The 268,983-nt window shown below is 37.8% G+C and overlaps 12 protein-coding genes and 1 pseudogene across 14 annotated transcripts in view; 6 read left to right on the top strand and 7 right to left on the bottom strand.

The window, feature by feature from the left end:
* Positions 1-19,294: 19,294 nt before the first annotated feature.
* LOC139122722 (inositol polyphosphate multikinase-like) lies at positions 19,295-39,676 on the bottom strand. The gene is made up of 5 exons (XM_070688381.1): positions 39,236-39,676; positions 25,021-25,203; positions 23,417-23,589; positions 22,530-22,611; positions 19,295-21,837 (listed from the first exon to the last, which is right to left on the bottom strand). The coding sequence occupies exons 1-5, from the start codon at positions 39,369-39,371 to the stop codon at positions 21,773-21,775; spliced, it is 639 nt and encodes a 212-aa protein (XP_070544482.1). The 5' UTR covers positions 39,372-39,676; the 3' UTR covers positions 19,295-21,772.
* Positions 39,677-40,604: 928 nt separating this feature from the next.
* On the bottom strand, positions 40,605-70,778 carry LOC139122728 (inositol polyphosphate multikinase-like). Its single transcript, XM_070688399.1, has 5 exons — positions 70,362-70,778; positions 51,788-51,967; positions 50,927-51,099; positions 49,816-49,897; positions 40,605-49,375 (listed from the first exon to the last, which is right to left on the bottom strand). Exons 1-5 carry the CDS (start codon positions 70,501-70,503, stop codon positions 48,792-48,794), a joined length of 1,161 nt encoding a protein of 386 aa, XP_070544500.1. The 5' UTR covers positions 70,504-70,778; the 3' UTR covers positions 40,605-48,791.
* An 11,495-nt stretch (positions 70,779-82,273) lies between these two features.
* LOC139123350 (plasminogen-like) lies at positions 82,274-84,024 on the top strand. Its single transcript, XM_070689501.1, has 3 exons — positions 82,274-82,286; positions 82,997-83,545; positions 83,963-84,024. The coding sequence occupies exons 1-3, from the start codon at positions 82,274-82,276 to the stop codon at positions 84,022-84,024; spliced, it is 624 nt and encodes a 207-aa protein (XP_070545602.1).
* A 1,206-nt stretch (positions 84,025-85,230) lies between these two features.
* On the top strand, positions 85,231-100,399 carry LOC139123349 (acid-sensing ion channel 2-like). The gene is made up of 14 exons (XM_070689500.1): positions 85,231-85,234; positions 86,099-86,350; positions 87,020-87,322; positions 88,308-88,445; positions 88,741-89,032; positions 90,295-90,401; positions 90,622-90,785; positions 91,259-91,354; positions 92,285-92,390; positions 93,523-93,595; positions 95,997-96,054; positions 96,327-96,397; positions 97,517-97,592; positions 100,166-100,399. Exons 1-14 carry the CDS (start codon positions 85,231-85,233, stop codon positions 100,397-100,399), a joined length of 1,974 nt encoding a protein of 657 aa, XP_070545601.1.
* A 1,209-nt stretch (positions 100,400-101,608) lies between these two features.
* Positions 101,609-120,741, bottom strand: LOC139122721 (leucine-rich repeat-containing protein 74B-like). 3 transcript variants are annotated; one of them, XM_070688379.1, is made up of 12 exons: positions 115,998-116,164; positions 114,773-115,021; positions 113,800-113,907; positions 112,405-112,498; positions 109,960-110,009; positions 108,769-108,856; positions 108,113-108,198; positions 107,142-107,336; positions 106,668-106,763; positions 105,247-105,516; positions 104,276-104,361; positions 101,609-103,619 (listed from the first exon to the last, which is right to left on the bottom strand). In XM_070688379.1, the coding sequence occupies exons 2-12, from the start codon at positions 115,004-115,006 to the stop codon at positions 103,499-103,501; spliced, it is 1,428 nt and encodes a 475-aa protein (XP_070544480.1). In that variant the 5' UTR covers positions 115,007-115,021; positions 115,998-116,164; the 3' UTR covers positions 101,609-103,498. The 3 variants fall into 3 exon arrangements, with proteins under 3 accessions (XP_070544480.1, XP_070544479.1, XP_070544481.1); XM_070688378.1 differs by lacking the exon at positions 115,998-116,164 and adding an exon at positions 120,611-120,741 and having other exon boundaries at positions 103,378-103,619; XM_070688380.1 differs by lacking the exon at positions 115,998-116,164 and adding an exon at positions 115,489-115,574 and having other exon boundaries at positions 103,378-103,619.
* Positions 120,742-126,434: 5,693 nt separating this feature from the next.
* LOC139122720 (sphingomyelin synthase-related protein 1-like) lies at positions 126,435-161,833 on the top strand. The gene is made up of 5 exons (XM_070688377.1): positions 126,435-126,577; positions 135,980-136,411; positions 146,177-146,294; positions 153,724-153,874; positions 155,218-161,833. The coding sequence occupies exons 2-5, from the start codon at positions 136,008-136,010 to the stop codon at positions 155,532-155,534; spliced, it is 990 nt and encodes a 329-aa protein (XP_070544478.1). The 5' UTR covers positions 126,435-126,577; positions 135,980-136,007; the 3' UTR covers positions 155,535-161,833.
* Positions 161,834-163,898: 2,065 nt separating this feature from the next.
* LOC139122719 (alpha-2-macroglobulin receptor-associated protein-like) lies at positions 163,899-179,750 on the bottom strand. Its single transcript, XM_070688376.1, has 7 exons — positions 179,416-179,750; positions 169,138-169,282; positions 168,257-168,385; positions 167,528-167,638; positions 166,752-166,996; positions 165,993-166,157; positions 163,899-165,708 (listed from the first exon to the last, which is right to left on the bottom strand). Exons 1-7 carry the CDS (start codon positions 179,587-179,589, stop codon positions 165,646-165,648), a joined length of 1,032 nt encoding a protein of 343 aa, XP_070544477.1. The 5' UTR covers positions 179,590-179,750; the 3' UTR covers positions 163,899-165,645.
* A 1,046-nt stretch (positions 179,751-180,796) lies between these two features.
* On the bottom strand, positions 180,797-189,249 carry LOC139122357 (alpha-2-macroglobulin receptor-associated protein-like). The gene is made up of 7 exons (XM_070687753.1): positions 188,548-189,249; positions 186,162-186,303; positions 185,453-185,572; positions 184,602-184,715; positions 183,644-183,834; positions 183,209-183,373; positions 180,797-181,640 (listed from the first exon to the last, which is right to left on the bottom strand). Exons 1-7 carry the CDS (start codon positions 188,674-188,676, stop codon positions 181,572-181,574), a joined length of 930 nt encoding a protein of 309 aa, XP_070543854.1. The 5' UTR covers positions 188,677-189,249; the 3' UTR covers positions 180,797-181,571.
* A 1,645-nt stretch (positions 189,250-190,894) lies between these two features.
* Positions 190,895-203,338, bottom strand: LOC139123348 (organic cation transporter protein-like; annotated as a pseudogene).
* A 2,594-nt stretch (positions 203,339-205,932) lies between these two features.
* LOC139122718 (dnaJ homolog subfamily C member 12-like) lies at positions 205,933-211,759 on the top strand. Its single transcript, XM_070688374.1, has 5 exons — positions 205,933-206,100; positions 207,111-207,189; positions 207,908-208,047; positions 208,522-208,753; positions 209,156-211,759. Exons 1-5 carry the CDS (start codon positions 206,023-206,025, stop codon positions 209,245-209,247), a joined length of 621 nt encoding a protein of 206 aa, XP_070544475.1. The 5' UTR covers positions 205,933-206,022; the 3' UTR covers positions 209,248-211,759.
* A 2,738-nt stretch (positions 211,760-214,497) lies between these two features.
* LOC139122717 (large ribosomal subunit protein uL1m-like) lies at positions 214,498-224,677 on the bottom strand. Its single transcript, XM_070688373.1, has 8 exons — positions 224,372-224,677; positions 220,878-221,019; positions 220,319-220,595; positions 219,477-219,557; positions 218,852-219,035; positions 216,641-216,741; positions 215,806-215,887; positions 214,498-215,228 (listed from the first exon to the last, which is right to left on the bottom strand). Exons 1-8 carry the CDS (start codon positions 224,394-224,396, stop codon positions 215,107-215,109), a joined length of 1,014 nt encoding a protein of 337 aa, XP_070544474.1. The 5' UTR covers positions 224,397-224,677; the 3' UTR covers positions 214,498-215,106.
* Positions 224,678-224,740: 63 nt separating this feature from the next.
* LOC139122716 (CCR4-NOT transcription complex subunit 6-like) lies at positions 224,741-246,838 on the top strand. The gene is given in 11 exon segments (XM_070688372.1): positions 224,741-224,880; positions 233,265-233,390; positions 234,651-234,837; positions 240,988-241,163; positions 242,505-242,576; positions 243,210-243,367; positions 243,985-244,139; positions 244,516-244,664; positions 245,476-245,703; positions 246,265-246,507; positions 246,510-246,838. Coding segments are annotated over 10 exon segments (1,626 nt in total). The 5' UTR covers positions 224,741-224,880; positions 233,265-233,278; the 3' UTR covers positions 246,656-246,838.
* Positions 246,839-258,728: 11,890 nt separating this feature from the next.
* LOC139122730 (visual pigment-like receptor peropsin) overlaps positions 258,729-268,983 on the top strand; it is a 44,614-nt gene continuing 34,359 nt past the window's right edge. The window contains exon 1 of the mRNA XM_070688402.1: positions 258,729-259,037. Coding sequence (XP_070544503.1) covers positions 258,831-259,037 — 207 coding nt within the window. The 5' untranslated portion in view covers positions 258,729-258,830. The remainder of the gene's footprint in view (positions 259,038-268,983) is intronic.

Genomic DNA, 268,983 nt, shown 5'->3' with positions numbered 1-268,983 from the left:
TTCTTCCCCAAACGTTAAAATGTAACCCGGAAGTCAAAAAACAGTTTGCTCTTCAGGTGGAGTTCATAGAAAATGAGCATAACTTACGGTAGTTCTAACTGTATATCAATGCAAGTCATATCTATAAATGACTCTGGATGGGGCAGAAGCAATTCTATCATTAGCAGCTTTCCGAGGTCATCCATTTTTTCAATGACCGACGACCATAAATAGTTAATGTCAGTGACTACTACAATCTGTCAAAGTGTGGGCATGAGAAACGACAAGTAGCGGTTTGACTATCCTGGGATACCTAAGATAGTCCGTGGGCTGGAGGGGTCACCGTGCACCCCCCCCCCCACATCCCTACTATTTGGGTATTTTTTTGTTCTTTAGGACCTGCTGAACAAGAAAAAAGATGTTAACACAGGATATTTTGGGATGCACTACCTATCTGGGCTGGTTTTGATTTGCATGTACCGCACAAAATGGCGAAAAATGGGTAGGGGTAGGGGGTACTATACCCTCCCCTACATTGAGTAAACTAGCATGAAATAGCACAAACCATACATTTTTGGAAAGCTGAGATTCTGCTCTTTATGAGAAACACCAACTTAGCGAAATTAATTTGTGTACATAGAATAGGACGACTTTAAAATGAATTTTTTTGACAATTTTGAAATTTTTTACCGAAAATACCATGTAACAATTGTGATTTACTTGTTATTAAGCAAAATTTTGACAGCTTTTTGTGTTTGAATTATTTATTCCCACATATTAAACAAGAAAAAAAAGTGTTAAAATTAGATATTTAACTATACACTACTTCTCTTGAGTCAATTCTGAATTGCGTGTATCTGTATGGGGTGTGCAAAAGCTGGGGGTAGGGGTACAACATTCTTTCCTTGATGAAGTAAACTGGCTTGAAATGCCATATACCTTATAGTTTTAGAAAGCTTAGATACTGGTCTTTCTAAAATGCATAAAGTTTTAGTGAAAAAATATGACGTCATAGAATTGGATAACTTTAAATCGATTTTTTCTGGTAATTCAGTATTTTTAACCGGAAGAAAATACGATAACTATTGTTTCCTCCTTATGAAGCAAATCAAACACATTTATGGATGTTATAACTAATTGCAATGTGCTGAAGAAGAAAATAAATGTCAAAATTGGGTATTTACCATGCATTATTGTCTCTAGTCACTAAAATAGCAAGTTTTGCTACATTGGTATATCGTGAATGGGCATTTTATTGTTATGCAATGAACTAATGCACAGCCTTAAAAAGAAGACTCGAAAACGTGCACACATAGTCATATTGCCATTTTCTTCTTCAAGTAAATAGATTATTGACGACTGATCTATTGTTATCATTTAATTTCTAAATATTTTTTTATAAAATAATTTTGTTTAAGGCGTATTTGGAAAATTGTCTATGCCTCCTTGTCTTACTTTATATACAGCAAGCATTACTAACGATCTATTTGGCCGAGGCTAGAGGGGCGTCTACGTGCACCTCCCCCCCCCCTCACCCCGCAGGATAACAAACCTGTAATTTTCAGAAGCCTTGGGATCATTAGAATAAGAAATGGGATTTTAACAGACAAAATATAGGGACTCAATAGCTGTTACGGTCATGTTTTGAAGGGTACCACAAAATCACAATTTTGTGACCCACGTGGATTTTTGTCAAACCTGTCTTTTTGTACGTGATCTGCTGAGCTTACTGTTTAACATGACCTAGGTTATGAGGTATCATTAGAAAGGTGATTTATTCTTCTTGAAAATGGTATATAGCAATATGCAATATCTTCTATGGTTTTCATGAAATAGGGCCATAATTTACCCCATACCCCAAAGTTTTATGTCACAAATTACTGTCAAAACTAATCTTAATTCCACCAATTATTTACCTATACATAATACAAAAGGCAATACTGTGTATTAACTTTGTGTTATTTGCTACAGGTACATGTTAGAAACCTGGAATAAATTTTAACAGAAAAAATATTGGGACCCTGTAGCTGTAACAGTCATATTTGAAGGGTACCGAAAATTCACAGTATTACTGACTCGCATTCGTTTTTGTTAAACCTGTCTTCTTGTAAGTCTTCTGCTGAGCTTATTTTGAACATAACGAGGCCAATGGGGTAAGATTAGAAAGTTAATTAACTCTTCTTTAAAATAATATGTTGCAATATGCAATATCTTCTATAGTTTTCATGAAATAAGATCAAAACTTACCCCATACTCCAAGTTTTATGTCGCAAATTACCATCAAAACTAATCTCAAATTCTACCAATTATTTTCCTAGACACATTACAAAAGGCAATTCTTTTTATAAAATTATATTTTATTTGGTACAGAGACATGTCAAAAATATGAGTTAGACTTTAAAGAGACAACATATTGGTATTGAATGACTGTTACTGGCATGTTTTGAAGGGTACCGTGAAGTCAGAGTATTACCGACTCGCATATGTTTTTGTTAAATGTGTCGTCTTGTAAGTTTCTGCTGAGCTTACTTTTTACCTAAGCCTAGATTATGGGCTGCCATTGGAAAGACAATGTACTTGGCTTTAAAATGACATATTGTAATATGCAATATCTTCTATAGTTTTCATGAAATAGGACCAGACTTACCCCATATCCCAAATTCGCAAACTGCAAAGTTTTCGAACAGATGTAGTTTGCAAATAAACTAAGGGCTGGGGTAAGTTTTTTGCCATTTCATTACAACTTCAGATGATAATGCACTTTATCATATGCTAAAATAAAGAGTGATAAAAGCTTTGTAATGATACCCTACAATCTGCGTTACGGATAAAATAAAGGTTGGCAGATAAATTTCATGGAAACTTGTTTAATAAAATTTCACGGGTTTCAGCAACATATATCCTGCTATCCTTCAAACTATGATGCTAACAGCTATTAAATCACAATAATTATCCTGTTAATGGTATCTTTCATAGTTGGAAATGTCTCTGTAACAAATAAAATAGGTTTCATACAAAGTTTTTCTTTTTTATAGAATTTATCGAAATTAAATGCTAGTTTTGACAGTAATTTGTGACATAAAACTTTGGGGTATGGGGTAAGGTTTGGTCCTATTTCATGAAAACTATAGAAGATATTGCATATTACAATATGTCATTTTAAAGCCAAGTAAATTGTCTTTCCAATGGCAGCCCATAATCTAGGCTATGGTAAAAAGTAAGCTCAGCAGAAAACTTACAAAACGACACATTTAACAAAAACATATGCGAGTCGGTAATACTCTGACTTCACGGTACCCTTCAAAACATGCCAGTAACAGTCATTCAATACCAATATTTTGTCTCTTTAAAGTCTAACTCATATTTTTGACATGTCTCTGTACCAAATAAAATATAATTTTATAAAAGAATTGCCTTTTGTAATGTGTCTAGGAAAATAATTGGTAGAATTTGAGATTAGTTTGATGGTAATTTGCGACATAAAACATTGGAGTATGGGTAAGTTTTGATCTTATTTCATGAAAACTATAGAAGATATTGCATATTGCAACATATTATTTTAAAGAAGAGTTAATTAACTTTCTAATGTTACCCCATTGGCCTCGTTATGTTCAAAATAAGCTCAGCAGAAGACTTACAAGAAGACAGGTTTAACAAAAAACGAATGCGAGTCAGTAATACGGTGAATTTTCGGTACCCTTCAAAATATGACTGTTACAGCTACAGGATCCCAATATTTTTTCTGTTAAAAATTTATTCCAGGTTTCTAACATGTTCCTGTAGCAAATAACACAAAGTTAATACACAGTATTGCCTTTTGTATTATGTATAGGTAAATAATTGGTGAAATTTAGATTAGTTTTGACAGTAATTTGTGACATAAAACTTTGGGGTATGGGTAAATTATGGCCCTATTTTATGAAAACTATAAAGGATATTGCATATTGCTATATACCATTTCAAGAAGAATAAATTACCTTTCTAATGATACCCCATAACCTAGGTCATGTTAAACATTAAGCTCAGCAGATCAGGTACAAGAAGACTGGTTTGACAAAAATCCACGTGGGTCACAAAATCATGATTTTGTGGTACCCTTCAAAACCTGACCGTAACAGCTATTGAGTCCCTATATTTTGTCTGTTAAAATCCCATTTCTTATTCTAGGGATCCCAAGGCTTCTGAAAATTACAGGTTTGTTATCCTGTGGGGTTAGGGGGGAGGTGCACGTAGACGCCCCCTCTAGCCTCGGCCTAATAGATTGTTAGTAATGCTTGCTGTATATAAAGTAAGACAAGGAGGCATAGACAATTTTCCAAATACGCCTTAACAAAATTATTTTATAACAAAATATTTAAAATTTAAATGATAACAATAGACAGTCGTTAATAATCTATTTACTTGAAGGAGAAAATGGCAATATGACTATGTGTGCACGTTTTCGAGTCTTCTTTTTAAGGCTGTGCATTAGTTCATTGCATAACAATAAAATGCCCATTCACGATATACCAATATAGCAAAACTTGCTATTTTAGTGACTAGAGACAATAATGCATGGTAAATACCCAATTTTGACATTTATTTTCTTCTTCAGCACATTGCAATTAGTATATAACATCCATAAATGTTTTTGATTTGCTTCATAAGTAGGAAACAATAGTTATCGTATTTTCTTCCGGTTAAAAATACTGAATTACCAGAAAAAATTGATTTAAAGTTATCCAATTCTATGACGTCATATTTTTCACTAAAACTTTATGCATTTTAGAAAGACCAGTATCTAAGCTTTCTAAAACTATAAGGTATATGGCATTTCAAGCCAGTTTACTTCATCAAGGAAAGAACGTTGTACCCCTACCCCCAGCTTTTGCACACCCCATACAGATACACGCAATTCAGAATTGACTCAAGAGAAGTAGTGTATAGTTAAATATCTAATGTTAACACTTTTTTTCTTGTTTAATATGTGGGAATAAATAATTCAAACACAAAAGGCTGTCAAAATTTTGCTTAATAACAAGTAAATCACAATTGTTACATGGTATTTTCGGTAAAAAATTTCAAAATTGTCAAAAAAATTCATTTTAAAGTCGTCCTATTCTATGTACACAAATTAATTTCGCTAAAGTTGGTGTTTCTCATAAAGAGCAGAATCTCAGCTTTCCAAAAATGTATGGTTTGTGCTATTTCATGCTAGTTTACTCAATGTAGGGGAGGATATAGTACCCCCTACCCCTACCCATTTTTCGCCATTTTTTGCGGTACATGCAAATCAAAAACCAGCCCAGATAGGTAGTGCATCCCAAAATATCCAATGTTAACATCTTTTTTCTTGTTCAGCAGGTCCTAAAGAACAAAAAATACCCAAGTAGTAGGGATGTGGGGGGGGGGGGGTGCACGGTGGGCCCCTCCAGTCCACGGACTAAGAGTATTGTAGTGATACGTCCGTGCGTAATATTTGCTCCAGCCAGCTGGGGTACAGCGTTTGGACCGTATAAAATTTGAATAATCATGACTGGCAGATTCGTGACATTTACAAAATAGGGTCAAATGATCGTATAGCAAACAAGTTTTTGAAACAAATTATGCGTTCTCTAACAAAACTATTTTTTCAGTTCATTTTGGACTCAAGTGAAGTCGCGATGTAGCCACAGACATCATATGCAAGATTCAATGATAATGAACGCCTTAAACATGACAAAATTACTGGATTCTTGGACCAAACAAAACCACGTCCGATCAGTAGCGTGACTTTTATACATTTGCAGAGGACTTACAATAATCCAGTTTGAGGGGGCTTCCTGTTTAAGGTAGTAGATATGCGCCTCGAAATATAAAGACTTAATGAAATTTTCAATCATTCTCTTACCAAATCAACAATAAAAATCGGGGGGTCACGGTACAAAGTTTGGAACTAGCAAAACAAATTACCCAACATTTTGCGATATTTGAAATTTAAAATGGCGCCGTTCCTGTATTAATTCTATGGGGTAAAAATAAAATTTTGGATTTTCGGGAAACTAAGTCGGTCCGATTTTCGTTTCGTTGGTATTTTTATAACCTATTCAGCATTATTCAGCTTTTCTGTTCAATAAATGCACAAACATGGTAAAATTGAGACCTCTTTTCTTTTGTCTATCAAGACGCAAAATATTCTTATCGACAAATTAATGTGTAACATATATAAGAATTTGTACAATTCTGTGCGCAATGTCACTGATATGGTTGAAATTTGGAGATAACTTTTTGGGTCCTGACGAATCACCAGCACATATAGTGAAATACACGTTTCCCCCCAACAGCGCTGTACTTCATTTAGCGGGCCTAGCGCTTACATCACTCCTGTTTAACACGACGTCGTGTCTCTCTCTCCTGTCCGTAGTATCCGGTGAATTTTTGTATCTATGAAGCAGTGCTAACATTTTGAAATACGTATATCGTTTTCGTTGGTTCATGTCACGTTTGTGGTAAACAACACTTTTTAACAGCGTCATTTTAACTGTTTTTATAAGAAGGTTGACAGTTTATATAACCCAATGGAGTGTCATCACAATGGAAAAGGGTTCTGACAAAGACATTTCGCCAACATAAACGGCCTACTGAACCTCAATATAAGTTGACCCCATCGTCGATAATGTTCCGCTTGATATAAATAGGAACCAGAGGCGAAAGGTCAATCAATAAAAATTGTATTGAATGAAGTTATAACGTTCAAGATGATGACTTTACATAACGCACAACGCGACGCAACCGTTTGATTCTTTGGTTTATGTAGTTAAAAACTAACACCTTTCAAGCCAAATTCGATGATCTATTCATTTCGGCCTCGGACATTAATTTTGATTGGGATCGGAGCTGGTACTAAGTATGACCATTGTTTGCCTAGGCAAATTTTGTCTCGAGAACAGTGCCTCTCATGTTGTAGTCTCGTTTCGGCTCAATTTCGAGTTAGAAATGATACACTATTGTGAACCGTCAGATCTTAGGGACGGGATTTTCAAAACGAAGAAAAGTTATAAATTTGTTCAAAAAATCAGACTTGCTTCGTTTGAAAAAACAATCTCAGCGAATAATATTTATTGTTAATTAATAGCACATTTTCTCAAATCCTACGCCAAGATATAAAACAAAAGAAAGCAAAAAATTGCTAAGACTCATTTTGATATCCCTCAAAAAATGTATTAACCATCCCTTTTGGGATTTGATACATAGCCGAACTTGCTTAAACTTAATGCAATTGCAACTGCTTCGATACCATGATACTTATGACACTTGTTTGCGCGAAAGATGAGTGTCAAAACAATAATTTGTTCCTGGTAACATAAAAACCCACTAAAATGGCGGACACCGTTGTTAAATTCTACATATTTGAGATCTCGCGAGATTTTGCAACACGATGTCACTGGATTTAACATAAATCAGTTTGTCATTTGGAAATACTTGATAATTGCAAAGACGAAATAAACTGAAATGATAAACCGCTTGTAGAAATTATAATGTGATTGTGACCAAATGGCAAAAGATTTCGTTATAACATACCTTATTGCATTACGTCATGTACAAATTTAGATTACTGAATGATATTGCTAATAACAAATATTGCACAGAACATAATTTGGAACAAATCGGGGATAACGGAAAATCTCAGTTGAAATGCAATAGAAAAGAACTAAAACATAATGAACGAAAATTTTTCTTTTAAAAACAATTATTGGTCACATGCAAATAAGCAAATCGATTAGATCAAAACCTGACCTGGTTGGTCGTTGTTGGAACGCTGTTTTGATATCTTTTGGAACTCACATCGGACATAGTCTCGCAATGGTCCTCGTCGAATTTTCTCCAATAATTCTAAGAGTAGACTGATATCGTCTTCGCTTATATAGCCTTTTTCTTCTAAATGTTGAAAGACGTCCATCGCTGTATGGAGGTTACCTTGCTCACTCTTTTTGATTTGTTCTGTCAGCAAAAGGCTCTTCATAGTGTCCACTTCTGACTGTTCCAATCGCTGTTGTACATAGTGGTACAAACCCGCAAACGGACGTATTCCACTTGGTGAAGTCCTGCCATGGTAACTAGTCCAAGAATTCTCCTGTAGACAATTCCGTGTTTCAAATCATCGAAAGAAGAATAAAAGCTACCCTTTGCTCAAAAACTTATCGTGAGACTTTTCAGCTATCGACATGAGCAAGAGTCTGTCACGTACATGAAAGACCCTCTATCTCAAAATTTAAAGTTATTTAATCTTTCACTCGGAGGAAGTTATATGAAAATATCCAGCAAAGGCGAAAGTTGTGGGACAAGATTATAATTATGAAAAAAAAACCAAATAATCACAAAAGAACTAGAATCGCTACTTGCAAACTATAAATCAGTTTTTCGTATCCACTGCATCGTAAAGAAAAGACTCAACCATATTGACTTACCTAGGGAAGCTTACATGTTAAAATTTAACTACGTTGCAATAAGGTTGGTATATATTAGGTTTCAGTGTCACATGACTATTAGTATACAACAATGTATTCTCGGCAGAAAGCGCTTTTAGGTGACCCAAGGGAAAAAACGTTCGATGCGGCATCAAAAGTAACACATTCTTCGGGAAGGTGCCAGACGGATCAAATCTGCTAAAAACGTATCGATCAGATCATCAACAAGTGTTGACTAAACCACGGTCACTCCGCCGTGACGAAACTTTGCATAGACAACACAAAAGATACGAAGAAGTACCCGATTTCCTGCTCACAGATCTCTACCATTGGAAACGGAGTTTGGAGAGAGAGAGAGAGAGAGAGAGAGAGAGAGAGAGGAGAGAGAGAGAGAGAGAGAGAGAGAGAGAGAGAGAGAGAGAGAGAGAGAGAGAATGATTAATTACATGCATACTGGGCTGCAGGGTGGCCATAAGAAGTCGGGGCATGCCTGTACGGTGAAACATGACCCTCACTCTTCTCAAATATTAATCACAGCAGATGAATCCTTTGCGTATAATTTCCATCATCATCATCATCATCATCATCATCATCATCATTATCATCACAATTATTGTAATCGATTGCAATAGAAATATATGCAACTCCCCCATCTTCTTCTGTAAGCAGCATCTTTTTTTTGTAATTAGGAGTACCTGTCCCTAAAGATGATGTATACTTAGCTCTACAGGCTATCATATTGCTTTTCGTCGCCATGTTATGTTTCTTCTCTGTCCAGTGTCAAGACATTCAGATGAGCAGCTTTTGTGTCAACCACACGGAGTTTACCAAAGAAGAGATGTCATTAACATAGTACATTGAATCTTTTAGAGTTGAATTGATCAAATACTTGAATGTTTGGTCTCTCTGTTGTGCCAAAGATAACCTCATTCACGTGTCTTCAACTTGTGACAAAATTATGGTCAATATTTTTTAAAATCCACTCCAAGATTTTGTTTATTAATCTCATCAAAGAGTCCTATTTATTTGTCATTGTTAAATCCCTATGGATGTCTGTCTCTATATTTACTCATCTTACTTTAATTTGTTATTTACTTCTTTTATCAAAAGATCTTTCCGTAAACGATTTTCCAAAAGCTTCCAAGTTTATTTTGCAGTATCGTAGGACTTTGGCTTTCTTCAACAGGTTTACCTAAAATATAATTAATTATAAAATGTTTACTACACCAATACTAATAATTGTTATGGATGGCTGGAGTTTCTCTGTAAAATTAATCGGGATGGAACCAAACATACTCGACATATATAATTAAACCAGAGTGTTCCTGGTGCTTTTTGGGATAAGATTTATGAAAATCCCTAATGTATAAATGGCTTGTAATTCTGTTTTGATACTTACCTTCAATTACATTAGACTCATGTCACATTAGTTAAACTGGAATTACATTAATTACTTTTACTCTTTTATGACTGCATCTTTGGTCAAATTATCTTGAGAAAACATTACTTAAATTATAAAATTAACAACTCGATAATTACAAATCCACATACATATATACATAAATATAACGCAAACATACATACATACATACATACATACATACTACATACATACATACATACATACATACATACATACATACATACATTCATACATACATTCATACATAAATATAACGCAAACATGTACACAGGTATGACAATTTCGAATCATGTGATTACTCCGTGATAGAAACTTGTCGTTATTATTATTCACAATGTATTATATTTTGCCTTTCGTGTTTCTCCTCAATTTTTTCAATTGTATGAAGGGAAAAGTTGTACGGTACTTTCTTCTCTTAGCAATATTACACCAAAGTTTGGTTCAGGTCATAACGTTTTCTGCGTACAGCTACTCTGCCCCTAGAGAGGGTTATATGTGACCTATTCACCCTGGACAGCTGTTGAATGCATCTCGATAATTATCCAAACCTTGCTCTCAAAAGTACTCACGGAATCAAATGTTTACTATTCAAAGTTTGCACTGGTCTTGTTTCGTATGTAGGGCTACAAACCTGTTCGGTCAAGCGTCATGACCTGATGACATCTACAGTTACTGTGTAACCCATAGATCATTTTAGAAGTAAGCTGCCCATAACGACTGACTCATTAACGGAAGACTGGCCTCAAGAGGTAGGATAAAAACTAAATTTGTCTGTTCATGAAATCGCCTCTGTGTTTTTTTGTCTGTTTGTTTGTTTTGTCATTTCTCAGTAAGATAATCATGAAACACTCCGGCATATATCTCTCCACAGTAGTTTCAGGACATGTGTGTCCTGGGAACAAGGTCCAGACAAAATACACATACGTCATAAATTTTGATGTTATAAAACTGCACTCTGAGCAAAATATCTGGTTGTAGAAGGAAAGGTTATCTTCGGTCAGCTGTGTCTCCGTAATATTTGTTGTAGAAACCCAATGCGTTCAGTTGAAAATACATTTCGAATGTAGGAATTCAGCTTTCATTCAACAAAAGTTAGTTTCGGTTTCATAGCTACTGTTTGCGTTTTTAGAGGCGTAACGGGCGTCAACGTCGCTCGCTATTCACTCTACACACTGATATCATTACTAATGCTTGAGTCGAGGGACATCTGGAAACTCACTTCAAATCGATAGAGCTAACAACTGTAAATTCTCTCGAACTGGTGAAATTAAGCAAAGAGTTTTATTTACAATACGAACAGGGCCTAATATAAGCGGTTGCATTATAAACACAGCACAACGACCATACTGTGCATGTAAACATGCACAGTAGTAGGCCTAAAGGAGTTCATAATGCCTAGGTTATGATAACTATCGCCACTTCTATAACACTTGACCTTTTTATAACAGACGAAAACAAAAACAGCAAATAAAAACCCTGTTTAACATGTATCAAGAGAGTATATATTTCAGTTTCAAACAGAAATATCTGTATAAATCGCAATTGAATATAAGGCATAAGCTTTTAGACCCACAGAAAATATGGAACACATTTTTTTCTTTGTAATAAGTTCTATTAAAGGTAGCATATTCAGATTCGATATTTTTGAAAACTAGACTTTCACTCCAAAGTAAAACTGAGAAAATCAACGGAACGGACTGCATTGTCCACGGTTCAAGGTTTATGCATAGATGTCCTAAATGTTGGCTCATTTTTCAATTATTGTGACACTTTCCTTGTTGTGTTTTATTTCCCCCAGTATCTTGAGAGAAGACAAATGCCGAGTCATCACCTATAGTACAAAGCCCTGAACAACAATACTCCTGCCTACATATCCATCTCAAAGATTCGCCGAGAGTTCTTCGATCTAATGACAAATTTTTGCTTCATGTACAACGGAGTAATCGACAAACCTATGGCAATCGTGCCTTCTCAGGCGCTGCATCCCTCACCTGGAACAATGCTCCATTGCTCCATCCACTCTTGATAGAGCATACTGGACAACTCTGACTCTGTAAAGGGCCATTGAACACTACTGCGTTTTGGAGTTTAGGGCTATAGAAATCCATGGATTGATTGATTGATTTACGATCGATTGATTGATTGGTCACCATGAAATCTGAAATCTTCATCGCATCATAGGGATATGTGTCTAAACGTTTCTTTGCTGTTTGATGTTTCATAATGATTTTCCTTCTTGTTGCATGATAACCATTCTACTTTCAGTGTTTGGAAATAAATTGTCTTTGATAGTATGACCATTATTCAAAGCTTTTTCGTAGATTGTTTCCTTTCCACAAAGAAGATAATCGACACAAAGTGTGGATTACTTTCCTGGCAGTAGTCATGTATTAGCGATCCCTACACAGGGTCCAATGTTTAAGTTATTATTTGACATTGACGGGAAACTATGTTGTTCCTATCTCCTAGATATGTTACAGATTTTAAAAATTGTAGCCATCATCAATGTGCATATGCCAGATTAGTAGATAGGTTACGCAGAACATTACGCTAAATTGTATGCAAAATTAACAGGGGAAATCCGCTGAAAACTATGGTACAACACTTTCTTTACTGTAGGGTATACCTTATTCTCCCAATCGTTATTATTGTAATCACACTACCATTTGGAAGTCATCACGCTCTTCATCTGTCCGAATCATTCTAAACGCGATATACCTGACTCTGTGCCTCAAGAGTTTAGACATTTTTGACCGGAAAAGAGCAACGTCCTTGATATTTACACCAAAGGTTTGGCTCAGGTCATAAAACTTTTTTCTGCAATAGGTTCTCTGTCCCTAAAGTGGGCTACTGGTGACCAAAATTGTTTTGCTATTCCCAGCAAACAACCATCATGATGATAATATTGATTTTTTATTTTGATTGCGGTTAAAAAAACAGGTAAATACGATTACCGCACCATTCGTTGATATGTTAGGGCTTGTTTCTTATTACTCTATTTACCTGCCTCTGTGTTTTTATGTATGTAATACGTGGCTACAGTTGTTAGTACCTGGGAAATTGCAACCTGAATACTAACTGTGCATAGCTAATCTCAGCATCGTGTATGTTTCTAACCTCGCTCCCATCCCGCAGTAACAAGCAAATCTGTATTTAATCATTTTAATTGAAACACTGAAGTCTTGGATCCGACTGACCAGTTGTAATTTTACACTCTAACGTTTCTTTTGATTTCATTCGGAGTGCCTGTTGAACATGTCTTTACTTCCAAACAATATCTTCCTCGACTTAATTTGAAAACGACCAAGCTTGCTCCTGAGGTGTCGACGTTCAACATTATTTTGGATAGGGGTGTTCGTTGCTTTTGTTGAAACGACACCTTATTCTTAACCAAACTTGTGGAATTTAAAGACGGTACCTACACCACCTGGTATTCTGTGACACTTGCAATTTCATGGGAACGAAGGAAAACGACACCCCTGCATGAGTCATTGCTAAACCAGAAGCGAAAATTGCCACTCTCTTCAACGCTTGCCTTACATAAAACTACTCAAGTCTAGGAAATGATGGCCTTACAAAGAAATTTTACGTTTCGTTTTCGCTTGGTCACTAGAGGGTAAATATATTGTAAAGTCACTCAAGTTATAGCGACATACCTTACAGACACTTTCAGATTTTTTTCTCAGTTGAAGTCTCAAACCCCAATAAAGTATATAGTTTCTGAAAGCCCTGATCATGAGAAATCCCTCCGTGCACGGTACACAGTCATTATTCGCATAATAGTCACATGACAAGTGTTTTGGTAAATCTTCCAAAAATCGGTTTTTCCTCCCTTTAGCAAACACGCTACAAGATTTCCCGTTGAAATTTATGCATTAACAAGCCTTGGCAATACCCTTCAAATCCGTGTCTGTGATTTTTTCTCGGCGTCTCCATTCAAATTATATGCCGCGACAATTACAATTCCTTGAAAAGCACCTTAGTCTAACACCTTCAATAGTGCATAACAAGAAAATAAAGGCATATAAAGGAAATCCTAGACACGGATTTGAAGGATATCATCAAGACTTGTCAATGTCAAGCCACAGGGAACTTAGTAATCTTGTTGTTGTGTTGTTGTTGTTATTGTTGTTGTTGATGGTGGTGATGATGATGATGACGATAATAAAAAATATTAAAAAACAATGTCTCATTCCTTGCTGTTGTTTGTCGATGTTGTAGATAATTGTAAAAGAAAACTGTAATCGTGACCAAAAAACGACGTAGGTCGCCCAACGTCACTCCCGTCCTATTGGGCGACCTACGTCGTTTTTTGGTCACGATTACAGTTTTCTTTTACAATTATCTACAACATCGACAAACAACAGCAAGGAATGAGACATTGTTTTTTAATATTTTTTATTATCGTCATCATCATCACCATCAACAACAACAACAACAATAACAACAACAACAACAACAACAACAACAACAACAACAACAAGATGACTAAGTTCCCTGTGGTCAAACAAGTACGAAACTGAATAGCCAAACTCCAAACATCTTCGGTCCTCTAAACCTTTTGAAAAGAATCTATGAAATTGAATTGTCAATAGCAACGAATTTTTGAAAAACTGAATTATCTATTTACACTATACCAGAATTTTTCAGTGTGTGTATTTTTTGGTCTGTTGTTGCACTCAAAACCAGATATGAACTGAAAATGCTCACGTGTTTCATTATATATTGCATTTATGCGCAAGTTGAACCTTTGCTACATGCTTTGCTACATTTAAAGTGTTATGATCAACACAATGAATTTCACCACAGATCAATTCTAAAGGTCATTAAGTATTCAAATATGTAATTAGCTGAAATAAAATAATTAATTTCTTTGAGTACTGTCATTGTATCACAATATAGCATGTGTAATTACCTTTGGTCAAGTCCTTCAAGCTCTATATGCCAAACCGTGAAAGCTTGTTAGCTATTTATGCAAATTATGAATTAGCTGACATGAAAATGCAAAATGACTTTCAATACTGTTATAACCTGGTATAATGATCAATGTACACAGCATGTTTCGCCAAATTTTATCAAGTAAATGCCAGTATATATCCCTAATTTGGAAGGTTCATTAAATATGCATATTGGGAATTGGCTGAAAAAAATGTCAAATGACTTTCAATAATCTTGTATCATAGTATCTTTAATGTACATAGCAAGTTTTGCCAACTTTGGTCAAGTCAAAACAGATAAATATCGCTAATAAATGCGGGATATCGGACCGCAGGCGGGCGAAGATTGCATTATAAGCGCGCCAACCCAAACTCACTGCATGGACATCACATTTACGAAATCGAAGTCCAAAGTCAACTACGTCATTGTTAGAATAAGAGAGGTTTTCCATCACACGGGAGCATACCACCACAAATTTTGCACAGATGGCGTTGCACTGGCATTGAAAAAGGGTGCATGGGAGCATGGGAAAGCGGGCAGTTTCCCTTACTATAGGCAGGAAATGCATTGAGCAAGACACACTTCCGGGTTCGCAAAAAAACGAGGATCCATTTACGGGGTGCTCAAATATAATTTGCTGTAATACATAGCAGAGGCGTATATGTTTGTGATGCTGAGAATAACATCTTCAGTAAATAAGTGATGGGTTTTAAAAGTTGACGTTTTTTGCGATGAAACAGACTTCTGAAGGTAGCTCGCTTGGGGAACACGTCATCCCGGCCGCTGTCCGCTTTGACCCCAGTAATTCACACTGGTTTTGGTCGGCCCCAGGTACCCAAGTCACTTCGACCCCGTCACACTTTTGCCTACATGTCCACGGAGACGATTCAACATGTTCCACAACAAAGCCAAGACAAAAATTGAAAATATCAATAAAATGGCTTCACAAAGGCTGAAATACACGATACTCGATGAAGTATGAAGTTTATGAAATGAAATCAAAATTGACAACACAAGTGTTTGTCTCGGGTAATACCACTTGAAGTTGAACTATTCTACAGACTGTTTTTCCATACAGTGCAGTATTTGTCAGTGACAAATTAATCTTTGCAATACATTTTTTTGCGATGAGCTGGAAATTTGATTAATATCGAGTTAATGTACATAAATATTCCGTTATTTACTGGGACACGTTTATTTTCTCGATCCGCTATCTGCGGACTACGTGCTGAAGTACATTGACTGTTCATGTCAACGATCGTTTCTCCCTCTGCAGAGTTTCTGTATCCCGTTCAACAACGCTGTACCTCGATCACACGATAGTGACGCTATGTAGCTGTGCAGTATTGAAACTTATCATAAAATGGCCACCTCGTCTAACAGTAACACGTATTGTCGGGATTATCGTACGGAAAAAAGACTGCAAAAGTAAGACTTATGAATCTTCATCAGAATTGAACACATCATGATTGTACACGAGTATCAACCGTGAATGCACGTTGAGCTCGGCAGTTACACAAGCATGGTACGCTACATGCATAGCCCTACGAGTATGGCGACAGTGTCCGGCTTTGGCTACGCCGCCTACCGGAGGTGGGAGGCGGCGTAGCCAAAGCCGGACACTCTCGTCATACTCGTAGGGCTAGCTACATGCACTGCCGCGATGCCGATCGTATGCATTCCAAGGCCTATCCCGGAATTTGTTTCACAAACAACCTCAAAGGAGAGCAAACATACTTCTATGGACAATGACGAACACGTTTCTTGGCGAAGCAAAATCAAAACAGTGCAGAAGTACATGAAGTAGGTCATGGCCTTGGACTATTTAGGTTGCAGTGGCGGGCATATCGACTACGGGATCAATAGATCGATCCGAAAATCGATCTACTTAGCAGACTACCCAACTAAGGAGCGCCTGTGGAAACAATCAATTACCAAGGATAAAGCTAATTTGCTAAACGATATTTTATCTTGAATAGTGAGTTGAATGAGTAATAAAATATCATATTTTTAATGTTCAATACGAGGTTGAAACACGGAGGGACCGTGGTTGAAACCAGAGCTATCCAGCTGTAGCCAACCTGGACAAGCACATTTCACAGCGCCCTCAAACAGTCGATTGTTTTCACTTGTCATACGCGGCGTAACAGAAAAATTAAAACTTTCATAACTTCATTAATATCCAAGCCACGCCCACCAAAACCTTTTCAGTTCTAGCCATTTGAATTCTGAAGATGTCTACCAAATTGACTGAAATACGTTCAGCCGTTTTTGAGAAATGGACCAACAGACAGACAGACAGACAGACAGACAGACACACAGACAGACAGACAGACAGACAGACATCGCTGCGACATATGCTCACGTGTTCACACGTGAGCAAAAAACAAACAAAACACATCTACATAACTATGAATGTGTCAAGCGTTTGAACAATTTAATAAATTAATTCTGTCAATACACACCATTTGAAGAAGCAGTTGTAAAGCGCCCTCAACAGGAGTTTGGTAATGCCTTTTTTATTTCACTGACAACAAACCCCCAATCAAATTAATTTCAGTTATGCCCATTTACCTAATTATGTATCCATATCATACATTGATTGAACAGGTAATGTCATTGCACTGTTGCAACAGCCTACAAACGTTCACTTCACTCAGACCATTCTTTGTAAGTTATAACAAGTTTTAATAAAATACATAATTATGCAAATGAGGCTTAATTATGCAAGCCACACCCACCAAAAACTAATCAGTTCTTGCCATTTGCTAACTGAATCTATGTACCAGATTTGATTCTGATCTGATCAGCCGTTTTTGAGATATCGGACCAACAGACAGACAGACAGACAGACAGACAGACAGACAGACACACAGACAGACAGACAGACAGACAGACAGACATCGCTGCGACATATGCTCACGTGTGTGAACACGTGAGCAAAAAAGCATAAAAACCACTCACTCGAGCGGCACATATCCGTTTTCCTCAGTCTTCCATGAGACAACCCTTCCCGGGAACCTCCTCCCCAGTAATATGCGTTACTACGTTTGCAGTTATTTTTCTGGATGCTCTTGGAGGTTCAGTTTCATTGATATTCTTGCGAAAGAAGAATGAAATAATAGTTTCTGTCGATTTATAACATTTTGACCTGCCTAGCCGGCTGGTATATACGTGCGCCCCCAAAGACAAAAATCTATTGATAGTTATGTCTGAGTCCAGCCTGTTCAAACTGGGAACGTTTGATAGCCCTTTACTGTAAAACAAATATTGATAGGAGGGCAGTCAAAACTTTTGATAAGTGACGATTTGAACAATCGATTTGACTTTCAAAGAATTTCGATGCTTTATTTTCAAAATTAGAATATTATAAAACAAAAATTGTGAATTATTAGTTTTGAGAGCATTTATTTCCACTTGAATTATTTTTTTTCTCTCCTTTTTTTACTAAATGTAGAATGTGAATGTTGAAAAACAAATTCAAGCAATAACAAAATGAATGCAGGATTATGTTATGTCTTATTGATACAGTCAATATGGGTCGAAGGATTAAACTCCTTTCCTTTCCCAGCAAGTCACCGTCAGTGTCGGACTGTGAGGGCGCCGGGAGCAATTTTTCCAATCATCGGCATACGAGTCCAGTCAACAAAATTATTCAGCCATGGAGGTCTTGTTTACCTCAATGATTTAATTCTTAAAACAAATTGTAGTCAGCCATGGGCATCAAAGCTCAATTTTATTCCCTTTCCAGCCTTTTAAAGTGAATCCACGCAAGAATGGTGATCCGAGGTATTTCGTTTTTCTTAATAAGTTCCATGGGCTTGTCTCTCACTTAGTGAGGATTGCTAGACAAGCAAGCAAACAAATATCAACACGTGGTACAGCTATGTTCAGAGTTGGTCTTGAGACTACCTCGGAATTCATATACATGTACGAAGGCCAAAGTGAGGGCGCCCTCACAGTTACATGTCTATCTTTCACTAAAGGTAAGAAATCTTATACCCAGCTCACATGTATTATACATTGCACGCTGAGCCTGATTGTTTAAATGGACTGGTGAACTTCTAACTTCTGCCGTTTTTGTCTTAAACGGCAAAAACCTTATTCTCATACGAAGCTCACATATTTCATGATCTTTAGGAAAGATCCAATGAAGTTAGGAAATAAAGGAATATTTTCTGAAAACAGGCAATATTCAAAACATCTAAAAACATATCATACTTTTAGTAAAGAAAGTGCTGAACAAGGCTATTTTATTTTACTTAAAGAGCGTAAAGGTTACTGCTGAATTGAAAGGTTGAAGGTTTGGTCAAATCTTGAGGAATTACAAGGAAAAGTTACATCCTGTTTCAAATATTTGGCCCTAGGACAAATTGTGTATTGACAAGACATAGAAAGAAGAGATTATGAGAGTACACCATTCATACTTTATGTTGAAAAACTTTTATTGAAATCCGGTCTGGTTCTGACAATAACATGAACACCATTTGACATATATGCAAACAATGATATTAGTCTTGTTTTTTCACTGCACCAGGACAAATGAAGAGATGGACTCCTTGATGTTAGCGCCATGGCAACCGTCCAGTAAGAGATGCATGCATACAGTCCTCCATCGTGGTTACCTTGACAAGCTAGACAGATAACCAACACAGTGTACGCTCACATTTGAAAGACCAATTGAATAAAACTGGCTAAAAATTGTTAGTTAAAAAATTGATAAATTATGTGCATTTGATACAAATAGTGTTACATTTGCACTGATAGTTTCTGAAGTTCAATGACGGGACATTTTTCTCATGGCTTTCATTTCTTTTAGCTGACAGCCCTACCATCTTGTTTAAGCTGCCTTACATTTAGCACTGTATGCTTAGATAATGAATTGTCAAAGAGTACATATAAGTCTAGCAAGAAATAAAATTCAAAGGAAAAATAACTGACTGTGAAAAATATTTGTAATGTTGAAATTAAAATAGTCAAAAGAAAAAAAGAGTTGCATCGTTTAGAGAAAGATAAAATACAGGAATATTTAGAATAAAAAACTTGCATAGAGGCATTCCAATAATACACTGACTTTTGGGCAGTGACACCAATATGGCACTTTGCATGACTATAAATAAAGTGACTTTGAATACAAAAAGGCAATCGTCATGGTGAATTAAGCCTTGATTCAAACTAACAGACACACAGTACTTATTATTCACAATTAGTCTAAACAAGTCTCACCAAAGGTAAATACATAAAGCCAAAACAAACCAGGTCAATACAGTCATGCAAATACGGTGACCCTTAACCCTTGACCTTCGAACTTCAACTTTTAGTACCCTTCAGTTAATTGATATTTTATGGTGTCATTTTGCAGACGCAAAGCAAGTTTATCATTTTTTGAAATAGTTTATGAAAAAACTGAGGAAAAAGATCTGATGGATATTTAGTTTTGACCTAGATTGTTCTGCAATGATTCTAATGTATTCTGATCAATAATTAGTTTGTGAGAGTAAAGTATAAACTCACAGTAAATACCTGTATTACACTTTTCATTGGAATGAAATGATTAAATAATCCACTGCCAAGTGGGCTCCGACTGGTGGGAAAATAGAACTTGAACATGTACATATGAAAATTACGATATCTTGGACTTTTGCAGAGAGCACTAATAGCTGACTGATCTCAATGAATGGTTTCATGCCTTTTTTGAGAGAGCAATATCGTTTTCCAATGGCAAACTAAGGAATTACTAAGAAAGAAATAACTTTAAATGTTGCTTTTTAAGCCGTTATACTGAAGAGCTTAAATTTGATGAGCATCCCTTGAAAGTTAAAGTATGGGAAATCTTACAGGAAATCTCCTGCAAGTATGTTGTATAATTTAGTTTGAACTGTACACTGAACAGGATCATGAAATCTTTTAATACATATAACATGTCATTGGAGAAGACATATGCCTTCCTGACTGTTCAATCTCAAAAGTCGCTTTGCATTCAGATTCACAAGAAATACAGCAAAATCCTTGAGGTAGGAAGTTAAGATCAGCCCTCATGTGTTGCTAGACAATTCTTTGCAGACATCGCTTCTAAATATGCCACTTGTGAAATATTCCAGACTGTATGGATAATAGACCGTAAAAAGACAGCAAATAAGGAAGAGCTTAATATGTAGGAATATATAGAAAAGACTTGCTGGTAAAGTGAGTAAACCAAAAAGTAGCACCATTAATACTCAAATCCACAAATATTTAGTGTCTTGAAGTGTTGAATGAGTCGTTTAAGTCCGTAAAGATAGCTTTCGTCTCTCACGTCTGATTCAATGACGTGAGTGAAGTCGATCATTTTAATGTCCACCAGGTCTTCATTGATGGTACAGGTTATTGGACTGGGCGGCTCCAATGCGCAAGCCTGCATAGAAAAATCAAAGTTGCTTATTGGCTGGCGGGAGTCACATGATTCATGCAGAGCTGACCAATCAGGTTCTCGGTTTGCAGCAAGTGGGGAAGTCACTGTGGGTGGCCCCAGAGTCCTTTTTTGTTTGGCTCTCATTTCGGCCACTGTCAGTCCTCGATAATCCTCCTGACCGTTTCCGTTCACTTCCTCAATCATCAGCTTTTCTTTGAAAGGTCCGTCAATACTATCCTTTTTATCAACGCCACAAGCCCCCTCTTCAAGAATAGGGCCATTCATCATTTTCTTGCTTTGCTCTACGCCATTATTTGTTGTCGTGGAAATTGTTGCCATAGAAACAGGCCTATCAGTTTGCTTCATCACTGATAGTGGGGGCGGTGGCAGTAATGGAGTTGCTGCGTTCTTGAGTTTTGACTCCCTGGCATCTGAGTCTTTCATTTCAAGCTCTGAATAGCTGACGATGTTTGCTCCGTACTGGATGTACCCATCCTCTGAGTCATCTTCATCAGATGATGACACGACGTCACCTTCGTAGACTAGCAACAGGGAACTTGAGAAGAAATGAAACTTGGTTTGATTCTCAAACCAATCCAGAATCTCTTCCAATTTTTAGATGAATGCTGGGATTACATCAGTCCGAAGTTCTTCATCACTGTTCAAATACCTGGCAAGACCTATTGCAGAGAGAAAATCATATACCTATTAGAGTAATTTTACATCAAGCTGTGGGGGAATATCACCAATGTACAAATGCTGACATTTTAACTCTATAAAATCATTACTATAAAAATTAATAGAAGACTAGTTTGATATATGGCTAAAATACACAAATAATATAGATGTATACATGTAAAAAATACAAGAATAGAGATCAGTGTTTTTGTCAAGGCTGGTATCTCTGTTTACCAAAGCTCCCAGTAAATAGTAACAGGGTTTACAAACTTTTATAAATGCAATCATATTTTGGAACAAAAGACAAGGTACATGGGTTCCCAAATTATTCACCTATGTACCCAAACTGTGAGATGAGTGAGATTGTCCATATTATGTATTTGTGAACCAACTGTAAGAAAATACGCATTACAGTACAATCACTGTATTGTATGCTATGATAATATACCATGTAGAGTTTAAACAAATGTAGATATTGTTTCATAAAGGTTTACAGAGTTTTTCAATCATTTTTTCATGAGATTTTGTGCATTAATTGAAATAAAAATCTCTTCTTTCATCAACAAAAACAATCAGAGCTTTTATCTATATGTAGTTGTTGTATGATTTGTGATAACAGATTGGCTTTGACTCTCATTTCATGGCTCTTCAAGATTTTCAAGCGGTGAATTATTCCAACCAAATACAGATTTACCTTCAATGACTTGATCTTCATCAAGACTCCTTCCGTACGTCTTATCATAAAAGACGTACTCATCTATGGATGAATGGTAAATCTGATTGGAAAGACGGAAAAACAGAACAACAGTGTCTTTATTCATAGTCTGGCCATGGATATTGAACAATAGGCCTACGCTGGAATAAATGTCACACTGTTTTGCTTTGAAACCTGATGTTGAAGACATTATGTTAGAGCGGTACAAACAAATACATGTAAATAAATGTACACATTTCAACTTCAAGCTTAGTTTCAGCACATGGTTTTGGTTTTACTGTGCTCTATTCAAATATTGGGTTCAACTCATTGACCACTTGCAAAGTCTGTCTGTCTCTCTCTTTCTATTAGTCTGTCTGTCTGTCCTGTCTGTTTGCTGTCACAGTGTCTTTCACTCAGTCTCTATTTGTTTTCAATTCCTTCTGATCTTCACATATTATTAAGCTCCCTTTTCTGACAAAAATGACAAGTAGGAGAATCCATTTCAAGTAAAACCCTCATTTCAAGTAATGCTTAAAGTGCTAGTAGCTGGAACTTTTAAGATTTTTTTTACAGTTTTTGAGTTTCTTGTTCTATTCCCCAAAGCATGTTGAGATACACAGTATTCAGCTTGTCAACTCAGTCTGTACCAGTACATGTGTTGACTACATTGTTATTCTTGTCGAACAAATTCTGGTCCAGACTAGAATTCAGATATAAACAATAACAGAACACACACATAGATGCTATGTTGACAAGATAAATAGTGAGTGTTTTAACATGCTTTGGGGAGTAGAACAAGAAAACAAGATTTACTTAACAACAAAAATAGTGAAAATATCATCAAAATTTCAGAGTTACTGGTCCCTTAATTATTCCATATTTACCCTCATTCCAAGCAGTTGGAATCCTACTCTATCTAGTGGTGGGTACTTCTTCCGTGCAAGCTCCACTTTGTCCCTGGGTGTTCCTTTCTCATAAACCTGTTTGCCCATTTTCACATCCAGTATACAGGGCTTGTTGAATCTCTGAGTGATATCTTCCAGTTTGAGATATGTAACTGACGCCAATGTCAAGGTCAGCTTTATTATTGAAATGGATTGATATGAAATTCTTCACCTCCAAAAAAAATTCCTTGCATTCTATCTCTTTACCAAAATATTTTAAAGGGAGGCGGTCATCAGAAGTTGCCAGGGACCCTTATGACCAATGTAAACACTGTATCTAGGGTACGTTGGCGATTTATGAAAGTTAAAACATGTTTGTTAACAATGAATATCGTAAAATTTAAATTTTGCAGCTAGTTGAAGAGATGCATCTAGATATCATGCATGAAATACATTGTTTTGTAAACAAGAAAGTTGCGCACACACACTTCTAATGACCGCCTACCTTTAAGGTTAAGAAAGTAAGTTATTTTTCTGCCGAGGATTTGTAGTTAATGACAGCTCTGCTGAATTTACTTGAGGGTTTGAGCAATATTCTTTAAACTTGCAGAACTTCAAACAACCAAGCAAAACAAATACTTGTTATTCCCATTGGTGGCTCTCTGCCATATGATTTTTAATTCCAATGTGAGTTGGCCGTTCCTTTTTGCGAGAGTTGCTTGTTTCAAAATGGAATCCGGCTTTCAAAAAGAATCGAAAATGATCATTTTGAACTGAATTTCTCACTATCTTTGGAACAGAGAAATTCTTTTGTCTGAAAAACGCATTGTCAAGTAGGATTTGTGGTAGATGACATCTTTAATTTCACGCACTCTGTAACAAAGTAGTCAAAATGGCCGCCTCCATGTAAACAACCAGAAGTGCACTCTTTTCAAGCTTGTAGGTAGAGACTCCATTCTAAATACATTCATGTACATATGTTAGTCTGCACTCGCTATTATCCGCCGTGTCACCACAAAATATTGTTACTATCACGATAAAAAAATAGAAAAAGAGAGAAAACTGTTGTGCATATGAACGAGGACATACGCAAGGAATGCTGGGATTTTAATTTTAGAACGCGCCCTCTGTGTCAATAACTTGATGCAAAAATAGCAAAAATCGGAACGCTAGTTTTCAGCTTCCAATTTGAAGTTAGGAAGTGCAGTTACTATTGCAATGATTTGATGGCACAATATGTCCCTTGTTAAACACAATAGCTTATTAATGGTAAAAATGGCCAATTTATGAACAACATTGTTTTGCACATTAAACAGAAAATCTATACCTGCAGGGTCTAACATTTTTTACATGTATAAACTGCTTTCACTAGAGGGTAAACTTGGCATAGCTGTCGTACGAACGTATATAGCAAGTAACAATTAATTCTATTTTATCCTTTACTATTACTAATCATGAATCAATACAAATGAAATTTCTAATCTTAACCTCTGGCGCGACACCAAGGGCTGAGCCCTATATGATATTAAATAAGTTGGACGTCTATTCAGTGACGGATGTTAAATCATCACAAACTCACACACATTTCCTGTAGCAAAGGATACTGTCCGGATGCAGGGGTGACGTAAACGTTCCAAGAAATCTGGGAAGAAATCTCTGCAGTATGTGCAAGTCTGGGTCATCTGTGTCACCGTGGAAGACCTCACAGTAGAACTCATGCTCTCTTCGGCCTCTAGGTGGCGCTTGTATTGGCTTCAGCAAGCTACCATCAATAAATTGTAACATGCCTGGAACATAACATAGACACAAATTTTTTTATGTTTATGATTACATAACTTTAATGGTTGTTACATAAATAGATGCTAGGATGATGCTGGGTGCTGGAATATGCAAGCTCGGCATGTCTGGAATACTTTCCTTGTTCAGATGTACATGTAGCCACAGCAAGATATTGCTGTATTCTTTCACATCATCTTATTTGATTCAAATGACCCAAGTACATAGCTTGCAGTTACTGTAATTTGAAACATAAAACTTCAAATTGGTACATGCAAGAGACAAAATCTCCATCAATGAAGACAGATATTGCACTAACTCCTGAGTCTTGTTACAGTATGAGTGTATACAATTACTGTAAGCCAAAGTACAAGAAAATTTTATTAAAGGTCACATAATAATATGCCAGGAGAAAATGCCTTGTGCAGCGGCAACACACATACCAAGTTACATGAGCAATTTTAAAAAGGATTTTTTTTGGGTTTCAATCAAACTGTTTTGCTCAATCCTTCCTAAATTTGCGATGAATAAGTGAACATAGCAGTTCATTAATTTGTGCCTGCTGGTGGAAAAAATTGCATTGCTATCGACCACACTGCATTTCCCAAAGTGAAAATCACAAATTACTAGTGCAAAAAATCCAACATAGCATTTAATTATCATGAAAGGAGTGTGTACTGGTACTGCCCAGATCTCCCAAATCATATACAGTATTGTCAATCCATATTACACTCTTAGCTGCTTTACCTCTGACATTTAGGATAACAATTGGATCTGGCTTGGTGAGAAATTGGCGAATTTCTGAAATGTCACAACAATTCTGATAAAAATCTACCAGACTGTTTTTTGGCAAATAGAAATAACCCACCAGGTATGTGTATGCATTAGTCATCATTTGTGAAGACATAATCCAGTTTTAACAAGATTTCTACAACATCCTACCTCAAATACCCTATGACAATTTATTGTATGGAGCTTTTTGATTTGTTGTTTATTAATAACAATTGAAAGTAACAGCGTGAGTATCACATAAGCCCAACCTTTCCTTGCAACCAAACTCATATGCCAACAGATGTAGATATAGTGAATTTCATTAGTGTACTTAAACCTTTCTGTCATATTTTAGTCTCCATGAATCATACATGAATTTCATGAATTTTTAATATACAATATTTCCAGTAGCTAAACACCTTGGACAAACATACATGTACTTGAAGTCAAAGCATTGTTTCAAATGTTTAATTTTGACATACATTGCTTTATTTTATTGGAAAAAGTAAAAATAAAAGACTTCTTGAAGTTCAATTTCTGATGCATGATCAATGAAAAAACCTTGGAAGAAGTTTGAAAATAAGTTACACACTACGACTCAATATTTTCCTGAAACAATATTGCTGATTACAATCATGGATTTGTTCTAGTGCAGAGAAGATCATACAGATGTTGCCATGGAAATGTGGACATAGTGTTTGGTTGTTTTGTTACCATAGTTACTGCTGTAGGTTACAGCCAGATCCACTGACAAGTTATCTTGTAATAAAACCCATCACATCGTTAATGGTAGCAGTTTTTATATGTGTCTGCTCAGTTTTGTAAAAACCTTGCAAAAAATGTCGCAAATATATTTTTGCTAGTATTTACAGATTGGTGAAATAATTTGAAATCAGATTTTTGGAGAGAAAATTTTACCTCTCATTACTGATCATGCTGATTTGCAGAATTGATATTTAGACAGTACACAGAACAGAACTATCAACAAAAACATGTAAATATGGTTCACGTCATGGAACTATATTCCCAGCATGCACTGCTTTGCTCTTGACATTGCCTATTACAATTTCCACCTACTTTTTAAATTCTTCACCCTGTTCATCACTCTACCGACACTTAAATTTATTCACAATCTATTCAGAGGTGACAAAAAAGCTGTTGGTAGATTAACACTGATGTCTTAAATTCAAAGGTCAAGTATTCATCCTGAAATATTCATTCTCATCAGCAAATCCTGGAATTCTCTATTCTTAGACAGAAGACCTCTCCCAATGTCAAACTTTCAGAAGATGCTTAAAACAATCACCTTTCAGAGAGCATTTTAATTATCACTCAAAGTGCCACCGAGCATTGTTTAACTTTGGATATTAGGTGCTATATGGATTTGTCTGATAGTCATAGATAGATAGATAAATAGATTGATGGATAGTAGATAAACATTACATTGTATGATATATGGCAGTTGTTGAAGTCATAACCAATATGAACACTAAAATATTTGAAGTACCATCAATTATAAACTCGCTTAATCATAACATGAGACCCCATAGAAAATCATACTTGCCACTGCACAGTTGCAGTTGCAGTTGAATAATAAATTTAATTTAAATCTTATTTCTTTTCTAAATTTAATTTTGTGATTTTACTTTCATTATGTTACTTTTCTACAATGATATTAGACCTAACAGAAATAGACTAGTTTGTTATTTGATATGGACTGAAACCAAACACCCATGCTGGTGTAAAATCTACAATCTGGGTTTCTGCAAATCACAAAACATCATCTAGCTTTGCGCTTTTGAAATTTGAACCGCCGGTAGGAATGTAAATTTGCATAAAGGAACGGCTCAAACTAATGAGAATTTTGTGTGTGACAGAGGTGGTAAAATACTGGCAGAACATGCATTATAATTGGGTTTAGTATAACCAACAAAGTCTCACTGATACATCTACAACTAATCACAGACAGGTTAAGATCCGGTTCTGATTTCCTGAAGGAATTCAGTGCATTGTGAGTTAACATGGCATCCGAGTTGGTGTATTCTTCTCGTGGAATTTACCATTTTTCTTTTCTTTTCTCTCAAAACCATTTTCAGCATGAGGTATTAAAGACAGAACTTTTGAGTAGGAAAGAGATATAGTCTCTACGCTAATTCTAAACTCCCTCCTTGTATACCATTTCCATTTACAAAATGAAAACCTATCCCTGCATTTCATTAATTGCACATTATCAGATCAGAATCTCCAACATCTACCGGTAGTGGCACTGGCAGACTGTATTCCATGCACAGATGTGTGTAAAAGCTATCTTGCATACATCAGACACTGAGCAAGTACAGTCAATACGTGACAGGCATGTGATGTGTTGAACTCAGCTGGCTTTGGCTGTCCAAATACAACACATAACACACTCTGCCTGCGTGATACATCTGCTGTATGCCCAACTAAGCTGGGAAAACAAGCCAATAGCGCTCTTTCCGTCATTCAAATTCATTTCCAGTTTTGAAGCATGAGGATGTGACTAGCATAAACTAACACATCAAACCATTTTGTTCCATGGGGTTTTTAAAGCATTATTGCTAAATTGCAGAATTTCTTCCAGAAAAAAAACAAAACAAAATATTTTCTTTTAATTTTCCTACACTAAGACTCTGATCTTCTATACTAAAAATAAGGAGATTTCAAATTGCTCTTTCAGTTACCATGGCAACATGACCATTTCATGTACTAAATGCTAGCTATGAAAATTTATACGAAGTCCTTACATTTCCTTAAATATGCTACCTTACTTCTCATATGGATTATGAATATCTAACAACTACCCAGTTGTTTGGTCACAGTTACGTAGTAACGTCTAATACTGGTAGTTCATTGATCTGTGTGGGAACAGCTAGACTGTAAACCTGTCTAACCTGTTTCATCGGTGTGAATATTTGACAGAGACACACTATAACATCTTCTACTGCATGATCTGGTTACCATGGAGATCCATTCAGCTGGAGCATACTCCTCGAAAAGCATATCCTGTTTGACATGTGCAAGAAATCCAATCCATGATAGCGAAAAAAAAGAAGGCTGCACCTGCTGGGCTGTAATACAGACTCTGTCGTATTTCTCTGACAATTGACACTTTACTGGACACTTCACTCTTCCATCTGCCCCATCAAAGCGTAGTCAGTCAAGGATTTTGACAACATTTGACAGAGTGCTAGATACATTCTGCATCTCAGAACTGGTACTGAGGTGGAGTAATGTTACAATCACAGCATGTTGACGAGAGAATCACTACATATACTCTTTCGACTTCTGATAAGAATTGATCTTCAAATTTTGTTAATGATAATGATTGACAGTATTGACATGGTACAGAACTTTTCTCTGTCAGCATTACATTATCTGCTCAACAAATAAGAGGTAAACTTCTGTTTTAAAGGTATACTGTCATCTGTTCCAATTTTGCCAGTTACCATGGAAAGAAAATCTCACCAATCACAGATTTGAGCGGGTGGCTGCTTTTTTAAAAACAGTGCCCTCACATGGGCATTTGAATACCAAGGAACGTCCCTTTGACCATATATGGACATATTTAGATTACAGGTGACTGTATACCTTTAAACTAAAAATTTTTTAGCCCCAACTGTCAATCATTTCTACCATTATATTTCATACGGAGTGAACCATTAAATCTTGGGTAGGTCACATTAGAAAAAAGGGGTGAAGATTGTATGAAGATTTTGGGTCAGCTGTGCTGCTGGGACGCAATCATATGCACATGAATGGAAAGTGGATGGAAAACCAGGAATTGTGGGGAAAGATAAATGCATTCTCTGACAACTTTGAAAAAATCTTGGAAGGCATCCCCCTCCCCAACCAACCCACTACATATCCTTGCACTTCTTCAAGAGGCTGTGATGGTTTACCCTTTGAGTGCCAAAGTCAATTTTTGTCACCTTTAGAAAATATACTCTAGTCATTTTTTTTCAGATTTTTGTCAAAATTTTGATAACAAACTGTAGCAATGAAATGTCAATTTGATCCAAAATTATAAAAAAATTACAGAAAAATTTATAAAAATTGGTGGAAATGTTGCACTAAAATTTTGGTGGGAACAATTACAGAACTCAAAGGCTTAATACTGCATTGACAGTACACTATTGTCACTAGCTCTCCAGGAGAGACGCCTTGCTGAAAGACAAACACAACATCTCGGTAAAATCACAGACCCTTGAGAAAACTTGAGGGTCTACGGTAAAATACATCGAAAGACTATAAAGCATGGGGCATCACATGACATCTTTGCAATCTATGGGCAAGTACTGCGTTCGCTTCTGTTGAAAACCTGGTGTCTTGCTTGGGTTATTTTGACTGAAATCTTCACCAGGTGGTTTTGTTCAAACACTAACGTCATTTAAAAATGTATAAACCGATTGATTCTGCTTGCCAGCTGCTACTTTCTCACAACTTTTCAGTCACTACAGTTACCAGGACAACATCTTCTACTTGGTCATATGACCAGGCAATAGGTTGACAAGACTGGTGCCCTTTGAATTATTACAAAGTACACAGTTCCCCTGCCAATGTTAACCTCAGTCCATTTGTTTTTCAACATCAATGAACGGTCACTGATGGCTCAATCACTCTATTGAATTACACAGATGTATGAGCACATGGTATTGTGTAATTACTTTCAAAACAATTTACATACAGCTTTATGAAGTACTTACATGGCTGTAATTATGATCATAAAAACCACAGGGCACCTGTTCATCAGCTTAAACCTTTTCCTGCCGAGCACCCTTGTCCGTTATTTTGCCAAGTCAGTAGAAAACCGCCCAATAATATGTGCCTGTAAAAGATTGGCTCTCCTGCATATTATCCTGCCAGGCATTTTGGCAGAAATCGCCCATTTTCAGGGTTGTTTTAGCTTATACGTGTTAGACTTCGATAATTACTACATGCCCGTAGACAGGGGAAGGAGCTCAAGGGTTACTGCAGAAAAAAATTGAGGTCACCGGCTTTGTTTGCCCCTGGGAGTGCGTCATTTTATTGCCGTTTCATGTTTATTTTTTCGGAAATAAACTCCTTCAGTATTACGCACGTCCGCTAGGCACAAACATCACCTCACTCGTCTGTTAGTCAGAGACCCTGAGGGTCGTGCTAGGGGTGCAGCAGCACCGGCAAACCTGTCCTGTTTCCCCAGGGTAGGGTCAATTGAATACGTACCTTCAACGACTTGGCAGTGTAGCACAAAAACTACGTTTTTGCCGTTGTATTAACGACATGGCTGAGCCATTGAAGCACAGCTCCACGTAGTTTAGCCAGCTCAGTTGGGAGTTGGTTTACGAGTGTTACCGTTCATTACTGACTTAATCGAGTGGTCCTCAGTCAGGTACGGGTTTGTACCGACATGGCTTGGGCTACAGCTAACCAGTGATAACCAGTCACTACACCCAAGTCTTCAGTTCACTTTTGCGATGCACGGGTGTGCAACGCAATATGCTTCCATTGTTCTAGCCATCGACGTGTCCACATGCCTGGCAGCCATATTGTACTGCTAGCTGGTTTGCATAACAAAAGCAGTCCCTGCTAAATGCAGGCGGTATCCCCGTAGCAGACTACACATTGACCTTATTGACCTTATGAATTCTCTGTACGCAAACAGCGTACGTAGTTACCAATGCGTCGGCAAGAGGATACGTTTGCCTGCAAACCAGAGCCAATACTTCGGACGATGGAATAAATAAAAAATCCAAAGCTACGTCCATTGAATGGCACGGCCAAGGCGGTGAAGGATGTTGCCTGGCTTGAACTTGCAGAGCTGAAGCCCAGCTTAGTACGTCGGACACCAGTTTGTAATGGTATTTCCGAGTCGTTCACATCCGTTCCATCGGAGGAACAAGTCGAGCCGTCCCGTCAAAAATACGTTCTCATTTTCAGTCACGCACAACTGAATAAGTGACTTTCGTCTCGCACCATCGGCATATCTGCCAAGTCGTTTACAAGAGGTAGCCTTCTAGATTAGCATTGCCGAGTTGGTCAAGTTTGGCAGCAATCTCTATAGTGCCAGGCAGCCAAGTACGTCCAACTCCGCCAGAAAACGTCACCATGCTATCCTGCCAAGTCCGCTAAAAAGCGGTAAAAAAAACCCAGCCCCCCTCGGGTGTGGGGGACTGGCGGACAGGTTTCTGCACCTTTCCCTGTCTATCGACTCCCTGCGAACCCATTTCGAGGGAAAAGGCGTTCCTTGTCAGAAAACCTCTCCTCGGATGACCCCTAAACGCACAGGGGATAGCAAAACGTAGTGCCGTCGACTTGGCAGGAAAGGGGGTACCCAAAAAGGGTCCGATTTCCACCGGGTTGGGAGAATAACGGTCACCAGTGCTTAGATTCTGGCTACACCGAATTTCAAGCGGATTTTCACCGACTTGGCAGGAAAAGGGTTAAAGCTGCATGCGTCAATTCAATTACTTACTTTGATTATAATGGCAGGATCAAACCAATATGACTGTTTAGGTTAATAAGACTAATAACCATGAAATATTTTCGATGGGTAATTAACCAGAAGTACAAAGAAACAAAAATAGCAAAGATAGATAAGGAAAGGAGAAGGACATAATACGAGAAGTACAACTTGTTCTGCCTCTGCACGCTATGATGACCTAGTTTAGATTTCTACATAACTCCATATTTGACCCTGAATGGCAGTCAGCCAGTTTAATGCTCAAAGTGTGTGGAGGTCAGGAAATAGCCTTATTAAGTCCACTAATATATTTACTATTAAAGGTCATTTGAAATTGTGTGAATTCTAATCAACACGAAAATATGAATGGATGCACACTTGTGACGAATACATACAGTGTTACCGTTATATTTGTCCCATCTCTAACGCATTACTCAATAAACTTGTGCATTCAGAAAATGGAAAGTCAATTTCAGCAACCGTTACAGCAGTGACTGACATTGATACATGTAGGTCAAAGGTCACCCAGTCCAGTTTCAAGCAGGAAATCAGGAAACCCTGGCACATTTTCCAACTATCCAAGCATCTTGACAATTTCCTCAATTGATTTCAAATGACTTATATTGAATACCAACGATATTATTGACCAATGAAACATATCGAAAATACCCATAAAATTTTGATCTTTCAAATAGTAATCACATATCCAGAAATTCTGATGACATACACGAAAATTTTAACACACACTTTTGATTAATAATTGATCATTTACAGTGAATATACAGATTTCACAGTTTGTGACCAACTCCCAGGTGAATCTACATGCCTGAATCATTAAATATTAAACAGTTCATTTGCCCTGGTATCATTACACATTCTATGGCTTTACAGAAATTGCAACCTCCTGAGCTTTGTAGATATATTGACCCATCATATTACAAACTTAATACCCGCCACTGAACAAGATAAAATTTCCTATCCACAGTTACTGCATTGTGTCTCAGAATTGTGTAGCTAGGTGGCCACTTGAGATAAGCATCCAGTCTGAAGTTATAATAATAATTCACCTAGATGGGCTGATTTGTTTTTAAAAGTCGACAACATCTGTCCTGTCGGAAGCTGCAGTTATCGTGTGAATTATTTATTACAATTTGCAGAAGACTAAATCTACATCTCTTTCAGAGTCATTCACCCAAACGATTGAGAGATGCACTCACAAAATAGAGTTTCACAATCGAGAAATTAATGTTCAGCATTTAGTGAAGTCAAACTTTTTATTTTTTGAAATATTCATTATTACTTTTGAGGCACAAAAAAAACATATTTTATCTTGTACCCCAATCTGAAGAAACATCATTAGTGTTTTGAAAGTTTTGCGCATTTTCAGAATATGAAATTTTGAACAACATGGAGTCTGTTTAAATTTACATCTCCAATAGGTTCAACCTGGAATTTGAATGGACCATGTACACAAATGTGCACAGAAATAGCCGGGTAGTTTGTTTGGACTGCCATCTCATGATCTCCTAGATGTACTGAGCCTGTAGAACATATTGAGTCTTTTTTACTCAGAGTAAAACTATTATTATGGAAATTCACTCATCAGAAACAAGAAAACAAACCATGCAGGGGATGACACTGACAAGGGGAATAAAGGTGTTCTTAGGTATGCTTCAGGCAGCAGAAATGGTAAGTAAGCTGACACTAATGGATAATATTGGGATAGATGTAATGTCACGTATCATTCCTTTACTAGACGATGCTAATTCTTCTCTTGCTCTATGTCAATTCACATTTTGAAGTTCACTTTTCTTTTCTTTTCCATGTTTTGTTTTTATTTTATTGTAATACTAACATAAATGCAGTTTACATAAATATATTACAGTTATATTTTACTCTCTCTCTCTCTCTCTCTCTCTCTCTCTCTCTCTCTCTCCCTGTGTCTGTCTGTCTCTTTCTGTCTCTCTGTGTCTCTCTGTCTGTCTCTCTGTCTGTTGCTGTCTATCTGTCTCAAGACTGCACAATGCATGAAACTTAAGTGACAGATATTATTACTCTGTACTTGAAGTAATTTGTGTTTTATATATATATATATATATATATATATATATATATATATATATATATATATATATATATATATATATATATATATATATATATATATACACAATAAATATGAGATCACATCAAGTATGTTTGGTACCTATTACTCGAGTTTCACGCATACACGCGATCGTCAGATAGGTAGATTTTATTGTGTGAAATTTGCTTCAGGTGCTTACATATAAGTGTCAGGTTGGGTCAAACCATTTGGTGTTGTGGGTTGGATTGAAATTTGACAAGTAAAATTTGTTTTCGTGTCGGCACTTTGAGACCAACTCGGAACGCTGTTTAAAAGGCTAGATTTATCTGCATTGATTATGAATAGCTTCTCTGTAAGGCAAAGGTTGCATTTCTTTGACACATTTGAGTAACTGCTTGCTTTTGATAGGATTGACCATGATATATTAAATGGTTTGTCCTGAGATTTCAAGTGACAGACATATTTTGACAATTCTGTGCTGAAATCTCAGGACAAACCATTAATATATCATGGTCAATCCTATCAAAAGCAAGTAGTTACTCAAATGTGTCAAAGAAATGCAACCTTTGCCTACAGAGAAGCTATTCATAATCAATGCAGATAAATCTAGCCTTTTAAACATGCGTTCCGAGTTGGTCTCAAAGTGCCGACACGAAAACAAATTTTACTTGTCAAATTTCAATCCAACCCACAACAACAAATGGTTTGACCCAACCTGACACTTATATGTAAGCACCTGAAGCAAATTTCACACAATAAAATCTACCTATCTGACGATCGCGTGTATGCGTGAAACTCGAGTAATAGGTACCAAACATACTTGATGTGTTCTCATATTTATTGTAATATTGCTCTGCATCCCTGCATCGAGCACTTTACCCCTCTGAGAAGATACAAACAAGTTTTGGTATAATATATATATATATATATATATATATATAGATAGATAGATAGATAGATAGATAGATAGATAGATAGATATATATATGCACATATCGGATAAATGGAATATTGTCTTGTTGATGATGAAGACTTTTACAGACATTTGAATGTCCATTAGGAGACAAGCAAATCAGGCGACTAAAAGCATTGTGAGTCATCCATACTAGTGATGTCATCACCATCATGAAAACACTGAACCAAGGGGGACGTAATCTCCTTTGGTTTGGGCTGAGTGTTCATTTTGTTGTGGAATGCTTCAGATAACCACGTTTGGGAATCAACTTAGACTCTATCAGCTTTTGGCCGAGAGCTATAAGCACTGTGAAAAGGTACTCAATTACATGAACACATCTAGCTCTGCGTGAAAAGGGCACAATTCATTTTGAGGGCATAATAAACGGAAATTGTAAGCAATGGACTATACAGCACTCCATTTCTCACAGCAAACTATAAACTAACTTTTTGCCCACTGTAGAGCTCATAATATCAAACATAATTCATTTTTATTGCCTTTATCGGCATGTAATTATCTTTTCCGGGCATGGTGTTCATTTTCATCTTGTTACAGTCTCCGCTGTGATTTGATTTTAATTCATAAAATTGTTTTCTTTCTACGAAAATTTTACCAGAACCACCAGACGTGAAATGTTATGGATTTAGGATAAAGGCGAGATGACCATGGAACAGATCAATGATAAGTCACAATATCAGTATCCTGGATTTTGGAAGGAATAACTGATTCATTATCCTTTTTATAAAAGGCATGATTGGTATTGGTCTGCCAACAATGCAGATATACATAATTTGTAGAACAAGTAAAGGACCATTAACCCTTTCACACCATGGCTTGGCCCAAATCCAACGTTAATCAATGGTGATTGCAGACCTATTTACAAGAAATTAGGGGTGAACAGGTTAAATCTTGGTTGAGGATGATAAGAATAAGGATAATACCATATGCAGGTTTTTGCTACATTCCAAGATTTGAAATACTTGTTTTCAGAGTTGATAGAGAATTAACACTTTGTTCAAGAATTCCATATGTTGTCAGTTTCAAGACATGTGAAATTTTCCCCAAAAAGCAGCATGGGGGATGTTTCTTTCAAAATTTAACGACACTCATGATTTCTCACAATCTGACCATTTCCCTCAAAAGATGTAATGGTTGATCCCTAATTACTCTGGCTTTGGGAAATTATACACAGGTTTGCTGGTTCATCCATGAAAATCATACTTATTCAGCAAAGAGTTCAGATTTCCCCTGTAACAAGACACCTGCTCTCAGATCCACACAGATAAAAGATAATTATCACAGTATCCCTGGGAGTGGTATCTTATCTTCCAAACAAAGGGCAGATGTCAGAATTCCTTGCTTCCTTTAGGAAATATTCAATTATTTCACACTGAAAGTATACACTCTACTGCTCTGATAATGGACGACGTCTGAGTCATTTCAATAATGACAGCAAATGGCAAATTTATCATTTTTTTTCCAAAGGCAGAAGGGGATGTGATTCAGCTCTTCTGACCTTTTGACCTCTATTCCTGGAAGTCATTTCAATATTTTAGTTTCGATTGTCTTGTTGTATGTTTGGTAATGGCAGAAACTAAGTATTGCTTCTCAAATAGTCTACCTCGACCATGATAGTTTGTGGTTCATTTCAATGCCTTTTTTCCAGGAAATATAACCTGGAGACAGATAATAGTATTCCTAGGATTTTCTTTAAACAACCGTGGAGATGGCGAGAGTCAGAGACAATTATTTTTCACAATTTTAAGAACTGGCACATTTTCCTAATCATTTTACACCTTGGAATATCTCACTCATTCCAAGTACATATAATGGAATGGAAACAAACATAAAATACAAGTATTTGTCCTAACAAATACATATAGGTTACTTACTAAGCAATATAAAAATTCCTGCGTTTGTAAAACAGGAAGCAGATGCGAGGAAACAGTTCTTCACAAATTCCTGGCCTACAATTCTGGCCTGAGTCAGCTAGTATATTTTACCAGGTTTCCCTTTGGATATCAAAGCAATCGTGTTTAATGATACCAACACTGTTTGTACAATTTCTAGACCATTAATATAACCTGAGTTTCATGCTAAAGGTAAGTCTGCTTCACTTCAGTGTACAGACATTCCCAGATTATTCCTTTGCGCAAAACCTGTCGCTACATCTCAAATTTACCATAGTCACACTAATAGTATTACAGAACTGGTATCTTTATGGCAACACATAGACATGCAACCACAAGAATTTTGTGCAGCTTTGCTTAGCTGAAATAAAACACCTCCATATGAAAATGAAGTTCACCAGAAGAACATAGAGACTGAGTGATATTTGTGCCAGCTGTTGTCATTTACAGATGTTGGCCACCAGACTGGAATGGCCAGAGATAATTAAATCGCATTTGCACTGAATTGACTCTGTTATTTGCAAGTACATGTAAGAATGCCTCGATGGCAACACCCACCATGAGATGAGCCTTGCCTCCGATTGTACAGTAGCTCAACAAATACCAGACACATATTCAGTCAGACGGTATTACCTAGACTATCCTATGCCTTTTCATCATTTGACCCTTTTGTTGATAGAATTGAATTTAATAGTCAAGGAAAATTGGCATGACCCGGTTGAGAAATTGACAATTTACCAACCTAAGCATAAATTTTCTTTCTGGTAATTAGCAATTTTTAATTTCTAAGTGTGTTAACGCATGGATGTATTACAATTAACGTCACCAGTGTTAAATTATTTTCCAATATGACATTACTAATTAATCCATTATTTCCAGCTAAAAGGACTGCCAGATGTTCTGCAAACATTTAACAGGACCTCTACTTCATCAACAACTAAGATTACTATTACAATACTACACTTTGACAGGAACAATGTGATGGGAAAGGAAGATATTACTGGCAGTTTTTTGGTCATGTATACCAGAACGGATAAAAATTTGTCCAGCCACTGTCAGCGAGAGAGGCTGTTGCTATAACAACTCTTGCAAGTATCGATGACAGGAGATACATGGCCTGACGATGCCAACACTGACACAGCTTTAAATAATGCTAAATACGATGTATAACATACATAGGAAGTGAGAGTTTTCTTGATACCAAAAGTTGTAAAATATGCCACTGCTTGGGCTGTACAGATTGTGAATAAGTGTTTGTGACAGTGACAGTTAACATGGACGCTACTCATATAGCCAACTTTTTTTACTGCAGGTACAGGCCCTCGTGTTGAGACATAAAATATTGGCACATTCAATATTGGCTGACACTGAAGTACATCATCGGATTTTTAGAGAAATTACATGCACGACACACAGTCTTTCCAAACGACTGTGATCCCTTAACAACATCCTACCTTAAACATTGTGGAATACAGAACTAACATCAAAGGAATTAAACAGTTATGTTGGCAATTTAAATTTGGTTAGTATTAAATGACTGCAATTTTATTCTCCGCGTTCAGTTCAATAATGGTAATTTTATGTTGTGGGATGTCAATACTTTCTAACGCCGTTGTAATCTTTATAGCCGCACCCGCCAATAAAAATTAAGGTGTGGGGAAGTCAAAAGTAAACAATAAATGAATTAAGTGCAGGTAGTTTTCAATTTAAGGGAGGAAATCCGGCGGATATTGATATCAACGAAGGAACAACACTGCACTGAACGTTAAAAGGCTACGGTACACCGCGGGCGCGGTGCCATTCCTACTGTTTACAGATCATTTTGAGGTGACGAATCATGTTGGGTCACCGTCTACTCTACCTGCTTTCGTCTTCCCTTGTCCGTGAATGTGACCTGCAACTTGATGTTCCAGGGGTATGCATCCCTCCGGTAGGGGCGGGGTCGGTATTCGGCCTGGCGCAGCCTTTTTCACGGCGTCGTCTCCTGCGCTTGCCATTGCTCGTTCAGCGTATCACTTCGGTCAGTCGATATCGTTCGACGAGCAGGCCTCTCCCAGCTTCATGTCTGGCAGTCATCGATATGCATGCTTGTGGCGATTTTAGAGGTATACTGCCCTAGTTTCCGTCACACTCGAACTACTCGCTAGATAAGGTAGTCTTCAAAGGGACAAAATCATCGCATTTTCCAGGCTACACCGGCCACAGTTTGGTAGAACACAGATGAACTTGCACCGCACGATCATGGATCGCGAAGCCACACACGTAATCGCACATTCATTCAGTAGACTAGCGTTTATCTGCTCATGCGTCATGACAAACGATGACCTCTAAATGACCTCTTGTGACCCAAACGTTCTCGGTCTCGGCGTGTCCGTGTACAGTGTATGCGTCGCAGTAGTTTCGGCAAAAAGCGAATAAAAATCATGACGTTAGAACCATACGTGCAATAAAAGTGTTAAGACTTTGCTTAGGGATAAGTTCTTGCGCAGTAGATTCAAACAATTACCCACGCAAATTGAATGGTGAAAACATGTACGGTACGAAATTTTCTGGTCGGTGAATTTTTGGGTGGTATGGGGACAACCGGAAGAGTAGTGTCAACGTACGTACGTACAGACACGCGGCAGAGCAATCTGATTAAAATCAGATGTAGAGTACGGCGACGTCTCTGTACTTGCGCGGTTTTCTCTTGCTGTCGCCTCTCACTACTAGTGAGAGGCGACAGCAAGCTTAAGAGAAAACCGCGCAAGTACACAGACGTCGCCGTACTCTACATCTGATTTTAATCAGATTGGCGGCAGAGTAGCTGTGGTACTCAGAAGTTTGTCACATTTCCATTTGAGTTGCTCTGCTTCATGTTCTCGTTCTTCCGGGATTTTAATTGTATTCCAAAATGAATTCTACGCTTATAGGTTAAATTTAGTGTCTGTGAGGCTAGTAAAGCCAAAAGCAAAAATATTTCTCGTGTTTTGTGACACTGAATTTGTACTTAAGGAACAAAAAAACTTGTGATTTTTATTGATATGATATGACGGTCTTTGCTTTCTAATGGTTAGACCATTAATCTATATACAACCCTTTATTCAGCGGTAGGCCTAACTTTGTCAACCCTTGCTGCCACAACAAACACTGTTTATTCCAACAATCCCACGCTTCACAACAAGCAATGCGCCCTCAACGACTGAGAGTTCACATCCCAAGCAGACATAACAGACGCAACTTCAATCGTGTTGTGTTGTTGTCAATACTTTTATTTTGCTGTACTTTATGAAGATCCCAACATTACAAGTTGCATTTTCATAAATCCACCATTAGTAGGCAATCTAAAAAACAGGTAACGTCGAAAATTCTCCGATCAGAAGGAAGAAATAAAGTCATCGTTAATATCAGGGGTACATAAGGGCATATTGACACGGACTTCTTCCTGCTTGCAAAATATATCACATTTGTATATATGTTTAAATCTTCAGTGACACGTAGAATTCAAACTCGTGTATGGAAGTTGTGAAAGACACAATACAAAACTGTTCAGTTGCGACAGGCTCAAGGGTTTTGATCAACATGCTGTAGGTATGAGTGAATAACAGAAACGTGAGATGGGTTGTATAACACTCTACATAGGGGAAAAAAAAATTTCCTCCAAAATCATGACTACCCTGTAGTGTATTGTAGCCCTGATAGGAAATTACAAGTGGTGACGAATCCCAAACTGCATTGGAAGTAATTTTATCTCCGGGTTGGTGTTAGTTGTGATGTTCAACTTTTGATTTGGACAGGTACAATGTGACGTTTGCTGTATGTGTAGCGACGTTACGCCCAACACGTCGCGGAAAACAAACAGCCAACGTGATTCACAAAGTCAAGAACCTGGAAAGCTTATGGCAGTTCGCGCCTCGAAATTGAAAGACAAACTTTTGCTCAAACTTTCCTTAAGGAATATTTCAACCATTCTCTTTCAAAATCAAGAATAAAAATCGGGGGTCACAGAGCAAATTTTGTTACTAGAGAAACAAATAACCCAAGATTTACCGATATTTGAAATTCAAAATGGCCGCCATCCCTGTATTAACTCCATGGAGAAAAATAAAATTTTCAAATTCCGAAAAACCACTCAGGTATGTTAATGCATGGGCATAGGCTTGCATACATGTAAAATCAGTTTGAACATACTTTTTAATCAGACCTGGTCAGAAAATTGTGAAAATTGCCAAAAATATGTTTCGCATTTGATTAAGCAAAATTTATCATAATATATTACCCAAGTCAGGTCACGTGACCATAATCTGTTATTTTCTCGCCAAAATTGTATATTGCAAATAACTGAATATTCCAACCGTTAAACATTAAAATATTTAAAATATTATGACCAATTAATGTAAAATGGGATTGCAACTTGTGTTAGAACTAGTGGCAGATGCAAAATTATTGAATTTTGAATATTATTTCTTCACAAAAACAACAAAATACAATATTTTTGACGTTTTACATGAATATTTTGAATATCAGAAAGAAGTATAGATAGAGTTTCAAGAGTGCCATGTATTTTTGAAAGAATATGATAAATGTCGTTTCCAAAAGTGCAAAGAAAATCAAGAAAATTTAACGGTTTACGGTTGGAATATTAAAATTAATAAAGACGTAAATTTTGGCGGGAAAATATCCGATTTGGTCACGTGACTCAACTCGTCAAGATTTAGGGAGACATTTTTTTAAAGAATTTAATAATTCCAATAATTAGGCCAAATATCAATCAAATCTGGTGGTTTTTAAAGTTAATTGATCATTTTCCTACTTTTGGGCTTGATGGGTACAAACACCCATGCATTAACTTACTTGAGCAAGTGAGTGGTATATCAGAAAAGAGTTGTACAATTTTGAGAGTCCAAATTTGTGTACCCGAGGCGCGTTCCTTAATTTCCCGTCACAAACATACGTGACTTCAAGAGGTGAACATCCATGGAAAACACACTCGGAGATGTTATTTTGTTTAAAAAAACTCTTGGAAATTCAGTTATCAAATTATTGACTCATTCTTGCAAATGATGATATGTACAGGCGAGATTAGGCAGATGTACAAAAAGAGTATCCGAAGTGCTCGCCCTCATATTACACTAGAATGAACGACGTATATATAGGAAAAAAACTACAGCAAAATTACTGTGAGAAAAAATACAGACTCAGTTAATTGAGCTTTTGTTCTACAGTGTACTATAGTAATCAGGAATGTACAAGTTTTGTATGCCAACTCTTTCATTTTGTTTGCAAGCAAAATTTAAAACAATTTGGAAGATGGTGACGGAATGCGTAGAGATATGGCTTCTGTTTTAGTGAATCATAGTAAAATTGGCAAAATTGTTGCACAGGGCCACTACCAGTAACTTTTGATGTTTTCACTATTTTTGTTTTAATTTCAACTATAGTTCCTTGTTCTACTCCCGAAAGCACGTTGAGATACACAGTATTCAGCTTGTCAACTCGACCCGTGTATGTGTGAATTGATTTGTTGCTGTGACAGGTAAATTTCAGTACGGACTAGAATTCACAAGTTAACAATAACAGTGTTTTTTACACGTATAGACGCTGTGTCGACAGACTAAATGATAGATGTTTCAACATGCTTTTGTGAGTAGAACAGGAACTTACCATAGTAAAACCGATCAGAAGTTAAAGATACTGGTCCTGCGACTGCAACTTCGCTGCACTTTTCATTACTTTTGCTCTGTTTATGATCATCTTGTCAGCACACATTCTGTACCTATGTAATGTCAAAATGTTATTGTTTGCGACTGAGCTTTAGCCCTGACTAGAAACCACTTTTCAAACATAACATTGCATATCTTACACACTGAGTCGTGTTCGCAAGTACGGCCACTGTTTTATATTCCTACATACATTAAGGTAGCATGCGCCTCGAAAGTGACAGACTTAAACTTTTGCTCAAACTTTCCTTAAGGAATCTTTTAGCCATTCTCTTTCAAAATCAAGAATAAAAACCGGGGGTCACCGTGCAAATGTTGGTACTAGAGAAACAAATTACCCAACTTGAAGATTTACCCATATTTGAAATTCAAATTGGCCGCCATCCCTGTGTTAACTCTATGGAGAAAAATAGAATTTTCGATTTCGAAAAAGAAAGACGGTGAAAAGTTTTCTGACACCAAAAGCTTTAAAATGAACCCATGCAAGTGGTAGATGTGAAAAGATTTGTAAAAGTTTAAAAGTCCGAAGGTCTGTTCCAAAGGCGCATTCTACCTTACTAATAAAGAGTCTCAGTGTTTTAGGCTCTATAGAACTAAAAATTGAAAAATTTTACCAAAAGTTAGAGTAACTGAATTGTAGCAAGTGATTATAGCACCTTAAAAAACGGGGGAGGGGGGTTCAGTCTGCCGCTATGCGTACGGGACACAGTTCTCTTGCTATGCGCACATCCATTGTGCATATTGCGGCTGTACCCGTAAAATTGTGACTTCTGCCGAAGCAGCTTCATATTAAAAAACAAAGGACGCGGCCAAAGTTTAATAATTTGGCAAAATGTTGCACTGATAGAAAAGCTGCAATACTGGTGAACTATGACCATGCATAAAATGTTGAATTTGCTTCACATTTGCTCGACATTCATCGCCAATTTCTGGAAGAGGCAATGTTTATCAAAAAGAAAGTCGCGCAGCCGCAGACTGGACGACCCCTTCCCTTTAAGGACAGCGCGTTTTCAACTTGTTGAACGAGCAGACTCGTGCACACACATGTAGTGTGTTCAGGCTATGAAATGGAGGAGTTAAATAACGTGTTTCCTGTTATATGTCCTATTCAAATTATGTTGGTAAGTCGAATTTCCTGCCTTCGAGTATATCTTATAAAGCTCGTCTTTGCTCAATTGTTATTAGCACTGCACGGTACCTCACAAAACAGTGGAGGGAATGTGTTAGCACATAGTATATTTTTCAAGAACGTCAAGGTACTGGTTGCAGTGTTTCACAAGGTATCAACAACACACCTGCCAAAGTTGAAGGAGCCATTTTGGATTGCATGACGTCTTCTGTGGGATTTTTTTTTTGTGTCGTAACAGCCGAAAGATTATAAAATCAGTTTGGGTCAGTGGATCGGACCTAGGTTAGGTCGCTACTGGGTTTATGTATTGTTTTATTTCATTGACATTTTCCTATGTCGCACGGTTTGGAGGCAAATTTAAAAACGTAAGGAACCGGGGCATTGAACCAAACTAAAAACGTTTCAAATAGCCATGTTTCTGGTACTAAGCTATATAGCTCTATATGAGGACGACAGCCTAATAACAGTGGTACATGAGGTGATGTACATCCTACTGGAAACAGCGACACTCGGTGTCTCAAGTGTGTACATGCTGACAATAAACATAACCTGTCGTCAAAAATATTAATCTATTACAACGAATCCTTTTTTTTAAAAATCGCTTTGTTTCAGTATTGGCCTGCTTTGAAAATGAGCAAAGCTCTACAAAATTTCCTGAACTAAAATGCCACCTTCAATCTGCTAACTTCTGACGTGATACAATATTATTACAAAAACGTGGGTAAAATACATGTGTTGATAGAGTTATAATGTAAAATTATCTTTCATTCTATACCATTATACCATTGCACCAATCGAAAATTTTATGTTATTAAAATGAAACTTTCGAAAAACTTACACACAAAATGGAAATTATTTCTCAGCATAACAATAAAGGTGCTAATTCCAAATTATACATAATTTCAGATATCGGAAACTTCATCGACTCCTCTTATTCGGACCCTGTAAATATGTTAATTCAAAACATCACTAAACTTTGCCAAAGCCGAGTTGTTTCTTTCAATTTGCTCCGTGGATAATTGCTCAGTGACTGACTGTTCTACACAACAACGTCACGTCCGGTTCTGGAAACGTCACTGCCGGTTTTTAAAACGATAGATATGAATGAACCACTTAATTACAAAAAAAATTATGACCATATAGTGCTGATTCTCTATTCTTAAAAGCCTCTTTTTGACAGAAATTACTTCATATTGCGATAATATGCCAGGTTTGTCGGTATTTTTGAGATATCCTAAATTAGTAATTAAACTACTAAGGTCCTAAGGTCCTTTGTGGGGGAAGGCAGTGGCAATAATTAAGCAATAAAGCACTCCCAGCGACGGTATACCACGAGATTTTGACCAGTTCACGACATATATGCGATAGCGAGTACATATATGGAGTGCACTGGTCAAAATCGAGTGGTATACCGTCGCTGGGTGTGATTTATTGCTATTATATCATATCAGTATATTGAAATTCTGGCGAGGAACGACAAAAAGAGATCTTTGCTCAAGCTGAGAGTTCGCGCGTATGCCAGCCGTGGTATATCGCCAATATACCACGGTTCTTTTCGCGTCTCAACCAATCAGATCGCTGTATTTGCGCCATCTATATACTAGTATGATATAATTAAAAATAAAGTGTAATTTCCATCCGGTATAAAAGAGGGAGCTATCTTCCCAAGTTGCCTGAAAGTGAGGGAGTAAAAACAACATTTGTACCGTCAATATTAAACTTTCTATGTATTGGCCTATGCTCAACTTACATTTTTCATAAAAAACAAAAGCAAAAAACTTTCATTGAAGACTCTAAGCGAATAGCTGACCCCTGACCCTATTTGGCTTATACGTTTAACTTTTCTACATTTTTCTGCCTTGAAGGACTAAAGCCCGGGGTGGCAAGTTGAGATACAACATCAACGCTGCTATGAGATGTGAAAACTGTAAAATATTGTGCTCCTGTGAATGTGTCTTTCTGAAGTAACTTTTCACTGACGTACGTAAGACTCTGTCGCTTAAAAAATAGAGAAAGCATATTACACGCAAGTGGAAACCCCATTCATAGACCCTCGAGGGTCTATGCCCCATTCGACATTTGTAATAAAATATTATTTCGAAGTTGAAGAACAGTAACACTGATATCGCCTCTAGAAATACAAAATAGAGCTTGTTGGAGCTTGAGCGAGCCTTTTCAGCCAATTTTAGGCACGAAGGAATGTAAATTGTTCAACAGCAAAAGCGTTGAATCAAGTCAGAAAGAGCACCAAAGTAGGTTATAGGCGTAAGCAGAACGGGTTGTCGATTAGTATACCTTATTCGTTTCCAGAAAATCCTTCTTAATTTTCATAATAAGAAGTTGTGATGTCCTCTATACAAGGCGCCGCCATGACACTCTCCACACCCTGAGGCCTCTATTTGAAGTCATGATTCGCCGGCCTGGTACGTGCACAAACCGTCTTGCATTTACAATCAAGAAGATTTCAACAAGATGATTGCAACAAGAACAACTTCTTTCCGTACAGAGAAACAGCCTGATATGTGCAAACCACCGTAGAATCATCGACTCTTGACCGGGGGACTCACTAATCGACTCCACGCTACTCACACTTTCGAGTTACCAGCAATAGTGTGTATCGGAAATTCGAAAAGCGAAAAGGTTCTGAAAGATCACCCACAATTATTATAGAGTGTTAGTATATGGTGATCCCTTTGGGAGTCCTGAACAATGTTAATATTGGTTTTCAGTCATGTTCCATGAACGCTCTTCCGTTTCAGTGCATATGAAGGCATCATGTACTGTTGAGAAAAGTAGTGGTTCGGTTTTTGAAGGACTGACAAACAGAATCACTTTCATTTTTTACCTCTGAAAAGTCGTAATCCATAATTAGTACCATCAACAACTGAATATATTCCTATAAAATCACCAGCAGTTGCAAACTGGGACATTTTTATACATGGCATACGTCCAACATCCGGGTCTTTGGCTCTTGAACAACTGTCAATCAGAATAGGCTACAGGGACAAATATTGAGAACATTAATCGTTCTTATACCAATTTCCTTCTACACTACATCTTTTGTCAACTCATTTTGAAACTCAGGTGAAAATTACGATTTTAATATCTATTTTCTGTAAAATTATTATTTTATTTGACATTTTTGGATTTCATTATTGAATATAGTCGCCATTCATAGTTTGAATATTAAATAAAGACCAATTTGGCTTACTCTTATCTACAAAATGCACGACTCCTAATTATTTCCCAAACGATTTTTACAGCATTTTTTTCTGAGCCGAACGTATGGGCGAAAGTTTAGCAATATAATAATTTCCAATTCAAGTATCTCGTTGATGTCGTGAAATTCAATTATTAATAAAATTTTCAACATATAGTTTTCGAATAATGTCCATCTAGATTTACTTACTTGAGTTAATTATCATATTGTCTTATTACTGTATAAAATGCTCCTACGTAAATCACGATCATAATTAATACTGATATAAAATATCATCGAATTCAAGGACTGTTTTACTTATATCAAATTCAATCGAGTTGGAGAACTATTTTCTCCTATACTTAGCCGTGAACGACGGAAAAATATATTCTCCTAATATAACTTACTTTGTTTGTGACATCTTGAAACAGGTTTGAAAATTTACAAGATTGCGTCATTCGATACTGCTAACGGTACAATATTAGGAGAGAGGGCGTGATTATTTTTTGTTCAATTGAGAAATTTAGAACTGTTTGCATCAGATACGCTTTGATCAAGATGAAGGCACGGTAGCTGGTGTCTGCATAGACCTGACAAATACTTCAGACAATATGGAACAGATGAAAAACAACTTGACACTTCTTTGACCCATAGCACCAGTGGGGGAGTTGCAAATAGCCTGTGCAGATCATGCGCAAAACAGAGGCAAGTTATCGGTACCCTGGACCAGAACATCAGTACAAAGTGTGACACGCAGTTCTAACAAAACGTCCAGTTTCGCCAAAAAATGCCATATGGAATGTGGCGGTGTGATACAAGGCTTCAGGTATTTCAATGGAAAGAACAACATCGAAGACCGTAAGAGGATATTGCCCGAGGCCCTAAATGCTCGGTCGACCCCTCAAACCACACTTTAAAAATTGGCAACTTTGTCTCAGTAAATCCTCCATCCAACGTCAAAGTTCTAGGAATAAAAGTTGGAATAACGTGACTGGCAGGACAAATATACTGGGCGATGACTGCATTTCACAGAAAAAAAACATTGACAATAAATAACCCGTGATGGCGCCCGAAGGTAGTTTCAAAACCGTATTTGCAAGTGCGTGTCACATATATGATGTAAACCTGTACTGAGAGAAACGTAAAATGTCATTGAATTAATGAAGTAGGACAAAATATAACCATGTAAGGTGTACTGTGTGAGTAAAGTACCGACACAAGGGTACATAATGATGTACTACGTCACCGCATCTACCCAACCTAATACTATCACAATCATTTCAACTTGCTCCCTCTCTCTCTCCCCTCACTGCCAATACATAATACTTGGCAGTTTTGTGTAAATGAATTCGTGGAAGGCATTTTGTGGAATGCTATTAAATGCGGGTGATCAGTCTCGATCAATGAGCTGATGATAATCAGCACCGTGAATCAACAACGTTTTCAAGTAGTTTATGAGTCTCCTCAGCCCGTAGAGGTAGTCGTCATCTACAGACGTTGAGGGCACCACGTGCGGAAAGTCTATCATCCTTATGTCGGTGAGGGCGTCGTGGCTATTTTCCGCTGGCGTGTTACCCGATGAGCTGCATGTAGGAGTTGAGGTGTCGACACATTTCCCGCCTTGTAATTCACCTCCGGAAGACGAGTGTCCTGTTTTCTCCCCGCTATTATGACTTTGCTTCTCACCGTCGCCATTGGAAACCGCGTACTTGCGGGAGTCCCTGACGTCATCGTTGATGACGTCTAAAATCACGTCACGGTCTCCGTTCCTGAGGGATGCTGCGGGCGCCGGCGGCGGGTTGCGAATTTCCGAAATTTCCGTTTCTCCTTCATAGACGAACAGAAGAGAACTTGACACAAAATGATATTTACATTGCTTGTCGAACCAGTTTTCTATCTTCTCAAGCCGGTTTATGAATGCCGGGACTACGTCACAACGAAATGACTTCCTGTTGCTGAAGTATCTTACCAAACCTATTAGTAATTTAAAAGATGAAAACCAGTTGTAAGATATATGTAAAGCATTTTGCCGCACACCCTTTGCTGTCAAGGAGGAAAAGCTATGCAAACAAGAATGGTAATGCTGATACTATTGCCTTTCTAATCGTTATCCGACAACGCCCTCAATTTGAGGGGAAAGACAAAATACAGACAGCCATATTAAAACAAAGGTATACTAGAATGGTGAAATGAATGTAATCTTGTTTCTATGCTGGCGTCTGAGAAAAATCGAGAAACGATGAGACTCTCGTCTCGGGATGGGTGCGGGGGTCATCTCGAAATGCGAGAAATGCAAGACGGAGCAGATCGGGGAGGGAGATACGTCATGGGGGTCGTCGAGCAAATGTGAAAGTTGGTTTCAGAGAATCGATTGAATGATCAATAACAAGCAAGTTTTTCATTTTGGTACATACCGTGAATGATCTGGTCCTCACTAAGCTCTCGTCCGTAATTTCTGTCAAACATCACATAGTCTCCTTTCGATGGATGATAAATCTTCAGAGAGAATATAGACGGAACAATGTTTCATTATACATGAAATTAAGATACTAAAATAACATGATGATAGACTGTAAATTGATTTGAATTACTAAAGATCTGATTGAATATTTGGAAAACGGATTTTCATCGCCGCTGGTCGTCTGGTTTTGTCGACGTCAAAGACTGCTGTGAATTGCCCACTGTGCACAGTGAGGGCGCATAGCTAGCTCACGGCGTTCAGACATTGGGTGCGGCATGCAGAATTGGCAAGGCTCCAACAAGCTTGTGGTCGACATATTTGAAAACCCGCTACTTTACCAGATTGGACAACGTTGGCAGATAGTTATCAGTCTTTTGATAGGTTTATGTTGGTCCAAGCGACACCTGTATAGAAACGCTCGTTCATCCGGTCACCATGACTTCTGAACTTGTGTCATGACAGTGATGGCAGAAGCGAAGTTAGGTGACGATATCAGTACTTACAGGTGTTTACTACTGTGTTCACTACTATAATGTAACATTATAATGATAGAACACTGTCTAAAGAATACTGAGATCACGTAAGAAAATATACATTATTATCTATCCATTTACATCTATCGTAAAAATAAGTTGAAGATTCGTTTTATGGATGAATTTTATTTTTTCTTGACATGAAAATGACTACAAAGCGATTTAGTGTATTTATTCATCTTCAAAAAAGTTTGAGTTCAAGGCTCGTTTAACGAATGTATTTTCTTTTGACACAAAAATGACAACGAACTGTGACCTGATGCCGTTTTGGTTAGATCCCAGCGATCGAGTTTAATTTAGGTGTGATGATATGTAGGTTTGTATTCTTTTGACATTTCTTTTGAGTGTTTAAAACTTGTTTATAGATATATCTGATATCTGATAAACACATATGTCGTCAGTCACATCATACGATTGAAAGCAGTTTGTTTCAAAATTATCTGCTGCGAGCCAAAGACACGGCTGTGTACGATTCAAAGATTTCTGCAAACGGACATCATGAGCATGCTGGGATACGCTGCCATCACTTACCCTCATACCCAGGATCTGGAAGCCCATCTTTGCCAAATGTGGGTGTTTCAGCGTGCTGCTTCGCCTTTTCTGTTGAGTAGCGTCCCGGACATGGGCACGTCGACCAATTTTGACGTCCATGATGCACGGTTTCTTAAACTTTGACGTGACATCATCAAGCTTCATATAGTTGACTGGACACGTTTGATAAGGAAACGACGCGAGGATATTCCTACCAACATTCACAAACTCTCAATTTTTTTAGAGGTGCTGTACACACTTTCACAATATTTTCAGTCTTTGTGTTTGATCCAGTGAGCTGCACATTGATAATTCAGGTTAACAGAAGAGACTACACCTTCCAAAGATCAAAGCTAAGATCACCCATAGGGGTTTTAAACGTATTATCTGTGCAATGATACAATTTGTAGTGCTCTGATTGTCACCGAAATCAAAGCTCAAGGGCCAGTAACTTCGACTTTTGATGATTTTTACATTTTTTATTTTGTGTGGCACTTGCAAGTGATTGTTCTACCCCAAACACATGTTGAAATATCAACTATTTAGATTGTCAACATAGCGCCTATGTGTAGAATGCATTGTTATCGTTTACAGTTGAATTCTAGGCCGGACCAGAATTCACTCATCAACAATAACAATGTAGTCGGGGGGCATTACGTGTAGTCCGTACATGTACAGGCTGAATTGACGAGCTTAATATGTGGATCTGCATATTATGCTTTGGGGAGTAGAACAAGAAATTATGGTTGATATTAAAGACAAACGTAGCGAAAAACTCATCAAAAGTTAGAGTTACTGGTCCTTTAACATACGGTGCAAAACGATCTGCCATTATGTTCTGCAACTGAACTAAAAGGATACTATAGGAGTCTTCTTCACGAACTGTACCGATGAATTTTGGCAGGAACCCCCTCAGACCGGTTATTACCGGATCTGACTGGTCCTCTCGGAAGACTTCTTGGAAGAATCCCAACTCTCTGATGCCACTTGGCCGAGTTGAAATTGGCTTGAGAATTGTACCGTCTGAGCTCTCCAAAAGACCTTTAAAATGGGAACGAGAAAAAAATCGTTAAAAATGTATAAGAATTTGAGTAAATGAAATATTCGAATGTTCTTCGACGATTTGAACCATCTGCAATTATTCCATTCCATGTTACTGTAGTGGCATAATGTACCTGACACATCAATATCCCATTTACACGAGCTGTCGTATCTAATTGGAAAATTACGAGAGTGCTGGTTGAGGGCGCGCAATTTTCAAAATTGTGCACGCCACAGTCCCTCCATCGAAAAGTCGTGACGACACTGCACAAGAGATACAGACGATTCTCAGCAAATTTGTTCACACTTGTGTTCTTCCGCACTTTTTAGTTAGGCAATACAGCGATTCTCTTGTGCATTTCGATATATTCGATGTAGTGGCTGTGATACGTTCTTTTAACACATATAAGCCATCTGATGAATAAAATGCATCACGAAATATCCATATATGTTCGCTAATTTTGCAATATGAAGACCCAAAAGAAACCTTTACAATACGGAATTGACACAGACAACTTAATTCACGACCAAAAGTGAGTTAAAAATAGTAGAATTTAAATAAACACACGATACAGTCCCCGACCCTGGAACTGGAAATAACAAATGCTTTGCAGGGAAGTCAAACTGTGCGCGCATGCGTCAGATCAAGTGAAAGGATGCCATCAAGGTTACGACTTGCAACAACTTACGCTCTGTCGACAGAAGTCACCGGATAATTTGAAAACAATGGTAGACAGACAATATAACTTAGAAACTGAACACGTAATGAACTTTATAAAGAACAATATGATCTCCCGTAATTTACAGCAAAGACTGCCGTCCTAGACTCACCGATTGGTATTATTAGCCAAACCAATCAATCAGCAAATTGCTTTTAAATTTAGCAGACTCTAATATCTATCAAAAAGGTAGCGCCAAGTTATTTATAGGGTCTAAAATTTAATGAAACGTTCAATCGTCAACATATTTCGATACAAGCGACGACGCTTTTTCAGATTTTATTCTCCATTTTAAAGCCTCTGATGAATAGGGGGTACATCGGCCGGGAGAAAATAAGCAAACACATTAAAATTCCTTTTAATAAGCTTCATTCAGATGCACGCGGGTTTTGTAGTATTGCAAAGTCACCTTGTTAGCTTGTAGGTAGTTATTTTGACAGTCACATCTTGCTTGCGTCTGCACAGAAAATGAGCAACTCTGGCGTTGACGTCTATTGTTATGACACGTCCAATCTGGACACATAAAGGGCTGAATAATCAGTCTTTTAAAAAGAGGGTAAAGTTTTTCCTTAAATCTACCAGAAGAAAGTCTACCAGGGAAAATTGTTCGGTAAAAATTGGAGGGTAGGATTAGAATATTTCTTCAATGCACGTCTGCACGGTAACCTTGTGAACTCTGGGCTTTTCCAGAAGGCTGACATATTTCAAGAATACGCAACTAATGTGGAAGTTGCAACTTAGGGTTGATGGCATGATGTTATTATACAGGCGGAGCTCGAGTTTTGTTTTTGTTTGTGTTTTGTTTGTGTTTTGTGTGGTTCACTGGTTAGAAATAGGGCTGGACGGGTAACGAAACCCTACGGGCGCGGACAAAGCAAGTTTTCATTTACTCCTACTGCTCGAGAATTCCTCAGTAAGGTCTTGTCGGGTCAAGTCAGGTCAGGTCAGGTAGGTGAACTTAGGTTGGTTTGTTTAGTTGATCACGAGTGGAAACTAAAATCGCACGTGATATTCACAAACAGCTACAGAATGGTTGAATGCATAATTTGTCAAGGGGCGTCGTCTATGAGTGCTTAATAAAGTAGACAATAAGAGGAAATGTATTTTTAAGAAAACAAACGTTGGGTTCATGCCCTCGAAGTTTACAGGTCAAGGCGCCCTCTTGGGAGTGTACTCATACCACATCACGAGGTAGGCGGCTGTCTGACTGGCGTAATGGTTGTTATCAGTCCTAGAGACGATAAGAGACGTGCTTTGCGGGTAAATATCGCACGTCTCACGAGATTTTGTTCGCTGACTCGCTGACTGGGCCTGGGCGATATCATCTCGTCGCCGTGAACAACTGACCTCTTTACGGCAGTAACGACCACACTTGTTTGGCCAGATAAAGAAATGTGTGTTTCCAGTAACTCGACCCTCCCTATTTAAAACCGTCTGACCCTAAATTTTCAAAAATTATTCATGATTTTGCGGAATTGTGCTGTTGCTTGATAGATCACACTAAAATAAAAATTAAAAAAACAAAAGGTTGACGACCGACTGACCTACCCATTTCCTTAGGGCTTGTTATCGGAAACGTAATTTTTATTACGCCTCACCCCTTGCATGCGTAAACTTGTGGAGCTGTAATGAAGCTGTTACTTCAGAACTACAATGCCGGAACGATGTACCAGCATGAGTCGGACAGAACCGATTTCAAAGGAAGTATTTTCGCCATTGCCCGTTTGAAGTTCTCGGACTAATCTCTTTGTCCGAACTTTCCTTGACAATCTGTCTGCCCAAATCAGTCACGATAGAGTTGTCGAACTTGAATACAAAACTGTAAGCATATCCATTATCATCGTACTGCAATATTTGCAAATCCGCCACCCTTTGATCAGTGATAAGGGATGGACCATTAAATGTTATGAGAGATGAGTCGGCAACGTGGGTAAACTTTTCTACAAAGCAAATCCCGCTAATTTTTTACAGCTTCGGTTCGTAAGACTTTTTCGGGGGGAAAAAGGCAGACTGCGAAAAAATAGCAATATATGTGCTCTGTAGACTTTTCTTAATTTTAACCACCATTTCTCAAGATCGAAGTAGCAATCCTTATTATGAGTCTGGAGAGAACAGTCGGCGGTTTATCGATGGTAATTCAAAGGTGCATTAGAAGCTCAGTACGCGTACATCGATATTCTTGTAGTTATCACCGTCGCGTCGTGAAAGCCTGCAGTCTTTCCCATATTCCGCTAAAATGATTAAAAGAAAAGAGTTGTCGTGAATTATAAAGGGTTTTCTTCTCCTCAGGATTTTCTGTTCTGTGTATACAAAATCTTGTTGCTTTGATTTCCGTCATCCTGATTAATCACGATTACTGCTGACTGTGGACTGCATGGCATCTGTGACATAAACCTTAGGCAGCGGACACCGTTCAAAACTGTACCGGTGATGGCGCCTTTCCGGCGAAGCAGGCAGGGCATCCTGTCAGTGATTGAACACAACCAGTACACCGGATCTGCGTTGAGCTCATATCGATTACATCACCTTATAAATTACAATGTGTTTAGCTTTGTGACCTGTGCATATAAAGATATGTCAAAATGACATAAAAAACTGTGGTATCTGCGGATTTATGAATTTTTCTGGACACATTCGCGCATATACGACATACAAAATAAAATTTCTACAGAAATCCACGTAATTCAATTTGCATACATGATTCAATTCACTGGTGACCGTACTACATCTACGACGCATGGTGAATTGACATGCGATGGTGAAGTATTCCATAAGCGATGACTCACACACTTCGTAAAACAGCCTTAGTGTCGTCAACCACTCGTCTCTTTACGACAATGGCCAGACGTTTGCCAGAATCTCAGAGCTGAACAACGAACGCGCTGGCTGGTGAGGGTGGGATTCAGATGACGTCGATGTATTTGACTAATTTTGGGTGGAAGTGTTGCGTTTGAAAAACAAGACCATTAAACACCTAAAGTTAGGAATTCGATATCGAATGATGAAAGCCAATAATACAATAATTTGGTGACAGTCGTCCACGGTGGATCAGGAGACATGATACCATTAAGGCCTGCATAACTGACGGTGACGAGTGACTATATTGATATTAACACATTCGAATCCATGGGTCAATCATGATACGGAACAAGAACCCATCCATCGGCTAGGGCAATTAAGCTGGTGGAAGACTTAAAATAGCTCGTGAATTATTACAGCAATCAGATGTCCGCGGGTAGATGTAACGCCTGGCATACTCATACGCACGGGCACTGAATAGAGTATGCATAGATGGTAGGGTCAAAGGTCATCCCAAAACTCGATATTTATTATCGACTGGATTTGTCAAATAAACTGAGTGATGAAGGTTTGCCGTCTTCACGGGAGGAATCTGCAACTGTATTTTTAAAGATTTTGCCCATGACATTCATGAATCTACGCAGTTGTGAAGAATGATGATCCTTATCATTGTACGACAATGGATGATGAACCGTGACCGAGACGAAGGTATTTTTACTTTCACCGCACCTTTTGGCGAGTATCTAGTAGTTCTGTCATACTAACTTGAACGCTGAACTGGCGACCGTTGTACGTAGATTGCACTGCTTGGAAGGAACAAATGCGATGACCAGACCAGTTTTGATCCATTAAAAATAACATCATTACAATAGGTCTGTGTCAAAGCCAAGTAAATGTGCGGGTGCCGATGCTAATACCGGTATTAATTGTCCATCGTGTCCATGTGTAGCTAAAAAGCGCCAGCAGGCGACCCTAACAGGTGTGACGAGAATCGGTTGGACAAATTTGCACATTATATGCTACAGAAGCAAAGAACCCCGGTCGCGTATAAGAGTATGGCACATGGCCGTTTGCAAAGAACACAGTACGAATAGTATAGTTACTTGATGACGACGCATTTGTGTGATTCTGACGGTTTCTGTCATCCGTATATCGTGTGTTTCTACCATTCTCTCCGGATAATGTATCCCCCCAAAACACTTACACAACGCGACAATAAAGGCTAAAACACACCCTATATATCCTGGTAAGATACGTAGGCATGCTGGCCGAGAAACAGCTTTAATTATTTTTCAGGCGACCTTTGCGTCTTAAAAGTAAAACAATCATAGATCATACGATATCGACTAGCAACGGTTCGCAAATACAGCATGGCAAACAATCGGATCGATATATTTTACGGCTACGATTTAGTGGTTGCCAAGGTCACGGTTCGATGAGCCATTATTAAACTTGAGTAGGCTTAAAGCAAACATTTCGAACCTATAAACGCTTTGAATCGAGAGCGCACAATAGTTTCCACACAACCGTTAAAATGTTTAATCAAACACCTTGTCAGATTTTAATGAAGTTATTGAGATCTCACTGAAGTCTGCGTGGTTACGTGGTTCAATTACTTGAACCTGTTACAGTACAAAGCTTGCTAATTTGAGCTAGTGGAGAACGAGTGCAATTTTGCATCGGTTCCCTTCTGTAGAGAAAATAACATCCAAAAATGCTGTGACGTCTGTGAATAGTAATAACATAGAGTGACCTGTATTTTCGTACCAAAGGTCATTTTACGCTGGTAAATAAACTTAGTTCGTTAATTTGACCAGGTTGAAACGGAACGCACATAATTTTTCTGCCTGTTCCGTTTCTGTGGATTAAAAAGCGATACGAAAATATTGTGACGTCAGTGTTTGTCGATAATAATGGTTATGATGAGGCCTGTCACAAGACAATGTGTACGTGGTAACCAGCTTGACAACGGACCGGTTGCATACCTGTGTCGATAAAATGGTGTATGGCGGCATAAATTACATGAAATATGTGGCTCAATGTCGCCCTTCTCTGATGTGATTTACAGACTGATAATCAAGGAAGGTATCACATGTCGAGCACGATGCGCCCATTCTTTTCTCAATGCTAGATAAACACAAGTTCTTCGTTTCTGACGCACAGTTGGTCATCAAAACATCGTACGACAATTTTTCAATGACAAGCACCCAAATTATAAATTGTCGTTCTCGTTTTTGATTTTCAAGGCACAATGTATCATTTGGTTATATCTTAAATATCTTCGTTCTCGAAGACAAGTTTGTGTACTTTTATTTGTCATCCTTAAGCATGTTGTAATGAATAGGACTAACCTTGCATTTACGACGCATGGTGTGTAATCTGTAATATTATTGATGGCAAACATGATTCTCGTCAGGACTTAAAATTCATTTACCAACGATAAAATTTGGACATTACATAAACTAAAAAGATGTGTTGTAAAAGTTGAACACAAGGAATTTCAAAAGGATTTCTGGAGTAGAAAAAGAAACTGTAGTAAACGAACCGAAACCGAAAATGAAGCAAAAGTTACAGCAGATAGTACTTTATAAGGTGTACGTATTGTGTAGCTTACTAGTAATGGTCCATGAATATTTCTTGAGTTAACCGGGAACATCGAATAGTATGTCGTTCTTTCAGTTTGAGCAAATCACAAAATACACCATGAATATCACTTCTGATCACAGCATTGAGAAGCATACATCTGCCCTCCCAGACATATCATAGTAGAGCATCGTTCATAAATCATATCCAAGTTTCATCTACTATCAAAGCTACAATGTTTGTGTTACATAAGAGCTTCTTAGCTTCTTAAAATAATCAATTTTACTGCTTCTGTCAAGCATAAACTTTACTGCAGGACTTATTCAGAATATTACTTTCGTCATATTTTCACTGCTTATTAGTCATATCCATATTACAAGAAAGGTCTGGACGATGTTCAAGTGTCTTGAGGTAGCACGCGCCTTGAAATAGAAAAGACTTAAACTTTTGCTCAAAGTTTCCACAAGGAAACCTTAAACCATTGTCTTTCACAATCAATAATAACAATCAGGGGTCACCGTAAAAAATAAGATACAAGACAGACAAATTACCGACACGAGACGTTAAAGATGGGCGTCTTCTTCAATTTTCGATTTTTACAAATATAGGTCAGTAAAAACTTTACTAAATCTATGGCCTTCCAAATGCGCCCACACAAGTGGTAAAAAGGATCATTTGAAAAGATTGACAGTACGAATATCTATCCCCAAGGCGCATTCTACCTGAATAAGTTTGAGGTCGGACTTTGCATCCACATAGACGACTGCCTTGATTCATAGACAGTTTATTGGATTGGCCCTATCAGCAGAACTTACACGCTGGCGAACGCATTCACCTCACGATATGCGCAACAACCTGCAGCCATTAACGCGACAGCCTGCTGAAGTTTATTCCTGGAATTTGCCCTGTTTGGACATTTATACGCCCACAACTTGGTGCAAGTATAAGAGTTTGCATACAACATCAGTACAATACTATGTAATGGCGTGAAACCTGCACAACCTTATACCTATTTTCCTAACGTAAAGCAGGACAATACACACATGCAAATTCTTGTGAAATTGTAAGGATCTCTGGTCAAACGGTGAGAATCTTTACTCCCCGATATGATAAATATTGAATTATTCTTGGCGAGTTAAGCGCGAATGGTATTCAATCTTTTTACTTGAAGCATTTATATCTTCTATGGCATGGTGTCATGCAAGCACGCATAGCGAGATTGAGTAAATCGCTCACAATTAATCTCAGCAGGACGCTCGTACAGTGTACTCAGAATAAAATATCATTCATAACACATGAAAAGCCATAGTCAAGCATCTCGACGTCGTTTTATATGGACGAAGGCCGAAAGACGAGGTCGAGATGCTAGACTAGAAAATCCAAGGCATATCTCACTTCCTGTACATTTTCTACGTGTTTTGCGATGTAAGCATACTGACGTTGTAAGCTTATACTTCCCAATTCTGTATACAGTTCTGCGCTTCTACAAACGTCTGCCCTTAATACGTCAGAGATAGTCTTACGCAATGGTTGTAGATAATTGTTATGGAAAATATGACACATCATTTTGACATTGTGGCTATTACATGTTCAGTCTCAATTATCGATAACGTCCGATGGTTCTACCTAGTAGAAAAATACTTCGTGCGCAGAAGTAATTTCGTTATTACACTACGGGGTGTCGATTTTAGCGCAGACCCTTGAGGGTCTATGATTTTAGCTTAAATAGTGGACGAAACCATTGCGGGGATTTTGGAAAGACTGGGCAAGCACCAGTTTTCCACTTTGTGTGGATTATGTAGTCGTTATGTCAATATTCCCCCGGGCGACTACATAGAAGTTGACGGTCTAATGATTTTATTTTGAGCTGTGATCTTTCATAAGATGTGAAGGGAAGTTATTTGATGCGAAACTCACCGTGTGTGAGTCAGAACATAACAACACAAGGGGGTTAATATCAGCACAGATGGAAACTCTGAACTAAGAACGAAACAAAAGTCAAATTTTACTGTCTGATTTGAGCATTTGTTTACTGTGACGAAGAGCGTTGGGGATGTCTTTCCATGGATTTTATGATTTTCATGAAAGGTACAACGCATCTCGGGGACAGAAATTCGGACTTTCAAATTTTATCAATTCTCTTCTGATGTACAACTTGTGGGGGCTCATTTTAAAGTTCTTGATGAAAGAAAAGTTTTCACCGGCTTAGTTTTTCGAATTTCGAAATTTTTATTTTTCTCCGCAGAGTTAACACAGGGGTGGCGGCCATTTTGAATTTCAAATATCGGGAAAGCTTGGGTACTTTGTCTCTCTAGAACCAAATTTTGCACGGTAAACCCAGATTTTTGTTTTTGATGTGGTAAGAGAATGGTTGAAAGTTTCATTCAGGAAACTTAGAGCGAAAGTTTTAAGTCTTTCAATTTCGAGCCGCATATTACCTTAACATTGTTATCTCATTGTCAGTGGCTATGATTTTTTTCACCAATGCATGACGCTCTTTATTTATTTATCTCATCTTGCGTCATACGAATTCCAATTAAACGTTAATGATTATTGACATCAGCAAAGTAAACTTGAATTTGAACGCACGAGTAGTAAGCAAACTATAGATGAGGTAAATCGAAATCAGAAATCTTAAAAAGCAAATAATCATGAGAGGACATTTGGAAACGCTAGTAACGTTACAATGTACTTTGGCTACAATTATGCAAGCGGTGAAGGGTCAGTCGGGTCGATACAAGTTCAGAGAAACGGTACAAAATACATAAATTGTAGTGGAAATGTGAGGTCATCTACACTAATTATGGTATGCGCAATTTAATTTGTGCGAAGTATGGCACCTAATTAGACCTTAACATTCTGGAATGCCACTTTCAGAGCTAAATGGTTTGGCGACTTTCTAACGAGAAGCGAGATCTCTGTCCATCGCGTTAAACTGGAACACTGAGACAGTGGATGTGTGAGAGGACGATTTATTCACTACACCTGCAATGTAATTACCGTCACTTGTAGACACGCATACAAAGCATGGACGAAACAAAAAGCTACCAGTATGTACCCTACCAAGTGGAACAACCCGTGGCAGTGCGAAAGAGTATGACGTCTTGGAGTAAATCAGGGTATAAAGGAAGGACACTCTGTCACTGACAGACGCGCAAGTCAGAATCACTGTAAGGTTATCAACCCAAGGAACGTCTTACTGTACACTACTGGTCACAAAAAGCTAGTAACGAGCAATCTCGTGATGAGATCTCATTTGGGTATCATAGCATCACATTCGACTCGATGCAAATGGTAATTTATTACAAGAACGCCCGCAAGAACAAGTAGTAAATAAACTCTGACAGTGTTTACAAAACGCAGGTGTTGACAGGTGGGTGTATAGTGAGGATGTCCACCTGCATGTCCTGAGAGAGTCACGACGACCATTATTTGTAAATGTCAGCTTCACAAAGTCACACGTGAACTGGAAAATAAACGAGAATACACATATTCATGACCTGACGCGAATGTACATTTCTCGCTGCGTTCTGAAGAGAAAGATCGGAACAGCGAGAGATATCTGAACCGAGTTCCTTCTAGTTGCGCAACGCGGTTTTGTTTTCAGATGTTTTGTTTTAAGGGTATTTGTTTTGCCATGTCACTGTGCTGTGTGTGGTGTTTTTTCAAATAAAAGAATTGTCCTCGGCAGGATAATGATCAATACATGTACAGACATGAAATCTGCGCACTGAAGATGGCGACTACAATGAAAACGTGAAAGCGTTAACGAAGTTGCAGTAAAAAGTGGTTGACCGGGCTGACACAGATCACTTTCGTCTGCGCGGGACGCCAAATTCAGATCGCATCGTGTGAATGTTTCCAGATTTCAGGCTTTCTCCTTCGATTGACGACAAAACATTTTACACTTTTTACTTGCGGTCCTGGCTCCGTATGTCTACTGCTTTCCGATGATATGAACTTTCCGTTTTGCTTGTGTTGTAAAGGCTATGGTGCACTTAAAAGGCTTACAGGCAATAAAACTTCAAAATACTGTTTTATTTATACATCGCCACAGTGATTTTCGCTGATACTAAAACGTCCCCTGAATGCTTAAATCGATTTTGCAGATGTAGAAAGCGTTTCCATTGCAAATGATCGTGACAGACGACCTGACCGCTGCTCTCCAAATAATGATGGTACCCTGGTACAGTTGACTGGAGACCATTCAATATAAAACGCAAACAAAAGAACATTGAATTTATGGTATATTAATCCTTTCGCAGGCTTCAGTGCGCCACTGGGCCTAGCAACATCTCCCTATGTCAGAGATGTTAGAATGCCTGTAAGGGACATCCATTGTTTTCTCTTCCACTCGTCAACTGCTGATTTCACAACACTGAACAGTACCTCTCGGTCTACACGAGATGTGCCATCGAGCCAGGGCTTTCTGTTGTTCCCAGAAAGATCAAAATGTACGCTGAAATGGCAGTAAAAGCGCGAAAAACAACTTCCCGTTCTACCTTGAACAATTCCTATAAACAAAAGTTTCTACCGTGAACAATTCCGATAAATAATGGTTTCTACGAGGAAGTATTTGTTGGTCTCGTTTACGAGTGTGAGGTCTCATTACGGGTTTATGAACCGATATGCGATACACAGCGTGACCAGGCAGCGTGACTATGATAAACGAAGACACCGACCGTAACTTCCCCACGTCATCAGCAATTACCATGGTAACGAAGGAATATAGCTAGTTTCATAGTGGGGATAGTTTTATAGGTTTAAATAACGCACCAAACAGTTTTCGTTTTACGGCGTTGACGTTGCGGGCAACAGTCGTGTTACTAGGATGACTCTTATTTGAATAAAACGGGGGACGTCAGATTTTCAGGGACAGACCATTAGCTCTTGAAAGGGGTGGTCAGAATAAAGACACGCGGGTTTATCGCCTTCAAAATGTGGCATGTTTCCAGAGTTGGCACGGCAAGCAAATTTTTTGCAAGAATTCAGTTCCTTAATCAGTTCAATGTCACTATTTTGCTCAAGATACATTTAAAACTATTGACCGCCGGCCTGAAAATCTACTCCCCCTAATGGTCGACCCCGCAGTGGATGTAATGGGCTTTCCGAGTAATGACCGACCGAATGTCATCTACGGATCATCCAGCACAGTTTTGTCTGTGTCCTCGTCTAGTTCGCCCACTCCATCAGGCATGATGATCTGAAAACGACGATCGTAAATGGAATACCGCTCCTTTGCGCGGAACAAAACCAACGATGGTTTGAGAAATCATGAGGACAAACATATGGAGACGAAATATTAGACGGCGTGCAAATGGAGACATGCAAAGTTGTAATGGGATCCGCTCCTTGCCGAGGTTACTTGGGGTTGAGTGAAATCGGTTTACGTACCCTGCCTAGGAATGGAGGGACAGCATGCCTTTGATGTGATAATAATATAACGGTTTACTTCTAGTTCTCGAAGCCCTACACTTCACAAGCCACGCAGTCGTGCACACAGCACAGCCTAGCTTAAAAACTACGCAGTGGCACTGTTACCGTGGTAATTTCAACTTTATGAACGACGTAATAGACTTAATCTGATTTTTTTCAAGATGTAACCATGATTATTAAGTTGGTCAACAAAATACAGAAGTAATGACACGATAATACTATTAATCCGACCTGGTATATCATGTTCATCGAACACTTTGTGATTGAGTTAGGAATTGCCTAACATGTATTAGTGATATCTATCCATTTACCCCACCCACCCCCATCTTAGATACCATATAATGTGTTACATAATACTTGAGTTTAAAAAGACATTGGTTCACGCCAGGCAAAGTAGGATATTCCTTTTCACTGCAGCAAGTCGTTCATATTTGTACCCGCGAAAATTGAACTTTCCTCCGCGGTAAACACCTTTTCATGGATTCAGCTACTTTCCGCCTCATCCAGTCATGGTTCCGTTGGTGCTTATTAACGACGGGTAATAAATACTGCAGTTTCTAAATAAAAACAGAGTAACTTTCACTGCCCTAGAATTAAACAGACATGAAGTCACTTACGTGTAATTGTCAGGAAAGCACTATCTCCTCGTATTTGTGAAAATGTGGTATTTTGAAACTTAGGCATTTAACCCTTTGAGTGCTGTAATTTTTCCCACCAAAATTTTTGTGCAACATTTTACCAGTTTTTATGAACTTTTCTGTAATTTTTAAAATAATTTTGGACCAAATGGATATCACATTTCGTTGGCTACAATTTTTTTTTCAAAATTTTGGCAAAAATCTGAAAAATAAATTGACTGGGGTACATTTTACAAATGTGACAAAAATTGAGTTTGGAGCTCAAAGGGTTAAGAATAGAACAGTCGTAAAATACATGGCTGCTGTTGAGATACAAGCGTAACTCAATCTGGCGCTTTAACGATATGTCAATCTACTTCGCTTTTTGAAACACAGAACAAGTTATTATCGCTCCCGTAGTCTCCCTTGCTACAAGGCGTCAGAGGTCATACGATCCAAGACAACTGTGGTGGAAACAAGTTCAAAACCTGATGAACTTCAATTAAACATATCTCCCAGAATTTCCATTGGAAATGTAGATCATCAATAGTACATTTACTGCGGGTAGTAATTTTTTAATTATCAAAATTACAATCAGTAGCTCATTCTTTTCCATTTTTCTTTGTTAATATTTTAATTTTAGTTTTTTATTTTTTAATATCTTTGGAGCGGACACGTGGTGAGACGGACATTCACGGTGACAGACGCTGTGTTCCGTTCTAACGTCACAGCCATCTTCCAACATAATTCGCAAAACGTGTTTGAGACAGAAGGTGACAGCAAAACACAAATCGAATGCACATGCCACGTCATGACATGGAGGACCCCATGAACGATAGAAAGCGATGCTCACTGCTAGTCCACTTAAAGTCCTGTCTTTCTTCAGAACTAGTCCCTTCCTCAGTACAATGAATGCACCGTGGAGCAAGAATTAGATAAGATTTTGTATCCAAGAACCAGATGTCTTTTTTGGTAAAATTTGTTTAGCGGTAACAGCTTTATGACTTTCGTATTGCTCAGTTCGGGACACCAAACGATGAACCAAACTCTTGGGGAACTGATTGAGCACAATTCCAACGTGCACCAAGCATGACGTCACTTTACGTATACGTAGCTCCGGTCACAGAACGCGCGACTTCCACGTGTAACTGGGCACGGCACTTTCGAATTTTGATAATCTTTAATCGGGTACACGTGCATTAACTGACCTATCGTTCATGCTACACACGCAAGTTCCGCGCACACACAAGTTCCCTGTTGGCCTGTTACTGCTAATGCAATAAATAATTTGCAATCTGTGCTGATGTATATAAACTCTCAAGAATCTGTCTTCCCTCGTGGCCATATCGCAATGACTGAGCACGATGACAGAAAATCCCCTGATACCGTGCAGTGTCCTCCCATGATTATTCAGCAATTTTCCACCGGGATTAATTGACTGAGTGTTTCTGCTAAGCTGGTGACATACCCGAAAATGTGCGTATTCAAAATTCGAGCCAGTTCTTCACCTAAGTGTAATTTTGAAACGTTCATCCTCACTATAACTTATTGATGGACAAGAACATATCACATATCACATTAATTGAAAGCAGCATGCGCCCTGGGGACAGATATTCTGACGCTCAAACTTTTACAATACAATACGATTTTGGTAAACCACTTATTGAGAATCAATTTGCAGCTCATGGAGTAAATCAAATTTTCACCAGCTTATTTTTGTGGAAATAGAACATTTTATTTTATCCCATAGTGTAACACAAGGGTGGCGGCCATTTTGAATTTCAAGTGTCAGTAAATATCGTGTAATTTAATTCTCTTGTACCAAATTTAACACGATGAACTACCAATTTGTATCCTTGATTTCTAAAGGGAGTGTTAGAGTTTCTTTTAGGAAAGTTTAGTCCTTTAATTTCTGAAGTGCAACAATGCCCTCAAGTAGGAAAGTGTTTTATTCTTGCATGGAAAAATAACGCGATGACTACAACACCACCGTCAACGATATCAAGAGTGACGAAAATCTAGTGTAGTTTTGCGAAAGTTACTGCGTGGTAGATAATCTACTTTCAATGAACTATGACGCCCTCAATGAGCGGCATACAACCTAATAGTTGTAAGCTAGTACATACTATAGAACGAGTGAGAACAAAGGTTTGAATTACATTTGATTAAAATGACATTGTTTGGAGGGTGTCTCTCCCCCACCATTCTGGTTAGTACGGTTTACATTTCACAGAATGGACGCTCAAAGCAGACTTTTATGTGCGCGCTCTGAATAAAGTGTTAAGTCTTGTTGGCATTGATTCTTTATGTTAGTTTAGTCCTATGTTCTCCTTTGAAATTTGTGAACAGTTTGTCAGTTTGTTCAGAGATACAGCTGATGCAAAAAACCTGCCCCTATAAAATAGAAACAGGAATTGAAATGGACGGATTTAGGCAGTCTATATTTAGTTTATATTGCTTTTTTTTCTACAAAGTTTTCTTCTGTTTAGAACTCTTAAAATCTTCGGTCAGGAGATTACACAATTTTGTTTTTAATTTGTTTTGCTTTTTTGTAGTCGTGGACACGTCGCTCGAAACTTGGCTACGGTGATGTCATGTAAATTGGACACACCCCTGATTAATCGCTACAGTAATTGGGGTGGGATGGGGGGTAACGAGGGTTTCGAATATCAGAATATCAGAATTCCCGCCCACCACCCGAAATTTCAGTCGAAATTGATGACAATTTTCTGGGTGCTAGCTCAGTAAAAGTCATTAGTCGACCAACGTTTGTGGTCAAATGCAAAAACAATTACAGAAGATTAGAATGCCTGGGTAGTTTATGCGCTACAAAACGTACGGAGAATGACTGAAAATCCTTCACATTTGAACAGCAACTTTGAGAAAGTGTGGGGAAACTTTAAAACATTTGACTTCGGGACGAGACACAGGCTACCCGTGACTGACGTCAGCATGGTGTAGCCACTGACACAGTTCCACTGACGTCAGCATGGTGTAGCCATGATACCAAAATTCCGGTGATTTTCACGTCCTAGTGTCAGTGGATGTTGTTTTTATTACGGAGATTGTATGATCTCGGGACTCACATGTAAAGGGTGCCGACCGTGTGAGATTCAATGAACATGTTATTGAAAGTGATGTCGCGCAATCCTTATGAAGTATGTTTTGGCTTGCATTTACAGTGGCAATTGTGGTAATTCATAAAGCAAAGGCGTGGGAATGGACAATAAATCCCGTCTTGTGAAGTGTTTTCAACTGTCATATCATAACGATACGCAAAACGTTACCATTTTTACAGAAAAACACCCGTCAATAGGTGTCTGGGTTGATTTAGTTTCGGCCAGAAATTTAAAGACGCATCTGTAAAGGTAGAGGTCGTCGGAACTCCGCCGATACGACTTTTTCGTTTACAAATAATGCATTTCATACGCGCTTTCTATAGGTGCATCGACATAGCTGCAACATTTAAACTTTACGATGTACACTATTACATACATCATCATTCGCCAACGTACCCAGATTACAGTGTTTACTTTTGTAGTATAGGTCTCCGGTCCCGATACGACCTTTGAGCGCAATTCAGACTACCTCCTCCCTGTAAACACTTGATATTACGCAATTTTAGACCACCAAGGTCAACCAAAGTAGCCGGATTCTGTACAACTGAGCAGAGAGGAAATTTCAGCAGTTTTGAACATATCCCTACAACTACCAGCAACTGAAAAAATGCAGAACCAGCAGACGACGTCTGTTTGCGCGCCAAGAAGTTGAAACTGGTAGCCGTATGCAAGTTGTTAGTAATATTAACGCTTGGAAGATTCAGCCATAAAATTCAATACTGCAAGAAATTAATTTGCGCAAAACAAACATTAACCGTAAGCTCAGTAATCGAGAAATCGTATACAAGACCACTTTGTCGAGCCTAGATAAGAGAGATAATAAAATTCATGCACGATACACCGTCAGTAATATTCCAACACGTCATTAACACAGGCTTACGAGCTGAGTTTTAGACAAACCTGTACACAAGAATTCACTCTATTTACGCACTACACACTTGAAAGAGGTTGAGTGTCTACGATAAAAGCTGATATAAAATACTTGATAGATGATCATGATTTTGTATATGTATATATGTATTGACAAAAATTACTTCCAATACCTTCGTACTTGAAGAAATTTATGTTCCTATTTAGAACGCTCTGCTTTCTGTATCAAGCACAGTAATTTCCCACAAGGACATCTGTATGCTCTGATGAATATAAGCTTATACTTACACACACACACACACGCACACTTTATATATATATATATATATATATATAATATATATATATATATATATATATATATATATATGTGTGTGTGTGTGTGTGCACATGTATATATCGTATAAAATATTTGTATATGTGTAGTGTATGTACGTATGTGTATATGCATATGTAAGTTGTATATGTGTGATATGTATATTTGCATATGTATGTATATACGTATATGGGTATGCATGTCTATGTGTACGAATATATTTTTGGACGGGCATTGAGTTTTAACCTCCATGGTAAGGGATGAGTACATACGCCTACGTAGAGATGTCATGTGGAATATTCATTTCCCGTGGGCGACATTACTGTCGAACATACTCACAAATGTTTAATATTTTTTTACTTGATTTTTTCCGGTACACTATTGGTGTTGGGAGTTTGACCTACACAATGGCATAAATATACCCTACAGGAGGGCATTTCATACACGTGACCTTGTCGCCCGTTGGCAACTGAACTTTTCGCACTGTTCGGATTAGAAAGACTTACAACTTGAAAACCTGATTATCTGGCTGTTATATCAGTCTGCAAATGCTTGAGGCGATGATTGCACCGTGACCCGAGAGCAACCGTTGTGACCTTCCAGGCTTATAATTAGACCTAGGACGGACCAGTGCTGACCTATTTGGGCTTAGACCCTCTGGGCATCAAAACACAAAGTGTAAACATAAAATTACTCAATTTAGAAAGGCCCGCATTTATCACTTTATATATCAGTCTACTTGTTGATATTATCAATTAATGTAAACACGGTGCAGTATGATTCAGTGTGTTGTCTGTTATGGTAATGTTTACGATGACATCGAATGTTGACCTCAACCGTCCGTGTATTTTACAAAAGCGACGTCAACACCCACAATTGTACGGCCTTTGTCAAGTTCACGCAAGCATGGAGGTATCACCTCTTTAGTGCAAGGGTATAAGCCCTGGATTGTGCATACGACCTTTCACATTGTTGCAGAAAAGCGGCCGTTCGCAATCAAGTGTACAGCAGTGCAACAGAGCAAAATATATTGTCACCCCTGTGGACAGACAGAGCGTGGGCTCCCACATTTTTTCAGCTCGGAAACTGCGCGCAGATGAAGCAGCTGTGATGGTAAATGGTGACGCGGCACAGGGGTACGGCCTTATATCGACTGATCAACGACCTCGAATGCGTTTTGATGATGTAGATATTTGGAGGCGCTCCGCGTCCATGCACGTGTCTTTTGTTAAGGAAGCGTCATTTTCAACACAACATATCGTAATTTCAGTCCCGCAGTCGGTCCCATTCGCTCGGGTAGTGCACACAGACACAAGATGTACTGTGGCTATTTGTGGAGGTGAGGTCACCCAGGGATATGAGTGACGACCTGCTTGAACCGTATACCAAGAATGCGCGTTGCATAGCAAGTACATAATATCAAGCGAAAAGTATTACCGGAAGTAAATAGGGAAATTTTCATGGAGAGCTAATTCTTCGCTATTGTGCTACGATTCAATTTTATGACCGCCGGCTTTTGAGGGTCCAAACACAACGATAACTCCCCGAGAATGTCGGGTTTGGCGCACCTGTAATATCGAATGTTATATGACAGAGACAACGGCGAAATGCTATGGAGTACTGTTTGACCTCGGCCCTACAACAATCGTTTGTACATTTCTTAACCTAACTGACTCGCTCCACCGGCCCCGGCTAAACGAACAGGTATAAATGAAGCCAGTGGCGGTATCTGTGAATATTTTAGGGCAGATGAGACGACAGACACCTACAGCGAATCTAAAAATACGTCCTCGAGTTTAACGTTCGCTGTGTAGTACAACAATGCATCGGTGCATATGGGCGACCAAAGGTCTGGTGTGCCACTCAACTCTCGATGTGTGACACGCGAACATCTTCTTCCTCGGCGGACATGTACTGGTGCAAGCTGCTACATACCTGCTTTGCCACGGCCATGCATGTGCCCGGCCACCTGGTTTGACAATGGTTGACATCCCTCGGGCAGTGGCGGCGTTCTGGGTCGTCCAGCAGGGATCTTCTGCCCCACCCCATCGGCACCAGTGCATTCAACGTCAGCCATATTCAGGCCATTCACTCTCTGGTTTTCTTCTTCTCCACGGACAGTCAACGTTCAACCGCTTTCAGAAGAGCTCCGCCGCCCGCGTCGAATTCCCTCGGAGTTGTTGAAACAATCGCAGTGTGTAGAAATGTACTAACTAGTCGTTGCCATAGAAACAGGCCCGTTTTAGCCCCTAAAAAGGTTCCTATTAGAGGCTTATGTAGTCAGAGGCACGCCATTTCACGCACATACCCATAACATTCACTGGGTACAAATGAATTAAACTAAGGTCTCATGAATATTCATGTAACTCCAACCAATGACTCTTTACAAAGCTTTGTACCTACAAACTACGTGATATGCAACATGTTGCGAGTATGGTAGAGTCGAGCTTGCTAGATCAGAAACAAGGTGTAGTTTATAGGTGATAAATCTCTAAACCGTTCAAACGTTACCTAACAACCATCCAAAGATTTGTCATTTAAGAGTTAAAAGAAGGATACAATGTATGCTGTCGTGGAGGGCGGAGTCATGTCCCAGCCAGATTGATAGAACCGGATTCAATCACGCCTGAGATTCATTTAGGACGCGAGTTCCATAATTGACCCTGGAGTCTCGCGCCGGGGTCCGTGTGGTTCAATGCCGTTTCTTATGCAGAAGACTTCCTTCTGTACCCATACGATCCCCGTGAATCTCCGATTTTTCAATGGAACTTATTTTTTAAAGCAAACCCTAGTGTCTACAAGCTTATGCCCTTCTCGACTACAACATTTCAATCCAAGCTACAAAGCTTTATGTCAAATAAAAACTATCTACTGTTGATTGACCAATCAGAGTGCTCATTCAGGGTGTTTTATTTACTCATAAAGCCTTGGTCACCAAATTCGAGAAACGAATGACAGCGCCGTAGTAAAGTACTGTCCAATCAAAAGTGAACATGTCATATTCTGTAGACATCTGGTACGTTTTAATATTCAAATTTGGTAACACAGCGGAAACCAGCTGCAACACAAAATCTGCTGTGCCCTAGGGCATTTATATAATGTGCCCTAGGGCATTTATAGGATGTTCCATTAGATGGAAGGCTATTTCACAAATAAAAGTTTTAATTCATATCCTAAACATGTTACATTGACAAAGGGGACGGTTGACGTAAACACATTGAAAAAGAAAATATATCACTTAGGGGCGATAGTTTTTAAGTCGGATAAAACCCTCGTACTCGGGCTCTTCTGGTATATAAAGTCCAACCCTGCGATAAAATATCTCGGCCTGCGGCCTCGACATTTTATCGTTGGGTTGGACTTTATATACCAGAAGAGCCCTCCTACTCGGGCTTTATCCTATACTAATTTAACAGATCTACTTTCCGATAGGGAAGATTCTGACAAGTGTTCCTGTGCTTGAAAAAAGATAAACAGTACCATCTTGATCATACCAATTTTGCGATTTTTATTTGACAAATAATGTATAGAAAAATGCTTATTAGTTGGCTTTGTCGTCAACATTTCACATTACTTTTTCAATTGACACCCACGCTACGTTCGGTGTCCACAATGGTGTATAACTTTGCACGTGTGCATTTCAAATAAAGTAAGAGTGCCAGTTTGGTGCAGACAAGCGAATAAAATGGAGTTTGAAGTTAATGGTCAAAATACCATGAAGATTTTTGGTCAAAATATTGTCACATTGTCGCATACAGAGGATAGAGGGGACGATGTGGACCTGAGAGCGAGGAAGTAGGTGATACACGGCGTATGTAACTTGACCAAAACAAAAGTATTGCCATTCTGTCCACGATACAGGAAAGGGGCGTCAGCAAACTGGACTCACATGATTGAGGGCGCCCTCAGAAAAATGCACAGCAAATTCTCCCACGGCACATGTGACAGTGCTCACGGTGCCTCCATCAGGAAAGCGGATATACAAATTAAATTGTCAGCACCATACTCAAAGCATTAGAGTTCAAAGAAGTGATTGCCCGAGTTAAATGATACCAACGTCTCTGCAGCATACAGGAAGTCTTCCTCAGGGTCTTAAAAACACCAAAAACGAAAGGATAAAAAACTGAATTGAAATTGGTCGATAATTGATGTTAAAGAAAATGTGGATAATGGAGTGGCTAAACAGTAAACAACAGTAAAATAAGTAAGCTGTGATGAGTAAAAAATGGCCGTATACTGCGTGATGTGAAATTATGAATGGATGTACATACTTTATATCGAGGATTAATAATATGTACAGAAAATAAATTGGCATTTGAAACAAGAACTATAAACAACTCGGTGGAAAATGGAAGATCTGTAAATATACAGATAAAATTGATAACTTTAGGGTGGCCAGACACAGTGCTCTAAGGAGCTGAGTGACGAGGAGAAACGGGAATCTTCTGCAAAAGCACATAGGAGCACTGTTGTCCGAGTCAACCCGCTGTTATTGTCACTTTGCCGCGCTGAAGTGATCGTTTTGGTATTTTCCTCTTCGAGCGGACTTTGATTGGCTGTCTATGTTAACGCGTATGTAATATATGTGAAGTGTTTTCGAATGACATGGCCCGTATTTAACGACGTCGCGTCTTCTGTCAAAAGCCATTATGACGAGAAATACAAAGACGAGGTTGAAGTGAATGCAGGGAGAAAGCCTTAGAGATGACAGAATCTGGAACAGAGCGCTTCGAAAAGACGAAAAATTCCGTGGAAATCGACGAAAATGTTCAAGACGACAAGCATGCTTCTTTGCAGGAGCAAAAGTGGTCCGATATTTTACGCGAATTCGCCCTGAACACCACAGCTCATGGAATCGCCAGAATCTGCATCAGTAGCTCGAACGTTGGTCGCATGGTTTGGGCCGCGTTGTGTCTAGTTGGCTTGGCAGCTTTCATCGCCCAAACAACCGTTCTGTGTCTTCAATATCTGGATCACGAAGTCAGGGTTCGGGTAAGCTTTCCTCAACTCCGATGTTCATCCAGTGATAAACTTTATAATAATAAAATAAATGAAAACTTTATATAGCGCCATATATCCAAAAAGACTGCTCATAGGCGCTTTACAATACAACAAAGTCATTACATGTATGATTTGTAAGCCTTAGTGTACAAATGGGTTTCAGTCCTTTTTGAAAACTCTCAATTGACGTAGACTCTTTACGTTGCTGTGGAAGACAATTCCATAGCCTTGGTGCTGTACAGCAAAATGCGCGATCTCAAAAAGTTTTAGAAGTGCATCTAGGAACGACCAACAGATGTTTATTTCCAGGTCGAAGATGTCGATCGGGTTGGTAGATGCTCAACAGATCACCATCGTATGATGGAGAATTACCGTGTAAGGCATGAAAAGCAAGCAGCAAAATTTTTTATTCAATCCGCTGATAGACTGGTAACCAGTGCAGCTTGGCTAAAGCACTGGTGATGTGGTCAAATTTCCGCTGGCTTTTGTAATAAAACGAGCTACAGTGTTTTGAACAATCTGTAGTTTACTCAAATTAGTCTGGCCAATGCCGTAAAGGAGACTGTTCCCATAGTCGATCCGAGATGTCACCAGTGTGTGGACAAGATATTTAGCAGTATCCTCTGTAAGGTACTTTCTGATCAGACTAATACTTCTGATGTGAAAATAGGATGTTTTACAGGTTTCTGTAATATGATGGTCCATATTCATGAGACGATCAAATTGAACTCCAAGATTTCTGGATGTTGGAGTTGGCATAATAGTACAACCATTAATTTGAATATATGGAAATTTGAAAAGGGAAAGTTTAGGTCGTGATCCAAAAAACAGCAAATCAGTCTTATTAGAGTTTAGCTTCAGGAAATTAAAAGTCATCCATCTGGGTATTTCAGCAATTGTGTCCTCCATGTGAGAGATGCTCTTGTGAGTGTCTCTTACTTTGAAACTTAAATACAACTGAGTATCGTCAGCAAATAGATGGAACTGTATATTGTGTCGCTGGATGATATTTCCTAGTGGAGACATGTATATGATGAACAGAATTGGTCCCAACACTGAGCCTTGAGGTACACCAAATTTCAACTTTTGCGGTTCCGAAAAAGAGTTCCCTATACAAACTTTCTGATAACGATCGCTAAGATAGGATTCAAACCAGGCCAGAGCAGAACCATTGATACCCATTTGAGACATACGAGAAAGCAGAAGGGCATGGTCAATGGTGTCAAAGGCTGATGATAAATCAAGGAGGACAGGCATGACAATTGTTTGTTGATCCATCGCCATTAGTATGTCATATATGACAATATTCTGGTTGTCCCCAAAATACAGACGTAGTTTCAAAAGTGCTTGCCATTGCGAACTTGGCATCGCTAGGATCGCGATGGGGTTAGGGTAGGGCCGACGCAAAAGCATAGCTTTTACGTCATTTGCGAACTTGAACATTGAACTTGAACTTTGTTGAATCTTTTCATTCGCAATTTCATACTAATTACTTGTCCTTACACTATGTGCATATTTACTGAGTGATTGCTATTTCAATCCGTTGTAACTCCCTTGCATATGGACTGGTGGCCTTGAAACGCAATAAACATGCACTTCTGTACGTCTGAGTATTACGTTTTAATTGTGTGGCCACATTTATCGTCTTTTACCCATGTAACATATCACATGATGAAAATCAACCAATAGTAGGGAAGTGTTACATTTCAAACACAATTGAACATATTCAATATACTCCACATGTTAAAATTGAATAGGGCATTTTATTTGCCAGACTGTTTATACAATTTCGGGCAATTCAACTTAATGACCATAACGAAACAATCAAATTCTTACGTACAGTTCAGGCATCACATAGGGCGAAACTTAAAGGAATGGGCTGCCCCGGCTGTGCGCATGGACATGACATGATGGGATCTATATGATGGGTCTATTGCTATGCTCAACATATACCAACATCCCATGTGCAAATCCAAAATTTTTAAGTGGCGGCTGTGCTGCACCAGGTGACCGCGGCCGAAGCATCTTCAAACCAAGGGATGCAACCAAAGTTTATTTGGCAAATCTTACAGTGATTTGAAAGTTACAAAAGTGGTTAACAATGAATATGCACCATTTGCTTGACATTCAATTTCTGGGAACAAGAAAGTCGCGCAGCCGCAGACAGGACGGCCCCTGCGAGCTCATGATAGCGTACACGTGTAATACGGTTGCATGGTTTAAATAGTTGCCCTGAAACGTCTAACAATATCATTCAAATCACTCACTGTCTATAAATGAAAGCAAATACATTAACGTTACATGCAATGACATAGTTCTTCACGAACCAGACAAAGGCCTTAAAAGCTGAGATTTTAAAACTCCCACGTTTAAAGACAGACAAAGATCGGACTATTAATACGGGATGCGTTCAAATACACTGTCTAACCATTATGCCCATTGTGATAAGCCCCCGTCAACGTAAAGATCAAAACCGCCGTGGGCTGATTGCCAAATCTTTACTGATAACTTGAAGAACCAAATGCCTTCCTATTCGACAGTAATGTCAGATTTCTTTTGATAAGAAAATGAAAAGTTACCAAGCTTTGTCCTAAGCCAACATACATTGCCGGCAATTATTTGAGTTTATGCTTTGGGTTTCTCTATTGATAAAAGAAGTTATTTATTCAGGCTAAATGTTTGATCGATGGTTTTATTGCATGTGAAATAGAAGCATATTATTCGCAGTGAAGATCAAGCTCCAATAAAAAACTTACGTCGATTGTTACTAGCGACTGGCCTCATTTTCAGGCGTTGTAGTCAATAATGAATAATTTTATATCATTCGCAGGAGATAAGCATTACGTCATTATCAAATACATGCATTTGTAAAATGATGTTTGAATGGCAACAAAGCTGACAGAGTTAAGACTCCCAATGCCATAGAAAGAGTTTGTCTTAGCTAAGTTTTCGGTTGACTGATTGACTAAGTCAAGTCTTATGAATACTGTATCAAGCGTAAAGGAACTTCATCTACAAATGATGACGTTGGTGGATTCAGATCTGTCTAGTATCTGTATCATGAGGTGACCACAAGTCTCTAGCGCAACCGTGAAAATCGAACAAGGTTGGCTAATAAAATTAAGAGCATCAAATAAAAATATCGTAAAAACTCAGAGCTGAGGCGAAGCCTGCAGCTTACAAGAGAATCCACTAGCTCTTCAAGATGTGTAAGGTATTTAATATGGTAGCTTACCCCATTTCTTCTGTTGTTAGGCTTTGAAGGCCTTGCCCTTGGTGGTGTGGTTCACTGAACTTTTTGAAGCTTTTTCAACAGTCAGCCACATCTCCCCAATACAAATGATATTTCCAATAAATGCAAGTAATATTGTGATATGTAACATTGTCATTGTATCAAATTACATTCAATTTTATCCTTGTAGGATAAGTTGGCTTCAGCTGGTTTAGTCTGTCATCATCTTGAGAAACAAGTACTCTTCTGAGAAACCATGAAAATTTCGAATTTTGAAGATACATCAATCATGACTAAGATCAGAACGATATATATATACATGACTGTATGTCTGAATTGAGAATCACAGTTATGAAAACATCATGAAAGCAAAACGAAGATACCCTACGGATCTTTTGGACAGTTGCAGCTGTCTGGCAGGAATATCAGTTTTAGTTCCATACTTCATGCTGTTGTTTTTCGCTCTGTATCGAATTAAAGGGAATGTATGGGACTTTGTGCGTAGAAAGACTGTCGCGAACTAGATATTTATGGGCAATTCAGCTTATCCCTAAATAAAGATTACAGGCCTGGACCGAATCGAATGAAAATAATAAATATGTTTAAGTTCGAGACCAAACCTCAGATCACTTTACAGTATGGTGCTGTTATCCACATTGGCAAAATTTATAGACAGGAATGCATGGTTTATCATGTGAAATTACTATAGGGGCAACGCAGGCAGTTACTTTACTACATTGTTTGGGATGGGTTGGATCAACGGATGATGCATATACCAAACGGATGGAAAAGAACTAGTTTATAGAACAAAATTTCAGCTCAAAACAATCCGCACAACACTGCTTGCGAAACTATCTTAAAGCCTTGTATGATGACGTACGTTCGTGGTTCACTGTGTTCACACTTTCGGTAAAATGCTAAACATGCGAGACATCGTTTTTCTAACTCCTTCGTCAACACAGCTTACACCTTTGACACCTCGCCTCTAATGTCTTTGCTCACACCAGTTCATGGTCGGTGAACGAGGCTACATTTCTTATTGCTTTACCAATTTTCGCCTCAGGTTGAAATGGTCACGTCGTCAAGGTTACCGTTTCCGAGTGTCACGGTTTGCAACACCAACAAGTTGAGAAAATCTGCAATCCAAGAATCTGAGTACAGCAGAATCCTCATCGTGGATGAAGATTACGTATTACCCTACTACGGTAAAACTATCAGTAACATTTGAGGCTTTAAGCACATTCAGTATACACTTCTCCAGACTTCCAGATTTCATAAAGACTGCCAAGCCGTATTTCATGGAAGAAATTGTGCTTCTTGGTGAAATAACAACATTTATTTTACTTGATTTTAGACCAAAGGGTCGCCAATTAATAAGTTGTCCCAACTTCATCTTGTGAAATTCGCTTCAAGTATTAGATGGACATGGTGAAGGTCCAGGAACGTCCTTCGTGGAAGAATAAAAAATTTACTTGAAGCCTACTTATCGAGTCAGAGAAACGCTCTGCTATTCCCCAACTAGTGGCATTGATGCTCGCTCACGATATCCGAAACAAAATTTCCCCGACTAAATCAAATAAGAGATATGTCTTATTACTTGCGATCATTTCAATTTAAAACTTGATATTACTGTTCAGATAGTAAGAGAGTGGACTTATGGACGAGAATTTCCATCAACACGCACAGTATATACATACATGTACTTAAATGCTTTTCTCATTGAAATTACAGTTTAAGAATTATTTATTGACTGACAGGAGTGTCAAATATTAATCCTTGGCAATCAGTCCACATACATGACATGAAACCGTTCAGATCAAACCCATCTGCTCGATTAAGGGACGCTAGAAATTTTATTACGCTGTCTATAGATAACGGCAGGATTGTGTTATATTACAGGTCCGTGTTTTTCAGACGACTTTGCTTGTGCAAACGGCCGTCTCTGCGTGAAGTCATATCTGGTTTGTGATGGAATCAATCACTGCCAGGACCAAAGCGACGAGAAAAATTGCCGCTACGGTAGGTTTGCCATTGAATTAGAATTATATTTGATGGTCTCGATTTGACTCGGTGAGAGTTTACCAAGTGTTTTAGAGCACATGGGGGGAGAGAGAGAGAGAGAGAGAGAGAGAGAGAGAGAGAGAGAGAGAGAGAGAGAGAGAGAGAGAGAGAGGAGAGAGAGAGAGGATGAGGGAGGGAGAGAGAGAGAGGAGAAAACATAGTAGACATCTTTTCAGTGTACGAAACCATTTACAATGCAGGACATACATGACTTGCTAGTTTCCTCATCGAGATTTCTCGTCTGTTTATGGCTCATCAAACGAGGCGTTCAAAATTCGTGCCCTCATAAACTGTACTGTACTCTGCCAAATATTGCCCACCCGTCTGTCTCCGTCTGATGAGAGCTAACCGCTTTACAAAGTTTGATAGAATTGCTGGTCGATGTCCATATCATTTGTTTAATTATTCACTGCAAGGTTCATGTGGGCGTGATCAATTCCGCTGTGAATCTGGAAGTTCGGTTGGTTACTGCATCGATGAAGCACTGCATTGTGATCGCAAGGCGGACTGTTACCATGGCGAAGACGAGGCGGATTGTAGTAAGATATCTGCAAAGTTACTACCTGCTTTGAAATATTCGGTTGAGAGAGGTTAATGGAGAGAGAGAGAGAGAGAGAGAGAGAGAGAGAGAGAGAGAGAGAGAGAGAGAGAGAGAGAGAGAGAGAGAGAGAGAGAGAGAGAGAGAGAGAGAGACAGACAGACAGACAGACAGACAGACAGACAGACAGACAGACAGACAGACAAACAGACAGACAGAGAAAATGGCCCTACAGTTACTGTCAGAAAGAGATAGACAGACGGAGAGAGGAGACACACTCAGCTAATAATTTTGTGGCAGAACGGAAAGACGGAACAAAGGGAATACCGAAAGACCATGATGATAATTTAGGCAAGAGTACGGCCTCTCTGGAAAGGTCATCTTGTACTTGAAGCCTCTATTGCTGAACATGTGAAACACTAGTGCATAACTTAACTATTAAATTTCTGTCTCAAGACTGCAATGAAAATGAGTTCAAGTGTCTGGATACTGATGGAAATTGTATACTTCGCCGAATGTTGTGTGATGGCGTCAGCGACTGCCAGGATGGCTCCGATGAATTTGACGTGACATGTGGTAAGCTAAACGGTTGACTAGACTATTTCCCGATATTTAAATGTCTATCTTGTGACAAAAACTGTTGCATATCTGCAAACGGCTTTCACATTAAACTATGGCGTAAGATTGACAATCCATTAACAAACCCACTGTCATTAATTCTCATCGAGCAAATTCAACGACGTGCATAGCTACCTCGGATATTTTGACGTTTCCAGGACAGAAAATCGAACTTTTGACGATTGATATCTCTATTCCCAGTATAAATAAAAATTATTCCAAAGTCCTGCCCATTTGCCAACCAATTTATCTTACCTTATCACGCTCTATATTAAACACCGCTGAAATTATAGTGAAAGTTGAATTTGATTGATATGGCCATGAAAACATTACTGTAGCAGAATAGCGTCCAGACCCGCTCAGTTCACTTCGGTTTAACTTTTGCTGAATCATTCACCGTTAGAAGTCTAGGATAAGATTCAAAACACACAGACACATGCAGACACAGACACAAACACACACACAATATACAGATAGATAGATAGATAGATAGATAGATAGATAGATAGATAGATAGATAGATAGATAGATAGATAGATAGATAGATAGATAGATAGATAGATAGATAGATAGATAGATAGATAGATAGATGGATGGATGGATAGATAGATAGATAGTCTTCTTTAAAACTAGGCGAACATTTTTTTTGTAAAGACTCAGCATAAATATGCAAAAAAATTCCAAAAATATGAGTATTTTGGTGTCATTTCTTAAGTATTGCTGGACCTTTTCAAATATTAATAACACTTAAGGTACACGAACCAAGGAAATGAAGGCGCGACAGACTACCGGTGTTCACATTACATCTTTTAATGCTTTTCAACAGAAATCAATAGATGTGGAATGTAATCACCATTTTATAAAACGCTATATGTTGGTCGGGCCTAGTCTCTCATTTAAAGCAAAACTTCTTTTCCCGTTGCTTTATAGGCCATTCCTCCCGCCTTTTCAGGAATAACATCTCTTTTATACTGATATTAAAAAGTCCAAATTTGTTTTATTGTTAGCTGTGATTTAGACATCACAAATGACTTAGCGTAACGCATTCGCCTTCTAGCTGCTACAGTATAACGCCCTCAGTCAATCTAGTTTTTTTAACATGTGACGTCATTGTTCTCTCATTAATATTCAAACGTAAGATGACATTTTGGAAATTATGCATGCGCAAACGACGAAAAATGGCTTAATAAGCAACTGCTGATGGTACGATGAAAGACATACATTTTAATGCTCACACTTCAAGCTGCAATAAGCTGCACCAACACCAAGAATGCGGCACCGACAAAATTTGTCAATGTCCGAATTTTCTTTCCCGCTAAAATTAACGCTGTTTTGCCTTGTAATTTCCATTCGCAGCGATATCACATTTCAGTAAGATCCCCAATACAAACATGCAGGCTTACGACGCTGACGTCATCGAGAACGTCACACTTGAAGTGTGTGCCTCCGTGTGTTTTCGCTATGAACCCTGGGAATGTATGTCATTTGACTACCATGAAACTTTTCGAGTATGTCGGATTAATCCGGGGAAAGCCGATGTCTTTGTAAGACTTAAAAACGGTAAAAGCTCATACGACCACTTCGCAAAAACCACATATGGTAAGTAAACTGTGTTGAGTTTTGTGCATTTGACAAAGAGACAACATGAAGTGTTCTGTATTTTTGACCTAAAGGCCGCAACTCTTGTTAAGTCAGTCTCAAAAAAGAAGTTCTAAGTTCAAAGTCCATGGATCAGTTTTTGACGTACATTTAGTGCGAGTATATCATAGTGTGAAAGTCGACAGGTGCATCCCTTTTGTATCGCTTCAGCGTGTAGATGGTTATATACAACAACACTTGTGGCAACTACTTTCTTTGCTAGTAGATCGTGTATTGCTTTAATGATCAGATCCACCACGTAAGATTTGTCACAGAGGTAAACGAATGATCTACACTGAAATTATACGTGTTAGGGCATAGGAAATTTACAAAGAGTCTTGGGTATTTATTCACAATGTTGTTACATTCCATGTCACTCTATATATAATCCCATAGATTCAGGTACTATAAGTGGTAACGACCGGATTCTCTTTAAACACTACCCAAACACCGATGTAAGTGGCTTGGAAATGACCTTCGTTGCCAAGGTCACGGCATCACAGTGTCTCAAGGAGTGCTTGAATGAAGTTTTGATTGACTGCCTGGGATTCCTCTATCAACCAATTATGTATGAATGCTGGCTTACACATTCTACTGCCACTGCCGAAGGCGTTGTATACCTAGACAATAATCGCTTTGACTATTACGAACGTAGAGGTTGGTAAATTCATCACTCAGTCATACTATAACAATTGCACGATAGTTATTTTGACATGTAGGTATACATGTAGTTACCGGTAACACATGCTTAAGGTAGTCATGCGCCCCGAAAGTGAAAAACTTAAACTTTTGCTCAAACGTTCCTCAAGAAAATATTTCCACCATTCTCCTTCAAAATCAAGAATAAAATCGGGGGTCGCCATGCAAATTTTGGTACTAGAGAAACAAATTACCAAAGATTTACCGATATTTGAAATTCAAAATGGCCGCCATCCCTATGTTAACTCTATGGAGAAAAACAAAATTTCCGATTTTCGAAAACTAAGACGGTGAAAAGTTTTCTTACTCCTAGAGCTTTAAAATGAACCGCCACAAGTGGTATATCAGAAAAGAATTGTAAAAGTTTGAGAGTCCGAATATCTGTCCCCGAGGCGCATTCTACCTTAAAGCTGTCTTGCATCTAGATAGGTCTAGGTAGAAGTACAATATTGTGAGGTTCTTTTTCATTAAGAAATCATATGTTTAGACACTGTTAGCTTTATAAAGCCTCTACATCCTGCTAAATATTTAAACAACCATTTCCATGGTGACAATCGAATTACAAAAATCAAACAGTTGAATTTACAGAAACTATTATATATTGAGGGAAAATACGAAAATGAAATACGCCCACTTAAATTTACTGTTTCGTCTAATTAGATTTTTTTTTCGAAATTAATACTCGTTTCAGAAAACGTTCTTATGTTTCTTATCTCGACATACACAGCAACGTCTGGGATAATAAATACTCATCAACGTGCGTTTGACACATTTGTGCATCAGGTATTGAGTGTTACGCCGAGCTCGATAGCAGCGACTACCGTGGACATGTGTCTGTAACCAGAAATGGTAACATCTGTCAACCGTGGAACGTCCAAGTACCTCATGTCCACTACCTCTACGGCCGCGACCCGGACAACGGTATCGGCAACCACAACTACTGCAGAAATCCCGACGGAGAGCCTAGTGCCTGGTGCTACACGATGGACCCCAACATCCGTTTCGAGCTGTGTGACGTTGGTCAGCCGAGGGTTGGCTGTTTGTCGAAAGTTGAGCCGTCGGCTCGAGAGTGCTTCACGTCAGCGAATGGCGATGACTACCGCGGTACCGTATCGACGACGGAATCCGGGTACATTTGTCAGCCATGGACATCACAACTACCCTACAGCCACAGGTACACCCCAGAGATATATCCGAATGCAGGACTTGGCGACCATAACTACTGCCGCAACCCCGACGGTTGGTCAGCAACATGGTGCTATACATTAGACCCGCTTGTGAGGTGGGAAAGTTGCGACGTTGGTTCACCGCAGACCACGTGTCAGAATACAGGTAAGCGAGCCTTCTAGTGTTTCGCTCTAGAACTTAAGGTTGCAGATAGCAAAATAAACCATAATTTAACATGTGTACGGATGTATGTCTATCCAAATAAAAGATGTCACACCGGAACAAATTCCACAAACCTAACTCACTTCATGTCATTAACTGTGTGGAAAGGAGACCATTTATGGCGACCATTCGGACTCCCGAGCACCTTCATAAGCTTCATGGCAATACAATCATTACGTGAAGTTTATGGGCCTGGTTCGTTCTGAAGTACATGTGCATGATAGTGAAACGTACTGAGATTGCTTAAACTCTACTTTTGATCAAGATTTGAACAATGGCAGGCAGAATATTCACTGTTGAAATACAGCTGATAATTCACTGATTTGTGTCCTATCCAGTTTGACATTTATTATATACCAGGTGGAAAATTTAAGTTGTTAACAGACACCTGCTACTTTGAATGGGAAACATTCAAATTCTGAGATTGTTGAAAGTAGTGATCTGAATCACTTGTTGACGTATGCTCCATCCACCTTGGGAGTCTTTATATTCAAATCTTTCTAGTTTCCTCGTCTCATCACAAAATTAAAATGTTGCAGTTGGCATTTATAATCTTCACCACTAGATATTACAGGGATCGAATGTACTTACTCTCCGCGCGGCACAGACTACCGTGGTTATGTTAGCACCACGGTAAATGGACGAACGTGTCAGAATTGGCATGACCAGACTCCTCATATCCACCCCTACGACCCAGAATTCTTTGCGTACCCGGGAATAGAAGAGCACAACTACTGTCGAAACCCGGACGGCTGGGTGGGAGTTTGGTGTTACACCACTGATCCGCTCGTCAGGTGGGAACTGTGTGACGTCGGAGATTATGAATACTGTAAAATAGGTTTGTTATCATTTGTTTCTTTTAAAAAATGTCCCATTTGCCGTCAGCTTATCCTTTCGTTTGGTTATTGCTGGGTTGGTATCACACCTTTGGTTAGTATTAAATATTGCGTTGACTTTTACATGTAGCGTTTTTAGATGTAGCGTTGAAATATTATTCGTATCCGATTCTACCGCCCCTAACATTTCTTGTTAGCTCTTATAACTATTAGGCCTACATTAAAGGTTAGTATTACATTTTGGGTTAGCATTACATATAGGATAGATTATTACAATTCGGGTCGTGCATTCTTCACGTCGTTTTCTACATCCCCAACCCCCCTCTCCATTTTGATTAACTTCTGAAAATCTGAGCAAAAAGTTTAAACCCTTCAGTTTCGAAGCTCTCTCTACCTTGACAGTATAGCTGCATATCGATCAACTACTATGATTTTCTGCAATTCCCGGTCTGAAATTTATCTGGCTGTTACCGCAAATCAGAAGATAATAAAAATAATTTATTTCGTATCGTCTGTTCACAGATATGCCAATGCGTGAATTCTCTCGAACAACAAATCAGACCCAACGCGGATTCGACTCAATGACTGGAAATGTAACAGTGGAGGAATGTGCAAGCAGTTGTCTAAACAGTAGGAAGTTTACCTGTTTGTCGTTTGACTTCTCCAATGAGGATGGCATCTGTTACCACAGTGACGCGAACGAAAGTGTCTCCAAACCAAGTACAGTTAGTGGCACCCCGTGGACCATTACGATCGCATATTTGAGGGTGAGTCAGAAAACTTTGATTTACAATGGGTATCGATTAGATTTTCGCTTGTTATGATTTGCTAGCATTTTTGTTGTTGTCGACCTTCGCTGAGATAAAATCCGATGAAATCAAAAAGATTGAAAATAAAACTAGAGGTCAACAATACTTCAATCGTTGCGTAAATTTAGATTTGCAATTTTTTAGTTGAAACTTTCAGTCATCAAATGAATTTATGAAACATTTTGGCATGAGTTACGTCCAGCATATGAGCAGTAACTTGAGTGTTAATTGTATTAGCCAACTTTAGAGGAAACATTCCAAACGAAACTTTCCTACCTATCAAACACACTAAAAACATTATATTTTACTTAAAGCCAGGAAGAAGATCAAAAGTAAAATATTCAGTTTTTACTACTCTTCAAATGTCACAAAACATTACTAGGCGATACAAAATTGAATGATATACTCTGCAATAAATTTATTTATTTATTTATTTATTATTTATTAATGGATTACGTGCTCGTTTGCTTACTCACTCACTCAATCACACTCAGTCACTTACCTACCTACCTACCTACCTACCTACATATATGTACATGTATTACATACATACATACATACATACAACATACATACATACATACATACATACATACATACATACATACATACATACATTCATACATAATATTACATACATACATACATACATACATACATACATACATACATACATACATACATACATACATACATACATACATACATACATACATACATACATACATACATACATACATACATACATACATACATACATACACATACATACATACATACATACATACATACATACTCATTCATTCTTCATTCATTCATTCATTCATTCATTATTGTATCTCTTTGAAAAGATGAGGAAAGGCTGTTGTTAGATTTTTGGAAATTTCCCGATTACCGCATACCCAGTGATCATGTAGCCTTACTGACCAATGTGACAGCTCATGGATGTGCGGCAAAATGTCTGGATGAAATCACCTACAAATGTCAGTCATTCGACTACAAGCCATCCCTGGCAAAGTGCTACTTGTACGACAAACCTTTCCTGTCAGTCATCGCAGACACACCTGAAAAAGATATCAGCTACATCCACTACGAGCTGAAAGGTATTTTCTAATTCCGGTCTGTTTCCATGATACGGTATTCCTTGTGATTTTGTAGAGTTATCCAATGCGTGTGCGCTAATTTATATGAAGAAACAGAATGATACATCGCTTTGTTTCCAGAAAAAAGCCATTGTGGCTACAAGATCCCTATTATTTACTCAAAAACACACTTATATCTCGATTAGGTGTAACGTGTTGCGTATTTCAATAAACAGTTTACCTTCCTATTCAAAAAATCACGTCAGAATACCAAATTTTTAACTTGTAAACACAGCTTAATGTTGTGTAATATCCGAAGCTATTGTTGACAACTTCATTTATGTCCAAACTAGAATTAATTTGTCGAAATAAGCATTGCGTAGTGAACACAAAGCGTTTGTTTGAGGTTTACAGTCGTGACAGCTTGTATTGCAATGTATTTTAGGGAGAAGATGAAGAAGAAGGGGTAAATGGATATGTTTCCTTGAAAAAATATTATGAAAGTGTAATCACCAGTTACTATTGTTGTCTGCTCTAATCTTTGTGTTTCTGAAAATTAAGCAGCAAGTAACAAAGGGTAGTGTAAAAAAATTGAGCAGTTCTTCTGAAGAATTTAGTGGCGAGGCTACGGGCGCTATCATTCAGAGAAATTGACGTAAACGTCTCGGAATATTGCTTATTCTTGTTCAGATTTAACACAAGGTAGAAAGAGAGTGGTTCCTGCGATAACGAACATAATGTTCGCATATGATGCATTCAAGGGGAAACTGTTGCCTGGTTACAACGATAAGACGCACTACAGAACCACAGTAGAAGAGTGCGCTGTGCTTTGCTTACAAGAAAAAGATTTGCTTTGCCTGTCGTTTGAATACCACACCACGAAGAGGCTTTGTGTTCTCAGTAAGGTCAGTCACGTTGTACTCAGTGAGAAACTGCAAGTCTCGCAAGATGACGACGAAGAAATATACTATTATCTGAGAAGGGATATTGTCGGTAGGTATGAAAAGGGAAATTCGAGTTTGAGCATTACTGCGGTGCTTGTACTCTAACGTTAGCACAGCCTAGTGTTCAAATTTATGCAAAATACTGTATTATCGAAGACACCTTTGCCCCCCCAATTAATTTGATCCTTTTTTCTTGCGTCCCACCATAAAAGCAATAGATCCGAGTCCAATTTATGAAGTGTATCAAATCGAGAAGCAGAAAACGAAATTAAGCCATCGAAAATTTAATACAATTTAGTTTGATTTGTAATTGCCTGTCGAACAAAAAGATATACAGCCACAAGGCAGATTGTTCACACCCTGCACATGCGTCGCGAGTGGCATGATTTTTATCACGTTGTATAGTATTCCATGAACATACTATAGAAACGTGTTATATAAGGCTACAAGGCACTGACATCTATGATTTGGAAGTTTTATAATGAAGTTCTGACACATTTAAAGGTTACATGTCGGGGTGCCTCTATTTAGATTTGTTTCGAACAGAATGAGGTTTTACGTTCACAACTTCAGCCTTCAAAAATATTATAGCTCAGTAAAAATGACATCAAATCAATATCAATTTTCGATCTCAAGCAAGAATCACTGATGATATGTTTATATATATATATATATATATATATATATATATATATATATATATATATATATATATATATATATATATATATATATATATATATATATATATACAAGTCCAGACTTTGTCCGTTGCTATCGCGCACAAAGAAATATGGAGACCATTTTGACCTCTATTGCACCATCCGTGTATTTAGTTATCATGCAAGTAATTGCTTTCAGCAGTAGTTGCTCCAGTTAAAACAATAAGATTACCGCGTCATATGTAAATTTGAGGTCAATTTAATTCACTCAGCATAGTAATGGTGACAATGAGTAAAAGTAGGACAGTACCTGAGGAATATTACCTATGTGAGAGCAGAATCATCATAGTCGACGTTTTTCATTTCTTCCAGTGGCCTCCAGTAATGGCTGTCCAAGCGACTATCGACAATGCGGCTCCGGCGAATGCATCCATCAGTATTCATTCTGTGATACCATCATCAATTGTGCAGATGAAAGTGACGAAGACAATTGCTATGGAAATCATCGTGGTAAAGAAATCAAAACTTAATAGATCTCACACAATAGCAGAAATAAGCATTTTTCCATTTCGTAAAATCCAACACTGATTTGCCAAAAGTTCAGTAAGTGTTGTAAAAACCTCCTTTGCGGGTTAATGGTTGGTTAGTAAACCAATACTCTCCAAGTTTCATTGTTTCCAGTGGTTCGACATAGCGCCCTCTTACGTTTTCGTTTCCTAGAAATACTTTCCGCTTTTCGCCCAGAATAATTGCAATTCCCATTCTCTTGTATCGACATGAAACTTTCCATCTTCTCATTTTAAAGCTATTCCTGACATGGATGATATTCCCGGTGTTGACTGGCATGATCATCCAGATAAAGCTACTCTAATGGCGGATTTCCTTTCGGACTATTACCATGACAATGGTTTTGCCAGTGTAAAAGCTGAAGTTCCTCCCGATTGGTATGGATTCAAAACATTCAGCTCTACTCCAGACTACAGTGATTTGCAGAGCGTCCTCAAACTGAGCCGTGACGAACTTCGTCGCTATGGACACCAGAGGGAAGACTTTGTGCTTCAATGTACTTATAATGAAGAAGACTGCGTGCAAAACAGGTACCGTGTAACAGAATATCGCAACTGTAGTAGCATCCACAATAAATGGCACCTTGATTGCCACAAGACTTGAGTCTTTATTTCACTGTATGTTGTCTCTTGAATGCTTGTGCGGATTGTGTATACAAATGCATACACACCAATAACACGCACCATAAGAAACACGTAACATCGTAGCAAAACAGAACAATAAAACCCCTGAACGACATCAAACGACTCTCTATAGTGTTCACAAAATATATACACCTCTTTGTGCTACTTCTATCGCAAGACTCTCGACTCAGGCAAAATCTCCTGAAGTTTCTCAAATCTCCTCTTCCTTTTTCTTCTTGTACTACGCATGCGCTAGAGCGCCCTCAACATCAAATTCTTAAAGCCAGACGGCAACATCAACTAACTGACACCACGGAAGCAATATGCAACTTCGATTATACAGCTAATCACATTTAATAGGAATGTTAATATTGACAGAAGCGACATGCATCAAACAAAAGGTCTCGATAAACATGTTGTGTGACTTAAAGCTAACAATCAAACCAAAACAAAGACTTCAAGATTTAAGTGGAATTTGTCACGGAATAATTGAATCGGTTAATGTAATTTGCAGGTATCAACTTGCATTTTAAATTCACGTCTGAGTCCCTATATTTATATTAAAAAAGGAATGTCTCTTTTCTCTCTGCTGTATGGGACTTATAATCATAATCATTAGCCAAACCACACACTTATTGTCAGGAGAACATAGCGGTTTGCTATACTGATTACACTGACCTGGTCGTATTGCAAAATTGAGCTCTGTCTGTCGTGTCCTCGCCATTTTACTTGTAATTTGATTGCAAAACTAATAACACACACCGACATGTGACAAACACGTGACCTCGCAGTGCAGGGAATAGCTAATATGTCTTATCAGGCAAAAAATCGACCTATCCTCCTCTTCGGTTGTGAGGATAATTTTATTGGATATGAAGTTTATTTTTTGAGCAGTGTTAATGTTAGACATTGAACTCTAACTATTTCTGCTTCGCTAGTGGAGACATGTGACGAACGAGATACATAAAAGGCACTTGAAACCTTTGAAAAGAATTTTGTATAATCTTCTGGCGCATGCAATTTTTTTCAAATTTAATATCTCTCAATATACCGGCTTATCTCAGTGTTCAATTTTTCTAATTTTGCGTTATGACAAGTCATGCGTTTCCTCTAATCGGTTCTCGAGGTTTTGCCACTGATTCTGTCTGCTTTTCATTCTTTTGCTATAGTGATTTCTACACATTCCAGGACGAGAAATATGGAAATTGTTTCAAATTCAACCATGGACGAGGGAATGAGACTGTTAAAATGGCCACGAAACAGGGCGCTACCTTCGGTATGTGAACACGGTAAATTCTTACATTTTGTTCGAGTACATATTTTGAGTGCATATTTGTTTACTGAGAAATAAATAAGTAAATATTAACAGGGGATTAAATCACTTTGAAACTTTCTAATGACGCTAATGCATCATCAAGTTAGACTAAAATTTGAAAATTTGTGAGTATGCGCGAAACAACCGTCGATGGCGTATGTCAACTCCTGTTTCGTTACAGGTTTGAAGCTTACCTTATATCTGGAACAGGACGAGTATATCGGTATCTATGGACACGACGCCGGCGTGCGCGTTGCCATAGAGCCGAGTGAATACGTCGCCTTTCCACTAGATGCCGGTATCACGGTTCAGCCCGGCACAGTGACTTCGATCGGTTTGAGAGAGGTAAGTCTTCATTTCAATACGAACAGTTCATGTCACGCGAACGTCTCCCAAAATATTAACCCTTTCAGGCCTAAACCCCTATATATAGGGGTAGCTCTGGTAAGTCACCAGAAAGTCAGGCCTGAAAGGGTTAAAGAATATAGTCACCTGTAATCTAAATATGCCCATATATGGTCAAAGGGGCGTTCCTTGGTATTCAAAATGTCCGTGTGAGGGCGCTGTTTTTAAAAAGCGGCCACTCGCTTAAAATCTACAATAGCTTAGATTTTCTCTTTCCATGGTAACTGTAGCAGGTGTATTAAGTACGAACACTTGGGTGAATTAGTTAAATCACACATGCAAATCAACCAAATTTTCTACTTTGTCCACTTTACAATTATTTCAACATCTACATCAACCATTTCCGTGTTTTATGCAAATGAGAAAATTTAACATTCAACCGCAATTTAAAACTTTTTTATCACAATGTCCAGATTCGTGTTTCCAAGAAACCAGATCCTTTTGGTAACTGCACACTGGACGACTCCAATGACTCCATATTCGGAAACCATTACCAGTATTCAGCCTTGGTAAGTGTAAGGGTGCGCTGTTCACTTTAAAGAGGCAGTTGCTAACGTTGCCACGTTTCTTCACTGAACACGGTTTCTATTCCATCATCCAAATCATGCTGAAAGTTGTAAGGATGTACATAACCTGAATTATTTATTGATTTAAATTTGTATACTGTGGTCTTTAAACAGTTTAGGCAAAATAATTGTTGCATATATTGAGATCACTGATGTCAAAGTAACCGTCAATTCACACTACTCAAAGATCAACAAGTTCAAGTATAGCGAAAGAGACCAGTGTGTAACAACAAAAAAGATAACAGAAGCTACCAGTCCCATGAAGAGCGATCTCACGGGGGAAATCGAAAATGATTCTACACGCCATTGGTCATTTCAATAAGTCCTGATTTTATTGAATTTAGCGAGATATCATCGAGTACTTTCCGTCATTCATTAATGAAAACTGTAAGAACTACACTCTTCAAGTGTCGAATGGAAGATGGATTTGCAAAACGATCTGTTCCTTTGCATCATACCAAATTTAAAGGCATTCTCGAAATTCAAAGCGTTCTGATGGTTACATCGTGACTTATTGAAGTTTATACAGATTTACATGGAAATGCACGAAATCGTTCAGATCGTTGTTTGATGTGTCTTCCCACACATGTATCATTCTTTATCACTGTGACATGCACATTCGATCACTTTATTCGTTTATTATCATGTCGTATGCTACACCATGTTCCGTTCCCAGTTCCCTTTCAACCCCAAAACAGACTCATGTACAATACACCACCTCACCTCACAACCAGTAGCCCGGCCTGCTGCCAGCCAGTGCCACCTACAGTCTTGAAAATAGACTAAAGCCAAAAATACCGTTTCATTACGAACATTTATTTTGTCTGAAACATGTCTTTACGCCAAATAAACGACATTTTCTTTCCCGACCAGGCGTGCCACTACACATGCGTACAAAGAGAGATGCTTGAGCATTGTGGCTGCATCGATACCTACCACACTGTTGAACCAAGGTGTCACATTATGAACAAAACCCAAGGTATGGAAATAAATTTTATGATGTGGAGGAGAAATTCAAATTGTTACATAGTGGGGTATATATTATATATTCACAAGCTTGGTTTGAAAAGATATTGAGATTAACTGATGTTCATTCAAAATTATCCATGGAAATGCACTATTTATCTGAGAGATTTATTAGATTTATATGTACCAGCTAGAGACCTGCGATCACGTGACAAATTATGTTTAACCAGCCCCTTGGCAATTTTAACAAGACACATGGAGAGAGAGCGTTTTCAGTATGTGGACCCTTACTATGGAATGATTTGCCATTTGAAATTAAGACTGCCAGAAGTGTAGATAGTTTTAAGCGCAATTTGAAACCCATCTTTGTACTCAGTTTTATGTGTAATTTTCTGTTTTAATTTCTTGTGTGGTTGTACTTTTAAATTATTTTATCCAGCTATGTACAATGCACTGAGACGTACGTGTAGTGCATTTTAAACAATTTTTAATAATAAATAATAATAATAATGTAAAATTCATGTAAACGCCACTGCGGCTGAGTATGGCCACGCCATCACACGATCAAAGTTGCAAGATAACTAATCGTTTATAACAGATCTTATGACCATTTCAGCGCTTCCAGGAGGTAGTAAGGTTATGCTTTGATGTCACAGGTCACATTTTGCTCGAGGATCAAAATGTTGATCGACGCTTGTTCCCAGACTGGCACTAGTACTTGCAAATGATACGCCAGTTTCCGCCGCTTCGTACTGAAACGGATCTGGAAAAAGAAGTGTCGATATCTCATTTCTTGCTAGTCTCGGTTACCCAGTGCTCTGCGGAGCTTTCTTCGTAGGAAGTCAAAGTCGTTATATTACATTTTGTTATTTGAGATCTGCTTCATTTGATTATAGCTGTCTAATCTTCAAGTTCAAAGCAACGTTCCATATATATTAAATCGTCAACCGGAGGCATGTGAAGTCTAAAATAATATCCGTGGCTTCTGTCATCTGTAATGCATGTCGAAAGGTCAAGACAAACAATTTTAAGTTAGTAACTTTGCCCCGAAAAAGGAACGTTTAACCGATGATTTCCAGGTAACTGAAAATTTTAAAACGTAGACTACTGTCTTTTAACCAAAGTTTTCTAATCTTTATTTGAAGACACGTGCAGACAGTTCATAAGATATTTGGAACAAACTTCACGACTTGGATGTAACTGTTTGCCGTCATGCAAGTAAGTGAATCATGATAACTATTACAGACTAAAATCTCCTTTACCTTGAATATTGTTTTGTTATTCCTAATTTTGCGTAAAGGTCGGTAAATAAAATGAACTCTGAGAAATTAAACAAGCATAAATGTTTGCTTTTGTATACGGTGTTGGCCCTTGATGGGAACATTGCTATGAACACTTCAAATCACACAGTAAAACCATTGTTCTGGTATTTATGTTTGTCATTTATGAAAACCTGTGTCATAACACGTTGTTACCATGGACATTGTTTATGAGATAGGGGACTTTTACGTCATAAACACTTCATTCCTGGGTGTGAACCATGAGATTATAACAAATGTCATAACGCTAGGGCGATTGATTCGTTTTTACTTAATTCAATAATTGTGTAATAGATGCAGATTATTTAAATTCATATGTTTGATGCCCAATGAGGGAATATACGTAATGTATTTGCCAATAAGAGAGTATTTTAATTACTCTTAACGAATCAGTAATTATTATTTAGTTCATCATTGATTTGAAGGGTTTCCAAATCAATCTATATACAATCCTTTTGAAAAGAGACAAACACAGATAATCCTCAGCTGGGCATCTCTGATGTGTAACCTTGCACTTCAGCAAATATTATATATATATATATATATATATATATATATATACACACACACACACACACACACACACACACACACACACATATATATATATATATATATATATATATATATATATATATATATATATATATATTATGGTATTTTGATTGACCTGGGAAGAAGTACATGAATGCAGATGGGTTGTCAAGGAGACTTAATGCGAGGGACATCCATCTAATGTAACCATTTAGAACAGGCTCTTAAGGTTAAAATGAATTGGAATGAATTGGGTAAGGATGTCAAATTAGTAGTCTAAGACTAAGCTCTTAATACAAGTCCCCGAGAAATCCATTTGATAAGTAACGCGAAGAATGTACGGAATACTCACGAATAGGAAGATTCCACCTAGTTTAGGGGCAAATTCGAAATATTTGTACTCCTTCTAAATAACTGGTGGAAAACACGAGATGGCTGACAACTTGGAGAGCGAGAATATTACTCATTACCAAAAAGATACGAAAGACAGATACGGTCAGACCATAAAAAAACCAAAGTTTTAAGATATAGAGGTGATGAAGTTAATATTTTCAAGTCCTCCTGTAAGCCTGGAGTAGATAGAAAAATCACTCATAAATGGGACGGGTCCATACATAATCGCAGAACAGGTATCTCCTGGTAAGCAATTGAAAGAGTTCTAAAAGGACGTTACAGTAATGATAAATTACAATATTTAGTCAATTGGGAAGGGTTATTCATATAAAGAAAATACATAGGAAAATGCTGAGAAGTGAAATGATACGCTCTGTTGGAATTTCTCTAGAGACATCCTGTAAAAATGGCAGGTGAACACGTAAAACCCATCTTTACGTATATTGAATAGGTTATTTTAACCCTTTGAGGCGCCACAGTCTATTTTTGTCACCTTTTATTAAATATAATACAGTAAATTTGTTTCTGATTTTGCCAAATTTGGGTAAAAAAACTACAGCCGATGAAATTGATATCGATTTGGTCCAAAATTATGAAAAAAACAGAAAAGTTCCCAAAAATTGGTAAAATATGGCATTAAAGTTTTTTTTTTGAAATTACAGCAGTCAAAGGGTTAAAGAGGGTCACTTCAGGACTGTGACCATGTGGATGAGTGAAAAGAAGTCGACTTCAAGCGTTTGCTTTTGCCAAAGGAGCGATCCAACATGATTGAATGACTCAATTCCTTGCCCTCCAAATTACATAACCCTACTTTATGCTAGGATTCAGTCCCAAATTCTGAAACACTTCAACTGTTTTACATTTACATTTAGGATGTTGTCTTCTCATTTATTAGAATGAGAATAGGTAAAACGAAATAATGTTGTGTTTTTTTTTCTACATATCATATTGTTTTCAAATGAGTTATTGAATTTCTCAAAGTAGTATCGAGCTTTGACTTAATAATTTTCATCATTAATACTAAAATTGAGGTTTCCTACCCAAAACATGTACCCGTTAATCCTTCGAGTAAACTATTGCTATAACACAAAACTTTAGTTTTTCTGCTTTTTTGAAATATCGTATGAGGTAGTTTTCATGTCATCTTTGATAGACATATTGCTTTGAAAAAAGTGCGTTTCAGTGCAACGCCAACTAAATCCAAACCAGCAACTCTCGCTATACAGAAAACAGGCGCACCTTTTTATGTTGAATAAATGTCTTCTACATCCTTTAAAGAGAACGTTCATTTGCGGAGTAAAAGTTTTGCTATCTTATATTTTAATCCTGGTTGTTTGTTGATCAAACTGTACATTTACTTTATTTATTCCCAGTGATAAATGGTATACAAAGACCATGTCGCAGTCTCTTTGGCCGACCGACATTCATTTGGTAAGTCTTCACACCACCGTGTGCTATGCTTTTTCCATGTAATACGGGCAATCGGCTGTATCATAACCGTACAACCTTAATTTTTTGGGCAAAGCCCTAGAGCTATACCTCTTTCTCAACATAAAGGGGAATCGTTCTAAGATTTCATCTAATTCTTCTGCAACTCGGGACAATGAAAAACACATCAGGAGGTGTTGGTTGATATTTGTCTTCGGAGACGTCACGTAATTGGGTTGTTCAATGAAAATCCGATCGGGGGTTTATCTTTTCAGAAACATCTACTGAAGACCATTCATGTAATCAACCCGAAAACGAATAATGTCAACGACTTACGATCGGTAAAGTGAGTAGCTATCTTAATTATTTTGATCGCCTGGTGAACGACTGAGCCCATAGTCTCATAATCTTTGCACGTTTCACTTTATGAAAACCAGCCAACCAGCAGTCATTTGTTGTTAGTAAACACTTATTACCTGGTCATGAGGACTATAGCGCCCATCTATTACCCCGAGGGGCCGTGCGTTACCAGAAACACATCGCTTTTCCCCGAGGCCGTAGGCCGAGGGGTATCGCGATGTGTTTCTGGTAACACACAACCACGAGGCCTGAGGGGTAATAAACGGGCGTTATAGCCCGAATAAAGACCATGTTATAGGTGTTTTATAACACACCACACGCTCATCTTGTATTATATTATGTAGTTTTTAATGTGTTTTGATTTTACTAGGCGATGTTTCCACAGCGGTTTCAGTTGTACGTGGTACCACTTTAAAAAAAATATTCTAAGCATACCTAGCAACATCCTTAGTTGCACTTTAATCTTTTCGTCGATGAGCTGTTCAAGTTCCTACTCTGTTGGAATGTTGGAAAATGTTGGAAAATCTGTTTTAGAGAGAGTGTTGTCTCTTATCCCGGACGCACATCACGTTCTAGTCACCCGCCATTGTGCAAAGCTGCAGACGACACTACGGTCACGTGACCGGACACTTTTCCAAATTTGGTCGAAACTATTTCCCTAGGGAGATAGCTTTTCAAAAAATACCCTTTGACGTCACTTTTGTCGATCCGGTGGGGACTAGACGTATCTATTTTATCGTCACGTGATGTATTCTGGGGAATCGCGAAACGGAATGAGCATGTGGCGTGTTATAAATCCACTTATTCGGGTTTTTACGTGTAAGTAACACAGTCGACTACTTACCACATTATTGACCGCATGTATGATATCTGAGGGCTGTGACTCTGACATGGACATAGAAATTTTTTTTTCTAATTGCTCATTGGATGTCAATCACGCCATAACTGACCAATCGTCGGTTTCGTCACAGTATCTCTAAAGCGAGGCGCTTCGCTCACCATGATGATTGGCAGCAGATTTTTCAGGGTGGAAGAAGACTGCTGATGGGTTCCTCACACAGAAAATAATTCCTTTCTATCTTCTTTCTGTCTTTCTCATAAATAGGAAAAACCTTGCCCGTCTTGAAGTGTATTTTGAAGAACTCACTTATCAGAGTTCAGTGGATGTTGAAGCATACGGGGTAAGTTGAACAGTGTCCCATATTTAAATCTCTCAAATATAACCTAATCGTATTATTTCACTTTAACAGGCCTGGCAAGCTTTGATGCACCGGCAAAAATGAACACGATTTTGTCCATGTTATGTTGACAAAGATCCAATAAATCTCGCATATGATTAAAATCACGAAAGTACTTTAGGTGTTCTTTATTCAGAAGTTCTCTTAGACTAGTAAACACCTATTGCCTGGTCATGAGGGCTATAGCGCCCGTCTGTTACCCCGAGGGGCCGTGTGTTACCAGAAACACATCGCTATTCCCCGAGGCCGTTACCAGAAACACATCGCTATTCCCCGAGGCCGTAGGCCGAGGGTATAGCGATGTGTTTCTGGGTAACACACGGCCACGAGGGGTAATAGACGAGCGCTATAACCCGAATAAAGACCAGGCTATAGGTGTTTTATAACACACCACATGCCCATGTTGTATTGTTATATAGTTTCTAATGTGTTTTGATATTTTGCACCGCAACAATCCATTGTGACAAGTTCACTGGGCGATGTTTCCACAGCAGTTTCAGTTGTACGTGGTAATGCCCATAGGCGCACGACGAATTTTAAAATCACTTGTCTGTAATTGAATGGTGAAACTTGCATTTTATTAACTGTGCAAACAGAAATCATGCGGACAGCTTTTGAGACATACTGTGAGCAGCGCCCAGAACACGGCTGTGGCCGCTCGGCTATCTTGTACACATTACTCTAAAGGTACGAAACTATTGGGAAAATAATTTAAATAAAATCCGTAAAATAAAACGTTGTTGGCAACCCTGGGGATTCAAACTTCTCTGTGTTGTCGCATGCGTGGTACTAAATCGATCGACTGGGTTCTTGAAACACAAAACTGCACCGGGCCATGTAATTGCTGGTAAGTCGCTAAATTTTACCTCCGGACAACTCCCGTGACACCGCCATTTTGAAGGCTCCCACATCAGTACGAATAACAATGACGTACTGTTTAAAAGGAAAGTATGCGCATGCGTCAACTTCAAGCTGCACACTTTGGAAATGGCGCTGGCATGGGACTTGTCCGTAAAAAAAACATTGCGCTAATTATCAGCCGTAGATAGGGCGATGTTGATTTTACAAGTTAGGAAGCCGATCGATCGATTTGTGTAAGTATTCCCTTGATTAAATTGAAGTTTAAATCTCGAGGATGGCCAATAACCGTTAATTTTGTCTAATTTAAAAATTATTTTCCAAATACTTTCGTACCTTTAGAGTAATGTGTACAAGACAGCCGAGCGGCCACAGCCGTGTTTTGGGCTCTGCTCACTGTATGTCACAAAAGCTGCCTGCACGATTTCCGTTCGTACAGTTATCAATAAAATGCATGTTTCAACATTAAAATTGTAGACAAGTGATTTTAAAATTCGCCGTTTCTATAAAGTTAGTAACGTTAACAGTAGAGCTGCGCGGCCACAGCCGTGCACGGGGCACTGTTCACTGTATGTCTCAATAGCTGCCTGCACGATTTCCGTTTGCACAGATTTTAATAAAATGCATGTTTCAACATTAAAATTACAGACAAGTGATTTCAAAAGACGTCGTGCGCCTGTGCGTGGTACCACTTTCTTTCAAAATATATTCTAAACATACCTAGCGACATCCTTGGTTGCACTTTAATCTTTTCCGTCGATGAGCTGTTTAAGTTCCTACGCTGTTGGAATGTTGGGAAATGTTGGAAAATCTGTTTTAGAGAATGTGTCGTCACGCACATCACGTTCTAGTCACCCGCCATTGTTGCAAAGATGCAGACGACACTACGGTCGCGTGACCAAGCACTTTTCCAAATTTGGTCAAAACTATTTCCCTAGGGAATAGCTTTTCGAAAAATGCCCTCTGACGTCACTTTTGTCGATCCGGTGGGGACTGGACGTATCTATTATCTCGTCACGTGACGTATTCTGGCGAATCGCGACAGGGAATGAGCATGTGGCGTGTTATAATGAGCGCTATTGTCCAATAGGGCCCGTTCACAGTTTACGTCACTGTTCTCTCATTAATATGCAAAAATAAATATTTGTCCGCATTTTTAGATTACGCTTTTGAAAATTACGCATGTAAGAACGACGAAAATACATCTCAGTGGGCGACTGCTAGTGTAACAGTGAATACTAAAACACATATTCACGACTCAGAGTACAAGCTGCAAAAACAGCCACGCATGCAACGTTGATAAAATTTGTCCGCATTTCAAGCTGCGTGTCCGATGTCGCGCGCGTACAGCTATATTTAGTAACAAACCTGTAACCGTGAACAGCGCTATATCTATTAGGGAGAGAGACATGATAATGGAGACTTCACAAGACAATGTTCAGCGCCCTCTGATTTTACATCCTTGAAATTCAATGTATTGTTTTCTTGTAACCAATTGGGTGCTATAGCCCTCCTGGCTAGGCAATATGTGTTCATTATCTGATCTTTCCACAGGAATGCTACTCGTTAAAGGCCAATTACTTGAACTTCATTCTGTTCTGGTTTGTCCCAACAAACAAGTTTACATACTTTGTGCCTTCGATTTTTTGTTGATTTAGAGGGAAGATCTTTTGAGTGATATTGGTGGTACGTTGGGACTCTACATTGGCTTGTCCGTCATCACCGTGGCAGAGTTCATCGAACTTCTCATCGTCGTAATCAAATTTGTCGGCAGACGACGCGGGGCTCTACGCACAGCGAAATTATCTCCCTCTTCTGGTACGGAGATTTCAGACAGAAATGACAAGATTACAGATCACCCAGAGGCAGCTAAACAAGCATGGCACCCATAGGGCTGAAGTTGAAACTTTACCTTTAGCCAGGAGAGAGAGAGAGAGAGAGAGAGAGAGAGGAGAGAGAGAGAGAGAGAGAGAGAGACCCTAAAAGTTTTGTCTGTGACGTCACTGTGTTATTCTCAACTATGCTATTATTGTTGTTTTCGCTGTGTCGCCGTCGTGATAGGTCAGTGCCCAAAGTTCTAACCGTTACCCAATCGTAATTATGTCTTCTGAACCTGTTCTTAGTTCACAAGTTATTTCTGTAAGTCTGCATTATGTAACTGTAATTACTCGGTTCCGGAGATCCGTTCCAAGTCGATCGTTGGCCAACGCTTCTATATTTACAGTTGGCTTCGTGCAAGACAGTGGATCGTAAAATAGACATATCGTAAAATATCGTGTAACAGATTGTAATTTACAAATTGTTATGAATAACCCATCACCGTCCTGTATTTTCCATTGATTTCTTGTATTTTATACGTTTACTGCATTGGAGTTTATTTTATATCTTGCAGTATAGGTTCAAGACCAGTTTGACAATTTGCCTTTTATATATATATATATATATATATATATATATATATATATATATATATATATATATATATATATATAACATATAAACTAATTTCTGTGGAGTTTCAAGAAAGAGTAATTTGTGAATGAAGAAGGAAAACGCTATGGAGACTGCCAATACCCATCTTAAAGTCTCTCTACCATGCAATGACCCTTATTCTATGTGGAAAGTCTTTCAAGGACCATACTGGTTTGATAAATTACCAAATGAATTATTCCCCTGGCATTTCTATATATATTTTAAGCAAGTCAGTTCTGAACAGTAAAATATGAACCATTACCTTTGTATGAACAGGTGTTACATTTCTGGTATCTAATCAAAAACACCCCGACAGTAACTTAAACCAAGTCTGAATGGTACTGAAAGTAAGATAATTTGGGAAACCAAGTGATGAAAAATGTAAAAAGGGTCATTTTTCCAGAATGAATGAACTAAAAATAATGCATATTTGAAGTTTGAGAATTTCTAGACGAAAAAATGAATCTTGGGAAAAAACGGGAAACAAAAGTAAATGTGTCTCACAGTGTTCAATTATGGACGAATAAGTGAATTCAGACGATGAAAAGACTTCGAAATATATCAACGTGTGAATAGGTCAAGGTCAAATGATACTACAAAAAGACTCTAGTGTGAAACACAAAGATACATTAAGTATCAATTGTAAATATTTTAATGGACATTCGTAAATAAGATAAAACAATATCATAACAATATAAAGACAAACACAGTATGTTGCATATCGAAATGCGATCTAGATGGCGATGATTAAAAGTATATGAAGAAAATGACGCTCCTTAATCATTAAAAACTCTGTGACAAACATCATCATAAATGCGCATTTAAATAAAAAACACTCGTTCTCCCAACTTTGCACACGAAACGTAGGAAAAATGACAATCTAGTGAAGACGATATTGCAACTATACGGAAACACACAGTGTCCGGATGTAGACCAAATTGAAACTTTTTAATTTATTTACAATTTTTTTTTTTGCAATCTATCGACCAAGGCTGACATGGGACATGTAAATTATTTACACGAAGTTCTCGCAGTGAGCATTATACACAGTAAAAACTGGGTGAAATCGACAGCTGGATTGAACTTGATGTAAATGAAACAAAACGGTAAAGGCGTTAGATGTGTATTTACATTAATTATATAACTTTGAAATAAAGATGCCATTTGAGGAAATCTTTCTGTTTGTCTGTTTCTGTCGCTTCTTTCTCTATCGCTGTCTCTCTTTATATGTCTGGCACCGTCTAGCTGTCTGTCTGTCTGTCTGTCTCTCTCTCTCTCTCTCTCTCTCTCTCTCTCTCTCTCTCTCTCTCTCTCTCTCTCTCTCTCTCTCTCTCTCTCTCTCTCTCTCTCCCTCTCTCTCTCTCTCTCTCTCTCTCTCTCTCTCTCTCTCTCTCTCTCTCTCTCTCTCTCTCTCTCTCTCTCTCTCTCTCATATTTCTAAAATTTCCCTGTCCATGTAGGTTCTTCAAATAATGGGAAAAGACCAATCCATGGATCCCCAGTCGATGAACTTTGACCCGACAGAAGCTTCTATGTACAAGCTTAATCTTGTTGCCGGCGTAACTTGTCAAAATAACAAATTGTGGCTGAACCACAACTCGCAGGGAGTTACAATACCATTCATTACAGGATTTACACACTTGGTAAACAAATTCACAGATTTGATGGAATGGACAAATTACTTTCAACCTTGCGAGAGAGATGCATGTATTACCAACATCGGTTATGATACACATAATACGACGAGAGAATTGAATCATTTTACACGAGCATGAGACTTACTAAGGTCATTCATGACTGCGGGGAATTGACAGAATGTGATTTTCTGAGACAGGACAAGTGTACAAAGTTGAAACTGTATGAAAAAGTTACCAACCATGGGGATACATTATATCGATACCATACTTTGCTTTAACTGATTTCATATGATTGGCGACTGATTCATTAAAATATCAAAATCTCGCGAGATCTTGTTGTTTGCAGAAAATAAAAGAAAATAAAAGTTAAAAATTAATTGTACTGGCGGGGAGGGGGTTTTATGTTCAATCATTTTACACGTGCATGAGACTTACTAAGGTCATTCATGACTGCGGGGAATTGACAGAATGTGATTTTCTGATACAGGACAAGTGTACAAAGTTGAAACTGTATGAAAAAGTTACCAACCATGGGGGTACATTATATCGATACCATACTTTGCTTTAACTGATTTCATATGATTGGCGACTGATTCATTAAAATATCAAAATCTCGCGAGATCTTGTTGTTTGCAGAAAATACCCAAAATAGTTAAAAATTGGATTGTACTGGCGGAGAGGGAGTTTTATCTTCATACTTTTGCGTTTTTGATTGCTCGGATCATGCTGGGATCATCAGTGCTGCATCTTTAACACAGAACAAGACAACATGACAACAATGCTGTTTTCGTTGTTTTTCTGTGATGTTCATCTAATCGTATTCATCGTTCTGAATATAATTTGACTTGTGATTGACACACGTGTGTGCATCGCTTCATTATCACTACGCTAACAGCTCATCATCTGAGTTTAGCTGTGGCGTCGGCTCTCTCGGTTCCAGCTTGGCGCGAACTCGTCTGCGTCGCTCATTCCGTACGCGTTCCTCAAAGACATCGGCGAAATCCCTATAAATATTACAAAAACAAGAGTGGGACAGTATGCCAAGCTAGCATCAATCTAAGAAATGAGAAGAAAGTTAGAAGCTGACAAGGTTTAAATCGAAAATTGTCGCTATGTGCAAACGAGTCAGGCACATGCTTGTCTGTACAAGATAACAAAGATTAGACCCTTCTACCCTATATTTTGTATTTGGTTCCAACTATGCCAGGCAAAATGGTGAAGCTAAACCAAATGTGTAGGAATGGAAGGTTAGATAACAACAAATGCATGTATCGATTGATCTCTTCATCACCACAGAAATTGAACCATATTAACGCAATGTACTCGGACGCTATCCTACATGGACCAGTCAAAGGGCACAGCCCGAATTCAATTCCATGCCATCTCTTGGAACTACATGTCTACAGTAAAAATAACTGTTGACATCAATGCTTGTCCGAGCATGGCGTAGTCTCTTAACTCGTACAGTTCATTCGAAACGTATTTGTTCAAGATTTATCCTATTTGTTCATCAGTATCTATGTGTTTCACTGATTTCCACCATGGATACCCTCCAAGACACATTTTCTACTCTCTCGGCGACAATGCACATGCTACGAATCAAGACAACCGAAAATTCAGTTGGTTTCACATTATATCTTTTGTAATTCTTGTAACTTACTTATATTCAATAAATCCGCGAGTTTTTCGGTCAATACGTCGGTAAAGTCGACCCCGTTCTGCAGCTGACAGTGGTAGTCCCGTACCCTGAGAAAAGACAAATGAGATGTAAATTTAAAACTATTTCAATTTCATGGTTTGTTCTCAGAGTACTTTTAATCGTTTGTCATGATAATGGCATTCAACGTCGATTTTCGCCATTGGTATCTCTTCATGGCAGCTTATCAAACTTGTGCGAAATGATCAGTAGCAGGCAAGCATAGAATATCTTATCATTGTAAGTTTTTACCAGTTCGATTTCATAAAACTTCAATATTTTTTGGAGACTTTATAAATCAATGCGCTAGACTGTTACAGTGGCAACTATCGTATATCCCAGAAGAAGTCTAAATTGAAATTGCCTACATGACCATAATGCTTCCATTAACCTGAGGAAAGGTGGCGTGAACCACTTTGTCTTCGAAGGATCATTTTCTCATAAAGGTAGAAGCGCCTCGGGAACAGATATTTGGACTCTCAAACTTTTACAATTCTAATCTTATCTACCACTTGTTGGGGCTCATTTTAAAGCTCTTGGAGTAAGAAAAGGTTTTACCATCTTAGTTTTTGGAAAATCAAAAATTCAATTTTCCCCGCATAGTAAACACAGCGAGGACGGCCAAGTTGAATTTCAAATATCGATATTTGTTTAGTAATTTTTTTCTCTAGCACAAAAATTTCCATGATGACCGCTGATTTTTTTCTTGATTTGCTAAGAAAATGGTTGAAAGTTTCATTAAGGAAAGTTTGAGTATAAGTTTAAGTCTTTCACTTTCGAAGCGCATACTACCTTGTTATAGCGTTGAAGCCATGTTTACAATCTGCCAGCACCGAAGAGCCAATATCAAAGACACTGCAAATACTATAAGCTGTTGGCAGTGTCTCTTTATAGTAACTTGATCATCTTCAAAGGAACTGGAACATTGCTCTTACCAATATTCCTCTCCTAAATTCAGTCCTTGTCACGATTTGGTCCTTATTTTCATCAAAACGATAAAACAGGTCATGGCATCTTAGACCGTTTTCCACGATGTAATCCCGGAGTACCAAGACTGGGTTCACAGGATGCTTATTGCGCCCTCTAGCGAGTATGGCGTATAGGTCGAAATCTCTGACCAAACGTCCGTATATAACATTCAACTCAGGTCGTTCACTGGTCAGTTCGTCCAAGAGATCAATGAATTCCTTCTTCACCGGAGAGTCCTGCGTATATTAAAAGAAACAGTCTTTTAGCTAAAATTTACATGTTTAAAGGGAGGTGGTCGTCGGAACTGCGCGTATGCGACTTTCTTGTTTATAAACAATGTATTTCATGCATGATATCTATATGCATCACTTCAACATAGCTGCAACTTATAAATTTTACGATGTTCATTTTTAACAAGCATGTTTCAACTTTCATCAATCGCCAACATACCTAGATACAGTATTTACATCGGTCGTAGGGGTCCCTGGCAACCTTTGAGCAGAGTTCCGACGACCACCCCTTTTGATTATTCTACAAAGTTTGTAATCGCAGTTCTACAGTGTATATAGTCAGTGCAAAAATGAAGTTATGTGAGTGTGTACGTGTGGTTGTGTTGGTAGACTTTGTAAATTTCTACAATAAAGAATTTCGGTAACTCTCTTATTCCTGTATAATTCATCAGTAACTGTTTCGGACTGTTTTGAATCATTTAAAGGGATGGTGGCTGTAACTTATAAGAAATTTTCATTCATTTGCTCTCGAAAACAAATATCATTCATTTTTCTCCAACCTCCAATATGTGCTATATGCAGCATTATTGTTATTGTTGATAAATTACTGTAATTCAAGTCCATACTGGAAATCATTTTCAAATAGTAACTATGGTAACATGGGACATTACACTTATTCAGGCTGTGTTGAGAATTAAACTTAAGGCATTTCTACATAGTTTTTGGAATAGGTCAAGAAACTATTTTTGCAAACAGACCAAAAATAATGAACAGCACACAAAAAATACAGTGTAACAGAGCTTTGTAGAAGGCCAATTAACGATATATATATAGCCACTTCTTTTGTTAAACGCGACTGCATAAAATCAATGCAGTTTGGTGAAAACAATTTCCTAGATAACTCTTGCCCCTTTGCGTTCATCAGTTTGAAGCAATTTTACAGAAAACAAACACGAATGCGTCATCAGAATACTCTGTAACACTTATCACTCATTATTATCACTTTTAAACCAATTCTAGCACATTTGAGGTAACCAATGAGGATGGTTGTGCCTCAAAAATTGAGATATCGACATTGAAGGGCACGTCGTCCGGAGTAATTTAATCCTACGTTGTCCGGAGTAATTTAATCCTACGTTATTTTGCGGAATACTTACGCCCAGATCTAGTGTAACTATCGAAGTGTCAACATTAGTCTCTAACACTGTCAACAAATCCATAGAGCCTGCATGTGTCACCATATTACCACCAACCTGAAGGGAAAATCACATGAAAACTTTCAGAAATTGTTCTCATATAGGCTGTAGTGCCCTGATATTTATAGGGACAGTAGCGGTAAACAAGTGTTTATATTGTTTTACCAGTACAAATACGAACCAACATTCTATCTTTTTAAATTTTTCTCAATGAGAGTTTATATCCGTCGATGTTGAGAAATGTTGCAACATTTTTGCAACTGGCTTTAAATGCGCGCATGACCGTTCTCTTCGACGGATTTTCTGCACATGGTACACAAGAACCGATTTCTTCATGCCAAACGCACTTGTTGTAAATATAATTAAATATTTATGGTTCGCACTTTGGGCTCTCTCTATGTTATCAAAAATTATTACTGTACACTAAAATATTACTCTGAAGATTTGAAGAGTGTTGTTCCGTCTTAGCCCTTCCGTGATCAAGTTAATGCCCTTGATAGAGAATCTGTTATACGCTACGCTGAATGACCGCAAGGCAGTATTCTCTTGCAGCACTTCTGCTACCAATACGGCGCCCTCATCGCCCAACCCGTTCCACGACAGGTCAACGTCCATCAGGCAGTCGTTCAACTGGAGACGACAGAAGCAGATAAGGTATGAATTCAGTACTCATGATAAAATTATCATTAAAAAAAAGTAATCTTAAAATTTTCATAAGGACAGTTTACAAATTGGGAGGGAACAATGTTTCACATTTACCTTAGATAAATAAATAGGTGCTCGGTCTCGCCTCATTTATTTCGCATGCAGAGTAAATAACCTTATGAACTCGAGTGATGTCACATTCACTCTTTTTTGTCACATCGGGACATTTAATGTATTCGTGACGTTGAGTCTAAATTGGTCAAATTTATTTTGACCATTTCAATATTCACTAAGAAACCTATACAGTCATAACTGTTTTTAAATTGTTCCAAAGAAAACGTTTGATATATTGCTATATGTACACTTCCATCGCCACAACCGCCATTCTGTTTGCTTTGCCTATTCATTTATAAGTTTTTCTACCAGTCTAACGATACATGTATGTACATCTTTGAGCCTATCTACGGACCTACCTACCTACCTACCTACCTGGTATACCTAGCTACCCACCTATGTATGTATGTATGATTGTATGTATGTATGTATGTATGTATGTATGTATGTAGGTAGGTAGGTAGGTAGGTAGGTAGGTAGGTAGGTAGGGAGGGAGGGAGGGAGGGAGGGAGGGAGGGAGGGAGGGAGGGAGGGAGGTAGGTAGGTAGGGAGGTAGGTAGGGAGGAAGGCAGGCAGGCAGGTAGGTAGGTAGGTAGCTTTCTGTATTTGAAACCAGACGTAAAACCACGTGATTTGCATGTGATTACCTTTAAAGCTTTGCATATCGAATTGGCTCCTTTTCTTCTGATGTGGTTCCAACTCAAGTTCAGTGTTTTCAACCATCTATTGTGTTCTGTTTAAAATGACGTAAGAAATGATGTTGAATGGTTGCTTAGCAACCGTCATAACACATGTTTGCAAACAAATGTACAAAAAAGTTAACACCTCTTAGTTTCTGTGAAATAACGATTTAGGATTCGTCATGAGGATTTCTAGCTTAAAGTGGGACGTTCACGTCTGCCGTACAATTTCCATTTACTTTGTCGAGGTACAACAGGTTTTAAACCCACACATCCATTCTCTCCTTTCATCAGGTAATCTTTGGACAGGCCTGCATAAATGATCAATTATCAAAAGCTGTCAGTGGCAGGCACATATTGGGATGTAACTACGAAATTATCTGGGAGAGAATGTTTGAAATGATCTTTGAACTCTCTATCACCATCATCATAAAGAGTAATAACGTCTGTTTACTTTAGAAATGAAATACAATAAAGGTAAAAAGACTAATAAATTAAATGGGAATTAATGGCGAAGTGAACAGTCTGTTTTCGTCAAAGTATATGGACATGATATATGACTGTTATTTCCATAATGTATATCATTAATTCGTAAAACTGCATCAATTTTAGTTTTAACTTACTGATTGCTAAGGCAAGTTGTTGGCCACCAGACTCCTCAATGTGGTTGTGGCTAAGATTGAGATCAATTAGCCTGCCCGACCGTGGACTCTAGGATGAAAGGATGTGTACTTAAGCTGTTGTTGCGCTACTGGTAAACCGACACACTTTTTACAAAGCAATATTGCTTATCAAAAATGACATGAAAACCCGCTCATACTACATATTTTGAAAAAGCAGAGAATCTGAAGTTTAGTATGGTAGCACTAGTTTACTCGAAGGATAAAGGAGGTACGGTTTAGGGGCATGTGTAGAACACCTTAATTTTGGTTATTAATTTAAGTCAAAACCTTAATAGTACTTTATGAAATGTAATATCTCATTTGAAACTACAGTATATGTAGGAAAAAATAGTCAACTTTGTTTTGCATTATTTAAATGTCAGGGGTTGGAAGACTTGCATTCAAAACAGTGATTAAAATCATGATAAGCAAAGTTGAAATAACTCTCATTCAAATTGTCAGACTTTCATTGCCGAACAAGATTGTCTTTTTGTCATATAGTAAAAACATAATGTGAAAATTTCATAGAATTTGACCCACCCATAGAGGAGTTCATTTTTTGGTAATGTTGAACACGGGAGAAAAAAGCCTGGGAATCTGGTGATTTGCTTTTTTAAATTTTGCACTTCCTTCCCGCCACCCAACTTTAGACTGTTTGTCATGCTAAAAGGTAAACCCTACCAAAATCTTAATATTTGATCAAGAAATTAATGAAAGTTTAGTGAATCTTTTGAAAAAAAAAACAATTTAAGCAAAATATGCTGTGTTATGTGCAACGCCACCTCAAACCGATTGATAGCTTCAGATGCGATTTCCGTCATGTCACGTGGTGTTATGCCAACTAAAGCAATTGCACACGTGAAGGATTTTTTTTCGAAACGGAAACTATGGGAGCTATCCTTGGTATATTTTTCATCACACAAATTGCATCGTATATAAAGTCGACATCGAGAAGTTTGTACGAGAAGTTTATTATTCCCCATATGCATGCTGCTACTCGAAATCCTTGGTACGTTAGTTCAGAAGTTCACAATCATGTGGAACGGCGTCCCATGAAAGAGAACTGTGTTACAATACAACCATGCAGTTGAATGCAACAGTGTCTGGTAATTAGACAGACAAAGTTTAGAGAATAAAAGTGAAATATCCTACCCTTAGGAGGTCTGAGAAATACATTCCGTCCTGGTTTTTTATGTCATTCCCTATATACAGACAGACAGACAGACAGACAGACAGACGAACGGACGGACGGACGGACGGAGGAGAGAGAGACAGAAAATAGACACAGTCAGTAACATAGAAACAGACATGAATTCAGAGTCGTAATGAAAATATGGAAAGATAGATGCAGAGACACGTGGGATAGAGACAGTTTGACAAACGCAGGTGAAGTATTGACAAATGTTGAACGGATGAGACAAATAGAAACACGATTGGAACGAATTTGGGATAATGGGATGGTGAAGTCATGTCGTTTTAATCTGTAAATGTAAGCTCATCTGCTTTCTTTTTAAGTTATACACTTGTTTTTATGAGTAATTTGTAATATTGCAACTTTCAACAATAGGGCACCTAACATTTTTGAGAAATTTTAAAAATATGAAGATTCAATTATCCCAAATTAGTTCCAATCGTGTTTAGACAAGCAGAGACAGACAGTTCAACAATCAGTTGTCACCGTGCAAAGTTTGGTTCAAGAGAAACAAATACCTAACATTTATCAATACTTGAAATTCAGAATGGCCGCTAATCTTAAATTTTCCAAAAATTAAGACAGTAAACATTTTTCCTACTCCAAGAGCTTTAAGAATGAGTCTCCACGAGAGGTAGATCAGAAAAGAATTGAGAGTCCAAATATCTGTCACCGAGGCGCGTTCTACCTTTAAGGGTATCATTAAATCGCAAAGAGATTACAGGTATATTATCAGTGCCCGAATAAGACACAACTTTAACGGTACTTTTGAATTGAACCGGTTTGGAGCTGAAGACGTCCCTTCGGGAAAGCTGAACGTAATCGGGAGATCTTTGAAGCTGTTGTGTTATGACCTTCTCTCAAACATTTTCTGACGAGACAAAACGAGATTTTTTTGGTAAAGGTTATAGTTCGACCATAGACCCTAAACAAAACTTTGAAGGGTCTATGGTTCGACACTTTGCTTAATTTTAAGGTTTAAAATATTGGATGCAACGCTGGATGGGAAAATCAGTTAAGTAAAATGATAACTGTGATCTCATGATAGTTAGACTGAACGGAGATAGGGAGTCATACACTTATTTGAGCTTTAAGTTCTCAAGTATAGCAATAACCGGTCAGAGCTATACAGTTTATCTTCATTTCGTCAAACTCTCGTCTTTCCAGCGCCAATACAGATAAAAGTAAACGAAACATGGAAAGCGATCCCGATAAACCGGAAATTTCTTTGGTGTCAATTTGGCGATGATCGAGAGGTCTGCAAACATCTCCATGACCTTTGACATCTAGGTGCGAAATACTGAACTGCACACATTATAGAATGTAAATATTCTCATATATAATATAGTCTCATTTATAAACGCACCAACATTTGGACTGAAATGAACATGATCATAACATTATCTATTTTTATATACTCCCGTTAGAGGGACGAAGTCGCTATCTTTTCAAATTATGTTGATTATTTCTGTTAGTGTGAGCAGCTATGTGGTCTGCTCACTGAAATATGCTAGCTAGATGGCCAGTCGTCGGATCTCTACTCCTTCCGTGCTAATATGTCATGACATAAATTATGGTACGTACCAGAAATTACGTCATCAGCGTATTTACATGTCATGCGCATAGGCAAGTTGTGAGCAGAGCTCTGCTGATTAATAATTCAACGTGCTTCAGTGAAGAGAATTAGAACAACGATAATAATATCGCACATGAAACAAAAATAACCGAAATAATTTAAAAAAGACAATGACTTTGTCTTTTAACTCATGTATATTTTGGACGAGCATATACGGGCTGTCTTCTCCACTAAAGGAGAGTATGACATCATCCGTTCTGTGTGTTTTATAGAATGCATGCATCATTGATACGGTGATAATAGCAAACAGTAACAGCATAGGTGTTGTACAAATGAAATACATCATCCATGCCCCGATTGCTTTGCCAGCGGTCAATATTTACAAACACAACGGCAATGCTATTAGGAAATTGGAGAAGCGTATAATATGCTTGGACAAAAACATGTACAACCCGTTAATCTTTCAGGAAATAAGGCAGATTGTTCATTCCAATGGAGGGATGGAGGGATGTGACGCAACAAAAACAAAGAGAGAAATTTGGCAAAATTATGAAATGTAGGTTTCAAATCGAGCAGGTCAGGTAACTGAAATACACGTAATTTTTTTATTTTGCCCTAACACTTAACTGAATAGAATGTGTACGTGTGCAGGTTAAATTTTCGGTGGAAGTCATAACGATATCAACAAAGTCAAAATCAAGGCCAACACATGGAAATGAGTATGTTAGGACAGTTAATGGGTGGATACGTCTGTTTTTAGGAATTTTGTTTCCATTTGTACATAGGGAGGGGTCTAGATGGGTAGGCGTGGTCGTAGTTTGTCGCTTACCCGACAGATTAAGACTTGTTAGTGAGTTGTTCTCAGCGATCATATCACAAACCATTCTGGCGCCTTCCGACCCTATGTTGTTGTCAGATATATCCTGCAACAAAAGGAAACAAATGCAGAACAATGTGGATCGCAGAAATTTATAAGAAGTAAGATAATGAGTATAATTGACGTAGAGGGGCTGAGAAATGAAAATGGATAGCCATATGGGGCGTTTACAGCTGAAATTTTGATGATTACAATTAGTTTGATCATGTGAAGTACTTATTATATTATCCGAATAGAACTTTGCGTTTTGGAAATAATCGTGGATATTGGAAGCTATGCCTTGTCGTAAACTTTAATAGCTTCCCAATCGGGATAACACAAAGAGATAATTACCGAAAAACATTAATAAGTATAGCATCAATATTTGTTTTCTTTACGTTGAAGGTTGATTTAAGAGAAACATATATTGACAACAGATGATTAAAGTGTTTTTTTCTTTATGTGATACACGTGGATAATAATGGATTAAAATGTATAAATAGAATGAAATGTTCGTTTGTTTTTACAAGTACGTCTGCCGCTATAATAATATAAAGAAAAGCGTTTAAAATTGGGTAATCTGTCAGATAATTCACAAGACATAAAAATTAGAAATAGTCGTAGTCGTTCAGACTACAAAGCAGCTGGAAAGAGTCGATTTTGAAGTTACTAGTATTTTACGGAGTGTCATGTACCATATATATAGATTACATATAGGCGTCAAGTTTGCAACCAGTTCACAACCACTGCAACTTTCATATTATTTTCCGTTCTCTAGTTCTACAACACAAATAATCTGCCCGTGTTGAATGACACAATATGAGCTTTGCAAACGCAATAAAGCCGGTACAATACGCAAATTTTTATGTTTACAAATTAAGTCTTGAATCGTTGACAATAACATAAGACATTACAAGCCTACCGAATGTGTTCACAAGTCAAACAGGCATTTCGGTATGATACATACATTACTGGAAAATGCATGAAAACTTAAATCTTAAAATTAAGGTTTGGCTCAAATATGTATGCTGCAATATTGACTTTTTTGATTTTTGTATTTTTAACAATTTTGGATCAAATAGACATTACTTTTCATTGGCTAATGTTTTTAATCAAAATTTTGGAAAAAATCTGAAAAAATTGAAAAAATCTGAAAAAATGTCTAGGTTAAATTTTATAAAGGCGGCAAACATTAACTTTGACGCTCAAAGGGTTAAAAACAACACCAACTCTTACTAATCTGAATTGCACGGGCAATAAAAATGAAAGGCCTATAAATATTTTCTCTCTAAACCTCAAATAACTGCTGTATTGTTATATATCGAATACCATACACGACGTCAATGATTTAAAAGGTTCTCTACTTACTAAAGTTACAATGGAGACATTTTCTGTCAACATATCAGCGACATGTCTTGCACCATCTTTGCCGAGGCGATTATCCGACAGACACAGTTCTGTAATGCCCAAATTCCGCTGAAAAGGAGATCAAACGAAGCAGTTTTTCACATTTTTTGACATGAGGGCTTCAGGCAGTAGCTCATCTTTTATCATTAATTCCATATTTTTAATTACGTACGAGTTTTTAGGTTATTGTTTTTTTTCATCAGGTAATGTTTATTTGCTTTAATATGAAATTAAGATATCGATGATATCGGTGAACGGCCTCTCGGAACGTCCTTCAATTGTTGCTGCAATTGTTGTGCATTTTCAATCGAAACAGTTGACACCCAACGTCATACCCGCTCTGTGAATTACAATACTTAAGAGAAGTACAATAAATTAATCCCCCCTGAACACATAGTTTTGAATTAATTTTTTATAATTGATACAAGACTGTATATGTCATACCCCCACTGTGGAAATGTGGGAATGGCCTATGTTGCCTGAAAGGAGCAATTTTAATAGAAGTTACTATTGGATGGAATTTTTGTAAAATATAGGAATACAAATGGGCTTTAAGGCGTCACATTTTCTTTATTATTGAAGATATTTTTCTATTTTTTTGCTTAACAATGTATTGTTCATGCATTACGCCTCCGGTATTAACAAATACACGTCAGCAGTCATCATTTATACATGTGTTGGAAGCTATTGTATACAATTTGCAAGGGCAAAAATTAGCTAACCTAAAAATGTTGAAAACATTTTGACTGATATCCTGAGAATATCTACTTTTCGAGTTGTTTGTTACAAATTTACATTTTTTGTAAGTTTTATATATATCTCAACAAATTTCATTTTTGCGAGTCAATGTCAGAGAAATGGTAAAGATCTAACAATATTACCTACTTCTGTGCAAATTTGTCCGAGAAACTTAAAGCTAAACTGCATCACTTACCACCAATGCTGTAGAAATCGCATTCATGTCTTTCGCTGACAAACCACAATGTTTCAGGTTCAGAACATGTTCATTGTTGCTTATAGTCCGCATGAAGCGAGACGACGGAACGACCTGGAGTCTGCGACATGCTTCCTTGTAGACGGCGTTGTCGATGATTTTATTCGATGATTTGGTAGAGGACGATTTTTCCGATATATCATCGCTCTGTAAGCGGTCACTGTCTGTGTCCATGGCGTAAGCGGTATGCTGAAAGCAAAAAAAAAGTCACATGGGTGCCACATATGATACAAACTACGCAGACGACACAGTCTTGGCGGTCTTCAAAAATTCGCATGCAAGAAAAGGCGCGGATCTCGAAACCGCTGCATTAAAAGCAGGATATGCCTTGCCCTATACATAGCCGCATTTGTTCGGTTGTTACACACCACAAAGTGGACATTTTTCAAATTTAGACGACGTTTTAACACCGATTAACCTAACTATTGGGGAAGTAAACCATTTAATGCTCGAAACGATGACAAAAACACACGAGAAATTACATCAAGTCCAGTAGAATATACGCGAGCTGAATTTGTGTAGGAAAAAAGGAGCATTACCGGGCAAAAGCAAATGTCTTTATGACGCTGTGCAAGCAATGATCAATAGCTCGCTTCATCGCCTCATTAGCATCGATCAATGAAAATTCACCTCAACGGTGTTTGACGTAAACTTACCTGTTCTGTATTACTTTCGCGTCGAAATGCTCAAGCACACACACGCCTCCTTCCGCTCAGGAAATTGCAAAATTAGGATCAGAGAATGGATGATGATGACGAAATGACACCGCGTTAACTCACTACGATATACGGGCGTGAATATTCTTGCTATTTTTTTAGAGATATGCTTGAAAGACAATTATCTTTGGATTGTCATCGGGTTAATACACGGACATGTACTGAGGGCGCCATTATTTTTACAGGAACTGAACAGCCTACACATCTCAATTTTACCTAAAATCGAAACTTCTCTTCTTCTGCTACCCAGTGTTAGTAAAGATGGATGGTAAAGCATTTGATAATTTGGTATACTGCATGAATCAAATGAAATACATGTATTTGTATATATTACCGTTAACATAATATCAACTCTATTCACTTGGGCAATTTATCACTCCAACGAAACACATTTTGGATGTTGTTGAATGCTTTTTTCAATGTAAATAATTTACTCTCTTTCTACTCACCTTGCTACGAATATTTCATGAAAATACTACTCCATACTCTCTTGTGCAGTCTTATCTCAATTGTTTGGAAAAAGATACGATATACCGGTAAATATATGTGCGTGTACGGACACAAAACAGAACGCTGATATAAAATACATGCTCAACGCGAATCCCACAGCGCCTGCGCATCATCTAGCTGTTTTGGCAACGCCAAAGCTACATGCGCATCGTCATGTCCTCAATTAACACAACTTGAAGATTAATTATCCCGGTTGCCTCGTCAACCAACAACCTGATAACAAAATGCGAGTTTTGTCGATTAAAACCAGTCATGGATGACCTCGCCTTTCAAGCAAATAGTATTCTTTGGAGCTCTGCGCCATCAAGAAGAAAATGAACAAAGCGCGACTCTAATGATGAGAATTGTTGTCCTATGGCGACTGTGACTTTAGGTTGTAAAGATGACATAATGTATTCGGTACCATCGTAACACCATTACCATCCAAAATTTTGCCATCTGATTTCAAATCAACTTTGAAGGAGAAGTAAATGAAGAAAGCGCATCCAGAAAAGTACATTTCTTTTCTTTCCTCAATGACAATACGAATTGATGACTCATGAAAACTTTGCACGAACTCAAGTCATTTCTTTCCCTTCGGAGATGACCAATGACTTTGTGACTCCAACGCAACATTGTCACCTGTTCCAATTTTACCACAGTTACCATTGAAAGAGAAAATCTAACCAATCACAGATTTTAAGCGGGTGGCCGCTTTTTAAAAACAGCGCCCTCACATGGGCATTTTGAATACCAAGGAACGCCCCTTGGACCATATATGGGCATATTTAGATTACAGGTGACTATATACCTTTAACGAAAGTCGATTCAGTTTGATCGTACATATACTATGTTGCTTAGATAAGATGCTTCACGGTGATGGGACCTAAATGTTAAAATGCAGTCGAATGTGTTTTGTTTGTCATTCGATCGTCCGAGAGTGGATCCATAGAGAATGTACGACGTAAATTCCTCCTTGAATTTACAGACTATTTCTCAATCTTTATACCCAACAATTTGTACACGTTCCTTCAACACAGGACGATGGAATCCTTGAAATAAACGACATAACATCAAGCAGGAACTCAACGAAGATATAAATATGTGTCTAGGTAACTATGGAGACTAGAAAAGACGCGTCACAATTCCTTAACGTGTACATATTTCCTCTTTCAGCCTGTCTATATCGTCAGAAAAGTGAACCGAAACAGAACTAAATTTAACGCTTAAACATCATAAGACGTGACTATACCTTATCTCAAGTAAGATATTAGTAATAGCAAGCCTAATCCATCACATCATTATACACAACGTTGACATTGGACACTTTATGTAATACAATATCTTCGTCAAACTAGTAGGGTGTGTGCAAAGATTTTCAAAGACGGTTTCGCACTCACTGACTCTCATGATCAGTTTTCTAAGATCCAAAGGTGACGGAGAAAAAAGGAAGCTTCCTCCACAATCGTAGAGGTTTGGGACTTAGGACAAGGGAAATGCCGTAAGATTATTTTCTGAATTATATCATTATGTTTATCCCCGTGGAAAGGTACCTTTAAGCGCGATTTTTTTCCATTAAACAATAATTTCCCTAATCAGGTTAGTGGCCGATTCGACATCAAATTTTAATGGATGACTCCTTTTTGTGACCATGACAATTTCTGCTTTCACCGAGTTACTTATGAAAGAAACTGTGATTTCTCCTAAGGTTCTTGTATTGTAATCAATGATTTGTGCGCTACTATTAAAGTATGCGAGATCTCGCGAGACTTTCTTTCACTTTGTCAGGCGATTGCCGATCATCATTGACAAGAGCGGTTTCGTTTGAAAGTGGGGATATATGTGTCATTCAACCGAAGTATTTGACTTTCACGCATTCATTAATAACGTACAAGGTACGTCCTTTGGCTTTGCCTTCAGTCACTCAGTAAAGCCGTGAACACCACACAGCCAACCCCAAAGTTTTGTGAAAGTCTACTGTATTACGTTGTACCATCATTAGCAGTTATGTGACTAAGAGATGGAGTTATTACTATTCGTTTTTTCGTGCTTGTAGGTTGATTTTACTCTTAACTCGTCTTGACCTCACTGTGACCTGCTAAGAAGTACTCGGAATCTTCAAAGTATTGACTGCACGAGACATTCAGAGTTATTTGGTGCTACATTCTAGTATAGCTTAACAGGTGCCATGGTGCTACATACGAGTATAGCTTGTCAGGTGCCATTGCCAAAGATACGCTTCTCCCATTGTCTAAATTTCTTGTTTTACTCGTCGGCCGTTCTGCCCTCCTGCCCTGTCCGTCGTATTCCTCTCTCGTATCATTTAAGAATGAGGTTTTAATTTTTCTCTTTAAGGCGTGGCTTTAATCATACGGTATAAAGATAATACAAAACATCAAAACATAAACTTCAATACAGCACTTGATATTCAATTTACATGTCACAGTTAATGTTTAAAAGTCACTGTGACACGTTACAAACCCATCACGTGAAATTCTCATGTTCCCTCGTTATTCTTAATTTAATTCAAATATATTCTTGTTTCCGTCCGGAGTTCGTAAATCCGAGTCGTAAATCGTAAGATTAATGAACGTCTTTGTGCATTTACCGCCAATATTGTTTGTGTCCGGTTTGTATGCAAATCAACTCATAATTTAGATCATCTTGTTTTAATTAATAATTTTACTTGTTTCGATGACCACCTGGTGCATATAAACTACCTTCGTAAAAGAGTGATAAAGATGCCCGTTGAAAACTAATCCCCATTGCAATCAGCTCATAGACATAATATATCAAATGGTAGCTAAGATTGCAGGGTTTGCGCAAATTCTCACGACTCACACATCATCATTGAATGGTTATGTTGAAATCACAACCAAAGATTCGGTCAAAATACTTTCCTATGTTAAAAAATGCAGGTCTTGTTCGATGTGACGTGACATTATAATACATATTGCACGTTTGCTCGAACTAAAAGTATCTAATTAACCTTTTTTGAGAGCCAGGGTCAAGTTTTGTCACCATTATAAAATGTCACCCAAACAATTTTTTTTCAGTTTTCCAAAATTTTGATCAAAAACTACCCAATGAAAAGCGATGTCCATTTTGTCAAAAATTGTCAAAAAATTACAAAAAAATATAGAAATTGGTAAGATTTCGCATCAAAATTTTGCTGTAAAAATTTACAGCACTCAATGGGTTAAACAATAACAAACATACTATAATTTACTGAAATTGCTCCTAAAGGACAGTTAAATATGAACAAGTTTCATTTTCAATTCCTCGTAAGGACAAAATCCGGATCGCGGGCACGTCATGTCGCGAACTGTTGTTAAAGGCAACATTTACAGTGTCAGGGTATGAGGAAATTACAGAGTTGCGATTGAAAATTTTCATTTCATATGATGTGCGCTTTTTAGAGTGACCAATCACCAACGATTCTTCGTCCACAAACCATCACTGCATGATAGGCAGACAGTTGCCACGAGAGTGATGTTTATGCAGTTTTGCTAAATCGTCAATGAGATACATCATTTTAGTTAGAGATTAAATTATCAATATTCAACTCATAATTGTGTTGTGACCCTAGTATTCAACGTTAACAATGCCCAGGTTTATGTTCCAAACAGCGTAGAGTGTGCTTACATTTAGTTAGAATGCGCCTTGGGAACAGATATTCGGAATCTCAATTTATCAAAATACTGTTTTCGTTCCATCGATTGTAGGAGCTCATATAGCCATTGAAGGAAGGCACACATTCACTGTCCTAGTTTTTGGAAAATTGAAAATTTAATTTAACAGATTTACGCATTGATGGCGGCTATTTTGAAATTTAATTCCCGGTAAATATTAGTAATTTGTTTCTCTTCTACTAAACTTTGCGTGGTGACTGCTTGATTTGGTAAGAGAACGATTGAAAGTTTCACTAAGGCCAAGAAAAATAAAAAGTTTGTTTCTCATCCCAGACATATTTCAAAAATGATATGTGGTGACGCGGTTTTTTTTTACTCTCAATTCTTTTTTGTTCTTCAACAAGGACGCGGAAAAAACATGACAACAACATAGGAATGCACGCAGGGATAAATGCACAGCAGTGTTGCTTTATTATTTTTGTATAGCAACAGTTCTGCGGTTTGACTTTTAGTGAAGCAATGAACAATTTTGACAGCTTAATATAACAGTGATATATGTGTGCAGTTCTGAATGGAATGTTAGTGTCAATTATTTTGTTTACGGTTCTGTTTTATACAGCACAGTGTTATGCACTATCATCGCGTATTTTTGCGTTTATTTTTTTATTTCCTCATGAGCAGAAAAAAGGTTGACGCGGCGGGTCTGAATTGACGTGCGCGAGGATGAGAAACAACCTTTTTAATTTTCTTGGCCTAAGGAAGGTTTAAGCAAACGTTTGTCTTCTGCTCTCAAGGCACATACTACCTACCCTTTCACCACCATGGTTTGTCCCAAACCCATTGTTTTCTATGGTAAAGTTGGACCTGTGTACAGGGAACTGGGGGTGAAAGGGTTAAAAACTAAATGGAGCACATATAACCATATCCGATATTGCACTCACCTTGTTCTTGGTGGAATAGCTCTTCTGCATCTCTCGGTATAAATGTCGACCAAAATGGTATTGAAGACAGATCTAAATCAAAACCACAGAAAATTGACGTGTTCAGAATGTATAGTCGTAACAGAAGTTACACCACTGCGGACAGTCAGCGTGTCACGGTGACAAGTCGGTTGGAAGCTCCGGTTGATAGCGGCTGTCTCCCGCGTTGAATGGTAAGTTCCACTGCGTGCAGAGAGCTAAGTTGAAGAACACGAACTTTTGAATTTTTAATCGACTTTTTCATCAAGAGACTAATTAATCACGCATATTGTGACCTGCATGTATGGCGACACCCATCCTCTGGGATATCACGTCCCGTCTCAAATGCCACGGTAAATCGTATACATAGGATTGAAGGCTGGTCTCCTGGTAACATTTCGTTGAGTGCAATATTCCAAGGGTAACACTGGAAATGATTTCCCGACTTTTCCTTTTCTTCAAACTCTACTGCCTTTAGAAACGTTAGATTCAAATGCCAGCATTGTTAAGCATCACAGCTATGATGCTATGAAGTTGGACTTCCGGAGCCTTCTGTCATCACAAATGTCAGACCGGTTGCTCTCTAAACATTTACCTTTATGACATTTCACAACGAAGTTGGGCTTCGGTTTACATAAGTGACCGGTGGGCAAACGTGCGAGGGAGTTTGGGAAAGGGAGGGAGGCGTACCTGTCGAAGAGAAGTTTAATAAGTGGTCGGCAGTGCACTGTTCACCATACTCAGAGATGCAGTAATTCCTTTACTAATTAAAAATACCGTTTCATAGACGTTGCTTCTGAGAAAGCGCAACTACACGACGTAAAAGAATTTCACTGTTGTAATTGTTATGAGTATATATAAGCTGATTAATAACTGGATGAAGTTTATTCTGGAAACGGAGTACAGAAATTTGAAGTATCTTTCTGTGGTTACGAAAAACTCGGCCGAAATTTTAATTTGCGAATTCCAATTTTTACTTTTTTGCAGAACATTATTTCCTTGTTTTCACAATGCGTCATCGCGGTCTCATGGACATAGCAGCGGGAAAAAGCCGGACATTCTCTTTTTCTAATAAACTTATTATTTCTTACAGAGAAGGCTGGAAAAATTTAAACGAGGCAACTTCAAATAAATATTGACCATACACATTCGTGTTGATCATGAGCACTAAAATATATCATATATATATAATATCGCCGTGTATGTCGAATAAAGTTTCATAAAGTGGCTTTCGAAATTTGAAAAGACGTCATTTTCAGGTACATGCCAACAAGCAATTCGGAAGCTAACACATTTCATTTACGATTAAAATCATTAAACATTTACATCTATTACATTTACTAACATAGGTACCACTTTGATACACACCAATCATGGTGTTCTAGTATATACTTTCGTTGAGGGCGCAATACATGTACACTCGCAGAGTACCGGGCGTGATATCCGTATGGCTGTGTACTTGTATCAATATGCTCTGGTTATCAGTTTTCTAGAGCTTTCTAGTCTTTCCAAGTTTGAGACAGTCGTCTTCTAGTATACGGTGAACATGCATTTGTCTTCAAGGCTCAGAGTATGCCATTATGTACTGTAACAAAAATATTTTGAAATTAGTTGAATAGGTCCCAGTATAGCAATCCATCTCCTAAAGACAGAAAAAAAACATGAGAAATGTGTACATTTTATTGTTATGTCCTGGTATCAACTGCAGTTTCTTGGTCTACACCCAAGTAAACATCGTGAAATCTAGCAATTTTCCAGCCTTCTGTGACTGTGTCATCTGGTAATTCTGTTCTGACGTAAATTAAAGCCCCACTAGCTGCAATTCTTGAAATATGCTGACCTCAAAATATCTTCCTATTCTCTTCTGGTTTTCTTTGAATTCTACCGTCTGAACAAATATGGACTTTTTCTGCATTAGGAAACCTCTCCTTCGAGAATAGCTTTGCATATTTTATATATGTATATATATATATATATATATATATATATATATATATATATATATATATATATATATATATATATATATATATATATATATATATATATATATATATATGTAGCCTATAGCTACAAATCAAAATTTGTTTGTCTCTCTTGAGGAGACCGTGAACGGTAATCATCGATAATGCCATACATGTACGCTTGGTCTGTTTTGACTTCCAAAACTTCTTTACCTTCATGCTATATATCTAACCCTTTCATTCCTTTTTTCGTGTAAAGAACTCAGCTGCACCGTCGAAAATAATGAAGGGTTACATTTGCAAAGTTGGGGATAGAAGATTTCGTATCCTTTGCCTTACCTTTATAGTATTAAAGCTTAAAAGAGAACACCCGGTATTCTAGATGTATATACTATCACAGTCACTCGTGATCTATTCAGCTCTGGGACTATTCGCCCCATAGACGTGTGTACATTCTCGCAAATGTACACACGTCTATGGGGCGAATGGTCCCAGAGCTGAATAGCTCACGAGTGACTGTGATAGTATGTACTGTAGAATGCACCTCGGAGAGATACATTCGAACTCTACATTTTTTACAATTATTTTTCTGGTCTACCACTTGTGGGGGCTTATGGTGAAGCTCTCGGACCCTAAGAAAAAACTTCACCCTCTTAGTCTTTCGAAAATCGAAAATATTATTTTCCCCGTGGATTTAAGACAGGGCGGGCGGCCATTTTGGACCCGAAGGTCTATGTTTAAGGTGATATGCGCCTCAAAGTGAAAGATTTAGACTTTTGCTCAAACTTTCCTGGATGAAACTTTCAACAATGTACGTTTACAAATCAAGAATAAAAATCAGGGGTTACCGCGCAAAGTTTGGTGTTACAGAAACAAATTACCCCACATTTACCGATATTTGAAATTCAAAATGGCCGTCATCTCTGTATAAACTCTATGGGGAAAAATGAAATTTCGAAAACCTAACACGGTGAACTTACACCAAGAGCTTCAAACTTATCCCTACAAGTGCCAGACCATAATTGTAAAAAAATTGAGGGTGTGAATACCTGTCCCCGAGGCGCATTCACAGATAAGAATGTTGGATGGAACATTAATACCTCTTGAGCTCAGAGCCAGGCTTTTTCAAGTTGTTCGCGAATTCAAAAATTTGACACAGCAGTTCTCCGATTTTTTTTATTTATTTAAATCAGGCTCAAGGCGCATAGACGGTACATAAAAAAAGAAAAAAAATTGCATATCGCTTTCTGAAATAACAGTTCTGCGCATGAACCATTTTGTGAATATTATTTTACAATAAAAAACCAACATGACTGCAAAAGTTGTAGCAGCAAATTTTGCTCTAGACTGCAGAACTTTTTCCCATCTTTGACCACCACTCCAAAGATTGAAGGATCGATATCAAAGGATTCACCGACTAAAACGCAGTGCTCAGATTGCTGTAACTCGTATCAATCAATAAAATGATGGTATGCCGTGTACGTTTTGGAGGTAAATTTTCACCGTATATCATATGCATACACAAAGAGACACACATGAGGTAGACATCCCGAGATTGTATGAACAGAGAGGAGTATTTGATAAAGAGTCGGCGTGCCCCCAAATGAAGGTAAATATGGCGTAAGTATTGTAGCTAGTATCATAATCATGGTTGAAGATGAACAAGGCAAACGATTTCAGCTACTTTCCAAAATGACGAGAAGAAATACTTAAAGGTATTTGCAAATTAATTTCCTTCAAAATTAGATAGACATTAATGCTGAGGTTTAATGTCCGACTGTCGCGTCCGCACCAATAGTATCCCATATTGGACACTGGCGGCGCACTATATTTTCTAGTCGGTGAACTGCTCATGTCACCGTCGCGTCTGTTCTCTATGGTATGCCAGGTAGGTAAAGTACAGGGGCTTGCGAGTAATAAATTGATTAATTCGATATCATAATGAAAAATTATCTGTAAAATATTTCTATGAACTTAGCCTTAGCTCCAGGAAGGGTTGTCCCTTCCTTTCAGAGCAGTAAAGACCAGGTGAAGGGGAAAGGGGGGACCGGGGGAGGGGGTGGTTGAAACACTCATTCCCAAATTTGGTATCAGTGTAACTGTGAGAGTCGCAAAACACAAACTTTACTATGCTCCGTCAAAATAAGGCAGAAAAGTCTACATTTTAGTCAAATCCTTTCCTCAGAGCTATATTTTCTAGAAATGATGAGCGAAAGTACTTATTGAGTCGAACACATTGGGAAAAATTCTACATTTTATCAACATTTTCTCGGTTAAAATTTTAAGAGGCGAAAGGGGGAGGCAATGTCGCGGGATCTATCGTGTATAACCTTTCTATGGCAGTCCCCAAGACGTCGGTATTCTCGCCGGGCACAGAAAGAGGGATTGCCACTCTGCCTGAACAATTCTAATAAAAGCTCATATGAAGAATGGTACGCCCGTCTTCTACAGTTTGAGCTGTGAACGAGTTAATAAGTCAGGGCGATACAGTCCTCCGGAGCTCAACGTCTATAATATTATGATATATGTGGTATCGTGGCTTAAGATTGTTAACATGTAATGTTAACATGTAATATTTATTTGTTATAATTAATGAATTAATGTTGTACTCGCAGTTGTCTTTTATTAGCATCATTGTGCCCACTGTTTGTATTACTATTTCTGTCACTCTCAGTGGAACAGCTAATGCCTTCACCCTCATTTTTAGAATGTCATCATCATATCATCATCATCATCATCATCATCATCATCATCATCATCATCATCGTTGTCGTCGTCGTCGTCGTCGTCGTTGTTGTTGTTATCGTCGTCGGTATTGAAAGATCTCCCTTTATCTTTTCCTGGTCTTACTAGCTTTTTTTTTTGTCGACCTATTGTGAGGAATTAAGTGCTATTGCAACCGGATTTCCAGGGAAACCGTAACAACTATGCTTTCGTTTTTTCCCTCTGAAACCAGTGGTCATCTGTTTGCAGGTTAGTGCTGCTGTGATCACTCATTGATGTATACACATACGCCCACAAAACTGTGAGACTTTGTCAGAACAAAATAAATGAACATCTACGCTTGATAGATTCCACTCAACACTCCATCTCTATTGAAGCTATCTAAACTCTTAAACATTAGCAACTTGAATCACTTTTGATTTTGAACCATAGACTTTAGGGTTTATGTTTGAACGGAGTCTTGGACGATGCTACAACTTTATTACAAGAATCTTTTAGGAGCTAAAGTCTGCAGAAGTCGAAACGCACCCAAAAATTACTGATAGACAGTCTCCCCAGTTGTTGCAAGTTGAAGATGAAAGCTGTTCACCGGCAGACGCCTAACTAATATTGATGATCTATTCCAGTCTTCTATGTGCCCTCTGGTCATTCCTTTCTTCCCAAGGTCAAGAAGAAACATGTATAGGCCTAACATGGACGTGCCTTATCGCAAATTGTCATATGCTGCACCTACTTACATGTAACTATGGAACTGACAACCATCGGATATCAGATAATCTATAAACTGGAATTTTTTCAAAACTGAAAATACATATGTTAGGCCTATTTCCAAACAACGTTTAAGATTAAAACCTTTGGTTTTCGATTTTGGCGTAATATTAAAACTTTGATTGATGGACCGATTAGCGAGCAGTAACATTTACCTTTGTGAAAAGGACAACACAGAAGTTGAAGGTAAAAGCTTACGATAATTTGACAAAAACGATGAACTGATTAAAAGAACAGCGTTTTTAACAACTGTGATTGAGAAAGAGAAAGCTGAACGTTGCCATCGATTTCAAAGCAAGCCAGTGGATCCTGTGAAATATAAAGACACAGTTAGGGGGTCTCAGCCTAGGTCGAGGCTTTCTATATTGATCGATTCGTATCACATGTATCTCACGGTTCGGTGACGGAAAGGACAGTCGCGCTAGTCGGGCTACACGTCTACCTCTTCGGGTTCCTTTGCCCACGTAAATGAAATGATACGGTGTGATTTATGGTGAGTAACGAGTTAACTTTGTATGTTTGTTAAATTATCTATTTCGCTGGTATTAAGACTACATCGACAAGAGGTGTTGGGTTTCGCGGTTTGTCCTCACTGTGCCTCGGTCGAATCCACGTTGTACACAGTATAGTGTGTATGCACTCTCGTCGTTCTTGTCCTCAATATCGTAGTTGACCCGATAACTGTTTAGTTGATCAGACATATGTGGTTCTGTTTACCATTCTTACAGCTTGTTCTACCCTTCGAACAGTTCAATTGCTCATTCACCAACTTGCTTTGGTAAAACTAAAAGTGACGCGAAGTCCTAGTTTTATTATCAGTTCGTACTAAATAAATCATGGCTCTTTGCCTTGTGTACCTACGTAAGCAGTATACAGTAGTTAACGTGAATAAACAGTGTGCTTTTGTGCGTTCTGCTCGGCAGACGAGGCGATGTCAGTAAGGCGATGTCGCGCCCGTTTGCCGGCCGTATTTTTGGAAAACCGAGGTATCTACCGCGATGGCTACGTTACATGCGTTGTTTTGCGGGTATTCCCCTTTGCGAGCCTCTGGCGACTAGCCTGTGTTCAGTTGGCGTTGAGTCATCATAACGGTTGAAAGTGACAGTTTCAAATAAGGTGTGACATGACACGCCTCGAGTCTTGCGTTAGCTTCTAATCATTTTATAAGTTTGACGGTGAATTGTAGCGCTATTAGGCAATTACATCAGTTCCGTGGACAAACGATTCCGTACGCCTTAAAAATCAGATTGACTTTTCCAAATATTTGGCCATGAAACGCTCGTAAACGCGCGTATAACCTCAAATATATCCAGCCGAGGCCACCGCACCGTCATGTTTTGCGGACCTTGAAGAAATCTCTTCAAAATTGAGGTCACTGTGTTTCCCTTGACAAATATTGAGAAAGCCAGTATCGCTATATATGAAAATCATCAGCGTATTTGTCTTGTAAGCACGACTGACAGTGATTTTACAAGTACAATGACACTGGCAGTGTGAGTTCTGATGAGGGGATCGAGTCGCCTGACGTATACGCCCATAGTTGATACGCCAGGTGATCAGAAAATGCACATCGTAAAAACGACTTAGAAAAAGCAATTTTGGTCATTACGTCCACTTGAAATTGCCCCAACATCAGAATTTTGTCGTGGTCATAAAACAGTAATTCCCATTCGCTTTTAACAAATCCAACTGCAATTTGTGCAAATTGGGGAAACATGTCAAAGATACGGCTGTCTGCGTTCATTTTGTGCTTCATGGCATGACTGATTCTGTATGCATGATTTCTCTAATTATTCGCTCAATATCAGTGAAACATCTTTTGCATTTGTGGACTGTTAATCATGATAGAACCGGTTTTGTGCGAGGTGTTTAACAGATTAGACCTTGATGCTTGTGTGGAAACCCAATACGGCCTTATCCAGCAACATGCAAAATCAGTGGACACCAAATTGATTTTCAGCTTCAGGGTACCCAAATGTTGACATGATCAGGGGTGGTTTTCCTGCAAGGTTGGAGAAATTCGCTGATGTAGCCAGCCAAATCCATTGACACACATATTCAGATAGATTTTTAGAGTGTTATTGCCAAGCTGAGCACAAGGTTGGGACATTCTAGTACATGTTTAACAAGCCAAGGACAAGTAGGCAGAAGTATATATGATAGATTTTTGTAGACTATTTTGCTTTTAACTGACAAATACAAGATGGCAGGGGTGGGTCCTACAAGTGAAGGGTTAAGGTATTCCAGGTAGTCAAGTTATACACAAGTTTTTAGTCGAGGGAGAACATATTAGGAGTAAATTTAGGGAATGCAGAGCTCCCTAGTTGACCAGTGTTTTTATAAACTGTAATGATGTAGGTCACTTTATTCCCAAATGATTTGGTAAGCCTTGGTGCGTTGTGGTACGCCAAGGCATCTTGTAAAAGGAACAGCAAAGTGTTAATGTTGCAGGGTTATCAAAACCACTTCACCTTTGTTCTCTAGACTCAGCAAAAACAAAACAATTGTTATGATGTCAGTGATGTTTCGAACAATGGTCAAGTGGTATTCATAAACATTGGTGCTGAATGCTTAATACTTGTTACAGTGTTACTCTGTATTGGTATTTGTTGTAAGGGTATGATGTCATTGGAACATCCATGGCAAAACCATGAATGACCTTGATTAACCTATGGGGTGCAGTATTTTTCTCTACTCTTTCATTGCATGGGTGGTTTTTCCGTCAAATTTCTTGAGTATGGTGAAACACTGTATTCAGTGTACAGCTCTTGACACACCCTTGGCCAATAGGATCATTTCCCATTCTTTTTAATGTTTTAAATTTTTTTGGGGGGGGGATAGGGGTGGGGTTAGGAAACTACTTTGTTAGCAAAGATGCTCAGGGAAATGAAACGTTGCACACCTTTCATGTCATTATGAAATTTCATTCGTTTGGCTAAATTATACAAGCTAATTATGATCACCCATACTTTATTGTGACCATGATGCTATGATGAAGCACATACCCTCAAGAAAATCCTCAAGGGTCTATGGATGAAGACACTAATCTTATAAGCTTAAGTATTTCACCACTATGGATTGGCCCAAAGCCATTGCTGTCAATGGTGATTGCGGACCTGTTAACATGGAATCAGGGGTCGATAGGTTAATGTTATCTTTTGTCCGTGTCAGTAATTGATTTCAACGCCAAGTGGTGATATGTGAAAAAGGACCGCCCTGTTGACCCAAATAAGCAGTTAAATGTACTTATACCCAGAGTGCAAGTCACTATATGTGATGTATATATTGTTATATAAAGGAATGTATGTTGTTACAGCACCATAACATTCTTTAAACAGATGTAACGAAAAGCACTAGAAATCTGGAGTTTACCACACACGGGAACAGCACGCCCAACTTTCTGCCATATATTGCCATTGGGATCTACAAATGATACATAGCGTAAACCACAAGCGTACAGGAATTCACAGGCTTCTGGTTATAGTTATATCTATTCACACAAAACAAATGCACCAGTATGGAAACTGTTGAATTTTGCTACTGTGACTACCAAAAGTTACAAAATGATATACGGTAACGTAATGAGGTTCCTTCCATGAAAATGTGTCAACTTGAACCAGGGTGAACCCAAAGCCATCCATATGTACGGTACATTCTATAATCTAACTTGTCAGGGTTAAATCCTCTCCCCTTTTCTGCATACACAAACTTGTTGAAATGTTGTCCACACAAAATGTAAACATTATTTTGAGCCGGTGAAGGACAAGACAAGATTTGAATGTCAGTAGTACAAGGCCACTCTAAAGGGACATCTCCCTGCCTTGAGGGACGGATTTTCCATTCATTGACCAGACAGTCAGCCATGAATAGCTACAATACAGTCAAAGTGAAACTCCCTTAACCCTTCCAAGCAGACAACTTTATGATAAAATCTTACCATGACAGTATTTAGATCATAGTTCAGTGATAAGTAGACCATTATGTGACCTACCTGGATTCTAGGTCATCCACCATTTGACCCATTTGAGTACAGTTTTTTCAGCAGACCAAATCACTTGATGTTTATTTCATCTCATATATATTTTCTCAGAGATTTTTGATATATGAACAAAGGTAAAAAATGTAAACAAACAACAATTTGCATGATTTCAGACCTTTTTGAAGGTACCGGTAGAATGGAATAACCAGATAAAGCGCCTCAAGAGTTGCTTCCATGTGTTGAAATAAAACCTTGTAATCTGTGCATTGAAGTAGGACAGTGTGACTTTGTAACGGCACGGGCACAACAGTATCCTCTCAAGCAAATACAAACAACAGAAAGCAAAAATACACAGAACATGATAACACGAAAGTAAAAAAGCTACATTTTGATATAGACTATTCAAAATGATATCAGAGAAGGACGTAAACTGACTTGCATCGTGTACAATACTGGTACATTCAGATTTCAATGACTGTAAGAATTTCCTTTGATTTCATGTGACACACTGTAATCTTTTTTTGTGGAAAATACATTTTGCATGACAGCACAGTGCAAACTCTTCAATGCCTTCTTCCTGACTAATGATTTTGCCCTGCTCATCATCAAATCTCCAAATCCAGTCATACTAAGTGCTTTGCTGTTTGTTAGTTGCCTACTTAGCAAAAGAAGAAATAATCCTGACTTTCTGATGATGGAAAATTAACCTCTCTCTGCTGACTGATTTAAGAAAATATTGCCTACCAACAAGGACACTGCTTGCATACACTTTCTGTTTGAACACTTTTGTTGGCTGACTGTTTACATGTAAATTGCGAGTTCCCCTTTCAATACAATTGTTGGATTGTTTGCTTGCTCTAATTTTAACCTGAATGTTTCATATTTTCACTTTCTGAAACACTTCCTCTGATTGGTTGAGAGAATTTTTTTTTGTCTACTGCTCCAAAATACTACGTTAACATAGACAGTAGTGGTTCTAATATCAGCAGAGTTCTCCACAAACAGATTTTAAAGGGGTTGACCACCCCTGTGTTCTTTGGGTATGTCTATTCATATGCTAATAATCACACAAAAGAATCATTAGCATAACATCAGAACATGCAAATTATCCATTGTTATGCTATGTTCCGTCTGCATTTCTTAGTTGTGGAGCAGATTGATCAACATTAATGAGAAAAATAATTTCACTTCAGCAAAATTTGTTTTTTTACACTAATCATTTCCTGTCAGTAATGACGCTCTCTTGAAATTAAACTGCATCAAGTGTAACATGCTACAACTTGCTAAGCCATGTGTAAATGTTTGCCCCAACCCAAAACCACTTCAAAATTACTCCAGTTAGTTACTTCTGCTGTCTTCGGGCAATTTATTACTGCACTGAGACCCTGACCACACTTGATGGGTTTGTATTTCATTGTGGTTACACCCTGCGTACGCTTGAGCTAGAACGTCACGCCGTAGGGACAGATATTTGGACTCAAATTGTTACACACCTTTTATGATCTATCACTTGTCAGGGCTCATTTTGAAGCTCTTGGAGTGAGAAAATTTCCTCTTGTGTTAGTTTTTCAGAAAATCAAAATTTTATTTTCCCCTATAGAGTTAACACAGGGACGGCAGCCATTTTGAATTTCAAATATCAGTAAATGTTAGGTAATGTGTTTCTCTAGTTGTACCAACCTTTACATGGTGACCTCTTATTTTTATTCTTGATTTGGTAAAGACTTTGGTCAAAAGTTTCGTTGAGGAAAGTCTGAGCAAAAGTTTAAGTCTTTTACTTTTGAGGTACATACTACCTTAATTAAATTGTTAGTACTACACCAATTCAGGACATACCACATTCATTTTTATGGTCATTCAATTTCCCCGTTTCAAGGCACTCAGTTAAAAGACAAAACTAGTGTAAGTTTGCCAAGCAGAAGTATGTTGAAAATTTATTCCAGTACATCAGACCCAAGTAAGTAAATTTGTTGTATTTTTCATCCCCATGCTTTGGAGTTTTCATGATAAAACTGTATTTGAATAGGACTTTATGGCATAGCTTTTCTGTCTGCAAATCTTTTGTTCACAAAATTTTTGAAAATCAGTTTACTCAAAGTGCTGTATGTGGCAATTGCATAGTTTAATTGATGCCAGGGTCATTACACAATATTAATAACAAAGATTTGTTTTTTACTGTCCTTTTCAATCAGTGAATACCACTGATTGCAGCTGGCATTTAAAATGCATTAGTGCATACACAACAACAGTAGCAATCAAGACAAATTGTTGTTATATTTTTATGAGTAACCCGTAGTAGGATTGTGTCATTGGAGCTGCAATCAAAACCCTGCATTCAATGAAGTGTCCTGGTATATGATTGCTGTAAATGCCAGTTCTTGCTTTTATGGTACTTCCCTAAAATTAACCAATATTTTATATTCAAAATGGCTGCCAGGCCTTACTCTGTCAAAAACTCTTTGGCAAAAATTAAATTTTTGATTTTCACAAAAAACAAGATTGTGAAAAATATTTTCTCCAGGTGCTTTAATAGTTAAAATGAGTTCACAGAAGCAGTAGACTAGAAGCGAATAGTTAAAAAATGTGAGTGTTCACAAAACTGTCCCCAAGGCACAATTTTCCTCAGTGGTAACCAAGGTCACCTGAGCTATGCAATGAAGTAATTGTCTTCTTAGCTTCAGACTGCGGCAGGTTTTTTATTTGCCCTGCGACAGCTCTTCAATTGGTTCTGAGGCCAAGCTAATGGCAGAAAAGTCTATTACATCTGACATATACCTAGCGGCAGGGATTTCAGAGCTTGGTATCAGGTGTTGACCCATGAGTCACATCTAACAAGCCAATATCGACGCAAACTTTGCTTGAAGCAGAAGAGTTCAGACAAATCATTTCTTTTTTTTCACAGATTGCCTGAGATCATAAAATTTCAGCATAGTTCAAAATTTCATTGCACCCAATATTTTGGAATTATTGCTCTATGTGTTGAAGCTGTTGATGTGTTTTTTCAGTATTTTGGTTCTGTCTACAGAACAGTTTTTGTTTGTAATCAGGTCTCCCCACATTATTGTGAAAGGCGTAGTGTTCAGCTATCAATACAGCCTGCACCAGTGTTAGGTGTGTATTTTCCAATCTTATTGTTAACAACTGAATTTTTGTCTAGACTGACACTGTAGTTCCTTTGTGAACAATAACATTGCATAACACACACTATGCATTGCCATTGAAGGCTAGTCTTTTGTATTTCAGCGTACTAAAAAAAAGAGAAAGAGATAACACCAAATGTTACGACCATTGTCCTGTCAAGTGTTTGCTTTGCATAGCGTGGCTCTACGCAGATGGTGTCTGCTGAATGTTTGTCATCAAGTCAGAAAGTCCTTTTGGAGAAAGGAGAAAAAAGCAATCCCAGAATTCCATAGTTGTGACGTTCATATGTGTCGTCATGGTAACTATCACATGACAAACACCCCACATCCCCCCACACCCCCAACGTTTTCTCCTCATTGCCATGAACACTCAGTGAATGGTAATAATTAGTGTGTACTGTACTCTGTTTTCTCAGTAACACCTTTTATGTCAGTGGTATTTTTTTTACAAATACAGGTAAATTTTTCTCTTAATAATATATTGAAATATCAAGTATCAGAGTGGCTAATAGAAAGTTACATGTACAACGTAGTGTTGTTGATAAATTATTTCTAGTGCTGACTGGAATTTTGTTTGTTGTTTTTGTTGAAAGCAAAATTGGACATGACACCAGCGACAGTCTTGGTGGAGGGACTGTGAGTGTACATTAGTTAAAAGCTGCATTGATTATTCACAAGCGTAAGATAGGGCATTTTGACTTCATCTGGAACTTGAACAACAAACTGCACTTTTGAAGTGTAACAAAAGCGCTGGTTTGAAAAATTATAGTTAATAGAGCTACAACATGGCCCTTTGTTATATATTGGTAAAAATGGAGTCAGTCGCTGTCATCCAGAAAGCTTACAGGAAGAAAATAATCTACTGGAGATGCAGTTGATATATTGTCCAGTGTATGAATGTGTATAGTGAGTCTTTTCACATTTTGAATAGCCTTGGAGTTTAGTGCATACCACAAGATACTGCCTGACACTGCCAAGATACTTCAGCTTTACTTCACTGCTCATGTGAACAATAACTTCTGTAAGTCCTACTACTTGATTTACAAATGTTGAAATACTCCGGATGAGGTTCATTAAACATCAAAACACAGGCACTCCCTAAGATTTCTATGCCTGTTTTAAAGGTAGTGCTGGTTCACTTATTTGATTGCTGGGCATGTCTTGGAAAGTATAAAATAGCTCTTTTGCCTGCATTTTACAAACTCAACTGCTATATAAGTACGTTCCCAATTAGGGTAGTTCGCGCCCCGAAAGTGAAAGACTTAAACTTTTGCTCAAACTTTCTGTAAGAAAACTTTTAACTATTCTCTTTCAAAATCAGGAACATGAATCTGGGGTCACAGTGCAAATTTTTGTATTAGAGAAACAAATTACCCATTATTTAAAGATATTTGGAATTAAAAATGGCCGCCATCTGTGTGGTTATCTGTATGGGGAAAATCAAATTCCTGGTTTTCACAAAACTAAACAGTTAACTGGTGAAAATTTTCAAGTACCTTAAAAGCTTCAAACTGAGCCCCCATAAGCAGTAGGTCAAAGAATATTACAAAAGTTTCAGAGTCCGACAATCTGTCCCTGAGGCATTCTAACTTAAAAGCAGTTGAAGCACCTTTTCTGTTTGGTTTGGTGTGATACCAGCACACCCTCATGTTGTATGTGGGTGTACAATAAATGGACAAATGAAAAGGAGGTAGGATTTACATTCCTAGAGTTTAGCAGTTCTGAGATGCACAGATGTATCCCTCAGGGGATGTCTCTAGTGATACAATACCTATGCAAACAAATTCATACCAACTGTCAAAGATATATACCCAGCACTTCAAAATGTAATAACGGAAATACCAGTGTGTGGAAACCATAGGTTTTCAAGAGGCCAGCCATGTTCACTTTAAACCTCGCTGATGCAGTGTTTGATACACTTAGGTACACACGGTACATATCGTGATTTTGGGATATCTGCAACAGCAGAGGTGTTCATATGATATACCTAAGCCAGCAGACAAAGTGGAGTTAAAAGATAACTTCTGACAGAAAGTTGTGCTGTCCCAAGGGACTATTGGACAATAATGTTTGGCTCAATAAGATACATCGGAAGTCAGAAATGCTTTTCAATGAGCAGTGCATGTTTTATATTGATGTAATTAATCCATGAACTGTCGGAAGTTTCACGTCTTTCTGATACAGTTGGCTGTACCCTTGAGTTTGTCAGTGTTCTTGCTGTGGTTTTGGAGAATAATATGATTTGGGAACTCCCATATACCATTTCTAATGTCCATCAAATTCTGATTGCATTGTCCTACCAAGGGGAACATACCCTAATAACATGACTTGGGAAACCCAGTAAAATTTACCTCCAGTACCCTGACAAAAACACTGTTTGATTTATATCTCCATGCACACAGTACGTGATATGGTGTACTGTACAATGATATGTTTCAATTGTGACAGACACTGTGACATACTAGATGAGAGAAACATTAAAAACTCAGCAATTTTATGGATCACAATATCCTTTGCAGTGGAATTAATATCACAATATTAGCAATGTCACACTGGCCAATTTTTTTCTGAAATACACTGCGGACAACTTTATTAATACATCTGTTTAGCAAGCAAATCTTAATGACATTTCCAACTTGTACTGGGTAGCTAAACTTGAAAATTTATGCAAATTTTATACCAACAGTATGAAATTTGTTTATTAGGATCTATTGTATTTGAAAAGATATTAACCAATGGTTAATTATGATATTTCATCTCTTTGCTGCTCATTTAGAGTGTCGCAACATTTTGGAAAGTAAGAGATGGATGGAGGTGATATGAACCACGATGAAGACACACGAAACTCGCGCTCCAAGTCGTGGAACTCAATAGGCAGTCAAGATGCAATCGTCAGTATTGATGAGGACACTACAGAACAGTCTCATTTCATAAATGGACACCCAAACAACGATTCACCCACCATAATTGAGCCAGAAAGATGCAAAACGGTGATCAGTTTTCTCTACATGTGCGTCGGGACGTACTTCCTGACGTTTGTTCTGACAGTGGTGCACGATCGCATGCCGGATACGGAAAAACATCCACCGTTGCCAGATATCGTGTTGGACAATGTTCCGTTGACACCTTGGGCGGGAGAAATTTCAGAGGGTATTCTCACGACATTGGGTGTCATGTTTTTTATAATAGTATTCCTTCATCAACATAGGTGAGTGTTTCTTATTTGTTCAGTGAGTAGAAGTGTTAAATGAAAGGGCATAACAAAAGAATTCATGCCAATTTAAGTCCTCTTTCAAAATCATGAATAAAAATTGGGAAGTGTCACAAACTTTGGTAATAGAGAAACACTCAATATTTGCCGGTTATATTGGAAAAATAAAATTCCTGATTTTTACAAAACTAAGCTGATGAAAATTTCATTTATTTCATAAGCTTCAAAATGAGCCCGGCAAGTGGTAGGCCAAAAGTGTATTGTAAAAGTTTCAGAGTGCCCATATCTGTGTCCACCAGGCATTTTCTACCTGAATGCTGCAACACAACTTGATAGTTTAGGTGTGGCATGTTTCACAGCCAGTTACTTGCAATTCAAGTCTTATCAAATACCATAGGCCATGAAGGCACTCTGTTATTTAATCTTGAGCAGCCTTGACAATAGCTGTTGCTTGCTAACATTTGCTGACCAAAGCTATGAACATGAAATCTATCGTAGCTGTCATACAGAATGACTTCTTAAATCTGAACTTATCACAAGAACATCCAATGAAATAAAAAACGGCAATGAAAAACCTATATAATCAGACCTCATCTGCTTAACTTTGTCCTTGACAGTGGCCAAGTAACACTGAACAAGTTTAAGCTTTAAATGCTACCTAGTTGGTGCTTCGTAAGTGACTGTTAACATAAATGGTCTAACTTGACGTTACTCAAAGACTGAGAGTCCATGCCAAACAGTCGAATATCTGAAAAGCTGAAACAGTTTTCACAAAAGCTCTGTAACTAAGAAAAAGTGCAATGGTAAATTTGCCTGTAATGTTACCCAATATGGCAGTGTTGAACTATCATCATAATGATATGCAAAAAATTTACAGTATTATGCCAATATTTGGCTTGTCTTACACATTTTCACAAATGGAGAGGTTTGAGAAATGCTGTATATATATGCTGGTGTACAGGATCAACCATGCTACAGATGATGTACATGTATCTACAGGTTAAGAATATGACAATTCAAGAGCTGCTGTCACAAATTTTTCGAGCCTTTATTTTGCTAGCCTTTATTTTTATCTAGCCTTTATTCAGAGCTTTTAATTAGGTGGTTGAGCTGGTATTAATAAAACGTTTCCCAGGTTCCCCTTGCTCCACTGCAGAAATGTGAGATGACGCAGACGACACATACAGCATTCTGCAGTAAATACTGATCCGTCATATTATTTACCCAAACTGCTCATATTATTATCAATAACACTGTAGCTTTCCATTTTCCAATTCAGAAATACAAAGGAAAGGTCTTTGGTTTAATAATAGTTGTGTTTTCTTTTCAGTTAAGTATGTATGACTAATGATATCTCCACAGAAGATTGTTGATAAGATACCCTACACAATATTTGTATAGCAAGACTTGGTTTGTTTAAATTGCAATAAAAAAGGGCCTAATCACTTTAGATAGTATGAGAACGATAATATCTGCCATTAAGATTCAAGTAAGTCATTATGTCATAGTACTTGTATAGACAGGAGAGACAAGACTACTGTCTATGGACGTTGAAAATTCACGGTTGCCATGGTAAATATTGATTAGAGTGAGAGTATGCTAATCGCTGTATCTTGATGTACCTTTCGGAAATTAGTTGCTATGATACTCAGCAATAGACATGTATTTGGATGATAATCACTTTATTTTGGCACAGATATCCCCGGCATTGACCAGTTTAGGTGGATGTATACGCAGTGAGTCGGGAGTGAAAGACGTCGCTTTTGAATTTGTCAGTATGTTGTTAGAGGATGAGTTCTGACGAGGAATATTTTAACATCCATTGATTTTTGAAAGTTCAAAAAAATCAGACACACAAGAAAGCTTTGAATACTTCAGGTTTCATAGTAAATTTTCAAAGTTTAAAATTCTAATTTTGTGTCAAGGGATCTATGAATTGTTTATGCTCATAGACTTGATATTCAGATGAAAATCTCCAACAACAGGTATTTAGAGACATCATATTAGAAAATATTTATGAATAATTACGCAATAAATAATATATAATGGGTCACTGTCTGAATACAAAGTCTGTCTGCATTTACAATGAGGAAAGTAATCATGCCATGAGTAATGTCTGTTGAGTCATTCATTGATGCTGAAGTTTCAGTTTTGTAAGATTGGTTGTTCAACTGAATACCATGTTGCCACAGGGGTGTCCTGAACTGTCTGTTACTGTTTTCACATCGGAAATGAATGTGCAATGGCCGCAGGAGTGCTGTTAATGGCCTTTCACTGTTTCATAAAGCTGTAACCACTAGAGTGCTCGTTGTATGCTGCAATAGAAAAAAGAAACTTCCTTGTTTTCTGTTGAAAGCGTAGATTTACATTTTACCGTGCAGAGCCATTGCTAGTGACATATTGTTGTATGCCATCAAGTGATGCTATTGATGAATTGACGATTTGTAATATGTGTACAGAACCATCTAATGGTTAGACTACGTCCATTTTGAAACAATATCAAAACGGATCACGGGCATTACTGATGAGGTAGCTTATCACTGAAGCCACCATGCACCGGTATGTTCAAGACACTTCTATAGTGTATATTCATCGCATGAAATTAAAATTGTGGTAGTTCAAGTGGACTACCAAAAGTAGTTAAAAGACAACATCTAGTTGTCCTCCTTTGTTGCTATGTACTACCATATGGACAGGGATGTCAGTAGAAAATTTTGGTTCCAGGCGACAAAAATGAAATTACAGGCGGTTACAGGTAGTGTATGTGCACATTAAGTTTGTGCAGAATGTCCCGATTTTCTGGTAAAACTAAATTTTCACAACCGGCAAATTTCAGCTGACAGCCGGTTGTTTTTGCCGGCTGCTGCCATTTTCTACATCCCTGATGGATGACTTTAAATGATACGATTATTATTATTTCTGATGTATCTGAATAAATTAACACAAACAAATGAAAAAAGTTATTCATACTCTTACATCCCCTTTCACATACATCGTAGTTCAACTTTCATTTAGTTGTTCGGATGATGTAATGACATTCCACAAAACTGAAAGTGTTAACAAATCATTTTCAAAATTGTGCAAACACTGTCAGGATTGCTTCATGAAGGCTAATCATTGAAAATTACCAAACTGAACAGAAGAAAAAGAAGTATGGTGTACATCCTATTCCTTTACTATCATGCTGATGGGTGGCAAACAGTGCTCAATAACTTGTCATACACAATGCATTGATTACTCAACGTCGGGATTTCACCAAGTTTTGAATACAATCACTGTCTGTGGTTTGGAAAAGTCTGCCAGTCAGCCGACCTGAGCCGATATGTTCTTGTGAGCACAGCTGTTCACCCCATGCATAGCTGTACAGGGAGGTTCCACTTTCATGACATGTAAATGAGTATCAATCCCCCTGGGACAAACCAATTCCCGAAATTCGTAGTCCTAAGGCAAGGCTAGGTTTTAGTTGTCTTTTGAACATGGACTGCGATTCTGGTAATTTGAATCCTTGTATATGTACAGCACTGGGATGAACAATTTCTAATAGTCCTGAGGCAGAGACCAGTCTAATGTGTTATACAGATCTCTTCACTTCTCTTTCAACAAGCCCACCAGGCTGGTTGAAAGACAGTGGTATGTTAAAAATGTATGTCGAACCAGAATTATTACCACTTGCATTTATTGATATTCTCATGTACTGTTTTAAAACTGCATCAAAGCTGTTAACAGGCATCGCAGTCCTCCGTGATGGAGGGACTGTAAACACGTGTTTCACTTTGCAATTCTCAGAGCATCTGATTATTAAGCATCCAGGCATTCGTCCCCATCTGGTTCATTTTGCTTCAGGGCAAGAAAGTATCAGAAACCGAAACATGTTGATCTGCAGTCAGTATACGTACATGAAGAAGTGCATTGCCCCATTGGTATCTGAATGTGCAATGTACCCAAGTGCTGTACTATGACATCATTGTTATCAGTGGCAGCTGTGTGACCTTTGACCTTTCAGTCAGCTTTCTGAACTACTTGTTACGTTTCCATGACGTGTGTCGTGTACGGCCGCTGCAACACACATGTACAAGGTACGGAAGTCTCTCATGCCTGCAGCACTATGGGATGAATTGACAGTCATAAACACGCGCCGTAATTGTGTTATTTACTTGGGTCTTTGTGTGCCTAACGTCACATGAATAAAGGATAACTAGCAAACACTTAGGAGTATCATTTAAGATTAGTCTTCCTCAGATGAATGCAGAAGTTCACTAAAATTGATTGCAAAACAGATGTGCTCTTTTCTTCGATTTTCCTTGTAAAGGATACATGAACTCCTGATCATTTTATTGAATTGTCAAATGTTGACTCAATATTCGTTAAATCTTTCTGTCCTTTATTCAGTTCCACTGTTAGTGATGTATACCTTATCATAACAAAGTTGGTCTGTTGTTGTGTATTTATCAGCCAATTTCTCTTACTTCACAATAGCTGTGAAATTTTCCAACTTTGTTTCTGATAGATTTGTAGGTATAACCTCCTTCAGATGATTCAAAATATGATGAACTTTTCTCAGTTGTATTCTTGTCGCAAAGTTTGTCATTTGTGGTAAGAAATCCTCTCTGAATTTGCCTGTTCTATAACTAGACCTTATTTACATTTTTCAAATTGTGACAACATTTTCACATTGGGTTCCCAGGCAAAGATGGACCACGTTGTGATTTGTACATGTATTTCTTGAGAGGTTATGACCTCATCATTCAAAATATGCACAAAGTATGATAATATATTGCATTCTTACACCAAGGTATGTCTCCTCAGAATGTGCTATCCATATGAACATGTTTAGTATTTTCATTGAATTCTTCTGAGTAGGATAGAGTCAGGCTATTTGCCTTTGGAATGACAGGCTGGCTGGGAGCTTGATGATTCACAGAAACCAAAAACCACAAAGTGTAAATTTAATACATCATATACACATAGGAAAGTAACTCCACAGAGTTGTAAGATATCTTCTATGGTGGAAGACACTTGCAGTCAAGTTCCATGGCCTAGATTCCTTTTCCGTCCGCTTGCCTCTGTACCTCCCTCCAGTGGGGACGGAGGTACGGAGGCAAGCGGACGGAAAAGGAATCTAGGTCAAGTTCCATGGCCATTTACAGACGTATGAGTAGCGCCATGGATCTCATACAGGGGAATTTAGAACAGAGGAACATGGTGCTGTGAAAAGGGTTGATACAACCATCAAGTGTTTTCAGTCATAAATCTGACAAGTCATCAGCTTGAATATTCCGGACACTGACCTTTTGATAACCCTGTATATGATTAGGGATAAGGGATTAGGTGAATTGTATGGTTTTGAGAAACAAAGGTGTTCTTGTTGGCAAGGGAAGTGAAGAAATGAAATACTTATTTCTGAAATCAAATAAAGGATTCAAATAATAAATTAAAGTAGAATGTACGTGATGAAACTGTCAAATACGAACGTACATAAAGTGATGTTTGCAGTGTTGAAGGATATAGCTTCTAACATGTGAATGTAGTTTTATACCTACAGCTGAGAACAAAATTATTGCGCTACTAGCTTTCTTTGTCATTTCTGTCGGTAACTGTGCAAGTGTCGTATCAAGATGCCAAACAGTGATAACAGAACTAGTGACATGAAGAATGATAGAAGAGAGTATTTTTATCGTTTCATTTGATTTATGCTTCAAATTTGACAGTCAGAAGTGTACATTTGGACTTCATTTCACTCCTGTGAAAACAACCCTGTCAATATTCCTTGGTAACTTTCCGAAACTGCAGAGCAACAAACAATGCGTCTTGTAGCCTTCCAGAAACATGAGGAGGAGAAATGATAAATTGTCCAATCTTAACTTCCTTTATTGACATTTCTTGGTTATGCTGGGTAACACTTCAAAGTGGGTTGCTCCAAAAGTTGAAGTTGTACATATAGTTATAAGACACATGCCAGAGTTGTGGAGGTAAAAGGTCATTGAACTCATATGACCTTTTTGAACTGTGTGCAACCTTTTTGAAAAGTGGTGAGCTGCTGACAAGATCAGACAAATTTGAATTTGACGATTACTTGTGTATAGACACTGTGGCAGATATGACAGTGGTCTGTGAACCAACACAATTACTGGATACTTTATGCAAATTAGTTTATCAGATATTTTTGGGTGATATCGCATGAACATTTATGAAGCCATGTACAAACTACATCCATGGCGACAGAATCATTGCAAACCCACCCCATGATATCCACTTATCATACCATTGCTAAGGTCAGGAACTAATTTGTTTCACAGATAATATTGAAATAGAAACAATGCATACAAAAGAATCATTTTTTTAATAGATGGATACTTTTTTAAAATTATTAATTAGTTAAACAGGATGTTATCACTAGCACTCTTCATAATGAATCTTTTGGAGTATCACATAATTACCTGATATAAATACTGCTTTAAGTATTAAACAGGTAATTTGTAATTATCTTCTCTCTTTCTACATGTATCTCTTTATTGATAATTATCGTAATTGTGTTTAAAATTACAAATGTATTGAAATTGGAATAGGTAAATTTTTTTTTTGTATTTCATCAGGTGACTTGCTACAGTCAGCAATTTACTGTGTAATTTTTTTTCCTGTCTCCTTCCACATTCTGAGAAAAAAAGACAGGTATCCCACATGTGAATTTCTTTCCATTTTTGGATCTCCCCTTTCCCTCCCCCCTGTCAAGGAGCTGTCCTCTGACATAGTAGAGTTTCCCCTTATTTTACTGGTACTACTGTTTCTATACTGTATGCTTTTGAAACCGGTATGTGACTATGTGTCTGTGTGTATTTTGAAAAGGACATAGTGCGCATAGTGATAAAGACACTATTATGCAATGACACATGATTTTGATGAGGGGAAATTATAACCACTTCATATCCTGAGGTACTTCATCGTACAGAATGACGTTTCCAATTAAAAATGTTCCAAAACAAGGAAGTATAGTAAGTGAAAATCAGACTTGATAGTGAAACAGGTCTTTATTTATGCAGTTTGCTGTTATTTGATAGTGAAACATATATTAAGGTATGCCAAATATACTGTTTTATTTAAGTAAATGCCACTCTATTTTAGTATGCTGTATGTACACGTGGTGCAATGTCACAAATTTTATTACAAGATATCTGGAATGGGGATACTTGTATGACTCTGAAGTATTTTCATTAAAAATTATTTTTGAATTACAGAAGTTTATGGACATTCCAGAAACGTGTCGTGCATGTAATGATTGGAACTAACTACAACTATCCTACCCAGGAACTCTTTAAATTGTTGCATTTTATGCCATTACCTGATAGAATTACACACACAAATACGTTCAGTATTTAAATCCGTGAAACATATGGTATCATCCTATGTGACAGAAAAGCTTCAATTTGTCAGTCGGGTCACTAGAGCTACCGTACATGTAATATGCCAGATGGCCCAAAAAGCCAAACTTATTTGTTAAAATGCATTGACAACACAGGGTGCCATAGAATGAAATAAGCTGAAATGACATCTTCTGTGACATTTGTCTCTTTATTAAGTAACTGGAAAGAATTTTAAATTTGTCCTTTTGTATTTATAAATTTTAGATTTTGTTTTTGTCCTTTTCACATGTTTTTATGGGATCAACGTTTTGTAGATTTCTTCATCTTGGGTAAGATAAAATCACTATGGAGTTCATGAGGCCAGGCTAATTGTATAAGTCTGAATAAGTTGAAATGAATAAATAAATAAATAAATGAATAAATAAATTGATTAATTAGTTAATTAATTAATCCTCTATATATTGGGTACATGTCACAGCGTGAATTAGTGTAATGCAACATACAGTATGCTGAAAATTCCTCATTTATTTTCAACAGAGCAATAAGTCTGTTTCCAGCAGGCAGTCATAATAATTTCATTGAGTACATTACACATTTATGAGTTATGTCAGCGACGCATTCATATTTTATGAATGGATGGATAAAGCCAGGCTTTGAGCCGTTCGCTGGTGATTTGGTAAACCCTGTTTATATCCCAGTATGTTTTTAAGGTCAACTGAAACATCAAAATAGTAACTGACGCGTTGCATAGATGTGAACTGTACCTGTCAAAACCTGCCATGATTGATGGGGTCAGATATGAATTCATAAGAAACCAAGCACACGGATGAATGGAAGTTAGTTTCACAGTATTTACTTTACATGATGAGATGCAGTTGTGTAAATACGCCCCAAGCTTGTAAATTCTGAGTGTTTTCTCAAGTTATTAGTTCCAGCTTGTAATATTAACGTTTAGAACAAAAATCGTGATAAAGTGCAGACAACCTAGTACATGTTAAAATAATGTTTATGATATGTGATGTGTAAGTGTAATCATAAATTACCATGGCAATACTGTCCGTTACTGATATATTTGATCATGAAACGGACAAGTAACATCTGGTTGTGTTGTGAACAAAACTATCAAAATTTAAAAAGTTAATGTTCACAACATGTGAGTTATTGTATATTAAGTGAATGAATGAATGAATGAAGCGTCAGGTTAAGTGCTGAATTCTATCTGTGTGACGTCCATGTATGGAGTGATATTGTACTGGCTGAGTTTCATGGTTCATTACGATGGCTGCAATGCTGCAGGATAGTTTCAAGATACTTGACCTATAAATAAATACATGTTCTCATTCCAAAAGTACATTGTAATACAACCTACATTAGCGTTGTAGACACGATAGATTGTGCCAGTGCGGATTCTGACAGTGGTGCATTATTGACAAATGAATTCTAGCCTTGCCCTTAAATTGATGTCATTTAAAATGGTCAAGTTGAGCACCGGGCATTTTAACACGATTCTTGGTATAAAATGAGAAATTGTATTTGACAGAAACTATAAAAATTTGTTACTATATATCAAAAGTTACAGGAAAAATAGGTCTGATATTTTGCTGTCTGTATTCTCCTGTGAGTCAGTCTTATAATTGAAAGAACAAGGTCAAACCAATAGCAGTGACAAAGTAGGGCTGTTAAGCCCATCATTTGCAATACTGTGGTGTGACTTTTTGAAAGTTTGGTTTACCACAAGTGTCTGTTAGGTATAATCCATGCGTGCTCACATCCAAGTGGTAGTCATGTAGTGTTGCATATAGGCTGTGGGATTTTGGAATTTCCATGACTTGACAGGCCACGTGCCCTGCCATCTGTGAAAAACCGCAATCAGATGACACCTAATCATGCAACATCTTGATGAGATCCATCATCATTTCAATCCCTATCAATTATCCATCCACCCTCACATGTAACCCTTTTCCTGCCAAGTTCATATTTCTGCATCAAGTCAAGTTCACTAAAACCAGTGAAGCACAATACTGCATATCCTATTCGGTGCATTTTAACAAAAAGTTGAACATTTGAAGGTCTCTGAAATCACAGATACTGTATAACATGATTTTTATGGACTAAGCTGTTGGAACAAACCAAGTCAAATAGGTGGAAATACGTATGGTCTCTGGCTCAATCCCACTTTTCACTGACTTGGCTGATGGGGAAGTGATACTTTCTGGCAGGTAAAGGGTTAAATGTGGCAATTGGGTTGGTAACACAATTTCCCCATACTATAGCATATATCCTGAATGTAATACTTGCTTTGGGATTTTAACATGTTTCATCAAATGTATATATCCACAGTTGAGATTTTATCCTATAAAATATATCACCATCTCTGATTCTCCGCTTTTCTTATCTTCGACAGGTTTATTGTTTTGAGGCGTTTCTTTTGTATCACAGCCACGCTGTATCTTTTGCGAAGTGCAACCATCTTTGTCACCTCACTGCCAGAGACTGGACAACATATAGACTGTTCTGCTGACGTAAGTAGCAATAATGTAATACAGAAAATATTTATTTTACATGTGTCACGTTTTACTTTTCACAACAAGAGATATAAACAGGAGCAGTTTTTCACCAGATATTCGTTTCCACAAAAGCGCAGGGATGTCAGTAGGAAATTTTGGTGACAGGTGGCAAAAATAAAAGTACAGGCATTTACAAGTAGTGTATGTGCACATTAAGTTTGTGCAAAATGTCCTGAATTTTACTCAAAGTAAATTTTCACAGCCGGCAAATTTTAGCTGATAGCCAGTTGCTTTTGCTGGCTGCCGGTTATTTTCTACTTCCCTGAAGTGATATGACCTAAATGCCAATGTATTAGACACATCTCAGAAAAATATTTTTCATTGAATATAAATACAAGAGCATTTCTTATGTTCTATAGGAACGCCCGGCAAAGATTTTATTTGGAATTAGGGTCACAGAAAATAATTACAACTTGTCTCTCTGTCTCCTTCAATTCTCAAATAATTCATTGAAAATAATTTCCTGTGATTATTGTACTTGGGCCTCAGCCCAAGTACATTTGTTTTCATTCCGTGGGAAAAAACTGTAAGGTATAACCATTTCTGGCTGAGACCAGGGAGGGCAAAATGTATTGGCTTCATCTTTCTTGGCATAATAAATGGCGTAATGATGTTAACTGAATGGAAGTGCTGCTCTCAGCCAGTCTTGAATAAGTGAGATGTGAATATAAATGCTTCTCTATCTGAGTTCTGGCCACAAAATCTTCTGAATATAATCAAAATGTGCATCGAAATGCAACAATTAATGCACCCTCCGTTTCCTAGGCGATGGCACGACCCTTGCTACACCACTGGACGAGCCAAAGTGGGAGGGGTAATTTCGGTTTGGTCGAACAGGAGGGCTCGAGACCAGAATTTAACATTTAAACTTGAAACATGTTTAATCACTGACAAGATGTGGATTAGTGTTAATCAAAGAGAAAGTTTGAAAAGGAAAGGTTTTATATCCCGGACACAATGAAAAACATTACGACTGGAAACTGTACCCCCGGTTGAGAATAGTAATGCCCACAGCGATGGAGAACACTTATCCTTGAGCTGAGAAAACCAGACGATCATTTCGGAAATAGAGCTGCAGATTCGAGAAGCTCGTTAAAATAGCTAGGTACACCCCGTAAGGGGTGGTTTCGCGTCTTGAGGGCAAATTTCGCCTCCTTCATTAGAAATCGTACGTTTGTTTTTCCAGGGGAACACATCATTTGACACAAAATTTGCATGAAAAGGGTCGCCAGTAAGCACGTGGTCAAATCTGGCATAAGAAACAATATGAAATGTTGGGTAAGCCAGTCCAAAATAAACTGATTTGAACTTTTGTGTTTTGTAATTTATACCACTGCAGTAACATGACTTTTTTTTGACAACATCACACAATGTAATACGTTTTGAAACTGAATACTCCGACGTATTCTGTGTCCCCTTTGCTAAAAAATACGGTATGCCGATTACCATGTAAGGAGATGATGACGTCAAGACAGATTTGTAGTGCGTTTGGTCTTGGATGGTGCACGAAGTTTTGTCGAGGTAGCTTGTGTATTTATTTCCTAAATGGGAGATATTAGGGTCGATCTAAAAGAAGGCCGAAAAATGTTATGATACTCTAAGCGAGCTGAACTCCAATGCGAATGGTTGGATAATTTGAAGGATGTCTAGACTGATCTCGTCTCATTAAGATTATTTGGCGGTCAGTATTGAATTTCAACTGCGTCACAAGTTTGCGTCGAACGGTCAACGAACGATATTTTAGAAATCTGGAGACATGGCACATCGCAGTTTTATTTTAGTATTTATATTTTACAAAAGATGTAAGAAGCAATGATTTTGTTGAAAATTCTGAAAAAAATATAGGAAGATTTGATCGCGAACACATTTTCACTTGGGGGTCAACTAGCCCTGCGTACGATGCTATGTGTTCCGCTACAGCTAACCGCCCCGCTCACCACAGCCCTGCAAAGACCCGTACGTTGGGTCGTGACTTCAAATCCATTTTGGGACTTGACGTAAAAAGCCAAATTACTGCCGAAATTCAGCGTTCTTGGGCCCAAGTCGTATCCCAGCCTACCTCAGCTACTCGATCGCTTCCAAAAATGATAGTCTTTTATTCACTTCTCGTAAATAACCGTCGATGTCGGCAACTCTCTCGCTAGCCCTGCGTACGATGCTGTGTGTTAGCTGTAGCACATAGCATCGTACGCAGGGCTAGGGGTCAACATGGGGTCGCAGCCATGTTGCCTCAAAACTTATTTCTGTCTGCACTCAAAACTCAAAAATGTCGCATATGAACCTGAAAAATCGATGTAATTTTGTCAAACTTCGGCGAAATTTCAGCCTATAGACAAAATTTCATCTAGGTAAGGTAAATTTACTGAAATTTGATCGACAAATAATCCTGAGCTCGAACGTGACAGCTCGCCTTCTCCGGGAAGTAATGCATCCGGCCAGCTGCCCATATGACCGGGTGCATGAGATTGTTTTCAAGCGACGGCGGCAGACCGTACGGGGCTCTGGATATGAACCTACCGCCGGTGTAGCTGTAATAACTGTTGCGTTGTTTTTAATCACCACGGACGAAGTCCGAGGGGACTTATAGGTTTGGTCATGTCCGTGCGTCCGTTCACGCCTAGTACCCAACCCCATACAGATGCACGTCGATTTGTTTCACAATGCTTTCAAATTTGGCCGTGTTAGAGGACTTTTTAGTTTACACCTCCATAGACTCCCATGTATAAGGCAGTTCTCCATAGATTCGCATGTATGATGCCAAGAAAAATAAAAATTTAGTTTCTCATCGTATTCATATTGCCTAAAGGATGCAGTGACACAGTTTTTTTGTCCCCACGGATAAAGTCCAGTGGGCTTATAGATTGGCTCATATCCGTCCGTGAGTCCATCAGTGAGTCCATCGGTTCACGCAGATATCTCAGACATTTTGACAAAATATCATGTGACCTTGGTGACCTTTGACCTCAAATATACATTATTGTCCATAACTCAGTAACCACAAGTGCTAAACCTTTCATATTTGGTATGATGGGACACCTTATGACGCCACATATTGTACCCCATTAATTACGTGCATATCTAATTATGAGCGAGCCAATAGAGCTAAAGGTCTGATTTTTGGTATATAGGAATAACTTAGCAATACAATTATTATGACAAAATGTGACGTGACCTCAATGACCTTTGACCTCAAATATATATATTTGTCCACAACTCAGTAACCACAAGTGCTACATCATTCATATTTGGTATGATAAGACACCTTATGACACCACATATTGTACCTCATTAATTATGCGCATATATAATTTTGAGCGCGCCAATAGAGCTAGAGGTCTGATTTTTGGTATATAGGAATAACTTAGCAATACAATTATTTTGACAAAATGTCACGTGACCTCGATGACCTTTGACCGCAATATTATATATTTGTCCACAACTCAGTAACCTCAAGTGCTACACCCTTCATAAATGGTATGATGGGACACCTTATGACACCACATATTGTACCTCATTAATTATGCACATATCTAATTCTGAGCAAGCCAATAGAGCTGGATGTCCGATTTTTGGTATATAGGGATAACTATAGGGTAGAAATCTAAATATGCCCATCTAAATATTAGACATCTACCATCGAGAACAAAAGAAATTTGCTGTAATTTGAATATTTAAGGAGTTTAAGCAATTCCCGCTATAAATAAAGAACCCCTGCCTCAAACTCCACAAAAGTTGCTAGACATATTTTGCCGTTGTCATGCCATTGCTTCGTTTAATAACCAGTTAATCAAATGCCTCATTGACAGGAGGAAATTCAAGACCATATTTGAATAGTAGTATATATTGTCCTCAAAATTACTCTATCACGGCCCAAGTACTCATTGCCTTCAGCAATACTGCCTTGTTGTAGATAAAGTCACTTCTATTGTAATGTCGAGAGGTATTTCAAGTTCCTGTTACATTTAAAGCCGCTTCCATTGACCAAAATCATGTGACTGTGTATGATTCATTGATGTCCTTGGCCAAATTCCAAAGTGTGTTGGTGTGGGGACTTTGTCCCGTCACATGTGGAAACATCATACCTATGTCTCGACACCATAATAGGTGTACGTAATTAGAGATAGCTTATCCAATAGTCGATGATTCAGATTCTTGAACAATAAAGTCAGGCATGATAGTTTTATTTGAGAAAAAAAAGTTTGTTGTACCCTACCCCCTCACATGACAGCTAGCCCTGATATCTTAAAGCAACGTGTCCACATGAAGTGGGCTAGCATTTTGACTTACATGACAGTCTTTTGGCAGATATAGTCAGCAACTTTACCAGTGTTGTATCTGCAACTGGTTCAAGAGGCGGTGTTTCCAAAAGTTACAATGGAGTAAATGGTTTAATACTGTATTTTGTTATTGTTTTGACATTTTTAAGGGATGGAAGATATTCTGCTATCTCTTGTTGATTTAGACTCAACAGATATACGGCCTCACAGCCTTGACATTTATTTCAAGTACACTACAAGTGTGTCTGAAAGCAGAGAAATTATTTGATCATAAATAAGTGACATTTTTGGCAACATCTGCTACTTTTGAATCAAAAAATATCCCATCTCACAACTTTGTCTCCTTTGATTTATGTATGTTGTGCGAGGACAATAAACATCTGAACATTTCCAGCCCACAAGTTGGGGCTTAGAAAAGGTATAGGGTCAGGCTGTCCGGTATGTTAATGTCAAGGGCTGGGGCGTTATACCTGGCGTCTTTGAATCACAGAGTGACTCTCCTGTATGACATGTTAGTGAAGTTTCTGGTACTTGTTGATAACAAACTTTGAAAGCTTTGTTTTGAACCTTTTTCAACCATATTTGATAAACTCAAGGATCAGTAAGGTTTAACAGTGAATGAAAATATTGACACTTTTCCTGTGCATAGCTGTGTTTGTAGCCACACCTCTGTAGACATTAAAAGTTTATTCAAACCATCAAAGCGGCAAGAATAAAACTCTCAATGGAAAGGGCAAACATATCAAAATAGCTATGTAACCGGGTGACCATTATCAGATAAGACTTGAAAATCTGAAAAACTACAGTAGCAGTTTTCTTAGTGGTATATTGATTATATTGATCTTTAAAGAAATGCCATGCCTGTTGCTATGGTGAACTATCATAAAAGTTTGTCACCCACTTTGAAAGTTTGATAAAAAAACGGTGCGTTGATGACCGCGTTGGAAAACTCCTGAAAGTGAAGATATTGAACAGTGTATGAAAAGGGTATGTGTGTCCTAAAATTTGGGTCACATATGTAGTAACATGTTGATCTAGTCAGGAGTGTTAGTCTGCATCTTTTCTGTAGTATTTGTTGATCCTGTTCTCGTGACTCATTATGTCTTCATGTAGAAGCCTTTATGATTCAATGTTGATTTGGAAACTTAATGTCACTTGCAATAAAATAATTCTTTACATTATTCTTTCATATACAATTGATAGATACATGTACCTTTATCCTGTCAGCTGGAGGGAAAACAAAAATGTTTTTACTGTATTTTTAATCTTTTGTTGTATTTGGCTGCACGACGTATGCTGTGTTTAGGAAATTCTGTCAGTGTCTGCTATATTCTGTGTCCACTTCATGCAGTTGTAGTGCTGGCCCTCAGAAACAGGTTCTATACATATATTAGTCACAGTAGTACCAGTAGTTGTTGCATTGTATATGCACGATCACAGAACTGCCTCGGCAGTCTCCTTAAACAGTTTAAGGGGAAGGCCGACTATACTAATCACAGCAATGCACAGGCCTTTCAAGGCACTCATGTTTTCTTCACCATGTAGAGAGACTGGAGATTTTTATAAAGTGAAGCTGTTGTACTCTTGTATAAGCTCTGATGAATAGTGCCTCTCGCACCAATGTTGTCAATGACTACGGTACTGTGTGTTGGTACCCTACCAGTAAAAAGATTTAGACTGACATTGTGTAAGCGTTATGCCCTGCATTGATCCATGCTGAATAATGTATTCACTCCGCTGAGCATCAGAATTTTAGTGCTTCAAGGTCATTTATTGTGTCTACATTTACCTTAACCATTATGCATTTGAATTGATGTGACATCTCATCAAACTGGGCAGTTCTGAGCAGCTGCCATTGTAACCTTTGTACAGGAAAGAGGTCCCCATGATGACATCGGTCACTGGGAGTGGCTTTTCCAATGTTTGTGTGTATAGGCCTTTGTGTCTCCATCAGGTCAGTGACATTCACAGTATCTGAAATGTTTGATCGACAAATTAACTTGAATAGTAGTATCATGACTAAAACTTGACAAAACTAGGATTGTCTTTTTATTTCCATGACAAGGCTGTATTAGGTAATGTAGGTCTCTGGTTGTAGGAGTTGTGCAAAAAACAGCTTTTGGAGTAATAAAATTGTATTTACTTTGTAGTAGATAATTTTGCGATTGTTTATTTTGGTTTCAAATGATAAGCTGTAGACTTTCGGGAGTGAAAGCATTGTGTCTGATAATAATTAACTCAAACTGTCAGGTTGTGTTGGTTGAACATAAATTATATGAATCAGACTCAGATACAAGGGAGAAGTATGTGATATTAAATTATCTATCAAGTACATGTACTACTTTTTTTAATTCTTACATTGCCAAGTTCATATGTCACCATTAGGTCAAGTTTGTTCAAACTAGTGAATCGTAACATGTCCTATATGGTGCATTTTAACAAGAAATTGAACATTTGAAGGCCACTGAAAATACAAATACTATAAACATGAGTTTTACAGACTTAAGCTGATAAAAGACTAAGCCAAGTGGGTGAAAATACATATGGGTTTGGCTCAACACTGCTTTTAACAGACTTGGCAGATGGGGAGGTGATACTTTCTGACAGAATAAGGGTTAAAAGGACGTTGTATTCATTTAGTGTCAGTATGATTGTGAAAAATATCATCGGTAACTTGCAATAGCTGTAATAGAATTATAATCATAATATGCAGTTTTCAAATATAATACATATTGCATGAGCAATAAACCTTCTTGTCGCAAGGGGTTACCAAATACACAATTTTCTAACTAAATCTCGTTGAATTCAGCATGTCCAGTTTATGATGATCCAGCAAGTCAAGATATCTTTCACACAACTTCCTTTGATTTTTGATATGTGGTCTGTTCAGTGCCAATCAACAGTCTGAATTTAAATGTTTATTTTTGAAGTATCAAATTTAAGTAAGATTTTTGGAAGCTGTTTTTAACATTAATTTCTCAGATTTGTGAGATATCACAGGGTCAAAAAAAACTCAACAAAATTCAAGTTGGCATAGACTGGATTAATGATATGTATTCAAAATGTTGTCTTTTAATAGAGAAAAAAATCTAATTTTGTTTTTGCAGTTCACTGGTAGTGTATGGTCAAGATTATGGAAATCTTTTCAAATTTTCATCAAGCTAGGCATGGCGTCTACTGGTGGCAGAACATGTGGTGCCTACCTGTACAGCGGACATGCCATGGTTATGACAAATCTTACTTTCTTTATAACGGAATGTAAGTACCTCAGTTTAAAGGTATACAGTCACCTGTAATCTAATTTATATGCCCGTATATGGTCAAAGGGGCGTTCCTTGGTATTCAAAATGCCCATGTGAGGGCGCTGTTTTTAAAAAAGTGGCCATCCGCTTAAAATCTGTGATTGGTTAGATTTTCTCTTCCCATGGTAACTGTGGCAAAATTGGAACAGGTGACAGTATGCCTTTAACCCTACAACTCACCAGTGCTGTAGATATTTATTTTACCTGAATTTTGCAAAAAAAGCAGAAAACTGCTTGGCCATTGGAGGATATCGTTTTTGTCACCATGATATGATGATATCACTGTTTCCATATCAAATAGTGACTTCATGTCTGTTTACAAAGGTCTGGTCCTGCTAAGGGATTGAACATAGTGGTAAAACAGTTTACTCGAATTTGAGCATGCTTGTGTGTATATACGCCTAGCATGTTTTAAATCTAATCTAATTTTGTTTCTGAAATTTTGAAATTGTTCTCCCTGCGTTTCCTTGGCTATGAGTGTATCTGACCAAATTAACGAAACTCAAATCGCCACTTGGAAATTCAGATAATATACTTTATTGTATTTTTCCAATGACGTTATGTAATGTGTACTACATGTATTAATGTACCCTGTGTTAATGACACTCACTGACAAAGTTGATGGTAGGTCTGGTACACACAAAGTTCTCAAGTTTTCACTAACACTGACCCCTAGTAACCTGAGTATAATATTACATAGCTCATAGTCTGTTTGCATAGATATAGCATTACGTTTGTGCTATTTGAAACTGATTGGTTTGACTATTACGTGCACATGATAGTGTTCAAGCATGAACGGGTGTGTACTGCACTCATTGAAACCGGTTTTATTTTTTTTGATCATGCAATGCTCCTCAATTTTTGTGAATTGGTAATCCGATCGCGCTGTCGATATTCAAATACTGAAATGCCAAGTAGAGAACTAACTGTGTGCATTCATGCTATCTAAATCTCTGTACTACCAATCAGTACGACTTCCAAGCATTTAGTATGATACCAAAGATGAGAATTCGGTCAAGTCTTATTAAATCACCAAAGATAAGGACAATCTAGAGGATAATGCACAGAACAATGGTATACCACAGTGTTATGATCGTTGGTTAACCTTTGACCTCACTCGATGTCATGGGGTGATGTGGTCACTCCTGTATCTTTTCTTTCCCTTTTAGATATGACAATCAAGATACATAACCTGGATTACTCCAGAGTTCTTTGTAACCTTTGAACTTTGGCCCTTGCCCTGTCATGAAATGATTCCCCTAGCTTGATGGTAAATAGTATGTTGCTTTCTCTTTGCAGATTCGCCAAGGTCGTTCTGGATGCTCCATCTTATCATATGGATGATGAGCGTGACTGGCATGTTCTGCATACTAGCGGCGCACGGCCACTACACCGTTGATGTCGTCATCGCTTTCTATGTCACCACCAGAATGTTTATTTATTACCACTCTCTGTCCAGTAACCGCGTAACCCGGAACCGCTACAAACGCTGGCAGCTGTGGTTCCCGCTCATTCGTTTCTTTGAGAACAACATGGATGGCGTCCTGCCCAACGAATATGGCTGGCCATTTCCAAGACCCCTTAGAATTTCTAGACTGTTCCAAAACAACAGTTAAACACACACACATGTCCTAGAAATTATTCAGCACCAGTTTTGAGGAGAAAAAAGATCAGACAATGAACTTTGGTTCCTTAACAAATTTCTAATTACTTTAAAAGCTTCAGGGAGAAATACCTCATGATGAATCCGGTTTTTGCCAAAATTGTAGTTTTGTAAAATCCCTGTATCACAGAGGGGTGTTTCCATCAGTTTGAAGCAAGAGACTTTAATATTGTGGAGTAGCAAATAGACCTGACCGTGTAGTTTCATCATTTCTGTACAGATCTAATCTTTATAGATGGTTAGCATCGATTTAACATACTAGTATGATGTTCGCTTATGATGAGAAATTTTACATTGCCTTCAGTTAAACTCAGAATGTTGGGAAGATTTTTAGAAAACGAGAGACAAAATTATCTTCAAAAAGTTTCAGTGAAAGTACCTTCACTGCATGGCTGTACAGTGTGTGAAGTGTTGTAGATGTGATGTTTTAACCCTTTCACCACATGGTTTGACCCATTCCCATTGTTTCCCATGATAAAGATGGACCTCTACATGAGGAAGTAGGGGTGATCGGGTCGCACCAGTCAGAGTCAGCTGTGCCTGTTTTTAAGTGGAATGACAGTACTGCAGAGGACATTTGAGTCATATGCGATAAATTTATCGTGAAATTGGAAGTGACCTTCAACATGAACAAAAAATAAAAATGGACCCTCATAAAGTGAAAGAAGATTTCAAAATTACCTTCAGTGGTAGTGATGCAAATTGTACCCCCAATTATGAAAGTGTACGCAAAGCAATTCCTCCAGATTTATGTATGAATAGAATCTTTTTATGGTTGTTTAATCAATGATAGCAAAACAGTAGAAATTTGTGATTAAAACAAAATGAAAATTCTGTGTGATAGAAGAGGAGAGGAGAGTCCTGCAAGTTTGATGAAAGAACATCTGTCCAGTTGACTCATGAAAATGATTACAAGTTTATAGTGAATGTTAAAGGATTATTCAGTGACCCAATTAGCACCCCAGTTTACATTACCCCTGCCCACTCTGTGCTACAGATTTGCAATCCTTCAAGAGGCCAAAGGATCATATTAACCCTCAAGACAAGTTTGTCCAGAAATTACTACAAAATTCTGCATAGTTTTGCGACAAAATATTCTAGTTATGTCTCTGGTCGGCAGAGGTGAATAATAATCATACAGTACGTATAAAAATAAGAAAAAAGGTTAAAAAATATTCCTTGCATTTGTGCAAGGACTTTGAAAGATTCTCATTGATTGACCCTTTACCACCATGGTTTGGTCCGAACGCATTGTTGTCGATGGTGATTGTGGACCTGATCACAGGGAACTAGGGGTGAACAGGTTAGTGATAAGGGGCTAAAGTATATCTTGAGTTGATGTACATATTTATTATCAAAGAGGAAATGCAGAATGTAGTCTAAAAGATGAAGCCTTTGTTATTGTTGTAGTCTGAGACAACCCATCATGTGGAAAATGAAACCTAGAGAGTGGGGATGATACGGTGTGTCTGGATTGTAATCCCACAAATCTTAGTTGATTGCCACATTGGGTTAAACTCAATTTGTGTCTGGAATTGTATCTCACTGGCATAGACACTGTGTTGCAGGTCTTGCTAGAAAGAAATGACATATAATGTGCATACTTATTTAACGCCATCATTTCTGTTTGTACACAAAGTTTGCTGTCATCCCCATGAAAATCTTTTTTAGTAAACCTTTGCGCAAAAATACCCTCCTTTACCGGTATCTCATGCTCATTTTAACCTTTGAGGGCGCCATTGACCCCATTGCAACAGTACACTTTTCACGGTTCATGCAGAGAACCCCTCCTTTTAAAGGACTCTTTAATGCACCACCCAAATCACCTACTTAACTTTCCTTTCTGTGGTGAAATGTTAAAGAATAGGATTTAATTCCCAATGCAACATAGGAACCAGGAGTACAAAGCATTTTACAAACGATGATGTACTATCAATTTCTTTATTTTAGGGATCAGACTGTTTTCTAAACTGTAGAAATAAATGTAATCGCAAAAACCTTAAGGTAGTATGTGCCTCAAAATGAAAGACTTAAACTTTTGCCGAAACTTACAGAAGGAAATTTCAGATCATTCCTTTTTTGAAATCCAGAATGAAAAAGCAGGGGGTCACCGTGCACTGCGATTTGGTACCAGAGAAAGAAAATGCCCAATATTTACCTACGCTTGAAATTCATAATAGCTTCTATCCCTGTGTTAACTCTATGGGGAAATATTAAATGTAACTGTATGGGGAAATATTAAATGTTCGATTTTCACAGCCAGTGAAAAGATTACTTTATCCATGAGCTTCAAATTAACCCCATAAGTGATGGGCCAACAAGCTATTGTAAAAGCGAGAGAGCCGAAATATCTATTCTCAATGTGTATTCTACCATAAGTAGTATAAACTGTCCTTGTTGAGCACTTCCTAAGAAAAACAAATAGCTGTAAACCATGATGTACTTTCAAATTATCTTTTCTACATTGAAATTTGACATGCATGTCTCGTATAACTTTCTAAAGATGTATACATGACCTCAGAAATCTTTTGTAGAGTGGTTGTAAATTAAGTTGACAGGTTATGAGGATGTACTCAGATCTGTTCTAATCATGGTGAAATTTGTTATTTCATTGTTTTAACTTTTTTTTAAAGTTTTAACCGATGATTCTCTGCAACCGGTCATCACACAGGTGTGAAATTTTCCGTACATTTTTCAGGATTGTTGTCATATGATGACCATGATATTGTATTATTGACATTGAAGATCATTTCGGGCAAGATTTTTTCCAGAAGCAGCTGTGAAAATTGCTTTGTCATTCGTTCTCAAAATTCTTACTGGGACTGTGGTTCTGGTCCAGATTTGTCTCAGTTATGATGGAATCTGTAACATTGTATTTTTTTAATGCTTTCATCATTTTGGGTCCAAGTGTGTTGTCTTGGCAACTGTTCTTGTATGTCGTGGTTCATAGGTTCAAAACTATGATGTGATATTTGTGCGAATACAACACTCAAAAGTTTGTCCGCCTTCTCATAAAATTATATGTCTACATGCATATCTCATCGCGGCTGCGGCCCCCATGGAACAAATACCTCTGAAATACTCGTGTAAATTTGTGCCTCAAATCCGATCGGATTAGAGTGCTATGCCATTGACAGTGTCTTCAGTCTACAGAACTATGATAAGATTTATTGACGTCAAGATTTGTAAATAAGTATTTGTGTGAATGAATACCAAAAAGGCAGCGTCTTTGTACAAGTGCACGATGCAGTCTATTTGGAAGAATGAAATATTTCTGTGTCAATATATTTAAATGTCTTTATTCCTTACCATTGTAGAAGGGCCCTGTTTTAAGATACCTCCAATTGTAGGGTTTGGTTATTCCACTAAATACACAAGTGACGGCTTTTGTACGTGTAATCACAGGTATAAATAGAAATACCGGTTTCTTCTATTTGTATTAAAACTTAGGTTAATTACGGTATTGCCTTGTCAAACCTTTGTACTTCAAACTACTCACGCCATCCATCATTTAATTTTATTTTCATAGATGTTGTTTAGATTTGAAATCTTTACAAATACTTAATAGGCTCCGTGGACCTTCAATCTAATTTTATTGATGTTTTTGTTTTGAAATCTCGGTACTTGAAAATGTCCTGGGTGATTAGAACTTCAATTTTATTTCAGAAGTAATTTCTAAATATGCTGTACTTAATTCTCATGTGAATGGTTTTTTTCGTTTTTCACTCTGTGTTTACAACCGTGGAAAAATTACAGTACAAGCTTATTTCACGTTCTCTTGATGTATGTATTTACAAGAAGTTGGAAAGACAGTCCAAGCTAGTGTCTGAATTTTGTTTTCTCTCAAAACAAAGACTTTGGATGGAACAAGAAAATACCTGCAGTAGAAAGAATCCAATCAAAAGAAATGTTTCAATTTTGTTGCAATTGTAAGACACACCCAGTTTGACCTTGATGTACAACACTTTCAAGTTCAAAATCGTTCTGTGTATGTTTGCTAGAGGGACTAATCTGCTACATTTGGTTTCGAGTGGCAAAGATTGTGATGAGACGTGTTTCATTATTTTAAAAATAGTTTTGTGTATTGTGGTCAGGATATGTGACTGCAACATTTTATACTTTCAAACAAAAAAGAAGAGACGAGAGTTGCAGTTATTTTGCCGTCGTGTAAACTGCTCACATCCCTGTAAATGGTTTTACAGTTACAGGGGACAGTTTACTGAAACTCTGTGATGTAAAGACTTATTTCAAACTTACTTGCTTTGTCAGATATTATTTGCGATGAACAAGAGTAGACATGAACTTGAATTTTGTAGACAGTGATGTAACCTTGGTTGTTCTATGCTACGTTGTGAAGCTGCTTGATGCAGAAATCAAAAGCGGCAATATTTTTAATGTGAGAGTTCAAGGATGTGCTTCCAGTCCTTGATTTATGCAGTATACAATTCCAAGAATTATTTCCCCTGAACTGCCCTATAGTATCAGCTGAACACAAATGCATCGTCCGGTCTGCACAGCTTGGTTAGGTTGGCATAGCATAGTCTTTACGGGAGGGTCTCAGCCTGAAGAAATCCTCGGCTACTGAAGTGCAACCAAAAGCAAAGTCAAGGCCTTGATGTCCCCTGACATCAAAAATATATGTTTGTGTTGTCACATCTGTTGTTAGCACCAGTTACTGGCATATATTTCAAATTTGTTCAAAGTTTTACCAGTTCTCCGTGGTAGTTTGTTATAGAATATTTTTCTAATACAAAGTGAAATATGATCTTCAGGAAATGTTTATCAATGTGCAAGTGGATATGTTACTGCATATATTAATAGCAATGATCACATTGAGATGTGTTTACATTATGTGTTTTTGTTTTGAGAATTATTTTATCACTAATTGAAAAAAGGATCTTCCAAGAATATGCTTTTCTGGTAGATGTTTGCTTTGTGATCCACAGGGATGGCTTTAAAAGTCATATTTGTTCAGATGACATTACCACTTGCCATAGGATCAATTTATCACGTGTATGTGTAGTGTTGTAATTCATTTTGGGAAGATTGTCGTCACTACAGTATGCGTTGCCAGAATGAATCGGATGTTTACTGTACAATGTGTGAACTGATACATATCTTGTTTATATCTTTACTATTTGCCAGATCAGTTCTGTTAATATGTAGAAAATGGCCATTTTGTTGCCTGTAAGTTAACACAGAGCAAGCAGACATAGTGACCAAAGGTGATCAGTGGATTTCATAAAAATACCAGTACTGAAAAAAATATTGAGAACAAAAACTGCAAACTTTACTGAGGCCAGAAAGGAAAACAATATTGTTCAGTGTATCTATTCTTAGGCAGCACAACATAACGGTAATGGCAAGCAAAGTTTTTTTGCATCATTAATACGTCACTATTGCAAGCATAGGATTGCAACTAACGCTGCATATCATTCCTGACAAATGTATCTACCATGTAACTGAACAGTTATAAACTCACTGTCTGTCTGTCGCAAAGCGAAATTTGCGGTAGTTTTGACTGATCTTATGCAATAGTGAAGATAATTTTCAAAACTTTGCAAAAGTAGATGTGGCACTTTCTTGGAGCATTCCCTGATTATATCCTAGCCTTTGTAGTTTTTTTTTTACACGTGACCGATTTCCTTTGCATAGCCAGAAGGTCAGTCTGCAGCATTGTACAAGACAATGAATTTCAAATTTTGGCTTTTTAATAGCCAAGGGTACATTGGATGTCTTGGTTTGCATTAATTATTTCACAAACAATTAATAGTTTGCCTATGCATTTCGTTGCGACACTTTTTGTTAATGTTTGAGTGACTTCCACATTGTAATGACATTTCATGTTGTCCTGGCCAGTTATGCTGAACATTGTCTGCTCCCTGAAGGTACATGGTCTGAAGTGGTCCCATGAGGGCGCTCATCAAATTTTCATCCATGGAGACACACTGCTAAATATGTACCAATTCTTTTTATTTTAAATTAGGATAATTCTGCCTTCATGATTGGCTAGAAGCCTGTTTATATCGAAGCCGTTGCTGATAAAATAAAAATGTCATTCTCTGTACATGTGTGAAATGTATTTTAGACGTATTTCACCAAAATTTTCTAAATTATAACTTCTTTGGAGAAGACAGTTTGAAGTAACCTATGTACATTTCATTTTCTAATGGAAGTTTTTTTGTCAGTGTGATGTAATATATTACATAGTATTTCTTGTGATTAAAAGGAATATTTAAACATTGGTTGTAAGTTTATTGTCCTGTCTTTATTTAGTAAAACATTTTCACACATAAGTTGTATTACACATCACTGTTTTAGTGTTCCAGTGTGTGAATACCCCAACACAACTGAGCAAGCTAGGCTTCTGAGATTTTGGCCAAAAATGACAAAAAATGTTCTCTGAATTATACTTGAGATATTAGGAGGCCAACATACCAAATATTAGAGCATTAATTAAGAATGGTGGCTTTGAGAAGATATTACTGAAGATGAGGGATGCTGTAGTCCACAATGATCATGTTAAGATCTTGTTAGTGAGCAGTCTCAGCTAAAACTCTACTTGTGGCCTTGAGTCTGTGAGTGAGGTACCTGGGCTACTCTGAATACCTGTATAGAAAAGGCCTTATTGTTCGAACTTTATTGAACCCTCCGTGTCTGAATTCAATGCCATTCATGTCAATGAGGCTATATTGAATAGTGGCATATTGTACTGTCTGCATAAAACCACACTTGATCCATGCCACAGGTCATTCACCTTCACAACAGCATAATCACTGAACAGTGTCACAGCCACATGAGTCTTCATGCAATTTTTCCAACTCCACATTTTGACATTCTATTTTCCAGACATATATCCATGGGAAACTAGGTGATGGACGACTCGCGCTACAGTACATGTGCTGGACTATAGTGTCCACTCATTCACCAATTGTGACTGAAGCAATACAGGTTTTGCATAGCAGTATAAGTCGGCTGATGAAACTCCACAGAACACTGAGCTAGTATACACCAATGCTGTGATAGTTATTAAAGCACACTAATGGTCATGTGACCAGATACAACGCTGCAGGTACAAACTTGTGAAATAAACAGATAAAGGCACCATGGACTGTTCATAAGTCTAGTCATTATTAAGGAAGGCTGTTGTCGGAACTGTGCACGTGTGACTTTTTTGATTACAAACAATGTATTTCATGCATGATATCTATAGATGCATCACGTCAACTTAGTTGCAATATTTAAATTTCACAATATTCATTAACTTTCACCAATCGCCAACGTACCCTAGACAGAGTGTTTACAGTGGTCGTAGGGGTCCCTGGCAACCTTTGAGCAGAGTTGCAACAACCACCGCCCTTTAACCGACGTTGTCTATGTTTCAGTGTTTGCAAACCAGTATCCAGCTCTAGCATCTTTAAAATATTGATATAGTATATTATCAGTATATTATCATTTCAGTCACACTTAAAAGATGGAAAGTTTCACTATGTCTTGAGATCAGACTTTGGTTTTAGCCGTCACTTGAGAAGAATGTCAAATTGACCTGCAATTTTATATTCAAAAACACTAAATGTATCTTCCATACACCATGGAATTGTATTCCATGGAATCGTACTTCATGGAATTGTACTCCATGCATGAATCGTAAACCATGGAAGTGTGCACTGTGGAATCATGTACCGTGGAATCATACACCGTGGAATCATTCACCATGAATCAACCACCATGGCATTGTCCGCCATGGAATCATACACAAGCAATGTACATGTTCAACAATTTCTTGGTCATAAAATGTTTATTGTCTCAACAGTCTTTATAGAAAATTAACTTCCAAAAGCAATCCTTGAAGTTTCCCTTCATGCCTTATTCACATTTAAACAAGGTGGTGACAAGCCTTTTCGAAATATTTGACTTGAACTTGCAAATGAATGGCAGTTTTCAAGTCTTGTAATACACTTCTGTATTCAACTTTGTGAAAAACTCTTAACTTTGTTGACACTTTGTGAATAATTCATGATATCTAAAACAAGACACATCATCTAATTTGATTGATGTAAAAACCAAAATCATAACAGGAATGTAAACATTGCTTTGTAAAAGTGTCGATGGCTATTTGGTCAGTGCAAAGTACTACTCTAGTCACTTCATCAATTTCTTATTTTCAAATCACTACAATATTGTCGAGGTCCTTGTTTACTGCAATTCTTGAGAAAACGATCAAAGAACATGTATTCTTTCACTCCTAAACCTCAGAGATGGTTCTTGATTTAAAGTAGTAATAAATTAAAATACTGTATAGAATAAGACAAAAGTATACGATAAAAGTACTAAAATTGTTTATTTCCAAATTAGATTGGTACATTTTAATAATTGCAGATTGTTCTTCTGACATATGAACTTATTATTTTAAGTTTTTTCCATCATTTTTTGAAGCGATAACTGCATAGCAATGACTAGCGCCATCTTGTGGTAGAAATGTTTTGCTACCTTGTTTTCACAAAAATTTACTTTTTAAGTGTACTGAAGGCACTAGGTGTGATACAATGCAGACAAATGTGCTCTAAATAGGAAGAAAATAGGCAAGATGGCAATAAGAAAAATTAAAGAAGAAGATAAATTCTGTTTCAACATGAATGATAATAATTTTCCCATACAATGAAAGATAAATGTATACACTATGTGCACAGATCTAAACACTGATGCAGACATGGTTTAGCTTTGTAACTAATATGATTGGACCATCTGGAAATTCTGAAACTCAAAAACAAAAGGATGTTCACTACATTTTTAGGAGGCATAAATCTATTGACAGGATATGAAAATTCACACACCATTATTGCTTTAATACTTTTCCAATAAAATTGATGCCGAATGAGTGGATGAAGAAATGAAGTTGTCCTGGTTCAATCAAACGTGAATGTAAAAGAACCATAACATGACTGAACTGCAAAATCTTGAAGAAGAATTGTCAAATGCGCACTACAGCACAAAAAGCATTAATGAGAAAAATCAACAAAAGAGATCTAAAACGTGAGGACTAACATAGTGATGTCCTTAGGTATGTCAAGTCATCTCCAGGGCAACTTACATGAACTGTAAATAGTCCTAGACACATGAACTATGGATTGTCCAATAACTGGTGGACCCTGAGTCACATGACCTACAGTCAGGTGACTCAGCCTTGTGACCTGTGGCTCAGTGTCATCATGATGGACTGTCAATTCACTCTGATGGACTGCAGCAAGTCAAGCCACATTGACTACAAATACATAAGAATGGTCAATCAATTGAAACCTTGAAATAAGTCTCATGAAATAATTGTGCAAACTCTGACACTCCAATAAGTAAAACCATGAAAATGACATATTTACCATAAGAATAAATAAAAAGTCAGTTGTACAGAATTTTTAAGGAAAAACCAGCATTTCAATTTTCACTCTTTTCTCGTTTTTTAAAACATGTACAACATAAGTCCAACGTACGTAAATTCTAAAGCAATATGCAGATCTGGAGCAGAGTGGGCCCAATCTTGCTGTAGGCTGGTAGTCACAGTCTGTTTTGGGTTTAGAATAACATCAAATACATCACACAGCGTGTGCAAGGACACAGCACAGTTGACTATTGTAAACATTTGTCTTGGTCTCTGATGCAAGTTGACGATATTTTTAACCTTTTAGAGACAGCCTTACATTTTACTGCATGACAGGGAATCCACCGAGACCACTTTATCATCACGATAACTTTGGGGTCACACTGACAGATACACACTAGTGACATATCAGTTGCTCATGCCATGTCACCATGGCGACAACATGGCAACGATCCACAGTAACCATCTGAATAGCCGTGAACTTGAAAATTATAGTTTCCATATTTGAGTAAGTTATTCAATTCTCACGTTACTTATGCAAAAATTGAGACAAATGTAAGAATTATGCGGAAATTTGAAATGGAACTTGGTGAGTGAACTGTGGTGAAAATTGAAATGCTGAGTGTTCCTTGAATTCAGCTGTACAGTGCTCAACTAAATCTAAGTAACGCTCCAATCAACTCAGCTCTGCTCACAATTCTGTGTGACGACGAGCAGCAATGCGGTCTGTGAAATCTGTTAAATGCTTCTTTACCTGTAAAAGTGAACACACAGATAATACACTGAGAGTTAGCCGGTTATTTTAATGTTCCGGTAGAGACTATTCACTTGAAAATAGGGGTGACTGGTTAAAAAAGATACACATCTAATTTTCTCTTATTTCAACAGATGTTTAACAGCTTTTCAAAAGCACAGTACGGACAATATGAGAATAAATACGAGAAATATAATTTGTTTCAAATACATTGAGGTAATTTTGTTTCAAATTATGCGCATACTATGAGCTCAGATTGGAATGTCAAAAATTTCAATACATACAGTGTTTGCAGTCTCCCTGGCTCTTTCCTTCAGACTTTCAAAGTAGGATGGATCATGGTGTTCCCCTGATTTCTTAGCTTTGTGATACTGCAACTCAGCTTTAATTGCCTCCTCCTTTATCGACTCATGCTTTGCTAGCTTCTTCTCAAAGTGCTTCATTTCCTCCTGTGAAGGCAAAAGAAGACAGGAAAGACAGTGAACTTGGCAGTCACTGATTTGGAATGCTGTCTTTTTGGATTCAGTTGGTGGAAAATAAAAAATTCCTGAATCTTTGGTGTTGTATCTCAGTATTTGTTATTCTCAGATGCACATTTTTTGAAATCAAATGTGTTAAGAAATAGAAACCAAATTCGCTGAAAATTACTGTTTTTCAACAAACATCAAACGATATGAACAACAAATGTTACTTTATGATAACCCACTGGTATAGATCCCCTGACAGACATATTGAAACTTCAGTGCTGGTTCATAAAACTGCTACTTGTTTGGAAGTTATGTCAGGAAGAGGTCATCACATAAGAAAGGGTCTTACATTGAAACATTTTTGCAAAATACTTACGAAATATAGCTTAACATATAATGGGGACGAATACGAAATTGTATTACATATAATAGCGCCCTCAGTGTTGAGTAATTCTCACTTACAGTACCTGTCTGTACCAATGAATGCTTCAAATCTAATATCATAATATAATATAAAGAACACTAATGTAGGGTATTCTTAATGCAAGGGCGCCCTCAGTGTCTAATTACTCTTACTTTGAGTGATTGCAGTTCATCTTCAGTGAAATTGGACTTCAGAGCATCCATCCACATTTGATGCAGTCTTGGTTCGTGGAATCCACTCTGTTCATGTTCCCGCCTGGTCTTCACCTCTAGTCTCTTGTAGTCACTGTTCAGTTCCTTATGTTTGATTTTCAACTCCAGCTCTCTCACTTTCCTGTCCTTTGCTTCTTCAGCTTCGTCTACATCCATTCGTTTGAATTTGTCAACTCTGTTTATGTCTGGTTTTGTGAGGGGGAAAAGGTTTGAGAAATATATTGAAAAATTCTGACTAGAGATCATACTTAAACCTCATTTGAAACCCTTTCACCCCTGATTTTATGTGGAATGGTCCAAATACAAGTAGGGAACAAATGGCCCAACCAAATATAAAGTGGTGAAAGGCTAGTAGGCATGGACACCTTTACTTTCACTAGTCTAGTTCAGAATAAAACTGATATTGGCTACTGTACTGAACTACAAATGTTGTTTACTAGAAGGACTTGAATATCTCTCTGTTTTACCAGGTCATGTAGTCTGCTGAAGTTGTATATCACTCAAAACTAGTATCTATCTTATATGCACATTTAGTAGTTTGTATGGTCCACAAAAGTTTCAAATATGTCAGTTTGTCAGAAGAAGAACTTATTTTTGTCAGCATCTATAAGTTTCTGGATTATACATGATTTGGTTTAACACCATCATGATTATCAACAGTGATTGTGGACTTGTCTACGAGGAATTTGGGTTAGGAAACTGTCTATAGTACTTGCCATCTGATCCATGCAAGTCATCCATAAGTTGTCTGAATTCATCCACTTTGTCTTGGTGGTGTTGAAGTTCCTGTCTCAGGTCCTCTAGCTCTGCAGTCGAAAATTGGCCATCTGATGTAAAAAAACACACAAACTCCGCTTTAAAGAGTCATTCATAAGTGTTGTCACTTTCAGCTTCACAAATCTCTGAGAGATACAAGTTTGCTTTTCAACCTGCATGCTTTATGTTTAAGGCCAGGAACTCCACTGAAACAGCAAAACCTAAATGCAAGTTTTATAACAAATTGGTTTAGGGACTTGGCTGTCAGTTTAGTATGTATGAGATCAGAGTCTAGCAAACCTAATTTGTAAACTATGTTGACTGGCAACATCTCATTTCAACTTGGTTGACAGTGGCTCAAATGTCCGAATAAGTATTATTGTCTACACTTACAATGTGAAAGAGGGATTTCACTATTTGATCCAGCCCGCTATCACAAATAATAAAGCTTTTGGATAAAGTATCTTACTACGCCAGAGTTAGAGAACAAATGCATCTGTGCATCTTTTTGGATGCAAGAGCTGAAAGCTAGATGTTTTCATCACCAGTAAGAAAGATAACTTTGATTTTGCTGAGGTCAACCTGAGGACACACTGACGCTGAGTAACAACATGTTATGTTAACTGAGAACAAAATAATTGTCAGTGAACAGAGCCCACTTTACAACCTAGGAAATAATTCACACTTACTTAAGGATGCTTGGTGCCATAACCTGTTCAGTCTCATATCTTCAAACTTCTTTGCTCCCGTTCCTTCCATCTTAAGATTCTTCTCTTCAAACGCGGCTTCCTTGGCCATTCCATATCGCCTCATGATCTCTGTGGAGAACAGCGGAATTGATTAAAAAAATCAAATATTTTAAAATCATCTGAATTCTTGAAAGTCTAAATTTGCGGGAGTGATTGCAAAATTTAGGAAGCAATTTTATGTTCTAATATATCAACTGAAAGATAGGAAAATAAGCAAATGGCTAGAGATAGTATACCCCTTGTAAAAGTTTTGCTCAAACCTTTTCAAGGAAACTTGAAATCATTCCCTTTTGAAATCAAAAATAAAAACTCAGAGGTCACTGTGCTAAAAATTACCAAATACCTGAAATTCAAAATGGCTGCCATCCATTTGTTTCCTCTCTATGCATAAAAATTGCATTTTAGATTATCACAAGAGTAATATGGTGAAACTTTATTTACTTTAAGAGCTTCAAAATAAGTTCAAACGAGTGGCAGACTGGAAAAGCACTATAAAAATATGAGCTTTGGAATATGTGTGTTCCTGAGATATGTTCTATAATAATAAGTTTTAGTAACAGGTATGTAGAACATGTGACTACATGTACCAGTACCATAAATATGTTTTCAGTGTATAAAAGAAATTCTGCCATGAAAGTATCCAGATTTTACATATGTCATTGCGAAAAAAGAACGGTATTCATAAAGCTTATGATAGCCAAGATTCAAAGCAAGCAGAATATGATACATATATACTACTTCTTGGCATGCAGTCATGTGATCCATGTCACATGACTCAAGTTCTGTTCAGAGGTCAGAGGTCACCACTGATTGTCATTTACCTGCAAGTTCTCGTCTCACAGCTGCCTCTTGCTCTCCATCAGGGTCACCGCCATCTCTCTTCATCTTCTTCCATTTCATGGCTTTCTCATCATGCGCTCGTAAGTCCTTCTTCAAGTTGTCCAGTTTCTGTGGTGACAGTCCCATCTGACAAAAAACACGAAGCAAAAGAAAGTTCATGATCCGTGCTACTTCAAAAAGTTCATGTGACGTCACAGTTGAGTACAGACTGTTTACTCAATAGTTAAGATCAACTGAAATGAAACATGAAAGTATAAAACATCAAGTTAGCAACTCCTGAGATGAATTAAAATATACAAATGTTTCTCTGCAGCAAATATGGATACATCAAAATTTATTCATTTATTATAAAACTTTAATTCTTTGCTGCGTGACTATAGATCAATTGATTCCAAAGCACCCATTCATTGCTGTCACGTTCCGTGCTGTATATCACTGATGCATAATGTTTACATATCAGAAGCATTGTCCACTTGACATGGATGAATGATAGTCATGTAATTAGGGTTGATTTCAAAGAAAGACCAATTTAATATCAGTATTTGTGAGAAGTGAAGCATGTCTCTGATATAACAATGACAATGACAATACCACAATAAGACTGGGCAACATTCTCTTTTGATAGACATAAAGTGTTGCCTAGGGGTGCCTTAGTGGTGATAAATGCAAACATACCCTCTAAGATAATGTTGAATTGTAATATGGCTTAACATGGGCCCCCATATTTGTCAGCCTTGCCTACTGAGGTACTATCTTTGAATTTAGCTTTTCTTGGGAGCAGTTACCAGCTGTCTATAGTGTTCACCCCACCATCTACGCAACAGCCTGCCAGAGTGTATTGCTTCAATCATAGACCCTTGAGTTTTTCTCGAGGGTCTATGCTTCAATTTACTTTCAATTTACTCAGTTTTGATATTTACAGTGTATATGCCCACAAACTTGCAGCAAGTCTGGGGGGTACATACTGACAATATCTTATTCTTTGTTGATGGTAAGATTCTGGACTGTCTTGGAATTTTACAACATTGAGAATAAAAAAGAAGTTGACTCAGATCTACCAAAGTTGCACTCAATTAGCATTTAAAATTGCTTTTCCTGTGTCCTCAGGTAAGGTGAAAGGTCAAAAGGTCAATTTAATGAGCAGATGTAGGGGCTGACCCGTTTGTCCAGCTACAAGCAACACAGGGATGTGGAAAATTGCCAGCAGACGGCAAAAGCAACAAGCTGTCAGCTAAAATTTGTCAGCTATGAAAAATTATTATTTTAGTAAAAAGTCAAGTGCAAAAACTTAATGTGCACATACACTACTTGTAACTGCCTGTACTTTAATTTTGCCACAACCACAATTTTCTACATCCCTGCAACAGTGTGAAAATATTAACCCCCTGATGAATGAAAAAGACGATCAGTAACCAAGATACTGTGTACTTTTCATCAGATTGTATTTTCAAATACAAACACAATATGTTATAATGAAATTGCCTATGTTGACACTAATCAAACAATAGGACACCACTGCCATATATACGGGTACATGTTGGTTAATCTAAGTGTGAAGCTCAGCGCTAAATTTTGGATCACTGTCATGTTAAATGAGGTTTTCAAACATATTTTAAATTTCATGCTTTATTATACAAAAATATGGAATGACTCCACAGTGAAAATGCTTGAAACAAATATTGACAATTTGATAATTGATATTGATATTTTCTTCATATCTTCCATCAGTATTCTTGGCAGTTCTAAGTCGACACATGCAGCTAGAAAACCATGGGCAAATTTCACGACATGCCTGTAACAGACTGTGAGATTTTCGTAAATTCTCGATCAGATCGGAACTTGCTACACACTAAGTCATTTAGCTACTGTCAAAATGGCCTGGATAAATTCCTACCCTTAAATCCAGATATGAACTGAAAATGCTCACGTATTTCATCATATATTGAAGTTATGTGTAAATTTGAACCTTTGCCACATGTTTGCAACTACATTGAAATTATGATGATCAACATAATGAACAATAATCACCGCCGATTAATTCTAAAAGGTCATGAAGTATACAAATATGTAATTAGCTGAAATAAAAATATTAAAGTTATTTGACTGCTCTTATTATACCACCACTTTATAAAGCAAGTGTAATTACTGTTGGCCAAGTCCTTCAAGCCATATATGCCGAGCTGTGAAAGCTCATTAGATATGCAAATTATAAATTAGCTGACATGAAAATGTGAAATGACTTTCGATATTGTTTTGACCTTAGTAGTACCTGGTATAATCATCAATGTACATAGCATGTTTTGCCAACTTTGATCAAGTAAATCCCAGTATATATCCCTAATAAGCAAAGTTCATTAAATATGTAAATTGGGAATTGGCTTAAGTAAAAATGCTTAATGATTGTCAATAATGTTGTATCATGGTATCTGCAATATGTGTAGCAAATTTTGTCAACTTTGGTCATGTCAATTCAGACATATATCTCTATTTAGGAAAGATCATTAAATATGCAAATTAGGAATTGGCTGAAGAGAAAATGCTTAATGACTTTCAATAATATTGTATTATAGTGTCTTTATTGTACATAGTAAGTTTCATCAATTTTGATCAAGTCAATTCAGATAAATATCCCTCAGTATGAAAATCCATTTAATATTAAAATTAGGTGTTGGCTCAAGTAAAAATGTCTTTTGACTTTCAATAATGTTATATCACAGTATCTTTGATGTATATAGCAAGTTTCAATAACTACAATCAAGTTAATTCAGATATATATCCCTAATTGGGAAAGTTCATTAAATATGCAAATTCGGAATTGGCTGAAGTAAAAAACGCTTAATGACTTTCAAAAATGTTGTATCATAGTGGCTTCAATACATGTAGCAAGTTTTATCAACTTTGGTGTCGTCAATTTAAATATATATCTCTAATTAGCAAAGTTCATTAAATATGTAAATTAGGAATTGGCTGCAGTTAAAACGCTTAATGACATTCAATAATGTTAAATCATAGTATCTTTAATATACATACCAAGTTTGGTTAATTTTGATCGAGTCAAATAAGATATATATCCCTAGTTAGGAAAGTATATTAAATATGCAAATTAGCATTTATCTTTCATGTCACCCACTGCTGATATATCTTGGTGTGATCAACATTTGTACCAAATCTCATCAAATTGTGTGTAGTCGTTTTTAATGTATATCCGTTTTTTCTAAAATCATTAATTATGCAAATGAGCAAAAAGTATGCAAGCCACACCCACCAAAAACTAATCAGTTCTTGCCATTTGCTAACTGAATATATTTACCAGATTTGATTCTGATCTGATAAGCCATTTTTGAGATATCGGACCAACAGACAGACAGACAGATAGACAGACATCGCTGCGACATATGCTCACATGTGTAAACACGTGAGCAAATGAGTGGTTCAAAATCACTAAATTTCAGCACTGTTCACACTGGTTGGAATCAGCTTGGTCTAAAATTTTAAGGTACTGTTCTGTACCATTAATGTACTGATACAGGCAGAAATTTCAAACCCTGTCACACCACTATGACCATAGCACTCTATGCAATCATGCCCCTCGTGGTGCTGGATACAAATTGGTTTATCAGCCCCAGGTGTCACAGCCATGTGATGTTGTTGCTAACATCCCAAAGAGTCATGTCAGAGCCTGCACAGGGCTTGTCAGAGGGGTGGATTTTTATTTGCCATGTAAGAAGAAAAATTCAGACGCGAATTTTGTTCTCAAAAAAATATATAATTTTTTTGTATTTCTCTGGGGAGTAAATCTGCTTAGTGACCATGGTACATGTCTTTTGTTGTAGTCACACAACTTCCACACTGGCTGTGGGCGATCGGATACTTCAATGACTTGCACTGTATTATTTCAATGCAATGCCTGAGTGTGAAAGCAATGCAGACATAATTGTCCCATGCCATTTCAACACGTCTATGTAGGCAGTATATTTTCAATTGAGTAACCCACACTTTGTGAAAATTTCACGCCAATTTATTTGTAAAACTCTGAGACTTATGTATTTTCATGTTAAATTGCATGATATTGTTTCATGTAGGATATTGATCAAGGCAAGGATTTACATATTTTCAGTTGATGCAGTTAGTATTGTAAATAGTCCTCTTATATAATGTGCAGTGTTCAAGACTGACAGTAACAAAAATCTTTATTCAGGTGAAATTTGCAAGTGCTTTGACTTTGCTTCACAAATGTTTGGCTTCCAGTATCAGAAAATCAGAAAATGTGGACAAACAGAAATGTGAAAAGAATCAAAAGTATTATAAAATGAATAGTTTTAATAATATTGTATCATTATTACATTACGTCCGATTTTGTCCACATAAAGAAAAGGATTCATTATTGTTGGTCACTGAACTCTAAATCTGTATATTTTTAATCTTTCATGAGTAAAATTTTGCTTAATAGACCAAGTAAATTGTCCTTGAATCTGAAGTAACGGAACAGAAAGATGTAATTTTCAAACGGCAATGTGTAACTTTTTCTGGGTGAGTCAGCTGAACAGGCTAGCACCTATCCCAGCATGCAACACCTCACTCTGACTTGCACTGTTCTCTCATGAATACTGTTACAAAAGAAGACATGGTGTGACGGCAGTACGAACAGAAAGCACCTTTCTCAGTGCATGTGGGAAAATGTGTACTATCTATGTCCGTTTACTCATGTAGTTTTCTCTGTACTGCTATCAACTCAAATTCTTGATTTTCAACAATCATCACATGATATAAGGAGCAATTTGGGATTAAAGAGGAAAGCAGAACCTGATGAAAACTGAAACATTGTTGCCAACTTGTAACACTGTGATTGGTCAGTTACAAAAGCGATTAGATACAATGCAAGCAGGAAACTACTGGTTAAAATTATTCACTGTAACTTCCTGGTTCTGAAGTGAAATCGACATTTATGTGTCAATTACTGAAATATAATCCTCTATGGGCAATTTAACCAACACTATGTGTTGATATTCCATTGGATAAAGTCACATTGGCCTACTTTCATAATTGTTCATTACGTCATTTGATATTGACCATTTCAACACTGAATCTACATGTACCTTTCTGATAAATTGAAATACAGAGCTGAGTAATGGACATCCACTGCCACTGTGCATTTACTTTATTACCATCCATCATAGATAATTATTACTAATAACACTTAAGTACTCAATCAATTGGAAGATGTTTGCAGACCAATTTTGGAAAAAATGTACGTTGCAGGACAATTTTATTCACTTTTATCATAAAGAATATTAAATTTGTTGTTACAACTAACAAGAATGTAATTGTTCTCTGAACACCAGGTTGGCAGAATATAGTTTCAAGTGAGCCATAATATTCGATCACCTTGGAATTCCAAATTTTCTTTTCAAGTTCAACTCTGGTTTGATACACGGCTTTCAAATTGTTTTCAGTGAACTATATGTATCTAGTGTTGACTGTTGAAATTATAAATTTTAAAATTTTCAATAATGGCAAAAAACTTTTTATATGATTTTGTAACATTAGGAAGGGGAAAGTCTGAGCCAAAGACAGGTGTTGAACATTGCCATTGTTGGCTAAAAGTAGACTGTTTAAGGTAGGGACAGAAATTCAGAATCTCAAACTTTTTCAATTCTGGTCTGATCTATCACTTGTGGGGGTTCATTTTAAATTCAAAAAATTCAAAAATTTTATCTTCTTCATAGAGTTGACACAGGGATGGTGGCCATTTTGAATTTTGAATATTGGTAAATCTTTGGTTATTTGTTTCTCTAGTACCAAAATTTGCATGTTGACCCCCCAATTTTTATTCTTCATCTCAAAAGAGAATGAAATGATTGAAAGATTCCTTAAGGAAAGTTTGAGCAAAAGTTTAAGTCTTTCACTTTCAAGACGCATACTACCTTAAGGCACAATAAAAACTAAAATATCCTTGTATGAGGGAAAAACCATTCTCCCTTTTCTGCCTCGAGAGGCAGATCTTCCAGTCAAAGGCAGAGCACACCTCCACAACAGATTTTCAAACTTTCAAAAACTAACAATCTATTTCTGTTTTCAAGCTTGCATGAATTCATTTTCAGTCAATGAGGAGGAATAAAGTTTCTGTCAGTTTATTCAACTAAAGAGTTCAATTGTCTCAAGATTCAACAGACAGAGAACAGTAAATTTGGGTCACTTTTCTCCGGATATTCACAATTTGCATGATGATTCCCCTCTCTGCTTAACCATAATATGTATGATGGGGAGAAAATATTCGTTTTTTCTTAAGAAAATAAATGGAATGCAGCAAAATCTTTGAAAGTCATTCTTTGAGGTGCAGCACACTGTAACTTAACTTTACAATCCAATGGCAATGATGGAGTTAAAGGATAGTTTAAAAAGACAACCAACTCATCAACACTATCCAATTTCAACTTAAAAAAGGAGTGGCATACATAAACATGACACAGAAGTGAAATGCCTTTGTAAAAATTCCATTAAAGATACAAAATTGTTTCCACAAAATTGTTTCCTTCAGAAGCAACAAATACTGAAACTTTGTCTGTATGTCTCTTAATTTTGCCCTTTCTGTCTCTTCAGATATTACCATGTCTGTCAGTCAGAGTCTCTCACTGAATACTGAGTAGTTCCTTACAGTATCTTGAACATTTGAAAACACTCTACATGTATTTGTTGCTGACAAACAACATCAACTTTACCTTGTAACTTGCACAGCAAAAGACATTGTTGTACTTTTGTTTAAAAACACCTATTGAAAGCATAATCATCTGTGAGAAGATTCTGGCCTTGAAATTTGCATATCAATGCATCACTTCACACAATAACCCACTTGGCGCATTCTGATTGGCTGGTAAAAGTGTTACACTAACATGACACTTTCTTTGGTGTGAAATGCTGTTGCTTTCATATTTTGAAAAACCTTTGTAATTGGGGTCTATGTTTGAACATTGTTGTAAACTTATTCATCTATTCTAGCACTTCAGTTCATCAATGAGTGAATTTTTCCATCAAATGTTTGGGAGAAAAGAAAACAATACCCCAGATCATAACTGTGTGTTATGATTTGAATTTATTCTTTTCTGCTTTTTATGTTGATACACAAAAACTTTTTTTTAAATTGTTATAATAGTTGGAATAAGTGAGAAACAGACATCAAAACGGCTCTCTTATTAATTATTATACTTACAATATTCATACAATAACAACATCTCCAACACTGAACCATAAATTTCCTGTTGAATACAATAATACATCATGTTTCGAGATGCCAGCATAGAAGCACTGGAGTATGCCCACCCACATAGCTTTCACTTGTCACACTTGTCATTATGATTAATTCATAATACTTCATACGCATTCATAAAGGTATGAAGCTATTATTTTTTACCTCATCACAGTGTGGGTAAGCTTTGGGTCAATGTGGAAGTATCATAAATAGTTACCTGTTGGATAAAAACTTTTTTCATAAAACTTAGGAAATCCTGCAAAGTTCCAATCATAAATTGTAACTTTTAGCATTCTAAATCAATGTTTACCCTTTTCAAAATATTGCAACTTAGAGAATTACATTTTTGTCCTTCACTGAACTTTTGATATTGTCCAAGATAAAATGTAACCACAGTTGTACACTAAAAAAAAATTCATTTGATTCATATTTGTCTCTTTCTTGTGAAAGACTGGTGAAATTTGACTGTTTTGTTTGCTTTTGCATTTAAAATCTGCACATGTTTGATCATCAACCAACAAAGATCGACTTTTAATCATTTGTTGAAAATAGCGCTCCATAGTCAGTTTTTCTTGGTGAGTTTAACAAGTACCAAAATGGCCACCTTGTAGCAAGTTACCAGTGTATGTAGCAATCACCGCACAGTCCTTGCTCTAGGGTTTGTTCATTTCATGAAAAGGTGTTCTGTTGTGTGATACATGTACACACACGGACCCCTGGGTCTTATACCCTTGACTGAAAATCCAGCATTTCAATTCCACCTTACAAATCACTGTATTGTCTGGTAAAAATAGACATCAATTCATCTCAATAATAAGTAGAGTGTACATAAAATTCTATTATGCAAACTGGAGACCTTCCACTGTTGACATGCGAAAACTTGATGTGAAAGGTGATGTCTGCCCTTTGAAGTAATTAAAGACTCATTTTGGATGCAAATCCTTCCTAATCATCCTGACAGGTTTTGTATTCGGATTGTTCAACCAGTTCATGCACTGACTGTGGCTCAGTTACAATGTACACGTCAGCACTATCAGACAGAGCACAGTCCCTCCACCCACGTGAGTGGAGGGACTGTGGGCAAAAGGAGCACAAGTATGGTTTATAATAACAGTGCCAATGGATGTACTTTTTGTTTACAAATTTCTTCAAAAATTTCTGATCCTTTGAAAAGTTGGGTGTAATTGAGTCGAAGTTTCAGTCATTCAGAGATAATATACAGCAGTGCACTACCATTTCAGTGGTTAGTATTATGCCATTTACAATTTCTTTTATTGAAAATTAAACTCCTTCAATTTTACCAATACTTTCGGCCATGAAATTTATCCTTTGCTCTTACATTTACTTGGCTGGAACATTTCACTCGTATTACACCTATCTTGATAGGCTTAAGATATACACTGTTTATGCTGCAAGTTATATGATATAGTGGCCTACTGTACACTACACTTTCAGCCATAACAAAGAGAAGGAATCAATTTTACCAGCAGAAGTGAAACTTTTACATTTGTGTATTTCTTTAGAGTGAAATTATGCAAACAATTTTTGCTATCAGCATAAAGTGTGGTGTGACTCTGTACTCTGTACTTGAAAATACATATCGTTTTCTTTGTTCACTATTCAGGCGAAAACAAATTTCACACATTGATTTTCATGAAATGAAATATGACCATCAAATTTTCCTCCGAACCTTTTCAACAGCAGAGTCAAAAATCAAAAGATTTGGAGAACCACTTTTTTTATAAACATAGTTGTCAAAGCTGCCATTCCCATTACATTTAATGACAAATATTGCAATCCAGGATAGTTTAACTATACAAGTGAAACCGATGTAGTTATACCAAATTGCAGTCATATAAAAAAAGGAGCGGGGAGGGGGAGGGGTGTGTGAAGTGAATTACTTTGAGTATGATCAGTCCATAATTATAAAAGCTGCAGTAAAATTTATTCATTATATGTTTTATGTTTTAAGTGTGCTATAAAAAACTCATAAACAAACTACATTATGACCTGTCAATTCCACATTAAAAATACACGAACAACTCCCTAGAGAATGCTCAGAATAGATTGGTTTTTAAAAGGAAATATTACATTCCTTTTAAATGTTGATGTGAAGCCTATATTACAAGGGACTTCTTTCCCACTGGCATTTATACCTGCGTAAGGGTACTGTTAGTCTTTGGTAATACAGATAATACTCCCCCCTCCACCCTCCCCCCCCCCCCGATCCCTCAACCCCCAAAAGCAATGAACTGCATAAAAACATTGTCTGAAGGTAGCCCTGTCAACACAATTCACTTCTTCAAGATCGTTGTTCAAAATCAGACTTGTATGCTTGTAGTAATTGTTATAGTGATTTTACATCACACCATTACTAATCCCTAAACAAGTGAGAACACCAATACAATAGTTTGGCGAGTACAGTAGCCTAGGTTTGCCATGATATTGCCACTCTTGCATATCTATACAGGTATAATGGGGAACTGAAATAACTGACATAATGGTACGGTACTTTTATCATGAACAATCCAGAAAAATACAGGTTAAAACTTTACAGCAAAGGGAATTTTTCTGTGACAAATGACCTTGAAATCCGTACTCCAGCAACCCTACGTCCCCACGGGCGTACTCCAATGATACGGCAAATGCATGTGACAGGTCTCGTCACGAAATTAAAAAGTGAGGCCATATCACGACACTGTATACACGTGAACTGTTGGTAATCTTTGTGGGTATGATAAGAAATTTATGTCTACCATAATGTTAAATGTAAATGCTAGCGTTCTGCTTGTACTGTTTAGTCAAAGTACTTGCTTGCGCTGTGTTAGCAACTATAACTTGCCCGCGCCCTCACTTCAAAAGCGAGAGTGTGTATGCATATACACATGTCACAAGGGGGCAGATTAATGTAAACACTTCTCTATGATTCATCGTTGGCCGACTCGACCATGGCTTCCCAACATACATGACATTGTCGCAGGTGGTGTCAAGACGCTTAAGCCTTCGTACTTACTCGCTGGGCCTTCTCCCAGACTTGGTTGGCCCTCCTCTGTCGAAATTCCCACTCGGACGGTTGCTTTGGAGCGAACTGAGCGTCTTCGGTGTACTTCGGATTACATTGCCCTACCCAGGACAAAAACCCAACTACGATGAAAATGGACGCAACAACCGATACCAGTCGAAACATGCTTTACAACTCTCCGAACGGAGATCACTCTGTTTACTTCTGGAAATGCTTGAGTCGCGAACCGGTGAGATGCGACCTACTCTACACCTGCTCTGAAATGTCTACTGCTGGCTGTCCGCTCGTGGTCGAATAATGACCTTGAGTGGCCTTTCGGGTAAACTACTGTTGAGGGCGCGCTTCAAAGTAAACGTCATAATTCTGTAAACATACTTTCAATTATTACACTGATGATTGCACGCCACGTCTACCACAATTAGACGAACAAAAACAGACAACGGAAATTTAATTTCTCTCATATTCAAACCTTTGAAGTCCGATTGTCTTTGCTTTGACCCCATAGACCCTCGTTTTTCTCCAGGGTCTATTCACATGAACATGAATTTGTTGAAGAGGTATAGGCCTAAAGAACATTTTATAATGAAAAGCGTGACTATTGGAGAAATCGTTCACTGGAACTGAAACCATCGATGATGACCTAAAGTAATTCAGATAGATGTCGCTAAGAAATGCATAGCTTGTCGTTATAGAAATTATATTGATTGCCCTTTGATACGAACTACAATGCAGGTCTTCTGATAATTTTGTTGGTTCCCTGTGATATTTTTTAATTCAGAAAACAACCTCAATATTGGCTTCTACGAGTGAATATGAGTGCAAATTACATATGTACAGCTAATAATGCAGTCGTCAATATGTTGTCACGAACAGGTGCTTATTTTGTACCTGTCCATCGATTAGAAATGTCAGTGTGTACTTTCCAAAATTATGAGAATATCTGATAAAACGGTTCATATATTTTAATAACACAGCCTGTTTATGAGTATTTATGAAAATGTCAGCTGACCTATCGAATATTTTCATAATGTTTCAATCAATCTGATAGCCATCAGTTCTGATAACGGGAACTATGATGACGCAGGCGATAGGAAGATAAGAGGTCGTTATAGTTAAATAGTACCCGGATGACATACGATCGCTATAGCTCCATAGTCCCCGAGAAATTAACTTCAACGTATTTCAGAAATGATAAACGTTGTAATGTTTTTCCAAAAGTTAAATTGATATCGAGGAAGTTGCAGGATGCTATCTTCCGACATCGTGTTGTGAAGAAAAATACAAAAAAAATTTTACCGTTAACGTCAAAGATTTCGAACCTGTTGTAAAATCATGTGTAATCGTTATGCTCATATTTATTATGTATCGCATTCGCTAATTTCACATACGATTAAAAATAATGAGAATATTCCAATTTCTTTTTGACTTTTACTTAATGGAGATGTTTTGATTTTTCCCCCGGCAAAATAACACTTCCAGGCGTCTTTCATGCACATTGAACTGACGTCACATGTTATCCGTCATTGTTACCGTAATATTATCCATGTTGGAGATAAACACATCATCATCATACCGCTTGAACATATGAATATGAACACTTAAATCTGATTGGCGCACTTCAACTATCTATTGAAGAGAAATATTACTCATTGAATATACCAAAAACAGTAACACGGTGATAATGAACGACGCTGTTGGACGCGTGAACATAAGATAACCAGCTTATCAATCGGTTTACAAACAATAGATTCGGAAGACAGTATCCATAAATGAAATAGGAAAGCAATTATTGTTGGTCGATAAAGGGCCACAATTTTCTCCATCGGGGCACATTTTAGGAGATTTTATTGACCGAACTGATTGTAAGAATCTAAGAACAAAACTACTGGAACTGACAGATTTCCATGTGTACCGTATAACACGTATATATTTGCCAGGCACTACAACACGTTGCAGCAGATGCATGTTTGATATTTGTAGATGCACGTTTGATATTTGTAGACCAACCAGTCGATGTCCCATGGCATTGAGTCATTACGTTTGCCTGCTAAACTTTATATACCCTCTATAGACACACAGAGTGATGTATATAATCTGATGTTCTGCTGTAGATTCAACGTTCGGGACGAGGGCAGACTAGCTCGCCTTCACAACTCGTCACCATCATGACGGCGTGAAGTTATGCGGCTGTCAAAGTACTCAGAGTCGGTTTTGACCTGAAAGAGAGAAATAAAATAACTCATCGACTTTGTACTGCAGAAGGATGGTATTATATGTTTTCCTTAGAAATATTATAAAGCCATGAACATACACATAATTATATAGTGGTGTTGTATCGCAAATATACATACTGTGAGAGAACAAGAATATTCTTTTATTAAATACTTCTTCGCAAATAACTTCAGGAGACAACACATTTATCATTTTAGCTTTCCGTATTAATATGAGCACACTAGAAATAGCATGGCAATGTACAAAAACAGTGGGGAAAAACGTAAAATATCACCCGATCAAGTGTTCGTTCAAAACAGTCTATGTCTTTACCGAGTCCTCCCTTACAGACCATGGGAACTAACAGGTGAATTTTTACAATATTAAACTATGCAATAATTCAAATAAAATACAGCTTTGTGACACATATCATCCCCATTCCACACACAAAAGGGGGTCAGCCACCTGTCGCAACTGAAGCCAAAAATCTCTCCTTGCAGTTTTTAGCCCTGTCTCAAATTACCGCAGCAATTAGCCATACTACCTTATATAGTCCGTGGGCTAGAGGGGGTCTACGTGCACCCCCCCCCCCCACAGGATAACAAACCTGTATTTTTCAGAACCCTTGGGATCCCTAGAATACGAAATGGAATTTTAACAGAAAAAATATAGGGACGCAATAGCTGTTATGGTCATGTTTTGAAGGGTACCGCAAAATCACGATTTTCCAAGCCAAATGCATTTTCGTCAAATCTGTCTTCTTGTAAGTCATGTGCTGAGCTCATTTTGTAACATAACCTCACTTGTTTGGTATCATTAGAAAGGGAATTTATTCCTCTTTAAGATGACATATTGCATTATGCAACATCTTCTACAGTTTTTGTCAAATATAACCAAAACTTACCCCTTACCCTAAAATTTAACATTACAAATTACAGAAAATCTCAAATTCTACCAATTTCTTAGCTAGGCATAATAAAAAATGCAATGCTTTGTCTGAAATCTGTTTTATTTGATGCAGGGACATGTCAAAAAATCTGGCCGTTTTTGCTATTAAATCTGTTTTATTTGGTACGGGGACATGTGAGAAATATGAAATAGACTTTTAACAGAAAAAATATTGGGAATCTACAGCTGTAACAGTCATATTTTGAAGGGTACCGCAAAATCATAGTGTTGCAGATTTGCATGCATTTTTGTTAAAAAAGTGTCTTCCTAGAAGTTATCTGCTGAGCTTGTTTTAGAATATAACCTGGCTTGTTAGGTATCATTAGAAAGATAATTTACTAATCTTTAGAATGACATATTGTAACATGCATTATTTTCTATAGTTTTCATCATATATAACCAAAACTTACCCCATACCCCAAAGTTTACATTGAAAATTTCAGTCATAGCTAAAACCAAATTCTACAATTTTTTTAGCTTGACACAAAAACTCTTTTATTTAGACCCCCTCTAGCCCACGGACTAATATGGATGTCTTCAAGTAAATATTGAATATGTATTCTTAACAATAGGGATCAACTGGATAGGGAAGAACGATGATGAGGATAATTCTGGCTTGACTCACATCTTTCACCATGTCTCTGAGTTGTCGGTTCAGATCACTGTGGATGGACATGTCGACGTCTTTACCCTCAGATTTATCATTATAGAAATCTAACTCGGCTTGCATGACGCGGTCTACCATCTCTTCGTACATTTGAATCTTTACTTCAAAGTGGCTCAACTCCACCTAGGGGGACCACAAATAATATGAAACATTAAACGCCTTCGTGTACAGTGCCGATCAAGAGGGATTTTTTCAAAAGCTGATGTGGGGGGGGGGGGTGAAAACAGATTGGGGATGAAAATGTACGTTACCAAGGGTCAAATTCTCGGTGAACATACGCTTTGTAATAGAGGAGAAGACATTGTAAGCGAGAAACGAAAGTAAACTTTTGGCCCTTCAAAAAATCACAAGGTGCTAGATTGGTTACTGCTACAAGTTCTACATTTTCATTACTTTCAGAGTTTGTAATTCTTCATCAGTGAAGTTCGAGGCCAACGCATCGCTCCAAATACGTCGGACTCTTCCATCAAGGAATTCATTGTAGTCTGTTGTCTGGGCTAGGCTTTCGAGTTGCTTGTAATTATCGCTCATCTCTCGATTTTTGATCTTCAACTCAAGTCTCTTGACATGATAAGCGTCAGCGTCTATCAGAGAGATAAAACAGATAGCGTCACGTATAGTAAGACATTAACCATCATTTATTTGTCAAAATCCGTGATTGTGACTGTTCGTTGTCTGTGATCATCAAAACCTAGATCAATATCTTGTTCCCTTGCCTCTTCAGTTGTCTGTCATAACGATATGCGCCTCGGGGACAGGTGTTTGGAGTGCCAAAATTCTTCAATTCTTTTTTGATATACCACTTGTGGCGGTTCATTTTAAAGCTCTCGGTGTAAGAAAACTTTTTATTGTCTTAGTTTTTCGAAAATCGAAAATTTTATTTTTCTCCATAGAATTAACACAGGGGTGCCGGCCATTTTTAATTTCAAATATAGGTAAGTCTTTGGTAATTTGTGTCTCAAGAACCAAAATTTGCAAGGTGATCCCCGAATTTATTCTTGATTTTAAAAGAGAATGGTTGAAATATTCCTTGAGGAAAGTTTGAGCAAAAGTAACTATATCAGAACAAACTTCAATGTATACTCTGTTGGACTCGGTCACGTGAAACACAGGCCTCTACATAAGCTTTATAGTCCAGAAATTCTGATAAAGTTATTATTTTACATCCTCTCCAAAAAGTTGATGGATTAATCTTCAGTTTTAAGCTCTTAAAATATGTCTAAACCGCTGAAATGATCGAATTCATTTACTGAGCGGGGTCGCTGTAGCTGTGTTCTCGTCACTGCTGTTCTGTTGCTGATGTCTATAACATGTAATTATCATTGATCCGTAAGAACACGATGATACAAACCAGGGTTTGTTTGGTCAATTTCCTCAGCTAGCTGTCTATATTCGGTAACTTGGTCCTCATAGTGACCAAATTCTTTCCTTAAAGTATCGAGCTCTTCATCTGTAAATTTTCCCGCTGAAAATAAAACACATCATATCATCACCACCATCATCATCATCATCATCATCATCATCATCATCATCGTCATCATCATCACCATCATCATCATCATCAATTATTCTAACCATTAAAACGCATTAACGAGCATTCGGCATGATCGTATGACCTTATTTTTTCTTTATGATTTAACCTCGTTGCTGCAATCAAGTCAAAAAGTTCTTCAGGCGGGGGCATTATTACAACCGTAGAGCAAATATGGGAATACCAACGAAGGATTTGTGCATGGCGTGTCTTACTCGCTATGTTTGTATATGTATCGCCATACTGAAAGATTTTTGCGAAAAAGTTTGCTTTGTGCAAGTTCTGTAACATCACCAAACGATTATACAGGCGTTTAGAATTTGACACAAAGGTTTAAATTTTCGGATGTTGACTGTGAAAGGGCCATACTTTTTCTCCAGAGAAAAATGTCAATAACACTATGACCGGGGCAAATTATAAGCTTATAAAAGGTTAGCAGGAAACCCTGCACGTTTTATTGCTTAGGATATTTTGGTTAAAGAGTTGCAGGCGATAAATCTGACAGCATCTTTTGCCGCTTGCTTGCGTTTCGGGGGCAATTTAAATCATCAATCTTAACTTTCAGATCCTCAATTCCAAATTTCAACCAACATTTTATACATTTTTTTGCTCCACCACTGTCTTCCCTTATGCGACAGTGACACCATGCAAAATAGCCAATACAACCTTACACTGTTTGGCTTGCAACAACAGCTTTGTCAACCTTTTGTCTTCAAACAAACGATGGTCTGCACCTTCGGACGTTCTCTTAGCCGGTACTCGTTCTATCAAGCCATGTCTTGTCAGTATTTCTGTATCAAAACATTTAAGTACAAGGAAACGCAACTGACACAGTGCATTTAATTTACTGGAATATAATTCACAGACACAACAAATAGAACTAAAAATCTTCTGCTGTGGTGCTGTTTATTCCTAATATGTGATATTTTTAATATGGCGGGGAAGTCAAAATTACTGAAAATTGTCTCATTTCTTTCTATTCTGCCACAAATGAATGCGTGTTTGTTATCTTGACATAGTTTAAGCAAATATTTTCGTGTTTAAGTTAATATAGGCGAACATAACACGATATTTTACTGACTAATCAAAATATTTCTGAGTGTCGCAGCTCATTGACCTACAAAATCATCAACACAAATCATAGTTACTTTTTGGCTGCAAGTACGTCCTGCGCCAACGCGGCCCATAGACGCACGGGCGACGACCAGACTTGCAGCCAACAAGTAACTATGCCACACAAACGTCCACTTGGATGCACGTTATCGTTTCGAATTATCAACAAGTATCAGCTAACTTGCGTCGGAAAGTAGCTATTTTAATAAGCAACCCCAACTTTTGTGACCAATTTAGACACAGTTCGACTGGGTATGTTTCTTTTACCTGCAAGTTCGTCCCTTAGCTGAGCCACTTCGCCATCTTTGTCTCCACCAAGGCCTTGTGCCAACTTCATTTGCCAGGCTTTCTCTTCATGATATTGCAAATCTTGCTTCAACGCTTCCAGGGCTTCTACCGACATATCAGACTGTTTAATATTCAAAATAATACAATATACTACTGTAGTGTGTGTAACCTGATATAAAATTAAGCGAAGCGGCACAATTACTGTAACTTTGACGATGTTTTCTTCATCGTTGTGTAAAACAAGTGGATTCTTTTCAATATTCGTATCAATAACACGATTGGAACTAATTTGGGATAATTCGATGATAAAGCAATGTCGATTTCATCTACAAATGTAATCTCATCTGCTTTTCGTTTTACGTTACACACTTGTTTTTATGAGTAATTTGCAATATTGCAATATTCAGCTATATCGCACCAAACACTGTTGAGAAATTTGAAAAATATGAAAATCGAATTGTCCCAAAATAGTTCCAATTGTGTTCAATATGTTTGCATTCCAAATTGACGCATTTGTACAATATGTCAGTATAATTCATTCGTCAGTAATAAGGTATATATAAGCGTAGTATTGGATTATACACATCCAGGCTTGCATGTGAGTTAGATATAAGGTATACATATTTCGATATGTTAAACAAAATTGTATTCTGAAAACTCAAAAGGGTGGTGTAATACACATCTAAAGTCACTTATATTTGGGCTTTATTGTGTTTGAAATACACAACCTATCAAGTAAACCTGAAATTCAAAACGAAGCTGCAGCGTCGAAGTGCTGTAAGTTGCTGTACCCTTAACTTTACCTGTCTGGAAAACAAGAATTTAGCAACACTATTTTATTGAATTAACATATATCAAAAATTATTTTAGATTTGCGAGATGTTCCATTACTAATCTGAAGTTGTGTGTATGAATGATCCCGGGCCGATTCTTATTGTTTACCGTTATCAGAAGGTGAAACCTTGAGGGCGCACTAATACCTTTTAACACCGAATTCCTTATAATGCTTTGTGAACACTTCTGATGCTCTGGAAGGCGAATGTACATTAACAAAGAGTGAGTAAAACAGCCAAAAAAATTCCCCTCAGAAAATTCTAAAAATTTCAAACAAGGATTTTGAGTTCTGAAACTCGATTAATGAGTCACAGTTAATACAAATTTTATATGCATTGTTAAGCCTTCGTATTTGCAAACATGTATGAACAAGTACAAACAAAAAAATCGACGATGTATAGTAGAGCTGATTTATTTGATGGTCAACAGGAGTAAAATGTCTGTCGCTTTCTATATTCTAAATAAAACGTGTTTCACTGTAGACACAAAATCCTACAAGATTACTTCATGGCTACGCCAACTCACCACAGCTGTAAGCTACGCAAAGAACAAAAACATACATATGCTTTAGTTTACCAGCCAGGATATTTTTTTGGTTTAATCTAAGACTTTTAACCAATTTCGTTGTCACGAAAAAATGTCGTTAGATTACAATTATTAGTCGATTTGTCCTGTTGATAAGACAATAGCTGTAGTTTTGATAATATTTTCACAGTGTGTTCTATGACATCAGTACATTAAATTCCATTCTTCTCCCAAATGTGTGACGAAAAACCAAGTATTAGGCTAAGCATGATAAACATGATACATTGGGCATAATATGCAGTGATTTTACGGACAGATGAATTCTAGTCTGGACTAAATTCAGTTGTCGATACCTGCTATATCATACAGGATGTGTGGATAAGTTGAACAACTAGGAATGTCAATATATTTTGGAATTGAAACGCCAGAGATATTGTAAGCTGAGAAACTACATATAAACGTAAGTAAGAAAGAGTGGCACTCGTGTAAATTTGTTGATACCTGTTGCGTATAATAACGGCTTGACATACAGTAGTGATTAACTATACGATGTACATAAGGACTGCGGCCAAGATTACAAAAACACAACAGCAGGCGAAACTAAACTAAATAAAATAAACTAATATACTTCGATTTACAAAATCGTAATTTTTCGTTGATACATTTAAAAAAAATTCCACATTGACAAAAAGTGAACTATCGTTTGATTGATGCTGTATAGACGACAAGTCAGTGACACTCAGGTAATTGGGAGCATTGCTCTAGCTATGTTTTTCCATGTATTCTATGTGTTTAAACTATAAGTAATTTATTTCAGCCTAAACGTACAGACATATATATTTAGACATGCCACGTCAATAGGAAATGGTATTAATCTAGAATACCTAAAGAAATTCGTTTATCACGGTCAAGGTGTAACCAGTAGAATTTCTACCCAATTAATAAAATGTATCTTTAAATAACCCCATCTTTGAAAAAACAAGCTTAACAAGACGTTTTTACTCACACTTTGTGCCTTTTCCCATGCCTGGATAACCTGTACTTTGCGGAACTCGGGTACATCTTGGTCATCAGCGACGATTTCTAACGACTGTATCACCAAACAGACGAAAGGGACGATGGATATGAACTTCATCGCGAATCACTATTATAGAGACTCGATGAAGACAGGAAAACAATTTTACGTAGCGTAAATATTTTTAGGTGACTGACTCCTACGTGTTGCTTAGAGTTATGATCGAATAAAATCGAGTGATCATTTTTTAATGAGTCTGTAACCATGGTCACGCTTAAATTACTCTAGGCATTTTTTGGCAAATCAAAATTATTGGATTAAAATAATGCAATATATATAAACGTATAGCTGCAACTCTTTAATATATACATGTGACTGAAAATTACAAGTCATGTTAAAAGTGACTAAAAAGAGAAAATTTTTGCAGTCGAAAAGAATAATGCGGAGTTGAGATTTTAGTTTTGCCACTTCTGAAGTTACACGTGTAAACTGTGTAACTTTATTCGATAACATTCACGTTGGATAGTACTTTCAACTCTCTCGAGTGATATCGCCTTGATTGACGACAATGGAATTTTAAAACTAAATGTAAAATGCAAGTTTCTGAAATTATGAAATTGTAAAATTCCCCAAAAAGTGAAGTTCCTCTATACTGTACCTGAAGAAGCTTACATTCTCTGAAAATCTTGAGAATGCGCTGTTACAATGCAAGAATTATGTATTCTTTATATTCATTTATATTTACTTTTATGTATCGAATATTTATGGACTCTTAGTAGATATAGCTATAGGTCAGTCACCTTGGACTTAAGCGGACTCCAGTATGAGCAGAGTTCAAGGAGTATCATTATCAGTGATAGTAGCTACAGATCACGCTATGCGACCATGTGATTCAGCAAACTTTAATCTTACAAGAGATATCTTGCTTTCAATAGAAGGTATATCTACAAGAACAATCAAGGACTATTACAAAACCGGATTAATTAAATACGAACCAATCATTCGATGTAATTTTGAGACCTTAACATTGTATGGAAATATATTTCAATTTGTGCCCAATCGACGACCATTTTAGTAAATCAGTACGATTAGATTGTAATTTCCCTCTTTTAAGGGAGAATTTTATGAGAAAGAACAGAACACGATCCTGCTGGGCACGTTACTGTATGGTGAAATCAAGCCAATAAACCCTCCTCATACCAGTCTAACTCCTTGTGAGCCTCTGCTTTGTTGATCGTCCAGTACCTCATCGCACCGATTCCCCAAGTAGACGAAACGTCAGTATCATATGGTGGAAATATCCGACGGGTACACAAGCAAGCTCACAGAAGTATATGACAACTAGGAGTGGACTGAGATATACTAGAATGGCTGACCAACAAGCACTTGTACCTGCATCAGCAGTGTAAGCACCAGAACTTACTGAATAGCAAAGAGGCATCAACACCCAGCTCAACGCCACTAGAGAATCGAGCGACGATTGCTCCTTCGGTATGGGACCCGGAATTTTCCAAGGGGAGGAAAAAGAGAGTGCTTGAAAATGGTGGCAACGTCACTCCGATTTCGTACAGTTCCGTGGCTGGCCCGAGGAGAAAGCTCCGAGGCATAGGGTTGTATCACAGTCCCTTGGTGGGCTATTCAGCTCTGGGACTATTCGCCCCATAGACGAGTGTATAGAAGCGAGAAACAACCCAGCTTGCTCACGCTTATGTTTTAGCGACGTGTCCGTCGAATTCGGCCGAAAATCACACGAAACGAGCGTTTGTAAAGCAAATCAAGTACCAGGTATGAATTTTAGAATGATAGGGAACGGTCGACGGTTACATGATAGATGAACTTGCTACTTTTAACGGTAAAATCGAACGTCGAAGAGGACATGGTGGCACAATCCCTATACGAAATAGCCATTTCATTTCCAGACTTGGTTGTTTCTCGCTTCTATACACTCGTCTATGGGGCGAATAGTCCCAGAGCTGAATAGCCCACCAAGGGCTGTGGTTCAACGGTCTGGTTCGGCTGCTGCTTGGTCATAAAGCCACAAAGAACCGCACTTACCAAATCTATCCAAGGAGGCTTCCCCAAAGGTCTCCATATTGGCCTTGGTCTCCTCAGGTTGGCTCCTATACCATCTTTCGGCCTCACTAGTCAGATATAACCCATCAACGCCTCGGAGTTGCTTCTCCTCTGGCCAACCACGGAACTGTACAAAGTCAGAGTACCGTTGCCACCATCTTCGAGCATTCTCTTTTTCCTCCCCTTGGAAAATTCCGGGTCCCATACCCAAGGAGCTATCATCGCTCGATAGTCTAATGGCGTCGAGCTTGGTGTTGATGCCTCTTTACCATTCAGTAAGTTCTGGTGCTTCTGCTGCTGGTGCTAGTACATGTGCTTGTTCGTCAGCCATTCTGGTATATCTTCGTCCACTCCTAGTTGTCATATACTTCTGAGCTTTCTTGTTACCCGTCGGATATTTCCACCATATGATACTGACGTATCGTCTACCTGGGGAATTCGTGCGATGAGGTACTGGACGATCAACAAAGCAGAGACTCACAAGGAGTTAGACTGGTATGAGGAGGTTTAATTGGCTTGATTTCACCATACAGTAACGTGCCCAGCAGGATCGTATTCTGTTCTTTCTCATAAAATTCTCCCTTGTAAGGTAAGAGGGAAAGTACAATCTAATCGTACTGATTTACTAAAATGCATGGTCGTCCATTGGGCACATATTAAAATATATTCCCATACAATGTTACGGTCTCAAAATTACATCGAATGATTGGTTCGTATTTAATTAAAGCAGGTTTTGAAACAGTCCTTGATTGTCTCTGTAGATATACCTTCAAGATATATCTTATAAAGATTAAAGTTTGCTGAATGATATGGTCGCATAGCGTGATCAGTAGCTACCATCACTGATACTCCTTGAACTCTGCTCATACTGCTTTTGGAGTAATAATTTTTTTGATGTCTCAGTTTTCCAAAAATCGAATATCTTATTTTTCTAAATAGAGTTAACACAGTGATGGCGGCCATTTTGAATTGTGACGTTTAATATATTTTCACTTGCTGAATTCAATTATAGGAACATTCAAAACTCGCTTGTCTGGGTTGCGGCATCAATAGTCTCTTCAACTGTTAAATCCAGGGACGGATTTTCGAAGCAGTTGTGTGAATCTACAACATCATTCGTACTCTTTAGTAAATCCTGCTCCTTTCTTGAACCAAAGAATATATCCTTTTCTGTACTTCTTATTACGGTTGATTTCCTGAAGGTAGAAATAATTATAGGCATTTCATATGTCATTGTATATTTTTACAAAGAGTGAAAGTTGTTGTCCGTTTTACGCTTTACCAAGTTATCGGGAAGACTGAAGGTTAGTGGTCTCACCTTTGGCTGCAAACTAAAACAGATTTTCTAGGGGCTCTAAATAATAGTGATGGTATGAGTGGACTCTCCGGGTTACTAACAATTCAAACAAAATTTCTTCGTGTCAACCTGTCTTCAGTCTTGCCAATTAATGTTACAGAAACGCCGAGTCATTGCAATGTTGTTAAAGGCCAAATAGCTGTATCTTTTAGCATTATTTTTGTTATTTACTTCCAAACTAAAACAAGTTCGTAGGAATGTACTCATTGAGGGGTGTTTATACAAGTATAATAAACTGTCGACTGGCTGCATGTGCAATTTTGAGCAAGATAAATAATAAACGTTTGCCCAAACGTAAAATGGCGCCCTCATGGAAATAAAGCAAAAACACTGTACGTCGTGCATAAATGCATTGAAATCTTCACAGAAACATCAGAATAGTCCAATATAATGCATAGTGCTGAATGTTTTCCACTGAGACATCATATGCTTTGTTTTCTACCAGTTTTTAAAAATGGCGGGAAATCAAAATAATGGTTGAAATTTAAATTTACTTCTCCAACTTTTCAGTAGTAAAAGACTATATCCTTTAAATTTGTAGAATTTAAAGAAAACCAGAGAAAATAGAAATCCTTTTACAGGTCAACAAATTTCAAGAGTTAAGCTACAGGGGTTTTAAATTTAGAAAGCACATCACATCGCAACCATTCTCAACCTCGAATATGATTTCTCTGATTTGTTAAACAACCAGACAACGAGATGATTTCTTTAATTGGTCATCATATTCAATCAGGAGTCATGAGGTGTGCTTCAGTGGTATGTTTTGGAAATATAACAAATTATATCATTTACATCATCACTTCCAACTAGTACTGGACGCATCCTCAAAGTCTCTAGGCGACTTACCTCCCGACATGCTCTACCTCTGCCAATGTCTCCGGTAACTTTGTGTTCCTAGTTTCCGGCAGGAGCAATACTAACAGACCGGCACTGATTGAACAAGCTCCGAACACCACTATCGGCAATGGTTCCCACAGTGTACCAATCAGTAGCATCTGTGGAGCCAGTACTCCACCAATCCGAGCACACGTGGAACACAGCCCCATACCACTGGCCCTGTTTCACAAGTAAGATCACAAAGTTGACTCCATGACAATGAACAAGACACCACTCACACACTTCTCGAGTTTGATGGATTTAGCCCGTCAATATATACCTTGTAGACATACTTTATAGAGAAGGAGACGGAATCGCTGACAGTGGAGTCACATACACGTTCGTTGCAAATTCAGGAAACATTGTGAGATTGGCGTATACGTCAATTGCTGTGACACAAAATGTACGACGTCACAATATGAAACCCCCTGTAATAAGTTCATTGCCATGGCCATCAGAATGCACTTAAAGGACCAGAAGATGTAACTTTGATGTTTGGTATGTCAATTTCAAGCTTTTATTCTATACCACCCAAAGCGTTTTAAACACCCACTGTTCAGTTTGTCAAAGCTGCGTCTCTACGTGTAAAATGCACTGTTATTGTTCACATTTGAATTCCAGTCCGGGCCAGAATTTGCTTGTCAACAATTAACAATGCAGTTTACATATGTAAAGACTGAGTTAATGAGCTGAACACTGTACAACTCTACACGCTTTGGGAAGTAGAACAAGAAACTGTAGTTGACATTAAAAACAAAAGGTGCGACAAACTCATCAAAAGTCAAACTCTTTTGTGAGCTGTCGCTTTAAGGGGGAGTGATTGTAACAACAACAACAACAACAACAACAACAACAATAGAAACGGTGATACCGCAGATGAAGATGTCAACAACGCCAATAATATTAATTACCATCGTAATCATCATCATCATCATCATCATCATCATCATCATCATCATCATCACCACCACCACCACCATCACCATCATCATCGTCGTCATCATCATCATCATAGCCATTATCTTAATCATCATCATCACCATTTTCATCATCATCATCATCATCATCATCATCATCATCATCATCATCACCATTATCATCATCATCCTGCTGAAACATTACGGTACCTTAGAGGTGTAGGATATAACTCCGCAGCAAAGATATAAACGACAGCGAAGGAGGATGCGATACAAAACTTTCCCGTCATTGCCAATGTTATTCCAATCCATTCCAATTCACCTTGGTGCAGCCGAAAAAAAAGAATCTATCGGTCATTCCGAATACAACACTTAAATATAAACAATTATCTGGCAGTTTTTTAATCTGTTTTCTAGAAAAAAAACCCCACTCTTTTACACAAAATATTGATTTCAAATAATGAGTGGACAAAGCAGTCTTATATTTTAGATTTACCAACAAACATGGATTTTGGCTGCTGTAAATTTTCCAGTGGTAGAAAATTACATTTACAATAGGAATTCGTTGAATCGCCTGAAATTGACAAACTAATTCGATCATTTGGCTTACAAGATGGTGTGAAGAGAGTAAGAATACATGCCGATCCGGCACAGACCATCAAACCGCACATTGTCCAGCGTCTGCCCAGTACGGTATTGGACATGTTTAACCCCATGGTGTAGGCTGGGATCTCAACTGCTGCAGATATCAACGCGTTGAGGTAATCATCACCTCCAAGATTGGACGTGTTCAGCGACAAACCGTAGTAGACTAAGCTATTTGTAAACCTATGAGAAGGGATATGAGAGTCAAATTCTGTGTGAATCGAACTCGAAAAGCGAATTATCATACTAGTATTCTTTGTGCTTCCTCAAGCGCTGTATAACTCTAAAGTGTTGTGCTTCATTGCAATAACAGTTGAAGGCTGTATGCCCTTTCCCGCTCTCAGATTTGTGACATAAAGGGGTTTGAAGAAGCTTCTCAAATTTATACAGAGTTCTAACTTCTGTGTCGTTTTTTGTTTCTGGTTTGAAGTTGGTCTTGAATAGGGAGTGACAATATTACACTCTTTACACCCTCTTTTACAGATCATCAAGCAAAAATATCAACACCGACTTACAGTGCTTGTCATTTTACGTTGGAGTTTCATTGTTACTCACTCACAGATTTCTTGTTTGGTACCATGGTACACCGTAAAGTTGATGATATTGGCCTAGTCACTTCAAGGTACAACGCGCCTCGGGGACAGATATTCGGACTCTCAAACTTTTACAATATTCTTTTGACTTCCCACTTGTTTGGGCTTATTTTGAAACTTACGGAGTAAATAGTTTTTACCAGCTTAGCTTTGTGAAAATCGAGAATTTTCTTTTCCTCCACAGAAATAACACAAGGATGGCGGACATTTTGAATGTCAAATCTCGGTAAATATTGGGTAATTCGTTTCTCTAGTACAAAAATTTGCAGAGTGATCCCCGATTGTTATTCTTAATTTTGAAAGAGAATCATTGTTGAAAGTTTGCTTGAGAAAAGTTTGAGCAAAAGTTTAAGTCTTTCATTTTTGATACGCGAACTACCTTGCATCGCTATATATCGATATTTAGTCTACGGCGAAATTTTATCTGCAAACATACTAACTTGCAACAAAGAACGGAAACAGAGACTCACCAGTTAAAGCACAAGTTTAGGCTTCTTTTTCTTAACGATGGATTTTTAATGATGTCTGCAAAACCTTCCCTCCCTTTCTGTTCTTCTTCCTATACAATTGAAGTGACATTGACGTGCCACGAATTCATGAACAGCGCCACCAATGTTACACTTGTGATACAGCCCTCAAGTGTTCGGGTGTGTTCACAAATATTTTTTTGGTTTAAATTTCGTGTGAAACATTTTCCTGTGTTGCTGCAGTCATGTCACTTTACCCAGTTTATACCCATAAAATTGGACACAACGTCGCCGTGTTTACAAGTTAAGTAATTGGTCCGGACTGGCATTCATTTGTCAACACAAGCATTCATTTCACTTTTGACACAATGTGCCGTATCTACAACTTGAAGGCTAATACACTTCATGACAACAAATTGCAGGTAACAAGAAGAGAAAATTAAGCGATTTTTGATAAGAAGTCACAAGAATGCTATAAGTTCTAGCTTTTTACGGCGTCAACCTGTCGATTACCCATTAGAGTCATATCACACTGGGGCACTCCTACACATGTGAAAGGTTTACAAAATGTGACGAACGATACGAAGTTTTTGTCAGGTTTCTGGACTGTGCCGTGATCAAAAATAAACGACGGTGAAGAACTACCTGGTTCACATACACAATGGTTGTTCAGTAACTGAAATCAGACGGTCCATAGATGCTATGGAGGATGAGAGGTCTGTTTTTTAACAGGACGAATGAATACATTCCGTAAGGCTCTTTAAATAAAATTCTTTGTTTGCCGTCCGCGTGTGCTGGTAGGTTTTCAGAGACAATGAAGAAAACAAACACAATGTTAACACTATTACAAATAAAAACATTCTTTTTCCAAAGGAAATCAAATAAAAATTGAGCTTATGTTAATACACTTGTGTTTTTTGTCTGTGTTTGTTTTTTCCCCTGGCTAGCTGGTTTCAAAAAGTTGGTTTCCAAGGACGGCAAACAAAGAATTTTCTTTAAATGGCCTAATTATATTTTTCTCTGGCAGATGAATAGTGAGTTTACAGCAAATTAAATTGTATTGTGCCAGTCTTTGATGATTACCATACTTTTCTGATCTCGCTATCATGGCCATACCTTTTTTGTCTTCCCTGGGATTGCCTTCAATTCATCATAGATTTTTTCCGGTATGTGGACACGATTCATTTTCTCGAACTTTCTGATGACTTTCTCCGCCCTCTCAGTCCTACCAGTCGATAACAACCATCTAGGGGATTCGGGAACTATCCTATAAACCACGATAATGCGTAGAGAAACTTTGAAACACAGAAGTTGATATTTTATGGTGGCTAATATTTACCTAGCAGAATACTGGATGTCACTCGCTGGTGGTTATGCAATCTGCTATTTCTGGGTTCCATTTTGCTATTTGTATGTTCAAGGAGGGTTACATCGAATTTTTTTACCCGAGGGGCATGATGTCACCCCAAACAGTCTTATTTCACGAAGGCAAAGGCCAAGGAAAACAAGCTGTATTGGTCGAATAACAGGCCCAAAGGGAAATAAACTCACTAGGCTTTTACCAAAATGTGTTCGGTCAATGAGTATTTTGCAACACGCCTCAAATAATTTTTCTCAATGAAAAATCGGGAAATTCCTCTGCTATATCATTCGTCTAGATCTAGATTCCATGGACGACACCTCCATATTTCTTTCACATTTTCAAGAATTTAATAGTGAATGCGTAGAGGGCGCTTTCAAAATTACTCAGGTAACAGTTTTCCGGACTGTTACCATTCAGTTACCAGTTTCCAATACTGTAAACCATTAACTGGCTCTCCGCAAGTATCGGTGCCAAAATAACGCATACCACACGTGATCGTAAATTGACAAATCAGGACAGAGATTTTGAGTGAGTTGTGTTATTAAATAAATCAGTTATCTCATGATTGACTTGACACATCGCACTTGCTAGATATATTATTATTATGACTAGTATAATGTAATACTTGCCACCAATACGTAAAGAATAGAGCAGTCGGAGCACTAATAACCAGCTGAAGTATCCACCAGTCTCGAATGAAGTATGCCAATCCGGCTAATATCATGTACCCAAAGCTGAAGAAGAACTGCACAACCAATCCTGCAACGAGTCTCTTTGATGGACCTGCTAGCTCCGTGCCTATTGGAGTGGAAGAAATACTTTATGGCACGAAAGTGAAGTTATCAAAGGTTGCAATGGACGAATAAAAGAGAGTCAGCTGTACCTATATCGTTGTATAGATTCTTCATTATCTTTCAACAAAACCAAAGGGAAGCCAACCAACCAAAAAGGTAGTGTTTCTTACAAGACAATAATTTATCATTCTAATTATTTTATGACAACAACAATAAACTTTGGAAGAAAAGTCTGAACCGTTCGCTTAGGTTCAATATTCTCTCTCTCTCTCTCTCTCTCTCTCTCTCTCTCTCTCTCTCTCTCTCTCTCTCTCTCTCTCTCTCTCTCTCTCTCTTTTTCCGGCCGCTGTCTAGTTTCTTGATCCACGTCCCACTCGCCAATCATTTTGAGATACATAGTATTAAACTCAACACAGCCTTCAAAAGTCATGCATTTTTGACAAGTGAATTCTGGTCCATACTAGAATTCAAATGTACCTAATAATATTGTATTTTACACGTACAGACACTGTGTTGACAAGTTCGCTGAATAGTTGGTGCTTCAATCTATTATACAAAACAAAAATCATGACAAAATCATCGAAATTTGCATCTACTTGCCCTTCAAGTATATTGGATAGGCCATCGTATGGAATGAATTAGCATTGAAAATTTTACCTTCTAATTCTACTTTCTGTGGGATCGCGAGAAAGTGAAATATAAAGGGCAGAAATGAACATTTGTGGACTGTCACATTGTTCCGCATTTGACGAGGGATAAGGTGTACAGTCATGCGCAAATGGTCCCCTTGTGTAGTTCGTTCAGTTTTGTGTCCAAAGTTTTTTTGTCGATACCAAATCCTGATTGATGTCAACCTGAGCTCACGTAAATATTTCCAAGCTGATTTTCTGTGAGACACGGCATCACAGCTGCATGAATTGGACAGTACAGAAACGTTTTGTTGCATACAGTTCTGATCGCCTAACCAAAGCTTCAAGATAACAAGCCCGATTAAAAGATAGTAACATGGTTAATATACAGCTTGAGCGGACGTATAGAAATTTGCATAATTCAATAGGCTGCAGAGCCTCGTTCTGAATGTAAACAAGCAATATGTCGGAATACACGTCGTTCGAGCGACTTGGTCGTGAAAATGGGCTCGAAAGCTCACAAATTATTATTTAATGCGAAATTGAACATGCTATGAGGTAATGTACACTTTTGAGAGTAATTTCATCGTATCTATGCATGATAGAAATAAATACTAATGATAATTGAACAACTGAATTCGTACGTTGCAATGATGGTTTATACCTCTCAGCTGTGTGCTATTTTTAGACTGTGACCCGAAACACACTGATACAGGTCTTGAACAAAAATAATACTTGTTGTGTCAAACCACTTGCTATTGAACAACGCTTGTGACAAGTTTCGTGAATTTCTGACAGTGCGCATATATTTGCGGCAAGATTTCATGATGCCATGTATGCGCTGTTAGTGTTACCGTACAAGGCCGATCGTACAGCCCAGTGTACGTGTGTACAGCGTACAACGCTATGGCACTGAAACTCGCCTTTATGCTATCGGACTTCAGTCAACATTGACGAGTTGAAACATGGTAACTGAACAGTGATATACTACCCGTTACCAGTGAAAAGGAAAACTGTGACAAATCACGGTCACTCAAATCCACTCTTACAACGATATTATTATCTTGAAAGGCTGAGGGGTCAGTAAAATCAGGCGTGGGAATGTCCGACCACCACATCCTGCATCGACTCCAAACAGACAGACACTGACAGTTGACAATGACCGAATACAAGAGAAGTCGGCCAGTACAGTATGCACCCTATTAGAATATATGCTCCATATTAGTGTTTCTTTTTTGAAGTCTCACTTAAGTTATATACGAAAGTGATCTAAATGTCATTCATAAGATGAGCGTAATGTTTGCAAACTTCACAGATCACAGTTCAACGCACGTATGGGTAAAATTAAAGATGCGGTGTATCGCGATCGTGGTAGCGAGTTTTGCAGTCTTCGTCATAGTTACACTTGAAGTTCGTTAAAAAGTCATAGGAGATGGCGAAGCAACTTAGTTAAGAGTCATCAAGCCATGAATTTTACTGAAGAAATGGCATAATGTTTGCCTGAACTTTAATACGGTACGCGCGCGATCTGCAGAAACAAGGAGGCAGACCGTACATGTTTTGCAGGGTGGACGTGGGAGCTCTTCGACTTTGAGTGTTTTCTGAATGTTCGTAGTACCCGGTAGTATTAAACCGACAAAATAACAAAAACTATGGTAGTAAAAAGTTAAAATTGTTTGGCATATTCAACTGTGAAGAGAATGCGTATGCAATCATATTGCTTTGTTGCGAGTGGCAGACTTCTCCTGGCCGAGTCCCACTGCACTGGCCACTTACATCAATTACAGCTGGCCGAGTTGGTCGGCACCATAGGCGCTGGCCGAGTTCGCAACTGCCCGACTTCTCCGGTTACCCAATGGAATATTGGTAGCCAATGCCTACGAGGACTACCGCGAAATTGTAACCCAAGCATCAAATATAAATATAACATAAGTTGGATTGACAACAGTAAAATATGTGATATTGTGCAATCTTTGGGCCTAAACAATTTGTAAACGTGAGCAAGGCGTCAGCGGAGTGCAACACGTTCCTCACTAGCGGCCATCTTGTCTTCTGATGGCGGGACGGTGTACGACCTACACGAGGCCAAAGCAGTGATTTGCAGGGCATGAACAAGAATAAAACTAAGTTAGGGGGCTTAAATAATGATTAGACTGTCTAACTATGTAAAAATATTCACAAGAATCAGCTGTGCATGTAGTTGCGGCAGCTCAAAAGTAGGCCTATGTTTAGCGAGCCATAGATCGACAATACACACATAGCACCAAAAGTAAGCCGTAGAAGTTGATAAAAATTCATAGGCACAAACTTAACTGCTTTATATGACCATAGAAACGTCTCTGACATCGTTTGTTGGAAAAAATGGGCTGAAATTGCCCTCCAAAAAACAGGAAAAATCACACTAACGGTCAAGTAGAACAGCGCCCTCATCACTTCCATTTGAACGAAATTCTAATATAAATATGCAAATAGGGGTATCTCCGCTCAAGCTGTATAAGAGGTTTGAATGATACGTTTTTACTTACAGAAGACGAATGCAACTAGAAAGTTATTGACAGCTGCAGCTCCGATCACAAAACGGAGAGCGGAGAAGACGATTATGTTGGGCGAGAACGCACAGGCAACGCCAGACACCAGTATAATAATTGTACCGATCATTAATGTAGGCATACGACCAATCCTAATGTGAAAGAGAAACTCTTCAAATTTATTGAGACAATGGACAAAAAGAATGCCTTCTCAAAGTGAACATCAGAATTGACTTCTATTCATCTAACAGTTTCAGTTTTATTTGCCACTGATTGGTCTCTACGTTTTGGTCGTACCGTTAAACTGTGCTGCTCTTTGGCCTTTAACCCTTTGAGTGCTGTACTTTTTCCCGCCAAAATTGTAGTTCAAAATTTTACCAATTTTATGATTTTTTTTTTGGTAATTTTTTGACAGTTTTGTACTGAATGGATTTCACTTTTTATTGGCTACAGTTTTTGATCAAAAGTTTGGAAAAAATCTGAAAAAAATTGTCAGGTCAATGTATGAAGGTGACAAAAATTGACTGTGGCGCTCAAAGGGTTAACCATATGTTAATCTGTGCGCACCTATCGTCAATAATGACATTTTCGTTTCTGTAACAAACGTCTGAAAAGACAGGTATGAATACTCACTTGTCGGACAGGGCGCCGAGCACGGCAGCTCCAATGAGTTGGCCCGTCATATACATGGACGAAGCCAATGCTCCGAGGTAATACCGATCACACACCAGATCAAACTGAGATGGAAAGGTCAGATATAACGATGATGCTTTTATTTGAGTAGTATGCACCTCGAAAGTGAAATACTTGAACTTTTGCTCAGACTTTCCTCAGTGAAACTTTCAACCATTCTCTTATAAAATCCAGAATACAAATCAGGGGTCACCGTGCAAAGTTTGGTACTTAAGAAACAAAGGTTTTCATCTACTAATCGTGTGACTCGGACAACTAATTGTGTTACTCTTTAGCAATTCTTTAAACAAGCTACAAACAATCCGGAAAATTATGAAGTTCATGGTCATCTTGTGTACAGTAAGGACAAACATACTGATGAGTTCATAATTAAATAACCGCCGGTTGGATCAGAATAATCAACCAGCACTGCCCACTTTGCGTTGTTGAGTCAGTGCAATTCAATGGTTGTCATTTTGAAAGTTTCAGACTGATTGCACACATTTCACATGAATTTCGTACTCGACATATTTATTTTAATTCGAGGAACTATTTCCTCGTTAAATGCGCCGCACTCTTCTTCAGGTAAAACGCTTACTTTTAGTATAATTTTAAGAAAAGTACACTGCTAGTGAAAAAAGTACTCGCACAAAACGTGAATGATTAAAAATATACATCTAATCTTTATCAGACAATGTACTTCTGCATATGACATGGCCTTAATTCTGAACAATATAGGTCTCAGTTTTACATGTTTGTCACCTGACAGGGCGATAAAAACTTATTCAGAAGTTAGTAGGTCAGTAATAATATAAGATAATGATAATCAGAAAATGACAACGCGACCACAAGCCAACGTTATTAGGGTACAACGCGCCTCGGGGACAGACATTCGGACTCTCAAACTTTAGAAGTCTTTTCTGATCCATGACTCGTGTGCTCATTTTAAAGCTCTCGGTGTCAGTAAAAAATTCACCGTCTTAGTTTTCGACAATTTTATTTTCTCCGTAGAATTAACATGGATGGCGGCCATTTTAAATATCAAATATCGGTAAATCTTGCAGTGGATAACTTGTTTCTCTAGTATCAAAATTTGCACGGTGACTTCCGATTTTTATTTTTGATTTTGAAAGCGAATGGTTGCAAGTTTCATTGAGGAAAGTTTGAGCAAAAGTTAAAATCTTTCACTTTCGAGACGCATACTACCCTAAACTGTGTAGTCGGTTTTAAAAGTCATTCGAAATATCACTTGATGTTCGGAAAGCATTATAAGTAAAGAGACGAGATTTTTTCTTCAATAATCATATTTGTAATAATAACTCTGACAAGGTTCAGTGATGGTCAATGGGGCCTACCTCCTGAAAGACAGTGGACTTGTATTGAGAACGGTCATAGCTCCATCCATTGTCACACTTAATCGTTGTGTTGGTGTACTTGGTAATGTCTTTGCCCGGATAAAAGTCGATGCCTGTGGTATTAAAACGGTAACAATTACTGTACACCAGTGTGTCGTCACATGCACCGGAGCTCTCTTCGAGAGGAACTGTGAAATTTTTGGCAGTTTCAAGGCAGATTTCGTAGTTGTAGTCCGTACAGTTTGTGTGATAGTAGTGATCGAGTTCGGGCACATAACACCAGTGGTCGGTTTCTGCGACCAAGAACACATGACCAAATGTATGCATCGCAGAAACAATGCCAAATAAACACACAAGATAGTAGATTCTCTTCTGGTATGGTCCAAAATCTCCAAGGTACTTCAAAATGTCGTCAAATTTCAGCATATCGCAACGTTGATGGTAAATTGCAGAGTAAAAGCTTGTGTATCTAAAGAGCACCGCAAAAGTAGACGTTGCTGCAAGCTAGGGACTTCTAGGACCACTCCTTACAAGGTAGGTACCTACATTGTATACCTTAGTTCATGACAGCACACCTTGATATGATCGTTGAAGATAAGACATTGATTGGCCTGCAGTTACTTCGTGTGCAAACTTTCATACACAATTGCAAGACTCACAGATCAGGCTTTGACCCGACAGAGAACAAAAACCGACATGTCATCTCTCAAAATGTGTAATAAAGATAAGTTCACTGACGCGCTAGTCTACCGACACCAGCTTCTGCACAGGTTATCAGATCGGTCGGGCCATGTCGTTATTTTCATAAGCAACTTTCTTCGACCTAAGGGATTTTGAACCAATTGGAAATAAGATACAGTTTTATTTGAGGATCATAATGATTTGTGAATTGGGTCATAAGCCGGGATAATAAAGCGTTTGTTATCATATTGAATGATTTTATGTGCTTTTTTTTGTTTGTTTTTTTTCGGCTGGATAAACAACATAGGTAAACATCAATATCTGATTTAAAAACCCGTGTCCGTAAGGTAAAGAGCGAGTTTTAACAGAACATATCTTTATCTCATTGAGCTAAAATCTCAGCCGATAATCTCATAAATCTGTGCCGAGTAATATTAATAATTTGCTTCATGACACATCCTACTTAATGACACCTTATGGACCGCAAGGGTGGCATTTTTATATCCATTTTTTGCAGTTCCTTACTTTCAACAGTGGGTTATTTGATTAGGTGCAATTTTTTTATCAAATCTGCAAATTAAATTATATTCGTGTAATTTACATCAGTCCAAAACCATGTGATTCTTGAAGGCATATATCAACTTGTATAATATTGGCCTGTTCGCAATTTAATTATGCCAACTTGTGTGATATTGACTTCCAATTTCTTTACATAAAACCCAATTACTACAGCCCATTACTTATTGGTAACAGATCTATACAGTTTCTAGCCAAAATTTTGACATGACAAAGTCTCATCATTTCATTCCTTAATTATATTTAGCATTTGTAACCAATGTATATTTGCTCATCTAATAGGGCCTCAATGATGTACATAACCCATGCGTCATCTTACATGGATGGCGATATTTTGTTTCAGAATTGGTTCAAGTCTGTGATTTGTGTGAATGTTTGAGTTGGGTGAACGCGATGATTTGGGGTCTGTGTTCGTATGAAACGTCTGAGTGTGCCTTATCTGCCAAATTGCGTGTAAAAGCGCATATTTGTGATTGACAAGTATTGGACGATCAAAATGATACCACAATTTGTATGTTACCAGGCTTAGCTTCTTGCTCATATACCGTGACCTAATTCTAAGAGCCAATCGAATTTGCCGTTTCGTAAGATATCTGACCGGTAGAGCTGGCTGTTAATGTGATCGACCTCAATAGGTTTTCACTTTTCGTAAACGTCAGAAAAGAAAGACCAAACAATTACTAAGTATGGATTCTTGCAAGTCTCATGTCGCGATTTGATGATACGCATAACATATTTTACCGCTAACTATAAGAGAATTGATACGCCAATCTAGTCCGTGGATAATTGCGGCCGATTTCAGGAAATATTAGAAATTTACTTGGCCGCCATTAGCCACGGACCCAATCTACATGCCATTGCCTGTTTAAATCATGCATGGTTTTATCAAAACATTGTATTTATAAAACATGTTGCCGGATGTTTGTTTGTATGCCTACTAATATTAAACGATGGCAATCTACAATAAACACTTTGCTTCCTTGTAACATTATGGCCTAGCGTGTTAAATATTTCAAATCAGTTTGGTCAAGAATAGGGCGACCACGATGAAAATTTTTCATATTGTTCAAATCAGTGATATGATCTCCACACTATATTACTCCAGGTAAATCTGCACGAGCATTATAGAAATCACATAAATATGCAGGCAGACAAACAGACAGAAGGCCACGGGTTTGTCGGATTAGTTTGATAAGTTTCAGAGTCCCCTCACCTTATAAATTTAGCTAGCTTTTATGGGATCAAACCAGGCTTTCCTGGTGTTTTCCGAGGCGCATTAATTTTAAACGTTATTTACTTCTGAATGTTGTTGACTTTGCTTGTTGTTGAGGTATATTTTGTCGCTGCAGTTACACAATACACCGAAATATCATAACTTTTCTTACTTGTCGACTTTTAGTTTCAAGAAGATGGCTTGTTTGAAGTCCATGATTGGTTCGATAAATACAGTCAGCAGTTTTTACAACGAGGACTAACGCTAGATCCATGATGATTTTTTATTAATTTTCGTTCAAAATACGCTTTAGGCTACCTGCGTGTAGGCCTAAACCATAATTTCTTGTTAACATTAGAAAGCATATTATTAAAAATGTTAATCATTCGGCTCTTTAGCCCTACTTGCAAGTTGCACTTGCTTCGGCATTATCAACAATGGAAGTTAAATCTACACTTCTCAAACGATGCTTCTACGACCCCTTCTGAAAAGGTTAGTGCGGGGGTAGTACAGGAAACAGCAATCTAGTTACATGTTGCGATGACGCACTTCAATTCATAAAGATATACAACCTCTACGATAACTACAATGTAACAGGGCCTCTGATTGGCTAAAACATTTCCATTGACAGGTTGATTTTTACGTGCCCACAGTTTCCGGTTTCGAAGCCTGTCGACTGCACGCACTTCCATGACTGCACTAGCGCACTGGATGGATTCTCTTGAACATGGACAGTGTATTGGATTACAAACCTAAAGATGAAGATGATTTCTACAAGATACTAGGATGTGATGAATTATCAACGGTAAGAATAAATAGTCTTGAAATGATAATCGCTGTGAAGTTACTGCAGCGCTGGAGCTGGCTGGGGTACATGTACTGCAGCTCTAGGTTTTGCCTCGGTATGAGGGTCGGACGGATTTTTGCCGTCCCGCCCACATACTCAGGCCATGGAGGTAGTAGAGAGCAAAACCTCTAGCTACAGTACAAGTACTGCAGCTACGCTGGGGTCTTATTATAAGCTGCCATATTCTATCTCGATCTCTCCGCTGCCATCAAACTTCTGTGTGATTGTGGGCCTGGTTGGAGAAATCGATTTCCCCTCCCCTCGGCCCGACCCGACCATGGACCTCTACTACCTCCCTCGGCCCGACCAACTCCTCTCTGAGTCTGAGGCCATTCTCAACCTTCACGGGGATCTCATTTGCTCGAGACAGTGACAAGATCTTCGTATGTTTGTCGAAAGGAAACTTTAGCCCTGATGGGGAAAGCCCAGCGGCCGAGTTACTCAATGAGTAATTTCCATCGGGGCTCGAATCAATACATACAACAAATGCCCTACCTTTATGCCCTACCTCACAAAATCTTCGGAAAAGTTGTTGGCAGAGGCGCCGCTTTTGGATTGTTTGGCTCTCATCGCGAAGTTCTAGAGGGTCTATGGACGAATTACTACATTTTAATCTTTCATTATAATTTGTAAACGCCATTTACAGTAACAGTGTGGTTTTTAAGCCATTCTTACGTAAAATTATTTCCATCAGTAGAGGGCACGAAACCATCTTTCGAGTAACTTGGTTTCTTTTTGGTGGGGTTCCGGAGCCAACCATCCAACCACAGCTGCACTTTTGGAATCTCATGGCTCTTGAGTTGTTAGCCCTTGTTGTATCTTCATCATCAGCAACACCATCGCCATCGCCATCATCATCATCATCATCATCATCATCACTACCATCTCAATCTTTACAAATGTTCTCAGTGTATTTTCATTTTTTAATTCTAATCCCCCATTTGTCCATGTGTTTCTAATTTTTCCAGACAGATCAAATAAATGCTGAATACAGAGCCAGAGTGTTAGCCTGCCATCCGGATAAAAATCCTGATGATCCTGAGAAAGGTAGAGACAATTCTTAGAACTTCTAAGATGAAAGAATCAGAACATTCTCCAACTCAGACAATGAAGTACAATGTTCCATGGAAAGACACCAGCTTTTCTGTTGGCCAGTTTATCCATTGTATGTCAGTCATTCTGCAGTTTTGACGGTATATTTCTGTCAATTATGTGAACTCTCTCCTGTGCCTTTCTATTGATACAAAGTGGTGTTGTAGCCGGTAGTCATTCTGTTAGAAATCTGAATCAGTATGATCAGGGTTCCCACAAGTCAAATGCCTGACGTCAGTCACTTGAAATTTGACTGCAGAACAACACAATGAAGGCCAAAATACATGAGTCCATATACTGAAAAAGGTACTGATAATAATGCAGTATTTGTGAATATACTGTGAAGATACTTGGTAGCATACTAAAGGAAAATACTTTGGAAAGATAATCAGAATGTATATGATCATTGCATCAATGTTATCCCGTTTTACAAACCATATATTCCTGTTTGAAACACGTTAAAATATGTAGTTGTTGCCTTCAGGAAAGTTTCATAATCCCTTTGACTTTAATGTTCTGCTGACTACAATTTGATTTGTCAAATTGGAGACGTGTGTGGAAGGTGCTAGTTTGTAGAATGTGTGGTTCCAAAATGTGACTGAGAGAGAGAGAGGTTGTAATAAGATGCTACATTTAACCCTGCACTGAAACAGCTTTGTTTGTTTGTACACAGAACATCAGTTTCATCTTCTCCAAAGGGCCAAAGATGTATTAACAAATGAAGAAAGCAGAAAGGTGTATGACACATGGCGTCGAAGTGGTCTGGCTGTCCCGTATGACCAATGGGTTCACATGAGGAAAAATGTCCACATCGTAAGTGACTACAGTCAATGTTGAAAAGTGTCCGAGCTGTACTTTTATAGATGTGTTAATCTGCCATGCCTTTTCGTAAAGTTCACCTCACCGTAATAGTGATGTAAAAATTGTGCTGTTCAGAAGGTGATTTTACTTGTTCATGTAGAGGCAACTGTTTGAGCTAGCCATCATGAAGTCAATAACCATGGACGGCTCTTTCCATGAGATAGTTCATTTCAATTTTCATTGTACAGGACATCTGTAGTTTGAAAGGACTAGGCTACAGCATTTTTACCTGTATCAACATTGCAAGTATTGTTTATCAGCTTTCTTCAATGCACCCATAACTTTTGAGTCAGTTTACTCATCAAGGAAATTGAAATCTTTTTTATTGTTTGGAAGTACCTCTTTGTCTTTTGTGCTGTGTGATAGTTTGAGGTACTGGCATTTCCATACTTGATTTCTAGCCCAGTACTCTATCGTCTTTTGTAGTCCATGCATTGGGCCATGAAGAAAAGGAAAGAGCCGATGCTTGAACACCATCCTGTGGAGACTGAGACAACAACGCATAAGGAAGGAAGTCAGGGAGCAGCCTCCAGTTCAAGCCAAGATGTCAAAAGGGATTGTAGCACTGGAGTTGAGAAGCCACCAACCAATGAATCTGTCTCCAGGCAACCTCAATTAGAACATTTTTCTTTCAAAGGGAGTTCAGCCTCCCATATAGGTAAACAGAACAATTTATGGTTTGCTTTACAATGCAGAAGTGCCCTAAGTTTTCACATCTACATTTATAAAACCTAAGACAAAGTCTACTTCCCTTCCTATAGTGCAGTATTCACTGAAAATAAAAGCTGTCCCTCCATAATTCAAAAATTACTCATGGGTAAGTTTGTTTAACATACACTGAAACAAATGAGTCAATTTTATGAGTAACTAAATTAAAATGATGCAAAATCTACATAAGGAAAGTTTGATGAGGCAGCGGGACGTAAGTTTTCAATGTTTCTATCCTATCATTTTGTAGTCTAGCCTGGTAAACTCTGATGCACAGACGACATTGTCATGATATACTGTTATTGTCATGTGATTAAAGATACTGATAAGATATGATTTGATTTGATTCTAGGTACTTCCCAGCAATGGGGATGGAGAGACGAATCCTGGTCAACTAACCCGCCGAGTGAAACCCTGCGTAAATTCCGTAATTATGAAATATAAGATGATATCTGACTCCGTGTTCTGGTTTCTGGATCACAAAGCCTTGCTATGTTTTTTTTCCTCCAACCACATTTGATACTAGAGCATATATGTATTGTATGCTGTCTGCAGATTTCAAACGCAATAATTTGTATATGTAGTCATGAAATGACCTTGAGTGACCTCAGAGTGTGTGTGATCCTAATTCATCATAAACAATGCAATCAAGCATGAGAAAATGGCGAAATTTCCTTGAAGCCACCAGATAATTTAAAATGTCAAAGGTCACACCTCCCACAAAGATGAGAGGAGAGAAACTCTTACTCCATATTAGTCGTCAAGGCAACCAGAATTACCACACGGAACAAGTAACATTTGAGTATGTGCAATAGTTCCACCGCATGATTGTTGCTATGGTTTTGTTTCCTATGTTACCATGACAACTGTGACTCATGTCCTGGAAACAATGATAAATGGCATCGCCAAGTTCGCCACTCAAAGTTTGCTTTATTACAGTGATCTAATGTACTCAAGACATCCCAGTGAGTGTATGGTGAAGGTCACAGTGTCACAACTCAGAAATGCTACAACCTATATGTGCAGCAATACATCCTTCATGAACCTTTGATCAATATGGTTACTAGCTTAATTGAATTTAAGAACTATGTTGTACTTACATTGGTTATTTAATCCTGTGAAGAGCATACATTATTCAATTTATGTGGTACACATTAGAATTTCACGTATGACGTCAGATGACTGCTTCCACAAGAGTCAAATGTTACGTCCTTGTGTTGACGGTACTCTTTTATTCATCAGTAATACTTGTTCCAATTACTTGCCAACCTTGCTGTTTCATCAAGTCACAAAGGCTGAATACTGTCACTCTAGTCTCTACAGTTGCAAGAAGTCTAAGTTTCTCATGGCTTCATCACTGAAACATCCATGCTTTCTTCACATAAATATAGCACTTTGGTTCCAGCAATATTACTGTACCCATTACACCCAAAATACAGTTTTCAAATTCTGTGTTACCAGAAGAGTGTTTTTATTTGATAATGATGAGTTTACCCGTCAGTATATAATAACTTTACATGCTTGAATGCCGAATTACTATGATACAGTGAATAGTCATGTTAGAAATACATGTATCACCATTGGACCCTGTTACCCTAACTCATTGTGTATTGGGCCCAACCATACCATTCTGAACAAAGTGGTGCAGCGTATTGTGATAAATGATAGGTTGGAGAATGGGTAAAATGCAAAATTGAGAGATTATTCGTTCAAGTAGACACTGTCCGGCAGGTCATTGACATCACATTACTGAGTGTGCAGATTTAACACCTTAAAGGGGTCATTCACATCATTTTGTCAAGTGTACATATTTACAGGAGGCGGTATTCTTGATGTACAGCGGAGGATGGTAGAAGCTAGTCAGAGTAGAAGATAACTACCTTCAAATGTACTCACATGTAGTTGCTGTTTGAATACATCCTCTTAATATATGAGATTACAAGTTGAGTTGAAACTGTTATCTTCAATATTGATACAAGTGAGCACTATCAGTGCCGTGGTTATCACCGCAATCTACTGAGATATTTCTTTCAGATACAACCACTAATGATGTTTGTATAGAAACTGTATACTGCTACAGACCTTTCACACTTCCATGAAGCTGTTGCCATGGTAATATGCAATACAGAAACTGCCGTTAAAATCAAAGTTGATCTATCTATCTGACCCCAGATAACAAAGTCAAATCAACAGATTCATGGTTTGTTTTGGAAATTGTGGAAGTGAGAGTTGATACATTGACACTGCTTGAATGCGTAGAAGTAAGCAAATGATTGTACAAGTGAAATAGTAAGCCCCCAATTGTTGTGAACTTGTTACTTGATATATGCAGTGCTTGAATGACTACAGAGGAACTGTACTATCAGTTAACACATTATATGGGAATATCTATGATAAACAAATATTGATTTTAGTTTCATTTGTTCTGCTACATCTGTATTTTAAAGCTGAATTCCTTTTATCCTTGTTTTGCTTGCACACAGTGCTGTATCATATTGCATTATGGGTAACCCCAATTACTGTGAAACAGTGATTGTCACGCTTTGCCTCACTGAAAAGGGGACCATATGAAAAGGAGCAGCCAGTATGGAAATATCTAAAAGTTCCAGTGGGTCAGGATTTTGCAGTCAATGATGTCATTAGATATCTTCCATATCGTTGTATATACAGTAGTTTTATAATAACCAGTAAAATGTCACAATGATTGATTAGTGAACTGTTTTTTACCTTGCCAGATAATTGTGATGATACTGCCTGTGGTACAGTGAAACCAAAAAATGACAAATACTGGAACAAAGTGAATTATATGAATGTACGTGTATAATTACAGGAACTCTTCTGGCATTTTAACTTGAATCAAGATCGTTAAATCTTCAGAAATGATGTGTACATATTTTGTGTACTGTATATTGTTGTCTCTCTATCTGGGACAATAAAATAGAAACAGATAAAGCATCACCTTTCATGTCCATTTTCTCAAATTTGCACTGAGTCATGGTTTGTTTAGACAGGTATATATGTCGGAGCAACAGCAACACATAAAACTTGTTGTAATTTTGAGATGAGAAGGCACATATACAAGATTCCATTAGAATACATTTATACTTACAAAATCAGTACAGCAGCTCCTGGTGAATTCAACATGATTTTCACCATTGTACTGGAGAGTATTGATTGACAGTCATCATATTCTCAAAGCATTCATTCAAACTATTTTGCTGTACAAATTATGTGCTTGAACAATAACCATCCTAGATTATCAACAAGCGAGCTTGCGGCCAATAAAGTGCCACTGTTGGTTTTTGTGAAAACAATTGTAACATCACTGCATAGCGAATCAAAATTAAATTCAAACAAAACTGACATGGTTAGAGAAAATTGCCATTTTTCTTTGATGCAGATTAATCAAATATTGAGTCGTCCCATTGTGTGGGAAAGTGAGCTACCTCCAGATACACATTCTGATTTGTAATGTTGTGCAGACTATCGATTGTGGTATTTGCTTGTAGCATGATGAACGATGTACTGAAGAAAACTTGTAATTACTAATGCCAAATAATAAACAAATGTGATTATGATCATGACATTAACCGTGTATCCTGAAGAAGGTAACTATTGAATTTTAAAGCTCCAGTGATACTAAAGAAAGTTTTGGCAAAAAAGAGAAAACTAGCCTCAAAAATTTGTAAATGCAAATTTCATCATTTTAAAGAAAACTCAATGAGGTCATCCCTGCTTAGTTATTAACCAAATGTTGGACAATTTCAGAGGAGCATAAAATAAACAATGTGGAAAATTTGAATATGCAAATGTTATGCTCATTGATAACTTAAGTTTATTCCCATAAAGAAGTTGTGTATAGTATTTCACTGCAGTAAAACCAGTGAGAGTGAAAGCCAGGTTTTGACCAAAAATGAGAAAATTAACCCCAAAAATTTGAACATGCAAATTTCATCACCACTTGAACAAAAGTGAAAGAGGTTTATTCCTAGGAATTTACAAACCAAATTTGATAACTATTGGATAAATAGTTTCAAAGAAAAATTGCCCCCAAAAAATCTTCAAAAATACAAAATTGAAGATTTCATCGTAATTTGGACAAATCTCAATTAAGTCATCCCTTGGAGCATGCATACCAAATACCTGTTTCTGACCAGAGGTTTGAAAGATTTTTCACCAAAACTTGCCTTGACAATAAAAGTTGTGTATTCATCACACTTTGGACAAACCTGATTTAAAGTAAACCCTAAGGACCTATATATACCACACATAAAATTAATTGGACTGGTTGTCTTCAAGAAGCTTTAAATGCAAAAAGTTAAAGCTCCTTTTCACTGACAACAGAGCTAACAAATGGAAATGTCATTTGGACTCATGAAAAATGACTGACAAATTCCAGAACACTTGTACTATAGTCCCAGCATCACCATGCAATAAAATTATGAACTGAAATTTCATGCTGTAAGTGTGTATGCAGTTATCCATGTAGGTAAGTTGATTGCCCAGAAATCAAAACCTGTATACCAAAAAATCTTTCTAAGACCAAAAGACTATCTTCTTGTATCCTCATGTTTTATTCTTATACATCCGCTGCTCACAGCTGTGTCAATGAAATTCAGCACACACAGTGGCTTGATGATCCACCAACATTATTAATACAAGTTCCTGAAGAGTGCTTCCCTTTTAAATTGTCTTGCATTTTACAATACTATTCAAACATACTTTTCCATTATCTCATTCATACCACAGCATGATACGACTATACAGCTCAAGTTAATTCTTCTGTCAAGCAAATACCATAAGTCCATGCGTGTCATCTCTGAATCCAATCGAATACATAGGGAGGTAAATTTTTCTCAAATACATGTTGTGCATAAATTCCATTTGATGGACACATGGAAAAATGAGCAATTCACAGAGCCTGTAGGTGTAAAGTTGGCACAAAATAAGCTGGCCTAAATCAAGTTCGGATGTGTTCAGCTAAGTGCAAACACTGGATATACTTGAATGTCCAAACTATAATCTTACTAACAGTGTGCAAACCAACACATCTGTCATGTTCTCATCGCAGATGTGTTTATGTACCCAGTAAGGTATAGACTTTTCACTAAAAGAAGGCAGCGACTGTAGTCACAATCTCTGGGCAATTCTCTCTTTGCATTAACAATGCCCTGGTACACTAGCCCGATTTGGCCCAAGGAAAGAATTGGGTGAACAAAGATCAGTTAAAGGACAGGGGTTACCCTGCCTGCAGCTTTGCATATGGGACCCACAAAACAAGCCTGTTGCTATGCAATTCCCAACACGGTACACCCTTTTGAATTATAAATAGGCAACCCTACTGAAACGCATGACCGCACCAGAAGCTTCATATAAATAAAGGGACGCAGCCAAAGTTTATTAATTTGGCAAATTTTTGCAGTGATTGGAAAGCTACAAAAGTGAACTATCAAATGCTGAATTTGCTTCATATTTGCTCAACATATTCATTGCCAATTTCCGGGAAGAGGCAATCTTTTCTTAGAAAATTGCACAGCCTCAGATGGGATGACCCCTTACCTTTAAATATGAAGTTTTGAATATTTTGCAAGCAGACGAAATGAAAAGGAATGTTCAGAAACCTGGCATGTTCACTGTTAAATTACTTTTACAAATCAGACCATACTCCTTAACAACAAACACACAAAGTTACACTTTGTTTACTGTGAATAAAATATTTATTTCTACATGTTCTTATGGTACAAACTCAGAAATGTTCATCAATGAACACAGAATTCAGTCATTTATCAGAACCCCACACTTGAACTTCCATTGTTCAGCTATGGATTCGTTCCCCCTTACAGATGTAAAAGTCATGAAAGTTCCATACTTAAGAAGTGTGCGATGGAAACACTTGGTATACAAGTCTGACAGAGCATCGTACAGAGGTCAGAGGTCATTGACCTCATGGGGCCAATTCTCAAATTGATGCAGACCTTGTACATTCACGATTATGTGTTGTTATGTGACCTAGAGTCAACAGAAACAGACTATCGATGGAACACAGTTTGGAGGTTAATGATGGTTTATATACATGTACCTCGTTCTGGTCAGAAGTTGAAGAAGAGGAACTGAAAGTATTATCTATCATGCACACTATTTTCACATGTCATGTTTCTACATGTCAAACAAGACCTTGTGTGCTGTCACAATGCTTGTTGACAAACCTCGGCTCTGGCTTCCTTCCAAAACGCATGGAACACACCAGTGTGGGGAGCTGTGGGGAGGAGGGACGGTGCCTGGAAATGAGGTAAGAAGCACATATTACAGTTTAACCTCCTCAAGACCAAGAGCATCTTCATCAGCTACCGGCAAAAAGTGTTCAAATTCTATCCGGTAACCATCCAGCAGAAATGCTGTCAACACCACTCGTGTGACAAATGGCCCTGAAAAGAGACAAGAGTAACAGGCAACCAGTCAGCAAGGTCATGACCTCTGGGGAGATCGTTGACCTCTTCACAGAAGAAGACTCTGATACATGACTGGTCCATTAGCTGAGTTACTCTTAGTAAAATTTAAGAGTCTTCCCGTGCATTTAGTTACTAAAAATAACTTGTTCTGTATAGTTAGTTTTAACATAAAATGTCAATGCTATTGACAGATAGAGAACAATAGAGCCACAGAGGAAAAACAAGACTTAGTAAACTACATCGATTCCCTCTTTCTTTACTAAGCATTTTGACAGGGAAAGTGAAGTTGTGTTTGCTACAGACTGTAAACAATGCTGTACTAATGAATATTCACAAAAAATAATGAGTTCTTATAATCTGCTCTGCATATTTGCATAAACAAATATGTACATTTCATTTTACATGTATTATATATATGTAAAATATACGTTGAGCATAGGATGGGATTTTGCCCGATACATCTGTTACAAGCGTTTCACAATACATATATATCTGATACAGAACACACTGTTGCTGTGGGTTAACTGCTTAACCGGTCTTATAATCTACTTACAGTGTTTGGCTGGTTTCTGTTCACTCACAGCATGGATCAAAGTTTTGATGTTTTCTGCGATATGTTCATTGGGTTGGCTCAACTGAAATGGAAAGGTCAAAAAATTGTTAAATTCCAGTTCCTGAGTGGGCTGAAACAATTTCAAAACAAGATGTGCATTGCAATGTACAATGTATGTATTAACAATGCCTTATCATATTGTTCACAGCATTTATGGGTATCAAGGGATATGACAGTTTGTTCAACATTTATTCGGTGTATGCACAGATACATGTGTGTATGTGACAGAGGAAAATTGATGTGTTCTGTGAGAGGGGTGTAACTGTATTTTGATAATCATGTGTAAATTCACACTAACTCCTACGGGTATATACCACAGTTAAGCCATGGAAAATGTGGATATACAGGGTACTCGGTCACTACTCAGATTTTATCTTTAAATGTTTATTGATCGAAAACCTGACAGAAATTTGAATAATCAGCAATTTATCATAATTTTAGGTTGTTCAAATTATAATTCATCATTTGATTTTTTGAATTTCAAACTTGCAATTAGGGGGAGCAATGGAGAAAGTTTGATGTCAAACTCGCTGACTTTGCCATACTAATGTTTTCTTCATCTATACGCACTAAAGATGACACTTTTTGTCTTGATAGGATGTTTCTATTTTAAGAGTAATAATCTATTGTAGGAAAATAATACATTACTGAAATAATTGATGCTCCTTTGTAATTCTAATACTCACTGGAAATTCTGATTGCTAAGACAGCATTTCTATGGCATGTCTTGAAACGCATTTCACTGATTGCAGGATAAAGCTTAAAACTGACTCACCTTACCAACTGCAACATTCACAAAGTGTGGCTTCCAGCATTTAAACAGCTGCCCTTTCTTGTAAAGGTGTATCATTCCTGCAATGTCCCTGCTAACAGATTCTGTCAGGATACAAAATGAAAAATAAATTCAAGTGAAAGCTGAAAAGCTTAACTCTCTCAGGCCTGACATTCTGGTAACTTACCAGAGCTATCCCTATATGTAGGGGTTCAGGCCTGAAAGGATTAAAGGGAAAATAGCTGTCATCATTTTTATTTGTCCATATGTAGACTGCATTATTATTGTTGACAAGTGAATTCTAGGCCAGACCAGAATTCAAGCATAATCAATCACAAAGTATCCTACACTTAGCCTACGGACGATGCAGTGTTCACCCTAGGAATTTCTCTTATAGCATAGCGACTAATTTGCACAACAATACAAATAACTGTTATGTTAATGATTTCTGTTGTTTTACCAAGATTAAAGAGAAATGGCCACTATGCTTTAATTACTCTGGGGAAAACATTGCACTATGTTGGAAAGCTTAGTCGGTGTTCAGACATGCTTTGGGGAGTAGAACAAGACTTTGCAATTGGCATACAATAAAAAAGTAGGGGAAATAATACTTAAAAGTTACAGCTTCTGGTCCATAGGACTACAAAGAGATTTATCTTTCTATCAACTACAAATAATATTATTACATATTCTGGAATGAAAGAATTGTAGTTAACTTAAGTAATGAAGGATCTTTCAATGCACAACATAGCCTAAAAAATTTCTGATAACTACCACAGTATGGTAAACTCCAATGCTTAATAGGGGCGGCCGGATCGTTGCAGAGGGGTGAGAGAATTTAACTTTAATAGATAAAAATGTTAAAATGTTTACAGTAAACATTTTTTCTATTTGTTGTTCCAATGGTTGACTCTCACAAAATAGCGACCCCACTCAGTAGCAGGAGTGAAGATATAACTCTTTTTGTACAATGCACATTTGAGCTAAGCTACCTCACATTTTTCTAGCCCACCCCTGCAGTAATGATTGACTGCTCCCTATACTGATCAAAAAGTTTGACATGTTTGTGACTCTCAGGGAAATGCAGCAGTGCAAAGAATATGCACATTTTCTGAATGTTACAAGGACACAATCTGTGAAACAGGCAAGGAAGTTCGTGCCTCAAAAATGAACAACTTACTCAAACCTTTCTCAAGCAAACTTTCAACCATTTTCTTTCGAAATTGAGAAAAATACCGCAATTATACGGTGTCGCTCAAATTTGATCAGAATTGGTATATACCAGTATGGGTTACCAATGATCAACAATAAATGTTGTTTCTATCTGTTCAGTGGAGGAAAATTCTACGTTGATGTTATGACAATGATTTCTGCACAGTACAACCAGAAAAACAAAAAGAAATATTTAAACCAGTAAAACAAGAATGACAAAAGTAATTAAGGTCTGAAACTTTAGGTACTGGAGGTCAACTTTAGCAACATGCATAGCAGAAACAAGCCCCTCTTAGTTTGACCATAGACGGTCTTCCCCCCCCCCCCCCCCTCTACTGTCTATGGTTTGAGTAGGTCTGTTAATATGTAACAGTTCATAAACAATGACAGGAAATGACTCAAGATCAGTGGAGTTGGCCTGTTTCTTACTGGCATGCCATCACTCCTGCACATTTGCAGGATTTCCCTTTTTCTTACCTCATTTGCACATTTTTGACACTGATGTGTTCATTTGAACAAATTCACATCTCAACCCCTGCATCTACCTGTACACCAAATACTGAGATGGTAGCTCTGGCGGTATGGGAGCCTTTGTGTGTGACGGACATACATCTGCACATACATACCCACAAATATACAGACATACAGACGCTACCGACTCATCATATAAGCTCTTTTTGGTATTTATATACAAAACTAAATATGAGCTAATAAAAATCGGGGCCACCAAGCCAATTATGGTTATAGGGAAACAAATAACCCAATATTTGCCAATATTTGAAATTCAAAATGGCTGCCATCCCTGTGTTATCTCTATGGGGAAAATAAATTCCTAATTTTCACAAAATTAAGCAAGTTAAAACTTTATTTATTCCATAAGCTTCAAAATGAGCCCCCACAAGTGGTAGGCTAAAAGAATATTGTAAAAGTTTGAGAGTCCTCATTTATGTCTCTGAGGCACGTTCTACCTTAATAAAGCTTTAATAAGTCTATAAAGCTTACGTCGTCTTGAGTTGGGGAATTTTTTTCTGAGCATTCTCTTCAAGGAAGATATATCAGACATGATATCTGGGGTGGCAACACAGTGGTCATAGTCAAATTTCCTCTTGAGAATATCATCTATGAGTTCACTACCGCCAACAATATCAGCACCACAGTCTTTGGCTACGTCTGCATCTGATGCAGTCTGAAATAATTGACAGGAAAGAAAACAAGGTTCCATAAACAAGGCTGAATCTAACAAGGTTCATCTATTTTTTGCAGCATGCATGCATTATTAAGACAAATTTGTGTCTTTTGCACAGATATGTAACAGAAGAGTTTGGTGTTTGTCATATTATCAAAAAATACGACTTCATAATTCCTATACATGTATCTGAAAAGACTAGTTAAAACTTTAAAACAAAATTCAAAAGTTTTTGCATATTAAACAGACGACTGAGACATAATCTGGAATCAAGCAAACTGGAAACATATTGAAAATCCTCTCTCTAGTACATATGTGCAGAAAACCAACTTTTTTTTAATTCATCACAAATAAAGTAGTTTTATCTGACTCAGACAAATGTTTAAGAAATTTTATTGAAATGACTGTTTGTTTACAAAACTTTAGAAAATGCAGACTAACCTTTGTAAAACAGAGAACTTTGTTGTCTTCTTTGAATGGATGTGGAAGTATTACAATATTTTGGAAGATATCAACTTTTTTCTGTGGAAAAACAGAATGAATTCATTACGAGAAATCAGAAAGAATACCCTATAATTTATTTGTAAAGCCACTCTAGAAAGACAGAATTAACATTCCACTTTCATGATGGTAGCATACGTCTGTAAATGTCAACGTTTTGAAATACCAAAGTGCAATGTGAAAATAGGACATGAAGATAATGGTAAAGGCAAATAAATAAGCACATAAAACCTGCATATTTTTAATGGTTCACTATAATCCATGTCGAACCATTACAGTTTAAATATTGCACAACTGGCACTGTATTAATAGGGGACGGTGCTGCAGGGTACATTTTTGGAGATCTGTTTGCTTTCTTGATAACAGAAAATGTCAAAAAATGAGAAGACAATGTTGAACTTTATTGGAGAGGAAAGAGACGATAACGCTGTGTGAACACTTAAAATTCACACAAAAATAACTGGTGGCTCATTGTCTTTCTATATGTTTCACATGTACATATAAATGTAGTTATTTTGGAATACTGACATCATGATGGCTTCTTGTTCTTACAAAATATTGTCAATGTGGAATACCGACCTACCAATATTGTCTAAAAAACACCGTTACGTCGAAATCTCAACATATTGAACAACTAAGATATTTTGAAAGTTGACTTGGTGATATCTATCAATGAGCCACTTTGGAATATAGACATTTTGAATGCTGACTTGATGATGTCTACAAACTAGACACTGTGGAACCTGACAATAATTTCTACCCCAAAATAATTTCATACTTACTTTCTTTTCCAGTTTCATATCAAGCTTTAAATTCACTGTAACTGTTCTGTCGGAATATTTACTTGCTTTCCTGCAGAAAGCCCATTCTGATTTCTTCCGCAGCTTCTCAAGAGCCTCATCTAGAGTAAGAAGTCTTGGTGGGTAATGATTCAACATATACACATCATCTACCGGGTGCCAGGCCATATAACCAGTTGGTCTGGAAGCCTGAGACAGCATATCTTCTGTTGTCGCCTCTTCAGCATCTGAATCTGAACTTGATTCACTTTCTGAAGAACTACAACAGCAATGTTTTTACAAGTAAAAATCCTGGACCTAAACACATAATCTTTAACGTAGAGATAGGACAGGGAAGAGAAATTAAACTTTAAAGTAGAGATCACGGTGTTCAAAACTGTTTCAAATAGCAATATCCACTGTAAGCAATGAGGGAAGTTCACAAACATATACCTTCCTAGAGTGAGAAAATTTCGGGGGAAAAACAGCTAAAACTGGTGAATAGCCAGTCAATTTATCGGGTGTCTGGCTAAATTGAACCCACTGATAGATAGAAGCTGACCTGGTAGCATAGAGTCTGCAATGAATGAGCTTGGATGAAGTTGGATGTACTTTTAATATTGGCTGTGATGTGGCTGTCCATACATTCCATCTTAGGCAGCGGTGTGATCTCAGAATGCATGTAGACAGGCACCGGACAAGAACTATAATACGGGAAAAAAAAGATGGTGAGAACTCTGATATCAGTTACTGTGAAACTCTTGCCAAATTTCAAAGTTTCAACAGTTTATGTTGCTGCAGTTCTCTAGCCTTTAACTTGTCCTGATGATTTTCGATGGCAGTTTTCCCACCATCTAAAATCACTGGAGAAGTTGTGGCCTGCATAACACCAGTGCCCACATGCAACTTGGACGCACTACTGTGCCAAGACATTTTGGCTTCAACAAACATTGCATTCTTCAAAATATACCGCAATTATACGGTGTCGCTCAAATTTGATCAGAATTGGTATATACCAGTATGGGTTACCAATGATCAACAATAAATGTTGTTTCTATCTGTTCAGTGGAGGAAAATTCTACGTTGATGTTATGGCAATGATTTCTGCACAGTACAACCAGAAAAACAACAAGAAATATTTAAACCAGAAAATCTAGAATGACAAAAGTAATTAAGGTTTAACTTTAGGTACTGGAGGTCAACTTTAGCAACATGCATAGCAGAAACAAGCCCCTCTTAGTTTAGTATAAACGGTCTTCCCCATCTACTGTCTATGGTTGCAGCAGGTCTGTTAATATGTAACAGTTCATAAACAATGACAGGAAATGAGTCAAGATCAGTGGAGTTGGCCGGTTTCTCACTGGTATGCCTCCTGCACATTTGCAGGATTTCACTTTTTCTTACCTCATTTGCACATTTTTGACACTGATGTGTTCATTTGAACAAATTCACATCTCAACCCCTGCATCTACCTGTACACCAAATACTGAGATGGTAGCTTTGGCGGTATGGGAGCCTTTGTGTGTGATGGACATACATCCGCACATACCCACAAATATACAGACATACAGACATGCAAATCAGATGCAAATGAACTGATTCAGCTTATACGATAACCTCACATTGGTACACCAAATGTGAGCTAAAATCCACAAATGGTAAAAGAATATCACGATTTGTGCATGTTCTCATGTACAATCGTAGCCCCAGTGTGTGGCAAATTGGCTGGCTATGACAACACTGTAATGTATCCCTATATGTGCATATGGCTGGTAGAAGCTATGATTCAGGTGTATCGCGCAGAATTGTGCAATGTCAGTTTCTGTAAAAGTATTGCCTTTCAGGTTTAAAGGACCTGGTATTCCCTGTCAGGACTTTGGTAGTGGAATAGATAGGTGATGAAGTCTTTGTGAGCCTTGATGGATATTTTTCAGCTTTACAAGGTGGCAATAGTTTGTAGAGAGAGTTTGTAGAGAGACAGTTCTGTCATAGCCAGACATCTTCGCTACACTATTGCTCCAGGGCGTAGTATTGTACCTATGAACGTAGTTTGCTGGCACATTTGCATTACTCTTTTATTTCTACTTCTAACCTTTCTGGTTTTGGGAAGAATGATGTCTTGACACAGTAATGTGTCCAAGTTACATGTAAGAACTTTGCACTGTGACCCATGGTGGTTTTGGGACGAGCTGGCACTTTGGGCGAAATGGCTTTGGTAGGAAGTAAAGCTTGGGCCAAAGAGACAACGTTGTGTGGGTACTGGTTTGGTGCGAAGTGTGAGCTGGTACATGCACACACATGTACAACCAATACTAATACTGCACGTGTGTACTGCTGTGCTAGATCGAAGGATGCTGCAAGCTCCGAGATGGCACTGAACCACTGGCCACTGAATGAGATAAGTTTTAACGCAATGAAAAATGTGTGCATCCGATCTACCGTGTACAAACATGAGGAATGTGACTATTAATATCACTCTATCCATCTAGGTGCTATTTACTAAAATTTTAGTGATGGTCATTACATGCACAGTACACACGTGCAAATCTATACACATACTAGTAGTATACTTAGCTCTGCATGGCAGGGCTGTGTGTTACCGGCGTTATACGGCCTCCCACCACAGCCCTGTAGACTGATATAGAAAAAACCGCTGGTCCTCCAGCAGAAATACGGCGGGCAGTTTCTCCGCCGAAAACAACCGATTTTGAATCCAAAACTTGCATTGATCTTCGTTTTCAAGCACACCCACCTCGCCTAGGTACACGATGTGCCCAGATGCACTTGTAAACTTACGCAAAGCCTATTTTTCTCTCTCTATGCGAGGGAAGCGTTCGTATCCGCCGCCATTGTTAATCTCATTCAACCCATGGCACTCGGGCAAAAACCAGCCTTGCTAACAAAAGAGCATCGCGCGATATAGAGCTTCTAAAGTCGACGTTCTGAGAGGAGTGGAACAAGAGAAAATTGTGAAATATATAAAACTCCTGAAGAGAAAAAAAGGAAATTATTTTGTCAACAGAAAATGATCATCGTAGATTGTACATAGCTGAGTGGTGGTTAGAAATAATATTTATTACAGAGTGCAACATCGCGATGCTCTTTTGTTAGCAAGGCTGGTTTTCACCCTAGTGCTCATGGGTTGAATGAGATTAACAATGGCGGCGGATACGAACGCTTCCCTCGCATAGAGAGAGAAAAGTAGGCTTTGCGTGAGTTAACAAGCGCGGCTGGGCACATTGTGTACCTAGGCGAGTAGGGTGTGCTCGAAAACGAAGATCAATGCAAGTTTTGGATTCAAAATCGACTGTTTTCGGCGGAGAAACTGCCCGCTGTATTTCTGTATTGTAGGGCTTGTGATTCCTACACTGATTTTCAACTGAGACACAGCTCATTGGCATCAAAATTACTGAGACAAGGATACACAACTAAAAGACTCGTTACGACTTTCAAAGTTTTACGGTAGATATCGGTCACTCAAATGATTAACGACAGCATTCCCAGTTTTGACTTATTACAGTGATTCATATCCTGTATCTTTACATACAATATTTAGACAATTTTGGGACCAATCCTGACGGGTGTAGCATGGTACGCTTACCCATTCCGGACACCTGGTACCACCACAAATTATCAGTGGTTCAGGTTGGTCCTACTTAAATTTGTAAATCACAATTGTCCCATGGACCTGGTAATATATTCCCTTGAGTGGAAATGATTATTGGACCAGTTTAATGTCGTATTCTGCAGGAGGACCAGCGGTTTTTTCTATATCAGTCTGCAGGGCTGTGGTGGGAGGCCGTATAACGCCGGTTAAACACAGCCCTGCCATGCAGAGCTACAGTATACTGTACTGCACATGTGTACGTGCTGTGTACATGCTATTGCTACATCTAAAGGATGCAGTCCAGCTCCGAGACGTTACTGAACGCCGGGTGAATCAGACAAGCTCTAACAAAAAGAGATATGTTTGCATCCATTCATCTGTGTACAATCATGTGCGATGTGACTACTAATCTCTCCACAACGGTTGTCACATTCTGTATTTCTACTAACCTTTACCACCTACAGAGGCAGCCATCTTGCTTAGTCGAACTATGCCGAATGATATCGGAAGAATCCGATCTTACGGAGAACGTCCTGTAAACTTGTCACATCACAAATACTTAATTTCTGACCACGATTACGAAAGTCTTATACGGTCGCTACTGTCTTTTCAAACCATTTTGTTGTATAATTACGTTTATAAAATCTATATGCCATCGAATATCGTAATTTAAGATTAAAATGTCGAACGCATACAGCTCCAGCTTTTGAATTCCCAAAAGTGCATGTACGAGCCTGTGAGAACCCCCGAATGTTGACACTTTGAGATAATTTATGCAGGTAAATTAGATAATTGGCCAATCACAAGCTTCGTTACAAATGGTTCCGAAAGAGTAATCCCAGTGTCTTTTTGTTTGGCTGCCATGTTGGATTTTCTTGCTGATTTCAGTGTTTTTTCCAACTTTGCCACCAATTCCTGACAAATCGCCCGTACACATCTCAATTTCAGTTCAATGAAGGTAAGCCTAAGTTACATTTCTTCTTAAAGATATCTCAAATTCTGTCGATACGCCGTATTTTCTCCGTTGAAATAATCTGAGAATAGGCGGTAAAATCGAAAGCATGAAACGAGGAAAAAATAAACCAATGCGATCTGTCATGAGTTCACCCGCCGAAACAGTCAGAATTTTTCCTCATTATCAGTTACGTTAGATCAGAGACGTAAAATCGGGAGTAAAGAAATAAGCCTTTCAAGTCATAAACTTCGATCTTGTGGTTTAAAATACGTTTGTGGTTTGGCTGCGTTATGCTTCGGAAGGGCTTCCCCATAACTCAATACTCCCGCTCTTTGTCCCTCCATAAGCTGGGCGCTATGTCATGATGTATGACGATATTATTTTAGTACTGGGTTGTTAGAACTCACGGAAAATATCAAAATACCTCCTTTTAGTAACCAGGATTTACTCTTATTGCAAAAGTGATAGCTAAGGTTGGACAATCTCTGACCAGATGTGACTGAAAACTTTGATCAATATATAAGGAACGCACAATCGTTCCGTGATCATGCGTACTATTTCTGCGAATCATCAACATGCATGTAACATTTAATTGCGGTTTTGTCCGATCAAACGACGGCCAGGGTGAATGTACGCATACCAGAGGGGTTTCCCCAGCTACCTTGTCAAACAGTGTGTTGTGTGAAACAGTTACCAAAGGCATGAAGGAAAACAGAGACCTACTCGCTGGAAATGTGCGTGTGTAAATATAGTGTCACCTTAGGCTATCGCGTTGCAAGTGATGCCCTTGCGCAATTTTTGTTGGACAGGAAATACACGAGCAGAACGATGCACTTAGTTTAGAGTGCATTTGAATGACCTTTCGTCTATAAAACAGAACGAGCTCACACCACACTCAAGATTAGCTAGTCGTGGAAAGACAAAGTATTTTCATAAATAAATACCGTTGTTGGCATATTTGGTGATGTCACTATTGGCTCCTTTTAATTTTCTTCGTAATTTGCTGAATCCTGGATTAGAAAGGCTTTGTTATGAAAATTTGTAGGGCTTCAATTGTGTGGGGATTTTTATCGCCTATTGAGCTATTCAGAACCACCATGGCTCATGTTTTCACTGTTTTTCGTTTTACGTCCCTCTGCACTGTTTTGTTATTCTAATTATGTGCTTGGAGGGAGACCTTGCCCCAGAAATAGTGTTATTCAGCAATGTATACTGTTATTTGACCCAGTTTTGTTATCTTGAGTGACTTACATACTTTGTCACCGCAATTACAATATTACAATTTGGATTACAATAATAGTTTCAGAGTGGAGTACTTGTAAACAAAATTCAACTGATAGGCATGTTATTGTCAGTTGATATTGTGGAACAGAAACTGGTTCAGTAACTTATTCATGAAAACTTTGTCAACTGTGGAAATCTTGTTATCCTAGTCTGTATAGTTAGGCTTTTGTGCCATTTATTTGATTAACATATGGAATCTGACCACCCGTAAGATGTTGCAAAGTTAATGTGACTGTCTGTAGAAGTTCATGACTTAAGTTTTAAATTAAAAAAATCGAAAAGCTATACATATATCCATATAGAGCTGTCACGTGATGATATATGCACTGCATTACAGCATATTGTGTTAGTCTTATATCCACCCTGTATGACATCAATGAATCCATATCTATATAATGGACGACTGATTTAGTAAAATTCCAAAATCTTTCAACCAAAATTTTCGGTTCAACCGTGGTATGCTCTGCAGTGAAGTTTAACCTTAAGAAAGAGAGTTATGTTTTAGGGGGTCATTTTTCTCCCGCAGAAATTAACGCATACTATTTTAATTTTGGCAAACTGACAAATTCATTAACATAACGATTAATTGTATTGTTATGCAAATCAGATGATGTGCCACCAGAAATTCCTGGGGAGAACACTAGTGGGGTCGATAATGATGAAATCTTAGGTATAATATTTTGATAACAAATTTCATGTTGATTCATATTCCAAAACAAAAGAAATATACAATGTATCATTTGTGCATATGTTATTATGTGGAGATATACTCATAAACGTGTGGAGATATGCTCCAGCACTTGAATCTTAGGATGCGTATCAAGCTTGTGGTGAAGTAATGCTCACAGTATAATACAAAGTTGGTCAAAATGTAGACCCTAAACATTTGTGGCCAAGATATTTGTGTGCTCATGCTGTATTATTCTTATGCTGACTGAAGTGAAGTTCACGATAATCCCAAATCAACTCAAAGAGTTTAGATATCTATTATTGAGAGGGAAACTGACTGTTTACCTATTCAAAAATATACTGACATATATTTAGCTTGACTAGAATGTTATGTTGGCAGCAAGGACTAATATTGACCAGGGTGATGAAGCCTTGAAACCAAATTATGGTACCGGTAGTACCTGCTTGAAGAGAGAGAAAATATGTCAGTGTAGCTAATGTTCAAATGAGTAGTGAAGACATAGTTTAAGGAATAGCAATGTCAAGTCTATTTTCCAATAATACTAACAGGGCCAGCTTGTGTGTCGTCAGAGTGATAACAAATCAGTCTTTTCTAGGTATATGTAAATTTTATACTTTCTCCAACTTTGAGGCCTTAACTGGATTGGATCAATAGGACTGATTCCTAATGTCGTCACAATGTGGTAAACCAAATATTTGTACGGAATCTTTTATGACACTTTCTGAAATTGTACACCTAGGAAGTGACGAAATTTGTGCAATGTTACCCCATTATTGAGACAGAAAGAGTTGCTGTAAAACTCACATGTAAAGAGTACAACACAATTTTAATATCTGAATTTCTGTCAGTAGGGGCCAATGTTACAAACGTGATGCTATATTTAGTAACATACCAACAATAATATTGATCAGCACTATTGTAAATCTGAATCTGAGAGTTTTAATTCGGCAAGACATACCAGTTGACAAAATATGAGTACACTAGATCAGCGTCATTCATTCAAATCACTGTCTTTTTGGAGTAACCATGCTCAAATTATCAATTTTACATACCCTTATTCAATATGTCCGTCAACATCCATGTCAGCAGAAAACTGGTACCAAAATAAACAGCAAGAAAATGCTTGTACGGTAAACGTGTAGCTATTCCTGGGTTACCTATGATTATGAATTCCATGAATGTCACGTTCACTTGTATGCTGGTACACTGTGTTTTATTCAGTAATTATTCTGCGGGTCAGTTCTTCAGTATTTGAGATAAAATTTTTGGACCTTTATACAGAAAAATGTTGCTTGTTTTGGAGTGAATATTTGAAATAAATCTGTTACCAATAATAACTTGTTCATGTCTAAAAAGGTGAAGCAAATTTAGTGTGAATATTTGTAATTGGTTGAACTTGAGTGTGGTTTTTTTAAAACATGTTGAATACTAAAAATTCTGAAGTCAAAATTTCTAATGCATTGTGGCACACATTGATATGTTGTTTGGCAAAAGATTTATCTTTGTTCAAAGCAAAAGTGTGTAAGTTTATTAGTGAGAAATTGTGTACTTTCTCGAGGTTTTTCCAAATAAAACAAACTGTATGCTGGATAAATAAAGAGTCAGCTACTCGGAATTATAATTCCGATGTCAAGGACATAGCCTCAATGATGAACAAGTTATTTGTTGAATGATACATGTAGTAGACACTGACTTATAAAAGGTGAGCTATGATACATGTAGTAGACACTGACTTATAAAAGGTGAACTATAGCAAGATCAGACCCTCACTACTACTTTAAAATCATCTTGAACAAAGATATGTCATGTCCAGAGTTCACAATAACGCTGTTCGCAAATTACGCCATTTTTTCTCTCATTAACTTGCATAAATAAAAATTTATCCCCTTTTTCCGCATAAACAACAAAAATAAAACCTGCTAGTGTTACAATGGCTACTAAAAGTCACACTTATTTGTATGAATTTATCGTTCAGACTACGAGCTGCAACAACAGCCGCGTATACAACAACAAAATTTGGCCAAAATTTAGGCAGCCATATTAAGTAACAAACCTGAAATTGCGATCGGTGCTATTTAATTTCTAATTATAGATACTGTTAGTGTTACCCCAGTAATTTGTTTATTTGTGCAATTTATCCTTGAAACTTTAGAGATGTTCAAATACGCACACTGAGATATGTACTACACAGTATGAATTGAAATGGACAGAAGTGATATTTAAAGTGAATCAGCTGATTTTTGATGATAATGTTGTCTCCTATTACCATTGACAAGACTTGTTCTGCAGATCTGTATTTCAGCACATGGCTACTTCACTAAATTACCACCTATCGTATATTGGCACTGTTTTCATTTTGTCTGATTTCCAGATATATGTGTGAGATGTTTTAAAATCGGTCAGTGTTGATAAAATTGCTCGGTTGGAAGGTTATTTTAAGTTTAGGAGACAGCCTGCGAATAACTCAGCTTGCCTTCCATTGTCTTAAACACTTAAAATGCATTCACAAATCATCATGAGCCTGACCCTGAAAAGCAATTGCAACAAGCCACATGGTTCAAGAATGGCTAAATCAGCCGTTAATTCTGATATATAGTAATTGATGACTAAGGAAGGACTTCTATATTTTCATACTGTAGTTTATTAAGATGGATCACTGTGGAAAAGTGTAACTAATGTTCTTGAAAGTCCAATATATTGAGAGAAGTCGTGAGTAGACAAGAAATGTGATGAGAGGTAGTGTTCCCGTTTGACTTTTTAAGATACATTACAAAGATATACAGCATATCTTCGGATTATATGCAGGTCACATGGTTTGTGACAAATTTCAACCTCACCATTTCCTTTGAGAGTAGAGTTCTAAACAAATGCTGTGGAAATGACTTGTTTAGTGTTTGAAGATTGAGTCTTTCTGACCAAGATACACAATAATACATTTGTGTATTTTATGGAGCGCACTGGGAACTGCTGAGTCAGCATTTTTCATAGATTTATTTTGTAGAGAAAGGATCAGTCTTGCCATCTTATCTTGAAATTTGGGTAGTAACACCTCTTTTTAAATTCATTTTCCAAAATGGCTGGTTGAATAGAGTCTTCATTGACAGTTTCAAGAACATGACAATATTGCAATGCCATTTTCTTCCATATCAACATACATCTACTTGTATGTTTTATAGTCAATGGCATTACCTAACACTGCACATGCCACAGGCACTTGTTCTTCTCTACAATGTACATGTACCTTCAAAGTAGCTAAGGGACCTGTGCTCACATTTATGAAATTTTTTTTATCATCATGAATCAACCAAAATACAAGCTGTGCATATATAAACTATTAATACGTAAATATTGTATATTCATAAATCATGTAGTTATATGCATATTTCTTTTGACCTCATGTAAATAAATACTTCGAGATACATATACTTTTTGATATGTACATGTATATCTTACACCTCTATTATAAAACACATTTGGTAACTTCTACATGCAGTTTCAACAAGTTCTCTAGGTTTGCCATTATCAAAATTGAAATGTCCATCATGTGAGGTCAAAAAATAACTTGTAAAATAAAAGTAAGAAAAGTAGTAAGTCAAGAAGTTCACATCACTTCTGAATTCCTTCATTAACCCTTTTCCTGCCGAGCGCCCTTGTCCGTTATTTTGCCAAGTCAGTAGAAAACCGCCCCATAATATGTGCCTGTAAAAGATTGGCTCTCCTGCATGTTATCCTGCCAGGCATTTTGGCAGAAATCGCCCATTTTCAGGGTTGTTTTAGCCGTACTTATACGTGTTAGACTTCGATAATTTCTACATGCCCATAGACAGGGGAAGGAGCTCAAGGGTTACTGCAGAAAAAAATTGAGGTCACCGGCTTTGTTTGCCCCTGGGAGTGCGTCATTTTAATTGCCGTTTCATGTTTATTTTTTCGGAAATAAACTCCTTCAGTATTACGCACGTTCGCTAGGCACAAACATCACCTCACTCGTCTGTTAGTCAGAGACCCTGAGGGTCGTGCTAGGGGTGCAGCATCACCGGCAAACCTGTCCTGTTTCCCCAGGGTAGGGTCAATTGAATACGTACCTTCAACGACTTGGCAGTGTAGCACAAAAACTACATTTTTGCCGTTGTATTAACGACATGGCTGAGCCATTGAAGCACAGCTCCACGTAGTTAAGCCAGCTCATTTGGGAGTTGGCTTACGAGTGTTACCGTTCATTACTGACTTAATCGAGTGGTCCTCAGTCAGGTACGGGTTTGTACCGACATGGCTTGGGCTGCAGCTAACCATGATAACCAGTCACTACACCCAAGTCTTCAGTTCACTTTTGCGATGCACAGGGTGCAACGCAATATGCTTCCATTGTTCTAGCCATCGACGTGTCCACATGCCTGGCAGCCATATTGTACTGCTAGCTGGTTTGCATAACTAAATGCAGGCGGTATCCCCGTAGCAGACTACACATTGACCTTATTGACCTTATGAATTCTCTGTACGCAAACAGCGTACGTAGTTACCAATGCGTCGGCAAGAGGATACGTTTGCCTGCAAACCAGAGCCAATACTTCGGACGATGGAATAAATAAAAAATCCAAAGCTACGTCCATTGAATGGCACGGGCAAGGCCGTGAAGGACGTTGCCTGGCTTGAACTTGCAGAGCTGAAGCCCAGCTTAGTACGTCGGACACCAGTTTGTAATGGTATTTCCGAGTCGTTCACATCCGTTCCATCGGAGGAACAAGTCGAGCCGTCCCGTCAAAAATATGTTCTCATTTTCAGTCACGCACAACTGAATAAGTGACTTTCGTCTCGCACCATCGGCATATCTGCCAAGTCGTTTGCAAGAGGTAGCCTTCTAGATTAGCATTGCCGAGTTGGTCAAGTTCGGCAGCAATCTCTATAGTGCCAGGCAGCCAAGTACGTCCAACTCCGCCAGAAAACGTCACCATGCTATCCTGCCAAGTCCGCTAAAAAGCGGTAAAAAAAAAACAGCCCCCTCGGTGTGGGGGACTGGCGGACAGGTTTCTGCACCTTTCCCTGTCTATCGACTCCCTGCGAACCCATTTCGAGGGGAAAAGGCGTTCCTTGTCAGAAAACCTCTCCTCGGATGACCCCTAAACGCACAGGGGATAGCAAAACGTAGTGCCGTCGACTTGGCAGGAAAGGGGGTACCCAAAAGGGTCCGATTTCCACCGGGTTGGGAGAATAACGGTCACCAGTGCTTAGATTCTGGCTACACCGAATTTCAAGCGGATTTTCACCGACTTGGCAGGAAAAGGGTTAATGTGTCAATAAAATGTCATAATCATTAGACCAGAAGAGATTAATTAAAGACCGACCAACAGTGTGGCTCACATATTTATTAATGATGAATAAAAGACACTCATATGGCCTGCTCAGGCTCTTCTGTACGTAAGCCTGCGTAATGTCAGTTTTCCGTTCAATAAAATTGCCCATTTCAGTGGTTTTGAAATTTCGTAAACAAGTAGAAATCAATGTTTTACATGTGTGACTATGTCATACATGTCGAAGACTATTTTTATTTTTTTTTATTTTATTTGATACACAGATCAATGGGCAAACCCAATAACAGATCTGTGAAACAAAAAAAGTCACACTATCACAAGACAAATGTACAAGACAACCATAAAAGTGACATGTTACATTAAATTGAAAAAATGTACACAAATCAAAAAAGAGAACTGTTAAAATGGCTGGATAAAATAGTTTTAAAACTACTGTATTCCAGTTTGAAAGCTCAGTGTCTTTTTGCACTTCAGCCGATATTAAAAAAACATGAGATCAAACTTCTACTGTCGTCTCTGAGGATTTGATTTTCATCTTCTCTGAATAAACCCCAGGGCTACAAGTTGAAATAACCCTTGCCATCAGTCAAGTGGACCAGTCCGTGCAAAATAAAAGTATTTTTAGATTTCCAATATCAATATTTTATTGTTTGCTGATCACTTTGCCCCAGGTATGATAAGACTGTTTCACTCAAGCATTTGAGGGAAATATGGTCACCCTTTTCGTCTGTTCAGTGGCGTGTACGCATACTGTGTGTGTTGGGTTCAATGACATCAGTAGGTGTTCAACATTTGAACAGAGGCTCAGGTGGTTGAAAGAACAAGTGTATCATATCACATCCGACCAGATCATATTCTTATCTTTTGTTGAGAATAACATTTTCTTCATCAGCACTTGACTCTCCTGAACAATCTCTGAGTCTGTAAGTTGTCATGCCCAGATGATTTGGACATGGAAGGGAAAGTGTTCATTAATTAGCATAACAAAAGGTGTTACCTTAGTAACATGCTATATTTCTCTGTTGATATTGTAGAAGTTTTCTGAATGTTTTGCTGCTGACCGCTGTTGAATATCATTCATCATTTCTTGATTGTTTCTCTTACAGATAAGGCTACGAACATGCCTAAAGAGAAGTATGAACCGCCGAATCCTCGGCGGGCCTATAAGATAATGTCATCGGATGATGTAGCCTCTGGAAAACCATCACACTGGCCAGAACTGGAAATTACAGGTAAACTTTCCAAATCTTGCCGCAAGTTTGCTAAATATATAGCGTTGATTGAGTATTTACTAGCCAGAGACCAACCGAAGTGACTGGCTGTTCAGTAATTATGGCCAACGGAATATTTTTCACTGTTCTCCCCAGAGCAATTATACTAGAGTGGTGGCTATCATTCTTCAGTTTGTTGGTAAACAATAGAAACTCATTACCATACCAATTGCATTAATTGTTATGTAAATTAGACACAGCCCTACCAGAAAATCCTGGGGAGAACACTGTTTTCGGTTACAAATTTTGTCTCCTCCATGAAGGGGGTCACACTCTAGGCAAATGTCTGTCGTTCCTCATCCACTTTTCAATAATAATTTACCACCTATTTGAAATCTGTCAACACCCTTTATAGTAATTTATGACTGGGCATCATCTAAGTGCATGCTTTCTGTAGTGTTTGGACTGAGAATTTCTCAGAGTCACCTTAAGAGGTCATTGACCTGTGGACTTCCGACCTTGATACAACAAAAGAACTTTGCAGTACTTTTCTTTTATTTCTTCTGAGCTTTATCTCCACCTCAAGTCTGTATCTTCCACTTACTGTACATAATCTGTCTCTGAACTTAAAATTCTTTGTATGCCGTCAGGTGCTTGTAGGTTTTCAGAGAAAATTAAGAAAACAAACACAATGTTAACACTATTGCAAATAAAAATATTATTTTTCCAAAAGAAACCAGATAAAAAATGAGCTTTTGTGTTTTTTCTCTGTGTTTGTTCTTTTCTCTGGCTGGCTGGTAGGTTTTTCAAAAAACCCAGAATGGCAAACAAAGAATTTGGATATAAAAATGCCATAGTATTGCGTACACAGATGACACCGTTGCTTTCTATGGAGTAGCTCAAAACTGGAATCTAATGCATGTAGACACTGCTACTTTTCACAGACCAATGGGTGACATTGAGGCAACAATTTTCATTACTGATCAACTTTTCAGCTGAGTTGCAGCAGAAAAAGGGAAAAAATGATTTAAAAAGTAATCGACAAAATCTTTATGTGTAGTAAATTCCTGAGTATCCCTGTTCGTAGTATACCAATGCAGTTATGAGGGCAGCAGCAATGTTAACCTTTGACCTCTATTGTACAACCATGGCAAAAACATTGCCATTTATGTTATATTATTGTGTGAAACCAACCAATCAGCATCCCCGAAACAGATGCAGTTTTGGCTGAAAAACTGTTGACTGACAAATATCTGTCTTCTTCACTGCATTACTCTTCAGGTACTGTGCGTAATTTAAGCCCCGAATTATGGTCCCTAAATCATTTAAAGTCACTGTATTTGAACGACAATAATTTATCAAGAATTCCACCGGAAATTGCCAAGCTCAGCAATCTCACTTTTCTGGACCTTTCATCCAATAAACTTCGAAGTTTACCAGCCGAATTGGGTGACATGAGCAATCTCAGGTAAGCCAGTCCTATCAATAAACACTTGTTGTCCATAAAAGATTTCCCCTGCATTAACCTTTCACCACAATGGTTTGGCCAAAACCCATTGTTATAAATAACAATTGTTGACCTATTTACAAGAATTTGGGGGTGGGGGATAGTAAATTTATATATGTCCTGTAATGTCAAAGGTTTCACCTGGTTAGATGCAGGGCCATTTAATTGCCTTGACAGTTATTTCTGATGCTAATTTGAAAATATTTTCTTCACTCCAATTTTGTTATTTACATCTCAGCCATGCTTGCGACTTGTTATTCTATGCCGAGTGGGAATGTTTCTCACCAGGAATAAACACCCACTGAATGTACAATACATGTCACTGGAGACATTTTGATAAGCCTACGTGTGTTAGAATATCCCTGTGGCCATGTCAACAATTTATGCTGACCCGTTTTCACAAATTGAAATCCTGCTATGGTATGTATAGCTAGAAAATGTATTTCAAATGCATCTTGAAAAGAAAGTTTGCCTCAAAACAACTGACATTATACTTGATATTACTTTGATTGATTTTAGCTGAAGGTAGTATTGGTTTTATTGAACCACATATCTTTACCAGCCAAGCTGGTTCATGATACTGTCAAGTACATGAAAAACACCCAACTTTAGGCCTCTCTCACCTGCATGTGTCTCATTTCACTACTGAGTGTTGTCAATATCAGGTGAGAAACATGCCTGCTCCAAGCTCTAATAATGCAGCCACTCTGGTGAATTGTCAGCCGTTTTTCACGCAACTTGGCAACATTTTGCTCCCCTCAAAGAGATTCAGTGATTGCCATGGTTTCATGGGAAATAAAATAAGGCAATTTGTAAGGCAGAGCAAAAGTACAGTTGACTCTAGTGACCCTAGTGACATGGCAGCTTTAGGTATTGTTTAATGACAGACGTTGTTGAGGCAGCAAACCAACATTTTCAATGCATACAGCAGTGTTTTCTCCAGGACTCTCAATTGCATGAATCCCCTATCTCATGAAAATCCCACTTCATAAACTTGTTACTTGTTGCTCTTCTACAATGAGGTTTTATGATTTACACAGAGTATCAGACTTTGTGATTACTATCTATGATGACCCACCTTACAGTTCATGTTATCCACTCTAGGTAGCTATAGTAAATTCATACGAGCATCCTATCTACAAAAGGTTGTGATACAGCTGAAAAAACTATCAACTAGAGTTAGCCTCCACATTACAAAACTCTATTGGAATTGAAATGAATGAAGTGTTAATGATTTGTGTAGGCTTCTAATTTATTCCCCACGGACATCGTCCGGGGGGACTTATAGGTTTGGTCATGTCCGTGCGTGCGTCCGTGCGTGCGTGCGTCCGTCCGTCCGTCCGTTCACGCAGATATCTCAGACATGCCCAGGTCAATTTCTTTCAAACTTTGCACAAGGATAGTACCCTACCCCATACAGATGCACGTCGATTTGTTTCACAATGCGATCAAATTTGGCTGCGTTAGAGGACTTTTTAGTTTCCACCTCCATAGACTCCCATGTATAAGGCAGTCTCCATAGACTCCAATGTATAAGGCAGTCCATAGACTCCCATGTATAAGGCAGTCTCCATAGACTCCCATGTATAAGGCAGTCCATAGACTCCCATGTATAAGGCAGTCCATAGACTCCCATGTATAAGGCCAAGAAAAATAAAAATTTAGTTTCTCATCGTATTCATATTGCAAAAAGGATGCAGTGACACAGTTTTTAGTCCCCACGGATGAAGTCCAGGGGGCTTATAGATTGGGTCATGTCCGTCCGTGAGTCCATCCGTGAGTCCATCCGTTCACGCATATATCTCAGATATTTTGACAAAATGTAACGTGACCTTGGTGACCTTTGACCTCAAATATACATATTTGTCCATAACTCAGTAACCACAAGTGCTACACCCTTCATATATGGTATGATGGGACAGCTTATGACGCCACATATTGTACCTCATTAATTATGCGCATATCTAATTTTGAGCGAGCCAATAGAGCTAGAGGTCTGATTTTTGGTATATAGGGATAACTTAGCAATACAATTTTTTTGACAAAATGTCTGCGACCTCGGTGACCTTTGACCTCAAATATACATATTTGTCCATAACTCAGTAGCCACAAGTGCTACACCCTTCATGTATGGTACGATGGGACACTTTATAACGCCACATATTGTACCTTATTAATTATGTGCATATCTAATTTTGAGCGAGCCAATAGAGCTAGAGGTCTGATTTTTGGTATATAGGGATAACTTAGCACTACAATTTTTTTGACAAAATGTCATGTGACCTCGGTGACCTTTGACCTCAAATATACATATTTGTCCATAACTCAGTAACCACAAGTGCTACACCCTTCATATATGGTATGATGGGACACCTTATGACGCCACATATTGTACCTCATTAATTATGTGCATATCTAATTTTGAGCGAGGCAATAGAGCTAGAGGTCTGATTTTTGGTATATAGCGATAACTTAGCAATACATTATTTTGACAAAATGTCACTTGACCTCGATGACCTTTGACCTCAAATATACGTATTTGTCCATAACAAGTGGTACACCCTTCATGTATGGTATGATGGGAGACCTTATGATGCTTCATACTGTACCTCATTAATTATGCGTATATCTAATTCTGAGCAAACCCATAGAGCTGGATGTCTGTCATACATATGCACATAGATTTGTTCTGTGATACGATCCAATAAGGCCACCATGTGGCCATTTTATTATGATTTTTTCATGTCCTGAACTACAGCTCAGACATGTATCAAGCGAATTTATTAGTCCCCACGGACACCGTCCGGGGGGACTTATAGGTTTGGTCATGTCCGTGCGTGCGTCCGTGCGTCCGTCCGTCCGTTCACGCAGATATCTCAGAGATGCCTGGAGCGATTTCATTCAAACTTGGTACAAGGATTACTTCATATGTCATACAGATGCACGTCAATTTGTTTTTTGATACGATCCAATATGGCTGCCAGGCGGCCATTTTATTATGATTTTTTCATGTACAGAGCCATAACTCAGACATGTTTCAACTGATTTTATTCAAAGCTGGTACAAGGACATTGACCAATGTCATAGATATGCACATCAATTTGTTTTGTGATACGATCCAATATGGCCGCCAGGCGGCCATTTTGTTACGATTTTTTCATGTACAGAGCCATAATTCAGGCATATCTCAACCGATTTTATTCAAACTTTGTACAAGGACATTGACCTATGTCATACATATTCACATCGATTTATTTTGTGATACAATTCAATATGGCCGCCAGGCGGCCATTTTATTACGATTTTTTCATGTACAGAGCCATTACTCAGGCATGTTTCAACTGATTTTATTCAAAGTTGGTACAAGGACATTGACCAATGTCATAGATATGCACGTCAATTTTTCATGTGATACGATCCAATATGGCTGCCGTGCGGCCATTTTGTTACGATTTTTTCATGTACAGAGCCATAACTCAGGCATATCTCAACGGATTTTATTCAAACTTGGTACAAGGACATTGACCTATGTCATACATATGCACATCGATTTGTTTTGTGATACGATCCAATATGGCCGACATGTGGCCATTTTATTACGATTTTTTCATGTCCTGAACTACAACTCAGACATGTATCAAGCGAATTTATTCAAAAGTATTTTTATCACAGACCTAAAGAAGAGGACTCTATCCTCTCTGAGGACATGTCATCAAAGTACCAATTAACAAGTGGGGACTGTGTCATCAACGATGACTTGTTCAAAAGTATTTTTATCACAGACCTAATGAAGAGGACTCTATCCTCTCTGAGGACCTGTAATCAAAGTACCCATTAACAAGTGGGGACTGTGTCATCAACGATGACTTGTTTGTCAATATTGACTGGAGGAAAAAAGGAAAGAAACAGGGGTGTCCTTTATTTGAAATTTGATCAATGCTATAACCTTAATTTGTTTATACTGTACGAAAAATCTTAATTTGCATAACTTAAATTTGCATAATTTATTATTAATTAGAGCCAAATCGCACCCCAGATTTTCAAGCAGGGGCAACCATTTTCCTCTTGTGAAAGAAACCTGGAGAAGACACTGATACAGTGATTGTTATTTTACTGCAAATGCAACTTTGATTTTTCAAGAATATCCTCGGTAGAATACTGGTAGCAGTGTTCTCCACAGCCTTCAAATTCAGAAGTGTGGCCATTTTACATAACAATGCATAATTTGCATATTCATTTGTTGTCAAAGTATATTCTTTTGTTCAGTAATTAACATATGAATTGATTGCTGAAAAAAACGGGTGGCCCACCCATCAAAATCCCCTTGTGGAGAACCCTGGCTTGCTTCTCTGTGCACCATGCTTTTTTTCCACAAAGTTACCTGAACTGAAAATATGAAATAATTGTAGAACTTTAAATGATACAGTGAAACCTGAGAAAGTTTAATATTTGACAAATTAAATAGAAACAGAGCTTTTCAGGATGTGTTCTCAGAGAGAAAATTTAATCTGTGTGGTAGTTTTCAAATGTTAAAACTCATGAACATCAGTCCCCTTGTTTTGGAGAAAATCATCAACATTCCATGCTACAGTTTCTGATATCAGATGCTTTTAAGTTGATGTTGAATTCATATGTTGCTATGTTTAGCTTATCCTATAGCACTTATCCTGCCAAGTTCATTTATCACCATCAGATCAAGTTCCTCAAAACTAGTGAAGCATAACAAGTTCAATATTTTGCACTAAAACGTGAATATATTAAGGCATCTGAAAACAGATATACTGTAAACATTTTTATGACTAAAGCTGCTACGACAAACCAAGCAAAGTGAGTGAAAATATGTATGGTTTTGTCTCAACACCGTTTGTAGTGACTTGGTAGATGGGGAAGGGATATTGTCTAGCAGGAAAAGGGATAATGTATTAATAGTAAGTCACCCAAAGCCAAACTAAGTGAAATAGCACATTGGAGCTGTAAATTTGTGTTTATCAAGCTGTAATTCCCAAAAAAGGGTCTGCATCAGAAATCAAATGACATGACTAAACCACCTGTTTTGGTTATGTTTTTCAGAGCGTTGTAAAATTTCATTTACAAACTCAAAAGTACTGCTCCAATATTTGACATTTCAGTTCATGGTACACACTGCCTCACACAAATTGAATTCATTCTATTGTTGTCTTTGTTGGGAAAATGAATAACGAGCTAAAGTAATTAATTAGAAACAAAGTAGAACGTCAACATTGAAAATGTCATTGTACTTAAAGCCCTATGAACTGCATCTTTTTTGCATTTACTTACAAAAAATTATATCATCCAATCTTTAAAGAGACGTTTTGAATTCCTGTTTTTAAGCCAATTGTCTTTGAAAATGTCAGTGTTCCAATTGTTGGTGATGGATTTGGTCAATTAAAATCATGTGCTTACAAGTATGTATATGCAGTGGCCATATTTGATTTGCAACTTCAAAAGTACGTAGTTGTTAAAATCTAACTGGTCTGTTTGTCATCAATATTTGAACAATGTTCTGTTGTTACACTTCTCTAAGCATTTACACATTAGCTGCACTTGATTTCAAACCATCTTATCAGAAGAAAAATGAAAAAGATACGGCTAATGGGACTTTAATTAAAAAGAGTACATCTAAATAAACTCAACATGAGCAGATAATGGATGTTGTCTGAGGACTTATTATTTATTTTGTTCATGTTATACTTGTCTGATACATGTCAGTTAAATTATTGAAACATCAACAAACCCAATGCATAGCTAGAAGTATTGGTCCATGCATTCATATGTCTTCAGTGTACGTATTCACCTTATACTTTCTTTTTGAATCCACAGTTAGACTTTCAGAGTAAAACTCAAAAATCAAAAAAATGTCACCTTTGTTGCAATAAATCATTGACTGATCTATGTCGACTTAAGTATCCATACATGTCATTTAACTTTTCAATTGTGCAAGTTTAACTAAAACTGGTAATGAAACAAAGTCAAGTTAATGCCCAATTCAAAAAAAGAATTCTTGCAGTCATATACAGACAACATTTTGAGCAATGTCAAGGCTACATGTATGTGCTGTAAACTAAACTTGATTTTCTCTGCTTGTTTCAGGGAACTGTTGCTCAACAACAATTGTTTACGTGTGTTGCCATATGAATTGGGCAGACTTTTTCAGCTGCAGACACTGGGGCTGAAGGGTAACCCACTGTCATCCGAGATAATCAGCCTTTACTCAGAACACAATGGAACAGCAAAACTGCTCACCTACATGCTTGATAACCTAGCAGGTTAGTTTCACCTCCTTACACCCCTCTCCTCACAGTGGAATAGCCCTAGTGTGAGATGTGAATGTGTGAGTAGATAAATTTCACCAGTATCTTGCCATATTATTATCAGTATCAGAGAGTTTGCCCATTCTTTGGTCAGGGTGGATGGATTGTGGTGAAGTAATATAGTGACAGCACAGATGCCAAGTTTTGTGAGATTTAAAGTGATACCGAAGGATTCAAGTATCTAGGCAACAGTTGCTAAGGAAAATTCGTTAAATCCACATAAAGATAAGTTTTTGTGCATTTTATTGACCCGAAGATGCAAAACAATGCCACCAAAACTGAGCAGACGCATAGTTGCCGGTCATGAAACGGGTGACGTATTAGATATGCAGATTAGCTCAGCTTGTATTTGATATGATTCCGCTACTCCAAATGTGCTAAAAACTCCTCTGAAATTTTACAGAGTGATACTTGAAATACCCCTTCACAGTCCTGGGCATGGAACAGCTGTGAAACAAACACTATCTTTTGAAATAGCAAATGTCTACTTTAAATGTCGTACAATTTTTAATCCTATTCTTGCCATATCTCAAATCTTACTGAGAATTTTCTAAAACGCATGCTTAGACTTACTTATCTTGGTGGCAGTATCTACAGTTCTGCTGAAATTCATTTCAACAGATGCAAAATTGGCCAACTTGAAAGCTTTTAAACATTTGCACAAGAGCAGAAGGCGATAGTGCCATAGAAAACTATGCAAACAGTAACAATAGCGCTGATCGCAAATGACGTCTCTGTCATTAATGTGCATAAATAAATATTTGTCGGCATTTTCCGCATAAACGACGAAAATAAAACCTGCGAGTGTTAGAATGGCTATATAGCGTCACATTTATTCGTATGAATTGATGATTGAGACTAAAAGCTGCAACAACAGCCGCGCATACAACGACAAAATTTGTCCGTATTTCAGCATATTTGTCCGAAAGTCGCGCGTGTACAGCTATATTTAGTAACAAACCCGGAATCGCGATCAACACTATTTTCACATGCAAGGGTGCACATTTGGAACACTGCCAGCCTTAGCAATTGCACACACATTGAATCCTTTGGTATTGCTGTAAGGTTATTTCTTATCAGCATAGACCATTAGCTCTTGGAAGGTGATACTCCAAGACAAAGTATGAATTTTTTAAAATGGCTAATTATCAAAAAAGTGGAAACCATTTCAATTGTAATAGATTAAAAATGAGAAAAAATAATGAAAGAAGTAAAATTTTCATTTGTTCCAGATGTGTGAATGGTTTGTGATATATCTGTTTTCTTATATGAGATATATTTTTTTGCGTTTCTAAGCAGTGCCATTAAGTGATCCACCTACGAGGCCATGGATAACACTGGCACAGCCAGACAGAACAAGACCCACAGGTAAGATGATCGAGCCCTGCCCCAACCCCCTCCACCCCTACTCAAATAATGGGAACTCCCATTTCTCAGTCTGGGACAGTTAGCTGAGAAACTTATTGGTTGGTCAGATTGGCCATAATGCAGAATCTGCCTTATGCTGACAGTTGCCAGTTGCCCATGAATGCCTTCTGGGCTTTATTTGACTATGGAAGCTGTAGCCGTGAACAGATTAACAATTCTGGGCTTCTTTGTGAGCATTAGGCTGCCTTGCTACATCTGAGACAAAACTACAAGTCTCACAGGAACCCACACCTCCTTCGATTGTGCAAACACAGTGTTTCATGGTGTTCATAGAAGCCCATATATGTGGTGTGGATATGTATAGTATGCGTAGAACTTTAGTCCATATAGTAATTGATGACAAGACTAGAGCTCCCTACATTTCTTTGATTCTGCATAAACAAACACACTTCTGTGCAGGGTACAGCATTCTGTACTGGACATAAAGCTGACTTGGTCTATGGAAGCCCACCACAAACTCCATGTACCATGGATTTCTAAACAGATCCACACACCTCCATCTTGGATACAGTATAGTGTCAGCCATTTAACCCTGTGGAATATCAATTTTTTTCTCTGTCTTTTACTTCTCAGGCATTTTTACTGTAATGTGCTACAATGTGCTTTGTGACAAGTATGCTACCAGGCAATTATACGGCTACTGTCCGTCATGGGCGTTGAATTGGGAATACAGACGAAAAGGTATTATGCAAGAAATCCAGCACTATTCTGCTGACATTATCAGTTTACAAGTAAGTCACCAGTATCTGGATTGTTCTGCAGTGATACAAACATGTGTTATGACCAGCAGTGTGCAATGTTCTCCCCAGGAATTTTTGATAGTAGAATGGATATGATTTTGAATATTAATACAAGCATTTTTTTTATGTTCTTCACCACTTGCTGTTTTTGGAAAATTGCAGGGTATCTGTCGCTACCCCAGAAACAGTCTTTTGAAGATACTTTTGTTGCGTAATTTTTGCATGCTTATCATCTTTGACATTGGAATTTTGTTATAGTTTTTAATGTTTTGAACAAATTGTATGTGGTTATAACAAAGTCTTCGCCATATTTACTGTTGAAAACTTATTGTGATTCTGAAATGTTAAATGTGAAGTTTGTATCTTTGCTGTTGATTATTTTGACAAAGTAAGCGAGCTGAAGAAATTTGTCATGTAATTTCTCTGTGAAAGAGTAATCTGTATAGGTATATCTCTGTAGACATGTACATAGTGTGTTTTCTTTGAGTTTGGATTCCTGTGTGTCCTCTTCCTGGTGCACTGATTTTTAGCTCACATGTTCACACACCTGAGCTATTGCCATACTGCTCTCTGTCTGTCTGATGGACTGATTTTCCTTGTTTGATTAGGAGGTGGAAACGGAACAATACTACAAGTTTTTCCTGCCAGAACTTGGCCAGCAGGGCTACGATGGAGTGTTCAGTCCAAAGTCGAGAGCAAAGACAATGGGAGAGCACGACAGACAGTTTGTGGATGGATGTGCCATCTTTTACAGGACAAGCAAGTGAGTTCAAAGAGAGAGTTCAGAGAGAGAGAGAGAGAGAGAGAGAGAGAGAGAGGGTTTGAGGAAGGTAAAGATCACTATGTCCTTTACCCATGTATGTCCAGACAAATTCAAGCATGCATCATAACAAGTCACACATGTACAAGATGAGAGGAAGGGATGGAGAGGGAGAGGAGGGTTGATGTAGAGAAATGAGAGAGAGGAGGGATTGTCTGAGTTGGACAGAGAGATATAGTGGCTGGAAAAATATGCAAACAAACATTGAGAATTCTGGCGAGAGAGAGTGTATGAAAGGAAAGAGTTTTCAATAATGACTAAGAGAGTAATGAAATTACAAAATTTTGAATACACGTTTTCTTTTTGAATTACTTACCAGATTTTCATTAGTGAAGGAGCATGTGGTTGAATTCAACCAAATTGCCATGGCCAACGCCGAGGGTTCAGAAGAAATGCTGAACCGTGTCATGCCCAAAGACAACATTGGCATCGCTGCTCTGTTAGAAACCAAAGAAGGAATCGTTGACAGTGAGTTAAGAACACACAAGACAACAAACATATCACCACTTTTATGCATTCTCAGCTTGTAGAAGCTGTGAGGTTGTTCAGGGGGTTGGGTAGGCGTTGTCACAAATATCAACAAAGACCTACAAGTCAATGCTTTGCTTCAGTTGAAACAAAACAAAATATTAGTCCTGATGCTGTATATAAACAATAGGAAGGTTTATCTTTCTGTGTTATATGTGTTCAGCATATTTCATGTTGTCCTTGAATCCTTTCATATTATTGAGCGGAAACAAAATCATGTGAATGAATTCTTTGGAGGCAAAAACTGAAACACCTCTGTACACGAATTTTAGTTTCATTGCAATTGGTTGTCAAGTTGGTCTGTTTATGATAGAGAGGTGTGTGTTTCTAACCCACGTAACTTTTCAAACCATTTGATCTAGTTAGAGGCCCAGTAATGCTAACTTTTGACAATTTTTTCACTATAATTTTGTTTTGAATCCCAACCATAATTCCTTGTTCTACTCCCCAATGGTGTTCAGCTCGTCAACTCAGCCCGTACGTGTGTAAACTGCATTGTTATTGTTTAAAAGTGAATTCTGGTCCGGACTAGAATTGAAATGTAAATAATAACAATGCATTTAAAAATATAGAAGTCAACAAGCTGAATAGTGGGTGTTTCAACGTTCTTTTAGGAGTTAGAATAAGAAGTTGCAGTTAACAAACAAAATAAAAATAATGAAACAAACATCAAAAGTTAGCATTGATGGCCCTTTAATCTAATGTTCATCAGATCTGTAATGAGATGTTTTTGTGTTCCCTGGTTACCAAGGTGAATCTCCGCCTGGTCGACAACTAATCCTAGTCGCCAATGTGCATATCCACTGGGATCCGGAATACAGCGATGTCAAGTTAATCCAGACTATGATGTTCATGAGCGAAATGAAAACGTTTATTGAAGAGTCTAGCCACAGCTTCCGACCGGGGGCCACCACCACGCCTGACATCAATTCAATCCCGTTAGTACTTTGTGGAGATCTGAATTCACTGCCAGATTCAGGTACAGACGACGTTTTCCTCGGGACACACGTTTTCCACACAAGTATTTTGTGATATAAGCGAAATAACAAAGAAACTGAGTAAATGGAGAAATATGTGTTCACATGTAGATTTGATTTACATTGCTTGATTATCAACATTGGACAGGCTCTTGAAATTATTGACACCCCCCCCCACATCAGGCCTTTCCAAGGGTCTCCCTCAAAGGAAACTAGATTTGAAGTAGAATTCTCTTCCATTGACATGAATTGAAATTCAGGGACCACCAGAGATGAGAGAAACAAATTGCCTGAAATGTACCAATTTAGAAATTCAAAATGGCATGGAGAGAAATTAAATTTTTTGCAAAAAACGATAGTGAAAATTCATCTTCATAATAAGAACATGCAAACAGCAGACTAGTATAGTATAGTATTGTAAAAATTTGAGTGTCTGAAAAACTGTTCCTGTAAGCCATTCTTAGTAGAACAATATGTGTCCTCTGAAACAGCCATGAAATCACTGCAAAAAATATTCTGTAAGAGTTAGCAATATTCAGAGTGATTTTTTTTTTCTTAAACAGGAGTGGTGGAGTTCCTGACGCAAGGAAGAGTAATGACAAACCATCCAGACTTCAAAGACATGAAATATCATTCCTGCCTCGCAAATTTTTCCAGTATTGATCATCCGAACGAATTATGCCACGCGTTCAAGTTACGCCGAGCCTACGATGGAAACATCATGAATTTTACAAATTACACGTACGACTTCAAAGGCGTCATCGACTACATATGCTACTCGTATCACTTCATGCGCGTGCTGGGTGTGCTGGGCCCATCGATTCACGATGGCTTGACGAGTGCAAGGTCCTCGGCTGCCCGCACCCGCACGTCCAATCAGATCATTTTGCACTCCTGGCGGAGTTCGAAATGCCAATTCCATACCCGGGCAATAACCTGATTGCCCGCAGATAACCATACAGGTATTGTTTTTAAAGAGAATGTACATAGAGTACAGTACATAAAAAGTATAAAGTGATCTTGTCAGTGTATGAAGGGGTCAAATTGAACGATTACTTAATCTCCAGTCTTTCTGAGTGCAAGCATTTACATTGATTAAAGTCTGTTTTCATCTCTTTGCCATTCTTCCAAGGTCTATTTGTCTCGTACTGTGTATGTTTTTGTGACTAGATATGTCTCTTATCACATTTCTTCCAAAGTCATAATATTCGTGTGCTGGCTCTTCTAACCCCTTTCACCACCATGGTTTTGCCCAAACCCATTGTTATTAATGGTGGTTGTGGACCTGTTCACAGGGAATTGGGGTGAACAGGTTAATTTACCCATCAGCTTACTACTTCATGAAAGTTGCTTCTTCACACACGACAAGTGCGCCCTCTATCTTTTCAGATATCCAAACTCCTTGAGTTGATTTACAAACTTTCAAGAAATCTTCATGAGTCCGCCTAGTACCAGTACATGTAATGTGTGACACTTTGAGCGAAACCGAAAATTCTGAAGTCAGTGGTTTGTCAAATTCACTTTGAAATACAATGCACACTGCGGTTCTTTTTGTTTCAGTTCCAGGCCAAACCCAGACACCAACAAGATATAACTTGCCCCGGTCTTCAAAATTTGGTCCAACTCTAATATTTCGGGGCTTTTATCAGACTTATTCGTTCCTTAGGTGTAGTGTGGTCCCAGCATGGAAGCATAGAATGCCAGTATCGGTCAGTCACTGATGAGCTGACATCTCGATTTAGTATATGCATGTAGAAAGGTACAGTTTAACTTGACTGCAATTGTCATTTACCAATCTTATGGTTGGAACAAAGTCATGAAGCATGGGTCATTAAAAGCTTTGTCTTGATTGGTGAGGTTTACAGGAGAAAGAATCATCTTACTATGTTTAGCCAATGACAGACCCTGTACCTAAAAGCTTCCTCTCCATACCTAGGACTTCAGTAAGAGCTGTCCAGGTTTAACTTTTACATTTGTTTTTCTTTTACATCAATGATAAGTATGGGTTAGATTGTTTGCCTTTTCTCTCCTCTAGTTTTGCCTTTGACTCTCTTTGTATTTGATATCCTTATCAGGTAGATTCTTCAGTGTAGATTGAGGTAGCACTTACCCTTATCCTAATGAGCTGTGGTACAATCCTGATATCTTCAATACAATGGTTGGATCTAAACACTAGAAAATAGGGGTGTGTGGGATCACTGACAAGGAGAAAAACACACTGGCCAGTTCAGTGTGAAAGAAAGTTTGATTTGACTAAAATTGTACCTTTGCCATTTTTGAGCAAATTATGTCAACAGTGAGCGCATCCAATCCCTGTTGTTGAAGTTACAGAGTATACGATCCAAATGATACGAGTATACATTATCACCACTAGCCTTTCATACTTCACCCTTTTAACACCATGGTTTGGTCCAAACATATTGTTTTCAATGGTGAGTGTGGACCTGTTTATTACAGGGAAGTGGGGATGGAAAGGTAAAACAGTGCTGACTTTGACCCTTTGCTTATCAGTGGGTTTTCATAGTTCAGGAAGAACATGCCACAGGGACAGATATTCGGACTTTTCAAATTTTTACCATTCTTTTCTGATCTACCACATGTTAGGGCTCATTTTAAAGTTTTGAATAAGACAAATAGTCACTCTTAGTTTTTTTTGAAAACTGAAAATTTTATTTTTTCCCTTAGAGTTAACACAGGGATGGCAACCATTTTGAATTGCAAGTGTTATGAAATACTGGGCAACTTGTTTCTCTCGTACCAAACTTTTCACGGTGACCCCTGACTTTTATTCTTGATTTGGTGAGAGAATGGTTGATAGTTTCATTGAGGAAAGTTTGAGCAAAAGTTTAAGTCTTTCACTTTTGAGGCGCATACTACCTTAACAGTACTGCTTCTTAGTCTTTCGGTGAACAAATACTTGCATAATACGCCTTAATATCAGATGGCCTGGCAGACAGTTTCAAATGAACGATTTCTGACTGTCTCATCATCCCCATTGCTTTGATTGAGATGTCACGTGCAAGTTGTTTCAATTATTTCACAGTTATAAAATTTCTCATTAACAAAAATTCTGTGGAATTTTTAAAGAATGAATGAAATCTAAAATATGCCAAGAGGTACCTGTATATATTATTTCTGTATTGGCTACTTTTTAAATCAGAATATTTTTAAATTGTGAGAGTTTTAATTTCAAGTAACAGAATCTAATCAAAAAGGCATGTAGGCTCACTCATGGAGTCAGGAGAGGCATTGTTTGAAAAATTGAATATTTTGTTTTCTATGTGCACGGTATGTGTAACTTTTTGAGTGATTTTGTGAACTGGGTTTAGTTCGTGTGGTTGGGCAGGTGTCATCAAAGACATTTTGTAATTTTGCTGTAAAGTGTGTCATAATTCCTGTTATCTGAATATATTGCCCCCTGCACACCAGGATGTCCATCGCCAAATGTTGTCACAAGGCAAGCACATCAGATGCGCAAATCTGCTGAATATCCGAGCTCAAATACCAAATTGACAATGAACTTTCAAACCAAAAAATCATACGCTTTATTTGCTGGAAAGAGATTCCCAACATGAAGGCTTTATATCGATATATAAATGCTTGCACTCGAGGTCACGAAAGTATACTAAAGGAGACAGTTCTTAAACTATTTTGTAAGATATCACAAAAAGAGTGTAGAAAAGGGTCCAAAAGTAATCATCTTTGAATAAATAAACAGATTCCAGATGTATTTGTCAGAAACAAATAGATTTTATCTTAATTCTTTATTGTGAAGAAAGAGTTTTGAACTTTATAGCTGTGATGATCAACTGAAAACTTTCACCTGCTGTCGCCATGGGTACACTGCATCCTAAAGTTTGGATTTTGTTTTGTTTTGCCTTGCAAGACTGAAATAATGTAGCTAATTTTGGGGAAGCTTGAAAATTCTTCAAAAGCTCTGTGAAAATTGTGTTCTGAAATACTTCAGCTTTGTCAAAGCTGAGACAGAAAGTTTTCAGTCGGTCATTGCACCAGATTCTTTTATTGCCCTGTCGTCTGTAATCTCTCGGTGTGTATTTTCATTTGCGCATTGCTCAATATATCAGTGTACTGGAAATGTTGTCAGTGGTCTATATGCACAAGGTTACCAATAAGAACATTGAAGACAACTCTATTATTAACAGACTTACATTCTTTATTCTGAAGCAGCCATTGAATTAATAGACTCACATTCATCAGTAGTTGAAGTGTCATGCATTACCCCTATTTTGCCATGTCCATGGTTGGTTTAATTCAGTGAGGAATATATATTGCATTTTAACAAAGTTTTGGACATTTATAGGCCCCTGAAATCACATAAAAATGATTTCTACCAACTAAACCTGGGCTAAAACACTGTGCCAAGTGGGTAAAAACGTGTATTTTTTAGCAAAGTGCTGCTTTTTATCAGACTTTGCAGATGGAAAAGGGACAGGCCTGGCCGTGTAAGGGTTCCTTTCCTATTATAACTAACCTTTTTTGTCAGGATGAAGACCGTTGGAAAATTTTTTCAATTATTCATAGACTCTTGTCAGAGGAAATGCCTCAAAATTTACAGCCCTGCCAGGATTTTTGTGTCCCTACTAATGGAATATTTCGATGAGACTTGTGATTCTATTGAATTGGTTGCATCAGAAGAGAAAATGTAGTCAGCTGTATCCCTGGTTGATATTTTATTTCTCTATCGTCGACAATTTGTGAGTAGCTCTCTTGTCAAGTACTTTTGCCAATTTTACAATTTTGTGATTTGATAGTTTGTAGGCTTTATCGTTCTCACCTCCAATCAGACCAATGTAAAGTAAGTTTGTTACTTCAGCCCAACCGGAAGTGATACCACGGACTGACGTCAAGTCTGTCCAATTTTAATTAGGTCTTCGAGATCATGCATGAACTGGTGACTATCTCCCAGCTGGCTACAATAAAGCGGATTATGTTCTTGAGCAATTTCACATTGGCCCAATGTTGCATTGAGCCAGTGTTCATTATCAAGAAATAGTTTGCAACCACTGGGTGATGGACTTGACAGAACTTGTTTAACAAAACTACATAATTTGTTAGTAAAGATTGCATTTGTCTGTGTTGCCATGGAAACTGCCAGAAACATTGTTAGGTTGAGGCTTCAGAAATATCTGTCAACGTTTTGTAATTATGTGAATTTTGTTTCTCTCTTTTTTCATTCTTTCATTTATTTTGTCAAAGTACTCACCTGTGTGTTGGTGAAGTCTCTATTACATACCTATAGACAAGATATCTTTCAACTGCTGAGCAACTGAAAGTGTTTTGAAATTAAGATTGAATTACGGAGCTCTGATTGGCCAAAAATTAATCACATGATGATACACAGTGTTATTAATTATTCATGTTATGACCATGGACATTGGCCACAGATGATCATGTGATATTCAAATCGTCCAATGGCAATGCACCAGTGCTTCAGTTGTTAGATATGAACGAAGTGAGTACAGGAGTTTTACACTTTAACTATTCTCAGCGAATCAGAACAGGCGTGTCTCTGACTTAGGAGTTTTCTCCCCCTACGTTCTACACCAAATGGAATAGCCCACAGTGGTTTGTCTACAGATAGATCAAACCACTTTGCAGAACAGTGGGGAGGATGAGTGTCGTGTTTACAGACTGGTAGACATGGCCATGTTCAAGTACATCATATCCATCAGTTTTAGATTCAATGCAAATATTTCTACAGAAGTATCAAAAAAGTACATTTCTTGTGATTTGAGTATTTTTTCAGGAGCATGTCTCAAACATCAATGTAGATATAACCTAATCAAAGAGTGAGATTTGGAAATTATAAAGTTATTCAGAACACTAGTGAACTTCTACAGCACAGTACAAATATTGGATTCCCAAAGATCAAAGTTTTTTTTGAATCAAAGAGGCTCCACGGAATGGTCATGTTGGGTTTCATTAGAATTTCACACCAAAAGCTCTTATTGTGTAGAATAAATCAGTAATCTCATGCATGCAAGATGTTTTTCTGGGGAAACAAAAATATCCTTTGTTACCATGACAACAATCACATGTAAATATTGTTTCGTAAAAAATAGTTTCGTAAGAAAAAAAACCAAAGAAGAAAAAAATAATCAGATTTGTATAAAAGTTTTTATTCAGGAAAATTGATGCAAAGGAAAATAGAAGCCTGAATGAAGACAATTACTAAATGAAAAAGTAGCATATTACGAGAGAATGACAGTAAAAAGTGACTGTAGTTCAAATAACAGGGATTCCTTTAGAAGAACATGTTACATGATACTTCATGTGTTTTTTGTATTTTGATAATTGATAATTCCCTCCATCCAGGAAAGTTGTCTGTCTCCTGTTGTGTCTGTCACTGTCGTCTATTGACCACAATGCCAGAATTTTTGGTCATTTTTTCGGTGGGTGATCTGAAATGTTTCCAGGCCCAGCTTTTGTGTCCAAAGGCACTGTGTGGCCACCTGTATATCTACATTGAAACCTCACAGGACTTCAAAAGCCATTCCACTAGCTTCCACATGTAGCGATATTTCCGTGTAAGTTAATATTTGTGGGATTTGTCAATGCTTAATTCTGAAATTCTGTTGTGTTTGGGTCAAAACCTCTTGTGTCAGCAATTGGGGGTAAAACCAGCGTTTCATGTTCAGAGGTGGGACATGTGACAATGCGAAATCATTTTGTCGGAGATTTTAGCAAAAATGCTAGTTTTGATTTAAATTTTTTCTTTCTCTTAGTATTGTGTTTTTGTATGTAAACATTATCCTTGGTGATTATCGTATCTCTGCAGGGAGTCAGATTCTCTGCATTTCTACCCCCCTCCCCCTCCCCCTCCCCCAAGCCTGCCAATCCTGTTAGTTAGGAATGCAGTTATTCAGACAAATCTTTCCCTTGTTCATGTGTAATTAATCTTCAGCTTTACAGCAATTTAAAAAACTTAAGGACATGCAACATCCCTTGTCCCACACCTAGAAGCTCAATAGATAAGTCACAAGATGTGGGCAATGGGAAGTTGTGTACACGGAAATGCATGACATCATCACTTTGTGTGTATATTAGTTCCATTGTATTTGCTCTTGCCTCTTTTTCCAATGTCTTCATGATTTTTATGTAAATTACTGTAATTTTTTACCAAGCCTACATTTAGGTCTGTGTAACTGGTATAGTTGAACCATTTTGTATAGTTTTCCGTCAAATGGGCAGTCATAGTTTGAAAATAGACATGACACTTCTTTTCAATTGTAACATCAAGTTTGTGCATGATTCAAAACGAGATCCTCAGAGAACTGACACGGATGAAATTACGACTTCACCTCAATCTCTTTAGTATGTGTATTTTGCGAATGTTAAACTACGGTACGCCTTAAGAGGTTCCCCAACCTGAAGAGAATCTTTGTAAGACCAAAGGACACTAGATTTCTGCTGATCAATTTCTCAAACCAACATTATCCTAGGGGTTCCTATCACTGGATACATCTATGTGAGGCCCCCTAAGAAAACCAAATTATTTTTATAGGGAATATGGATCCCAGTGTTCTTTGGTTGCACCAAATCCTTTAACCTGTTCACCCTGATTTCCTTGAAACAGGTCCACAATCACCATTGATAACAATGCGTTTGGGACAAACCATTGTGGTGAAGGGGTTAAAGCATCCTGTGTATGAGGCAGCCGCAACTATCTGCTCAGTAAATATTGAATAACTTAATGAATTCATAATGCGACCCACGTGCCTGCTTTGTAACAGAGGCAGTCATTGGGTAATTTTGATGACATTCTTCTTGAAAGAAATGTCTCCAGCCAATGGATGGCCTCTGCTGTTCTAACAATTCAATCCCATTTAATCATATACTGCAAATGAATTATCAGAATCAGAGCAGCCTTTAGAAAACAGTTGTAGTGAGTTGCTGAGGTGTACTATGTGAAGGCTGTGAAACACAACTTGAATTCAGGTAGAATGCGCCTCGGGGACAGATATTTTGACTCTCAAACTTTTGCAATTCCTTTCTGATATACAACTTGTGGGGATTCCTTTTAAAGCTCTTGGTGTAAGAAAACTTTTCATCAGCTTAGTTTTTCGGAATTTGAAAATTTCATTTTTCTCTGTAGAGTTAACACAGGGATTGCGGCCATTTTGAATTTCAAGTATCTGTAAAGCTTGGATTATTTGTTTCCCTAGTCCAAAAATTTGCTTAGTGACCCCCGATTTTTATTTTTGATTTTGAAAGAGGATAGTTGAAATATTCCTTGAGGAAAATTTGAGCAAAAGATTAAATCTCTCTCACTTTCGAGGCGCATACTACCTTAATAGAACTGAAGCAGCATATCTAGAGGCTGCCTTTGAGTGTTTACAACACAAATGGCAAGAAATCAGGAATTATCATCAAATCTTCATTATCATGTAAACCTTTCCTATTAAATTTGTGCTGTCAGAATGAGCCTGACCTGGAACTTCTGTTCGCCTTGGAAGATTTAGCAGAAATCAGAAAATCATACCTGGAAAATGTGGACATCTTGTCTAGGATGACGTCATTGTTGTTGATTTTGATGTTCTATGCTTCTTTCTCAAAGGTCTGCAGGTTTACTTGATGAATTACTTCAGCTGTCAAGTTTTATTCTATCATGCCAGAGATCGCCTGTTGTCTCAGTCATGTTTATCACATACCAGTCCACACAAAGACAGTGATGCAACAAAACGTCATCATTGGATCTCTTGAAAATATCTGCTTTCTTATGAGTTTGGTCACCAATATCGGTATTTGAAGATTTGTAAAAGTGATCAGAGAGTTAGGTTGTTTGCAGTACAACTTTTCTCAAGCTCAGAGTCATATTTTAATAACCTCAGTTGGAAACAACCAATCAGAAAGGCTATGCCCTGTTACCTCGACAACCATCTGTTTGTAGTTGTAGCCTTGGCGACATGCCACTGACATCTGCCATCAAACAGAATGGAGGTGGGAAACAGGCAACCCATCACCTCACATGAAGATACCACCTGTATATCCCAGTCTGTGTAGAAAAAAAACAAACCATACTTCCCAAGTACTGTCTTTTTTTTCCAGAAAATCTTGTGTTGTGAAAGTGTGTGACCTATCACAGTAATTTTTTAGTCACAGTGCATTTCAAGACCGATCTATTAGGAAAGCTGCTGTCACTTGAAATATGGGAGTTAGCATGAATACAAAAGGATCTTTTTAATGAATTCCTCAGTTCTCGCATCATTATATCCAAACTTTAAAATTTCAAGCATTTCAGCGTGACACTTACTTTCAACATGGTCATCAACCAGACAAGAACAGTCTCTTCCACAAGGAAATGACAATACTCATTTTAGAAGTTTTGTAAATGTTACTTCTTCTGTAACCAATTTTTCCTGAAAGCACCTTGAGTAGAGCTATCAGACTTGGACAGAGGCAAGTCTTGTACAACTTCAGCTGAAGTCCAAATCACCTGTACAAAGTTTGCTGTAGGATTAATTTCTTCTTCCGGGAATACTTTCGTCTGTATCAGTCGTTTCTTTTTTGTCTATTCAGTGTTCTGTAGTGGTTCTTTTTCCCCTGAAAATAGTGTGTAGCTTTTCATACATGGCGTCAGTCTTCATACAATTCACCACTATTTGTATATTTTTGTTTAAACAGGACAGTAAACGTCTTGTCCATACATATAAACCGTTCTTTCTATGTCATTATTTTGGGTTGGGGTAGTCTTATTTCAGTGTTGGTTGGAAGCTGCCAATCATCTGTTCCACATCCACCCCATCACTATTAAGGTAGAACGCGCCTCGGGGACAGATATTCGGACTCTCAAACTTTTACAATTCTTTTCTGATATACCACTTGTGGGGATTCATTTTAAAGCTCTTGGTGAAAGAAAAATTTCCAGTGGCTTAGTTTTTTGAAATTCGAAAATTTTATTTTTCTCTATAGAGTTAACACAGGGATGGCGGCCATTTTGAATTTCAAATATTGGGAAAGCTTTGGTTATTTGTTTCTGGAGTACCAAATTTGCACCGTGACCCTCCGATTTTTATTCTTGATTTTGAGAGAGAATAGTCGAAAGACTCTTTGGAGTCTTAAGGAAAGTTTGAGCAAAAGTTTGTCTTTCACTTTTGAGGCACGTTCTACCTTAATGAAGATGTATGCTGTATGAAGTTTGTCATACATGTAGCCTTGAAGGGCATACGAATGGGTGGTAACTGTATAGATACCATGCCCTGTCCATTTCGTTTTAATTGGTCGAGCTGAACCACGTGACTGCCAACAAATACACGGGGTAATGGTTTGTTTTCATGCCCGTGAATATGAATAATGTCGTAAACATAGTAACTTTACGGTTAAAACTAAAATTGTGCTTTGTACAAAGATCATAATCAACCACAAAATAAAATGGAGCATTTGTGGGCCAAGTTTAGACGCTTTTTTCAAAAAAATCTCCGGATTTGCAAATTTTTTGCAGCGCGCGCACTACTCACCAACACGTTCTGGGGCCCCGTTGTCGTTCGCACGGAAAATTTTCGTGAATTTTTAAGGTTTTTTGGGGTTCGTTGATAATATAATTGAAATAACAGACTCCGCACTGACCATTAATGTTTATTTGTGGGCGCGGACCAGAGGAAAGCCGAATTAACGGGCTCGGCAAGCCTCGCCCGTTAATTTTTGGCTTTCCTCTCGCCCTGCTCATAAATAAACGTTAATGGTCAGCGCGTCGCCCGTATTTATATATTATGACTAGTAATGTGGTCTCGGAGTTCTGTAATGATAGAAGTTTGTGTTTGAGGGGGATCTGAGAGTCCCGGGGAGGTCGATGGTGGTATTAATTAAAAAGCCAGTAGCTGTGACTTTGATGATTCTTGCTTTGCTTGTCAACTTGTTTCTTGTTATCCTCCCAAAAGCATATTTAGATACAAATTATTCAGCTTGTCAACTCAGTCCATACGTGCAAACTCCATTGTTATTGTTGACAAGTGAATTCTGGTCCGGACTGGAATTCAAACGTATAAAACAACAGTGCATCCTGCTCGTAAATAGTAGGCGTCTTATAATACTGCTGGGAGTAGCAAGAACTTGCAATTGACAATACAAAATAAAAGTTTAAAAAAATGTTTCTACTACAGGCCCTTTAAGCAATAAGAAATATGAATACTATTAATGAAATTACACTCTGATTACCAGACGGCTCCATAATACCATTTTCATGGTTTGAAAGTAGCGACCGAGGTCACGGGATCCCCTGATGGCACAGTTACAACGTCCATACCCGTAACACTACGACTAGGGCGCCCTCACAATAACTCATTCACCCCATATGATGACGTCTGCGCCATGCAAGTAGATTGGGATTGTATTGTAACAGGGTCTGGGGAGTCAATTGTCATACGCTAATGGCCCAGATCATAATTTTTGTAAATAAAGTAATGCAGAAAGTAAATCAGACGATGCAATATAATATGAATTTCATAAATATTGATATTAATAAATGTTTGCTTTACTTAATATAAGATGAAATATGTTTGCTGGTCTGTTCATGGATGTAGCACACGACTACCTACATGTTGAGAGCAGTAGTACCATAAGACCGGTAGCTGGCAAATATCTCTGCTGGCAATGCCCCAGTGTACTATACGCAGTGCTACGTCTGCGATTTTTTTATTTGCCGACGTTTGAATTATCCAGTTGAGATAACAAGGGACAGTTCAGTCTGTTTTTCCTTTTTTTTTCATAATGCACGCCCTCTTACGAAAATTTGCAAATAAGGATGATTTCCAGTCGAGACATTTCGTGATAATTATATTTTGGATCATGAGAGTGTGAAAGTTATAAGTAATCTGAAGACACTGTGGTTTAAACAGCGCCGTACTAAAAGTTCACAGAATTGTACATCGGTATCGACAGTGTATCATTGCTACTCACTAACGTAGAGCATGAGCAAACATATGGACTTAAACATCGCTAGTTATTTCAGGAGTGTGGAAAAAGAGGCTGTTATAATTAAAATAGCCAGAATTGGCTTCCCCTTTTTTCAACTTGAAATTTTGCGATGCGTTTAATACCTTGATAGAACCACGGACTTTGTTACAAATACGGACAGATATCCATATCGTTTACACATTTATGTAATAATTGCAATTTCAATAGAAAAGACAGAAATTTCCTTGCTTTCCTTGAAATTTCCTTTACATTTCCTTGATATCCCGTTTGCATGTCCAAAAATGCTAAAAAGAAAACGGAAGTATTATGCAGCTAGTAATAAGAGACGATAGCTGTTGCATCAATAGTGCCAAACCAGCATTGTTAGGAATAAAAAAGAAATGAATAAAAAAGAAAACCGCGTCGCCACATAACTTCTGCTGAACGTCACGGACCAGGAAAATATTTTGGCCCAATTCCTATCACTGGCCTTTTCTTACCGAAGTTCACGCGTATTGGTGCTATAAACAACACATTGAGAATTCAAATTCATCAAAAAATTGGTGTAATCCCCTCATGGTTAACTTGCAAAATGTAACTCTCCCAAAAAGTATTACCGAGGACTTCTCCGCAGTTGAGGACTTAGACCAAATGTATGGAGGTTCGTGAAAACCGGCTTCCCCATTCCCTACCCGCTTCATAATATTAAACTGAAAGCCAACTGCCTTTGATGGGTTCCCGGTCTCAAATCAGTCAATTTGTAGACACTCTTTCCAGGAAGAACGTATGGAGTCAGTAAACACGTACATTATCGGTGTTTTATTGCGACTGTACGTATGCACTCAAATAGACCTCGCCACAATTGCTCAGACGCCAGCACAGTTGGCGCCCTCTCTAATTTCCTGCCGGCACTCTAGTCGCTCAACGTCATGTCAGCATTTCTTATTTGTGAAGTAGGCTGGAAGGCGTTAGGAAAAGATGTTCTGTGCATTTTGCGGAGTTGTGTCAGCGTAGTGCCAGCGTTTCAGCTCTGCAGTTTGACCAGCACACGGTGACCGTGACCAGCATTACTGGTAAGTAATATCGTACAAACTAAGACCATGGCAGTGACCGAGAGCTAGGTATTATTAGTAACGTCGATACTGTTCGTGTGCATGTACCACCCACCAGTGAAGTGACAGATTTGCCGCACAATTGCTCCACGGAACCTCTCTACATGCACTGTCTCTCCATCATCGTGCTCCTTGCAATCATTTGCTCACTTCTGAATTGTGTTCCCACGAAGCTGAAGTTGCGACTTTCGTTCAGGGCTTCTGAAACCACTCTCTCCGGATTTTCTTCATCGTTATCATCGGTATATGACAGTCTTTTCCTAGAATTACTTTCAACTTCTAATTTCTGTTTTCATGCAAGAACGCAACAGGTAAGTCGACAGAAAGGCAAATGCATCAACGACAAGAATTCAAAGAGTCTATGGTTAAACCGATTCCACACGGGACATACAACGGCAGCATGTCAGACTCGATACAACCTATTATGTCTCTCTCATGTGTAATTTCTCCGTTCTGCAAATAGTTGTACTTTAATGTTAAGACGATCAATATTTGTAAAAGCAAACCTATAGGTTTAATTACAGCGGCCTTTCCGTGAGCGACCGTGGCGATATGTTCGTAACAAAAAATAATTAACTAATTTACGCATAATGTCGACACACTGACGGTATTGCAAAGGGCAAGATAATTAACGTTGCTTAGCAAGAGTTCATCACACCATTAAATTTTTAAACCCCGATGAGTAGTAGAATCACACCAGCTGTGGACATTTACTGAAAGGCCGAATTAAAATGAGTCTTTGATTGGTTGTTAGACGAATTAACCAAAAATCCATTAACCGATTACGTTGGTCGGTTGTGTAACTTCTGAACTAGGTCGAAAAATAGCGATCAGAAAGTATGAATATTGTCACAATACTGATTTTTGGCAAGCTATCCCTCTGATACGACAGTCAGGTACTCAGTCTGCCTACGTTGTCGGGCTTTAAACCTATTAATTGGAATGGATAGAGTCGTGGTACAGAGTCACTGACCTTGGCTTTCCAGATCAGCAAGTGAGTTGACTACGTCCTATAACGACTTTAATAAAGATATTTATTATTATGTTAAAATCCATAACTCTACGATCAGGCTGCTGCTTTCCTTTCCCGCCGTCTACAGCGTTGCTGAATCGGTTGTGACTGGGCACCCCTGAGATTTCAGAGCACAGTCCCTCAATGATGGCTAGCCGGTGATTTACACTAATAGTGTTTACAGAGAGCGTTTCTTCAGATTTAAACACTACTGACATAAGGAGTAATTAATGTTAGGTTTATTTGTAGAGTACGTGGCTTGCGAGTTTGCCGTTCACATCCAAAGCTTTGTGTTCAACATGCCGACATGGCTTACCGACATTTTAAAGGTGGAATGGTCCTCGGGACAGATATTTGGGCTCTCAATTTTTCCAAAACATTTCTAGTCTACCACTTGTTAGGACTCATTTCAAAGATCTTGGCGTGAGAAAAAAATCAGGGGCTTTATATTTCGAAAATGGAAATTCTACTTTTCCCCCTAAGGTTAACATGGATGGCGGCCATTTTGAATTTCAATGTCGTAATTAAATTAACGGTAATTTGTTTCTCTGCCTTTAAAATTTGCACCATGACGCCCAATTTTTATTCTTGATTCGGCTGAGAGAATGGTTGATAATTTCATTGACGAAAGTTTCAATGACACTTTCGGGGCCCACACTACCTTTATATAAGGATGTCAGCAAAACACAAGATTCGACGTTCGTTCCAGCAGCAGTAGCAACAATAAAGTTTTATACACTATTTTCACAATAATTTGTTATAATTTCTGTTCCAACGTAAGATTATGTCATATCAATGTAGCCCTCATGAATATCTCTGCTTTGTTTACTTGTAGAAGAAATTTCTAAAGAAATCTGAGTGATAAAATGAGTTTTTGGATTACAGGTCAGGAGAATGACCTCCGTTCACACCGTCATAAAATTAGACATTTGTGTATGCGCAAAACGATAAACAAATAAAGCATTATGATATGTAACTTACAAATAACTCTGCAGTAAAGTTTATAGTCTTTGACGCAATGTTTTGTAGCATAGCTATGCTAATGAGATTGTGTAAAAGGACAGTTTAAATTTCAGCGTGTCCTACATCTGTGTACAGATATAGGTCAGTAAGTGCAGCGGTGACGAATTCACTGCACCTTTACACTTAATTTAAAAGAAGATCACCTGACATAAATTTTTGCGTTTCGTGTATGTTATCGCGAAAAAATAGAAAAGTAACTGAATCAACTACCGTAAAGCTGAGCTGATATGCACATATTCGATGAAGTAGTTCAATGGGAAGCATAATGCGATGGAATTTTTACGACCGACAAAATGTAATCTTTTACCTGTGAAGGCATGTGAAGACATGGCTCCCGACGATGCTGTTGAAAGCTGCGTTCACAACACCTATGCGAGTTGTCAGCGTGGGAATTTTAACCAAACCGCTCTTGTCAGGGGCAACCAAACGCAAAGGGCTTTGTTTTCGATTTTCGATTTTCATTATTTTCGTTGCATAAGATAAACTTGCCCCGTTGTGGGTGTTCAAAACAGGGACCACACCGCTAGACTGCAGGGCACCCTTGTAGATATTTTGCTGGTATTAACATATGTTCTGCTCCTCAGAAAGTCAGAATACGCCTCATAGAATAATTATTGAATAATCTATTAATTTGCTGGTCGTATATTAAGTCATTTGTTCCTCACATATCTTTCTATATCGATACCTGTCCCTTTTCATACCCTGTGTGGAATTATTTTCCATAAGTGGCCCGGTCGTTGCCCTTCGTCAAGTCTCATTCAACCAAAATCGAATCAAACCCAGTGTTTGTCCACTGGGTCTGAATTACAGTGTTACCCTCATAATAATGATGACGTCACTATCAGACATGCTACACTTTGGTGTATTTCGTCCTTGAAGTCTATTTACAAAATCCTGCACATTTATGAAATGTTTTACTATTTATAACCCCGGGTGTACATGTCATCTGGGCGGTGTTGGTACAGGCGTCTGGAAGCAAACTGTTATACGCGACATGGCAATTATACACCTGCTATAGAATCGCAACATTCTCCTTGTTGACGGATGAAAGTCCATTGACAGTTTACATTGCGTAACAGGGAAAATAATTATGTAGCATTTTGAAAATTCATATCGCATATTGCACTAGACAGGATGTAATGAATTAGTCAAGAAATACATCAACGGAGAACATGTTTACGGTGGTGTTGCACTTAAGGTAGAACGCGCCTCGGGGACAGATATTCGGACTCTCAAATTTCTACAATTCTTTTCTGATATACCACTTGTGGGGAGTCATTTTAAAGGTCTTGGTGTCAGAAAACTTTTAACCGTCCTAGTTTTTCCAAAATCGAAAATTTTATTTGTCTCCATAGAGTTAACACAGGGATGGCGGCCATTTAAAATTTAGATTTCGGCAAATATTGGGTTATGTGTTTCTGCAGGACCAAAATTTGCACGGTGACCCCCGATTTTTATTCTTGATTTTGAAAGAGAATGGTTGATACATTCCTTAATGAAAGTTTGAGCAAAAGTTTAAGTCTTTCACTTTCGAGGCGCAAAGAAAAAACAAAGCAATATTTCTTATCAAAGATGACATGAATAAACCCCTTCACACTGTATATTTTCAAGAGCAGAGACTGTATAGTTTCTTATGAGTATGTACTTCACTCGAAGGACGGAGAAACCCTCAATTATCGTATTAGTGATAAAAGTTAATGAATTTACAAAGTAAAAGAAGTGATATTACTTCGTGACATTTAATATCTCTTTTGAAATTTGACTACTAGAGTACATGCAGAAAAAACCGACAATTTTGTTTTGCATTATCCACTCATTGTTTATGGCAGGGTTTGAAAGACTGGCACTTAAATAAATCATCATAACCAAACTGAACTTGACTACGAAGTTCATTGCCAAGCAAAATTGCTGTTTTGTCATATCGTTTTTAAAGAACACGATGAGAACAATCTACAAAAATTGACCCTACCGGAGTAAAGGTTTTTTTTTGAAATACAAACGGGAGAAAAAACTTCCAGGAAATCAGGTGATGTGCAACGCCATCTCAATAATAACTGTTTAAGTCAATAATTGCTACAGTTTCTCGTTTCATCACGATCAAAATATTTTTCATCTATCCTGCAACATTTTGTCAGATGTTCCAAGTCGCCTGTCGATTCTTATTCCTTAAATCTTCCCCCAGAGTAAATGAACACAGCCTAGCGTGAAGAGGGATTACCGAAAGATAACCATTTGATCTCAATCAATGCATCGCGATAATTGAACCAGGCTTGTGTAATCACTTACCACATAAAATCAAGACATTTTCTTTGTCCAGGTCAAAATTATGGAGAGTCGCCTTCGCCTTGACGGCTGCAAACAGACTGAAGCAAACATGAGCATATGGTCTGAATAATCATGTCCTGTAAACTGATCTCAATGTTTACATTCATTGAATGCCCTCCGGACTTTTTTAAGCTTCAATGCATGTGGATTTTGCACTTGACATTGACCTGGACAACTAATGCATGACAAACATGTGTTCACATGTACATCTCGCTGTGAGAGCAATTATCGTGTTTGTAACTTTCCAAATTTTCTGTACTTGAGCTTGGGATTAGAAATTCAATATAGTTTGTTGATGGGTGAAATTTGCATCCAGTACTGTTTGTGTATATTAATTTAACGTGTATCGGAGGCCTTTAACTATTAAATCGGTGATTGGAACTCATTGTTCTTTTCGTATTATTTCCAAACAGCTAATCGGGAGCGAATAGCCCTAGTTTAATACTCTTCAAGTTGCTCTCAATGACAATCTACTGATCAAATTGACCTTCCGAGACGCTGCACATAGAATTCCAAGGCAACAAGGCGTTCTGGTCTATCCAAAACTTCAGGGTCCCGAACCTACCAGCACAAAGCACTCAGTAACATGATTGGAAGTAATTTCTTGTGAAGTAATGTTGGTTTAATCGGCAAAATGAAATCTATAGAAGCTCATCTAGTTTATACTTGTTTTTATGAGCAATTTGTAATATTGCAACATTCAGCTATAGGGCATCTAACGCTTTTGAGAAATTTTAAAATCCAATTATCCCAAATTAGTTCCAATCGCGTTCAGTGCAAATGAGAGATTAACATTATCAACAATGAGACAAAACAGGCAAGGACGCATGAAAGAGTTTGTATTAGCCCCTCCCCCCAGTCATTGTAAAATTTTCCTTGAGAAAATGTCGAACCATTCTTTCACACAAAGGATCAGATGTCACAGCTCAAAGTTCGGAAACAGAGAAACGTATTTCTAAAATTTATTCTATATTTGAAATCGGAAATGGCTGCTGACTCAGAGTGCTAAAACTGCATTTGGGAAATTGAACTTCCGCTTTTCACGTAACAAAAATCATTTACACTATAGGTTTCAAATGGAGCCTCCACAAAGGCGGCAGACTAGAACCGCACCGTTAAGTTTCTGAAATCTAGTCATCTGAAATGTAGCGGCTACCTGAATCAGGTACAAAACCGCGCGCGGCCAGAAAATTTTGCCGAAGGCGCATATTCTGCCTTTAAGGTAGTGTGTGCTTCAAAAGTGAAAGTCTTCAACTTTTGCTTAATTTTTTTCTCAACGAAACTTTTAGTCATTTTCTTACAAAATTAAATATATAAATCAGGGATCACTGAGCAAAGTTTGGTACTAGAGAAACAAATTACTCAACATTTACCGACTTTTGAAAATTCAAAATGGCTGTCATCCCTGTGTTAACTCTATGGGGAAAATAAAAGGGAGGACCCGTGTAAAATAAATAAAATATTATAATACAATAAAAATGAAAATGTTAAAGGGAATAACGGGCAAAATACATAATATGATAGAAAAATTAAAATCACGAGGCAAAAAAAGCGTGATATATACAATGAAAGAAGATTGAAGTTCGAGATTGAGCGTTGTGAAAATATCGAGAGAACTGGCCTTGTATGAATGGGGAGAAAGCGATTCATTTTCCCTAAAGAAAATATCCCATAATATTTATCAAATGCCAAGTTTGACCATAGCCAGTCTTCTCCGCTGTCTATGGCTGGTCGAATGATGTCCACTGTGAATTGCCAAACAAAGCAAAGAAATCAAAGGCTAGAAATGACCTCGTCCTAAGAGAGTAATATTATTGAAGAGCGACGTGATGACGCAATGCCGCAAGGGCAAACACGACGTACTCGTTAAATTAAAGAACAAATAATGACATTATAGTTTCGACATTGTGAACAGAACGGTAATTGCTTGCTACTCACGGTAACTAGTTCTTTGTGACCCCACGCAAAAAAAAATCAAGGCCACAGAAACAAGATTCAACAGTTACATTTGATATTGGGGAAAATCCACGCTCCCAGTCGTAACACCTCCTTTACCATTACGCCATGCACTAGTGACGCCCTACTCATCTCACCTTTGGTGATTATAACGAAAATGCTAACGCGTCGAAGCAAGTGCACAACCCACTTGGCATGCTCAATTATAATGAAATAGGCATTAGTAGCAACCAAGAGAGTTGCATTTTATCATAAACCGGTTACAATCCACCTTCCGGAGATACCGAAAGTTTAAAATTAAATAAAAGCCACTAGTACTTAGGATAAATTAAACATGCACTGAATAAAATGAATGAAATATCTAGGTAAATCACTATTTTGAGTTCGCACATGTCCACATTATAACCTGGCCCAAAGTTGGAGCCAGGTTCGCCTGATTCATTACAAAACTGATGTGTTCTCACACTTGCTTTTTTCATTGCCTTAGGACTAAATTGGGAGTTTACATGTTCATAAATATTATCACAATCGGAGGGTAGAAATACACGTGTATGTATGTATGTATGTATGTATGTATGTATGTATGTATGTATGTATGTATGTATGTATGTATGTATGTGTGTGTGTGTGTGTGTGTCTGTCTGTCTTTCTGTCTGTATGTGTGGAAGGATGCATGCATGGATGCATGCATGGTCCCCTGACAGTTCTTGACACTTTCACAGAGTTGATAACGTGCCTTCCATCGCTGTGCTTTTGGCAAGTAGTGTATTAATGGAAAATAAGGGTCACGTGAATTCTTGTCAGGTGCCAATATCGCTGGGCAAATAGTGTATTTATTGAAAATAAGGGCCACGTGAATTGCCACTTGCTCAGTGATATCGCGAGGTACGGCTTTTCTTTGAGTAATCGAAAATCAAAGATTGAAAACACATACACTTTAGATTTTTAGGTCGATGATATGTCGTAAATGTCTACCTGAAAATATGTCCTAATATTAAGTGGTTTGCAACCTTTCAGACAGGTTCAAGAGTAATCAAACCGCGTAAAAATAGCCAGCAATCGAAGGATGAAATGATTGTGAGTCACTGCATCTTTGGAAAGGGGTCCATGCATTCTGGATTATGCGCGAGTTCAAGTGACGTCATATTAGTGTACCAATGAAGTTAACTTAGACTGGAAAACAAGTAGCACTATGTAAACACATTTTATGGCGAAATTGGGACCCATTGATCCTTCAGTTCGTCAGTTTTCCTGAAGGACTAATGTCCATATTTTACTTAAACGATTATAATGCCGAAAAATGATAAAGGGTAGGTATGATGACGAGATAACCCTCGCCAAATAGCATCACGATATTCGGACTCTAAAACTTGTACAATATTTTTTCACCTACATTTCTTGGAGGCTAATTTTGAACTTTATCGAGTAAATCAAATTTTCACCGGCTAAGCTTTGTGCAAATCGGATATTTCATTTTTAACCATAGCGATAACTCGGGGATTGCGGCCATTTTAATGTTAAGTACAGACGCATGCGTATCGGACACTTGCGTATCGGACACTGCTGCTTGAAATTTTCGCAAATTTTGTCAGCGTTGTATGCATGGCTGTTGTTACAGCCTGGAGTTTAAGTCGTTGATCTACATAGTATTCATTGGCAGTCGTCTATAAAGTTGTATTTTCGTCGTTTTTGAATGAGCAATTTCAAAAAATGTCATCTAAATTTACCGACTAATATTTTATTTTTGCATATACATGACAAAACACTGACGTCATTTACAAACAGCTCTAATGCCTCCTACAAACTTTCATAATGTGTATGATTCGAAAAATCAATATCACATTACATAATTTATTCATTCATTCGTTCATTGCGCGACATAAAACCCGCGCCGCTCGTCTACTTTGGTTTTCGCTCAGATAGTTTACACCCCGAGTTAACACTCACAAAATTTGATTTTATTTAAAAAAAACAACACACTGAAGATATGTTCTACTGGTGTATCAGCCAATGACTAATGAAAATATACGGTAAAACAATATTTCGCTTTTGGTAGTCGAATTTTAACGATGCTAAAATTAAACGAGCGAAGCTCAAAATAGCTGACGTGTTCTTTAGAGATAGTGGATCGAAATGGACGGTTTGCTTATTACAAGTTACAAACCGGTACAACCGGTACCGGTCGTCGTTTTCTAAGATTCAAGATTCAAGTAAACTTCATCATCTTAAGTAAACGAATTAATCAGAAAGGGGTTCCTGTACAACATTAACCCGGCAAACAAACACTAGAAATACTCAAAAACTACCTCCAGTCAGTAAATTTGCACCTGATACGATTTTCTAACTTTTTTCATATTAATGAATGCAACTTAAATATTTTATGATTGATTTTTGCCACTCTGCAGATATCCGCCATGCGTCAGTGCGATGAATATTCAGAAACGTTTCATACATGTCATGGTTTTCGACAGCAAGTACTTCATTCGGTGATTAAAATCATCGACTGTCTATGTTTAAATATAACAATAAAATAGTACATCGTAATCCTAATAATAGGTCAAATGTCTCAAATATATTGGTATATTGGGTGAAAACGGACAAAATTGATGTCCACTTTAATACCCATGCTTCCACGGCAATCGATATGGAGTGAAACTGTCAACTTTTGCCAAATGTCATCAAAAAGTGGCTAAATTACTACACCAATTTGACAATACAGGTTTGATGGGCGGCAAAAACGATCTTGATCCTAAAGTGCAGGCCACATGTTTCCATATATAATAACAACCATTTAAGGCTAAAAATATCAGTCCCCCTAAAAAACACCTAAAAAGCTTCGATAGCGAAAATAATTGGAAGAGAAATAAATATAAAATAAAAGAATCAATAAGGATTTGTAAGTTTGGCAGGGACTATAAAATAGTGAAATACTGATCGAGTCAGGTCCCCTATGATTAACACATCCTGATTTCTGTATCAATATAAATACATAAATTCATAGACTTAATGCGAACAAGATAAAATATACATAGCAGACAATTTCCGTTAGATAAATAAAATATTGTGTTTTTAAGTGTTTCTAATTTTTGACCTCGATGAACAGTTTTATTTGACGTATTTTAACAGCACATGTAAATATGATTAACAATTGACAAAAAACTCTTGTGAAAACCAAGACTGCATAATTAATACATAAATCTAATGGTGAGATATGACCTTATGGGAGTTCCGTTGATTACGTATAGAACAATGACCGGCAATAAGATCGCTATCGAATACATCATACTAGGTGAGATATTCAGTCAAAGGCTGATCAAGAATCTTTAGTAGGAGCTCTGGGAATAGTTTGAATAATTTTCATTTTTCTTATATTTGGTGAAGCTCATCCTAAAGCATGAGACGATATCAATAGCAATTGACCAGATATCATCTGGTAATGCTTCCGTGTTTCAGTATGTGTTGCTTTTGTTTGAAATAGACACTTTTCTCTGATATTATTGCCACGAGTTTGCTACTTCATTAAATGATTATGATCAAAATCACGAGCAATTTTCATCATGTATATCTTTAATTGAAAATGTCATTAAGCATACGACATGGGATTTAGTTGAAATGACAATGTTTAACTTCTTTCACTGGTGTTATATCATGTATCATAATTTTTTGTAGCCAGTTTAATTGCTTATGGTCAAGTCTTTCAAGTTTTACTTGCCAAATTGTGAAAGCTAATCGAATGTGCAAACTACAATTAAGCATATTTAAAAATGCAAAAATGCTTTTGTTGCTACTATTTCATAGTCGCAACAATATGTATATTAAATTTCCTCAACTTAGATTTAGTCCTCCAAGTTTAATAAGGTAGCGTTGCACTTAACTAACATACTTTTTTCAAAGCAGTATTTCTTGTCAAAGATGACATGAAAACCCTTTGATTTCACACT

Source organism: Ptychodera flava, chromosome 22 (genome assembly GCF_041260155.1).
Source record: "Ptychodera flava strain L36383 chromosome 22, AS_Pfla_20210202, whole genome shotgun sequence".
In the NCBI taxonomy this organism is placed as follows: domain Eukaryota; kingdom Metazoa; phylum Hemichordata; class Enteropneusta; family Ptychoderidae; genus Ptychodera; species Ptychodera flava.
This window is presented reverse-complemented; position numbering and strand designations above follow the sequence as displayed.

Coding starts and splice junctions, on each gene's coding strand:
- LOC139122722 (XM_070688381.1), bottom strand. CDS start 39,371: ATGGCAAGCGCAGGAGACGACGCCGTGAAAAAGGCTGCGCCAGGCCGA. Junction 23,590..25,020: donor GTCACCCCTGCATCCGGACA/GTATCCTTTGCT, acceptor CATTGGCGTCAG/TTACATATCTCAAACTGGAA. Junction 22,612..23,416: donor TCCAACTGCTTGGAATGAGG/GTAAATATGGAA, acceptor CTTTCCAATCAG/ATTTACCATTCATCCATAGA.
- LOC139122728 (XM_070688399.1), bottom strand. CDS start 70,503: ATGGCTGACGTTGAATGCACTGGTGCCGATGGGGTGGGGCAGAAGATC. Junction 51,968..70,361: donor GCATGGCCGTGGCAAAGCAG/GTATGTAGCAGC, acceptor CCCATTTTAAAG/GTCTTTTGGAGAGCTCAGAC. Junction 49,376..49,815: donor TGAGGACCAGATCATTCACG/GTATGTACCAAA, acceptor AATTACTAATAG/GTTTGGTAAGATACTTCAGC.
- LOC139123350 (XM_070689501.1), top strand. Junction 83,546..83,962: donor GACCACGTGTCAGAATACAG/GTAAGCGAGCCT, acceptor ATTATATACCAG/GTGGAAAATTTAAGTTGTTA.
- LOC139123349 (XM_070689500.1), top strand. Junction 93,596..95,996: donor AACTGTTTGCCGTCATGCAA/GTAAGTGAATCA, acceptor ATTTATTCCCAG/TGATAAATGGTATACAAAGA. Junction 96,055..96,326: donor GGCCGACCGACATTCATTTG/GTAAGTCTTCAC, acceptor TTATCTTTTCAG/AAACATCTACTGAAGACCAT.
- LOC139122721 (XM_070688378.1), bottom strand. CDS start 120,640: ATGCAGAAGAGCTATTCCACCAAGAACAAG. Junction 110,010..112,404: donor AACAAGTCTTAATCTGTCGG/GTAAGCGACAAA, acceptor GTCTGTATATAG/GGAATGACATAAAAAACCAG. Junction 106,764..107,141: donor ACACTCTTCAAATCTTCAGA/GTAATATTTTAG, acceptor TTTTCCCTTCAG/GTTGGTGGTAATATGGTGAC.
- LOC139122720 (XM_070688377.1), top strand. CDS start 136,008: ATGGATGGAGGTGATATGAACCACGATGAAGACACACGAAACTCGCGC. Junction 146,295..153,723: donor ATATAGACTGTTCTGCTGAC/GTAAGTAGCAAT, acceptor TTGTTTTTGCAG/TTCACTGGTAGTGTATGGTC. Junction 153,875..155,217: donor TACTTTCTTTATAACGGAAT/GTAAGTACCTCA, acceptor TTCTCTTTGCAG/ATTCGCCAAGGTCGTTCTGG.
- LOC139122719 (XM_070688376.1), bottom strand. CDS start 179,589: ATGTTTCGACTGGTATCGGTTGTTGCGTCCATTTTCATCGTAGTTGGG. Junction 168,386..169,137: donor TGTGAGACGAGAACTTGCAG/GTAAATGACAAT, acceptor TGTTCTCCACAG/AGATCATGAGGCGATATGGA. Junction 167,639..168,256: donor ATGGCACCAAGCATCCTTAA/GTAAGTGTGAAT, acceptor TTTTTACATCAG/ATGGCCAATTTTCGACTGCA.
- LOC139122357 (XM_070687753.1), bottom strand. CDS start 188,676: ATGAAGTTCATATCCATCGTCCCTTTCGTCTGTTTGGTGATACAGTCG. Junction 185,573..186,161: donor GCTAAGGGACGAACTTGCAG/GTAAAAGAAACA, acceptor GTTTTGATACAG/AAATACTGACAAGACATGGC. Junction 181,641..183,208: donor TCAGAGACATGGTGAAAGAT/GTGAGTCAAGCC, acceptor TCTCTCTTTCAG/GTCAAAACCGACTCTGAGTA.
- LOC139122718 (XM_070688374.1), top strand. CDS start 206,023: ATGGACAGTGTATTGGATTACAAACCTAAAGATGAAGATGATTTCTAC. Junction 207,190..207,907: donor TCCTGATGATCCTGAGAAAG/GTAGAGACAATT, acceptor GTTTGTACACAG/AACATCAGTTTCATCTTCTC. Junction 208,048..208,521: donor TGAGGAAAAATGTCCACATC/GTAAGTGACTAC, acceptor CGTCTTTTGTAG/TCCATGCATTGGGCCATGAA.
- LOC139122717 (XM_070688373.1), bottom strand. CDS start 224,396: ATGGCTGCCTCTGTAGGTGGTAAAG. Junction 221,020..224,371: donor TGCCTCTGTAGGTGGTAAAG/GTTAGTAGAAAT, acceptor CCCGTATTATAG/TTCTTGTCCGGTGCCTGTCT. Junction 220,596..220,877: donor TGCAGACTCTATGCTACCAG/GTCAGCTTCTAT, acceptor TTGCTGTTGTAG/TTCTTCAGAAAGTGAATCAA.